Source organism: Bos indicus, chromosome 16, assembly GCF_029378745.1.
Source record: "Bos indicus isolate NIAB-ARS_2022 breed Sahiwal x Tharparkar chromosome 16, NIAB-ARS_B.indTharparkar_mat_pri_1.0, whole genome shotgun sequence".
Taxonomy (NCBI): Eukaryota; Metazoa; Chordata; class Mammalia; order Artiodactyla; family Bovidae; genus Bos; species Bos indicus.
Genome location: NC_091775.1, coordinates 61,725,032 through 61,987,277, shown reverse-complemented (window position 1 = coordinate 61,987,277; position 262,246 = coordinate 61,725,032). Strand labels below are relative to the sequence as shown.

Sequence of the window (262,246 nt, the reverse complement as noted above, 5' to 3'; positions counted from 1 at the left end):
CCCTCTTTTCAGTTCCACAAAGCCAGATCCTCCTCCTGCCCTGTATTTCTGCTAATGATCATTGCAAACATACTTCTGAGAACTGAGAGAATCAAAAGTATTAAAATATTATATATTCTTCTCTATGCCTTGTTCATACCCAAGCAAATATTGTCTCTAAATACCAGGAATGTATATTTCTTCTATCTCTTCCCTTTCTGTCCAGTTGCACCACTGCTCTTCTAATTCAGGCTCTCATTTCTATTGCCCAAATAATTTCAGCAGTCTTCCTAGAGTTCAGCTTGAGTTTTGCCCCTGCCTGCCTGTGCCTGCCAAAATAAGTAAAAATTCCTCACCTCAGTCATTAAGATCTTCTCAATATGGCACAAGCCAAGCTTTCTATCTTCCTTCCTTTGTTGCTTAGTCGGTAAAGAATCTGCCTGCAGTACAGGAGACCCGGGTTCGATTCCTGGGTTGGGAAGATTCCCCTGGAGAAGGAAATGGCAACCCACTCCAATATCCTTGCCTGGAAAATCTTATGGACAGAGGAGCCTGGTAGACTGCAGTCCATGGGGTCACAAAGAGTCGGGCACGACTGAGCGACTAACACTAACACTAAAGTAAGGCCATATTAAAACAAACAAACAGGGCAGGGGTGTGGTGTCAGGAAGATTCCAGTTCAAATCTTGGCTCTATCACTTGCCCTATGAACTCAAAACCCTTCATTTTATTGTCTGTGTATGCATGGTAAGTCGCTTCAGTCATGTCTGACTCTTTGTGACCCCATGGACTGTAGGCCACCAGGTTCCTCTGTCCATGAAATTTTCCAAGCAAGAATACTGGAGTGGGTTGCCATTTCCTATTCCAGGGGATCTTCCTGACTTAGGGATCAAACCTGTGTCTCTGGCATCTCCTGCATTGGCAGGCGGAGTCTTTACCACTGCACCACCTGGGAAATCCGTAAAGATTAGAAATAACATTTGTCAAGAGCCTGCACATAAAAGAGAGTAATAAACAGTGGCTATTATTACTTCCCTAATTGAATGTTATGTTCAAGTCAAATTGGATATCAGACACAGCCTGTTCATTCCTACTTATAGACTTTTGTCCATAACCTAGATCACATATCACTCTGGTTTATAATTTCTGCCACATTCCTTAAGTACAAGCTCAAAAGCTATCAACTGCAGGAAAAGATGACTGCTCATCTTTTGCAGTACTGAGCACACCCCTGCACTCCACAGTGCTGTGTACCTCCTTAGGGCTTATCTACTATAGATAATTCTTCATTTAGCTTACATATCTTCATCACATTAGACTGTAAAGGCCTTTGTCTCCTTCATAGTTACTTAAGAGCATAAATTTTGGAGAAGGAAATGCAACCCACTCCAGTACTCTTGCCTGGAAAATCCCATGGATGGAGGAGCCTGATAGGCTACAGTCTATGGGGTCTCGAAGAGCCCGACATGACTTCACTTTCACTTTTCACTTTCATGCATTGGAGAAAGAAATGGCAACCCACTCCAGTGTTCTTGCCTGGAGAATCCCAGGGACGGAGGAGCCTGGTGGGCTGCTATCTATGGGGTCGCACAGAGTTGGACATGACTGAAGCAACTTAGCAGCAGCAGCAGCAGCAGTGGGCCTGGATTAAATCAAATAATTTCGGTCAGATACTTAACCTCTTTGTGCTTCAATTCCTGCATCTGTCTAGTAGAGATTACAATAGTTTCTGTGTGTTAGTCACTCAGTCGTGTCTGACTCTTTGCAACTCCATGGGGTGTAGCCCGCCAGGCTGCTTCATCCATGGGATTTTCCAGGTAAGAATACTGGGGTGGGTTGTCATTTACTTCTTCTGGGGATCTTCCTGACAGCCATAAGGTTTTGTGTGGATTCCCCGGTGGCTCAGATAGTAAAGAATCTGCCTATAATGCAGGAGACCCAGGTTCAATCCCTGGGTTAGGAAGATACCCTGGAGAAGGAAATGGGTTCGCAAAGAGTTGGACATGACTGAGTGACTAACACTATCACTTTCAAAAGAAACAACATGTGTAAGGGACATAGGACTTACCTGGTGGTACAATGGAGAAGAATCCTCCTGCCAATGCAGGGGATGCAGGTTCGTTCCCTGCTCTGGGAAGATTCCACATGTGGAGCAACTAAGCCCGTTCGTCACAACTACTGAGCCTGCACTCTATAGCCCAAGAGCTGCAACTCTGAGTCCACGAGCTGCAACTACTGAAGCCCGAGCACCCTAGAGCCTGTGCTGTGCAACAAGAGAAGTTACTGCAGGAGAAGCCCTTGAACTGCAAGGAAGAGTAGCCCCCGCTCGCCGCAACTAGAGAAAGCCTGCACACAGCGACGAAGACCCAGTGTAGCCAAAAATAAATAATAAATAAAGGACATACTCTGTGTATAGTACATGCTCAAAAATGTTAGCTATTTTTGCTATTTTTTATCAGCTGAATATGTGTCTGTCATGTACTAGGCACTCAATATTTGTTGAATTAAACTGAATGTTTGTTGGATTTAATTAAGTTTGAGGTGAATCGCTACATGTGTTCTCTCCTGAGAATGTAAATTTTGACAATGATCTCTAGACATAACAAATTGAGAAACAGAGAGATACAGCTATGGTGGTGTCATTCACTATTTGAGGTTAATTGAATGAAATTATGTGTCAGGACTGGCTAAAGACACTTCTATTGAAATATCAAGCCTAGGTGTCAAATCTGATCTGTAATCTTGTCCACACCCTTTCAATAATAAATGCAACCATTCAGACTGCAAATCTCCCTTCAATTCTAACAAATTGTGCAAATTTAGGGATGGGTTTTCTGGTTACTTGCTTTTTCTAGATTCAGTCTTTTGGCTTAGTCTTGAATATTTTAGAGTGCTTGGTGTTCTGATGTGCAGAATTATTTAAAAAAAAAAAAACCTAAAACTTATCAATAAGAAGCTTGACAAGAAAACAGACATAGTCATTTATCTTCATATATATAAATAGTTGTGCATATGTGAGTATGTATACATGGGCCAAGGTCAGGTCATGGTCGGAGAAGTCATTTGACACCAAATCCAGAAAGCAAAAGAAGAATATCTATAAAGGCAGCTTGTAACCATATATGATTGTTGTTAACAGGGATATTAAATTGCAATTTTTAATTTTTTCATTTCTTTTTAATTGAAATATAATTGAAAAATAACATTATATTAATTTCAGGTGTACAGCATAATGATTTGATGCTTGTATATATTGCAGAATGATACCACAATAAATCTAATTAACATTCATCACCATATATAGTTCCAGAATTTGTTTCTTGTGATGAAAACTTTCAAGATTTATTCTCTTGGCAGTTTTCATGAAATACAGTATTATTAACTGCAGTCACCATGCTCTACATTACAACTGCATGATTCATTTATTTTATAACTGGAAGTTTTCTACCTCTTGATTCCCTTCACCCATTTCTTCCACCTCAACTTCCCCATCTCTGGCCTCCACCAGAGATCTGTACCTATCAGTTTAGCTTTTCTTTTCCTTTTGTTTTTATATTCCACATCTAAGTAAGATCATGTGGTATTTGTCTTTCTTGGTCTGACTTATTTCCTCAGCATAATGCCCTCATCCATGTTGTCACAAGTGGCAGGATTTTGTTCTTTTGATGGCTGATATTCTATTGTACATATATATAGATATAGATATATATCACATTTTCTTTAACCATTCATCTGTTGATAAACAGTTTGTGTCCATATCTTGGCAATTATAAATAAGACTGCAATGAACATGGGGGTACATATATCTATACAAGTTAAGTGATTTCATTTTCTTCAAATGAATACTGAGAAGTGGAATTGCTGGATCATATGGCAATTCTATTTTTAACTTTTTGAGTAACTTCCATATGATTTTCCATAGTAGTGGTTGCACTAAATTTACATATTCATCAACAGTGTTCAAGGGTTCCCTTTGCTCCACAGCCTCATCAGCACTTGCTCTCTCTTTTTGATAATAGCCATTCTAACAGAGGTGAGGTGCCATCTTACTGTGGTTTTGATTTACATTTCCCTGGTGATGAGTGATACATCATTTCATGTGCTTGTTGGCCATCTGCGTGTCTTCTTTGGAAAAATGTGAAATTACTATTTTTGACTGAAGCCCTAAGGCAAACTGATAGCAACAACCAGAGTAAATTACATGACGGACCTCCAAGAAGCACATTATCAAAGGAGAACTATGATTCTTCATATAACTTCACCAAAGAGCCTTCATCTTGGTCACTGATACGAAGGAATTCAGAGATTGTAGATTCAGAGGCTTTGAGGAAGAGATTTTTGGGGAAAAAACAGGCAGTGGGGTGCAGAGGTAGCTTCTTCCTTACCTCAGGCTAGTGAGAGAGGAGCTCTGAGGAGTCGACATGGAGAACTACATGTGTGCTCCGGAATTTGGACGCCAGAGTAGCCTGAGGCTGGAAATGGGCCTGAAAAAAGAACAACTTCTGTGTCTGAGTATCTGACGCTACTTGTGAAATCAAGTTTGTCTTGCTCTGAAAGGGGAGTCAGAGATTAGTGAATCCCAGGAACCAGAGATGGGACCTGAAGTAGAAACCCATGTCATTAGTATTCCACTGGTCAATTTAAGAACTGACTCGACTTAAGAAAAGGGGGGAGGATATACAACATTTGATTACACACTCAGAGATGCAGAGGAGAGTGCAACACTGACTGTCAATGTGGAAGGAAACAGGGACTAGAGGGAGACACATCAGTTGTACTCCTTTATATTTTTAAAATTTTGAACTTTTTTTAAAAGAAAATTTTCATGGTTTTATTGTATCAGGAGGCACTGGAATATCTGAACAAATCAATATCTGGGTGGTGAGGCAGCTGCTTTCTCCTTCACTTCTCTGGGTTACTAAAGCGACTTGTCAGTAAAGAATGTGAATATACTAACCATTGAAAAAACAAATATTGGGTTGGCCAAAATGTTTCTTCAGCTTTTTCCACAAGATATTCTGGGGAAATTGAACAAAATTTTCAGCCAACCCAATATTTTAAAATAAAGAATAGTATTTTCTTTAAAAAAAAAAAAATCAAAAGTGAAGGAATCCTCTCAAGAGGGCAGCCTGAAATTCAGAAAGAAAGAAGAGTATTTGTCCAGGAACTGAAGATGAGGGGATATTGGGAGTGGTCAGCTGAAGAGGACACAAGACACCCACCCAGGGAGCTGCAGCTATGGTGACCAGGCAGGAGAACCCTTAAAGAAGCCAGGGAAGTACTCCAAGAGAAAGGACTGGCTTTAAACATTGGCTTTAAACATCTACCTTACAACAGGTGGGAATGTTCTCCTAAGCCTCACAGCTCCCTGCTGCCTCCTTGACTTCCTGCCTTCCTCCCCTGTTTAAGCAGTAAACCTGAGGAAAGGGAGACAGTCCAGATAGAAAAAGAAAAGCACTTTATTCCCTCTGTGGAAGGAGACAGCACAAATGCAGGAAGCCCTAGATAGGAGGGAAGTAGAAGTCATACTTTTGATTAAGGATAGAAATGTTGATTCATAAATTGGACTGGATGTTTTATTACTGAATTAACATTGTTTGCCAGCTTACGTGATTTAAGACTTTTTGTTAACTAAAATTGATCAGAAAAGTCATGAGAACTTCCTGAGCTTTATCTAGGAGTAAGAGAAGGATTTCCCTCGCTGAATAGATTTAGCAGGACAGTGCAAGAATCATGCTGCTTTTATTATTGTACCCCTAAGTCTTGCTTATTCAGCAGTCAGTTCCATGACCTTTACAACTGGAGATAGATCCTGAGAGAATGTGAGCCAGCAAAGAGTTAGAAAAGCAGAAAGTTTGTCATACATGCATCAGTAATATTCCACAGGCAGGAGTGGAATGATCAACAGTGGGGAAAGAAAGAGGAGGAGATTTAAAAAGCAGTAGTGGACGACTTCCCTGGCGGTCCAGTGGTTAAGAATTCGCCTTTCAATGAAGGTGGTGCAGTTAAGATCCCTGGTCAAGGGGCTAAGAGCCCACGTGACTCCCAACCAAAAAAAAAAAAAAAACCCAAAACATAAAAATCAGAAGCAATATTGTAAGATTCAGATTCAATAATGACTTTTTAAAAATGGTCCACATCAAAAAAATAAATAAATAAAAACAAGAAAAAGCAATAGCTGATATAGTTCATCTTTAGAAAAAAGACTAAATAAAAAAAGAAAGATTAGTAGCAACGGTCCAGAAAAGTTCAGTGATTTAAAAAACAACTGAAAACCAATTTTTAAAAGTGGCAGCCATTTGCAACATCGATGGGACTTGAGGACATAATGCCAAGTGAAATAAGTCAAACAGAGAAAGACAAATACTATATGTTCACAACAGATACAAGTATCAAATAATAATATTGTTTACCTAAGACTAATACAATGTTATATGTCAGTTATATCTCAATAAAAAATAATTTTAAAATTCTTCTAAATGGTGAGATGCTCTGCATCACTAGCAATTATGGAAAGACAAAATAAAACCATAATAAGAAACCATCTGACGCCACCAGATTAGCAAAAATTTAAAAGTATAATAATACCACACGTTGGCAAAGCTGTGAAGCAATGGGAATTTCTATTCACTTCTGATAGCCGTGTAAATTGATTCAATGATTTGGGAGAATGGTTTAGAAATAGGCAGTAAAGTTGAAGATATCCCTGCTACTGCTAAGTCGCTTCAGTTGTGTCTGACTCTGTGCGACCCCATAGACAGCAGCCCACCAGGCTCCACTGTCCCTGGGATTCTCCAGGCAAGAACACTGGAGTGGGTTGCCATTTCCTTCTCCAATGCATGAAAGTGAAAAAGTGAAAGTGAAATCGCTCAGTCGTGTCCAACTCTTCACGACCCCATGGACTGCAGCCTACCAGGCTCCTCCATCCATGGGATTTTCCAGGCAAGAGTACTGGAGTGGGGTGCCATTGCCTTCTCCAGAAGATATCCCTATGAACCAACAATTTCACTGAAAGTGGCTCACATTCTCAAACTTGTTGTTACTGAGCCACAATAAGATAAAAAGCTTGTGAAAGTGAAAGTCACTCAATGGTGTCCAATGCTTTGTGACCCCATGGACTGTAGCCTGCCAGGCTCCTCTGTCCATGGACTTCTCCAGGCCAGAATACTAGAGTAGGTTGTGATTTCCTTCTCCAGGGACCTTCCTGACCCAGGAATCGGACTGGGGTCTCCTGCATTTCGGGCAGATTCTTTACCAGCTGAGCTACGAGGGAAGCCCCAAAAGCTTGTGCAAGGATATAAATCAGCTGCATCACTAAGCACACTGCCTAGGTGTGCTGACCTTTTTTTTGGCAATAAAACTTTCCTGATGAAAGAAATGGTACATTGATATATATTCTGATACAAGTTCCTTATTTCAAACTTGTGTTAACTTCTATAAGAAACCCAAGTGCATAGACAAGTACAAGAGATTTTATGAAAGCATTGTTCATAATCTCAAAAATGGGAAATAATAGGCCCATTAGTAGGAGAATGGGTAAGTAAGCTGGGGAATAGTTATACAATAAAATACTAAGCAGCAATGAAATTAAAGAATGAATCTCACAAACATAGTTTTTAAAAAGCAAATTGAAAAACGGTATGTACATAATTTGTTGTTGTTGTTTAGTCAGTAAGTCATTCCTGACTCTTTTGTGACCCCAAGGACTGTAGTCTACCTGGCTCCTCTGTCCATGGGATTTCCCAGACAAGAATACTGGAGTGAGTTGCCAGTTCCTTCCCCAGGGGATCTCCCCAACCCAGGGATTGAACTCGAATCTCCTGCATTGGCAGGCAGATTCTTTACCACTGAGTCACTGAGGAAGCCCTTATATACATAGTACCGCTACCATAAAACTTAAGAACACATGCAATTTTGGTATAGCTTACTTAGGAATACACACAATTATACTGAAATATTTTTAAATATCAAGGAATGTATGTGTTAAGTCGCTCAGTTCTGTCCGACTCTTTGTGACCCCATGGACTGTAGCCTGCCAGGCTCCTCTGTCCATGGGGATTCTCCAGGCAAGAATATTAGAGTGGGCTGTCATGCCCTTCTCAAGGGAATCTTCCCAACCCAGGGATTGAACCCAGGTGTCCTGCATTGCCAGTGAATTCTTTGTCATCTGAGCCACCAGGGAAGCCCAAATATCAAGGAATAAAAAAATACCAAATTCAGAAACGCGATTACTTCTGAGGGAGCAGAAGGAGAATCAATGTGTGATGGGGTGAAAACAGGAAGCTTCAACTGTGTTGATAATGTTTTATTTCTCAAGCTGGGTGTGGATATATGCTGCTGCTGCTGCTGCTAAGTCGCTTCAGTCGTATCCGACTCTGTGCGACCCCAGAGACGGCAGCCCATCAGGCTCCCCCGTCCCTGGGATTCTCCAGGCAAGAACACTGGAGCAGGTTGCCATTTCCTTCTCCAATGCATGAAAGTGAAAAGTGAAAGTGAAGTCGCTCAGTCGTGTCTGACTCTTAGTGACCCCATGGACTGCAGCCTACCAGGCTCCTCTGTCCATGGGACTTTCCAGGCAAGAGTACTGGAGTGGGTTGCCATTTCCTTCTCCAGTGGATATAAAGATGTGCTATTATTATTCTTCAGAGCCCTTTTATATTCAAAATATTAAATAGTACACGTTAATGCCATCCCTGAAGTTATGCTTCCCTTGACTTCAAGAAAGTTATTCCAGGAGGAATAAATCCTTTTCATTTTATAGACTGGTTGGAATTTTGCTGCTATCTGATGTTTGCATGAGAAGAGTTTTGATAATGAGGCAGGTCAGAGAATGGGAAAGACAAGAGGAAAAGAAAAAGGAAAGGAGGGGGAAATTAAGAGAAGGAAGAAAGGGGCAAGCAGAAAAGGACAAAAAAAAGAAGAGGCAGAAGAATAAGAATCATAGAGCAATTTGGGGCTATATAGGCCAGTGTCCCCATTTCTCTCACTTAACAGATGAAAAACTTAGGCCCCTAAATTTGAAGTCACTTTCAGGGTGAGTCAGAAGTGTACACCAGCATGAGAACCCAAGGGTCCCGGCACTGAGCCACTGTCTTCCTCCCCCAAGTCATGAATATAGAAAAGCAGTTTTTGGAACTAAGTATTTCTTGCTTGTTATAGAAAATTTGGGGTATGTATATAAGTAGAAAGAAAAAAAAAAAAAAGCTATAATTTAAGTATCCAGTACAACCACTATAATCCATGTACCAATTTTCCTGTCCATTTTTTCTATATTTAAGGATAATTTTTAGTTATAAACACTTATCACATAATTTAAAAATAAATAAATAAATAGTACACGTTAAAAATAAAAATAAGCAATTTAAAAATCCTTGCAGGGAATGTGAGGAAGAACAGCACAAAAATGTAATTCACTCAGTAGAAATGGTATCTTACAAAATTGGGGCTCAAGAAGGTTTTCACCTTTTCAACACTGGACAGAAAAGCACAGTCATTCTTTTCATCAGAGTTTAAGCCAAGAAAAGAATTTATGTCCAAGAAAAAGCAACAGTAACTTCATTGGGGGTAAATTAGTACCAGTTCAAGTAAAAAATGGGGCTTCCCAGCTGGCACAGTGGTTAAAAAAAAAAAATCTGCCTGCCAATGCAGAAGATGCAGGAGATGAGGGTTCAATCCCTGGGACAGGAAGATCTCCTGGAGAAGGAAATGACATATTTTATGTATATATGGAGAGAGAGAAAGAGAGAGAGAGATTTATTTTAAGAAATTGGTTCACATAGCCATGGAGCCTGGCAAGTCCAATATCTGAGAGTAGGCCAATAGGCTGGAAACCCAGGGAAGAATTCAATTCAAAGGCAGTTTACTGGCAGAATTTCCTCTCTATGGGACCTTAGTCTGTTTTCTCTTTAGGTCTTCAACTGATCAGATGAGGCCCATCCACATCATGGAGGGTGATCTGCTTTACTCACAATCTACTGATTTGATGTTAGTCTCATCGAAGAAATACCTTCATAGCAATATCCAGACTGCTGTTTGATAAAATAGCTGAGTGCTATTTTATGTGGCCTAGCCAAGTTGGCACATGAAATTAACCATCACACAAGTCTTTATGCCACCCCAGCTAACATAACTGAAGCAGAGACAAGTCCTGCCCAATCTGTAGACTTCTGAGCAGTATTTTTATTTAACCTACTAAATTTCTGGATAATGTGCTATGTAACGTGAATAACTGGACATTAAATTTATAAAACATAGTCCGTCTACTTGTATATGCATTTGTTGCATCATTCATTTTTATTTTTACATTTGTTTTAGGTGAAAGTGACACTAAAATTTATGATGTGTGGTCAGGTTTGGAGCCAATAAGGATGCAGCAGGGTCACAGCACACCCCCCCCACCACCTCTTTTGGGATGGGGATAACAAGCTCCTTAGTTGTTAGATCTTATGAATCAGTTTATTGAGGGACAGCAGTTTTTCAGCAACTCATACAGAACTATTTTAATATTTAAACAACTCAACTAGTACAGACTAGTTAGACATCAGCTGAGAATTAGGTATAATACTTTATGGCAGTGTTTTCAGTGGGCTTTGCCCATTTGTTTAATGATCCCAACAGCCCTAGAAGAAATATACGGCAAGAATTTGCCTTTGGTAAGAATCTACTGGGTCACCTCGGCAGAATCCCTTTTTCACTGGACAGACGGGTAGGCATAAGTCTATGCATTGTGTTTCTCATGGTGGATGCCACTCAGTCCTGACACCATGACTCAGCTCAGAGGAACTGCCCTGGGATTTTGAGATTCTGTGAGAGGGCACACAATGAGGCCTATTGCTGATTAGAAATACATCATGTAAGAATATGTCTTCAAGTTCTCTGAGAATTCAGCCATTCAAGTCACAGATAGAATACACCAATAAGGCAGCAGTGTTGTCTATCTCAGTGAAAAAAGGACGTAGGATTTGAGCTCAGCCATGGCTCAGAATACTCACTCTTCTTAAATGTAAAAAGTTACCTGACCATTGCAGAAAGCCATAGCTCAGAAGAAAGAAGTGAAGTGAAAGAAGTTCTCATTAAATAGGATCTAGTAAAATGAAAACAGAGACCTTCACTTAATTTACTTACAACCTCTTGTTGAGTAAATGTTAAAATATTATCTTTGTCTTATTGCTAAGGAAAAGGTTTAACCCTGCCTGGGAAAGTGAGACATCATGCTTCAGAAAGAAATGAGAGGTTTTCAGTGTATGTTGCAGCTAAATGAGTTTAGCAGCAAACAACCCAAATAGGCTCAGATTTACTTTTGGATGGTCTGGAAATTTATTTTTGAACTTTAAAAAATATCTTAATGGGAATTCCCTGACTGTTCAGTGGATAGGGGTCAGTGCTTTCATTGTGGGGACCTGGATTCATTCCCTGGTTGGAGGACCAAGAACCCACAAGCCATGCAGTGCAGACCAAAAAAAGGATCTTAATATCCCCATTCCAAATAATCTATAGATATAATTAACATTGATTTTGCACAAACCAGTTGTTGAGAATAAAAGCCTTGTGATAAAATACCTCAGGGTTTACAAGGACTTGAAATTTTAAATAGCAGGGCATTGTTGATTGTCTGATTCCAAACTCTACTCACACAGACTTGCCCTGTGATTCTAAAACAAGAAATTTAACATGGATGGACCTAGTGTTAGCAGGGATTCTGATTTTAGGGTCTATTTCCACTTTTGTGAGATAGGGTATGACTTGAAGATGTGATGAAATTGTAGAGCAGTTAAATCCGTGGTAGGACCTACACTTTTTCCCATCTTGTTTTTGAGTTATTGGTTCATAGTGGTTGGGAAAGGTAGCTAGGATTAAGGGAGTACATCCTGTAATGTGTAAAGTTGACGTGAGAAGGACAAACACGCCCTTCACACAGGGCCTGCCCTTCTTTGCAATCACAAAAACATGCAGACCTGTTTAACATAGTGCTATGCATTTAGTTGTAAGAGTTAATAAAAACTCACTGAATGGATGGATGGATGAATTCATTCCTTTAGTGAAGCAGATGAGGAGAACTAGTTGGAAGTCTAAGGCAGAACAAAAGCCATTTCTTAAGTATCTTCTCGTTCAGATCAAAGCAGCTTTGGGAGACTGAATTATCTGGAAAATTGCTTCAAACCCACATTTCACTTTTGATGGCTAATCCCTCTTGTAAGATGAATGTTGAAGTACTCTTGGCATAGCGACAGGCAATGGGGTTAGAGAGTTTCTTCCTTCCTCAATTTCTGGTAAGGTCAAAAGTAAACCAGGATTTAGCGCACATCTGAGGCTGATCTTTTTTTTTTTTAATATACAGGATTAGAACCATAGATTCATGTATTGTGACAATCATGAGACATTGGAAACAATGGGTGTGTCTCAAAAATATTGTTTAATAAAAGCGTTGTTGGGTGTAAAAAAGCAACTTGCTTGAACAGATGTCTGCACTCTGACTTTTATGTAAATAAAAAACAAAATGATTCTATACTTATTCTGTGGGTACATGTGTATATACAAATATGCAACAATATATAAAAATGATAAACTCTGAAATTGGAGAGGAGGTATGGATTAGGGTGAGGTTGGCTTTTGATCATTTTCTCTCTATGCTTTACTTCTATCTTTTTAGTTTTCCTCAACAAGATTTATGAGTGAGACAACTAGTATGTTTGAATATAAGTACTAAGTCTTTCCCATTTTCCCGAACTTAAATTGTATACTTGTTAAGAACAAGAGTACTTCTGAAACATGTGATTTCGAAACGTTTCTAAGCTTTAAAAATTGTATTTTCCTGTATTTAATCTCCATGAATCTTCAAAGGTTAGCCTCTTTTTTGCTGAGTGCCTTCTTTTTAGTATTTTACCTACTGGCATTGCTTGTAAATAGCTTAGCTAACAGACATGGTAATCCCTTCACTATACAAAGGCAAGCCCTGTTTTTTAGAGCACTCAGAGAGAAGACCATCTCTCTTAAGAGAATCTCTTGGTTTCAGAGCTGATTTATGAACTAATTATACAAATGAAATGTGCAATGAAACATCTGATAGCAAGACAGGTGCAATTAAAAAAAAAAACAAAAAACACTGCAGACTATAAGTCTGAATGAGATTGTATGTAACCAAACCAGGTTAAGTTTTGCAAGGGATAAACCATCCTATTTACAGACAGTGGAAAATTTTAAGCTCTTGACAGGACGTTTTCTCTGGCCATTCCAAAAATAGAAAAAGGCAGCTGGGAAGAAGACCCACAGGTTTTAATGAGGCTTATCAGCCACTAAAAACACTCCTGGAATCCCAGGATCAAGTGCTCCCCACCTGTTGAACAAGAAATGAGAACATGTGAGCATTTGGTTACAAATCCTAGAGCATGAACAGAAGGCCCACAAAATATTATAAGAGGCAAAAGCAGCTGGAATTGTCTGACAAAAAATGACAGGCAGAAATGAGAGTGATGGTGAATAGGTAGCTGCTTTGGGAAATATAAATGATTGCATATATCAAGCATGAATGGAAAAATTTGTGTCAAGCAAACATATATAGTGATCTAACATATGTTGACAATTATTTTACACATATAAGTGGTTACAGTGTAACTATACAACTATTATATATTTATTTTATATAACTAATATATGTACTTATATAGTATATACTATATAAGTAACTCTTGTATAACCTCCAATAACCTGTTATTCACACACTGTCTTGCGTAATTCTCATGAAAACCTGAGGAGTATTTGCATCATTGAGATGAGCAAAGTGAAGTAGGGTGCTCTTAGACACAAGTTGGAGAGTGCTAGAGGCGGCACTGGAAACTCCCTCTTCTAGATCCAGAACGTATTACTGTTCTACTACATAGCATGGCTGTTCAAAGCAGTCAGATGCTCTTTGGAAAGAACACTGGGATATGAATTTCTGTGCTTTGGCTGAATAAAAAGGATATGAGTGACTAAATGAAGAACAGCTGTATTTGCTGAGTTCATGATCTTTCTCTTTCTTGAAACTCTTTGGTGACCTTTTTTTTTTTTTTTTTTCATATTGAAGTATAGTTTAAGTCACCTTTGGACTAGCACACACAGGTAATAAAGGAAGGGTGTATCCCTGCATGTTCATATGCAGCGCCCTGCCCTTGACCTCCTGTCAGTAACTTTAATCCCAAGTTCAGGCCAAAATGAAGGAGTTTATTAGTTTTTTCATTTTGCAATGTAGTTAGAGTTTACATGCAGTTAATACTATAAAACTTTATTTTTGTCCTGTGAACAGCTTACTTTTAGCACAAGTATTTGATAGTAGTAGAATATAAATAATTTATATTTGTGATTATAGTGCTTGCTTCGGCAGCACATATACTAAAATTGGAACGATACAGAGAAGATTAGCATGGCCCCTGCGCAAGGATGACACAGAAATTCGTGAAGTGTTCCATATTTTTAGAATGGCATTGAAACATGTAAAATATCATGTATGAAACAAGATGCCAGTCCAGGTTCGATGCACGATACTGGATGCTTGGGGCTAGTGCACTGGGACGACCCAGAGGGATGGTATGGGGAGGGAGGAGGAAGGAGGGTTCAGGATGGGGAACACATGTATACCTGTGGCGGATTCATTTTGATATTTGGCAAAACTAATACAATTATGTAAAGTTTAAAAATAAAATAAAATTAAAAGCTTTGCAAAAAAAATTTATATTTGTGATTATAAATAATTTATATTTGTGATTCTTGTCAGAAGAAGCAATGTCAGTATTACACATTGAAAATTTTGTGTTTGTGAGGCAGACTATAAAAGATTTACAGGAACTTGGAGATTAAGACAAAGGAAAGAATGAATAATAATCTTGAGAAAGGACAACAAAAACCACCCCTCTTCCCCTAATATGTTCCCATAGAGATTATAGAATTTTCAGGGGCAATTCTGAGTTGAGTAGGGTTAGGAAGTATGGAATAATTACTAGATCTCTCCTGTTCACGCTCTTCCCCACCAAAAATAATGTATGACACACACACACAATTATTAGGACTTTGGATATTAACTGACATAATCTCATTATAGTTCTGTATTAGATATCCAAAAACGGGTTCTACTAAGTAACCTTAACTTAATGTGGATACTCTTGAACCTGGGAGAATTTATTTTTAAATCACCTCTCAAATAACTTCTACAAAAAGCAACCATGACGGACAACAAAAGCATTTTCATTGACTTGTTTACAGAAGATAACAGTTTTAAAAGTACATTTAATACAAACTTATACCAATAAATGTCTTTTGGTATCTGGAAAGCTGACCTAATGATATGAACAGAAAAGCAGATTAGATTCCTGAAGTAAATTTCTGGTTCCATCACCACCTCCCTGTGCATGCTTAAGCAAGTTATTTAGTCTCCTAGTATCTTAGTTTCTCCTCCTATAAAATGGGGACAATAATATTTGCTATTAGATAATGTCAGCAAAGCACTTGAAGAACTCAGATGAAAGGCGCCAGAAGTATTTTGTTATCTGAGGCATGACCTCATACTGTCTGAAGAAATGAACTTCACCAGATTACTGATTAGCCCAGCACCTTACTTCCGACCTTTACCTGTTCAATTGCTTTTCAGCTCCATTCATTTCTATTTATACTCTTTATGCATTTTAACTTCATTGTGCTGTTTGTGTTGTTTTAAGGAGAGTTGATGCTTTGAGGAAACCATGATTTAAAGTGTTTTATGTTTGGTGTGTTCACTTATGTAAACTCATATGCTTACATTTAAGATTTGAAACAAATCAGAAAGTACTTGAACAACTTTCTAGGTAGAAGAGACAACTATAGCTATGAGAGTTATACGAGCTTTATTTATCTCTCTTATTTACATTATTTGCATTTTATTTCATAATAAAAGGCAATTTTTAGCACAGATATATAGCCCCTCCTGTACACTCTGTGAACGATTTAAGGCAGATGTTGAGATGGCTGTAAATTTTGATGTGTGTGTGCCTTTTCTAGAGAAACAAGATAATATGCTGTAAGGGCAAAAGATTAGCCACTTAGAACTAAATCTGAGCTGAACCTATAGTCCAACCAGCTAACACACATCCATCTCAGGAAAAATGGCAAGAGTAAAGGGGCTCCTTCAGGAATAACCCACATCATTCAAAGAGCAGACTTGCTGATTCAGTAACAATAAAAACTTAGAGATAGGAAATTGGCTGAATTTCCTGAACATGAAAGTATTTCATTCCCTCTGAGTCTGTCAACCTGCTTATTCAAGGCTAATAAAAATCTTTCAGAGAAGCAAACCTTTGGTCTTTGGATTCCACCAGTTAACAGAAAATCTCATCCTTTGGGACTGTTTCCAAAGGGAAAGATTTTACTGGAATTTGCCCAGTAAATTTGGGGTGTTGTGTTTCAAGCAGCAAGTATGACACCACTCAAACCCAGCTTGAATCATCTGTTGAACAATGGATAGATTATGCACTACAAGAGATAAAGACTCTTTAAGAGGTGACATCAAGCAAAATACTTTGGACTTTACAGTGTTTTAAGAAGTCATAACCTTTGCCAAATTTATAGAATGAGCATTGACAGAGATTTAGTTCAACTTACACATAGTTCAGGCTTTCCAGGTAGCTCACTGGGTAAAGAATCCATCTGCAGTACAGGAGACACAGTAGACGCAGGCTTGATCCCTGGGTTGGGGGGATCCCCTGGAGGAGGGCATGGGAACCCACTACAGTATTCTTCCCTAGAGAATCCCATGGACAGGGGAACTTGGCAGACTACAGTCTATAGGGCCACAAAGAGTCAAACGCAACTGAACACACGTGCACATCTAGTTCAACCTACGTTAAGATTTTGGAAATCAGAACCACAGTAGGCCTTAGTTATTAGAAAAGTATTCTTCTTAATTGAGTTTCAAAAGAATTTTTCAAAACCAGGTTTTATGTCTATCCTGCTGCTGCTACTATGTCGCTTGAGTTGTGTCAGACTCTGTGCGACCCCATAGACGGCAGCCCATCAGGTTCCCCGTCCCTGGGATTCTCCAGGCAAGAACACTGGAGCGGGTTGCCATTTCCTTCTCCAATGCATGAAAGTGGAAAGTGAAAGTGAAGTCGCTCAGTCGTGTCCAACTCTTAGTGACCCCATGGACTGCAGCCTACCAGGCTCCTCCATCCATGGGATTTTCCAGGCAAGAGTACTGGAGTGGGTTGCGGTTGCCTTTTCCGTTTGTGTTTATAGAGAGGTACAAATTTCATCAGATTGTGAAGTAATCTTACAGGTCATGCATTATGTTTTTTCTAACTTATATCCACTATATGTCATGGTTTGTAAGACATAGTTTAATATCATTTTCACTTCTTAAGAAGTAGGTATTTTGATGGGATAGAATGTAGCATGATGGTTAAAAATGTAGACTCTGGAGTCAGATGATCTGCATCCAAATTTTATCTCTACCAATAACTAACAATATAGCTTTGTATCTTTGTTTTCTCATCTATAACAGTGAGATAGTAGTACAATTTACTTCAAAAGATTATGAAAATTAAATGAGATACTATGCTATGCTATGTTATGCTAAGTCACTTCAGTCATGTCCGACTCTGTGAGACCCCATAGACGGCAGCCCACCAGGCTCCCCCGTCCCTGGGATTCTCCAGGCAAGAACACTGGAGTGGGTTGCCATTTCCTTCTCCAATGCATGAAAGGGAAAAATGAAAGTGAAGTTGCTCAGTCATGTCTGACTCTTAGCGACCCCATGGACTGAAGCCTACCAGGCTCCTCTGTCCATGGGATTTTCCAGGCAAGAGTACTGGAGTGGGGTGCCATTGCCTTCTCTGATGAGATACTATAGGGTGGGCCAAAAAGTTCCTTTAGTTTTAAAGTAAAAATAAAAGATATATTTTTCATTTCATCAAGAACTATATAGAACAATGTAATGACCATTTTGTTCCCCTTCTGCCATTATTCAGGAACTTGACGATTTCATTTCCAGATGACTTTTACAGTTTTCCAGGGAATTGAAATTTTTTCCATCAAGAGAATTTTGTAAAGAAAAAAAAAAAAAAAGGAAATCCAAAGGTGTGATGTCTGGTGAACACGTGGATGAATCAGAAAAAAAAAGGAAATCCAAAGGTGTGATGTCTGGTGAACACATGGATGAATCAGAATTTCCCAGCCAAGCTGTAACCATTTTTGCCTGGTTGTCAAAGAAACATTCGGTCTTGTGTTATCCTGATCAAAGATTATGTGTTTTCTGTTGACTAAGTCCAGCTGATTTTCATGGACTGCTGCCTTCAGTTGGCCTAATTTAGAGCAGCACTATTGGAATTAATTGTTTAGTTTTCTGGAAGGAGCTCATAGTAGAGGACTCCCTGCCAATCCTACCACATACACATCACCACCTTCTTTGGATAAAGGCCGGCCTTTGGTGTGGTTGTTGGTGGTTCATTTTGCTTGCCCCATGACTTCTTCCATTCCACGTTATTGTACAATAACCCCTTTTCATTGACTGTCACAATTTGTTTTTAAAAACTGAACGTTTTTGTTATGTTTAAGTGGAGAATCAAATGCAGGAATATGGTCAAGAAGGTTGTTTTTTCTGCTTAACTTACGTGGAACCCAAACATCAAAGTGATTAACATAACCAAGCTAGTGCAAATGATTTTCAAGGCTTGATTTGGATATTTTGAATATGTCAGCTTCCACCTGAGTGGTATAATACTGATTGTTCTTAATGTCTTGATTTGATCGCTATCAACTTCAACTGGTCTTCCTGACCATGCAGCATTCTCCAGCATAAAACTCTGCAAACCACTTTTGACATGTTCGATAAGGCACAGCACCTTCTCCATACACTACACAAATCCGTTTTATTTATTTTATTTTTTTTGCATTTCAGTTGCGTTTTTACCTTTCTTGAAATAATAAAACATAATACGCTGAAAATGTCACTTTTTCCTTCTATCTTCAATATTAAAATGGCTACATAAAAAAATCACCAACTTAGATTTTTTTTAATGACAATTGTTACAATGCAATCTAACAAAATTCCTTTGAATGAAGTTAAAGATAACTGTTACTAAAGCCAGCTTATGGAAAAAACTAAATGAAGTTTTTTGCCAATCCAATATATTTACAGTGTCAATCATGGTGTATGCTGCTGCTAAGTCACGTCAGTCGTGTCGGACTCTGTGCGACCCCATAGATGGCAGCCCACCAGGCTCCTGTCCCTGGGATTCTCCAGGCAAGAACACTGGAGTGGGTTGCCATTTCCTTCTCCAGTGCATGAAAGTGAAAAGTGAAAAGTGAAAGTGAAGTCGCTCAGTTGTGTCCGACTCTTTGCAACCCCATGGACTGTAGCCTACCAGGCTCCTCTGCCCATGGGATTTCCCAGGCAAGAGTACTGGAGTGGGGTGCCATTGCCTTCTCTAATCATGGTGTATGGCACATACTTAATGCTCAGTAAACATTAGCTATTATTTGCTCCATTTATGGACTACACTAAGCTTAGAGCATGACACAGGAAGGGGTGTCTCTGAGAAGCAGACTATGAAACAAAATTTAGTATGCTGCATGTTTACCAGGGAATGTGCTGGGTATGAATGAACACCTGTGGAAGGGTGGGGAAGGAAGCAGGATGTCACACTATGATAGAGTGCTATAGCCTCAGCCAGGCTCATGGGGGAGCTCTGGATGCAAATGACCAGTCCAAACTCCATTGTCTTGGGCTGAGAAAGCTGAGTCTATATATATTTTCTCAATTAGCCATGGGATGTGCACCCCCTCCCTCTCCCCGGGCATAACCTTGGGTAAAGTGACTCTGCAGCTGAAGCAATCCATGAAGTGGCGGACTGTGAAGTTGTCCATTGGCCACACTCCCAGCATTTGGCACAAAAGTTTTTTCCTTGTAAGGGGGTCTAGGTGGCACATCTCTGTATTTAACACAGAGTGGTCTGTGCAGCACTTGGAAAATAATCTCAACAAACTACAGTTGCTTGAGTAAAAGTAAGGTCTTTAAGGATTCAAGGACAGTGAAGCTGAATAAGCCACGGAAATATGAAAGAGCTATCAATAATACGTGTGAGATGGAAAGCTTTCTCCTTCATAATCTCCCAGATTTGGGGGGAGGGTGAATTCTGGTAACTGGAAGCCCTTTGTTTAATGAACATTGCAACGGATTGGGGTTTGTGATGGAGCTGTAAGCTGGAAAGAGCCCACATACTCTGTGTAATAAGGATCACATAGGAGGTAGCAATAGAAGCCAGCCACAGTGGATGCCACACAGAGGGGAAGAGGAGAATCCTTTGTAAGAATTTAGGTGAATAAAAGTGGCTAATGTTGTACCCTTTGATGTGCTCAGCACTTTCTAAGTGCTTTGTATGTGTAACTGACTTAATTCTCACAATACCATTAAGGGAGTAGCTATATTACTTCTCCCTTTTTAGAGATGAGGAAACTGAGGCTCAGAGAAGTAATTTGCCAGTGTCACTCATTGAAAAAAGTATGGAACTGGCATTGTAGGGTCTGTGCTCTTAATCATCCTTTTCCAAGAGTTTCTGTGAAATTATCAATTTTTTTTTGTCTGCCACACCACATGTCTTGCTGGATCTTAGCTCCCCAACCAGAAATCGAACCTGGGCCACCTCCCCCTTCATCCTGCAGTGAAAGCCTAGTCCCTGGACTGACAAGGAATTCCCAAATGACCAATGCTACTAAAGCAAATGGACTCTTCCTTAGGAATTTCAAGAAGTGCTGTCTGATATCAAAGGCTGAGGACAGGCAAAAACAAAGGCTCTGTGGTATGCAGGCACAGCTAACAACTCGGTTGCGTGCAGCTATTTCGAAAATGATGAATTGTGAGTCAACACTTCAGGTTTCCAGTTAAAAAAGCATGATGTCAATGTATGCCAATGTGAGTCAACAGGTAGGACTGTGTGATTGTCTCACTCTACTCAGAATTCTTTAGATCCTTGGTGTGTGCAATACTGGATTCCATGAAGCTGAGCAAGAAGGCAAGAAAGAAAATGGCTTAAAGGAAAATCACAAATAAGAATCTACAAAGTTGGCAAACAATTCAATATCAAAGACCCAACCCAATAAAAAAAAAATGAACAGAAGACCTAAATAGACATTTCTCCAAAGAAGACATACAGATGGCCAACGGGCACATGAAAAGATTTGAATTGTTAAAAAAAAATGTAAATGAAAACTACAAAGAGGTATCACCTCGCACCAGTCAGTATGGCCATCGTCAAAAAGTCTCAAATAATAAACGCTGGAGAGGATGTAGAGGAAAGGTAACCCTCTCACACTGTTGGTAAACTGGTACAGCCACTATGGAGAACAGGAAGGAAGTTCCTTAAAAACCAAAAGTAGTTACCGTGTGTGTGCATGCGCAGGTGTGTCTGATTCTTTGCAACTCTATGGACTGTAGCCTGCCAAGTTCCTCTTTCCATGGGATTCTCCAGGCAAGAATACTGGAATGGGTTGCCGTTTCCTCCTCCAGGGGATGTTCCCGATGCAGGGGTTGAACTGGGGTCTCCTGCATTGCCAGGTTCAGTGGTTCTTTACCACTGAACCACATGGGACACCCCAGTTCCACTACTGGGCGTATATCAGAAAAGATAAAAATTCTAATTTGAAAAGACACATATAGTCCAACGTTCAGCACTATTTATAATAACCAAGACATGGAAACAACCCAAATGTCCACAACAGAGGAATGGATAAAGATGTTGTACATATATATAATAGGATATTACTCAGGCATAAAAAAGAATGAAATATTGCCATTTGCAGAACATGGATGGACCTGGAGATTATCATACAGAGAAAAACAAATATCATTTGATATCACTTATATGTGGAATCTAAAAAAGGATACAAAAACTTATTCACAAAATGGAAATAGATTCACATATATAGAAAACAAACATGGTTAAAAAAGGGGAAAGGAAGGGAGGCGGGATAAATGAGAAGTATGGGATACATACCACTATATATGAAATAGACAAAAAACAAAAATTTACTGTATAGCACAGGGAACTATATTCAATATCTTGTAATAATCAATAATGGAAAAGAATCAGAAAAAAATATATATCTGAATCACTTTGCTGTACATCGGAAACTAACACAATACTGTAAATCAACTATAATTCAATAGAAAAAAAAATCTACAAAGTTGGAAAAATACTTTGTATTTTTGAAATACAAAAATACTTGGAGTTGAAATACTCCAACTGGTATAGAGCCTGAATAAACTGGAGGAAAACATATATGTGGTTTTAGAGATTCTCTGCACAGTAGTAAGGATAGGTGTCTTAAACATGGACTGCCTGTGTTCAAATCTCTGCTTTAATATTTTTAACTTGGGTATTCTTAAGTGTCATTTTAGCTTTTCTGTGCTTCAGTTTCCTGATAATAAAGTTGGGGTAATAGTACCACCTTGCAGAGCATATCATGTGAAATGCTGGACTGTATGAAGCACAAGTTGGAATCAAGATTGCAAGGAGAAATATCAATAACCTCAGATATGTAGATGACACCACGCTACTGGCAGAAAGCGAAGAGAAACTGAGGAGCCTCTTGATTAAAGTGAAAGAGGAGAGTGAAAAAGCAGGCTTAAAACCCAACATTTCAAAAATGAAGATCATGGCATCCGGTCCCATCACTTCATGGCAGATAAATGGGGGAAAAAATGGAAACAGTGACAGGCTTTATCTTCTTGGGCTCCAAAATCACTGCAGGTTGTGACTGCAGTCATGAAATTAAAAGATGCTTGCTCCTTGGAAGAAAAGCTACGATCCACCTAGACAGCATATTAAAAAGCAGAGACATTACTCTGCCAACAAAGGTCCATCTAGTCAAAGCTATGGTTTTTCTAGTGGTCATGTATAGATGTGAGAGTTGGACTATAAAGAAAGTTGAGCACTGAAGAATTGGTGCTTTTGAACTGTGGTGTTGGAGAAGACTCTTGCGAATCCCTTGAACTGCAAGATCAAACCAGTCAATCCTAAAGGAAATCAGTCCTAAGTATTCATTGGAAGGGCTGATGCTGAAGCTGAAGCTCCAATACTGTGGCCACCTGATGCAAAGACCTGACTCATTGGAAAAGACCCTGAAACTGGGAAAGATTAAAGGCAGGAAGAGACGGGGACAACAGAGGATGAGATGGTTGGATGACATTACTGACTCGATGGACATGAGTTTGAGCAAGCTCCAGGAGCTGGTGATGGACAGGGAAGCCTGGCCTGCTGCAGTTCTTTGGGTCCCAGAGTCAGACATGACTGAGGGGCCGAATTGAACTGAAATGAACCACCTTGCAGGGTTATTGTGACAAATCAGTTAATACACATAGGGCTGTTGAAACAGTGTTTGGAGCATTAATAAGCACTCAATAGTTAACAAAAACTAGAATGAGGGACAACTTAATATATATTCAAATACAAAAATTTTGATATAGATCTTTTCCATCTTCATTACAGACAAGGTAAAAGAAAGTCCATTGAAACTTTGATATATTAAGAGCACATTAAAAAGAGTTGCTCGTCAAGAAAAGGACATAATAATTATATTTAAATGTTCTCTTATGGGCTATATAGAAAGGAGTGTTTCTCTTCTTGGGTTTAGCCTAAGAATGGTGCTCTCTCAAAGTGGGAAAACAAACTCTTAAAAAAATCAAGTTTGAATCAGGAGTATTTGGTCACTTCCTACCTCACATGCCCAAGAAACAGACTGAAAACTAAAGGAAGCTCGGTGTGCTTGTGAGGGACTTAGAACAAATTAATAATAGCCATTATACATTAAAATAGTAGGTGGGATTTTTTTTTACTGTGCCATTCTTTTTTTCAGCATAGGAAACACTGCTGCTGCTAAGCTGCTTTAGTTGTGTCTGACCCTGAGTGACCCCATAGATGGCAGCCCACCAGGCTCCCCCGTCCCTGGGATTCTCCAGGCAAGAACACTGGAGTGGGTTGCCATTTCCTTCTCCAATGCATGAAAGTGGAAAGTGAAAGTGAAGTCGCTCAGTCGTATCCGACTCTTCGAGACCCCATGGACTGCAGCCTACCAGGCTCCTCTGTCCATGGGATTTTCTAGGCAAGAGTACTGGAGTGGTTTGCCATTGCCTTCTCCTAGGAAACACTACACAGAAGCAATGGGAAAAATTCAGAACACATTTGTAGCAGAGCTACAAAAAGAACTTGCTTAGGTCAAATTTATTAGACAGAGCCATGACCAGGACTCAGATTTTAAAACTTCATTGTTTCCACTACCTTTAATTTCCTTTCACTGATATATTTTTAAGGCAAAATGAATGAAAAAGGATAGCATCACATTATATGAAGGCCTATAAGTTTGAGGATGTATTCAGTTGTCTCTTAACTATGTCTGCCCATTTCTTGGCCTGACCTCAGAAGACTGTCCAACTCTATCCCCAGCCCACAGACCCTATTAAAGGGGTAACCTAGGCAGCTATGTTTAATTATACATTCTTTTCAGGGATCACCCCATACACTGGACCAAGCCAATCAGGTTCACTCTCTTGGTGTGTTTAAGTCACAAGGGGGAAGTTGCTGAGGCACAGCAAGCAGGAAGTAGAGAGGCAGAGGGAACGTCCATGAGGTTTCCATGCAGAACAGTCCTCACAGTTCCCATATTTTCCCACCTTGGAGTCTGAGATCTATATTCTTATAATATCCACCTTACCCCTCCTTTTCTCTTTTGTTGATTAGACAGGATTTTTATTAACAATTAAGTAATTCCTGATTACATCTCTACTACAAAATGCTAAAAGTCAACAGAAAGATATGTAGAGATAAGAATTTAGTCTAGCACTGTGTACTTAGTATCTGGGGAGAAGACAGATGAGCTAAATAGACTGAAGAGATATTTTTAGTAGTACAGCACTTTGAAGAGTCCTTTATGAGGTGTTTTTCTCTGTAATATTACATTCAACCACCAACTCTTATCATTTCTACTTCTCAAATATTTTTATCTATCTTCTCTCCACATGAATAGCCATCTCTTATCTAGACTATAATTACTCTCTTAGGCAACATGAAAAGATGTAAGGAAACTTGCTAGCTCTTTTAAGAAAACTTTAATTCAAAAAGATACATGCATACCTATGTACATAGCAGCTATTTACAATAGCCAAACATGGAGACAACCTAAGTGTCTATCTGCAGCTAAACAGATAAAGAAGATGTGTGTATACACATATATTAAAAAGAACAAAATAATGCCAACAAAATAATGCCACTTGCAGGATAGTGTAAACAAGGATAGACCTAGAATTACAGAGTGAAGTAAGTCAGAAAGAGAAATAGAGGGCTTCCCTGGCAGCTCAGTGGTAAAGACTCCACCTGCCAGTGTAGGAGATGTGGGTTTAATTCCTGACCCAGAAGATCCCACATACTGTGGAGCAACTAAGCCCATGTGCCACAACTACTGAGTCTGTGCTCTAGAGTTCAGGAGCCACAACTACTCAGCCTACTAGCCCTAGAGCCTGGGCTCCCCACAAAAGAAGCCACTGCAATGCAAAGCCCACACGCTGCACCTAAAGAGTAGCCCCTGCTCACCATAACTAGAGAAAAGCCTGCTCAGCAACAAAGACCCAGCACACCCAAAAATAAATAAAAATTAAATTGTATAGAAAAAAGAGGAATACAAATACCGTGTTATCACTTATATGTGGAATTTAAAGTGACACAAATGAATATATCCATATCACAGAACCACATTTACAGAGAACTGACTTGTGGCAGCCAATGGGGGAGGAATGGTATGGAAGGGAAGGATTGGGAGTTTGAGATTAGCAGATAAAAACCATTATATAACTGTGGCTTTGTAGTAGAGCCTGAAGTCAGGTAGGTTGATTCCTCCAGTTCCATTCTTCTTTCTCAAGATTGCTCTGGCTATTCAAGGTTTTTTGTATTTCCATACAAATTGTGAAATTATTTGTTCTAGCCCTGTGAAGAATACTGTTGGTGGCTTGATAGGGATTGCATTGAATCTATAAATTGCTTTGGGTAGTATACTCATTTTCACTATATTGATTCTTCCAATCCATGAACATGGTATATTTCTCCATCTATTAGTGTCCTCTTTGATTTCTTTCACCAGTGTTTTATAGTTTTCTATATATAGGTCTTTAGTTTCTTTAGGTAGATATATTCCTAAGTACTTTATTCTTTCCGTTGCAATGGTGAATGGAATTGTTTCCTTAATTTCTCTTTCTGTTTTCTCATTATTAGTGTATAGGTATGCAAGGGATTTCTGTGTGTTGATTTTATATCCTGCAACTTTACTATAGTCATTGATTAGTTCTAGTAATTTTCTGGTGGAGTCTTTCGGGTTTTCTATGTAGAGGATCATGTCATCTGCAAATAGTGAGAGTTTTACTTCTTCTTTTCCAATTTGGATTCCTTTTATTTCTTTTTCTGCTCTGATTGCTGTGGCCAAAACTTCCAAAACTATGTTGAATAGTAATGGTGAAAGTGGGCACCCTTGTCTTGTTCCTGACTTTAGAGGAAATGCTTTCAATTTTTCACCATTGAGGATAATGTTTGCTGTGGGTTTGTCATATATAGCTTTTATTATGTTGAGGTATGTTCCTTCTATTCCTGCTTTCTGGAGAGTTTTTATCATAAATGGGTGTTGAATTTTGTCAAAGGCTTTCTCTGCATCTACTGAGATAATCATACGGTTTTTATTTTTCAATTTGTTAATGTGGTGTATTACATTGATTGATTTGCAGATATTGAAGAATCCTTGCATCCCTGGGATAAAGTCCACTTGGTCATGGTGTATGATCTTTTTAATGTGTTGTTGGATTCGGATTGCTAGAATTTTGTTTAGGATTTTTGCATCTATGTTCATCAGTGATATTGGCCTGTAGTTTTCTTTTTTTGTGGGATCTTTGTCAGGTTTTGGTATTAGGGTGATGGTGGCCTCATAGAATGAGTTTGGAAGTTTACCTTCCTCTGCAATTTTCTGGAAGAGTTTGAGCAGGATAGGTGTTAGCTCTTCTCTAAATTTTTGGTAGAATTCAGCTGTGAAGCTGTCTGGACCTGGGCTTTTGTTTGCTGGAAGATTTTTGATTACAGTTTTAATTTCCGTGCTTGTGATGGGTCTGTTAAGATTTTCTATTTCTTCCTGGTCGAGTTTTGGAAAGTTGTACTTTTCTAAGAATTTGTCCATTTCTTCCACGTTGTCCATTTTATTGGCATATAATTGTTGATAGTAGTCTCTTATGATCCTTTGTATTTCTGTGTTGTCTGTTGTGATCTCTCCATTTTCATTTCTAATTTTATTGATTTGATTTTTCTCCCTTTGTTTCTTGATGAGTCTGGCTAATGGTTTGTCAATTTTATTTATCCTTTCAAAGAACCAGCTTTTGGTTTTGTTGATTTTTGCTATGGTCTCTTTTGTTTCTTTTGCATTTATTTCTGCTCTAATTTTTAAGATTTCTTTCCTTCTACTAACCCTGGGGTTCTTCATTTCTTCCTTTTCTAGTTGCTTTAGGTGTAGAGTTAGGTTATTTATTTGATGGTACTGGCACAAAGACAGAAATATAGATCAATGGAACAAAATAGAAAGCCCAGAGATAAATCCACGCACATATGGACACCTTATCTTTGACAAAGGAGGCAAGAATATACAATGGATTAAAGACAATCTCTTTAACAAGTGGTGCTGGGAAATCTGGTCAACCACTTGTAAAAGAATGAAACTAGACCACTTTCTAACACCATACACAAAAATAAACTCAAAATGGACTAAAGATCTAAACGTAAGACCAGAAACTATAAAACTCCTAGAGGAGAACATAGGCAAAACACTCTCTGACATACATCACAGCAGGATCCTCTATGACCCACCTCCCAGAATATTGGAAATAAAAGCAAAAATAAACAAATGGGACCTAATTAACCTTAAAAGCTTCTGCACATCAAAGGAAACTATAAGCAAGGTGAAAAGACAGCCTTCAGAATGGGAGAAAATAATAGCAAATGAAGCAACTGACAAACAACTAATCTCAAAAATATACAAGCAACTCCTACAGCTCAACTCCAGAAAAATAAATGACCCAGTCAAAAACTGGGCCAAAGAACTAAATAGACATTTCTCCAAAGAAGACATACAGATGGCTAACAAACACATGAAAAGATGCTCAACATCACTCATTATCAGAGAAATGCAAATCAAGACCACTGTGAGGTACCATTTCACACCAGTCAGAATGGCTGCGATCCAAAAGTCTACAAATAATAAATGCTGGAGAGGGTGTGGAGAAAAGGGAACCCTCTTACACTGTTGGTGGGAATGCAAACTAGTACAGCCACTATGGAGAACAGTGTGGAGATTCCTTAAAAAACTGGAAATAGAACTGCCTTATGATCCAGCAATCCCACTGCTGGGCATACACACTGAGGAAACCAGAAGGGAAAGAGACACATGTACCCCAATGTTCATCGCAGCACTGTTTATAATAGCCAGGACATGGAAGCAACCTAGATGTCCATCAGCAGATGAATGGATAAGAAAGCTGTGGTACATATACACAATGGAGTATTACTCAGCCATTAAAAAGAATTCATTTGAATCAGTTCTAATGAGGTGGATGAAACTGGAACCTATTATACAGAGTGAAGTAAGCCAGAAGGAAAAACACCAATACAGTATACTAATGCATATATATGGAATTTAGAAAGATGATAACAATAACCCTGTGTACGAGACAGCAAAAGAGACACTGATGTATGGAACAGTCTTATGGACTCTGTGGGAGAGGGAGAGGGTGGGAAGATTTGGGAGAATGGCATTGAAACATGTAAAATATCATGTATGAAACGAGATGCCAGTCCAGGTTCGATGCACGATACTGGATGCTTGGGGCTGGTGCACTGGGACGACCCAGAGGGATGGTATGGGGAGGGAGGAGGGTTCAGGATGGGGAGCACATGTATACCTGTGGCGGATTCATTTTGATATTTGGCAAAACTAATACAATTATGTAAAGTTAAAAAAAAAAACCCCATTATATATAGGATGGATAAACAACAAGGTCCTACTGTATAACTACAGGGAACTATATTTAATATCCTGTAATAAGCCATAATAAAAATAACATGAAAAAGACTATATACATAGTTAACTGAATCACTTTAGTGTAGAGCAGAAATTGACACAATATTATAAATCTAATTTCATTGTAAATACAATTTTTTTAAAAATAGGTACAAAAACATCCACTTCTGCTTCATTGACTATGGTAAAGCCTTTGACTGTGGATCACAACAAACTGGAAAATTCTGAGATAGCAATACCAGACCACCTTACCTGCCTCCTTAGAAACCTATATGCAGGTCAAGAAGCAACAGTTAGAACCAGGCACAGAACAACTGACTGGTTCCAAATTGGGAAAGGAGTATGTCAAGGCTGTATATTGTCACCCTGCTTATTTAATTTATATATGCAGAGTACATCATGCAAAATGCTGGGCTGGATGAAGCACAAGCTGGAATCAAGATTTCTGGGATTAATATCAATAACCTTAGATACACAGATGACACCACCCTACTGGCAGAAAGTGAAGAGGAACTAAAGAGCCTTTTGATGAAGGTGAAGGAGGAGTGTGAAAAAACTGGCTTAAAACTCAACATTCTAAAAACTAAGATCATGGCATCAGGTCTCATTACTTCATAACAAATAGATGAGGAAACAATGGAAATAATGACAGGCTTTATTTTCTTGAGCTCCAAAATCACTGCTGTTGGTGACTGCAGTCGTGAATTTAAAGGATACTTGCTCCTTGGAAGAAAAGCTGACAAACCTAGACAGCGTATTAAAAAGCACAGACACCACTTTGCTGACAAAGGTCTGTCTAATCAAAGCTATGGTTTTTCCAGTAGTCATGTATGGATGTGAGAGTTGGACCATAAAGTTGAGCACTGAAGAATTGGTGCTTTTGAACTGTGGTGTTGGAGAAGACTCTTGTGAGTCCCTCGGACTGCAAGATCAAACCAGTCAATCGTAAAGGAAATCAGTCCTGAGTATTCATTGGAAGGGCTGATGCTGAAGCTGAAGCTCCAAGACTTTAGCCACCTGATTCCAGTTGGCGAAGAGCCAACTCATTGGAAAAGATCTTGATGCGGGAAAGATTGAAGGCAGAAGGGGATGACAGAGTTCGAGATGGTTGGATGCCATCGCCGACTCAATGTACATGAATTTGAGCAAACTCCAGAAGATGGTGAAGGACAGGGAAGTCTGGCATGCTGCAGTCCTTGCAATTGCAGAGTCATATATAACTGAGCGACTAGACAACAAATATGGTAGTGGGAATGAGCTAAATGTGGTGTCAGGAGTAATACAGGCTGAACAAAAGCATAAAGAGGCACCTGCACCAGTATTCCATAGTAGGGACTTAAGGAAGGTTTCAGTGAATTTTTGCCTAAAAAAATAAAGGCTTCAGAAAAAGTAAGAATTAGCAGAGCGTAATTAGCAGAGATGAGAGAGAGAGAAGGCAAGATATATGAATATTTCTGAAGTGTTCAAGAGTATGCAGAAAGACAACAATTTGCAAATTGCCAAAGGTTTCTCCTGTTTATCCTCAGATGATGGGTTATATTTCCCCTACCATCCAAAAGAACCTGAAAGCCAAACAGGACTTCTCTGAATCTAGGCCAAAGACAGGCTTAAAGCAGGAGTTTCCTCTTTTCCCAAGTCAGTGGCAAACAATGGAAGACTTCTCAGTTTGGTTTCCCAAACTCAGGACTTACACTTTCATCAAAGGTTGTTAAGGTCAGTAAAAATCTTCGTAAGATTTTACTCTGTGGCCTTGATAAGGACAATGTAGAGAAGTCCACTGGTTTTTTTTGCAGTCAATGAGAAATGTTTCTTCATACTGTGAACATCAAGTCCACTTTCTGATGATCTAAGATCAGAGGTAAATTTGGCTTTACAGCTTCAGTTTAGGTATTAACTATGCAAATTCTAAGTTACGAATTATAATTTCTTAGAAATTCTAAGTTTCTAAATTCCCTTCATAGAATGAAAATCAGGTTTTCTTTCAGTTTTTGTTTTGAAGATTAGAGATTAAGAAAACTTTTTTACAAGTAATATGAGTCATTAAAAGACGGGAAGCAAATTATGTTTACAGAAATCTGTAAGGTCAGCATTGCACTGTGGTTTTCCCTGGGCCCATGTAGTCACCCAAAGTCACAATGGCCTAATTTCTAGAGGCCCAAGTTCCTATTTTCAAGCCAATGATTTATTACAATTTCCCCTCCAAAAGTATTATTGGTAACATGAACAAAACAGTATTTTAGGCATCAATGATCTAAAATACAGATGTTCTTGAGCACCCATTTTTAGTGAGGGCAACAAAATCTTACCCTTCATGTGTATAAAGCATAAAAGTATGTATATGATTCACAGTCTGTATGAAGTATTAAAATTTCATGGGGGTAGATGATTAGGGGGGAAAAAAAAACCTAAAAAGGTTCCTTAGGGAGGTGAGAATGAAAAAATTGAGAAACATGGTGTAGATTTTTACCAAGTGAGGAATACTTTAATTCAACTTTCGTGATAATTCAAAATCCCCAGATGAAACAGAAAACCACAGTGATTGTATTTTCTACCAACGTACTTGTGAGCAGCTCCAGTTTTCTCTTTGCCCTTTGTTTCTCCAAGCAGAAGTCACTAAAATTGTTCAAGTATAAAGAAAACCCTAGGAATAATTTTTTAAAAGGTATACGAGTCATTAAACGTACAACACACAGAGTACAAACCAAAAAAGTAAATTTATTTAAATTACTAAAATAGCTTTTAAAGTCATTTACAGATTAGCTGCTACAATTATTTTTCCTGATATAAGTAATATTATTTTAAAAATTTGGTCAATGAAACAGTTAATAAAAACATCTGTTTCTCCGTATAATACATATATGTATAAAATAAGCCTTTTCAAAAATTCTTATTTTAGAATCCTCTATAAATCAAGAATATCTGACTTCTGACAGTGTCGGGAACAAATTATAATAAGTAGTATAAATTTATGAATATTGGTAGTCCTAGTGGGAAGAAATAAGACCATACTCTACCATCAGTTAGGGATCCTCAAAAGGTAAATGAAGAAGCCACTGACAGGCTTTAGTATTCTAAAAACAATATTGTCATTTAAAGGTTTGTAGACAATAAAAAAATAAAGAAAGTTGATCCAGAATTTTAAGATTCTAAGAAAACTAAAGCTGTTGACAGATGAGAAAGCTGTTAAGAGATGCAAAGTTAAAACTGAAATCCTACGGTACAGTTATATACAGCAGTACATCTTAACATCCTTCATATACAGTAAACTTCACTTTCTTTTTGGCTTGAGGCACTCAATAGAATTTATCACGTGCAGAGTAAGTCTTTATACTTGTTACAAGAGTGTCATTAAAGGACGTAGACTGCAACAAATGGACATTCAGAAAATCAAATCCCTCTTCAGTCACTGACAGGTGGTTGACAAAACGGTTTACCAACTTCTGACATTATCTTTCTTAACAAAATTTTCAGGATATGAACAAAATAAACTGCCTGGATTTGCCTGTTCTTAAGAGCCAAGTGAGCAAATATACTAAACCTCATCATATACATGCTTCAGAATCCTTGGGAGGAATAAAAATTTCTTAAAGAAAAATAAAAGTCCCAACAGAATTCACTGAGAATGGAGTTCATACAGCTATGTTTGATGAACCCCTGGTGACAGTGACCTTTTTTTTTTTTAATTTCTGAGTGTGCATGGGGTGGCTTGCAGAATCTTAGCTCCCCAACCAAGGATGGAACCCAGGCCCTTGGCAGTGAGAGCATGGAGTTCCACCCACTAGACCATCAAGGAATTCCCCCAGTGACTTATTTTAATATTTCATCTTGAAGACTTTTCCTCCCCTTTCTTTCTCCATTCCACAACTTTTCCCTGGTCTCCTTTTCCCTGCCCTCCAAAATTAAAGAAAAAAAGAAAGAAACACCCAAACACTCAGATGGCTCTTCATTATTGCCCTTCATTATTTTTGTTCCTATAAGGAGAAGCTGACTAAGGAATTCACATCTAAATGATGTAAAAAGAGAACAAAAACAGGAAAGCCCACAGTTGCGTTCAGGGAGCTGTCTTACTAATAACAAACTCTGTGAAAAAAAATCCAAATTAAAAAATTGGGGAGGATTTACAGGAAGGAGCCAAATCCCTCCCACTGGTCATACCACAGCAATAATGACTCACTCCGGAATCTAAGCAGATCCTCTATGGGACTGTATTTAATTTATAGTCTGTAGATATCATTTACACAGATCTCAGTGGGAAACGAGTCTCTTAGGTAACAGATAATTAGGCTGAATAAACAATACAGATGTTCTATGTTTACCTAAGAACCTAACCTCCTTTAAAAAGAAAACAGTTCTTTCAAAAAGAACTGAGTGCTGTCTCGTTAAAGTTTGAAAAAATTCTCAGCACTTGAGACTTAATTTTCTCTTCTGTCTTCCTTTATAAGCAGATGCCTTTTTTCAGGTCATTTTCAGGTTGTACAGGCAGGACTAAGTGAGAAATACGGCTCCAGAGCCCACTCAATTTGTCTGGGTCCATATGTTTGTAGGAGTTGGGTGTGTCAGAGTTGGTGAACTTGACTTGGAGGAAATCTCTCACTTTTTCTTCAATTTCCTTTAGGCCTAGACTGGTTCCGAGCGTCTCCTCCTCCAACAAGACAGTTAGGACTAAGGCTACATCTTTGAAGGCTGCACTTTCATGGTCACAATACTTATAGAAGATCAAAGTAGAGCCTGCAGGCAGTGACTCAAAGCGGTGGACCACAGCCGCATTCTGGCCATTTCTGAATCCATTGCTCAGTTCCTGGTCTACTTCTTCTTTGACAGTATCACTGTCTCGAGTAGCTTTGCTGGCCCCATCGATCCGTATGGCAGGAACACTCCGGAAGGAGGAGTAGGCATCAGCGATTTGTTCGCTCAGACACCTGAGCGCTTCTTCAGCATCTCGGGCGGCAGTGAGCAGCAAAATCGCAGGCTGAGGCCGAGATTGAGAACCATTGAGATGTTTTTCCAGGAATGTCTGGCTCCTTTTCCACAGCTTCTCATCTTGACCTTGGTACTTATTCATCAGTTGTTTCATCTGGTTCTGGAATTCTTGAACAGCAGTGGTTTCTGCTTCAGGAGGACGAGTGTACAAAAAACCCCCAATGAGAAGAGCGGCTATCACAGCAAAGGGCCAATAACGCTTTGTCTTGACAGAAGACACACTTTTGGGTTGCCCAGTCATTTCTGTTCGGGAAAAAAAATGACACATACAAATATTATTTTCTTAGGTTCAAGAGCAAGTGACTTTTAAAGCCCACATTAATATTTACAAACATTAGATAAGAGAGGGAGGAATTTAAAGAAGGGAGCTGATAACTTACTTTCTTAAAGAAATAATTCAACACATGTATTTTAAGTTATGTATTTACATATGTATGAGTATGTATATGTCTCTTCAATATCAAAATGATAGGAAGTCTCAGAGGAAAAGTAGAATTTAAGTATATGAAATGGCATATGCAAATTGGAAAGAATATAATTTACAAACCAGAGCTATCATTACTACTGCTAATATTTGGGAGGTAAACAATATTAGAAGACACTTTACAAAATAGTTTTAAATTTAGAAACTAACATGGATTATTCTCCAATGTGAAATATTTAATTATAAAAAGGGATAAACTAAAGGATGCATTATAAATGAAATCTTCCATATAACTGCACTGATGCCTATCTTTTGTGGCATGCAGTTGTTAATATTGGCAAATTTTGTTTGTAACTCACTCCTAATTATTATCGGCAATGATATCAATTTATATTTACCTAGTGCTTTGCAGCTGCAGTTTATAAAGCATTTTCTCATATACCGTATCATTTAACCATTTAAATATGAGAGCAATAATATTTTTACTTCCTATTTACGGACCCTGTAGACCAACAGGTCTCAAAGTATGGCTGGTAGGCTATCTCAAGATCTCCTCAAGGGGATCTTTGAGGTTAAAGCTGTTCTCCTATCTTATTCAACCTTTTCCCCGCCATATTGATATCTGCACCAATGGTGTAAAAAGCCTTGGTAGGAAAAACAACTGACGCTTTAGATGAATCACAGGGCAGTGGCACCAAACTATACTAGGACTGTCTTTGTATTCTTCATGGCCATGTATTTAAGGTTATCAATTTCACCTAAGAACATCCTTCATGAAGCATTCAAAGCTATTTACCTTATTAACACTCAATCCTTGAGTATAACATTCTATGTGAAAAAATGGCAAGTATATATAAAGCACTTTGTGCAATTGAGTTGTCAGCTGAACTAGTGCTTTTTCATAGAATTTTTACTGAAAAGGACAAGTGACAAACTATGGCTAGTCAGACTTCGTATTTGGGAGAAATTTTCTTGAAAAGGAACAGTGTGAGCCTCTTGCCTTCAAGGAAACTGACAATCTTTGTTCCCAGTGGTAAAATTCAAGGTTTCAAGTGAAAATTAGAATTGCAGGATATCTGCCATCATGAATTTAACAGCTCTCAATACTTATGACTTCTTTGTCTTGAGACTGGTGGTGATCTTAACAAATGTGATCTTTTTATATAGTATTAAAAACATGTCAGCATTTGGAAGGTCTATATAACTTAGTGAACCAACCTTTTCCAAATGACCAGTGCATGATACTCAAAGTACAAGGAAGACCAATGGGTTTTAACAGAATGTAAAAATGTAACAGAATACAAAAGTTCATTAATATGGCTTCAGATTTCATATTTCAAATAACATTTAGAAACTAATGTTATCTGAGTGTGGGAGAGTATCAAAAGAGAATATTCACAACTGTCTAAAGACTATTAAAACATTATATATCTGTACAAAGCTAAATTTTTGCAGATACCTCAACCAAAACAATATATGGTAACAGGCTAAATACAGAAGCAGAATGAAATTCCAGCTCATTTTATTAAACCAGGCATTAGAGATTAGAGAAAACACAAAATTACTTAAAAATAATTAACAAACATTAAAAAAAAATTTTTTTCAGCTTTAATCTCTAGGTAATTATAGACAGGTATAACCCTTTTTTTCTCAAAGGTCTCTAGGGATACTTATTAAGGGATACTTATTAACTTTCCTAGTGGAAAGTGGTATTGAGACTGAGACTCATTTAATAAAAGGTGAATAGACAAACTTACGTTGGTTGGAGGTTGATGGAGATTGGTTTCCAAGCTCTGATTTCTGAACACTGTCATCTAAAGATAGGAGTAATAAAGATTATCAATTTATGTTTCATAATTTCAGTATTTCCAATAGAAAAAAGAAAATGTCACCAAGAGAAAATAAGGGAGAGATCAGCCAGAAACAGAAGAAAAAGCAGAAGATTCAGGTGTCTACTAGATTGACAGATGTTTGAGACATAAGACCCATTTCTTTCATAATTATTCATGGCACATAAGAGTCTAGTACAAAGCATACTCTTAATACATTAGTTTTGTGAGAAAGCCTTGAATTTGATCCAAATTATTTAATGGGAGTGGTGAAATTTCCGGGACAAAGGTAAGAGGACAAAGAAAACAAGTACAACTATAACAAAAGGAAACATATTATACCATCTGAAAAACTGCCATATATTGAACGCATGCCTGGTGATGATGCTGTAAAGAGGGAAAGAAGGACAAAATATAGATTATGGATTACTGAGCTATTTGGATGAGGGATTTTTAAGGTAAAACTCAATCTTAAATCTTATTTTCCACCTCAAACTGACTCAATACTGCCTCTGGTGCTTCTGACCATTACAAATATCAGTAATATTTTAGAAATTACACTAAAAAACTTTTCACCATTTCTGTTAATAGACAAGTAATTCTGTTTTAGCTTTGTGGCTAAACAATAGATATAAAAAATAATTTTCTCACAACTCCATCAAATCTCTATTTCCATCGTTACTTTAGAAAATAAATAAAAAACTATCCAGCTCTTTCCTTTTCCCCTCCATCTTTTTTGGCATGGTGACAGATTTTAACATCTAAGAAAACGGAAATGGAAAGACAGCGTTTAGAAGGTGAAGAGGATGAGTTATTCATTTGTATGATCTACATTACCAATATTGTCATCTATCACTTGCCTGGAACTTTATAGCTTTTATGTGTATAAGTGATCTTTCTAGGTATATTTACCAACACTTTTCATTGGAGAAACACTGGACTAAACTGGAGGAATACAATTTATGCTGTTGTTTTTAATAGAAATAGCCTTATTTCTGGTCATATGACAAAAAACCTCAAATGAAACAAAATGACATCAACCGTAACTCTAAACTAATAATTGCTTTGCCATTACAGTTTAGTCTAGGAAATGTCATTATTTAGAAGCTTCAAAGTTAGGTCACCAAAATTAAAATTAAAATTCCACTAGATAATGTTTATCTTAAATACCTTACTCCATGACTGCAAAGATCAAATGAGATAATATATGAAAAATCTGTGACATACATGATGATATTAATAATGGAGAATAGCTAAATTTGTTATTATGAAACATATGTAACATTTATAACTCATAGAACATAGAACTAAGAAAACGAAGTTAACACAAACAGAACTCCCATTTACAACAGCATCAAAAAGAAGAAAATATTTAGGAACAACAGACTGGTTCCAAATAGGAAAAGGAGTACGTCAAGGCTGTATATTGTCACCCTGCTTATTTAACTTATATGCAGAATACATCATGAGAAATGCTGGGCTGGAAGAAGCACAAGCTGGAATCAAGATTGCCGGGAGGAATATCAATAACCTGATATGCAGATGACACCACCCTTATGGCTGAAAGTGAAGAGGAACTAAAAAGCCTCTTGATGAAGGTGAAAGAGGAGAGTGAAAAAGTTGACTTCAAACTCAACATTCAGAAAACGAAGATTATGGCATCTGGTCCCATCACTTCATAAAAAATAGATGGGGAAACAGTGGAAACAGTGTCAGACTTTATTTTTTTGGGCTCCAAAATCAGTGCAGATGGTTACTGCAGCCATGAAATTAAAAGACGCTTACTCCTTGGAAGGAAAGTTATGACCAACCTAGATAGCATATTCAAAAGCAGGGACATTACTTTGCCAACAAAGGTCCGTCTAGTCAAGGCTATGGTTTTTCCTGTGGTCATGTATGGATGTGAGAGTTGGACTGTGAAGAAAGCTGAGTGCCGAAGAATTGATGCTTTTGAACTGTGGTGTTGGAGAAGACTCTTGAGAGTCCCTTAGACTGCAAGGAGATCTAACCAGTCCATTCTGAAGGAGATCAGCCCTGGGATTTCTTTGGAAGGAATGATGCTAAAGCTGAAACTCCAGTACTTTGGCCACCTCATGTGAAGAGTTGACTCACTGGAAAAGACTCATGCTGGGAGGGATTGGGGGCAGGAGGAGAAGGGGACGACAGAGGATGAGATGGTTGGATGGCATCACTGACTCAATGGATGTGAGTCTGAGTGAACTCCGGGAGTTGGTGATGGACAGGGAGGCCTGGCATGCTGTGATTCATGGGGTCGCAAAGAGTCAGACACAACTGAGCGACTGAACTGAACTGAATTGAAGAATAATCGAGGAGGCAAAAGAGTTATAACTGAAACTTCTAAAACATTGATGAAAGAAATTAAAGCAGATATAAGTAAATGGAAAAGACATCCCATGGTAATGGATTAGAGAATATTCTTAAAGTGTCCATACTACCAAAAGCAAGCTACAGATTCAGTGCAATCCCTATAAAAATTCCAATGGCATTTCTTTTTTATAGAAAAAGAAAACAATCCTAAAATTCATATGGAACCACAGAAGATCCCAAATAACCAAAACAGCTTTGAATAAGAAGAACAAAACTGGAGGCACCACACTTCCTGATTTCAAAATGTATCACAAAGCTAGAGTAATCACAACACTATGGTACTGCCATAAAAACAGACATAATAGACCAATGGAAGAGAATAGAGTCAGAAATAAACCTAAGATGTGTTCAACTGATCCTCAATAAGGGTGTCAAGAATAAGCAATGAAGAAAAGACAGTCTCATCAAGAAATGGTGCTGGGGAAATTGGATATCCACATATAAAAGAATGATATTGGATCCATATCATATACCACACCCCCAAATCAACTCAAAACAGACTAAAGACTTAAACTAAGAACTGAAATAATACAACTCCCAGAAGAAATATGGGGCAAAACCCTCTTGAAGTTGGCACTGGCAATGATTTCTTGGTTATGACACCAAAAGCACAGACAACAAAAGTAAAATTAGACCAGGGGATGACATCGAACTTAAAAAAGCACAATGACTTACGTGATCAAAATCACAACATCACCTCACATTATCAAATGTATTGTGTAGCTATTACCAAAAAAACAAAAGTGCAAGGTATGTGGAGAACATGTGGAGAAAACAGAATCCCTGTACACTGTTGGTGGGAATATAAACTGGTACAATCTCTAGGAAAAGAATTATGGAGGTTCCTCAAACAATAAAAATGGACAACCATGTGATCTGGCAATCCAACTTTTGGATATATATCCAAAAGAATTGAAATTAGGATCTTGGGAGAGATATATGCACACTCATGTTAACTGCAGTAATATTCACAATAGCCAAAACATGTATGCAAACTAAATGTCCATTGACAAATTAATGGATAAAATGTGATACACACACAAAATGGAATTATTATTCATCTTTTAAAAAGAAGGGAAATTTGCCACTTTTGACAACATGGAAAGCATTATCCCAACGAAATAAGTCCGATCAGTTCAGTTCAGTTCAGTCGCTCAGTCGTGTCCGACTCTTTGCGACCCCATGAATCACAGCACACCACGCCTCCCTGTCCATCACCAATTCCCGGAGTTCACCCAAACTCATGTCCATTGATTCAGTGATGCCATCCAGCCATCTCATCCTCTGTCATCCCCTTCTCCTCCTGCCCCCAATCCCTCCCAGTATCAGAGTCTTTTCCAATGAGTCAACTCTTCGCATGAGGTGGCCAAAGTACTGGAGTTTCAGCTTTAGCATCAGTCCTTCCAAAGAACACCCAGGACTGATCTCCCTTAGAATGGACTGGTTGGATCTCCTTGCAGTCCAAGGGTCTCTCAAGAGTCTTCTCCAACACCACAGTTCAAAAGCATCAATTCTTTGGTGTTCAGCTTTCTTCACAATCTAACTTTCACATCCATACATGACCACTGGAAAAACCATAGCCAGTATGAAAAGGCAAAATGATAGGATACTGAAAGAGGAACTCCCCAGGTCAGTAGGTGCCCAGTATGCTACTGGAGATCAGTGGAGAAATAACTCCAGAAAGAATGAAGGAATGGAGCCAAAGCAAAAACAATACCTAGTTGTGGATGTGACCTTCTATCTATCAGGTCCAATGCGGTAAAGAGCAATATTGCATAGGAACCGGGAATGTTAGGTCCATGAATCAAGGCAAACTGGAAGTAGTCAAACAGGAGATGGCAAGAGTGAACGTCGACACTCTAGAAATCAGCGAACTAAAATGGACCGGAATGGGAATTTAACTCAGATGACCATTATATCTACTACTGTGGGCAGGAATCCCTTAGAAGAAATGGAGTAGCCATCATGGTCAACACAAGAGTCCGAAATGCAGTGCTTGGATGCAATCTCAAAAACAACAAAACGATCTCTGTTCGTTTCCAAAGCAAACCATTCAATATCACAGTAATCCAAGTCTATGCCCCAACCAGTAACGCTGAGGAAGCTGAACAGTTCTATGAAGATCTCCAAGACCTTTTAGAACTAACACCCAAAAAAGATGTCCTTTTCATTATAGGGGACTAGAATGCAAAAGTAGGAAGTCAAGAAACACCTGGGGTAACAGGCAAATTTGGGCTTGGAATACGGAATGAAGCAGGGCAAAGGCTAATAGAGTTTTGCCAAGAAAATGCACTGGTCATAGCAAACACGCTCTTCAACATAAGAGAAGACGCTACACATGGACATCACCAGATGGTCAGCACTGAAATCAGACTGATTATACTCTTTGCAGCCAAAGATGGAGAAGCTCTATACAGTCAGCAAAAACAAGACCGGGAACTGACTGTGGCTCAGATCATGAACTCCTTGTTGTCAAATTCAGACTTAAATTGAAGAAAGTAGGGAAAACCACTAGACCGTTCAAGTATGACCTAAAGCAAATTCCTTATGATTTTACAGTGGAAGTGAGAAATAGATTTAAGGGACTAGATCTGATAGACAGAGTGCCTAATGAACTATGGACGGAGGTTCGTGACATTGCACAGGAGACAGGGATCAAGACCATCCCCATGGAAAAGAAATAAGTCAGATACAGATGTGCAAATACTTCATGATGTCATTTATGTGAGGAATCTAAAATAGTCAAATTCATAGAAGCACGTAGTTTTCAGGGCCTGGGACAGGGGGATATCAGAAAATACTAGTCAAAGAGTACACAGTTTCAGTTAAGTAAGATGAATAAATCCTAGACATCTACTGTGGAGTACCTGTATTTATTGTCCTATATATTAAAAACTTGCTAAGAGGGGTAGATCTTATGTTAAGTGTTCTTATCTCACACACATAACAATAAGTAAAGAGGGTGGGAAAAAACTTTTGGAGGTGATACATATGTTATGGTATAGATTATGGTGATGGTTTCACAGATGTGTACTTATGTTCAAACTCATCAAGTTGTATACATTAAATACATAAATTGTATACATAAAATGTATGTCAGTTACAGATGAATTGATAAAGATGTGGCATATATATATATATATATATATATATACACACACATACTTACATAATGGAATATTAGCCATAAAAGAGAATTAAATAATGCCATTTGCATTGGATGGACCCAGAGACTATCAAACTAAGTGAAGTAAGTCAGAGAAAGACAAATACCATATGATATTATATATGTGGAATCTAAAATACAACACAAAATGAACATATCTACAAAACAGAAACAGACTCATAGACATAGACAGACATAGAGAACAGGCTGACCTGCCAAGAGGGTGAGGGTGGGGAGGAGTGGACTGGGGTCTGGGATTAGCAGATGCAAACTATTATGTATAGGCTGGATAAACAAGGTCCCTGTGTGTAGCACAGGGAAGTTAATTTAATATCCTGTGATAAACCATAGTGGAAAAGCATATGATAAAGAATATACATATATATATAAAACTGGATCGCTGTGCTACACAGCAGAAATTAACACGATGTTGTAAATCAACTACACTTCAATAAAATATTCTTAAAAGGAAGGAAATCCATCAAGATGTTTATCTTGAATCCATGGTTGCAAAGATCCAACGTGACAACACATAACAATGTTTTTACATGCCCTTCTATGATGATTTTAAAGATTATGGAATAGCTACTACATACTGTATGAAAATTTACTATTAACAGCTACTATACACTATACGAAATATTTATTTGTAGAATTCAAAGAACACAAACTTAGCAGGGCACATACTGTTGAGGCAGCACACTGTCTAAAAGGTAAACTCTATCTTTCTTATTAAAAATATGTTTAGAGACAGTAATAAAAATTCCTTTAAAAAAGCTCTTTTTAAAAAGATAAAGCTCAGAGTTTTTTTTAGTATGAAGAGTAGGTAACAATCAATCATTCTATAAAGTCAAAAACAGAGGGCATGAATATTTCATAGGTATTACTACTGATTATTACACGTATATAGTTAACAATAAATAAGTATTAATTATGTGATACATGGGGCTTCCCTTGTGGCTCAGCTGGTAAACAATCTGCCTGCAATTCGGGAGACCTGGGTTGGATCCCTGGGTTGGGAAAATCTGAAAGCCTTCCCACTCCAGTATTCTGGCCTGGAGAATTCCATGGACTATATAGTTCACAGGGTTACAGAGAGTCAGACAGAGTGACTTTCACTTTTCATGTGATACATTGAGACCTGAGCTTCCCTAGTGGCCCAAATGGTCAAAGAATCCACCTACAATGCAGGAAACCTGGGTTGGGAAGATCCCTTGGAGAAGGGGATAGCAACCCACTCCAGTATTCTTGCCTGGAAAATCCCATGGACAGAGGTACCTGGCAGGCTATAAAGTCCATGGGGTCAAAAAGAGTTGGACATGACTGAGTAACTAATACACTGAGACTTAAAAAATGTGTTCACATATCGAGCTCATTAGAATAACCCAGTTATAGGTACTACCGTCCCAACTTTTAAGTTAAGAAAATTGAAGTTGACAACAGTTAAGTGACTTTAGCGAGATCACTCAATTAGTAAATAGAAGATCTGGGACCACAACCCTGTAGCTCTAATTCCAAGCTCTCCTCTTTTCTCTATACTACTTTCAGAGGCAGGTTCCAAAACATGTATACTGAGGAAGCACAGACTTGGAGGCCTGACTTTCCATGGACAGTTTTCCTTACTCTCACTATTTTATCACCTGGGAAACACCAAAAGTAAAGACAGTGGCTCTATCTTTCCCAAAAGGTTTGGATACATGCAGAAACCTGAACTGGGACCTGTCTACCCAAGAAGCCAGGACTAACAAGGAATAATAACAATCTGAAATCCAAGTTCACATAAATCTAAAAATGAGTATTTTTTTTCTCAAAGAAGCAGAAATTCAGAGTTAAGACAATGAGATTGAAACTCGGAAACCTAAGGAAAATTTTTTCAAATGATCTTAGGTTGAAGAGAAATTTATAAGGCTGTCTAGAAACCACTGCAGTCTTCTACTTTGAAAATTCTTCCTGTTTATTGTTCTTATCTTAAAGTCCTTGTGCAGTCAAAAATCTAAAAAATGTTGTTATCTGCACCTTGATGTACAAACTTCTGCTACATAATTTCTATTTAATTCTGGAAGTCCTATATATAAGGTGGATGGCTATCAATCAGCATATAACTGTTTACGCGATAGCAAATGTACAAACTTAAGACAAAGCAGAAATGCAAACAGAGAATATACTACATAGGAGTTATCAATTTAGTTTAAGGCATGGCATGGATTTTTTTAATACAAAGTTTAATGTGGATACATTGCTATAGGTGTTACGATAGACAATGAATTCAAAGTTTTACAGCACCTATTTGTTTCTTAAATAAATATTTCTTAAACTCTATGACATCTACTCTATCTTAAACCTAAACATGAAAATACAATTTGAGGATTTCAGCATTTATAACTGAAAATACAATTTGAGGATTTCAGCATTTATAACTGAAAAATAATGGGCATGCAAAGCTGGTCTAAGTGTTTATTTACATAATGGTAAACAACTGTTTACCTTCCCTGGTGGCTCAGCTGGTAAAGAATCCACCTACAATGCTGGAGACCTGGATTCGATCTCTGGGTTGGGAAGATCCCAACCAGAAGAGAACAGCTACCCACTTCAGTATTCTGGCCTGGAGAATTCCACGGACTGTAGAGTCCATAGGGTCGCAAAAGTCAGACACTACCGAGTGACTTTCACACTAACAATTGTTAAATATAAAAAAAAAAAAACTGGTATTGTCAAAAGATCAGAATTTCATTTTCATGTGCAGATTGTACAACTGCTGGATAGAACTGACAACTTGTCAAGTACAGACGTATCATCCACTGGTTTTCTCACACTACTATCTACATTTTTTACCAGTCCAAACATAAAAATAACTACACTAGCAATCATAATAAAAGTCCTTTATTAATGAGATCACAAACAACTCAAATGCTTATCTGAAGAATTAAACAGCTTTATCTGTTAAATAATCAAGAAAACAGCAAATAAAATTACTTCAATAACAGATTTAAAAATACTTCAATAACAGGTACAGATTTATCAACTTACTTAGCATCCTAGTCCTTATTCTTACGGTTTTTTCAGCCCATTCCTGAGGAGTTTTCTGATATCCTGAGCCTGCAACATATCAAGATATCACTGCACATACTTTGAAAATGTATACTATATCTAAGTGTTATAAGGTACATTTATCAGAAAGGTAAAACAAAGTTAAGGAGGGAAAAAACAAAAGCAATAGGTTCAGAAGTTAACAATAATGTCAAAAGATCACATCCGTGAGGATGAACTACTTCCCACAACAAAAAAGGCAACAAATAAACACATAATCTCCTAACAGACAAAACTATGTACAAGTCCTTTGCTATGGTCTATGAGACTGGGATTGTCAATACTTGAACTTCATTAACTAACACTTTGGTGTTAATTAAGAAGAGAAAGGTTAACCTTTACTTTTGAAAATAAATTATGTTTGGTAAAGTAGTCCTGAGCACATTTCCACATCAGAGCACCAGTATTACATACAGCACCAAGCTGTGGTGGGTTAAAAGGCAAAGGGGTAAAATGACTGTCAATCCTATTCAGAGTTTTGTTGGCAGAATAAAACTGGGTTAGACTTGGTTAACTGATAAAGAAGAGACAACCAACCACTTACTTAGCTTCAATGGTTGCTCATCAAAAGCTGTGAAGTCTCCACCTGAAACAGAAGCCAGAGATAAGGTCATAGAAACCTTGGGGAAAAAAATGAAGATGGCTGGATGCATAGACATGTTGCTTGTTTACTACTGACACCAAAACCAAACAAAAAAATCAAACCTTTCTGTCATCAGTCCCAAACATATACAACCTGTGTTTTCCTTTCCTAAACTTCAAAATGTTCAGGAGTTGGATAATAAGAAGCTAGCTTTAAGAGGAACACCATCAAAATAACGGCTAAATGTACTGACTGCTTAACCAGTACTAAGTATAATTTTATTAATTCTCACACTTTATGTGGTAGATACTATTGTTCCTATTTCACAAATAAGGAAACTGAAAATTTCCCCAAAATTAAATATGTAAAGGTAGTAGGACTGAGATATAAACCCAGCAGTTCATATATGACAGTATATACCACACAAGCAGATTTGTGAACACCGTATAAGCAAAGTAGTGCAAGACGCTACCTTCATGTTTTGGGATGCTATTTAAGGACAACTATAAAATGATGCAAGGGGATAATTAGAAAATGATATTACAATTATAATGTGGTAGATTTCCAAATCTGCCCTGAAGAAACAAGTTACTTCTACCTACTGATACAAGCATCAATATAAATTTATGTTCAACGTAATTTTTTTTCCTGACTATAAATGTAATATATATGCTGGCTGTAATACAAACACACCATTCTAGAAATGCATAACCTAAAAATTCATTAACATCTACTATGTGTCTACTATGTGCAAAACACTGTAGGGAAACTATGATGAATAACACAGACAGACGTATATTCCAGATTTGTTTTCAGTCTATACTAACAAAGAACTCCAAAAAAGTAGACACATGCTTTTTTGTATTGTCTTTCATTGATTCTATGAAGTAATTTTTAAAAAAACACCTTTGCATTAGGGCTGTAACTTACAATCAAGGGTATGACACAGTTTAACTAGATGGTTTTCTTTCTCAGTGACATGTAAAAGCAATGGCATTTTACATTCAATGAAATATATACTGATCACCTAACTCATTTTCCATAACTGTAAAGTATACCATAAGTATAGCATAATTAATATAGGGAGACACATTTCAGAGCTTCCAAACAGTAAAGATTTAGAATAACAAAGGGCAAATATATAAGATGATTCAGAGTAATTTTCCATAAAAGATTGATTTTTGTTTCAGCTGCTTTAAATTCCAAACTTAGAACCTACTAAAAACTAATACATTTATAGTATATATATATACACACACACACATATATATGTATGTATATAGGTTTAGTAGGTTTGTGTATGTATATATGTATGCACACACACACATATATATGTATACTTACATATATATATATATATATATATATATACACACACACACACATATATAAAGTGGAATTCTATGAACATATTGATTATAAAACAGATTTCCAAAGCATTTCTTTATAAAAATAGTCTCATGGCTAGTCTCGTGGCTTCACTGGTGGCTCAGTGGTAAAGAATTTGCCTGTTAAGGCAGGAGATATGTGTTCAATCCCTGATCCAAGAAGATTCCACATTCCATGGAGCAACTAAGCCCATGTGTCACAACTATTAAGCCTGTGCTCTAGAGCCCAGCAGTGGCAACTACTGAAGCCCACGTACCCTAGAGCCCAGGCTTCACAACAAGAGAAGTCACTGCAGTGAGAAGCCTGCCACCACAACTGGAGAGTAGCCCCTGCTCTCTGCAACCAGAGAAAAGTCAGTGCAGCAATGAAGACTCAGCACAGCCATAAATAAATAAATAAAATGACATATATTAAAAAACATGTTTCTTTAAAAATATAAAAAGTCTCATTTTTAAAATGGCCATGTGGGAGGAAAACGAAGTCCTTGAAGATTTTACATTCCAGGATATTTTTGATTGATTATTCATTTGAATTTTGGGATTTTACTTAAAAATGGAAAAGAAAAAAACAGTGTAATTTCTGCTTAATCTAAGAAATACATACTCATTATAGATAATCTACAAAATATAGATAAAAGAAAATGAAAAACATCAACAACGGTTTTACTGTCCTGAACACATCATTATTAGCATCTTCATATTACCTCCCAATCTGTGTTACATTTTCTCAACATTTTATTATGAAAAATTTCAAAGTTGGAAGCAAGGCTGTAAGACTGTTATATACACACCAACTAATGTACCATGAACTTTACTATACCTGATTTATCAACAAATGTGTACTGCAAACAAGGACATTCAACAAGCCGCAGAAAGCAGTAGTTTTTTGTTTTTCTTTCATTCAAAAATCAAAGTTGAGTACAGAGGTGATTAACTCAAGAAGCAAATTCAAGATACAAGATGAGTTGTTTTTTTTTTTTTTTAACATTCACTATACCCTCTTTCAACATTTTACACTAAACTGCAAAAGACAATCTTCAAAAATAAGAATAGCATTTGACCACAATCACATCTAGACTTTTAAGAGTGTAAATTATGGTTTTACCTACTTTGTGATGACTGCCAAAATGATTCTTTATATTGACTTGACGATCTGGTGGTTTGGTCTAAAAACAAAAAAGAAATATAGTATACTATAAAGCACATTTAACTTTCTAAGTGCACATTTACCAGAAAATAATGAATAATCAAAAGAGCAAAAATATTCAGATAAACCTCAGGGAATTCAACACTTGAATGTGAATGTATAATTTATTTAAAAAAATAGTTTCTAAAGGGTCATCATGTTATATCTGAAAAATTAATTATCTGTCTTTTCTTTTTAAAGATAAAAGTAAGATACAGAACATGGCAGGAGATAAAAGAAATAATGACACCTGTGAGTGGGGGAAAATCTTAAAAGTTTACAATAATGGATCTTCCTGGAATCATTACCATGCATTTTGCTTTAAATTTTTCTTGTAAATGATCAAGATGTTATATATTTTAGTCTTCCCTTCTTAAAAATCTTCATTTTTTTTTCATTTACAAGTAGAATTTATAACAAATTATGTTTAAAAGCAATCAGATTGCTATCTTGGGAGCAAAAGTACTTGACATCCAGGCAGTGGCTAAGTAGTTTTGCTAGTGTACTCCTATGAACTAAAAAACTTTTGAGCATCAATCTCCAAAATATATTTTAAATTTATATATAAGCATTACTAAAATAATATTAACTAATGTACATACTATAAAACAAACTAAAATAGACATTTTAAATGGATGAAATAAAAGCTGTAACACACTAAAATCTCATATTTCCCTTCTGCACTCCAGTGGATTTTCTCCCACCTCTGTGGTGACAACAGGCCCAGAAGAGAATCTAGAAACATCAGTATTCTTCCTAATATGCTTCACTTCTTTGTTCTTTAGCTCGAGTTTTCTTCTGCATGGGGTATATGTGGTTCAATAAGAATTTATTAGAATTCAAAAGCGATTACAGAGCCTGTGGTTTATGTGGTTCCAAAGAGTAGCCCTGGTGGCAATGGTATCGAGCTAGCGGCTATACGAATGGCTTACTCAGTCTTTCAGTTTTAGAGCATAGGTGTATGCATATAGGAAAACTAACAACAACTAACAGCAGCACGTAATTTGAGTGTTTACTATTTGCCAGGCACTCTGAGTAATTTAACCTCACAACAAACCAGTGAGGAAACTGAGGAACAGAAAAGTTAAGCAATTGCCTGAGGGCACAAAACCTATCAATAGTACTGGAAGAGTGAAACCCAGTGAAACTCAAGAGCCACGATCTTAACCACTATATTAGAGTCTTGCATATCTCCCTTGGGATTTATGTGTCAAGAAAGGATGGGGAAAAATGACAAAGGATGGGAAATATAAAGAATATCAAATGTCCATAAACTGGCTTCTGAGCTCATTTTGAAAGTAGAATGATTAAGTAAAACATAAACAAATTATAGAAATTCTCTAAAGGTGGGGAAGAGTAAATAGAGATTTAATTGTTAATGGGACTAACATATAAATAAAACTACTCATAAGTTACACTGTTTACAAATTTGATCGGCACTCTCATTAAGCCTCAAGCTGGCACTTCTTTTTCCTCAGTTGATTTTTTCCTTGAATAAACTTAAACATCAATTTTCGTGAACAATCAGAAACTGTTACTGCTAACTTGGTGTGAATTTGAACAATTCAGATAAAAGTAGTAATCTAAGTTTACCAAAACTTCCTAAAACCTAGCTAACACTCCTGACAGTATAGTGAGTCTATGCCAGTGTAATCAGTTTCTCTACCATAAAGTTTTTTAAAAACCACAAATAACTTTTTTTTTGGTGCAAAAAAATATGTTCCACAAATAACAAGGCAAGGTAGAAGTGATATGTTTGTTTAGATATTATATTACTAATCCAGATACATATGTGGAATCAGTAATTTTAATAAATGTTTAAAAGTACACTTTTTAAAAAGTAGTTTTAATACTTTAAAATATTTTTTAAAAAAGCAAATTCAGAGAATACTTTATACTCTACCTAGAACTACAGCTCCTAAGATAAGAGTCATAAAGCATAAAGCAATGTTACCTCCAGACTCAACAGAATCCCCGGATCTGACCTTAACAGTAACATCACTGTCAGAGTTGTCTTGATCATTTTCCTCAGTTTCCCCTAAAACAAAATAAAAACACACTATTATAGTCTTTATTCTATGTCTTAAAAAATCTGGATAAAAAAAAATAAAAACAATCTGACATTAAAATGAAGCCTTTTAAATAATCAGATATAGAACTGCTATTATACTTACTATCCTGAGTCACAAAGTTCTAAATAAGCTAAAATTGAGCTCATTTATTTCATGTTCTCTGAAGTACATAATTATATCCCAAATGAATATTCAGTAAGATTGTATTCTAAGGCTTTAGAGTAAAAAAGTAAACAAAAGAACATTAAACAGAAGGAAAGTTTTACCTTATGGTGAGGAAAAGTACATACAATTAGTGTACAAATTCATACAAGATTAGCATATGCACTAATGCGTTTACATATATGTGTGTATGTTTGCAAAAAGGGTGTGTATATACATACACCCATACACAAACATTTCAGTATGCAGGGGACTAATCTCAGATTACGGTGAACCTAAAAGCAGACTAACCGATGGCTGATTCATGTTGAGGTTTGACAGAAAACAACAAAATTCTGTAAAGCAATTATATTTCAATTAAAAAATAAATAAATTTAAAAAAACACACTAAATTTTACGGTACTATTCAAATATAAGATTTGGAAAACTGGTTATTTTAATACCATAATCAAAGGCTAGAACATGACAGAAATGGAACATATTAGCTTTGCTTAAATTAATTTCAACATACAAAAGATGCTTAAACTATACATAAGAGCCATCATCACGCATTCTATCCTATTTTACCTGTTCATTTAACAGTTCAGATTTTAAGCATGAATATTTTTTTCTTGAAGAAAAAGGCCTTCTTTACTGTCCACTCTCTTAAATACCTACCACAATTGCTTCTAATCTTAACAACAACAAAAAGATTTAGAAAATACTGCATGGTATTTTAGGCGAAAATACCTTCTTCCAAGAAATTGACCTTCTGTTGGACACTGGCAGCTTCTAGAAAAGAGAAGCATACATGTTGTATATAACATCATAAGCCAAAATTCAGGAATAAATAAGAACATTTAATTTAGGAAAGTGAATATTACATCACACCAATTAAACTTTTTTTCCCCGTTAAATCATAAAAAAGAAAGGATTATTTCCCTTTACACTATATTTCAGAAATAAGTGTGCTACAAACTAGAATCAGAAACTTTGTTTCTTCAGAGAGGTCTATTTGTATTATAAAATGTAACCTGTGTTTGTAGAAAATGTGAAGCTCTATGTTGATAAATAGAGTCCCCTAGGTTGGTAAATAGGTTTACTGTATTTATATCTGCTAGATTTCCCATACTCCTTTGAAAAAGCCAACCACAAAAGCGGAGCTGAAAAACCAGTCTTTTAATGCATAGGTGTGTCTACAGAGATTGTAAGAAAGGTAAAAAAACGCTCCTAGTTCCAGCAGGTCCATATACACCACTATTCTCAAGTCAGAGAATTTGGACAAAGATAAATGAGTACAATGTGTCAAAGAAATGCAGTATTTTCACATGGGTTATTCTGATTTTTGGGGGGTTTTTTGGCCGTGTAGCTTGGCTTGTGGTATCTTAGTTCCCCAATCAGGGATTGAAGCTGAGGCCTTGGCAGTGGAAGAGCAGAGTCCCAACCACAGGGAATTTCCTGATTTTTTTTTAATAAAGGAACATATACCCAAATGTTAAGCATTGCACAATTGGGCTAAAATATTGCTGAATGATCATATGAGAATAGAATGAACCAGAATGAAAATTTGTTTCCTTTCAGATCTTCCTCTGTTGACTGTACTCCTATTTGCTTTTCAAAAGAAAAAAGGATTGTATTGTAGAAGGCAACTACCAACAACCCATCGTACTATGAATGTGGAAATACTTTTTAAAAATCAGTTTAATTAGACTGGTATAACATCAATACTAGCCAAGCTACTTTTACTTGATAGTGCCAAGTGCAAATCGGCATTTGACAACATTTTTGCTATAAAAAAAATTAACTCTGAGAAAACTGCTAATAATACTATGCAATTCTTTCTTTGGGTTTCCCTAGTTGCTCAGCTGGTAAAGAATCTGCCTGCAATGCAGGAGACTCAGATTCGACTCCTGGGTCAAGGTCTCCTGGAGAAGTGTTAGGCTATCCACCCCCAGTATTCTTGGGCTTTCCCGGTGACTCAGAGGTAAAGAATCCACCTGCAGTGTGGGAGACTTGGGTTCAATCCCTGGGTCAGGAAGATCCCCTGAAGGAGGGCATGGCAACCCATTCCAGTATTCTTGCCTGAGAATCATGGACAGAGGAGCCTGGTGGGCTATTGTCCATGGGGTTGCAAAGAGTCGGACACGACTAAGCACAGCACAGCACAGGATTCTTTCTTTAGAAAGACTGTCTTTTCATTTTATCTTTTTCCCAAGCAGAAAACTGGAAAGTCAAACTTGTTTTATCGTTATTCTATTAAAATGTTAATATTTCCATTCACATTAAAAGGTATTGCCCTCTTTGACATTGTATTTTCTAAATTCATAACCATTAACAGTACTTCTTTTTTATACAGCAGTTTTGCTTTATTCATTTATGCAACTATTTACAAAGCATACAAAAAATATTTTAAGAGCCAATGGTCACGTCTTAGTTATTTTAATAATAGTAATCCTTAATATCTTCATGTTGCTGGTTTTCAAAAAACTTCATGTGTTAATCTGATTCCCACAACATCTTAAGAGATACTATCATAGGTAAGGCTCAAAGATATCAAGTGCCCTGTCTAAGGGTGTCAAGACCAACAAGTGAAAAAAAGGACTGGAATAGACTCTTCTGATTTCGAGTCTACTATTCTACCACTACATCAGCTTTGTTCATAATAATAGCACATAGTAAGCACTCAGTAATTTAAAAAATTTTATTTTTAAATTAATTTTTTATAGCAGTTGAAGATTCATGAAACTGGGGGAGGGAGAGAGATTGCCCATATGCTCCAGGCCTCTACACATGCATCGTCTTCCCCATTACCAACATTCCTATCACAGTGGCACATTTATGACACCTGATAAACCTACACAGATACATCATAACCACCCAAAGACCGTAATTTACATTACAGCTCTTTTCTTTCTTTTTTCAGTTCTATCTTGATGCTGCACCTTCTATGGGTTTAGACAAATGTACAATGACATGTATAATACCATTATGGTATTATACAGAATATTTTCACTGTCCTAGAAATCTTCTGTGCCAGACTTATTCGTTGCTCCCCCATCTCCTACCCCCAATCCTTGGCAATCACTGATCTTTTTACTGTCTCAAGAGTTTTGCGTTTTCCAGGATACCATATAGTGAGAATCATACAGTATGCAGCCTTTTCAGATTAGTTTCTTTCACTCAGTAAGATACATTTAAGGTTCTTCCATGTCTCTTCATGACTTGATAGTTCTTAACACAATATTATCCCATTGTCTGGATGTTTATTTAGCCATTCACCTATGGAAAGATACCTTGGTTGCTTTTAAGGTTTGGCAATTATGAATAAAAAGGTGCCACACACGTGTACAGGTTTGTGTGTGGACCTAAGTTTTCAACTCCTTTGGGTATATATCCAGGAGTGTGATTGCTGGGTTGCATACTAAGAGTATGTTTAGTTTTTTAAGAAACTATAAAAGTAACCTCAAAGGGGACCACCCTGCATTCCCACCAGCAACAAACAGGACTTTCTGTTGCTACATATTCATACCAGCATTTGGTATTAAGTGTATATGGCACCCCACTCCAGTACTCTTGCCTGGAAAATCCCATGGACGGAGGAGCCTGGTAGGCTGCAATCCATGGGGTCACGAAGAGTCGGACACTTACCGAGCGACTTCACTTTCACTTTTCACTTTCATGCATTAGAGAAGGAAATGGCAACCCACTCCAGTGTTCTTGCCTGGAGAATCCCAGGGACAGAGCAGCCTGGTGGGCTGCCATCTATGGGGTCGCACGGAGTCGGACACGACTGAAGGGACTGGTGGTAGTGGTGGTAGTAGTAGTATAGTAGTAGTAGTAGTAGTAGTGGTATCTCATTGTTTTCAATTGCATTTCCCTGATGACACACAATGGAGAGCATCTTTACGTATGTTTGCCATCTAACTTCTTTGGTGAGGTATCTATTATGCTCTTTGACCCATTTTTAAATTGTTTTCTTATTGTTGAGTTTTGAGAGTTCTTTGTATATTTTGGATAACAGTACTTTCTCAAATATGTCACTTGCAAATATTTGCTTCCAATCTATAGCTTACCTTCTCATTCCCTTGACACTGTCTTTTGCTGAGCAGAAGTTTTTAATTCTAACAAAATTTGGCCTATCAATTATTTCTCTCATGGATTCTGCTTTTGGTTTATACCTAAGAAGGCATCACCAAATCCAAGATCATCTAGGTTTTCTTCTATGTAATCTACAAGTTTTATAGCTTTCTGCTTACGTTTGGGTCTGTGATCTATTTTGAGTTAATTTTTTGTGATAGGTGTTAAGGTCTATGTGCAGATTCTTTTTTTTTTCTTCATGTAGATGTCCAGTTGTTTCGGTATCATCTGTTGAAAAGACTCTCTGTTCCATTATATTGCCTTCACTCCTTTGTCAAAGATCAGTTGACTATATATGGCTCTACCTATGGGCTCTGTACTCTACTCCAATGATGTATTTGTTTATTCTTTTGACAATACCACATTGTCTCAGTTATTCTAGCTTTAGGTTTAGTTTAGCTTGGAGTTCTGTCCTACTTTATTCTTCCAGTATTCTGTTAGTTACTCGGGGTCTTTTGTTTCTCCACATAAACTTTAGGGCTGATTTGTTGATATCCGTGAGTTAACTTGCTGGGATTTTGTTCAGTGTTGCATTGAAGCTACTGATTAAGTTGGGAAGAAATGACATCTTGACAACATTGGGTCCTCCTATCCATAAACATGGAACATCTCCCCATTTACTTAGTAATTCTTTTATTTTACTCATCAAGTTTTGTATTTTTTAAAAATATAGTTCTTATATATATTTTGTTAGACTTACATCTAAGTATTACATTGTGGGATATGCTAATGATAATTATATTGTTTTTATTTTCAAATATATCGTTCATTGCTGGTATGTAAGACATTGCTTGACTTTTGTGTATTAACCTTGGATCCTACAAACTTGCATGACTGCTTGTAAGTGCCAGGAGGTTTTTGGTCCATTCTTTTGGATTTTCTACATAGTCATATCATCTGTGAATAAAGACAGTTTTAGTTCTTCCTTCTCAATCTCTATACCTTTTATTTCCTTTTCTCTTACTGCACTAGCTAGAACTTCCAGCCTGATATTTAAAAGTGGTGAGCAAAGTCATCTTTGCCTTGTACCTGAGGTTAGTACAAAAGGTTCCAGTTCCTTACCATTATACATGATGTTAGCTGTAGTTGCTGCAGATAGTCTTTATCAAGTTGAGACAGTTTACCTCTATTCCTAATTTTTTATCATGAGTGGGTGTTGGACTCTATCAAATGCGTTTTTCTGCATCTATTGATATTATTGTATGATTTTTCTTTACTCTGTTAATGATTATATGAGTTGATTTTCAAATGTTAAATCAGGCTTTGAACACCTGGAATAAATCCTATTTGGTTGTAGTGTATTCTTCTTGTACTTTCAGTGTCTGTGTTCATGAGAAATATTAGTCTGTAGTTTGTAAAACAGTTTCAAATATTTAAGTAACACTGATCTATAAGTTTCATGCATACAGCATTACATATCTACATCTATGTGCTCACAATCAAATATTTTATCCCCCTTTACCTACTTCCCCTTCCCCATTGTTCTTTCCCTTTTGATAATCAATACTCTGTTCTCTATATCTACATGCTTACTTGTTTGGTTTGTTCACTTATTTTAAATATTAGCTTTTTATATCCTACATATGAATGAAATCACATGTATGTCTTCCTCCGACTTATCTTACTTAGCATCATGCCCTCAAGATCCATACACGTTGTCACAAATGGCAAAATGCCATCTGTTTATTACTGAGTTATATTACACTGTATATATGTTATATATATGTGTCTGTGTATGTATATATATACATCACATCTTCTTTATTCACTTATCTGTTGATAGGCACTTGGGTGGTTTCCATATCTTGGATACTGTACGTAATGCTGTGATGATCATGGAGGTAAGCGGTGATGCAGGTATCACTTCAGATTAGTATCTTCATATGCTTTGGATAAATGCCCAGGAGTGGGAAAACTGGATCATATGGTAGTTCTATTCTTAATTTTTTGAGGAATTTTCATACAGTCTTCCAGTCACTGTATCAATTTACATTTCCACCAATAATGTATGGAGTCCCTTTTTTCTACATCCTTGCCAACACTTGCTTTATCTCTCCTTTTTTGAGAATTCTGACATGTGTGAGGTGATATCTCACTGTGATTTTGATTTGCATTTCCTTAATAACCAGTTATGAACATTTTTTCATGAATCTATTAGCCATCTGTATGTCTCTTAGAAAAAAACATCTATTCAGCTCCTCTGTCCAATTTTTAACCAGGTTGTTTGGGGTTTTTTAATTTTTGAGTTGTATGAGATCTTCATATATTTTTGATATTAACCCCATATTTGATATATCATTTGCAAAAACTTTCTCCCATTCAGTAGGTTATTTTTTCATTCTCTCAATGGTTTCCTTTGCTGTGCACAGGTTTCTTAGTTTGATGTAATCTCACTTGTTAAATTTTGCATTTGTCTCATCATTTACCCAATAGTTGTTCAGTTTCCATATTTGTGACTTTTCCAGTTTTCTTCTTGTAGTTGATTTCCAGTTTCATTCCACTGTGATCAGAGAGGATGCATATGATTTCAATCTTCTTAAACTTACTGAGACTTGTTTTATGCCGCAACATATTGTCTATCTTTGAGAAAGCTCTGTGTTCACTTGAGAAGAAAGCATATTCTGCTGCATTTGGACGGAATGTTCTTTAAAAATCTATCAAATCAATCTGGTCTAATGTTTAATTTAAAGTCAGCGTTTCCTTGTTGACTTTCATCTGAAAGATCTACTCATTGATGAAAGTGAGGTGTTATGCCCTATTATTATTACGTTGCTGTCGCTTTCTCCCTTTAGGTCTGCGAACAATTGCTTTAATACACTTTGGTGTGCCTATGTTAGATGCAAATATGATAATCATTGTAGTGTCTTCTTGATGGGTTGTCTCATTACTATATACTGTTCATTTTTACATCTTGCTACCTTTTTTGGCTCGAAGTCTATTTTTCCAGATATGAGTATGGAGATAGCTTTCTTTTGGCTGCTATTTGCTTCATGTATTATCTTCCATGCCTTTACTTCTAGCCTATGTTTAGAGTTCTAGCCTCTTTAGAGCCGAGGTCTAGAGGCAACATGTACTTGTTTTTCAACCCATCCAGCCACTCTGTGTCTTTTGACTGGTGAGTACAATCCATTTATATTTATGGTGATTACTGAGAGATAAGGACAGTACTACTATTATATATTTTTTTTTTTCCTGGTTGATCTATATCTTCATTGTTTCTCCTTGTATTTCTGTTGCCATTCTGGTTTGGTGATTTTCTAAGATATTTTCCACAGGTTCCTCTCATGTTTTGTGTCTCTGCTTAATGTTTATCCTAAGTTTTGCATGAAATATCTCAGTTAAAATAGTCCATTTTCTGTTGATAGCATCTTATCTTCATTCACCTATACAAGTTCTGTCCTTTTCCTCTTTTCCTTTTATGTTTTTGTTGTCTTAAATTATCCCTTTTAAAGTTGTGAGTCTGTTATCAAAGTGAGATAGCTCTATTTATTCTTCTTTTTTCTCCCTTTAATCTTTATGTGATAAAAGATGGTTTAAAAACCTTTTTTGATAGACAGTTGTAATTTTCTGGCTCTACTTATCTACTTATCTGCTCAAAGTTTTGCACATTTTGGCCACTTTGTTTCTGGCTGAAGATCCCCTTTCAATATATTTTGCAAGGCACGTTTAGTGTTGATGAACTGCATCAGTTTTTGTCTGGGAGAGTCTTTTTCTCCTTTATATCTGAATGGTAACTTTGGTGGATAGAGTATTCTTTTGTGACAGTTTCTATTTTTCAGTATTTTGAAAATGTCATTCTATTCCTTCTTGGCCTATAGGGTTTCTGCTGAGAAATTCACCAATAGCCTAATGAGGGTTCCTTTGTAGGTCACCATTTTTTCTCTGGCTGCCTTTAAAATACTGTTATTGAATTTTGAGTATTTAGGACTCCTTCATTTTTAAAACATCTTATTTCTCTTTTCTCATCTACTTGTATCACTTCTAGATTTCTATCTAGACGTCACTACCTCTCTCTTCATTACTTTGACATTACTTTGCCAACAAAGGTCTATCTAGTCAAAGTTGTGGTTTTTCCAGTTGTCATGTATGGATGTGAGAACTGGACTATAAAGAAAGCTGAGCGCTGAAGAATTGATGCTTTGGAACTGTGGTATTGGAGAAGACTCTTGAGAGTCCCTTGGACTGCAAGGCAATCAAACCAGTTAATCTTAAAGGAAATCAGTCCTGAATATTCATTGGGAGGACTGATGCTGAAGCTCAAACTCCAATACTTTGGCCACCCTGATGCAAAGAACTGACTCATTTGAAAAGACTCTGATGCTGGGAAAGATTGAAGGTGGGAGGAGAATGGGACGATGGAGGATGAGATGGTTGGATGGCATGATTGACGTGATGGACATGAGTTTGAGCAAGCTCTGGGAGTTGGTGATGGATAGGGAGGCCTGGCGTGCTGCAGTCCATAGGGTTGCAAAGAGTCGGACACGACTGAGCAACTGAACTGAACTCTCTCTTCATGTGGTCTGCTCTCATTCTAATGAATTCATCTTATTTATTGCGTTCTTTAGGTCCAGAATTTGTTTCAGAATTTTAATGTCTTGGTAAGGTAGTCTTTCTGCCATTAGTTTTATCAGTGAGCTCATTAAACTGAGTTTTATTATATCTTTGAGTATTATATCTTTATTATATCTTTGAGTATCTTCATGATAACTTTTTAATTCTCTAACAGATTACAATATTTCATGACTTTTTGTTTTTGGAGATTTGTTGTTTTCTTTTTGTGGTATACTGTTACTGTGGTTCTTCGTGTTGTTTGATGATGAACTGTTCCTCTGTAAGCACATTTGATATTAAATGATAGGTTAGCAGTTAAGACTCCTTTGTTTTCCAGTTGGTGGCACTATCACATGGGTTTTGTTTTTCTTACCTGAGCTGCCACTGGTTACATCTATCTGAATGGCATTTTACAGACTCCACCTTCTCTGTAAGAGGTGTGACTGTCCCTTTGTTGTAGTTTTTTTGTGCCACCAGGGTCATAGCTCCTTGCTTGTGCTAGAGCCTTTGTCATCACCAGGATGGTGGGCTCTTTCCATTCCTTGCATCTGGGATCCCCTGAGACACAAGCTCCATCATGAGGGAAGATGATGGAGGGGGCAGAGGGACTGGAGTCACACAGGCAACTCTACCTTGTCTGTTATAAGGTTTGCAGGCTCTGCCACTGTGAATGGGAGGTGATGTGGATGTGGGCACCTCAGCAGCTACTGAGGTGCTGCTATTTGGGGTTTTTGGGATCCCAGGCCCCACTGCTGCCATCGACCAGTTACTTGTGGCCTTGGGTGCCAGGCTGGTTGGTTCGCTCGAGTCATGCATATAGCCTTTCTTGCTGTTTCTGGGTTCTCTGTCTCTGGGCTCTGCTGTTCCCATCAATGGACCCAAATCGCAGCCCCATTTCCACTATTACCTCAGTTCCCCTTCCACTAAGTGTTACATTTCACCCATCTGTAGATGCACAGATGTGTGGAACTCTCCAGCATCCTGTTGCTTTTAGCAGAGACATCTTTGTTAAGCTGTGGATTTTTCACTGGTTATGGAGTGAAGGGAAGACAAAGGTGGATGTTTCACACTGCTGTGTTTCTGACGCTGGTGGTCTATAGTTTTTTCTACTGTTTTTGTCTGGTTTTGGTATCAGCATAATGCTGGCCTCACAGAATGAGTTAGAAAGTACTTCCTCTGCTTCCATTCTCCAAGAGACTGTAGAGAATTGGCATAATTTCTTCCTTAAATGTTTGATAGAATTCACTAAGAAACTCACTTGGGTTTCATGCTTTCTATTTTGGAAGGTTATTAATTGTTGATTCAATTTATTTAAGAGATATAGAGCTATTCAGATCACCTATTTCGAGTGAGTTTTGGCAGATTATATCTTTCAAGGAATCAGTTACATCTCATCTAGGTTATCAAATTGGTGGGCATAAAGTTGTTCATAATATTCCCATGTTATCCTTTTAATTTCCATAGGATATACAGTGTCCCCTCCTTAATTACTGACATTAGTAACTTGCATCCTACCTTTTATTCCCCTCCATTTTTTTCCTTCTTTCTTTTTCTTTTTTTCTTAGTTAACTTGGGCAGAGGCTACACCTTTGAAGGATAGGTTTGCATGGTACAATATTCCAGGTTGGTGGGTTTTTTTCTTTGAACACTTTAAATCTTTTACTCTGATCTCTTCTTGCTTGCATGCTTTCTGAGATGTTAGATGTAATTCTGACCTTTATTCCTTTACAGGTCACGTGTTGTCTTCCTCAGGCTTTGTTTAGGTTTCTTTTTTTTTTTTTTTTGACTTTTGACTTTCTGTGGCTTAACAAAGATATGCCTAAGGGCATTTTTATTTTTGGCATTTATCTTTCTTGGTGTTTGTGAGATTACTGGATCTGAGTTTAGTGTTTGACATTAACCTGGGAAATTCTTAGTCATTACTGGGCTTCCCAGGCGGCTCAAGTGGTAAAGAATCCACCTGGCAATGCAGACGCACTGGATGCAGGTTCAATCCCGCAGATCAGGAAGACACCCTGGAGGAAGAAATGGCAACCACTCGAGTATTCTTGCCTAAATCCCAAGGACAGAGGAGCCTGGCAGGCAATAGTTCATGGGGTAGCCAAGAGTCGGATGCAACTGAGCACACAGTCATTAATATTTCAAACATTTTCTCTGTTCCTTTCTTCTCTGTTATTCACTGTATGCATACGTTATACCTTTTGTAGCTTTTGCACAGTCTAGCATATTCTGTATTATTTAGTCATTGTTCTCTTTGCTTTTTGGTTTTTAAGGATTCTGTTTTTTAAATTGAGATATAACTGATATTTAACATTGTGTATGTGTAAGGTATATAATGTGTTGATTTGATACATTTACATATTGCTGTATTATTATCATCATAGCACTAGCTAATAAATCATATCATATATTATCATTTCTTTGAGAATGCTATTGATATTCTACTGCTAGAGAGTCTAAGCCACGTCCACTCCAATAAGCCCATCAAGATTCTTCATTTCTGTTAGTGTTTTTTTATCTGCAGCATTTGACTTTTAGGATTTCTACTTCTTTGCTGACATTGTTCATCTATTCTTGCATGTAGCCTACTTTATCCATTAGAGTCTGCACCATATTAATCATAGTCGTTTTAAATTCCTGATCTGATAATTCTAACATCCATGCCATATCTGGTTGATACTGCTCTATCTTTTCAAACTGCTTTTTTGCATTTTGTCATGTTTTATAATTTTTTCTTGATATACTGGGTAAAAAGAATACTGCTGTAAATAGGTCTTTAGTAAAGTGGTGGTAAGGTGTTCAGCGAGGGGCAGTATCCTGGGAGAAGGGAAATATCTTCCAGCTCTAGGTGTCCACTTTTTAGTAAGCTCATGCCTCAAGACCATGAACTTCACAACAGTTCAAAGATTTTCCCCTTCCTGTTTAGGTGAAATAGAGAGCTCAGAATTGTCTGGAGTTGGGTTTATTTCCCATCTCTCAAGTCAGCTGGGCTTTGATATAGTAGGTTCAGTTCGGTTCAGTTCAGCCACTCAGCTGTGTCCAACTCTTTGCAACCCCATGAACCGCAGCACACCAGGCCTCCATGTCCATCACCAACTCCCGGAGTTCACCCAAACTCATGTCCATTGAGTTGGTGATGCCATCCACTCATCTCATCCTCTGTCGTTCCCTTCTTCTCCTGCCCTCAATCTTTCCCAGCATCAGGGTCTTTTCCAGTGAGTCAACTCTTCACATCAGGTGGCCAAAGGACTGGAGTTTCAGCTTCAGCATCAGTCCTTCCAACGAACACCCAGGACTGATCTCCTTTAGGATAGACTGGTTGGATCTCCTTGCAGTCCAAGGAACTCTCAAGAGTCTTCTCTAACACCACAGTTCAAAAGCATCAATTCTTCGGCGCTCAGCTTTCTTCATAGTCCAACTCTCACATCCATACATGACCACTGGAAAAACCATAGCCTTGACTAGACGGACAGGCTCCAGTTAAGGAGATTTCCTTGAGGGCTTGTCTTGTTAAGAACAGAATATCCTGACATGTTTCAAAATGCTGCCTTTCTCCCTCTACCTTGCAGAAGTATGAAGAGATTTTTTTTTTTTTTTTAATGTGAGCCTGGCTGAGCCTCTGGAGGTAAATTTCACAACACAGTAGGGGCCCGCCATAGACTGGGTCCTGTTGAAATTTTTTAACTCTTCAGACTTGTCCACACAGAACATCCAACAATTCATTAACTGCAGTTCAGGTTTTCCTACCCTGCACTACCTCCCGCAGAGGCTTCCACTTGTGAGTCTCGGCTCCAGCAAGCTATGACTTCCTGTATTTGCCCATTTCTCCAACCTTGGGGGCAGTGATTTGACCTGTGTCATTTCCTCTCTTATGGATCTAAGAAGAGTTGTTGATTTTTCAGTTGTCAGTTTTTGACTTGTTATTAGGCTAAAGTGGTGACTTCCAAACTCCTTACATGTGGAACCTTTTAAAAAGTCTCCGTCAGTAATTTTTTGAGTAAATGAATGAATGCGGGGAAAGCTGAAAAGTGAATTCTTTCTAAAATGAGAGGTTTCAACAATACCTAAATGTAATACAGTAGCTTTGTTAAAATCACATTTATATTGAGGCATTATGTTTTATATAGTTCAAAAATTATTTGTTGTAGCAAAATTTAAGGCTGAACTGATTTTTGAATCTGTATTAATGGAAATAAAAGTATGTTGAAAATTTACATTCATTCACCAAACTATCAGAAAAAACAAATAGTACAGTAATCCCTCTTTTTTCATCCTGATAAAATATATTTCCACAATACTTTTGCAAATCTGTGTCAATTGTCTAGAGCAAATTAACTAATAATCAATCCTTCCTATACCAGGTTGCCTACAGTTCAATCTCCCTTCTTTCAGTTTATGTTAGTTATGTCAATTAGTTTTAATTAGCACAATGAAGGATTTAGAAATATTTTTAAATCAGCTTCTATAAGGGAGTTCTGCACTTACTTTTAATACTTTTAATATGAAGTATTAAATAAATCATGGATTTAATCTATTTTTGAACACTTTTAAGACTTTTAATATAGGGTCTAAAAATCCTTTCTTTAGAATTCCATGTTCCTAACAGTAAATATTTATCAGCACTATGTAAGACATAAATAATAATTTGTCAAGCAAGGCTATCATGGTAACATCATTAAAAACAAAATCAGTATTATTTTGTGCCTTATAATCCAGCAGTATTTTATGAATTAAGACACCTTAAACAATAATACATTTTATATAGTTGACACATACTCTTCACTGTAATAGGCTTTTGTCCTGGTTATATACACATTTTAAAACATAGTTCTCACTCTAGAAACCCAAGTCTACCAACTGAGAATGTCATTCTGAAAATCATTTACCACAAAATAGTTCAAGGAGCTGCAGTTACTCTGAGTGTTGTTTCTAACGTAGAAGAGTTTCTCACACTGCCTGAACTGTAAACGTAAAAGAGTGACGTTCTATTACAAGACAAACTGTAGTATTTATAACTCTCCTTCTCATTTTGCCTGTTCTGCATCCTTCAAAATTCTAATGCCATCGCCATTAAACCTTCCTGACCTCTTCCACAGAGTAGGGCTCTTCTCTACCATATGCATATACCACTATGTTAATGCTTATAACAATTTTTTTACCCAAGCGGCAAAGAATGTATAGATAAATATCCAAATACAATTTGATGATGAATCAGCAGTATCTATGACTATATAGCTTTTAATTTCATTTCCCTCTTTTGTCATTCAGCTTCCTTTATTCTAAACTTCTTGGCTGCTACATGGGGGAAGTTAAAGCATTAAAAAAAAAATTTTTTTTTTAAAGTATTACTCTTTCCTACACACATGCGAAAACTTTCAAGACATTAGAATTCTATTTGGAGCAATAATATCCTAACCAAAAAAAGGTTATTTAAAAAAAATTACAAAGGCTGTGGCTTTTAGACAAATAGCAGTAATTAAATGTGCTATTAAGGAGATGTCATGTTTCTAACAGTTTCAACCAATTAGGAAAAGGTACTTTCAGAAGTTTAAGGTCTTTCTGTTTGTTATAAAAAACAGATCACTTAAAACCACCTCCTCTGGTGAACATCAACCATTATCTGTATCACTTCCTGTTCACTTTCTTTTGTCTGGTCAGTTTTAAAGAAAAATACAAAGTCCCAGGATATTTCTACTATAGGCTTTCTTATTCCAAGAGATTTATGGAATGTGTTGGTGTGAGGCGTGAAGGGTATTCAAGGAAATACAAACTTCATAATTGTGTTATGTCTGGGGACAAAGGCATGAAGATTCAAAAGTGAGACGATCATGCTTTTTCAAAGAGAAGACAGGAGTCACTGTGTCTCCTTTTTGTGTTGTCAGTAAAACCTAGTGTGGAATGTTCAATCTATGTGTGGACATATATCTATGTCCAGGCAGTTATTTAACTCTCTGAATTTATTCTTAAAACAAATGATAATTTAGGTGATTTGCTGTCTTTAGGTCTGCCATTAATGCAATTAGAGATGGGTAAACTTTCTCCATCAAGGACCAAATAGTAAATATTTTAGGCTTCTCTAGCCACATAAGGTCTCTGTCATATGCGTGTGTATACATATATATATTTATTCCACAAAATGTAAAAATTTTTCTTAGCTTACCGGCTGTATAAAAACAAGACCACATGTCAGGTTTTACTCAGAGGCTGTACTCTGGGGATCCCCGGTATAGATACCTTACTATTCAATGCCAATTATGCTTTGGAGAACAAGAGAGTGGCGCAGCAAGAAGAGAATAAAGAATAGTCTGGAAATATCACAAATGTTCAAGCTCCATGAACAGCCATTTTATACATTTCAAGATTTACTAGCATTACTATTGGGGAAAAAAAAAGGGGTGTCATTCTTTATTGATCTCACAGAAATTTCCTTTAAGCTGGAAAGTACTTTTTGTAAAGTTAGTTTTTATTATAAAGTACTTACAGAAATAATTTCTAAATCTAGCATAGAAAGAACAGAAAAGTACTAGATTATTTCATCTACAAGTTTGCTTCTATTTAAGACTCTATGACTTAAAAAAAAAATCCTTTTTTAAGTTTTTACATAGAGCATTTGAGAAGCTGGTAGGTAAAAGTACAAATGATAAGCTGCATACTACAAGGATCATTTTCAGTACCCAGACACTATAAATTCTGAAGTCTCTAAAAAAAATTGAGCTTAAGTGGAAGACAAATTTAAACCAAGCTGCAACTATTTATAAAGAAAAATGAAGCTTCTCTCCTTTGACTCATCTCCAAATTTAGAAAATTTGTAACTTAAGACTAAGTCCAACCACAATCAATGTAAGTTCACTTAAAGCCACAGATCTTGGTAGCTCAAGTCCTATATCAAGGCAAATCCTGAAAAGAATATAAACCACTTCAACAAACATGGCAAAGGACACAACTTACTACAGAAAAATTTCCAATTCACTTTCTAAAGCAAGAAAAAACTTAATTGGTAAGTTATCTTTTTTCTCGCGATAGTGTTAACAACTGCTAATAAAAACTAAAATATAGGTTATGCATTTTCTTACGTGAACTTAATAATATAACAAAGAACATAATTTCAGAGAATAAAAACCAAGGCTATTGGTCATAAAGACACTGTCCCTCAAGCTGAAATAATGAACAAAGTAATATTTTCAAGCCAGTGACCAAATGAAAGTACTCCTGTATTCTACTGCTAATTTGAAGCCTCAAAGAGAACCTATAAGAATTAGAGATAAACAAACCTAATTCACTCATTTTAGCATTTCCATTTGTTTTGTGTGCCGAATCTGTAAGAGAGATAGCAACAAAATGATTAGTGCTTAAAAGGAAATGCATCATATGGTTCTTTACCACAGGTTCATCATCAAAACCTTAACAGATTTTTATCACTTAAAAGGACAGTCATTTATCAGAAAAAAAAACAAAAAAACAACCTAACTCTTTTTAAAAGAGAATAACTGAGAAGTAGAAACCTCATGTGAAGGTAAATGTTTCCTTTTTTAGTTCCCACAATAAAGCACCCTTATGGGCTGGGAAACTCTAAAAATGAAGTAGATCTCTTGGAATGACATTCCTAGTTTTCTTTCATAGTCATGAAATCAATTTAAAGGCAATACTCTTCTACAGTCTTAAAGTGAAAGTTGTTCAGTCATGTCCAACTCTTTGTGACCCCATGACTATATAGTCCATGGAATTCTCCAGGCAGGATACTGGAGTGGGTAGCCTTTCCCTTCTCCAGGGGATCTTTCCATCCCAGGGATCAAACCCAGGTCTTCTGCATAGAAGGCGAATTCTTTACCAGCTGAGCCACAAGGGAAGAAATGCCGTTAAGGCAGGAAAAATTTATAGCCCTGAGCCACAAAGCCTCAGTCTTCAATTTTTTATTAGCATTATACTGGGAAGAATAAAAAGTCCCTGACATTAATTTAAAACCATTTTGCTAACAAAAAGAATCATAGCAACATACAAGGACACAACCTCTAAAAAAGAATGAAGAAATTATTTTATACACTTATATGGAAGGATGTCTCAATATATTTTAAGTAAAATCAACAGTAACAAGGTACAGAAAAGAGTAATTATTGGGCTAAAATGTGGGTTAAAAAAGACAGGAAAGGATGATTTATACATGAATTCCCTTATATCTCCATAAAATATCTCTGGAAGACTGCCTAAGAAACTGACAACACTGGTTGCTTAAGGAAACTGGGTGGACAAACAACGAAGGGAGCTGGGAGACTTTCCATCGAATATTTATAGAAATTTTGAATTTTGAACTATATAAATACATGTTCCTGCTGCTGCTAAGTCACTTCAGTCATGTCCGACTCTGTGCGACCCCATAGACGGCAGCCCGCCAGGCTCCCCCGTCCCTGGGATTCTCCAGGCAAGAACACTGGAGTGGGTTGCCATTTCCTTCTCCAATGCGTGAAAGTGAAAAGTGAAAGTGAAGTCGCTCACTTGTGTCTGACTCTTAGTGACCCCATGGACTGCAGCCTACCAGGCTCCTCCATCCATGGGATTTTCCAGGCAAGAGTACTGGAGTGGGGTGCCATTGCCTTCTCCAATAAATACATGTTAAGTACCCTATTTAAAAATATGAGAAAGCTGAACCAACAGACAAAACAATCTCTTACCAGATCTTGAGCTTCTTAGAGGAGGTCTACGCAGGCTGATTAGAGGATCTTCACTCATCACTAATATGGGAAGAGAAAAAAATAAAATACATATATAAAATTCGAACATATTCGATTTATTATACAATCACCTATTTAGTCAGCAAAGTTTTTTTCTGAACTCTCCATTATGCTAAGTATGGGAATACAATAATGAACTAGAGAAAGGTTTGCTGCCATGAAAAACATATGGGTTTGATGTAAAATTTGGCAGTTTTTCTCACCAGACCATATTTGTATAAAAAGAAAGGAACATCAAATAAAACTTCTAAATGTCTCAATTAAGAACCAAAATCTGTACCGTAGCACCAACTCAATTATCTATTCCATTGTGGCATACCCTCACTGTGGATTATTTATGTTAAACTTTGATTTGAGGGTTAACTTCCTAAGAGATAATACATTCCCTCCAATTATTTAACCCTGTGTGTTTCAGCAAATACAAGCTCTAATTTAAAAAAATATGTTATCGTTAGCCATAATTTATTTCAGACTGTCTACAGTTCAATGGCACAGGGTTAATGAGGAAGCCAATCCCATTAAATAATAAGTTAATGTTAGCCTAGAAATCCAAGGTGTATGTCCTCAAAGAGCCTCGCACAACATAATATAAAACCCAATCTATATTTAAATTTGGATTATATTACACTTAGTTTCATTTGTATCTATAAAAAAAGCAGTATGTTTGGCTTTGCGTGAGAAGTGCAAAAACCATGCTCTGAACCAGCTATCACTGACCCCTCTCCACTATATTGGCTGCCTATGTTTGTTCTCATAAAACTGACTTAACCCCATTTCCTCTTCACAGTATCAAGAAGAGAAATCCTGAAGGGACATCCATTTATTTGTTCTAAAAATACTTATTGAGCATGTTTTTGTACATTTTAAAGACAGAGATATAGAGAAGTACTTAAGTTGATTTTATGTAGCTCGAAAGGCAGAATTAAGATCAAGAGAAATTTACAGCAAAGTAGCTTTTAGTTCAACGGTAAAAACAAAAGCAACCAAATTATTAGTGCTGTCTCCAAAACAGAACTGATGGCGAGGGAGTGATTTCCACATCACTGCAGATGATCAACAATGCATGAATGGATGTTAACAGAGGGACACCTACACTGATAGAAACTCTGAGTACATGACTCTCCTAAACCTTCCAGCTCTAAGATTCTATGCAATGTATCAGTTGTTAGCATTCTACATAACACATATTTAGAACTTACATAAATAGCTTTAAAAAGAAATACCACATATGTCCGTTACTCTTATTATTACAATGACTTTCCTCTTTTTTTCCCCCTATATTCCCATCCTTTGCAGGTTTAATTAAAACCTAAAACTCAACTTTAATCTATAGATACCAATTACTATTTCAGACCCCATCTTTTCATTTAAGCTTTTCTTGTATGCTCTACCAAATACATAGCCCTATGTAAGAGGGGTTGAAGGACAGAGAGTAGCAGAGAGGGGTATTAGGGAATAAAATAACAAGGATTCTTCTTTCGTAGCAATCTCCTTCCCTTGTTTGCTGCTCTTGCTCACCACTGCACCCCCAGAATCTAGCAACGGAACTAGTATAAAGTAGGTGCTCAATAAACATCTGGAGAATGAATGAATTCTGTAATTACAGCAGTCAGAGAATCAAATGTTCATGACGAAATGTTGTTTAGTCACTCGGTCATGTCTGACTCTTCTGCAACCCCATGGACTAGATGGAGCGCACCAGGCTCCTGTGTTCATGGGATTTCCCAGGCAGGAATACTGCAGTGGGTAGCCATTCCCTTCTCCAGGGGTTCTTCCCAACCCAGGGATCGAACCCAGGTCTCTCACAGTGCAGGTGGATTCTTAAATCAGCTGAGCCACCAGGGAAGTCCCTTGGTATAGGTCATCATTTTTAAGGACGTTTTTGGATAAAGTTTTGTCAGACCACACCAGTGGTCCTACATACAATTACACCACGATTTTGAACACCAGAGTTGAATTGAAAGTCTGTGATTCTACAAGGAGGAGGAAGAGCCTATATATTTTTTTTAACTGAAGTACAGTTGATTTACAATGTTGTATTATTAAGTTTCTGGTGTATAGTAAAATGGTTCAGTTCTATGCTGCTGCTGCTGCTAAGTCGCTTCAGTCGTGTCCGACTCTGTGCGACCCTATAGACGGCAGCCCATCAGGCTCCCCTGTCCCTGGGATTCTCCAGGCAAGAACACTGGAGTGGGATGTCATTTCCTTCTCCTCAGTTCTATATATATATATATATTCTTTTTCATATTCTTTTTTATTATGGTTTATTACAGGATATTGAATACAGTTTCCTGCGTTATACTGTAGAATTTTGTTGTTTATCTATTTTATATATAGTAGTTTATATCTGCTAATCCCAAACTCCTAACTTATTCTTCCTCTACCCTCCTGCCCCTGTGGTAACTGTAAGTCTGTGAATCTGTTTCCGTTTTGTAAATAAGTTTGTTTGTATCATATTTTAGATTCTATGTACAAGTGATACTATATATACATCTTTCTCTTTCTGACTTATTTCACTTTAATATGATAACCTCTAGGTCCTTCTATGTTGCTGCAAATGGCAGTATTTCATTCATTTTTATGACTATTATTCCATTTTGCACATGTACACACACACACACACACACACACACACACACACACACACACACACACCACTTTCACGTCTTTATTCCATTCATCTGTTGATGGACATTTAGGTGGCTTCCATGTCTTGGCTATTGTAAACAGTGCTGCTAAGAACCTGTGGGTGCATGTATATTTCTGAATTAAGAGTTTTCTCCTAGTATATGCCCAGGAGTGGGACTGCAGGATTATATGGCAACTCTATTTTTAGGTTTAAGCAACCTCCTAGTGTTTTCCATAGTGGTTGTACCAATTAATATTCCCTCAAACAAGGAAGGGCCTATCTTAAACTTGTACTTAAAGTAGTTTTCCATCAAACTGACTCCTGTTTAAGTAATTCCTCTGCTAGACAGACTTTCAATTCAGTTCAGTTGCTCATTTGTGTCCTACTCTTTACATGGACTGCAGCAAGCCAGGCTTTCCTAACCATCACTAACTCCCGGAGCTTGCTCAAACTCATGCCCACAGAGTTGGTGATGCCATCCAACCATCTCATCCTCTGTCATCCAATTCTCCTCCTGCCTTCAATCTTTCCCAGCATCAGGGTCTTTTCCAATAAATCAGTTATTCACATCAGGTAGCCAAAGTTCTCGAGTTTCAGCTTCAGCATCAGTCCTTCCAATGAATATTCAGTACTTTACAAAGCTTGTAAAGACGGACTTTACAAGCGTTCATTTAATGACTTTCCTAAACATTCTCCTTTTTTAAGAGGAATGACAGAGGAGCAAGACAAGTAGTAGATATAGTATGATTTTTAAAAGCACCTTTTATAGTAAAAGAACCCAGAGTATCTCAAATCTCCCCAAAATGCACGTATCTTTATGTCTAGTTATATTGTAGCACAATATATTCCAGGTAATACGTGCATGAGTTCCATCAATCTACCATCTACATTGGGAAATGTTTTGTCTTTTGCATTATCAACCATAGCATGAGCTTTGTCAGAAAAAGAAATGCTTAAGCAAAATTTTATGAACTTCACACTGCCTGCAAAGTGCCGTGAGGGAAAAAAAAAACCCCACCTTATAGCCATATGTTTTACTGTATACTAAGTGATTTTGCAAGTATTGTTTCACTTTTGCAGTGAGCTTGTGAGTTAGGACACGTTAAGTCATACAGATAAAGGCCTGAGGGTCAACATGGCTAGCTAATATGACCAAGGTCCAGTGCTCTTTGCACAACATTACGCAGCCATGTACCTCAATAGCAGTCCTAAAATACAAGCTTAATGTGAACCCCAAAAGACTGTACGAGACATTCTATTGTTTAATAGTTTTATAATGGTCTGTATGGTCTATAGGCTGGTGCTCAACTGTCTTCATTGTATCAATTTACTTAACCCCATAAATTTTATAAATTTATTGTAGATTTTATTTATTTTTGCTGTAGATTTTAAAAATGAGAAACTTTTGCTTTTCTAGGCATAAGCGTCATGTAATTGAAGCTACTGTAAATAAAATTTCAAGAATATAGTTTTCTCAAATGGCCTGAAAAATGTGATTATAGAGCCTATCACTCAAAGCATTTTTCTAAAATAGTTTCTAATCTTAACACAGGAACACAGGCTGTTCAAGGAATTAAGCATAAAGGGTGTGTTATTTGGAATTGATCCTTAACCAGATATTTATTTACGCTAAACAGAATAGTTTAAACTACAAAGCAAAATCTTATTAGCAGGAATGGGTAAGGAAGTAAGTCAGGATTTGGGTTAAAAAAAAAAAAAGCCACGGATGATCAGTTTCAATAGCTACAGTCATTATTATTGTGGATTTCCTAATATCAAGAAAAGCAAACTGAAAATAAACAGAACCAAAAAGCAAAGGATACTATGCATTAATAACTGAACTTAATCCTTTCCCTTGCTTTTCAAAATAAGTTTTAAAATGGCTACTATCGTCACCCTGTTTATTCAACTTATATGCAGAGTACATCATGAGAAACGCTGGACTGGAAGAAACACAAGCTGGAATCAAGATTGCCGGGAGGAATATCAATAACCTCAGATATGCAGATGACACCACCCTTATGGCAGAAAGTGAAGAGGAACTAAAAAGCCTCTTGATGAAAGTAAAAGAGGAGAGTGAAAAAGCTGGCTTAAAGCTCAACATTTAGAAAACTAAGATCATGGCATCCGGTCCCATCACTTCATGGGAAATAGATGGGGAAACAGTGGAAAAACAGTGTCAGACTTTATTTTTCCGGGCTCCAAAATCACTGCAGATGGTGACTGCAGCCGGTGACTGCAGCCATGAAATTAAAAGATGCTTACTCCTTGGAAGGAAAGTTATGACCAACCTAGATAGCATATTCAAAAGCAGAGACATTACTTTGCCAACAAAGGTTCGTCTAGTCAAGGTTATGGTTTTTCTTGTGGTCATGTATGGATGTGAGAGTTGGACTGTGAAGAAGGCTGAGCGCCGAAGAATTGATGCTTTTGAACTGTGGTGTTGGAGAAGACTCTTGAGAGTCCCTTGGACTGCAAGGAGATCCAACCAGTCCATTCTGAAAGATATCAGCCCTGGGATTTCTTTGGAAGGAACGATGCTAAAGCTGAAACTCCAGTACTTTGGCCACCTCATGCGAAGAGTTGACTCATTGGAAAAAACTCTGATGCTGGGAGGGATTGGGGGCAAGAGGAGAAGGGGACGACAGAGGATGAGATGGCTGGATGGCATCACTGACTTGATGGACTTGAGTCTGAGTGAACTCTGGGAGTTGGTGATGGACAGGGAGGCCTGGTGTGCTGCGATTCATGGGGTCACAGAGAGTCGGATACGACTGAGTGACTGATCTGATCTGATCTGACTATCAAATGTAGCCTAATGCCACTTGATACTAAGATGCAAACAGTTCTATACTTTAACATCTCTAAAATTGGGATATATTATACAATCTAAGGCACATTACCCTTAACTGGCAGCATTTCTTCCTCCTAAGTGAAAGTGAAAGACGCTCAGTTGTGTTCAACTCTTTGTGACCAATGGACTATACAGTCCATAGAATTCTCTAGGCCAGAATACTGGAGTGGGTAGCCTTTCCCTTCTCCAGGGGATCTTCCCAAACCAGGGTTAGAACCCAGGTCTCCTGCATTGCAGGCAGATTCTTTACCAGCTGAGCCACAGGGAAACCCAAGAATACTGGAATGGGTAGCCTATCCCTCCTCCAGCAGATCTTCCCGACCCAGGAATCAAACCGGGTCTCCTGCATTGCAAGCGGATTCTCTACCAACTGAGCTATCAGAGAAGCCCAAGAAGAGGATGTATCTTACAACTGATGAGATCCTAGATTTAATAAAATATAGTATCAAATTGAGATTGATTATATTGTATCATGATTTTACTATGCAGACCATTTAATCCATTTTACATGACACTTATTCATTCAACACTTAACAAGCTTTACTGAGCAGCTAATTATTCCATGGGAGAGTGACAGTGAGGTACTTGGGGCAAGTGAAGGGGCTTTGGAGAAGACAAGCCTAGGTCTGAATTTGGCTCAGTTACAAAGCAAGCAATCTTAAGAGAAAAGTCAGCTACTCTGAGCTCCAGTTTCCTCACCAAAAAAGTGGGTACATCTATCCTGACAAATGCTACTATTTAACAATTTAACAACCTAAAAATAAGATTCACTGAAACTTTGAATGAGGTATGATTTGGGACCCCTGATTGACCCAATAATCCAATAACCCAATAATTATAGGCTATAATCTATACATAAAAAAAGCTGACAGGTTAGAAAAAAACAAACTCAACTCTTCTTACCTGGAGTCTCTTGTGTTCTCCTGATAGCTTTCTTTGTGACCGTTTGGCTTAAAACAGTTTGTGAAGGTGGTTCATCCTCTAAAGAATAGACATAACAATTGTAAAATTCACAATATGCAAAGTGAGTAGAGATTATGTATATTAACAGCAATATATAAATAGAAACACAAGTAATTCATTCTGTTATGAAAACTTGGTCTCTCTGTGCACGGGTGCCACATCAAATCCCAGAGACAGAGTTGTGAGTGAAGCAGAAAAGGATAGCTTTACTACTTTGCCAGGCAAAGGGAGACACACAGGCTTCTGCCTTGAAAAACTACGTGTCCCATCCCCGGAGGACTTCACGAGTGTTTTTATAAGTGGGTCAAAGGTGGGGTGTCTGACAAGATACGGGTGTGAGCAGGGTCTGCACTCCCTTACTCTCATCTCAGGTGGTCAGTCTCCTAATCCTGATGATTAATCTGGGCCTTTTAATCTTGCATCAGGTGACTTCTTGGTTGTTCTTCCCTTGATTAGCAACTGTTGGAACCTGCCATTTGGAACTCAGAGAAGGTCATAATGGCTGGCGTACTGCCTCCAAACAATGGGGAGACTCACAGGGGCCCACTCAGTTTCAATCCCTTCAGAAATGTGTAATTAAGGGGTTCCCTGGTGACTCAGTGGTAAAGAATCTGCCTGCCAATGCAGAAGACTCGGGTTTGACCCCTGGGTAGGGAAGATCCTCTAGAGAAGGAAATAGCAACCCATTCCAGTATTCTTGCCTGGGAAATCCCATGGACAGAAGAGCCTAGTGCATTACAGTCCATAGGCTGGCAAAAAGAGTCAGACACAACTTAGGGGACACTAAACAACAAAAAATTAGGTTTACTAAAACTTGGGAATTGAACTAGTAAGAGCTACTCTTTAGGACAACATAAAAATAAACTACTCACCAATGATGCTTTACAAAATAAATATAGAAATATTACTCTAGAAAATTTAAAAGATGGACTAAACAGGAAGACTGAAAAACGTGTAGATTCTCATAGATTTACTAAAAATAGAAGTAAATCCTTTGTGTGTTTAAAAAAAAAAAAAAACTAGCTTATACAATTGCACCGGCCTGTGTGGAAGAGTCAATACAACTTAGCATATTCCCTTTGCCTTCCAAAGCATTCTTCTAGCTATTGGAGATATAGAAGGAAGATCAACACTGAAATATAACATGGTCCCTCAAATATATATGTAGGATCTTTGTCTTCACAAGTTTATAACCTTAAGAGAGAGATAAAACATGTATAGGGGTTAAACGGTCTTGCATTGCTACTCCCAACAGTAACTCACATATCTTTAACATAATTTCCAAAATCATCAACACTTCTACTGTGTCCACATTTTAGGCATCAGCAGGCAATGTGCAGTCTATTACCCAGCTCTAAATTGAAAATCCACCTCCTCTTCATCGTATCCACCAATGGTCTATCACCAACTACATAATCCCATTATGATTCAAACCCCTTGGTTTTACCTCATAGGTGCCCTACCTGGAGCCAACATGAAACTCCATCTGTGACTCAGTGTTAGATGGGGAAGAAGGGGCAGTGTGGCAAAGGATGCATTACCGGCGTTGATTCATCTGTGCCTTTCCTAAGACTACACAATCACTTTCTCAGTAACCCTGTGGCCCATTTAGATGAAAACTAATTAAAGTCTTGCTTTGTCACGCTACTACTTAACTACTGAGGTTACACTGACGGTCCCCAATATGCGAATTTCTGGCAGAGACCACCACACTAGAGAAAGATCGATCAGTTCAAGTTTATCACACACTGGGAAGCTTCAGGTTCAGGATGACTGCCTTGACCCCATTTCAGTGTAAACATGTGGGTGGGATCTCAAATCAATTCATCAACTACGCTAGTCCTCAAAACGGCCACTCACGAAATTCCCCTTCCTTTCTCCCCACCTGGATAGTGACCGGGAAAGACTGGAAGGTTAGAGGAGGACCAAAAATCTCATTGAAGGACTTCTGGTCTCGGAGTTAAAGGAGGAAATGGAAGTGGCTTAGGCAGAAACATCCGCAGGGTAGAGAGAACCAATTTGAAACCGATGTGAAACTGAACTCTGAGTGATTCAGTGTCCTGCCTTTTGCCTAACTCGCCGCCCCGAAGTGCAGGCCTGCAGAAAACAGGCAATTTCCTGACACCTCTAAATTGATGCCCAGGGAAGCACGCGGCTCCTCGACTCTGCTCAGGTCACTACGCACGACCGCCTTTCCTTCCGGCCCCGCCGCCCTGCCACTTTCCCGCCAGCCGACGGGGCGGCCCGGAGGAGGGGGCTCACGTCCATCCCGGAGAAGCTCAGAGGGGATGAGCTCAAGGCAGGCACACGCCCGCCCAGGGAGCGCACACCCTTCACGCGTACCCGCCCACGGCACTCCCTCCCTGACTCGCGGCTGACACTGTTACCTCCGACTGTCTCACCTTCGGATGAATGGGAGTCCCGTAATCCTCTTCTGGTCGTAACCGGAGAGGGTCGTAGCGGAGGCGGCGGCGAGTGCGGCTGCTGCTGGAGGAGAGCGGCTCTCCGCGTCTGCATCTCCTCGGCTTCGTGGAGTCGGGGCTGCCTTCGCTGCCGAGACCGAAGGTAATAGGCGCTTTCTCTCACTTCCTCTTTCGCCGAATCGGGCCGGAACCCTTCTAGCGGAATCTGTCTTCCCACCCGGGCCTTTTCTTTGGCCGCCCGGGGCTCGAAGTCGCCGTACACTTCGGGCGGCTCTTCTGAGAACCTCACTTCCCGCCGGCCGTGGCGCGACGGCGTAGGAGTTCCGTACGCAGGCACGTCACCGCTGCCGCCATTTTGAGGGGCGAGTCGGGGCCTTCCCTCCCGTAGCGGAGCCCTGGGCATGACGTACAGCGCCCATCCTTCTCTCTCCGGCTCCGCCCGCTGCCCCTCGCCTGCCATAGTTGTTGACGTAGCTTGAGTCGATCGCGAAGGTGTTTTGCGGTGCCCTTAAGAGTCTCCTGCCGTTGGTGGCGATCGTTTTTCGGGAGTGAAGGGCGGTGGTGTCGGCGGTCAGGGAGGCAGTTGAGCGTCGCCGGGGCTGCCGCCTGCGTCGTCGCTGCTGTGCTGCAAACCGGCCTCTGGGCCCATGGTGTGCTCCGAGGGCTGTGGGAGAGGCAGTGCCTATGCTGGGTCAGCTGCCGCGGGTCACTCCCGCCTCCTGGCTGAAGGCACTAAAGAGGAGGAGAAGAGCGAGGAGGCGTCGCTGTCCTCGGCCTTCGGGGAGGGAGGGAGGGAAGACGGAGAAGGGACAAGTGGCTGGGCAAATTGCCGGTCCACAGTCCAGCTGCTCCTGGCAACTGCTGCCTGCTCGCAAGAGGCGCTGGGTCGGGCCCCCAGCACAGCGTAGCTGGGAAAGGCGGAGTGAAACGCGGGTGGAGGTTTCGCTCCTCAGCCCCAGGCTGTTGCGCAGTTTTCCCGCAGCCTTTTTGATCGACTCCTGCCTTCGCCGTACCTTTCCAAGTGTCGCTTTGCAGGGCTGATAAGACATATTCGCAGGTGTCATCTTTCCCTGGAGAAAATTTTAGTTTCAAGTTCCTTGGGAAGGCAGTTTACCAGTTTTAGGTTTTAAAAGTCTCGTTGAGTGTACGAAATCGCATCTACAGGCTTACTTGGGTGGATTTCCATTTACAAAACGTACGCAGCAACCAGTATTACTCCTGATTTCGTATAAAGGCTGTACTTCAGCAACACTGTTCAGAGACTTTGTTAGTGCTGTGTTATGGACAGTGAGAAATCAACAAATACTTTGATTAAAGACAGCACTGTAATTTTCAGTTGTGATCCATTATTTTCACTTTGATTCTGAGCATGACTTGATACACTGCATTTGATACAGGGTTTTTTCTGCGTTTAGTTTACTGAATAAGAAAGCATGACAAAGCCATTTGTTTCACTTCTGTGTGGAAAATCTGCAAATATCTAAAGTTAGACACACTGAGGGAATGTTATTGAAAAATCGGTTAATCTTGCCTTCACATACACACAGCCTTCTCGGACGATTTTCTATAATTGATTTTAGTGACTAGACTTAAAAATTTGCAGTTTGGATAGCAGTTACAGTGAATGGGCCTGAAAATTTTGAAGTGAAGTGAAAGTCGCTCAGTCATGTCCGACTCTTTGGGACCCCATGGTGTACAGTCCGTGGAATTCTCCAGGCCAGAGTACTAGTCTTTCCCTTCTCCAGGGGATATTCCCAATCAGGATTCGAACCTAGGTCTCCCGTATTGTGGGCATATTCTTTACCAGCTGAGCCACAAAGGTGTTTACTCTTTCAAGTATTTAAAATCACTTTAGAATGTTTTTGAGCAACTCATTGTCCAAACTGGGTACATATTTCATTTTAATGAAATCTTAATGATGTCGTGTTTTCACTAATAGTCCATAAATTTGGTCACAGACCCGAGTAATTACATGCTTTAGAATCACCTAGGTTTTTGCTTGATGGAAGCTCTCGTTTAGTTTTCTGTTTTGTTTTTTTTTTAATTATATACAATATAGCCAAAGAAACTAAAGGAATAGCAACATGAGAGATGCTACTTTTTAAAGAATCTTTTATCTTAGGGAAAATTAAAAGCATGTTCTCCCTTGTCAGCCTGAGTTAGTATATTTGGAAAATTTGTGAGAATTTTCTCTGACAAAATGCTGAGAAGTGTTGACACTTGATTAATATCTGGCTTTTACTGGTTTTAACTAGTGCTTTATAAGGTACCTATTATATTACTCTATTAATATGTAACAGGAAAAGTACTGTAATAGATGAAAAGATATAATAGATTCAAGGATATAATAAAGGATATAATAGATTAAAGGATATAAAACTATACAAGTAGTATTAATAAAATTCATATTATAGTGGTAATATTGATACAAATATTAAGCTCTTTAAAACAGTTATGAGGACAGTTAACTTTATAGAAACTTGGATACAGATTGTTAAACAGATTTGGGGGGATGTATTAAAAAGACAGGAGATTCAATACATTAGTACATGTATTGTTGCTGCTAATTTGCTTCAGTCCTGTCCCAGACTGCAGGCCCACAGACTGTACCCCACCAGGTCCTCTGTCCATGGGATTCTCCAGGCAAGAATACTGGAGTGGGTTGCCATGCCCTCCTCCAGGGAATCTTCCCGACCCAGGGATTGAAGCTGCATGTCTATGTCTCCTGCATTGGCAGGCAGGTTCTTTACCACTAGCACCACCTGTGTCATCTTGTAATTAAAAATGCTTGAAGAACTTAGGAATGGTTTTCAAAATCATGAGCTTACGCAGGATCAGAGGAATAGTAACTTTAGCATTAAAACATACATTTTTTTAGGGTTTTCCCTCTTTTGTCTAGGTAATAAGGGTACATAATCCTAGCTCTGCCATACGTGCCTCCCACACTTAGCAACCTGACAGATAACCAACTTTCCTTACCAACTGTGAGGTAAAGCTAAACCCTTGTCGAACCAGATATTCTGCTGTAGATGTTTTCCAAACCCAAGGGTGGCACAAAAGAAGTGACATAGAGACGGTAGACTCCACTAATATCATAAGGGAACTGCTGGACTGCTAATACCGAGAGGAAGCATGAACTCTGAATGTTAAACAGTTATTGTGGGAGTTTGAGATCTGTGGAGGAATTCAATGAATCGAAAGAGAACAAGAGAAGAAATGATTAGAACAAAGAATGCTATGCTATGCTATGCTAAGTCACTTCAGTTGTGTCCGACTCTGTGCGACCCCATAGACGGCAGCCCACCAGGCTCCCCCGTCCCTGGGATTCTCCAGGCAACAACACTGGAGTGGGCTGCCATTTCCTTCTCCAGTGCATGAAAGTGAAAAGTGAAAGTGAAGTCACTCAGTGTCCAACTGTTATCGAGTGTCTGACTGTCAGCGACCCCATGGATTGCAGCCTAACAGGCTCCTCAGTCCATGGGATTTTCCAAGCAAGAGTACTGGAATGGGGTGCCATTGCCTTCTCCGAGAACAAAGAATAGACTCATTAATTCATGTATTTATTAAACGTCTGTGTTGAAACAGAATAGATACTTAATAAATATATGAATTCAATTAAGAGTATTTTTCACCCTGAGGGAATTTGCCATATATTAGGGAAGACAGATATATACAAAATTATAATGCCAATTATATATTGGCATTAATTTAAATACCTATTAGGCCTCAGTCTAGAAATCTAATGTTCTTGACACTGGATTTCTAAGTAAAGCAGCTATTTTAATAAGATAATTTTTGTACATGAGTTTTTTGTTTGCTGTTCTGTTGCTAAGTCATGTCTGACTCTTTGCAACCCCATGGACTCCAGCAGCCAGGCTCCTCTGTCCTCCACTGTCTCCTGGAGTGTTTAGTTCAGGGTAAGTAGAAATCCTGTTATGTAGTGAGAAAGCATTTATCAATTCATTGTACATAGTGTTCACAGTTCTGGTCAGAAGAATAACTGTGGGATTATATCTTAGTAGAAAAAGGTAACATTGTTATTTTTAATAAAAAGATTAAAATCTTAAATAAGAGGAAGTAAAGACATAATAGCCAGCTGCATTTATTCCCCATTCTCACAAGTAATAGAAAAAATATTTTGAAGACAATATAAATGAAAATGTCTTGCTGGAAATGAAGTGACAACAATAAATGGCCTTCCACTTATTCTTTGTTAAATTTGAAATTGCAATTAAACATCTAAAAATGTTCCCAAATCCTGCAACTTCTGCCAAAAAAGGATGATTGAAGACACCAAAAAAATAAGTTATTTACATGAAGAATCATTAACCCAATAAAATTTTGAGCTTGTGCTATGTACTGCTGTCGCTACTGCTGCTAAGTCACTTCAGTCGTGTCCGACTTTGTGTGACCCCATAGACGGCAGCCCACCAGGCTCCCCTGTCCCTGGGATTCTCCAGGCAAGAACACTGGAGTGGGTTGCCATTTCCTTCTCCAGTGCATGAAAGTGAAAAGTGAAAGGGAAGTCGCTCAGTGTCGCGTGCGACTCTTCGAGACCCCATGGACTGCAGCCCACCAGGCTCCTCCGTCCATGGGATTTTCCGGGCAAGAGTACTGGAGTGGGGTGCCATTGCCTTCTCCGGTGCTGTGTACTAGGTAAACTCTATTCTAGGTGCTGGGGATATAGCAGAGAAGACTAGACCAAAGACAACCCTCTTTTCCTTCTAGGATTGTATATTCTATGGGAGTCAGATAAAAATCAATGTAAGTAAAATAGTACGTTGGTCAGGAGTTTTATAGGAAAAAATTAGGAAAGGGGAAGTGAGATTTATGTGAGCAGATTTCTTCTCTGTTGTCTTGAATGGCCTAGTTCAGGAACAGGACTTTTAGACTGACTTGACAGTTGCCCTTAACCAATTATGTGTTCTTGGGTAAACTGCTTTCCATCTCTCAATTTTCATTTTTATGAAATTAATAGATCAAGAAAACAGATCTTTTATCCATTTAGCCGACACTTTTGTTCATTATCTCATTTACTCACAACCACCTTATGAGGTATGTATGTAGCGTTGTCCGCATTTAACATGGGGACACGCACCTCATAAAGGTGGCAGTCGGTTTCCAAATCATGCCTGACTGGTGCTTGCCATTATCATTGGCTAGTGCCGCTCACTGCGTAAGTTCCATTGGTTCCTCAAGCCTGTGAGCTTTAGGTCTTTTTAAGGGCTCAGTTCAGTTCAGTTCCGTCGCTCAGTCGTGTCCGACTCTTTGCGGCCCCAAGGGCTGCGCCAGGCTTCTCTGGCCATTCACCAACTCCAGGGCCCTCCAATATGTTGCAGAGATGTCTGCCTTCGGGTCAGAGAGCAGCGCGACTGCGAGAACGCTGGGAGGCTTTGCGGTTCTGTCCCTGCACTCCCCACGCCTCCAGCTTCCCGCCCCGCCGCCGGCTGGCCGGGGGAGTGGAGCCGGGGGTGACGCCTGGGGGGGGAGGAGGAGGGGCCGGCGCCTACCAGTCCCAGCATTCCGCGGGCGCCTACCCTCCCCGCGGAGGTCGCCATCACGTGGGCAGGGACGGGGCGACGTTCAGTTCGGCGGCGTCCGAGGGGTGCAGCCCCGCATCGTGAAGCAGAAAGAACGCTCGAAAGGCTCTCCTGACGTTGACAGTCGACGGTTTAAAACCTCGCTAGACATTGTAAGTAAAATGTGTGTACAACTTTCCCATGTTTTAATATTTGATCTGATACCTTCTTTTTAAATATCTTTCAGAAAAGATCCCTCCCCACCCCCACCTCCTTACCGCAAAAACCTTAAACGGAGCAGGTTGGAGGTATATTTTTGTTTTGGAGTGAAAAAGAGAATCGCGTAAACATTAAACACAGGAAGGTGAGACTAAATATTTGGTTTGGACCTTGAGACGAGAAGCAGAATTCCTCTAAGGTTCAAATGTAAACGGGAAATCTACCAGTGCAGGTGTTGGTTACTCTCTTACCTCCGTGTTTGACTGGATTCCATCATTCGTCGTCTTCATCCTTGTAAGATAGTGCCCCGGCCGCCCTCACTCCCCAACTCCTCACTCTTTAACACTCATAATGCTTCTTTCATGTAGGTAGTGTTATTCTATTTTGTGGTAACTAAGAAAATCAGCCTTAGTGGTGCTAAAAAGAGCGAAGTTTGAAGTTTTAATGAGACCCTGCAATTACCAATTCATTACATTATTATATATGTATTCCCAATTGTATTTCATACCCGGTGAGAAAGTTTATCCCCTTTTCGTTCCTTCAAAAAAAATGTAGTGCTTAATCAGTAGTGCTTAATTGAAAGATTTTATACACAAGATACAAAAATCAGTTATCTTAATCTGATTCAATACACTGTTTTTATTTCAATTTTACCTCTCTTAAGGTTCTAAAACATTTTATTTTGGATCTCTATAAGAGATTCCTTCATTGTGTCTGTTTGTTGAGAGTTAGGGCTGTGACTGTTCTCCATATCTATCAGTTCAGTTTTGTTTTTCAAGCACAGGATTAGTATGTAACTGGCCAGTGGAAAATAATTTTAAAAGGAACTTAATGGTAGAGGAACTGAAAATGTTCCTGGAATCTTTTATGTGGATTAGAATAGTTTGGAAAACTGGCTTTTGCTTTGAAAACTTTGAAAGCCTCTCCTCAGCAATATTTTTTATACTGAACGCAGAGTCCAGAACTTGATTACCAGTTTTGCTTCTGGTTTATCACGTAACCATAAGTGACTCATTTAAGCAGTATTTCACTTGTTTTTTTTTTAACTTATGTAGAGATAATACTAGCCTGAGAGCGTCTGTAATTCACAAATAAAGTAACAAGAATTTATCTAATTATTTGGGGGTTATTGGGTATTTTAATAATATACAGTGCCTTGTATGTAATCTATCTTTGCCGTGGAAGTAGTTTTGAAAGCTGAATGATAATCCACATTCCTCTGAAGTGAAACTTGAATTTCCTGAAGGAAAGTTTGCTCAGAGAAGCTTGGTATGCTTTATGCTGTTTCTCATTTTGCATTTAGAAATTTAATTGTGTTAAAATTTCATTGCTAGTCAATATTTTATGACTATTGTGCCCAGCAAGAGATAATTCAGTACACTGATTATACTTTATCGTAGGTTTTGGACAGCAAATTAAGCACTTGTGAGTAAAGAAAGATGGCTCCCACATTGGTTATGAGCATAGACTTTGGAGTCACAGCTGAATTTAAATTCCTGTCCTGTCACTTTGTAACTTGGGCAGGTTACTTTATCACTCTGAGTCCATGAAAGCAGAGATTTAGAGTTGTTCGGAACATTAAATGGGATAGTTTAAGAACCTAAGTGGAAACAGTTATTGCCAATTGGGCTAATTTTCTCTTTACTAATATTAAAATAAGTGGCATATGGTTCTGATAATCAAAATAGAGTGGAGGAAACTTTACCTGTAATTCCACTACCTCAACAAATCAAAAATTTTAAATTTTTATATACTCTTCTTTAGCATCCGTTCATGGATATAACATAATGTAAATAACATTTTTGCAGATAGGCAAGTTTAAGACATTAGTTTGTAAACTTCTGAAGGTTTTGTCTTAATTATACAAATAGAGCTTTCTGGTTCTGCCTCTCTGATCTACTAGTGATGAAAGAGCAGAACTTTCCTTTAGCACAGTTTCCACTTGTTTTCTTCAGTCCGAAAAGTAACTGTCTAGTTGCACTTTCACTTAGTTAGACTAATAATAAACATTTTCTGAGACTTATTTTGTGGTAAGGACTGCACATTGTCTCTTTAACACTCATAATGCTTCTTTCATGTAGGTAGTGTTATTCTATTTTGTGGTTATTAAGAAAATCAGAGAAACAGGGAAGAGTTCACCAAGTCAGGTGCTGGAGTAGTCATTCAGGCCTAGGCAGTCTGACTTTAGGGGACTGTGCTGCCAGTCTTTCCTATTTATAGATTCACTATATGGATGTCAAGTTGTATGTGTATGCAGGAGATGATCCTGGAGGCTGACTTACAACTTCTTTGTATAAAAACAACAAACAGTATTTGTACCTTACAACAACCATGACCACCACATGTAAAAAAAAAAACAGGAGTAGGGAGGTGTTTAGTGTCTTCACAGTTGAGGCATTCACCTATAGTTTTAATAGTTGTGGTAGTAAAAAATATGATTTATATACCAGACAAGTTATTAAGACTAAAATTTCCCTTTTTTTTTATTAGAGATAAACATCATAAAGTAAATACAGGGTTTCTAGTGAAAGAGAGCTACCTTTTCTTCACTAAAACAGTGTTTATAAGTGTTTTTTAAACTTTATAAGGAGCATCAGACTCATCTGGTGAGCCTCTTAACACAGATTCCTGTACATCCTCAAAGTTTCTGGTCTAATCAGTCTAGGGTGGGGCCCAAGAGTTTACATTTCTAATAAATGCCCAGGTGATGCTAATGATTTCCAGCTAATGAGTTCAGTAAGGAAACAAGTATTAGTGGTGGTTGTCCAAATTGTTGGCCTGATAGTGAAACCTCAGTAGCATTGAGCACCCAGCTCCTGTTTTAAAACACTATCCTCTAATAAAAGGAACCAGAACTTTTTTTGGGGGGAGGGAAGCTCTTGAATCTAGGGCATGGGCAGGGAAAATATAAGAGGAGCCTGAAACATTTTGTGGTGCTGGAAATTAAGGAGATGCTCAAAATGGTTTGGGAGCTCGTTGAAAAGACACAAGAGTGACTTGAAGGAGCTCCTGATTGCCAAAGTTGGAACAACTTGCGTAATAGAATGCATAATGGTAGTACTGGATTTTAACTCATAGAATAAGTGGCCACAAGTCCATACTGACATAGCGGAGTACATAAATAGGATTCAAGAAGGGACAGCTCTTTCTTATAGAAGAATTCCAATAAACAAACATGGCAAGAAGGAAATAGAAAATCACTATTACGCAAAACAGCAGCATAGTAATTATTGCAAACAAAATGTGCCTGTAATGCTGGTAGGTGAAAGTTTGAGGAAATACAGGCTATTTGCGCAGTCTCAGAGTGTCTCCCCAAGATAATTATTAGTAACTTGACAGTGGCGATACCATGATAACCAACTGACCAAGGTTAAAATCTCCACAGAAATAAGGCTTATGGATATCATGAACCCAGTGATGTGATGCACTTAGAAATACATCATTTCTTTGGTATTATTCTTGCCCAAAATGCGTAACCTCTTTATCTTTCTACTCATGCTGCTGCTGCTACTCAGTCGCTTGAGTCGTGTCTGACTCTGTGCAACTCCATAGACAGCAGCCTACCAGGCTCCCATCCCTGGGATCCTCCAGGCAAGAACACTGGGGTGGGTTGCCATTTCCTTCTCCAATGCATGAAAGTGAAAAGTGGAAGTGAAGTCACTCAGTCGTGTCCGATTCTTAGCGACCCCATGGACTGCAACCTACCAGGCTCCTCGGTCCATAGGGTTTTCCAGGCAAGAGTACTGGAGTGGGGTGCCAGTGCCTTCTTTTCTACTCATGGGAAAACATTATAAACACAAATTGAGGGACATTCTACAAAATAACCAACTGATATTTTTCATAAATATCAAGGTTGCAAAGACCAGGAAAAGTCACAAAAGATAATGACAGAAACTGTCACAGATTGGAGACTCAGGAGAATAAACAACTAAATGCAATGAGGGATCCCAGATTGAACCATTGAACAGAAAAGGAACATTAGTGGAGAAACTGGCAGAATTCTAACAGTCTGTAGTTAATTGACTTCATGTTAATGTCTTGGTTTTATAATAGATACAAAATTAGCTCAAAATAAAATGTTTAATAAAAACGTGCTGGCTTAATGTAGATACTAAAGATGATCAGTGGAGTTGAACTGACACTGGGAATCAGTTGTGCTGCCCACTGTTGGAATCATAGCAAACTCTCTGAACCTTTGCTTTTTGCCTCTACATAAGTCATCCTAAACCTGAGATACAAATCAGAGGAGTTGGGAGGGAGCAGAACGAAGGATAAGAAGGAAAAGAAGACTTCTGTACTCAAGGAAGGTATATATCTGAACCGCTCCAGGCCCTTGAAAAGAAACAGTTCCCTAGGGAAGTAAGTGGATTGCTTTTTATTTTTAGTGTTTAGTACTTTCTCAACTTGCCTTTTAAAAATATCGGATAAGTACTACCTAGGGAAAACACTGGGAAATAACTTTAATTTGTGATCATAGTAATCCTAACTTATTATGACAATGGATATGGTATAGAGGAGTGGGCAAGACTTAGTTAGGTACTTAGTTTTCAACACAGACATGCGTGGTGTTGGTTGGTGTTCAGTAAGTCCAACTCTTTTGGGATTCCATGGACGAGCTTGCCAGGTTCCTCTGTCCATGGAATTCTCCAGGCAAGAATACTGGAGTGGGTTGCCTTTTCCTTCTCTAGGGGATCTTCCTGACCCAGGGATCCAACCTGAGTCTCCCGCATTGGCAGGTGGATTCTTCATCACTGGTCCACCAGGGAAGCCCAAATTGCTGGTACAAATTCAGAAATACGTAACCTTAGCACTACTAGGTCTCACTATTGAAAACTACGAATTAACTTTTAAAAGTTTGGCTCCTAGTGTGTTAAATTGAAACTGTAGACAGAATTTGAACCATGGACTTGTGTCCATTAGGGCAAAGTAGATTGAAATGCACCAGTAAGTGTCTAAACCAGTTGTTCCCCTTTGTGGAATGCCAGGAATGCACAAACACACCTGGTAAGTTTGTCAGTTCTTCACTTTTTTTTTTTGGACTGTACCTCTCGAGGCTTGTGGGATCTTAGTTCCCCAACCAGGGATTGAACCCTGGTCCTCGGCATTAAGAACTCAGAGTCCTAACCTCTGGACCACCAGGGGAATTCTCTTTGTGTCAATTCCTGTGCAACTCAGGATATTTTTTGTTCAGCTTATCTTCTTTCGAAGAGGAATAGTGTGTGTGCCAAATAGTGCCGGAGTGTGCCTTCTCTCTGTGATCTCAAGACTTTGCCAAATTAAAGGTAATTCCTCACACAACAGACTGAAAACGTCTTTCAGGAGCATGTATTTTCATAATATATTTTAAGCAAAGAATTATTTTAGATTATGTGAATTTAAAAAGAAGAGGAATTCTTTTTTTTCATACTTTTTAATCTGTGCTGTGTGTGCTCAGTTGCTCAGTCGTATTCGACTCTTTGGGACCCCTTGAAATGTAGCCCACCAGGCTCCTCTGTCCATGGAATTTTTCAGGCAAGAATACTGGAGCGGGTTGCATTTCTTCCTCCAAGGGATCTTCCCAACCCTGGGATTGAGGCACCTCTTGCATCTCCTGCATTGGCAGGCAGATTCTTTACCACTTTACCTGGGAAGCCTTACTTCTTAACTCTCAACATCTAAATTTAGAACTGTTTAATGAAATAAGAAGCTTTTGAGATTTCACTTTATATGTGAGACTTATAGGGGAAGATACCCTGGAGTAGGAAATGGCAACCCACGCCACTGTTCTTGCCAGTTAATTCCATGGATAAAGGAGCCTCATGGGCTATAGCCCATGGAGTCACAAAGAGTCAGACATGACAGAGCACACACGGTTGAGACTTCTAGAGAAACTGTCTCATACAAAAAATAGTTTTGATTATTGATTAACTTTAGAATAAAATATTCCATGTAAGAAAATATTTAAAATGGAGACTCAAGAAAATTTAGAGCATTTGTATTTTTTTCTGTGTCTGTCTTTTAGTTTTATGTATTATATGAGGACTTGGCTGAACTGATATATTTGCCTGGAGAAGTCGCCCCAACTCTACTCAATCTGAAACATATTATGCAGCCTAAAAAGAATAAGGTGGTTTTTGTCTATCAAAGGCAGATTTAAGCTGTCTAACTAACATGCATTCAGGAAATAGTGATTCTTGATATAGACTCACAATATTTAGAGATGATTATTTAATATATATTGAGCTGCCATTTTTTAGTAGATGTAAATTTCACTGGTTTAAATAGAACTGCATTTTCTATTTTGATGTTAAAGTGCTGTTTTCTAAATTTTCCTCTAATAAAGCTGCAGAAAACATCTCACACACAAAAATTTTGACTTAGGGAGATCCCTGGTAGTCCAGGGTTAGAACTGGGCACATTCACTGCCATGGCCCAGGTTGTTTCTGGTTGGGGAACTAAGCCTCACAGTGCAGTAAAAAAAAAAAAAAAAAAATCTGATTTGTGTTTTTCTTTTGTAGTGTTGGTCTTCTGTATCTACAAGTCCCATGTCTGTGGATTCAACCAACCATGAATAGAAAATATTTGTGAAAAAAAATTCCAGAAAGTTCCAAAAAGCAAAACTTGAACTTGCTGTGCTCTGGCAGCTATTTACTTAGAATTTACTTTGTATAAGGTATTATAAGTAATCTTGAGATGTGCATAAGTTATATGAAATCCTATGCCGTTTTATATAAGGGACTGGAGTGTTCATCCCTCCGTGTATTTTGGTATCTCTGGGTGATCCTGGATTGAATCCCCCACTTATATAGCATGACTGTATAGAGTTTATGTGGTAAAGAAGCCTTTTAAACTTTGTTTTTTGCTCACTATTGTTGGCTGGAAGGTTCTTGAAAATAAAAACATTCCAACTTCTGTGGGCCTTCCATAATTTTCTGTGATTTCTATAGGTAATCTTTTTATATCCATCTAAAAGCCCTTAAAACCCACCCTGGTGGCTCAGACAGTAAAAGCATCTGCCTACAATGCAGGAGACCTGGGTTCAATCCCTGGGTCAGGAAGAACCCCTGAAGTAGGAAATGGCAATCCCTCCAGTACTTTTGCCTTGAAAATCCCATGGACGGAGGATCCTGATAGGCTACAGTCCGTGGGGTCGCAAAGAGTCAGACATGACTGAGCGACTTAACTTTCAAAAGCCCTTATAAGACCTTTACCTAAAGCATTGATTCCACTCTGGATTCCCTGGACATCTAGAAGTTCTGTAAGGCTTTTTCCTCTTTGTATTTATAATATTTAGCATTGTGCCTACTACATGGTGGTTTCCTCAGTAACTTAATACAATAATCAGTCGAGTACCGGTTGTTCCCTGGGTACTTTCAGCATTTCTACAAGCCTAATGATGCACAGTGGTAAAGATGTGGGTTTGATCTCTGGGTCTGAAAGATCCCCTAGAGTAGGAAATGGCAACCCACTTCAGTATTCTTGCCTGGAGAATTCCATGGACAGAGAAGCCTGGTGGGCTATAGTCCATAGGGATCACAAAGGGTCACAAGTGACTGTGCATGCATGTGAAAATGGTTATCATATATTCATCTCAAATCAACCACTTCTGACTTAAGCTAGTGGTGTTGAGAAAGGAAACAAATCCAGAATGTCTCAGTCGTTCCAACTTTGTTACAGGTGCTTTGAATATTATCTCTGATTTAAAGTATTGAAAATTTCTAAACCAGGGCTATTAACACTGGTTTTTTACTTGTTTTATTAGAAGTTCTGACTGGCAGAGTTACATATCTAATTAATAAAATGTGAAAATGACATCATTACAAGAATGGTGGTAGTTCTGGCATCCTTCCAAAGTGAGATCTGAGGGGGGAGCCTACGAATAAAAATTGCCTTTGATATTGAAATGATTAGGAGCCATTCCTGCTCAATGGTTCTGAACCATTTCAGGTTCCTTTGGGAATCAAAATGTGTGTACAGTTGACTTTTGAACAACCCAGTTTGAATTGTGTGGGTCAACTTACATGCAGATTTTTTCAACGATAAATAGTATGGTACTGCATAGTCTGTGGTTGTTTGAATCTTAGGATGCGGAGGATCCCTGCTTCCACTGCAGGGGGCGCTTCCTTGGTGCAGAACTAAGATCCCTACTTGCCATGCTGTGTGGCCAGGAAAAAAAAATTATTTCACAGATGGAGGATTACTGTTGAATGCTTGGCCAGGTGAGGCCAGTCGAGGTTCTTTGGGCTTCATCTTGCCTGGAAGGAGAGTGCTTCTTTTCTAATACACACAAAGGCACCATATGAAAAAACAAAGTGCTGCAAAGAGATGCGTGCCTTCATAGAATATGCCAAGATAAACTTTGCTTTCCATTATGTAGCTAATGGAGAAATTAATTCCATTAATTAACATTAGGTAGGGCTTCCCAAGTAGCTCAGCTGGTAAAGAATCCGCCTTCAATGCGGGAGACCCTGTTGATTCCTGGGTCGGGAGGATCCTCTGGAGACGGGATAGGCTACCCACTCCTAATACTCTTGGGCTTCCCTGGTTACTCAGACAATAAAGAATCCACCTGCAATGCAGGAGACCTGGCTTAGATCCCTGGATTGGGGAGATCCCCAGGAGGAGAGCATGGCAACCCACTCCAGTATTCTTTCTTGGAGAATCTCATGGACAGAGGAGCCTGGCGGGCTATAGTCTGTGGCGTCGCAAAGAGTCAGACATGACTGAGTGACTGAACAACAACAAATAGTTGATTTACAATATTATATTTTCTTTTACCTTGTTTTTAGAAAGAGATAGTTGCTTGCAGACACAGCTCTGTGTCTTTCTATAGGGTTCCTCTTCCTCAGTCACCCACCTTGCCTCTGAACAGAATAATTGCTGCTGATCTTGTCCACAGTGTGAAAGTTTGGTTTTGCCTATTAATCTGTTGTTCTAGCCCACTCCTATTTTTGCTCTGCTCTAAAGAGTGGATATATATTTAAGTATAACTGATTCACTTTGCGTACGGCAGAAACTTAACCTTGTAAATCAACTGTACTCTAGTAAAAATTATTTAAAATACAAAAATGAAGATAGAAATAGAAAAAAAATAAAATACCAAATAGAGGTTATGTAAATTGTTAGGATTTGTGATACTGTGACCATTCATGTACCTCCAACCATTCAAAGAAAAAATGTTTATAATTATCTTTGAAATACTCTGCATGCCTTTCCTGACCCCATCTTCTTCCCTCTCCTATCAAAGGTAGTAATTGTCCTTGTGCTTATCTTTTCTTTTTTAGCTTTATTGCATATTTATTCCTAAGCAATATATTGAAACTATGTAAATGGAAACTTACATAAGAGAGAGTGAGTGTATGCTTTTTATAAGAATGTCAGGGTTTTTTAGCCATTCTACTGTTTGTGGACATTTTAGCTGTTGTTTTGCTATTATACAGAGAACTACCATGAATATTTTAATTCATGTTTTTAAATAAACATGTAATTTTCTCTAGGGTAGTTACCTAAGAGTGGAGTTACTGAGTTATAGGAAACGCACATTCTCAGCTTTATTAGATACTGCCCAAAATGGTTATACTAATTTATGTTCCTGTCATTCGGGTATAAGAATTCAAGTTACTCTATGTTCTCTGATATATATTTAATATATCAAAATGGTACATGTTTTATGGGGAGGAGTAGTAAAGAAGGAGAGGGAATATTGTCTCACTGTGCTCAGAGCCATAGGAGATTAGAGACTAAGGGGATGAAGTATAATCAGGAAGCTTTGGGCTCCATGTGGTGATTGACATAAACAGAGGTACAGGTTTGATGGGATTAGGTGGTCCTCATATTTTCAAGCAGATAATGGTAGTGAAGTTGTGGGGGTGAGAAGCGGGAAGGTTTGAGAATCTTGCCAGGAGTATTTTGGGGAAGGCCTCTTCACTCTTCGGGTGATAAGGCTGGGAATGAGTTAGGAGGCTGGTAGTACGTGATCTTGTTCTGAGCATTTAGTGCTTTGGAGCCCCCTTTTAACTCCCTGCTTACCTGTAGAGGCTTGAGGACCAAGGGAGGGTCAGTTTTGTCTGGAACACATGGAACACTAGAGTTCTCTTGGTTTAGGAATACTTGGAGCTCTCAGTTCAGTTCAGTTGCTCAGTCGTGTCTGACTCTTTGCGAGCCCATGGACTGCAGCACGCCAGGCCTCCCTGCCCATCACCAACTCCCAGAGTTTACTCAAACTCATGTCCATTGAGTCAGTGATGCCATCCAACCATCTCATCCTCTGTCATCCCCTTCTCCTCCCGCCTTCAATCTTTCCCAGCATCGGGGTCTTTTCCAGTGAGTCAGCTCTTCACATCAGGTGGCCAAACTGTTGGAGTTTTAGCTTCGGCATCAGTCCTTCCAATGAATATTAAGGACTGATTTCCTTTAGGATTGACTGGTTTGATCTCCTTGCAGTCCAAGGGACTCTCAAGAGTCTTCTCCAATACCACAGTTCAAAAGTATCAATTCTTTGGCACTCAGCTTTCTTTATAATCAACTCTCACATCCATACATGACTACTGGAAAAACCATAGCTTTGACTAGATGGACCTTTGTTGGTAAAGTAATGTCACTGCTTTTTAATATGCTGTCTAGGTTAGTCATAACTTTTCTTTCAAGGAGTAAGCGTCTTTTAATTTCATGGCTTCGTTCACCATCTGCAGTGATTTTGAAGCCCCCAAAAATAAAGTGTCTCACTGTTTTCATTGTTTCCCCATCTATTTGCCATGAAGTGATGGGACCAGATGCCATGATCTTAGTAGTTTTCTGAATGTTGAGTTTTAAGCCAACTTTTTCACTCTCCTCTTTTACTTTCATCAAGAGGCTCTTTAGTTCTTCTTCGCTTTCTGCCCTAGGGGTGGTGTCATCTGCATATCTGAGTTTATTGATATTCTCCTAGCAGTCTTGATTCCAGCTTGTGCTTCATCCAGCCCAGCGTTTCTCATCATGTACTCTGCATAGAAGTTAAGCGCTTAACATATAAGCACTTGGAGCTCTAGTGCTTTCTTAACTCTTGAAGTTGGAGAAACGAAGGTTGGGAGAAGGGTGGATTTATTCTGAGCATTTGGAGCTTTAGGACTTCTTGACTCTGCTATACAGAGATGTGGAGTCATGGTGGAGGGGAGGTCTTGCCTAGGGTGTATAGAGCCCACATTGTCAAACTTGTTAATTTTTGCCAGTCTGGTGGAAATGAAATATGGTATCTTGTGGTTTTAATTGAGTTTCCCCTTTTTACTCTAAAAATTCCAAAATTCTATATCTTCTCAACATCAAACTTAGTCATATAACTTTACCACTAACTTCTGTGTTAAACCCCACAGTAATGTGGGTTTTATTCATCATCTCTTTCATGTACCCAAGATTTCCTGATTCAGCAAGTGAAACTTCTACTATAGTGGCTCCTGACAGCAGACCCTCAGGGCGATCTGCTGTACCCTGTGTTGTCACCACAAAGGTCAGAAATCCTATTTTGTGTTCACTCTTGCCTGAGAGGCTGGATTGGTAGCCTTCACACATTGTCACCTAACCTCATAAAACACATCAGTGTATCGACTCTGGTTCTGTCTCACCCCATCTGGAGCCCCCACCAAAATATTCGCTCCGTGTTGCAGCCCTGTCAGAGGTGGCTCTTCAGTTATCTTTTAAAGTTGCCATTTTAAAAATGAGAATCACAGCTACTGTTGATAGTCTGTAAGGAAAATGCTTTGGCTGATCACAGCTAAGGCTATAACTGCCTCTGCTTTTCAGGCTCTATCTTTATACATTTTAACCCTGTGTAAATGGGACACCCATCTTCCCCAGTGTTCCTTAGTGCTCTCACAGAATCAGGCCTCAATCACAAAAAAATTGCCAGAGAAAGGCAGGCTATATTCTGATGATCTGTGGCACACTGTAGGTGGCTATCTACTGTTCAGCACATCCTACTTTTCCCCACCTTGTTTACTTGTTACATTTAAAGGTCATGAAGGAGTGAAAGATGGTGAAAGTGTCTCTTAATCCCAACTGATTTACTATATATGTCCCAAGAATAGTTCGGGACTGGGCCTTAATTGGCTTAAACTTAAATGTGTATAATAAGCCTATAAAGACGATGTGGGCAGTGAGGCATGTCCCTTATGGTTTCGTTTCCAGCCTTCAAAAGGATTTCACCCAACGTTCTATGCTTGGTTGTTAAGAATATTATCTAATAATTTTGTAAGGTTTTCCTTGCATTGAAGTCTGTTTTAGAAGACTGTCACCATTGTTAACATCCCACTCATTATGGTAATACTATATATATGGCACCCATTTCATGGAAGACAGATAAAAGAAGTATCAAAGTTTTACCATGTATATGATTATACAGACCGTATTATTCCCAGAGTGCAAAAGGAGTAGGAAAAATAAATACATAGTCCTAAAAAATAAATGAGACTAGTACAAATCTTAAATGAACTAGAATCTTCCCTGTTGCCCAGTCGAGCATAAGAATAACTCCCAAAAGATAAGTTGGTTTGAACCCATGTAAAGTTGTCATGGGGAATCCCATGAGACAATTCTTATGCACCTTGACTGACCCAAATGATTTCCAAATGCATGTTTCTAATGATATTATGAGCAACTCAAAGCCCATATGAGTTGTCTGAAGTTTTATTATTTACAGGTATGTGAAGCATTCCCAGAACCGTTCAACCAACTCAGCAGCAGCTACTTCCCTGTGACTGGGTCCTGATTAAGGTCCTCCCAAGAAAGACTTCATTGGATCCACGCTCAAGAGGACACTGCCGAGTTTTCCTGACCCCTCTACATCGCTATAAAGTGCTAAGGCCTTAAGACTTGGGCACTTGTATTACAGCGGCAAGAGTGCCAGCACCCACCAAAGACTCGTTGGACTGTCAGCTTCTGTTTCACCAAACAGACATAATAACTTACCAGCAAAGCAGAGTAAGCCAAGTGCCTCTGCAAATACCAGCTGATAACACACAAGAAAAAGTAACTTAGACTAGAACCCTGTCTTTTCTTAAGAAGCTGAGATTTAAAGGAGCTGTTGTGACATCTGTGCTGCTAGTAGTGACTGATAACATAGACTGGATCAGTCCCTGAGTTTGGAGACTGGCTACAAGTGAGTGAAAAATAGACAACGAAATCTTGAAGAATTGCACGGAGGTGCAAGCCAGCTTTTACCCTCTCCAAGTAATGGTGGTTGGACTCAGAAAGTGCTAAACCAAAATTGTAATAGGTCTGGTTACTTGGGTGTCTCTCTTTATTATCATTGTTGCCTCTTACTGTTACATTTGCTTTCTGTGTTGTCTCTCCAGGTCCCAATGTTCTCAGATAATTCACATTGCCCTGACTGTGGGCAGCAGTGGTTCCCTAGTTTAGAACTAGGGCATTGGTTGTACCAAACTGAACTGGTTGAGAATGAATGTTACCAAGTCTTCTTAGACCGTATTAACAGAGCTGATTATTGCCCTGAGTGTTATCCTGATAATCCTGCTAATAGAAGCCTTGTTCTTCCTTGGTCTTTCCCACTTGAGTGGGCTCCTCAAAATCTTACCAGGTGGACCTTTGAAAAAGCTTGCCACCCATTTCTTCTGGGTCCTCCACTGGTTAGAAAAAGAATACATGATTCTAGAGTTGCTGGTTTTAACCCTGCACTACAGTTAATCCTGACGAGGACAGACAAAACCTTAAACAAAAAACTTGGCCAAAGCAAATAACTTCTTAAACAGTCAAGATCTTGGAGACTCTAGAGGATTTTTGTACTAGTAGCCCAAGGAAGATGGAAAAATGACTCCTTTTTAAATCTGATTCAGACTGTCACTGCTTTGGGAAACTGCTAAATTGTTGGATCTGCTTCCAGGGTCTATGCATCTCTTGTTCAGCATGAATTTAATTAGTAGTCCAAGCCAGACTGTTCGTCTGGAACCTGACTAATCCATATTTCCTATGTTTTGGAATTAGCTTGCTCCTCCTAAAAATCTCCACAGCCTAATCATTGATGTTATTATGACAAGGTAGTCCTGAGGAGAAGCCTCATACTGTGTGTACTTTAATTATATTCTAGTAATAACTTTTGTGGGAAAGCATCCTTGTAGCTGAATTCTAGATTATTCCAGTAAAACAATTAGACATTTAATAAGAATCTATATTGTTCTAAATTCCACCTCTTATATATTAATCAGTGATAACTATATATATATATATAAGATTTATTCATATCTAACCAAACATTCATCATTGGCTCTATTTGGTTTATCCTCAGTGTGGCTTTGACATTATTAACTGGTCACTGTCAGAGAAACCACATTCAATCAGGCAACACCTATCTAAGTTACAGAATAATATGCAGAAATGCCACTATCTAGTTACTTGGCTCTACATAAGCAAAGACTATCCTGTCTTTGTGGTGACTGAACTTAGAATGTCCTCCTCTGGAAATGGAAAAGTACCTGTATTAGGAGCTAAGTGACAGAAGGAGTTATCAAACTTGACTCCATATAGATAATGAACAGTTTAGGGGAAGCATTTTTCTTGGAACTAAGAAGGACTTACCTGACATTGGCCTCATTCTGGCCTTCACTTGTTCATAAGAATCATGGAACCAGAGTTTGAGTTAAGAAACTTGGAAAAAGCAGCTGAAAACATCTCAGAGTCCACTTAACAATTTAAAAATTCCACTTAAGATGCTAAATAATCCATTGCTTATGTAGCAACTCAACGATGTTCTCAAGGTCCCAGGTTCTTTCTGTCTTTCCCCTCTGGGATCCTTATTGTATTGGCTTTTTGTCCTCACGGTTTTCTCAGTGAGTACAATATAGCTTGTTGCTGCTCCAGACATTTCAATCTCTCTCAAAGACTGGAAGTAGGGAGCAAAAACCTTTGTTCTTTCAAGTCTCTGTTTTTTATTTGGGAAGAAAATCTTTCTCTCAAAAGTCCCTCAGATTTTTCCTTACATCTCATTACATCAGGGATTTTCCCTTACATCCTTGATTCACAAGGGAGCCTGGAAACCTGACAGAGGGGAATGGAGTTGACATTGCCTGGGTAGGACACATTGTCTCCCCTAATAAAATCAGGGCTCTTCTAGGAAGAAGTGAGGAATGAATGGCTGTTGGTATGCAGCAAATCATGCCTGCCACATGTTGTTAAAAGTCATTTGTTAGTCTGTATAAAGAATGTACCCCAGAGATCTACCCTGTATCTGCCTTATGTCTGTCATGATTGACGTTCTCTTCTGTTCTATTGCTGAATAAATTGTGTGTGGACTGCTATACTGAGTGAAGACTAATTAGTTGATTATTAATCCTTGGTTAAGAACTATACTATCCTAAAGCTTTATCTAAAAAGTGAAAATTTACTTTGAGGTATTGCTTTTGAGGATGGTATTATAGTCAATATTACTGTCTCCTAAACTTTTTTAGACACACACCAAAAAACACTACTTTGTTCAATTCAGGAGAATAGAGAAAGGTCCTTTTGTTTTTGTTTTAACCAATCTCATTCTTAAATAGTGGCTTCCCTGGTGGCTCAGAGGGTAAAGAATCTGCCTGCAATGCGGGAGACCTGGGTTCGATCCCTGGGTCGGGAAGATCCCCTGGAGAAGGAAGTGGCAACCCCCTCCAGTATTCTTGCCTGGAAAATCCCATGGACGGAGAAGCCTGGTAGGTTATAGTCCATGGGGTCTCAAAGAGTTGGACACGACTGAGCGACTTCACTTAGAGAATAGAGAGAGGTCCTTTTGTTTTTGTTTTAACCAATCTCATTCTTAAATAGTAGGACATTAAATGGATTTATACAGTTGAGTTTCAAGTCAGTGCCTCAGTGAGCTTGTCAGAAATGCAAATTTCCTGATCTTACAGAAGTTTTGATTTCCAAGGTTTCTTATGGGGCCCAGGAATCTACATTTTATAAGTAGTGCCTCAGAAGATTCTTATGCAGATGCTCTATGAACCATACCTTGAAAAATACCATAGCAGCATATCCATCATACTTAGTTGCCTAGCTTAAAAGACTAGGAACCAAGAGTACTCATAATACTGTAAGATAGTGGTAGTTATTGTACTTTGCCAGTGACATATAAAGAGGTTTCATAGCAGACTGAAGGACTCTGCTGATATTTCAGGTCATAACTTAGTCATATTTTTCTCAACGGTTTGTGGGGAGGGCTCTATTGTCGCCCTTAAATAGTTCTGTAAGGTGTCGTCATAAACTTTGTGAGTATATGGGCAAGAGAAAGGAATCAAAAATACTAATTTTAATATTACATTAAGAAGGGTACTCTGCCTTCATACATGATTATTATCACATACCTGATATGGTCAGCTCTCAGAAATAACATCGTGTGGTAGAGGTCATAAAATGGAGCAAGGGAGAAAATTTAGAAAACTTCATAGCTTTTCAACTTAGGTCTTTAGTAGGACTTCACTGGGTTTAAAACATTGCAGACTATTTTAAATACTCATTCATGGTTATGAATAATGAATTTGAAAGTATAAGTGTATTCCTAAAATTAATTCTTATGACAGATGATCCACTGTTTAGGATGATGTGAACCATATTAAGCTCTACTTCCATCCTCTGGGAGAATTGATAATATTACTTACATGTAATGGTGGCCATTTCTAAAATGACTTCCAGAACTGCTTTCTGTTACTTTAATGCAGACCTAGGAGGAGAAATTTAATGGAAAGTACTAAAGAGAAGGCTATCTTGGGTTGTGGGTGACTGAATTAAGATTCATCTCTAAGTTGTAGCAGAACATAGTCCAGGCAAGCACACATGCAAGAAAGAATTCCATGACATCCAAGGGTAGGTGGCAATCATAATACACATGTCTGTAAAAGTGAGTTGAGAGCCATACCCCTCTATTTCTGGAGTCTCCCCTGGCAGCCCTTGAGTCAATGCAGTCTTTGGAACACAGCTTAAAAACGGCTTGTTATAGAGGAAAAATACTGGCCTTGCAGCCAGCTGACCTGAGTTTGTCTTCTAATTCTGACATTATTAAATGAGCTTGGGCATTTTAACCTTTTTTGTCCAGTTTCATCTGTGAAATAAGTTGTGTAATAATACCTACTTCATACTGTTGTGAGGTTTAAATGTGATACATGTCTATCAGCATAGTAAGTCTTTAGGATGAGGAGAGGTATAAGAGAATGAGGCAAAAGTTAGAACTAGGGATAAGATAGAGTCTCAGTTTTAGAATAAGGATTAAGGCCAACTGTTAGAACTGGATGCTAAATTATCAAAAATTTCTTAGGTCTTTTCTGATGAAGGACAAGATTTATCTTGTAACTGAGGCTAAGCCTGTAGTTGTGTGATTCAATGGTCTGAGATGAAGATTAAGAGGCTTAGAGGGATGAATAACCCAAGGCAGATCCTTGTCACATTTTTTAAGGCCCATTTATAGTCATAATTGTGGTAGATATAACTTATTATATGATTTATTATCACCTGAGACTTTACACAATGCTAAAAAAAAGCAATTAGAGAAAAGTTGAATGTGTGTAAATTTACCCAGGTCATAGGTGCTAGAGTCACAATTCACACCTAGATTTGGAGTGCCTTAGTAGGTTTACTATGTGGTTTTATTTTTGTTGTTGTTTAGTATCATGGTTAACAGCTAGGGTCCCACAGTCAGAATACCTGAGTTCAGATCACCTGAGTTCAAATCCTAACTGTCGCTACTAGTTGTGGGTTCTTGGGTAAGATTCTTAGCCTTTCTTTGTCTCAATTTCCTCATCTGTAAAATAGAAGGAATATTAAGTCCATACATCATAAGACTGAAGTTCCCAGGATGGAATAGAGGTTGGGTAAGGTCCTACTGCTCTCCCAGCCCCAGTTTTATTCTTGAGAGTAGCTTTCCTTTGTTCTGTCTCCTCTCAGCTGGTTGTGACAAAATGCATAGGAAACTGTTGTTGAAGCGTGCCTTTGTAACATAAGTTCCCTGTGTGTGGGCTCAGAGTTAACCCTTACAGGTTTTTCATTTTGATTCTTAACTTTTCCTCACAGAAGCTAATACATTACATTTTATTACTCATTTAAAAAATTTATTAACATCAGTCATTTTATAGAAAAGTGCTGAAAATAGTATTCACCTATGCACCCAAATCTAAAATATATTAACATAGGAAAGATGTCCTGTGCTCTTGGATTGGAAGAATTAATATTGTTAAAATGGCCATACTACCCAAAGCAAAGCAGTCTACAAAATGTAATGTGATTCCTTATCAAATCACCCATGACATTTTTCACAGAAATAGAACAAATAATCCTAAACTTTATATGGAACCATAAAAGACCCAGAATTGCCAAAGCAATCCTATGGGGAAAGAACAAAGGAGAAGGCATAACCCTCCCAGACTTCAAGCAATACTATAAAGCTACAGCAATCAAAATGGGATGATATTAGCACAAAAACAGACATACATGGGTCAGTGGTACAGAATAGAGAGCCCAAAATTAAACCCCCACCCCTGTGATCAGTCTTCAACAGAGGAGACCAAAAATATACAATGAGAAAAAGACAGTCTCTTCTGCAGGTGATGTTGGAAAAGTTGGACAGCCACAGGTAAATCTGTGAAGTTGAAACACACTCTCATTGCATACAGAAAAGTAAATTAAAATGTCCTAAAGACTTAAACATTGAAACCATAAAACTCCTAGAAGAGAACATACGCAAAACATTTGACATAAATCATACCAATATTTTCTTAGGTCTGTCTCCCAAGGCAATAGAAATAAAAACAAAAATAAATGGGACCTAATTAAACTTAAAAGCTTTTGCACAGCAAAAGAAGCCGTAAACAAAAAGACAGCCTACAGACTGGGAAAAAATATTTGCAAATGATGCAGCTGACAAAGTCTTAATTTCCAAAATATACGAACAGCTGATACAATTCAACAACAAAAAACGAACCCAAATGAAAAATGGGCAATTTTCATACAATAGTAGGATACAAATTCTACTCAAGTTTTTATAAACTAGGAGACACTGAAACATATACAGGGACATAAAACAGTTGCAAAAATTTCATGAACTAAAGATACTGAAATCATACACTATAAATCTTAATCATGTTGAATTGGTTCATGGTGCTTCTACTTTTCTGTATATTCGTTTTGATAATTTTTGAGAGTTTTATATTGAAACTCCAAATAAAAATCTTAATTTTAGTGGAACTATCTGTAATTTTGTTCTGTATTGTCCAAGTCTCCTGTAATTGTGAAAGAGAAAAAGAAAAATGGGCAGAGACCTAAATAGACATTTCTGAAAGAAGACATATAGATGACCAATAGGCACATGAAAAAGATGTTCAGCGTCACTAATTACAGGAATGCAGATCAAGACTATAATACAGTGAGGTACCACCTTACACCAGTCAGAATGGCCGAGATTAAAAAATGTACAAATGGAATTTTCCTGGTGTGCAGTGAATAAGAGTCTGTCTGCCAGTGCAGGGGACATGGGTTTGATCCCTGGTCTGGGAAGATTCCACATGTTGAGGGGTAACTTAAGACCACGTGCCACAACTGCTGAGCCTGAGCTCTAGAGCCCACAAGCCACAATTCCCGAGCCCACTTGCTGTAACTTCTGAAGCCTGTGAACCCTAGAGCCTGTACTCCACAAGAGAAAGCCACCACAACGAGAAGCCTACACATCGCAAGAAGAGTAGCCCCCATGCTCTGCAGCTATAGAAAGCCCAGCCCACAAAGCAACAAAGACCCAGTGCAGCTGAAAATAAATAAAAATATTAAAAGAGAAAAAGCAGCTCTTCTTAGAAAAAAGGTCTACAAATAGCAAATGCTAGAGAGGGTGTGGAGAAAAGGGAACCCTCCTACACTGTTGCTGGAAGTGTAAGTTGGTGCAGCCGCTACAGAAAACAGTATGGAGCTTCCTCAAGAAAACTAAAAATAGAATGACCATACAACCTAACAGTCCCACTCCAGACAAAACTATGATTCAGAAAGAGGGAATTCCCTGGTGGGTCAGTGGTTGGGATTCTTTGCTTTCACTACTGAGGCCCTGGGTTTAATCCCGGTGGGGGAACATCCTGCAAGGTTCTTGGCATGGCAAAAACAAAAAGATACATATACCTCTATGTTCATAGTGCCAAGGCTGTCCACAGTAGCCAAGACATAGAAACAGTGTAAATGTCCATGGATAGAAGATGATATGTATAATCTAAAATATGACTCTAATGAATTTATGGAAGGGAAAGACTCACAGACAGAGAATGGACTAGTGGTTGCCAACGGGGGAGGGAAGGTAGGGAGAGGCGTGGAGTGGGAGTTTGGGGTTAGCAGATACAGAGTATTATATACAGAATGGATAAGCAACAAGGTCCTTGTGTAGCACAGGAATTCTGTTCATAGATAAAGTATACTAACATTTTGCCACATATACCTCATTTTTTAAAAAGTGCTTAACAGATGACAGTTGAAACTCATTCTCATCCTCTTTCTATCCTTTCCTCCACAGAAGCAAACGTATCTTTTCTGATCATGTGTTTAATTTTTATGTACATTTAAACAATGTACATTGCAATAAAAAAGTTGAACACTTTCAACATTTTATTACTCAGTACCAGTTGTATATGAACTGTGTTATGCATCAGTTTGTAAAATCACTCTCACAACTTGTAATTTTGTGTGTTCCAGGCTGCTAAACTTGGTTTTATTACTGCAGTGCAGAGATCATTCTATGTACCAAACAGTGAACAACACCTGCCAGGTTGTCAAAGCATTAACATTGGTACATTGAGACGGAGCAGAAAGGGTGCGCCCTAAAAGACAGAGCCAGGGGACATCCCTGGTGGTCCAGGGGCTAAGACTCCGAACTCCAAAGCAAAGAGCCCAGGTTCAATCCCTGGTCAGGGATCTAGATCCTGCATGTCACAACTAAGAGTTCACATGCCGCAACTAAGACCCAGTGCAGCCAAGGTTAAGGCTAAGTCGCTTCAGTCGTGTCCGACTCTGTGCGACCCCATAGACGGCAGCCCACAAGGCTCCCCCGTCCCTGGGATTCTCCAGGCAAGAACACTGGAGTGGGTTGCCATTTCCTTCTCCAATGCATGAAAGGGAAAAGTGAGAGTGAAGTTGCTCAGTCATGTCCAACTCTTAGCGACCCCATGGACTGCAGCCTACCAGGCCCCTCTGTCCATGGGATTTTCCAGGCAAGAGTACTGGAGTGGGGTGCCATTGCCTTCTCCATCCCTCAGCCTACTCCCTGTTGTATTCTCCATAGACAATAAAACCTTATTACTTGAACCTGATTTGAGCCCTCATGGAGACAGTTAAAGGAAAACAGTAAGTTTTGCTGCAGATTTCAGGATCACAGGGAAGAAAAGATACCTGCCAATGATAAGGCTAAGTTTTATTTAAGTGGGAAAATGAATCATTGTAACCTCTATAAATGGGGCACTGAAAACCAGTATTTCACAATTGAACCTGTAAAGAAGGGATTGACTAAAAGCGAACATCCTCTGTGCTAAGTGAAGCATGTAGGTCTTCATCAGTTTTCTTTTTTTTTTCCTTTCAAGATACCATCAAAGATGGGTGGTGGTGTATTTTGAGATGCTCATGGATGGTTTTTCCTGAAGCTGCAAAAAGTTTTCAACATGTCCATTTTCCATCAGAATGAGGTGCTACCTCAGTTCTGTTATGCAGTCCAGAGGTTTCTAATACGCACATTTCCTGGTATGGATTAGACACAGTTCAAAAAATTGACCTGCCTCTGGAATCTGCCTCCAGGTCTCCCAGATACCCCACCATGTAATTTTTTCTGAAGATACATCAAGAACTTCTGTGATTACATCATTTCTTCCTTGTAGCCTTGAGGGAATACTGGTTCAGCTATGAACAGCAGTGTGTGTCAAAGGGTCTGAGTGAAATGGGCTACAGAAATGATGTGTGCCTTGTGATAAGAAAGGCATATATTGAGCACTTGTAAAATTATAGATGTATCTCTGGTGTTCCTTTGCAGATTACTTACTGACTGCAACCTAGTTTCCAAGTAATATGTTTTTGTTTTTTTTTTAAGCATTCAGTTAGGTTTACATGAAATAAAGTTTATTGAAGATATCCTACATGCAACAAGGTGCACAGATTTTAAGCTTGATGACAAATGTAACCACCACCCCAGTAAAAATATAGAACACTTTAATTACCCCAAAAGGTTTTCTCATGCCCTTTTCCAGTCAGTAGTCCTTACCCTTGGAACCACTTCTGTTTTCCATCACTGTAGACCATTGGCCATTCTAGAACTTCATATAAATGGGATCATTTGGCATATAATCTTGTGTGTGGCTTTTTTCCCTCATCACATTTTTCAGATTCATCCATCTTATGTATCAGTAGTTGGTTCATTTTTTTTCCATTTAATTATTTTTGAATTACTCTATAGTATTTATCAGAGAAGGCAATGGCACCCCACTCCAGTACTCTTGCCTGGAAAATCCCATGGACGGAGGGGCCTGATAGGCTGCAGTCCATGGGGTTGTGAAGAGTCGGACACGACTGAGCGACTTCACTTTCACTTTTCACTTTTGTGCATTGGAGAAGGAGATGGCAACCCACTCCAGTGTTCTTGCCTGGAGAATCCCAGGGACAGGGGAGCCTGGTGGGCTGCTGTCTATGGGGTCGCACAGAGTCGGACACGACTGAAGTGACTTAGCAACAACAACATAGTATTTATAGGCTTCGCAGGTAAAGAATCCGCCTGCCAATACAGGAGACACACGAGACTCAGGTTTGATTCCTGGAGTGAGAAGATCCCCTGAAGTAGGAAATGGCAACCTACTCCAGTATTCTTGCGTGGAAAATTCTTTGGACAATGGAACCTGGTGGGCTATAGTCCATAGGGTTGCAGAGTTGGACATGACTGAGTGCGTGCGCGCACACACACACACACACACACCCACACACCCACACCCACACACACACACACACACACACACACACGTAGTATTTTATGCTTCTTAAATTGTATATAAAGGCTTTAATATTGTACATTTATGAATTTTTGATACGTAAGTTGTTAATTGCTGTATATAATATTACATTTAAAGAATATGCCACAATTTAAAAAATCTAGTTCCTTATTTATAGACATTTAAGATTTTCTCAGTTTTTCCTCATTTTTTTTTTAACAATGCTGCCACAAACACCATTGGGCACTTTAGGAAAAGTTGCTCTAAGGTGCATGTCTAAAAGCAGAATTGCTGATTTGTAGAATGTGTGTGTCAACTCCGCATTGCCCTATTGCCCTCCCAGGTTGTAACAGGGGCCTCATTGTCAGTACAGGTCTGCTGCTGCTAAGTCGCTTCAGTCGTGTCCAACTCTGTGCGACCTCATAGACGGCAGCCCACCAGGGTCCTCCGTCCGTGGGATTTTCCAGGCAAGAGTACTGGAGTGGGGTGCCATTGCCTTCTCCGCAATACAGGTCTGAGTATCTCCAAATCCTCACCAACACTTGGCATTACATTTTTTTTTTCCAATCTGGTGGTCGTGAAATGGTATCTCATCATTAATTTTTACATTTCCTTGCCTACATTTCTTACCAATTCATTAGACTTTTAAAGTCCTCTTTTTATTTAACTGCTTGTTCATCTCTTTTGCCCACTTAAAAAAACAAAATAGCAGTATTTGTCTCTTAACTGATCTGGGGTAGTTTTTATGTTTTCTAGATATTAATCTGTTGATGATTATATGTGTTGCTGATAGTTTTCTAGTCAGTGAATTTATCTTTTAACGTTGATTTTGATGATTTGTATAGAGATTTAACTTTTTAAATGTCATCACATTTGTTGCCCTCATCGTTTAACCTTGAGGTTATAATGGTATTCCCCACTTTCTTCTGAAAATTTCAAAGTTTTGCACTTTACCCTTAGGTCTCTAATCTTCAATTGACTTTTGTGGAGGTAGAAATCTAGTTTTTTTCCCATTTGAAAAATCAGTTGTCCCCAAACTGTTTACTCGCTAATCCATTCTTTCTCTTTGTCACTCAGTTTCCTTTACTTAAGTGTGTGCATATTTCCTGGCTGTCTATTCTGTGTTATGTTTGTCTGTTCTAATGCCAGTACCCTATTGTTTTTAATATCTTGATATATCTGGTAAAGATTTCCCTCTTTCAGAATTCTTTTTTCTTCCTTCAGAATTATCTTGACTCTTAATTCTTTACTGCTTTTTGTGAATTTTACAGTCAGCTCACTCATTCCATAAGAAACATATAACAGTAAAAAAAATTGTCTGAAGATTTTGTTTCAAATTGCAATGAACTTACAGATTATTTTGGAGGGAATTGGTGTTCAGTTCAGTCACTCAGTTGTGTCTGACTCTTTGCGACCCCATGAACTGCAGCTGACCAGGCTTCCCCATCCATCACCAACTCCCAGAGCTTGCTCAAACTCATGGCGATCACGTCAGTGATGCCATCCAACCGTATCACCCTCTGTCGTCCCCTTCTCCTCCCACCTTCAGTCTTTCCTAGCATCAGGGTCTTTTCCAGGGAGTCAATTCTTTGCATCAGGGGGCCAAAGTATTGGAGTTTCAGCTTCAGCATCAATCCTTCCAATGAATATTCAGGACTGATTTCCTTTAGGATTGACTGGTTGAATCTCCTTGCAGTCCAAGGGATTCTCAAGAGTCTTCTCCAACAACACAGTTCAAAAGCATCAATTCTTTAGCGCTCAGCTTCCTTTATAGTCCAACTCTCACATCCATACATGACTACTGGAAAAAACAGCTTTGACTAGACGGACCTTTGTTGGTAAAGTAATGTCTCTGCTTTTTAACATGTTTTCTAGGTTGGTCATAGCTTTTCTTCCAAGGAGCAAGTGTCTTTTAATTTCATGGCTGCAATCACCATCTGCAGTGATTTTGGAGCCCCCCAAAATAAAGTCAGCCAGTGTTTCTACTGTTTCCCCGTCTATTTGCCATGAACTGATGGGATCAGATTGAATGTTGAGTTTTAAGCCAACTTTTTCACTCTTCCTCTTTCACTTTTCATCAAGAGGCTCTTTAGTCCCTCTTCGCTTTTTGCCATAAGGGTGGTGTCATCTGCATATCTGAGGTTATTGATATTTCTCCTGGCAATCTTGATTACAGCTTGTGCTTCATCCAGTCCAGCATTTCTCATGATATAATGTGCATATAAGTTAAATAAGCAGGATGACAACATACTGCCTTGATGTACTCCTTTCCCGATTTGGAACCAGTCTGTTGTTCCATGTCCAGTTCTAACTGTTGCTTCTTGACCTGCATACAGATTTCTCAGAAGGCAGGTCAGGTGGTCTGGTGTTCCCATCTCTTGAAGAATTTTCCACAGTTTATTGTGATCCACACAGTCAAAGGCTTTGGTGTAGTCAATAAAGCAAAAGTAAATATTTTTCTGGAACTCTCTTGCTTTTTCGATGATCCAGTGGATGTTGGCAATTTGATCTCTGGTTCTTCTGCCTTTTCTAAATCCAGCTTGAACAACTGGAAGTTCACAGTCCATGTACTGCTGAAGCCTGCCTTGGAGCATTACTTTGCTAGTGTGTGAGATGAGTGCAATTAGCATTAAATGGCCTTGAATCTTACTGTCGATACACACAGTATATTTCTCTACTTGGGTCCTTTTTATCTTCTTCAGTAAAGTTTTAATACTTTTCTCCCTAAAAGTTCTTTTTTTAAAAAATATTTTTATTGAGGTATAATTTACATACCATAAGCTTCACCCCACTCCAAAGTCCTTGTATATGTGCTGTAGATTCATTACTAGGTGCCTTGTAGTTTTTATTATGAGGTGCATGCATGCGTGCTTGGTTGCTTTAGTCGTGTCCAACTCTTTGCAACCCTATGGACTGTAGCCCACGAGACTCCTCTGTCGCTGGATTTTCTATGTATTTTTAAAGTTTTGCCTCATCTGCTGTATTCACCTGACCTCTTGCCAACTGACTACCACTTCTTCAAGCATCTCGAAAACTTTTTGCAGGGAAAACACTTCCACAACCAACAGAATGCAGAAATGCTTTCCAAGAGTTTGTCAAATCATGAAGCATAGATTTTCATGCTACAGGAATAAACAAACATTTCTTGTTAGCAAAAATGCGTTGATTGTAATGGTTCCTATTTTGATTAATTAAGATGTATTCAAGCCTAGTTATAATGATTTAAAATGAAAAAACCCAAACCACAATTACGTTTGCACCAACTGCATATAAGATATAATTGAGTTTTTATTGCTTATAAGTTACCTCTGGTTTTGATTCCTTTTGTATACAGCTTTTAATAATTGATATATATTCTTCTTTGATCTACAGTCCATGTGGTTGCAAAGAGTCAGACATGACTGAGTGACTAAACACAACGACTTCTTTGAGCAGTGTATAGAAGGGCATTGTATAAAGAGAAAACTGTCTCCATGTTTTATAAAAGAATACTGTAAGAGAACCACTCTTAGTGATGAAACTCCAAATGTGTATTTGCTCTTCCTAATACCAAGACAGCCACCTTCATCTGTAGGTCACCCCTGTGCATGTTCCTTGTTAATGAAAAATGGAAGTTTCTGGTAGGCAAACTCTGAGAAATTTGTATGGGACAGAAATTGAAGATATAAGGGAAATCTGCAGTGATTAACTCAGCACTGACTTAAATTTTTACTCTTGGAATTACTTTTTATTTCAGTTTCAAAGGTGTTTCCTTAAAGATTCTGGTCACTTGTTCTTACTTTTTACATCCTTCCAGACACACTAGAATGTATTAGGAGGTTATGTCATCTATACAACGGTTAATAATCTGAAGCTTTTTTTTTTTTTTCTGTTTATCGTCTAGGATTTGGAATATGAGCCTCATGAAAGCCAGAAAACATTTTTTATCCACTAGAAAAGTTTCAGAGAGGAAATAGTACTCAAACTAAACAGATTTAGTAAATAAAGATGAACTAGTAATTTTTCCTATGTATGAATAAAAAAGTCTTTTTAATTCTTCTCATTTTGTTTTAGTCACTGTATATATGCCTTGTTTCCTGGGTCCACAGGAAGCATGAGCCTGTTGGGACTTGGGAGAAGAAGAAACCAAGACATCTTTACAAGGAAATCCAGATACTAACAGAAAGTACCCCAGAGTCTGAAGAGATAGAACTCAAACATGACCGACAGAGGACTTAGGGATCCTCCAGAGGGTAAGACTCATTTGTACAGCACGAAGTTTGTGCTGTCGGAAACTAAGGCTGTGCTGAGAAAGTCTCTGGTGATTAAAACTGAAGTTTGGAAGTAAAAAAGAAGTTAATTTTTTGATTTATTATGATTCTTATTCTTTGATATTTACTGAATTTTACCATCATACCAGACCCTAATTATGAAGAAGATTACGTTTTAGAGACTCCTGTAGTATTGGGAAAATACATCTTAAAAAAGTATGATAGACAGATCTTTAGAGTTATATTTTTAAAAGTCAAGTTAGCTGTGATATGCTGTATAGAGAGAGCAGGATCTTTCAATTATAAGGAAAGATGAAATTTAAATTCTTCATCCTGCCCAAGTGTATATATAAGAAATATAGGCAAAATATGAAATAGATTTTTTGGAAGAGAAGGGCATATTTAAATATTTTATTAAGGATATTTTTCAATATATAAAAGTAGCACAGTATAATGAAGTCACATGTACTCAACATCTAACTTCAACTTTTACCTACGTAATGCTACTCTTGTTACCTGCCTTGAAATATTTAAGTGCAAATCCAAGACATGATATAATTTTGTTAGTACTTTAGTTTACATCTCTTAAACATTTTACATCTCTGTACATTAAAAAAAAAAAAAAGAACCAAAATAGCTCTGTCACACCTAAAAATAAATTGTTATTCCACACTATTCTTCATATATACAGCCAATATTCACGTTCTCCAATTGTCTCATAATCTCTTTTTCTTCACAGTTGGGTTTCTAATTTTTTTTTCTTTACATTTGGATCACAGACTGCATTTCATTGATAAGTCTTTTTGGTTGCTTTTTTTTTTAAACTTTATTATGGAAAATTCAAACATATATAAAGTAGAGAGATGAAATGAATTCCGTGACCCAGCTTCATCTGCTGTCAACATATGGCTAACGCTGTTTCATTTATACTCTCTTACTTCTCCTTATACCCATATCATTGTATTGAAGCAAAATCTAGATATCATATAATTTTAGCCAAAATACTTGAACACTTATCTCTAAATGGTAAAGATTCCTTTTTAAAAACATTACCCCATTCCTTTATCATACCTAGAAGATGAACCAATAATTCCTTAGTCTCATCAAATAGCTGGTATTCAGATTTTCCTGATTATCTCATTAATACTTCTTTAAAAGTTGGTTTGTGGGACACTGAATCTATAATGTGGTCCACACATTGTGGATGTGTCTCAAGTATCTCAATCAATCGGTCACCCCTCCTTTTTTTTATCTTTTCTTGCCATTTATTTTTATTTCTTGCTGTTACTAAAGAAACAGAGTCTTTTGTCTCTTAGAATTTCAATCATTTTGAGTTTTTCTGATTACATTCCTGAGGCATAATTTAATGTATTCCTCTATCCCTGTGTTTCTTGGAAACTAGTAATTAGCTTTAGAAGCTTGATCAGATTCTGCTTCAGTTTGGCAAGAATACCTCATAGGTAGTATAGTGTACTTCCTATTGCATTGAATTTGGGAAGTTAGAAATGTCTGATTTTCCTTCTTTCTGTGGTATTAAGATTCATCAGTGGGTTCAGGAATTGTCAGCCAGGTTCATTCATTATAAAATTCCTCTTCAGTCTTTCGAATAATGGTTTCAGTTGCTATTGATGATTATTGCCTAGGTTGTTTCATTAGGGAAGAGGATGTATTTAATATTACCAAAAGTTGGTTTGCCATTCAAAATAGTTTTCAATTAATATTATTTGTTAGATTAGCATGATAATAAATTTGGGTAATCAGTCATCTTTAGTGAAAGTCAAGAGAAATAATGTTTAGGAAGAGTGCCTCTTAAGCCATAAAAATCTATATAAATATTTTTATTAATCAGGGACCTTGTTGAAATAAAAAATACAGGGAAATTTTTAAAATTATAAATTTTTGTCTCAATAGACCCTCAAAAGGATTTGGAAAATGATCCATCACTAAATACTCAGGAGGCTACCGTCACTACAAGTACCACTGAAGAAGCTCAGACCCCAGACCCTGCCCCTGGGCTTAACAAAGACCACCAAGAGATAGAAACAGTTGGCCCAGGAAGTACAGATACAGATGCTCAATCAGAAAATCCAGATGAAACAGATTGTGGGAAGTATCTAAAGGATACAGAAGGTGAGAACAGCCAGAGTTTTCAGGGTGGAGAACAAGGCCATCAGCCCCCTTCAGAGAGTCTGAGTGAAGACCCTGTGGATCCAGAAACCAAGTGTTCTCCAAGTGACAAGGTAGGAAGAACAGACGCACACATAGTGGGCAGCTCTGCAGCCCTCCCTGAGCACGTCAGTGACGGACCCGGAGCATCTCAGGAGCCGCCAGTCGTTGACCCTCAGGATGCCCAGAGCCCTGGCCATTCCAGTGCAGGGCTGGAGAGCCAGCACACACTGAGGAGGCGACTGCTGGCACCAGGTGAGAGAAGCCCTGAGCCTGTGCTGTTGTGTACTGTTCTGTCCTGGGAACACAACATAGGTGGGACCCTTCTTTTCAGAGAGCTTTTCTTTACTTCATAGGATTAAGGCCTTTGCATCTTGCCCAAGCTCACAAAGAGATATGACTACATTGAGATTAAATGAGGTTTCTTATCTCCTAAGACTTCCCTGGTGGCTCAGAAGGTAAAGTCTCTTCCTGCAATGTGAGAGATCCAGGTTCAATCCCTGGGTTGGGAAGATCCCCTGGAGAAGGGAATGCAACCCACTCCAGTATTCTTGCCTGGAGAATCCCATGGACAGAGGAGCCTAGCAGGCTATAGTCCATGGGGTTGCAGAGTCAGACACAATTGAGCAACTAATGGTTTCGCTTTCAAGCTAGCTCATTCTGCTCACTACATTAAGATGCTTCCCACTTATACATAAGCTGCATTTTCTAACAGTTTCTATTTATTTACTGTATGTATGATTTTTTTTATTTTTTACAGGTATGACTTAAAAATTTCGCCCCTGGCCTTTTCTTTATTTCTTACGAGCATATTTTCGCTTTCACTTTTTAAAATCTTTTATTTTGGGGGAAACTAAATGCTACATAAATCAAGAGATAGGTATATTTAAAAACCAGCATCAGTGGTATAGTACCCTTGAAGTGAAGTGTTAGTCACTACAGTCTGTGTCTGATTCTTTGTGACCCCATGGACTGTAACCCGCCAGGCTTCTCTGTCCATGGGATTCTCCAGGCAAGAATACTGGAGTGGGTAGCCATTCCCTCCTCCAGGAGTTCTTCCCAACCCAGGGATTGAACCTGGGTCTCCTGCATTGCAGGCAAATTCTTTACCGTCTGAGCCAGTACCCTTAACTCAGTCATGTTTCAGTTTTATAGGACTTTGAGCAAATTAGTTATTTCTCTGTACTTGATTTTCCCCACCTGTGTATTCAGGAGAACAGCTTCCTCACGAAGAATAGTTGCAGTGTGCTCAGTCTTTAACTGGAACTCAAGAGATATGGATTCTAGTTGCAGCCCTACCACTTCCTAACTTGGGTGACTTTAAGCAAATCTCCCAACTTCCTGGTACTTCAGTTTCCTATTTGTAAAAATGAAGAAGTTGAACAAGATGATATCCAGCTGGTTTCTTCCAGCTTTTACCTTCTGTGATATTATGGAGTTGGATTGTGTGGATTTGTGTTTTATAAGTACTCTAAAAGCTCAGCCTGAAATGCCTATTTGCCAGAGCAAAGGAATATAAAATGTAAGACATTGTTTTTGTTGGACTTAAATGCGGACTAGAATTCCATGTTTCAGTGTAAGTCAATGACTGATCTCAAATATGCATTTCATTAGTTTACTATTAACTTGAGTGAAGACAAGGGCTGTGTCTCACTCATTGTGTTTCTGTGGCTCTTGGCACAGAGAAGTGACTTTATGAATATTTGTTAAATGAGCAAATGATAGGATTTGTATATGGACCAATATGTGCCATCAGAATTTCAGTGGTATACAGGTTCACTGAGTAGGGGAAGAAAACATCGTTTTAAAAATGCAGTATAATGTGTGAGAAGCAGCTTAATATAATGGAATGAGCTTATCTAATCCCATGGACGGAGGAGCCTGGTGGGCTGCAGTCCGTGGTGTCGTGAAGAGTCAGAGACGACTGAGCAGCTTCACTTTCACTTTTCACTTTCATGCATTGGAGAAGGAAATGGCAACCCACTCCAGTGTTCTTGCCTGGAGAATCCCAGGGACGGGGGAGCCTGGTGGGCTGCCGTCTATGGGAACGCACAGAGTCGGACACGACTGAAGCGACTTAGCAGCAGCAGCAGCGGCAGGTGATAAGAAACCTCTTTCTAATCTCAGTTTGGCCTTGGGCAAAGCCCTTGACATCTCTGGACCTCTTGTCACAGTAGGTAAGGTAGGAGGCTAGAGTAGGTGATCATTACAGATCCTTTCGGTCCTTAAATTCTGTGACATATTTTAAAAACCCATATTTTGGTGTGATCTGACTAAATGAACTATTCTTTATAGGTGAAGATGACTGTACTCCTTTATGTTAATAGAGTATGCTATTTGAGTTATTTCTGTAGTAAGGATTATGGGCAGTAGTCAGCTGTCATTGTTATATGAGGTGCCTGGCTGGGGTCAGGCACACATTTTGACTCTAGAGGGATTTAGCTCAGAGTCTACAAAATACTGCCTCCTTTTCACCAACACATTTTAAGATTGATATCACACCCCATACCTGCAATTTTATATAGTTCGTAAATTTTCTTAACCTTGTCGTCCTTGTTTCATATACCTCTCATTAAGTTTCAGCCTTGCTTTTTTGTAAGCTATTTTGCAAAATAAGCTATTAGTGTATAGTAATTTCTTCTGTCTTTAAACTTAGTGTCTATTATTTGCATATTTGGGAGTTGAGGAACTTTCTGAAATATAAATACTGAAATTAGAGCATCATTGCCCTGTGATGTTGAGTCTTGTGTATAGTTAACATTTCTTAAATTCCTTCTTAGTTCTGTACATTTTGTCAAATCACATATAGGTTTGGCTGCAATCTTGTTTCTTGGTCCTTGATGTAAGGACTAGTGAAGAATTATGGATGTAACAACAGTATCCTTAAGTGATTTCACAGCATTTTATTCTTCTAAGTAGAATGAAGTAGAATAGTGAGCCTTAAGTAAAAGACAGGAAAAATAATTAGCTTTGTACAAAACAAACTTTGATGAAGTATGGCATCCTCAGTCAAATTCTTTGCTTTGATAAGAAGTATAAAGGAATGCACATTCTCCTTAGTGTACTGCCTAATAATAATGTTTTGTTTTGTTTTCCAGAGGCTGAGACACATCAACAAGAAACACAAGAATTGGAAGAAAACAAAGAGAAGAATGCCCAGGGTACCATAAGGAGGATTGATAAAAAGGATTTTTTGAGCTATGGTGAGAACAAAAGTGGTCTTACTGCAGTAATTCACATTCAGAAATCTGCAGAGAAATACCCAGAAAACTAGCAGATTTAACAGCTTTAGCATTGTTTTAAGTTTTTTTTTTTTTTTTTTTTTTTTAATGTTTGATAGTAATATTAGAACAAAGCAATTGAGTTTTAGGGATTTTTTCTTTAGGTGTGTTAGCCAATATTTTGCCATCCTTAACAAAATGGGAATCCCCAATGGAGGAAGGTCTTTTCATAAACAAGAAACTGAAACATTTTTTTGATCGAAGTAAACCTGATTTACAATGTAGTGCTAATTTCAGGTGGGCAATAAAGTGATTAGTTATATATATGTATATTTTTTCAGATTATTTTCCATTATAGTCTATTAAAAGATATTCAATATAGCTTCCTATTAAAGCTGCCTCTTCAGTGAGAAAGAAAGTATTAACTTTTGAAGTGGCATTTTTACATTTTGACCATTTAGGAAAAAATGGCCTATAGGTAGTAGATACTTCTGAGAAGGTATTAATAGAAGAATATGCTGATAGTTCGTTTCTAAACACATCATTAGATATAGAAAAATATACATAAATTATATTTTACCTTTTAACAAAGATATTGTATCTTTAAATAATTTAAGAAATTAAAAAATTTCTGATAGATTTCAACAGCTAAAAATTATAAGGATTTAGGCAAAAGAAACACAACGCAGTCAGTAAAATCTGACAGTGTATCTGCCTCTTTTTAGTTTGCCACAGGCTTTATTTCTGACTCATTCTCTCTAATTTTGTCTTTTATTTTCTCTTTCTCTGACAGGCTCCATCATTTTTTGCTTCCTGGTTCTTATCATAGTTTTGCTAAATTCTGTTAATAGCTACTATTCATCTCCAGCCCAGCAAGTCCCCAAAAATCCAGCTTTGGAGGCTTTCTTGGTTCATTTTAGCCAACTGAAGGATAAATTTCCAGGCCAGAGTTCCTTTCTGTGGCAGAGAGGACGAAAATTTCTCCAGAAGCACCTCAACGCCTCACACCCCAGTGAGCCAGCCACCATCATATTCACAGCAGCCCGAGAGGGAAGAGAGACGCTGAAGTGCCTCAGCCACCATGTCGCGGATGCCTACACATCTGCCCAGAAGGTCTCTGCCATTCAGATTGATGGGGCTGGGAAAACCCTGCAGGACAGTGATAAGGTCAAGCATTCAGTTGACAGGGAGCTGAGCTCTGGATTTGAGAAGGGCCAGAAGGCAGCTGTGGTCCATCACTTTGAATCCCTTCCTGCAGGCTCCACCTTGATTTTCTATAAGTATTGTGACCATGAGAATGCTGCCTTTAAAGATGTGGCCCTGGTCCTGACCGTCCTACTGGAGGAGGAAACATTAGAAGCAAGCGTCAGCCCAAGGGAAACCGAAGAGAAAGTGCGAGATTTACTCTGGGCGAGGTTTACCAACTCTAACACTCCCAGCTCCTTTAACCACATGGATTCAGACAAATTGAGTGGGCTGTGGAGCCGTATTTCCCACCTGGTGCTGCCCGTCCAGCCAGTGAGGAACATAGAAGAACGAGGCTGCTTTGTATAAGCTAAGCGCAGAGGTGGTTATGGTCGGCATGGGATTATTAGAAAGTTAGTTGAAAAGCCTTTTTATGTGGAAGGAGGTTGATGAATGTGAGGAAATGCCTGGAAAGCACAAACAAGCTTATTTTAGAAAAGAAATTTTCATTTTTTACTTTCTGTAAAATCTTTCTAATCTAAGCTTGGCAAAGCTAAAAGTTGACCTGACTTTCTTTCCTTGCCTTTCAAGTGAATCAGGTATATACAACTGAGGAATTTTTTCCAATCCAAAAATAGAGCGACAGAATGATTAAATGGGAAGATAATCTTCTCACAGTAACTACAGAGTGATTTTTGTTTTCTTGAGACTCTAAGGAGCCTGTGGATAGTATTTGGACTCAGATTAAAGTAAATACAGTTATAAAGCAGTTAAAATTTTTAAAAATTTTCTATTACATGTTAAATATTTTTAAAACTCATTTTAATAACGTAGTTGCAGGACTACATCTTATGCTTTTTTGCACTTTTGAATAGTATGAAAAAGGAAATAAGAATTCAAATACTTATTTACCTAAATACTATATGTAAGGCAGTATGTTTTTCTTCCGTTAATGAGCTCTAAGGGAAAAGCAGCCTGTGCTCAAGAAATGTTCTTAAAAATTGGAAGTGATGGGGGAACTGTTTATAATCATTGCAAATGAATAAATTGCAACTGGCTGTATCTTTGCTTCAATTTTCTGATATAGAGCAGTGATTTCCAAGCCGTCTACTGGCCCCTCTCCCTTTTGTATCAAAGAAGTTCTTTTTTTGCCCATTTTACATATTGGGATCCTACATAAGATTTAATTGGAATAAAGAGTTCTGCTGATAAGTTTGAAAATCACTGATTAAGGGAAAAGACAGCTTGGAAGATAGGAAATGGGTAGAAAGAAATGAATTAAAACTCATGAGTAGTTAGAAGATGAAATACAAGTTTATCATAGAGACATGCTATTTATGAAGAATACAAAGACCTACAGATGATTAGCAGAATGTGTAAACTTGTATTTACTAGCATATTTCTATGCGTTTGTTAATTTGTTACTCAGCATTTCTGTCTCTCCTGATGAAATTCTGTAATTGTCTAAGATGCGTTTGAATGCTTTATGCAGAACTGATTTTAATAACCAGTTGAATAGTAGGTTTTTATATGGGTACGTTGGCATAACTTTACCATACTGTTTACTTATTGTACAGTGATGGAACATTATATAATGTAGTTCATTTCTTGATCTTCTAGTTAGAAGAACCAGTAGGTTAACAATTAGAAAAATGCAGGAGATATTATACTTAGTGAGAGGAAGTAGAAATGGTAGGTAGATTCTAAGAGGTTTTAACAGCTAGTATTAATTGTTGGATCATGTTCTGTGATTGTAAGAAAGCTCTAGAACAGTGTTTATGGAGACAGTGATTATTGATTTGCATTTCACCCCTAAAGCAGAAACTTTAGTAAAATGATCTTGACCTAGTGAAGGATCTAACCCATTACATGGCATACCTAGGAACTATCACCATGAACCTCGAATATTTCAGCTAGGTTTTGACCTCCAAAGTCAAGTGACTAAAGGGTAGAAGGTTTTTCAAAAACAGTAATCAGATATAGGGGTCTTTATTGATACCTATAGAGAGATAATAAAGATATGGGAGGAAGAATCTGTTTGAAAGTATTTGTCACAGGAAAAACGTATAAATCTGTTCCAACCAAGACCTGACACTGTGCTCAATTGAGTGTAGGGCCACATACCTAAAGGAGCTGTTTTCACTGGGGCCTTTGTGAAGGACTCTTCTGCTAGATTTGAGGCGAGACCTTCCTGAACAAATAGTTAAAACATAGTGTATATGAGATCAATATCAATACAGTATAAAATCAATAGAAATGGAAGGAAAATCTATATACCATATTCAATTTTTTTTCAATATTTCTAGATCTCAGATGCTAGCATTACATCACTTTCATTCATTCACTCACAAAACCAGTGGTGCCTTGTAGAACTGATGCCTGCTGACCTGTGCTACTTCGGATCTGTAAAGAGCCGGTATGGAGTATGTACGTGTCATCAGTGACTCAGATCACAGACAAAGATTGTTTCTTCATTCAGTTGAATATGGTGTTTCCTCATTTCCTTTCAGTATAATTTAGAAAAACATTTCCAAATGTCACTTTTCTTTAAAAAAACAAAAACAAAACTCTTTGGTCTTTGTTAAAAACAGCTTCCCTGGTGGCTCAGCTGGTAAAGAATCCACCTGCAATACAGGAGACCTGGGTTTGATCCCTGGGTTGGGAAGATCTCCTGGAGAAGGGAACGGCTACCCACTGCAGTATTCTGGCCTGGAGAATTCCATGGATTGTATAGTCCATGGGGTCGCAAAGAGTCAGACATGACTGAGCGACTTTCATTCACTCACTCACTTCGTTAAAAAAGTCTCCTTCAATGTGAAAGTGCAGTCAGCTGAAACTGTTGTCAGTTTTCTATCCACTATTTCAAAAATCATTTTTAAAAGAAGCAGTATGTTAGCTCTGAGTCTTCTCATGAATACAATGATTTATTCTTAAAGCATAAAATTTCATATTTTTTAAATGTACAAATAAAATCTATTATATAATGTACTCAAATTAATTTCTATTCAGTTGTACTTTTTTTTTTTTACATTTTTCAAGTTTTCAAATTTTATGTTCATCTTTCATTACTGTGATAGTTTGTTTGACTTCGAACAATGACTTGTGGGCATACGATAACCATGCATGATATCCAAGCATTGCCGTTTAATTATTATCACAGAACAATTCTCATTATGTTATACATTAATGTAAGTCACTTCTTTGAGTGATATCAGAGTTCTGGAAGCAACTGGTAGAACTATAGACCGTCTCTAGACTTAAGTGTCTTTCCCCATGGGGTAAATTTTGAGTTTCCCAGTTCCCACAGGTTAGCAGTGAAGTTCTAGGGATTCATAAAACCAAAGGTAGCAATGCTGTTGTTTCTATTTCTAATTTTTAAATCAATTAAGTAATTTAAATATTATTTCATCTGAAACCTGCCAAGCTTATGTGGTGAGTAAGGTACAGCAGGCCTGTGACCCACCATCCTCCAGGTAAAGTCCCAGGTAAACAGTGTTAGCTGCTGAGGTGGGTTTGTCCCTTTCACAGTTTTTAATTGTTTGATTTATATAGGAAGCGTAAGGAGCACTGATGTTAAAAATACAACGAATTCATCATGTGGAAGTAGTAATTCAGCAAGGTAGTCTTCACTGGGACTGTATTTGCATACATCTGACCAGTTTTTATGCAGCATAATCAGGTGTCCAGTACTTCAGGACCTAAGCAGAAGATATAATCATTATATCTGATTATCATTTAATGGGAATAAAGCTTATATACAGTTTACTGATAGAGAAGGACTTTCAAATAGGAACCTGACACCTTATTTTTATCATCTGGAAATAAAAAATAATTATAAAAGTAAGACATCTTTATAAAGCCTTCAACATCATTTTATAAAAGCAGTTTTTAATCTATCTGTCATGTTGAATATGTAGTTAAATACTAATCTTCATTTTAATATTTTGTCAATCAGCATAATATATTTCACTTTGAAATTTATTTATTGAAAAGTCATAGTGGTTCTATTTTCTGTTTGTGTTTTTCCAAAATTAAAATACCTTGGACACTATATCACTTGCTCAATGGGACTGTTGATATTTGTCTTTATATGTGTATTATGATTATTATTAATGATTACAAATACTATAATCCATAGAACTATGATGAAATGATTATTTTAAAATATTTTAAGGGTTCTATGAGTTTATGAAATACTGAGGCTTGTGAGTCACATGGGAAATACTTGTTTTGAATAATACATTTACAAAGAAGGTATTACCAATTCTAGAGAGAACTAACTAAAAATACCTGTGTAAAACAGTTTTTCCAGATGACTTTAAAATATCCCTTATTCCTATTATGTTAAGTTTTAGGCTTTAGGCTGTAAAGTAGCTGATGATGTGGGGCCTAAATTTGCTTCATTCAGAGACTGGGCTATGGAAACTCATTTCCAAAATACTGCCCTATCAGATCTGTATATGGCAATGCTCCTCGACTGGTTTTAAAAATTTACTAACTAGTTAAGAGCACTATAGCCTTGTCTAAACGGCCTACAACCAGTATCCCCTAATGTGTAAATAATTGGTAAAGGTACAAATAATTTAGTCTTCAATGCCTTTCCTTCCAGGGTTACATGCTGTGTTTACTTCAGTTTGTTTTGATGGCTTTAAAAATCCATAGATTGGTTCCTATACTGAGAAATGATCTCCCACTTTTCCTTATTGAGGCTCATAAACTAAATTTGTCCTTGGCTAAGAGCAGTCACCTGAACCAGAAAGAACATTTTGGACTTGGAAAGCAGCGGGCTGAGTAGGCAGGAAGATGTGCTGCTTGGCACCCCCGCCCACAGCAGTCAGAAACTTCTTTCTGTGCCCACACTGGCCTCTGCCTTCTAAAGCCCAAAGCTCCAGGCAGTTGCTTCTGGTTGGTCAGATTACAGGAGATTAAAATCTGTTTGTCATCCCTGTCATAAAAGAAGCACACATTGACCTTCAAACAACTGCATTTTGCTTTTTTTCTACTTAACATAAATGGCCCATATTAATGTCTAAATTCTGGGTATTCCCCTTCTTCCTTATGTAACCATGATTGTGTTTTCATTTGTTTCTCATTGATGTTGACGAATGTGCCTTATTCAAATTATGTGGTTTTACCAAAAATAAATCTCCTTAATTTTTCTCTGTTGACTAATTCTTGATTCTGTTTCTCAAAATGGCAAGTTTGTAGAAATGGGTATATTGTCATTGATGATGGGAAGGGAGACGGCCCTCATTTGGTAGTAAGTTCAAGAGCCAAAGAATCCTGTGAATGTCAGGTGGCTCTTGGCCATCAGTTAGTGGCCTCTTTGGGCATTCTACGTGTGCTCTTTTTACTTAACAAGGCTTTCTTGAGTAAGAGAGAAACAGGACTTGGCTTAATAAGTAGAGCTCAGGGAATTGCTCCTAACCTTGGTGTGCTGATTGGGAATTGTGTTACTCTTAAGGGCAGACATCTTTCAGTGTGTTGGGGTTGGGTGAACTGAGTTTTGAAAATCTGAGATTTATTCTTACAGTTCAGAATAATAGAAACTCTTGGGAATCAGCATGTCTTAAAATAAGAGCTTTCCATGGAAAGAGCTAAAGTCAAAGGATAAGTCGAGCCTGAAGGTAAAGAACATTCAGTTCTGCAAACAGCCACAGTGGGTTTGTAGCAACATGATTTTTTGATTCTTATTCATAAACTCACCACTAGAGGATGTTAACATACTTTTCCAAATATATTGGAACAGACTGAGGCATCAGTACTGTGAAAATTTTTAATAAGGAAAAGAGGTGCTATGAATTATTTGGTTACTGTAGAAATTGTAATTTTAAATGTATACTATAAAAATGATGTCGGAAGTTGCATTCTGGATCATGGTATATTTGATACAGAAGCTGACAATGATTCTTTGCTTGCCCAAACTTTAGTCAGGCTCCTGAATATCTTCCTAGGCCTATCTGTGTACTTCAGAATGAATATCTTCCTAGGCCTATCTGTGTACTTCAGAAAATAAAGTTTTCACAAGAATCCCAGTTTAACTAGGACCCTCCACCCTCAGTATCTAACCTGTTTCCTCATCCTTCAGCATCCCTTAGTCAGTGGTCCGCAACCTTTTTTGGCACCAGGGACTGATTTCATGAAAGACAGTTTTTCCACAGACAATGGGTAGGGACGTGGTTTGGGGATGGTTCAGTTTAGTTCAGTCGCTCAGTCGTGTCTGAATCTGCGACCCCATGAATCACAGCACGCCAGGCCTCCCTGTCCATCACCAACTCCCGGAGTTCACTCAGACACACGTCCATCGAGTCAGTGATGCCATCCAGCCATCTCAGCCTCTCTCGTCCCCTTCTCCTCCTGCACCCAATCCCTCCCAGCATCAGAGTCTTTTCCAATGAGTCAATTCTTCGCATGAGGTGGCCAAAGTACTGGAGTTTCAGCTTTAGCATCATTCCTTCCAAAGAAATCCCGGGGCTGATCTCCTTCAGAATGGACTGGTTGGATCTCCTTGCAGTCCAAGGGAGTCTCAAGAGTCTTCTCCAACACCACAGTTCAAAAGCATCAATTCTTCGGCACTCAGCCTTCTTCACAGTCCAACTCTCACATCCATACATGACCACAGGAAAAACCATAGCCTTGACTAGATGGACCTTTGTTGGCAAAGTAAAGTCTCTGCTTTTGAATATGCTATCTAGGTTGGCCATAACTTTCCTTCCAAGGAGTAAGCGTCTTTTAATTTCATGGCTGCAGTCACCATCTGCAGTGATTTTGGAGCCCAGAAAAATAGTCTGCCACTGTTTCCACTGTTTCTCCATCTATTTCCCATAAAGTGATGGGACCGGATGCCATGGTCTTAGTTTTCTGAATGTTGAGCTTTAAGCCAACTTTTTCACTCTCCACTTTCACTTTCATCAAGAGGCTTTTGAGTTCCTCTTCACTTTCTGCCATAAGGGTGGTGTCATCTGCATATCTGAGGTTATTGATATTTCTCCCGGCAATCTTGATTCTAGCTTGTGTTTCTTCCAGCCCAGCATTTCTCATGATGTACTCTGCATATAAGTTAAATAAGCAGGGTGACAATATACAGCCTTGACATACTCCTTTTCCTATTTGGAACCAGTCTGTTGTTCCATGTCCATTTCTAGCACATTACATTTATTCTGCACTTTCTTTCTAGTCTAATGCCACCACTGATCTGACAGGAGGTACAGGTCTGCAGCCTGGAGGTTGGGGACCCCTGCCCTAGGTGATGTCTCATCACCCTGGCCTGCCTTCTGCAAGAATTCCATTAAGTCAGTTTAGCCAGAACCCCTGTTATCCCTGGTGTTTCCTCTTAGTTGTTTTCTATCCCTGCACCTTGGCTCTAAATTCCCTCTTGCCCAAGCTGTGTTTGGAGTTGAACCCTGTCTTTCTCCACACTGTAACATCCCATTGCAGTGGTCCCTATACCAGCATTAATGTCCTGGATGAAGTCTGCCTTATCATTTTTAGCACGTGTCATTGAATATTTTTTCTTTAACAAGTAGCTTCATCAAGCTAAACTAGGGAAGGAACTTAGCTACTGAAGTCCTTAGCTACTTTAAGAAAAAGGAACAAATCCTGTTTCATATATGTGCAGGGTACTCTTTACCGAGGAATCCACCCACATGATATATGAATTGAGGGCCTGCAGAAGGCCTTCATACACACACACACTACAAATGAGACACAAGTCATTTTTTTTGACTTGTAGCCTGACACCTTTTAGGATCTCTAATTTTCTAATATACAAACCAGTACTTAAGATGAACCCTCAACTTGGTAATGCCTTTTATTATAATACCAAAGATGCCATTTTAAGTTCTCACTTTAACATCTTTTTGTAACTCTGAACATGTAATGATAATAGATAAAAGAAATTCAAGAGAACTTAAAAAAAACAGAGCCATCATCATTGCTAATTATTAGAGAAATGCAAATCATAACAATTTAATGAGGTACCACTTCACACCAAACAGAATGGCCATCATTTAAAAAGTCTACAAATAACAAATGCTGCAGAGGCTGTGGGAAAAAAGGGAACCCTCCTACACTGTTGGTGAGAATGTAAGTTGGTGCTGTCACTGTGGAAACCAATATGGCGCTTCCTCAGAAAACTAAAAATAGAGCTGCTGTATGATCCTGCAATCCCACTCCTGGGCATATACCCAGACAAAACTAAATCAAAAAGATACATGCACCTCGATGTTCATAGCAGCACTATTCACAATAGCCAAGACTTGGGAACAACCTAAATGTCAATTGACAGGTGAATGGATAAGGAAGATGTGGTAGATATATACAATGGAATATTACTCAGCCATAGAAAAGGATGAAGCATCATTTGCAGAAACATGGATGGACCTAGAGATGATCATACTAAGCTAAGTAAGTCAGATGGAGAAAGACAAATACCATACGCTTGCCTGTGAAATATAAAATGACATGGTCTGAAAAACAGAAACAGGCTCACAAACTTAGAATACAGAATTGTGGTTGCCAAGGGGGAGGGGGGTGGGGAAGGGAAGGATTGGGAGTTTGGGGTTAACAGATACAAGCTATTATATATAAGACAGATGAACAACAAAGTCCTATTATATAGCACAGGGAACAATATTTAATATCCTAAACTATAATGGGAAAGAATATGAAGAATGTATATATAACTGAATCACTTTGCCACATAGCAGAAATTAATGCAATGTAAATCAACTATACATCAATAAAATTAGAAACAAAACAAAGCCAGGTTCAAAAGCAACAGATGCACCTTTGAGGATCAGAAACTGTGCAAACAAAGTGGTAAGTGGGGCTGAAGCCACAGGCCTGCTGGGCCCTGCATCCAGTCAGGCAGAGGCTTCTGGGTGCTTAGAACCCAGTGCCCCATGTGAGGCGCACCAGGTTAGTTGTATAAACAAGACAGCTGATAGCCAAGCCCTGCAAAATTGGTATTGTTGTCCACAAAACAGAGTAATTCTTTGCTTCAAGCAGCTTTTTAAGAAAACACCTTGTTTGACTGCCTCTTATAAGTGCACTGCCAGTCAGTTTCATAATTTCTTATATTCCATGTAGTTTGACTGGAGAAAGTTAATTTAAAAAGTCCCCACTATCTTTCTGATTATAGCCAGTAGTTCCATTACTTGATGTGGGGCTATAATTATTCATCAGACACATTACTGAACAGTGTGAACAAAAGCTACACACTTCTGGTTACTAAATCACCATCCTGGTCTGTTGTCAGCGATATGGCATCACATTTTATCAATTTTTCATTCATTTATTTATGAGTTTCACAGAGATGGTAAGCCACATGTAGAATACTCCCCAGGTAAAATCTAGAGCAAATGGTTTTTAGAAGAATGTCAATACATTCTCTGGAAACTAGAGAAAAAGTAACAAAACAAAAACTTCAACAATTACATTTAATTTGAAAATTTTATACAGCAGCAATCAGAATGAACAGGAGCTGGGACTTCCCTGGTGGTCCAGTGATTAAGAATCTGCCTTCCAATACAGGGAACATGGGTTCAATCCCTGGTTAGGGAACCAGAATCCCACATGCCACGGGACAACTAAGCCAGCACACCACAGCTACAGAGCTCTTGCGCTCTGGAGCCCCCATGCCGCAACTAGAGAGCACCCGGAACACTGCAGGGAAAGATCCCACCTGCCGCAACTGAAGACCCAACACAGCCAAATAAATTAAAAATATATATACAGGAGCCACAATAGAGGAGCTGGTGCCATTTTTTAAAAAATTTATATTATTGGTAGGTACAGGAAGAGAAACTATTTTCCCTCTTTCTTTAATTAAAAATCAGATCAGATCAGTCACTCATTCGTGTCTGACTGTTTGCGACCCCATGAATCGCAGCACGCCAGGCCTCCCTGTCCATCACCAACTCCCGGAGTTCACTCAGACTCATGTCCATCGAGTCAGTGATGCCATCCAGCCATCTCATCCTCTGTCGTCCCCTTCTCCTCGTGCCCCCAATCCCTCTCAGCATCAGAGTCTTTTCCAATGAGTCAACTCTTCGCATGAGGTGGCCAAAGTACTGGAGTTTCAGCTTTAGCATCATTCCTTCCAAAGAAATCCCAGGGCTGATCTCCTTCAGAATGGACTGGTTGGATCTCCTTGCAGTCCAAGGGACTCTCAAGAGTCTTCTCCAACACCACAGTTCAAAAGCATCAATTCTTCGGCGCTCAGCCTTCTTCACAGTCCAACTCTCACATCCATACATGACCACAGGAAAAACCATAGCCTTGACTAGATGGACCTTTGTTGGCAAAGTAATGTCTCTGCTTTTGAATATGCTATCTAGGTTGGCCATAACTTTCCTTCCAAGGAGTAAGCATCTTTTAATTTCGTGGCTGCAGTCACCATCTGTAGTGATTTTGGAGCCCCCAAGAATAAAGTCTGACACTGTTTCCACTGTTTCCCCATCTATTTCCCATGAAGTGGTGGGACCAGATGCCATGATCTTCGTTTTCTGAATGAGTCCTCAATAATTACTCCATGTGAACTCAAGGTAATAGTCTTTCTATAGAGTTGTCTTTAAACTTCATGCCTGAATTAGCAAATTTAAACAAAGAAGGAAAGTACGTTTTAGAATAGCCATCAGTTTGGTGGGTTTTATTTAGTGATGAAAGTTTGGGGCAGATTTACCAAGAGGTTAGCCATTCCAATTACCAAAAAAAAAAAAACAACCCAGCATAGATAAAATGTATATTTCTTCAATCAGATTTTTACCATAATGCTTCCTGAGTGAGATCAGGAATCCTCAGAAATTTCTCAGAAAGCAAGAAAAGCAGAAGCACAGATGAATTCACCATCAGTCCACCATGATGTCAAAACCACTAACGATTCTTTTCATATGACCAAATGTCCCCTTGTATTATTAAATGAGTATTATTTAATATTAGTTAGCATTTATATTGTACTTCTACTGCTTCTCGGCCTTTTGGCTAAGATCAAGTGTAGTATATTGTACTTCTGTGCATCATATACCTTGTCCTTTATTATATCTGATTCATAGGTGTTTTATACATAATTTTGGAATTATTTCCTTCCCATAATACTTCAATGTAGCAAAGTTGACATCTTATTTTTAACACATCTGTGCAAGATGTGAAAAATTCCTAGTAAGTCTAAAAGAAAAAAAAAAAAAAAAAAAAACTCTTGACCTAAATGGAAATAAATACCTTTTATCAAGTCCAACTTCATACTGCTAGCTGCACGACAGGCCAATAGGCTGAGAGATGAGCTGTTGGGGCAAGGAATAGTGACTTTATTCCCGAAGCCAGAGACTAAGATAACGAACTCATATGGCAAAAAACTATCTTACCTGAGTTAGAATCAGGCTTCTTTTATACTAAAAAGGGAGGGTGTAAAGTCAAGCACTTCCTGGTTCCCATCAGCCTCTGGAGGGGACGTGTTAATTTCTTCCTCCCTGCAGTCATTCACACGTGGACCTGGTCAGGATGATTCCTCTGAGCTAAACAAAGGTGTTTTAGCTTAATGCTCATTATCTGGGAGGCAAGGTTCCCAGAGTTGGGCCATTATGTGTATTTAAGCTTATAGGCAACATCCCCTTAGTGATTAGTTTATAAGAGAACACAAAGGTTCTTCCCTATTACACACCTAAAAATTAAATGTAGTTTTTAAAGACTAGGTTGTTAACTAATAGCACCCCAAATAATCATAGGAAGATAGAATAGTAGAATTACGATATCTAATCTCTCATCTGCTTTGAATTACTTACATTTTCCCCAGGTTTATGAGGTACAATTGGAAAATAAAATTATATATATTTCAAGTGTACAACATGATAATTTGATATATGTATATTGTGAAATGATCACCACAGATCAGATCAGTCACTCAGTCATGTCCGACTCTTTGCAACCCCATGAATCGCAGCACGCCAGGCCTCCCTGTCCATCACCAACTCCCAGAGTTCACCCAGACTCACATCCATCGAGTCAGTGATGCCATCCAGCCATCTCATCCTCTGTCATCCCCTTCTCCTCTTGCCCCCAATCCCTCCCAGCATCAGAGTCTTTTCCAATGAGTTAACTCTTTGCATGAGGTGGCCAAAGTACTGGAGTTTCAGCTTTAGCATCATTCCTTCCAAAGAAATCCCAGGGCTGATCTCCTTCAGAATGGACTGGTTGGATCTCCTTGCAGTCCAAGGGACTCTCAAGAATCTTCTCCAACACCACAGTTCAAATGATCACCACAAATCAAGTTAATTAACATATTCATGACCTTACATATTCACCTTTTTTTGTGTTACGAACACTCAAGATTTACTCTTTTAGAAAATTTCAAGTATAAATGCAGCGTAAGCTACAGTCACATACTGTATTGGATTTCCAGAACTTACATTTTATAGCTGAAAGTTTGTACCTTTTGACTAACATTTCCTCACTATTATTTACATTTTAATAAGTGGTGTTTATCTTAAAAAGAATGTAATGTTATTCTCCTAAAGGTTTAGTTTAGTTGCTAAGTCGTGTCCAACTTTGTGACCCCATGGACTGTAGCCTGCCAGGCTTCTCTGTCTATGGGATTTCCCAGACAGGAGTACTGGAGTGGCTTGCCATTCCAGGGGATCTCCCCAACCCAGGGACTGAACCTGCGTTTTCTGCTTGGTAGGTGGATTCTTTACCACTGCACCACCAGGGAAGCCCCTTAGTTCCCTGTGTGTATGTGTGTGTTAGTTGCACAGTCGTGTCCAATTCTTTGCGACCCTGTGGACGTAGCCCGCCAGGCTCCTCCGTCCATGGGATTTTCCAGGCAAGAATACTGGAGCGGGTTGCCATTTCCACCTGCACCCCATGCAGTGGAAGCGTGGAGTCCTAACCACTGGACTACCAGCGAAACCCAAAGAGCGTGCATGTGTATTTTTTTTGCTGCACCACACAGCATGAGGGATCCTAGTTCTCTAAACAGGGATCACATCTGTGTCCCCTGCAGTGGAATCACAGATTTTTAATCACTGGACCACCAGGGAAGTACTCCCTGCCAGATGGTTTCTAATGGTTGATGGAAGAAATTTTCACATATTGAGATTTGAGGAAGTCTTTCTAGCTTGTACATGATTTGGCTTGAACTTTATGCCAGTTAGGACATTCTGTCTGTGGTCCATCACACGTATATTGTACAGCTGCTCTAACCATTAAAGAAAAGGGTGTGCTGTCCAGAAGTAAATAATGTCTGTTTTGAAGACAGAGATAAATGCCCCACTTCCTGGGACATCAATGCAAGTATTCCTTTGATGATAAGGATCCCTTCCCGGCACCAAGGTTGTACTGACTCACTGGATGTGCTAATCTGTCTTTTTTTTTTTTTTTTTTTTGAAAACTTGAAGGAATGTACCCCGGTCATGTTTGATGTTCTTTGTTCTGATAAGATACAAAACTGCTGAAAACCATGCTTCTCTGGGGTAAATTCCCAGAGCTACTAAGAAGCTGTCTTCTGGGCTATAATTCTCAGTTTGGCTTGAATAAAACGCCCCTCTATTTTTAGATTGGTTATTGATTATTTGCATTGACAGTACATTGAGGTGAGGGTGATTATGTGACCTCTGACTGCCCTCTATCCCTAGGAGTCTGATCCTCACAATGGTATTAACTCTTCCAGTCTATCTTTTTTCTTCTCTCTTTAATTTACCACATTATGTATCTCCACCTTCTCAAGGCTCTAGCACATCCTCTACATATCTGTGCCCACTCTGGTTGAATTTCAATTTGTGTTTACCACCTAAAAATTGCCTTGATTAATGGTTTATGCCCCAGAGACCTAGGACCCATCTGCTATGGATTGAATGCTTTTGTCTCCCCCAATTTTACATATTGAAATCCTATGCATAGTGTGATAATATTAGGAGGCACAGTCTTTAGGGTGTGATTAGGTCATGAGAATGGAGCCCTCCTGATAGGATTGAAGAGGCCCCAGAGAGCTCTCTAGTTCCTTCCACAATATGAGGACACAGTGTAAGATGGACATCCATGAACCAGGAAGCGGGCCCTCCCCAGACATCAGATTTGATAGTACCTTGATCTTGAGCGTCCCAGTCTCCAGAACTGTGAGGAATAAATGTTTACTGTTTAAGCTAGCTATCTATGGTAATTTGTCAGCCCGAGCTAAGACACTGTCCTTAGCAATTTCACTCTTTCTAACATGAGGACAAAGTCTGGCAGGAAAGAAACGCTGAGGCTGCTATCTACTTCCTAAAGTAACGAAGCCACATTTGACAGGCGGATGGACGCCCCTGCCCGGCTTTGACCATGCCAATATGAAGACAATGGACTCCATCTTATACTCTTTGAGTATCCACTCGACTTTTTGTCTTTTTTAAATTTTTTGGCCATGCTACATAGCATGTGGGATCTTAGTTCCCTGATCAGGGATTGAACCCATGCCTCCTGTATTGGAAGCATGGAATCTTACTTAACCACTGGACTGCCAGAGAAGTCCCTCCACTCTGTGTTTTAGTTAAGGGCAAGTAAATACCTGGAAAGTTTAGTATTTTACCTGTGAAATATGTGTTAATTTTCTATCCTAGAATATAACCCGCTTGAGGACAAGGGTGGTACTTTTCATTTTTCTCTCTCTAACTCTTAGCACAATGCTTAGCACCTAGTGCTCCATCCCCAGCAAATGGTAGTTGAATGAAGAGTTTTGCCTATGTTAGCCCTGCTCTCTCATGACTGTTTTCCTCCATTTGTGCTTTTTCCCCACCTAGCTCAGCCTGGGAGCACTTTGGTCAGAGTTGGAGTTGGAGTTGGGTCACACAGCTCAAAGCTATGGACATGGCTGCAGAGCGAAGCACTTGGCTCACCAGAGAATAGTTTCTGGCCCCTTGCCTTCATTTAGAACTTTCTGCCACATACCGATTTCTGAAGGTTACAAATGTGTCAGATTTCTGACAACCAGGAAGTTTTGTCTTTGCTGAAATGTGAATTCACTTGAATGGATTTAGATAACCAGTAGGTTCCTTGCACTTTGGCTTTGAGCTTCTTTGCCTAGAATCTCCTTAAAAAGTGGACTTGAATTACTAAAACGAAATGAATGAAATAATTGTATAGTCTAGATAGTCTAAATCCCTCATTTTACAGATTAGGGAACTGAGGGACTAAGTGACCACTTAAGGATATGTGTTTACTAGTGCAAAACTGAGACCAGAACCCAGATCCTGCGCCCTTGGCCCCACTGCCCTCTCTAGGGGAGAAACCTAGCAAATGAACTAGAGAAGCACAGTGTTAAAAGAACCTACTGTGACATCAAAAATATAGCATGTGGCACTCAAAGCCAGTGCACTGGGACAACCCTGAGGGATGGGATGGGGAGTGAGGGTTCAGGATGGGGGACACATGTACACCCATGGCTGATTCATGTCAATGTATGGCAAAACCCACTACAGTATTATAAAGTAATTAGCTTCCAATTAAAATAAAATAAAATATCACAAAAAGTATAGCATGTTGGGGTGAGAGGGGGTGGATAAAAAGGTAGAGCTTTAGCATGCATTTGAACTTGTCATCAACTTAAAAAAAGTAAAATTTGCAGTTATGAGATAAAAAGACCTGGAGATGTAATGTGCAGCATGGTCACTACAGTTAATAATTATGTATTTTAAAAAATTACTGAGGACTACCCTGGTGGTCCAGTGGCTAAGACTCTGCGTTCCCAATGCAGGAGGCCCGGGTTCAATCTCTGGTCAGGCAGCTAGATCCCACATACCACAACGAAAACCCAGTGCAGCCAAGTAAGTATTTTAAAAATTACTGTATTGCATTTGGGAAAGTTGCTAAGAGAATAGATCTTAAAATCTCATCACAAGAAACAACAAATGTGTCGCCATATGTGGTAATGGACATTAAATTTATAGCAGTGATCATTAAATTATGTTGTACACCTAAAACTAATACAGTGTTATATGTCAATTATATCTCAAATAAATAGGTAAATAAATAAATCCACTATTGAACTAACACCACTGAATTGTATACCTCGAAATGTTTAAAACTGTAAATTTTATGTTATAGAAAATTTACCACAACAGAAAGCAATTCAAAAAATATTTATCTGATATGAACCTATGTGAGTTGACACTGTTTTTCCCTTTAGTCTTCTGCCTGCTGGTCTTGTGGAGAGAAAATTGCTCCAAACTTGTAGCACAGAAGCCCCTTTGCCTGTGGAGAGCCGGCACGCATGAGCCGTGACCCAGCCCCAGAGCTGGGAGAGTCCAAACGCGGCAACATCTGAAGAGACTCCTGACCACTTGGCATCTCTTCAGATCTGAGCACAGGCCTCAGCAGGCTTGCCCCAAGGGCTCTGCTCATAGCCAGGTATGTACCTGCATATGACTGCCCGGAGGGTACTTGCTATTCTCAGACAGTCTGGTATAATTTAACTGAAAGAAAACACTTTTCAAAATATAAAGTTACCAGAGGAAAGTAACATAACCAGGTATATATTCAAAGAGGCTTCCCAGGTAGCGCCAGTGGTAAAGAATCTGCCTGCCAATGCAGGAGACATAAGAGACATGGGTTTGGTCCCTGAATCGGGAAGATCCCCTGCAGGAGGGCATGACAACACACTCCAGTATTCTTGCCTGGAGAATCACATGGACAGAGGAGCCTGGAGGGCTACAGTCCATAGGCTCACACAGCGTGGGTCACGACTGAAGCAACCTACCACGTGCGTACACTGGAAAGTTTTGTTTCTGCCTTCATCTCGCCAATTCCCTCTCCCTTCCAATAGGAAGCCATTTTCCTGTGTGTGTGTGTGCGTGTGTGCGTGTGTGCGTGTGTGTGTATTCCTCCAGTGTCAGACATTTTATATTACCACTTTTTTCCCTCTCCGAAAACACTCGATTCTTAATTTTTCTCTTTTGGGTTCCTCCTCATTCACTGACACCAGCTCACGACTCCTTCCTAGATGCGAAGACAAGGGACCACAGGCAGTGGGAGGGAGGCAGAGGAAGGGGAGGGTGAGGGGGCTGGTGAGACCCTTGATCTCTATGTCGGGGTCTGGGGTTTAGGTCTTCTGATCATTCTAGGTTCCTTGGTTGGGCCCTACATGTTTGCAGAAAGAACTCAGATGTTGTGAGGAGGGTTAGGCCTCAGTTATGAATTTAGGAGATTTGATTAGACCCAGAACATGGATCTTCTCAGGGGAAAGATCTTTTGTTAGGAGTAAGGATGTAATTCCCAATGGGTAGAAAGAAAATCTCTGGCCTAAGGCAAAACCCAGCCCAGGAGGATATATAGATACTGTGATGGGTTGGCGTGGGTGTGGGGCCTGACCTGTACCTGCAGGCAGGCCAGCACTGGAGCTCAGATGTCCAGTCCCCCAGTTTCTGGACGTTCACCTCTGTGAAGACTGAACCTGTCCTGCCCACTGGGTGGAGCAGGCCTGGGAGCCAGTGAGCTCAGGGCAACGGCTGCCTTGCCTACCTGCCAGCTCCAAGCTATGGCTGGGGTTCCTTGCTGGTGGTAGTGATGGTGTGTGTAAGAAGGAGTCAGGGGTTGCTTCATGACAGGATGGAGAGGAAATTGGGGAGTCAAGTGCTCTCCTGGAGGCCTGGGCAGATTGTCCCCCTGAGACCAATTACCCTTGGAAAAGGACCATCTTGGGAAGCAGGCTCACTTAGGATTGTGGGGGGCAGTTTGATGGAGAAAGGGGGACTTCCGCCATGTTTAGGGCTGGGACTCTGCATGGATGTTCATCTCCTAAGTTTCAGGAAGAGTTCATGGCTGCCCAACAAATGGATTACAAGGCAGAAAATATTATCCTTAAGAATATTCATGAGAAGTGTGTTATTCCTGGATGCATTTGAACTTTTTTGTTAGACAATGCTTTCACAGATTTGGTGAGTGTTGAAATTTTTCACAGCCTGTGTGTGGTTGTTTTTGACGATCTTGCCTTTTAGACATTAGAAGGTGGAGGTGCCATTCTCTACCCTCCTTCCAGCCTCCACCAGGGCCCTGCCCTGCTCAGGATTCCTGCCAGAAGGAAAGTTCAAGACACTCCCTCCCTGCAGAGTAAGCCATGGCCTCCTCACTACACTGATATTGTGGGCAACAGCACCGATTGGTTATCTGGAGAAGATCTGTTCCCTGGTTGGGTCCTATGTTTGGGAAGAGTTCAGAGAACTTTGTGAGGAGGGTCAGGCTTCTGTTGAACCTTGCGTTGTTTAGTTAGGTCCAGAACAGAACTCGTGATTAAAGTGTCAACATTACTTCCCTGGTGGCTCAGCTGATAAAGAATCTGCCTGCAACACAGGAAACCCAGGTTTGATCCCTGGGTTGGGAAGATTACCTGGAGAAGGGAATGGCTACCCACTCCAGTATTCTTGCCTGGAGAACGCCATGGACAGAGGAGCCTGGTGGATTACAGTCCACCTGGTTGCAAAGAGTTGGACACGACTGAGCACCTAACACTCACTTTTTTACACTCATAGGTTCCCTTTCCTCCCATCTAAAAGTACCCTGTAGGGACTTCTCTATTGATCCAGTGGTTAGAACTCTGTGCTTCCATTGCAGGGAGAACTGGTTTAATTCCCGAGCAAGGAATTAAGATCCTGCATGCCACATCCAAAAAAAGATAAAAGGTACAGGATTGTAAGCCCCTGATGTAAAGGATGTATTTTTGCTTTACTTTGGTTACCTGATGCAAAGAACTGACTCATTGGAAAAAACCTTGATGCTGGGAAAGACTGAAGGCAGGAGAAGGGGATGACAAAGGATGAGATGGTTGGATGGCAACACTGACTCAATGGACATGAGTTTGAGCAAGCTCCAGGAGTTGGTGATGGACATGGAAGCCTGGCATGCTGCAGTCCATGGGGTCGCAAACAGTCGGACACAACTGAATGGCTGAACTGAACTGAAGCAAAGGGAAAGGGAGGAAAGCAATATGATCTGGCCTGATGAAGCCTTTTCGCACTTGCATCCACAGCAAGACACAGAGGAGGGATGAAGGCAGGCAGGGCAGGAGGTGGGTGGGTGGTGCTTGGTGGCTGTCTGGATCTGGCTGGCCACCCCCCTCTAAGGATGCATGTGGAAGTGGGGCATGGGAATGGTTTGATGCTCTTTTACAGAACTAGTAGAGTTAGGTCCCAGAGTCTTATTTCTCAGCTCTCAGTCTCCTAGTGCCAGTCAAGCGGCCTTAGCTCATTTTGAAGTGGAAACAAGTCCATGGATATATTTCCCCAAATAACTTAGAATTACATGAATAACTTCCCTAAAGTCACGCTTTAAGTGTTATGACAAAAACAGATGAACAGGAGCGCAGCAGGGTTGCAGAGTTGGCTTAGCCTTTTGGAAGCTAAATAGAGAAAGAGGACTTTGATTTTATTTCTTAGGAATTCTCCCTGACCCACCCCCCAGATAGGAGGGATTAGAAATGATGATATGGTGGTTAGCCAGGGAAATAGAGTCCTTCGTGGCCTGTGGGTTATGTTGCAGAGCTCAGCTGTCATTTCCCTTTGTTCTCTGTGGGTTTAGGCAGAACACAAGGAGGGGGACTCAGAGCCGAGTGGAGGTGGTTCCTATAGAGCCCACTTCGAGAGGCAATAGGGTGGGGCGGGTCCCATTCTCCTCTGGTTTCCCGACTCTGTGACAATGCAGATGGTGTCCTACAGAAGTGCATTCCTGTCCCTCCCAGCCAGATGTTGCGACTCCCTCCCTCTACTCTTTCTCCCACTCTCACCTCCCCACCAACACCTGGAGGCCTTCGTCCACGCCTCGACAGAGAAGCCAGGATGTCTAGCAGGTTCTGGGTGAGACTCAGCAGGGCCAGGGATGGACAATTTGGGGAGTCCAGGCTCAAGAGGAAGGGCTGGAGGGGTCCCCTGGACCCCTTCTGACCTGACTTTTGAACCCAAGCCTTGAACTTGAACTTGGAAGCCAATGAAATAAGCACAGAACCCAGCTGAGAGCTGAACTCTTGTATGTATGAATATTCTCTCCCTTATTTGTATAGTTTACTGGGGCAAATGTGAGGCCAAAAGGCAGTCCTAGGTTGATGGGGGCTTCCCAGGTAGCTCAGCTGGTAAAGAATCCGCCTACAATGCAGAAGATCCCGGTTCAATTCCTGGGTCGGGAAGTTCCCCTGGAGAAGGGATAGGCTACCTACACCAGTATTCTTGGGCTTCCCTGGTGGCTCAGGCAGTAAAGAATCTGCCTACAATGTGGGAGGACTGGGTTTGATCCCTGGATTGGGAAGATTCCCTGGAGGAGGGCATGGCAACCCACTCCAGTATTCTTGCCCAGAGAATCCCCATGGACAGAGGAGCCTGTCGGGCTACATGCCATGGGGTTGCAGATTTGGACATGACTGAGTGACTAAGCGCAGCACAGCACAGGTTGATGGGACCCTGGGTCCCTCCAAGAGTCACAGGCAGTTATGGGGAGGGAAGTTCCAAATGAAGGGAGAGGCGGTGATGGGCAGAGAGATGGTCCAGCAGTGTCTGGAAGAGACAGGGAGAGGTGGCGATGGAGGAGAGGCTTCAGAAGTCTTGGCGAGGAGCAGAGATGAAAATGAGCCCAGAGGAGCCTTTCACCCAGATGCCGGAGCGATCCCAGCTGCCTCCACAGCTCCAATTTGAGTCCCCACCAAATCCTTCTAATGACAATGGCTACTGTGCGTGCCGTGCTCACTCACTTTTCAAAGCAATGGAATAAGGCAGGCATCACAAGCTCAATTTTATGGATGAGGAAACTGAGAAGCAGAAAAGTACACCCCGCGGCCTGAGATGCTGGGGAGAGGCGGGGGGTGGGTGAGGGTGTGTGTGGCTGCTCTGTGGGGAGTGGAGGAGGGAGGTGCTCAAGCCTGGGCTGGCTGCCTCAGGTTTTTTTTGTTCCCAGGGGACAGCTGGTGACAGAGCTGTAGCCAACTGCCCCCTGGCTGAGGGTCAAAGGCCTGCCGGGGCAGAGCACCCTGACTCCAGGGGCCTGGGTGCTGCGTGACTCAGGCCAGGTTGCCCGCTGCCCCGCGGGCTGTGTGGTCCTGGGACGAGGCGTGGGTGTCTCTCTTTTTCTCTCTTACACATGTTCACAGACATGTGCACAGCTCCAGCTTCACCCTCGTCCTCCCAGAACACTCCCTTTCGCCCAGAAAGAACCTCCGCCCTGGCTCTCTGGTCCTCACCGCACGCCTCTCACGATATCACCATCCCTGCTGAGCTCAGGAGCGGGTCCCCAGACTCTCTGGCCTTCCCTCCTCAGGCTGTCAGGGTCTCCTCAGGCATCAGAGTTGGGGACTTAAGGCAAACTACAGGGGGGGACACCAGGGCCTGGACAGTGAGGCTTGGGGGGCAGGCTGCTCCCCAGGGAGACTCCCCACCATCAGCCGAAGGCTCCTTCCACCTCAGGAGGCAGCAGCAGCTATGCTTCAATCCCCTTTCCCAACACATGACACATCCCTCCTGGAAGTGAGCTCTGATCAGGGCAAGAAAAGGGATGGGGGGTGGCAGGGGGCACAGCAGAGGGAAGCCGGAAGGGAGAGGAAGCTGGCAGATCTCAGTGCAGAGAAAGGACGCTCTGGGCGCTGAGAAGGGGGTGTTCAGTCTTCAGTCCGTGCCCTGCTGCCCCTTCCCCCAGGTAAAGCACCGAGGACCCTGCGGGGGTTTCTATTTCAAATTTCTCCTTTATTTTGGACATTTGCTTGGTTGTGACTCCAAGTTATCAAAGATGCAGGGCAAGAATTCTGTAGCAGGAGCAGTGAAGTGGAGAGAAAAGTTGGCGGGAGCAGGGGTCTCTGTCTCTCTGCTTCCTCTTTAGGGTGCAGTTTGAAAAGTGTCCAAACAGTGTCCCAGAGCACAGACTCGGTGGCCAAAAAGTACAGTGCAGTGGAGTGGGGTGAGCTTCCTCTTCCACAGGCAAGGTCCTTGCAGCTGCTGGGAGGCTGGCGGGCAACCTCGAGGCTGTGCCCGGAGCAGCGTTGCGCAGTCGGGGCAGGGGGAGCCTCGGCCACCATCTCTCCAATGCCCCAAACTCAGATGTTGACTTATGGGTTGACTGAGGCTGGGGAAGCTCTGGGAGGAGAGAGGGACTGCACGAAGATGCTTTTCACTCCAGGATCTCAAAGAATGAGGGCCAAGAAGCACGTTAAGAGTTGACTGGGTCTTGACTTCTCTGAAGGTGGGAGGTACTAGAATTTTGGGGGTGAGGAGGGACAGCCCCTGATGTGGTTGTGCAACTGTGGAATCCCATGGCAGCAAGACACTGGGGCTGGCCATCAGGAGGAGCTAGGGTAGCCAGGCCCAGCAGCTCACATCAACGGGTGTGCTTAGCCCAGGAAGGGCTGTCAGTGGGATGGGTGTGGGGATGTGAAAGCCACTGTCCCTAAGCTGGTCCCTCTGGGCTCTGGGAGACAGAGCTGACTACCCCCCACTGAAAGCTGCTTCCTAGTAGCAGAGAACTTGAAGTCACCCAGTAGGAGGGTCAAACATGTTGGCTTTTTTCTGATGTTAAAATTGTTTTGCCAGCTAACCCTGCAATGTACTGTGGTCTTGGATTCATCAACATGCATCCGTGCACACGGGATCAGGCAGTTGGAAAGTGTATCCAGCCCCCTGCCAGGACTAGGGCGAGAGAGAGTGGTCTGGCTGGCAGGACTTTTCGGGGAATCCTGGTTTCCTGGAGCACTAAAGGGCCTTCAGAGTCCATCTGGGCGAGTCCCATTTCCCTGGAGGAAATGGGGTCTCAGAGGAGATAAGGGACCGGTCCTCAGAGGACCCAGAGTAACCCAAATGTGACCAGACCCTAGGTCCTCTGGTTCTCAACCCAGTTAGCCTTGATTCCAGATTGAGATGCAAGGTGAGAAGTGCCGAGAGGGATGCAAAGGTGTGGCGAATTCTCTTCCCCTTCATGCCTCCCCCAGCTGCACCCTCCCTTTCTCAGATGCAAAAATCAAAATTCAGCAAAAATTGGCCAAGGGGTCTGCTCCCTTCTTGTCCCACACACTGCAATGACTCAAGAGAGGCTGGGGGTTACTAATGCCCTTAGGAGGGGGTGGGCAGCCATCCCTTACATCAACTGGGACACTCATCAGATGCAGCCACACAAACAGCATAAGGCCACAGCTGAGTTATATCTGGGATCTGGACTTGGGGCTGGAGCGACCCAGCAATAAACAGGCCCTCGTTCAGAGACTGAGGGTTGGGTCAGCAGAGGGAGGGTGGCCAGCGTGGAATCTGATTGCTGAGTCAAATCTGCTCCCATCCTCGGAGCCAGCGCTGCCATCCCTGATGGGAAGACAGGGTGCTGGTCTATGGCCTCACGGCTGGATGCCCAGGTAGGATACCGGGTCTCCGGAGGGGCTTCCATGTGGCAGGATCGTTTCACGGGAGACTCCGAAGGTGCTTCCTGTACCCATCAGTGGCTGCTGTGGCTGCCACCCTGATCACCTGTCACTCCTGCTGTCTGGAGGCTGACTTTCTAGCTGCCACATCACTCTTCTGCTCTGCGGTTCCTGAAGGTGGCAGAGCCCTGGTGAGCGCTGGTGATGGTGGTATGTGTGCACACACCTGGTGGTAACAGGCGTGTGTGTGTGTGTGTGTGCACACACACCAGGTGGTGATGTTTGTACACACTTGGTGGTGACAGATGTGTGTGTGTATACACCTGGGAATGCACAGGTCCTTGCAGGGCCGCATCGAGGCACCACACTCAGCGTGGTGGACCAGGGCCCCAGACACCATCGGCAGGCTCTCCCTCACTAAGCTACTCAAACTCTAGTAACAAAACTTGGAAAAGTTTCAACAGCCGGGATAGCTGGTTCCCAAGGCAGAGAAAGAGGATTTGTGGGGAGACAAGGCTAGACATCCATGTTGGATGCAGGTTATTCCCTGCAAATAACCTCATGCCACGGCCTTTAAAGTCTAGTCGCTGTGTTCCGTGAGGATGGGGGCAAACACAAGCATGTTCAGGAAGTAGCATCTGTGTTGGAACAGCTACCGGAACTGCAGTCTCTAGGAAGCTGAAGTACAAAACGAGATGGTGAACTAGCTCCTGGATTCATTGTGGCAAGCAGGTCCCGAAAAAGCCCTTCAATCCTTGCCCACCCTTCTCGAGTTCTGCCAGGGCCTCAGGTCTGGCCTCTCCCCTTGCCCTCACCCCCCCACTTTCTCCTTTCATCCCCAAGGACTCTGGAGACCTCCGGAGCCTTTGCTTAGCTTCCCCTGGGCTCCTGCTCGTCTCCTCAGAGTCTGGCAAAGCCAGGGGACAGAGGTAAGTGTGAGGGCTGTGGCCACGCTGGCCTGGCCGGAGAAAAGTCCCAGCAGAGACACCGGCCAGGCTGCCAACATGACCTGTCAGGCCCCCTTCCTCTGGGCCATGGGGCCAGCCCCTGCCCTGGTTCTCAATGCCCTCAACAGCCTGAATCCAGGTGAGCCTTCCACTGTGGGGCAAGGAGAGCCAGAAAAACTGAGAAGGTCCTTGCAGGCTGTGGGAAGGGTCGTCCACTGTCCCCATTGATGATCCTGGGTGGGGAGCAGCCGTGTTGGTGTGTGTTGGGGGCGGGTCAGGGGTGAAAGGGGTTACACGTCTGTACTAATAGCCCTTGGATTGGTGAAGGCCTCGCGCCCAGAGCCTGGCCACGTCACCGGGTAACTCTGGGGCGCTGCCACTTGGAGAGATGGGGGTCCCCCCTCCTTGTAGTAGGTGGGAGCAAAGGAGAGCCTCTCGCCTCCGCCCCCGTTGGGCACCATGTCAGCCGTCCGTATGTAAAAGGGGGAGCTGTATGGGGAGCAGGCGGTGCAGTGGCCGGCCGCCACCCTGCACGGCTGGCCGCAGGGCTCGCCGGGGACGGGCGCCAGGCTGCCTCGGCCGTCCAGAGCCTGGGAGCTGCAGGCATTGCAGGCGGGGCCTCTGGGGTGTGTGGGCAGGTCGTGCTCCTCCTCCCCTTCCTCGTCTGCATCCTCCGCTCTGCTCTTCTTGCAGCAGTAATACTGAGGGGAGAGAGGGGAGGGCTGCCTGAGGGCGGGGTGCTCCCCTCTGAGTATGCGCAGATACCCGCGCCCCTGCTCCGCCGAGGACCCTGCCCAAGCCCTTGGTCAACCCTGGATATACAAGTCAACACCAGGAGCCCACGGTCCACAGCGAAGTCCTCCCGGCCCCGCAAGATCAGTTCTTCTCGCTTCCTCCACCTACTTCCTGTGTATTAACTCCAGGTGGCTGTTGAGAGGCTTCCCAGCTGGCGCTAGGGGTAAAGAACCCACCTGCCAATGCAGGAGACTTAAGAGATGCGGGTTCGATCGCTAGGTGGGAAAGATTTCCTGGAGAAGGAAATGGCAACCCACTCCAGTATTCTTGCCTGGAGAATCCCATGGACAGAGGAGCCTGGCGGGCTACAGTCCATGGGGAAGCAAAGAGTCGGACACGACTGAGCAACTTAGCATGCACGTGGTTGAGAGAGGCGGGGAGGCAGAGAGGGAGGGACATACAGATTCCACTGAGCCCAGGCTGGGGTGCTGGGAGCTGCTTTCAGTCTCCCCACAGCGGTGTCCTTCCCACTAATCCTGAAATCTCAGACCTCTGGGAGACACCACACAAGGAGCCGGTGCTTTCCCAGCTCACTGTCTCGGGTGCCCAGAGTATGCAGGCTGAAGAAAAGCTCCTTTCTGACCACCCTGCAAGGTCCAGCCCCCTCAACATAAGCCTCCCGCTTTCTAGGCTTGGGGCTTTGTCGCCTCCACGCTGGGGAAGTGGTTTGCTGGCGGCCTGTGGCCCTGGGCCCCGGGCACTGACCTGGAGCCTACAGTAGCACAGGACGGCAATGATGCAGAGGAGGATGACCGTAGCTAGGATTCCGCCAGTGATCACAACTGTTCCCGCTGTCATCCGCCCGACGCCCCATCAAACTCTGCAAAGACACGTGGGGGAGAGGTGAGGGCAGCTGACCTTCCTCAGCTGGAGGCATGGTGGGGAGGGGGGACCTGAGAGCAGGGAGGGCCCCGGGGGTGGGACGCCAGGAGCTTCCTGCAGACTCAGCGGCCAGGCCAGCCTAACCTGGGACTCACAGCTGCGGGAGGGAAGAGAGGCGGAGGAGAGCTGACTGGCGGTGTAATTCTGCTCCCTGTTTCCATCTAGTTTCAAAGGTTCTTGCTGTCTTTCTGCTTTAATTCTCCTCTCCCCGTGCCCCCCACCCCATGGGACTAAGACACGGAGAATAAATAGCTTCTGTTTCTGAGGGCTTAGCCTGTGTGAGGCACTGTGCTGAGCACGCCCCTGGTTATCTCAGTTAATCTTCAAAATCACCTTTCGAGATAGTTGTTAATTATCCCTGCTTTACTCACAATGAGCTGAGGCTCTACTTGGTCTGGCTGAGAGTCCACCCAGCCTGGTTCACCCCCAGTGGCCAGGCTCTTGATCACTGCCCTCTGGGGCACAAACACCCATGGTCCCCGAGCCCTTGACGTAGGTGGAAGGCACAGGGTCTGAGCCTCAGAAGTTCCACTTGGTTCTGCCCTGGCTCCAACCCACACTCATTCGGGTGGCATCTGTCCTCTCTTTCCAACTCATACAGGAAACAAGGGCAAGGTGAGCTCAGAGGGAGCCGGCAGGCACATTCCAGCTCCTGGAAGGTTGGGGAGAGGCTGGGGAGACAAGTCCTGCTAAGGGGGGCTGGGTGGGGCAGAGGCATGCTCTGGATGTGAGGCTGTCTGATGGCTGACTCCCCTTTCAGGTCACTGGACAAAGATTCTCGATCCCCCCAGGCACACAGGGACCAAGGCTGACTCTGCCAATGGAGCAGGAGGATGGGAGGAGACTTGGCATCTTGAGGACAGAATGACCGCAAGCACTTACGTTCATAAAGGGAACGGTGACCTGCAAGACAACAAAAGAGACGGAGATGATGTTAGAAGAGTGTCATCCTGAAAAAGGCCCCAAGGGTTAGATTAGTCGCTGGGCTCCACCTCACCTCACCCGGCTCTCCCGGGTGCTCTGTCATCAGTAGGCCCACTGGTCCCAGATCTGAGTCTCCAGCTTGCAGCTTGAACCCAATTGTGACAGGCCAAGTCATTACCCTGTCTTCCAGTGGGCGCCCCCACCTCTGCCGACCTCTGAGTTACCGGTTCTACTGGAGCTGCCACAAAGGGTTTTACAGGTTGTTGCTCTCTCAAAGGGCAAGCGGGGGCTGGAACACCAGCTGCTCAGGAAGTCGTGTGGTCTGCTGTATCCACCTGGGGAAGGGGTGCCTTTCCTCACCCAGAGACACCATCTGCTCTTCACCATTGTGCTCCTGGAGCCTGGCAGGCACTGGCACTGCTTCTAACTCACTCAAAGATGCTCACAGTGTGGTCTGTGGATCAGTCCAGGCAGCACCTGGGAGCTGGTTAGATACGTAGCACCTCAGGCCCCTCCACCAGCCGAAGGAGTCAGAACGTGTGTTTTAACAAGGCCCCAGGTGATTATCTGCACATTGGAGTTTGACAAGGTTGTGGCGCATTCCCCTAGGTGCCCAGAGTTTCTTCTTTTAAAATGTTTATTTGTTGATAAATAAATAAGCATTTCTTTTTAATGTTTAAAATAAGTGTTACCACTCTTCGTTGCTGCACACGGGCTTCCTCCAGGTGCGGTGAGTGAGGACTTGTCTTTGTTGCGGTGCACAGGCTTTTGCTGCCATGGCTTCTCTTACTGCACAGCATGGGCTCCAGGCACACGAGCTTCAGCTCAGCAGTTGTGGGACACAAGCTTAGCTGCTCCGTGGCGTGCGGGATCTTCCTGGACTGGGGATGGAACCTGTGTCCCCTGCATTGGATTCTTGACCACTGGACTACCAGGGAAGTCCTTGCCCAGACTTTCAAATCCTCCAATTATTTGGCTTCTTCCAATCTTCTATTCTTCACAGCAATTATGACTGTATGCTGCATACCTGCACTGGTGCAATGGGTTCCTAAAGGATTTCACTGGTTTTGTCTTCACATGACCTATAGTCAGCCCTTCACCATGCCCTGCACCCCTCTTACTCCAGAGCCTTTCTGGCACCGCGCTGCCTTCAGGACACATTTATCTGCATGCAGACTTAATTTAGACTGAGCTTCAGTGGCTTTTCCCTCCCCGACTTCCCTCCATGCTCACCACCAATTTATTTTCCCCTTCTCACTGCCCATTGTCCTTCCCTGCCCCTCTCACAGGAATCCTCTGCACATCAGATAGTCCCAGTTCTTAAGACACGTATTGCCTAGTGATGAAAAGACACTTAATAAACCTTAAGAACCAGAGATGCACAGACCAGGGGCTGTGAGAACACAGGGGAGGGGGCAGCTACCTACTTGGGGAAAATTTCCAGAGAACATATTATGTTCCATGAGCAGAGTTCTAAAAGCTGTGTGGGGGCTTGTCCAACAGACAAAGTGCAGAGGGTAGAATGCACAGTCAAGGAATGTGAAAGAACACAGAGGTAACATACAGTTCTCAGCAACTGTAAGGATCCAGGAAGGCTGGGGTAGGCATGAAGCAGGCAAGGAGATGGGATTTAATGCTTATGGAGACAATGGGGGCTCCTGAAGGGTTTCTGTAGGGGAGACCATAATCTCTCACCTTCTCCATCTGTTTCAATTCTGCCCATCCTTCAGGGCTCTGAGAAGCCTTCCCCAGCTGCCTCATAGTGATGCAACCTCTCTTTCTGCACTTCTGCTGTAACGCCTTTCCATGTGCCACTTTTCAGGTCCTATCTTGGTGCAATGCTTGTCAACTTTCATGTGGGAACATCGTGACTCCTGCACTAAATTATGAGTCCTCTGGGGTCAGGAGTTGCATGTTATACTCTATCCTATCCTGAAGCTTTATACATAGTGCCTGGCACACAGCAGGCACTTAATAAAAGTAATCACTTCCCCATATGGGCTTCCCTGGCAGCTCAGATGGTAAAGAATGTGCTTGCAATGCAGGAGACCTGGGTTTGATTCCTGGGTTGGGGAAGATCCCCTGCAGGAGGGCATGGCAACCCACTCTAGTATTCGTGCCTGGAAAAGCCCATGGACAGAGGAGCCTGGCGGGCTTCAGTCCATAGGGTCGCAGAATCCGACACAACTGAGCGACTAACACATACATATATATCCTTCCCCATACGGCGCTTCTTTTACAGGCCTGGCAGTAATGACCCTGATCGACCACCAGAGGGCAGTGTATCTCTAGCCACTTGAGTCTCATCTGCAGGCAGAGCATCCTTGTTGGAAACTGGTTTGACTGCTGAAATGTGAGGTGAGCCATGCTTCAGGGTTCATTGGAGTGTTTGTTGGGAGTTGGGGTGAGAAGGTGAACCTCAGCCTTGGGAGGACTTATACACCATCACAACAACATCACTCCTCCTTCTCCTGCTTCACTGGCCTGTTCACCCCTGAGATGGCTCAAAAGACAGAGAGACTCTAGCAACCTGAGGTTGCAGGAGCCAGCAGTGGTCCACTCTCCTGAAAGTCTTGGCCTGGTCCCCCAGGATATGCCCAGGCTGCTTTAGGAAGCAGGGAATTATGAAACCATACAGGGAGAGCATCCTTCCTTCTCTGCCCTCCATGCCTGGCCTCCCTCTTTCAGCACCGTGAAGGCTGCACAGCAGAAGTGGCCTGTAAAGGGGAGCACAGCAGTATAGGCGGAGCCATGGGGCTGAAGGGCCATTCAAAGCCCAAATGTGCCACTTAGCAGGCACCCCATCTTGGAAGCTGGCCTTCTTTTTCATTTGTAAAAGAGAGATTACAAAAAAACGCAGCTTACTAGTATGACCGTGAATAAAACGATTCACATATACAATGGCCCCTTGTAAACTCTAAGATACCCTTCAAGCATGGTTATCTGTACAGAAAAGGGAGACCCAGACATTTCGTGACCGCTTAAGTCTGGCCTCACAGTCGTAAACCTAGAAGGGACATGCAGAGTGCATGTGGTCCTGGCCAGCCGCCTGGAGGCTCCAGTCCTGGTGGTGCATAGCATTTCAATTCTGCGTTTATGGTTTCAGGTGGGCTTGTTTTCTCTTTGCAAATAGATGTAAATAATCACAATAACTCCCTGAACCTAAACAGCTTTCATTCTACAGTTTACCATAAGTCTGAAATGGCAACCCACTCCAATATTCTTGCCTGGAACATCCCATGGACAGAGGAGCCTGGTAGGCTACAGTCCGTGGAGTCTCAAAGAGTCGGACATGACTGAGTGACTTCACTTTCTTTCTTAGTCTTTTCTCCTACATATGAATGCCTTCTATTCTGAGAGCACGATAATTAAGTCCAATTTGCTTGTTAAGTCCCACAAAGTTAGCCTAGGTACTCAACTAACACAACTGGCGATATAGTAGTGTACTGCAATAGGTTTATAATACTTTTCACATAAATAATATGTAAAAACAAACACAAAACATTTTTAATCTTAAACTACAGTAGCTTGAAAACTACAGTAGTAAACAGCTGGCATTCAGGGGCTGGCATTTATGGAACAGGCAAGAAGATTACTGACTGGAGGAGGGAGAGGAGATGGGAGATGGTAGAGCTGAAGGACTGTCAACAATAGGAGATGGAGGGCAAGCTACAGTTTCACTCATGCCTGATGTTGATGGCACAGGTTCTGGTTCCTTGCTGGATTCAATTCTATCTGTTGTTCAGTCACTGAGTTGTGTCTGACTCTTTGCGACCCTATGGACTGCAGCTCACCAGGCTTCCCTGTCCTTCACTATCTCTTGGAGTTGGCTCAGACTCATGTCCATGGAGTCAGTGATGCCATTCAACCATCTCATCCTCTATCACCTCTTCTTCTGCCTTCAGTCTTACCCAGCATCAGGGTCTTTTCCAATAAGTAGGCTCTTTGAATCAGGTGGACGAAGTATTGGAGCTTCAGCTTCAGCGTCAGCTCTTTCAATGAATACTCAGGGTTAATTTCCTTTAGGTTTGCAGGTTTGATCTTGCTTTCCAAGGGACTCTCAAGTCTTCTCCAACACCACAGTGTGAAAGCATCAGTTCTTCGGTGCTCAGCCTTCTTTATGGTCTAACTCTCACATCTAAACATGACTACTGGAAAAACCATAGCTTTGACTATATGGACCTTTGTTGGCAAAGTGATGTCTCTGCTGTTTAATATGCTGTCTAGGTTGGTCATAGCTTTTCCTATAAGGAGCAAGTGTCTTTTAATTTCATGGCTGCAGTTACTGTCCAAGGTCAATTTGGAACCCAAGAAAATAAAGTCTGTCACTGTTTCTATTTTTCCCCTATTTGCTATGAAGTGATGGGACCAGATGCCATGATCTTTATCTTTGGAATGTTGAATTTTAAGCCAGCTTTTTCATTCTCCTCTTTCACCTTCATCAAGAGGTTCTTTTGTTCCTCTTCACTTTCTGCCATAAGGGTGGTGTCATCTGCATATCTGAGGTTATTGATATTTCTCCCGACAACCTTGATTCTAGCTTGTCCTTTATCTAACCTGGCATTTCTCATGATGTACTACGTGTATAAGTTAAATAAACAGGGTGACAATATACAGCCTTGACGTATTCCTTGACCAATTTTGAACCAGTCCGTTGTTCCTTGTCTGGTTGTAACTGTTGCTTCTTGACCTGCATACAGGTTTCTCAGAAGGCAGGTAAGGTGGTCTGGTGTTCCCATCTCTTTAAGAATTTTCCACAGTTGGTTGTGATCCACACAAAGGCTTTAGTGTAGTCAACGAAGCAGATGTTTTTCTGCAATTCCCTTGCTTTTTCTATGATCCAACAAATGTTGGCAATTTGATGTCCAGTTCCTCTGCCTTTTCTAAATCCAGCTTGTACATCTAGTTCTTAGTTCACATACCATTGGAGCCTAGCTTGAAGGATTTTGAGCATGACACTGTGTGAAATGAGTGAAATTGTGTGTAGTTTGAACATTCTTTGGTATTGCCCTTCTTTGGGATTGGAATGAAAACTGACGTTTTCCAGTCCTGTGGCCACTGCTGAGTTTTCCAAATTTGCTGCCATATTGAGTGCAGCACTTTAACAGCATCATGATGATTTGCCTAAAGTCATAATAGCAAATGTCTGAGTCAGGACTGAACTCAGGACTGAAGGGCCAGTGCTATGGAGTTTCTGCCGCATCTCTTACCTGATTAATTTCCGAGGCTTTGAGAAGAAGGTCCCTATGTACCCTCGCAGGGCCTGGACAGAATGGATTCAGTGGGGACCAACTCAGGGGCTGAGAACAGCCAAAGAGAACAAAGGCTGTTGCCAACTGCAGAGCCCCGGGCCCACCCTCTGTGACCAGGACTTTCTGGAGCTCCCTCTCTACCAGCACCTCTCTTCACCCAGGATCCAGGTACCTTCTTCCGTGCCTCACACTTACGTGAACAGCTGGATCAGTGACAGCCCAGTCACGCCGGCTGTGCCTGAGCGGACAGCAGCTGGGGGCGCATCATGGCCAAGGGCATCAGTTCCTGCCAGAGAAGGGAGGGGAAGAAGGTCAGTGAGAGCTGGTGGGGGAGGCTGAGAGGACGGATGGGTGCACTCTGGCATCTGGCTGTGACCCCAGGACTCTGGAGTGGACACCCCCAAGAGGCTTGTTTCCTGACCTCCATGACTGCCTTGGTCTGAGGTCCCCCCAGCCTGAGAACCTAGGCTCAGACCTCTAAGGCCACATCCTATCCTGTCCTTGTTTCCTTCCCTCAGTGTCACTGCCTGGAACCCTCTGCCCAACGCGGCATCAGGACAAGAGCAACCTCCTGCTCTGGGAAGCGAGGCTCAATGGTGGAAGGAAGTCCGGCTCCTCTTTCATGCTCCTGCTGGAGCATGCTGCCCTGTCCCCTGGTGGACGTGTCCCTTTTGGCTGCATAGCTGATCCCTCTCACTCTGGCCCCATATACTTCTTTCCCATCCCCTTACCCCATTCTTTCCTGGAACTGTATTTCCAGTGCCCAGAGCTGCTCACACCTTTCTCTTACTCCAATACCCTGACTCCTCAGGCCAACGTGCCAACCAGACACTTGGATGGATAAGTTCATGCTGATGGAGGTGGAGGAAGTGAGATCCACCGAGGAATCCAGTGTAGGCAAATTATTGGGCATCCCTTCAAGCCAAAATTCTTTATCCACTCAACCTTATTTAGAGGAGCATCTGGGCCCAACCTAGGAATGGGGTGTTGGGGGCGGTGGGGAGAGGAAGGGTGCCCCCGATGGTGATGCTGGGCTGCTGCTCACTGTCCCGAGGAGAACCTGCTCCACTGGGTGTGTGTTTTCACTAGGGAGGGAACCTAACCATGAATGGGATGTGCTGAGCCACCTTCCACAGGGACAGGGCTGACAACCTCAGGATCTCTGGCTCAGCAGGAAGCTGGAGGTCAAAGCACAGACATTTTCAGGCCTCAAGGACTGTACCCATCTGAGTTCAGCAGGTCTCAGGAACAGAGCTCCCAGAGAAGTTGAGAAGGCAGTTGGTCACCTGCAGAGGTGCTCCATCCCCACCTCCACTTCCTTCTAGATCTAGGCCTTAACAATGTCTTCAGTGCCTGCCTTGGATGTTCTGGACACTCAGGCTTTCTCTTCTAAAAGATGTTTTCACTCATATGAAAATGTATGTCATATGTAGCTGGATGTCAGAGTGGGACTCTTCCCACCTAAGTGTTGACTGAGATGCCAATGGGTTGACATCAGAAGACTAAAGTGAATTTGGAAAAGGTCCCTCCTCCCTGGCCATGTGTGGGGAAATATACATGAGGATGCAAATCTGCTTCAGGATTCATGCTGTTGTTCAGTCGCTAAGTCATGCCAGACTCTTTGTGACCCCATGGACTGCAGCACACCAGGCTTCCCTGTCCTTCACTGTCTCCTGGAGTTTGCTCAGATTCATGTTCATTGAGTCAGGATTCATGAGTGCTTTGTAAAAGAGAGATGGGTCAATAATCTGGTGAAGATTTGGTGAGGAAGATTTCCTTGGCAAGAGCTGTTGCTGAGCCGTGAATCTCTCACTCCAACCAGCAAAAGAGGCGGGAGGGCCATGGAACTGGCAGGGCTCGTTGTCTTGAGTCCTGCTCAATAGTGCCACCTGGAGGCGTGAGAAGACCCCAGTTGAGGAGGCCAGGCCTCCAGATGCCCCAGGGGCTGAGCAAGGAGTTGCCCAAAAGGCCAGGAATAGAGATGATGTGTTTGCCTGGGTTAAGGAACCATCAGGGAACCTCAGAAGAGCCCCAGAAAGCATTCACAAAAGCAGGAACCAGTCTAAAGCTACTCTCTGCTCTCTAACCAGTAAGAATTCTCTATTTCGCAGCAGCTCTTGAGGATAGTGGGAGGGAGGGTAAGAGTGGGGGGAATGTAGACAGCAAGGGATTTTGCCCAATGCCCCAGTTGCAGCAGATCCAAACTGGAGAATAGGAGAAGAGTAATGCTGTTGGGTGGGGAGTATTTTGATTATCACTCATGACTGACACTCTAATTTCTGAGTTGAAACTGTATCTATAACTTAGAGTGACTACGAGACTATCACCTAGGAGGGAATGAAAAAGCAATGGGCCTGGCATAAGTTTTACTCTAGGGGCAGGGGCAGATTTCTCCCACTGAATACATTTTAAACTAAAGGGTACTTGATCGTACACCATGATCAAGTGGAATTTATCCCAAGGATGCAAGGATTCATCAATATACATGTATCAATTAGAGTAATACATGACATTAACAAACTGAAGAATAAAAACCATACAATCATCTCAGTATATGTAGAAAGGTTTTGACTTTCAACACCCATTTATGATAAAAATTCTCCAGAAAGTGGGCACAGAGGGAACATAACTCAACATAGTAAAAGCTATATATGACAAACCCATAGCTAACATTCTCAAGGGTGAAAAACTGAAAGCATTTCCTCTAAGATTAGGAACAAGACAAGGATATCCACTCCCACCACTTTTATTCAACATGGTTTTGGAAGTCCTAGAGACAGTAATCAGAGAAGAAAAAGAAAAAAAATAAATTCAAATTGGAAAAGAAGTAAACTGTCACTGTTTGCAGATGATGTGATACTATATATAGAAAATCCTAAAGATGCTACAAGAAAACTACTAGAGCTCATCTATGAATTCGGTAAAGTTGCAGGTTACAAACTTAATACACAGAAATCTACTGCATGTCTATACACGAAAAATGAAAGATCAGAAAGAGAAATTCAAGAGACAATTCCATTTACCAGGCATCAGAAAGAATAAAATACCTAGGAATAGAGCTACCTGAGGAGACAAAAGACTGTACTCTGGAAACTCTAAGACACTGATGAAAGAAATAAAAGATGACACAAACAAATGTAGAAATATACCATGTTCTGGAATTGGATGGATTAATACTGTGAAAATGACTATACTATACCAAAGCAATCAACAGATTCAGTGCAATCCCTATCAAATTACCTATAGCATTTTTCACAGAATTAGAACAAAAAATTTTACAGTTTGTATGGAAACACAATAGAAGACCCCAAATACCCAAAATAATCTTAAGAAAGAAAAATGGAGCTGGAGGAATCAGCCTTCCAGATTTCAGGCTATACTATAAACTACAGTAATCAACAGTATGATGCTGGCACAAAAACAGAAATTAGATCAATGAGACAGAATAGAAAGTTCAGAGATAAACCCGTGCACCTACGGTCACCTAATCTATGATGAAGGAGTCAAGACTATACAGTGGAGAGAAAACAGTCTCTTCAACAAGTGGTGCTGGGAAAACTGGCCAATACAAATAAAAGAATGAAATTAGGATACTCTCTAATACCATAAACAAAATAAACTCAAAATAGATTAAAGATCTAAATGTAAGGCTGGGGCTATAAAGCTCTTAGAGGGAAACATAGGCAGAACGCTCTTTGACATAAATCGCAGCAAGATCTTTTTTGATCCACTTCCTAGAGTAATGAAAATAAGCAAAAATAAATAAATGGGATCTAATTAAATTTAAAAGCTTTTGCACAGCAAAGGAAACCATAAACAAAATGAAAAGACAACCCACAGAACAGGAGAAAATATCTGCAAATGAATTGACCAACAGGGATTAATCTCCAAAATATACAAACAGCTCATGCAACTCAGTATCAAAAAAACAACACAATCAAAAAGTATTTATATATGGTAGAAACCAACACAAATATTATAAAGCAATTATCCTCCAATTAAAAATAAATAAAATTTTGAAAAATGGGAAGAAGATCTAAATATACATTTCTCTAAAGAAGATATTCAAGGAGGCTGAAAATCACATGGAAAGATGTTCAACATCCTAATTATCAGAGAAATGCAAATCAAAACTACAATCAAAACTATCATCTCACATAAATTAGAATGGCCATTATCAAAAAAATCTACAAATGAGAAATGCTGGAGAGGGTGTGGAGAAATGGGAACCCTCCTACACTGTTGGTAGGAATGTGAATTCATATAGCCATTATGGAAAATTAATATGGAGAGTATTAAAAATCTAAAAACAGAACTACCGTATGACCCAGCAATCCCACCCCTGGGCATATACCCAGAGAAAAGACATAATTCAAAAAGATACATGCACTGCTATGTTCCCAGCAGCACTATGCACAATAGCCAAGCCATGGAAGCAACCTGAGTGTCCATCAGCAGAGGAGTGGATAGAGAAGATGTGGTGCATAGATAATGGAATATGATTCAGTCATTTGTTGTTGTTATTTAGTCACTAAGTCGTGTCTGACTCTGTGAGACTCTGTGGAGTCCACCAGGCTCCTCTGTCCATAGGGTTTCCTAGCCAAAAATACTGGAGTGAGTTTCCATTTCCTTCTCCAGGGGATCTTCCTGATTGAACCCATGTCTTCTGCTTGGCAGGCGGATTCTTTACCACTAAGTAACCTGGGAAGCCCTTACTCAGCCACAGAAAAGAACAAAATAATGCCACTTGCAGCAACATAGATAGACGTAGAGATTGTCATAGAGTGTGGTAAGCTAGACACAGAAAGACAAATACCATACCATGTCATTTTATATATATAATTTTTTTAAAAGAGTACATACAAATGAATTTAATTACAAAACAGAAGTGGAGTCACAAATGTAGAAAACAAATTTATTGTTACTAGGGGATGTGGAGGGGAGGATAAACTGGAAATTGGGATTGACATATATACACTCCTATATATAAAATAGATAGCTAATAAGAACATGCTGTATAGCATAGGGAACTCAACTTAACACTCTGTAATGAACTATATGCGAAAAGAATCTAAAGCCCCTATGCTGGGAAAGACTGAAGGCAAAAAGAAGGGGGCGACAGAAAATGAGATGGTTGGATAGTATCACCAACTCAATGGACATGTTGCTGTTGTTATTCAGTCACAAAATTGTGTCCAACTCTTTGCAAACTGCAGGCTTCCCTGTCCTTCGCTATCCTCAGGGGAGTCTCGTATGCTGTAGTCCAAGGCGTTGCAAAGAGTTGGACACGACTTAGTGACTCAACAATAACAACAACAAATAACCGATTCGCTTTGCTGTACGGCAGGAACAGAACACTGTAAATCAACAATATGCCAACAGAAAGTTTTTAAAAAATAAAGTGATAGACCTCCTAGATTTTGATCCATGAAAGGGAGACAAAACACAAGTTACAGACTAGGAGAGATGAAAATGGAATATTACCACATACGCTGCAAACATAAGGAAACTAAAGGGTATTAAAAACAACTTTATGCCAATCTAAAAATACAGATGAAATGAATACATTTATGGAATAATGTAACCTACCAGTATTTCCTCAAGAAGAAATAAATTACTTGAAAGATCTTATAATGTGAAGAAATCAAATCATCAGAAGTTGACTTTCAAAATAAAGAAGGAAAAAATAAAACACGTAGGCCCAGAGAGCTTCACCAGAAACACCTACCAAACACTTAATAAAGAAACCATCCTATCTCACACAAAGCATTCCAAGAACAGAAAAAGAAGAAACGCTCTAAGTCATCTTACTATCACTTTTCACTAGCAACACAGAAAACGTAATTTTAAAGACATCATATAAAATAATGAGAAAATTATTAAGTCCTATCAGAGAAGACAATGGCACCCCACTCCAGTACTCTTGCCTGGAAAATCCCATGGACGGAGGAGCCTGGTAGGCTGCAGTCCATGGGGTCGCTAAGAGTCAGACACGACTGAGCGACTTCACTTTCGCTTTTCCCTTTCATGCATTGGAGAAGGAAATGGCAACCCACTCCAGTGTTCTTGCCTGGAGAACCCCAGGGACGGGGTACCCTGGTGGGTTGCCGTCTATGGGGTTGCACAGAGTCGGACACGACTGAATCGACTTAGCAGCAGCAGCAGCATTAAGTCTTAGGTGTATATGATCCCCTGGAGTAGAAAATGGCAACCCATTCCAATATTCTTGACTGGGAAATTCCATGGACAGAAGAGCCTAGCAAGTTACAGTCCATGAGGGTCTTAAAGAGTCAGACACAACCGAGAGCACACATACATAAAATACGAGCTATATAGGAGATGACAGAGGATGAGATGGTTGGATGGCATCACTGACTCAGTGGACATGACTTTGAGCAAGCTCCAGGAGATGCTGAAAGACAGGGAAGCCTGGCGTACTGCAGTCCGTGGGGATTGCAAAGAGTTGGACACAATTGAGCAACTGAACAACAATATAGGGATTTTTTTTAGAAATCTTTAAAATTTTACGGAAAGACTTAAAGATGCCTAAATAAATGGAAAGTTATACCAAAAAGATAAAAATAAAATAAAAAGTAAAGGGATATTTGAAGAAAAAAAATCAAAGTTGCTTTTAGGGCATAAATCGTACAACATGCTTGCTTAACCAGTTACTTTATAGAAAAATGGTCCGTGGAAATGGAAGAACTCTAAAAAATTTGTCCCAACATCTTTACTTCTCTAGAAGAAGAAATCAAGTTCAGAGAGGACAAGTGACTTACTTAACCACACACAGCAAGATAGAGATGGGACTGGAGAGGCACTGGGAACAGAGCCTCCTGGCCCCTGCTGTCTCTCCTCCCAGCACATCTGCTCTTATCTCACCAGGAGCTAAGGTGTCCCTAAAGCTGGATTTCTCACATTGGCTTGACAGTAACAATCCACCTGAGCCACACATTAAGGCAGAGACTCCAGATCTCCTGAAGCAGCATCTCCAGAGGAGGGACCCAGAATCTGCATCTTTAACAGGTTTGAATCTTGCCATCTGGTACTTTTGGGAAAAGATGTAGGAATGAAGGTCTTTGGGAGGATTTCAGGCTGGAGGCAGCAGGGGAGGTGGGTGACCTTGTGGAGCCTGTGGCATCATCTGCTGCCCATAACAAGGCTGAATCTGGATTCTGTGTCCTCAGGGCACACAGGCCAAAAGGAGGACGAGGGGAGTGCGGGGAGAACCAAAGGTAACACGGTGTCTCTGGGTGGGATGGAGCCAATAGAGGTCAAGGTGGGGAACCTTAAGTCCATTCTTCTAGTGAAAGCTGGGGGAACATAAAAGCCACCCTGATCTGATCTCATTTACAAAGCAGAAAAAGAGACACAAACACAGAGAACAAATGTATGGATACCAAGGGGGAAAGGAGGGTGGGATGAATTGGGAGATTAGGATGGACACACACACACTACCATGGATATAAAAGATACCTAATGAGAACCTACTGTATACAGCACAGGGAACTCTACTCGGTGCTCTGTGGTGACTTAAGTGGGAAGGAAATCCAAAAAGGAAGGGATGTATGTACACGTATAGCTGATTCACTTGGCTGAAGAGCAGAAACTAACACAACATTGTAAAGCAACTCTACTTTAAAAAAAAAAATAGCCTCCCTGATAGAATCTGCTGGAAATGGGTTTCCCAGTCCCCATAAGGCCAGGGGTCTGTGCTCTCTCGGAAGGACCCCTGCCCTCAGTGACTTCAGCACCCAGAGGCGGGTCATCTCCCTCACCGCCTGGACCAGCAGTGACAGGAAGCTCCTGCCGCAGCTGGCACCAGCCCATGTAATTAACGATCAGCTGCCCCCTGCACCCTGCTTGGCCCCCTTTGGAGCACAAGTTAATTGAGCAGGGCCTAAGCACCGGCTGATCTCAATTTCTTCTGATGCAATTAAGCCTTCTCCAGTCATTTATTAACTCATGAAATTGACACAGCAGGTTAGCAGCTCCTAAGAAGAGCAGTTTTTTTCCCCTTGTTCCCTGTCTCCTCAGACATCAATGCTCTGGCATGGCTGGCGGAGGGAATCAGACAAAGGGGCTCCTTTTACTCTGATTGTGCTTATGGCCATTACCAAGCCCTGATTCCCAGGATGAGGGTGGGAAGACTTGGTGGTCAGATTGGTCCCTTTGTCCCAGAGGAAGTACCACAGCAGCAGAGAGGTGTGTGCTGTTTGAGTAGGGGCCTCTCTGAGAGATACAGGGAAACTCAGCAAATCATCAAGGGAAAAGAGAACCTCAATATAATAACGATAGTAAACAGGCAGTTTATAAAACAGAATCAAAAGGCTAACAAGAAAATGAAGAGATGCCCAAACTCAACATAATCTAGGAAATGCAAATGGAAACCATAGTGAGCTATCCCTCTACACTGGTAGACTAGCAAAAATTGGTGGGGATTTAGGGGCACTGCTGGTAGGGTGTAGTTATAACAGCCGTTGAGGGAGAGACTTACCACTACTTGGTCATATTAAGTTCAGACCCCATGAGACAGCAACTCTGCTCCTGGGTCTGTGTCCCCCAAATTTCTCAATATATCCATATGGTGCCACGTGTGAAGATGTTCATCCCTGTGTTTTTTATGGTGGCAGAGAACTGGAAGCAAGCTCAGTGATCATCACTGGAGAGTATAAAGTCAGGTAGACATACACCTCAGAGGATAATGCAACTGCTGAGAGCAAGGACCAATCGGACCAGAGTAACACAGAGTGACAGGGATAAATGTTAGCAGAGGGCTAGGTTAAAAAAAAAACACACACACAAACAGAATTAGACGTATAAAGATGTATAACACTGCTTATATAAATTTAAAATACAAGCACAGGTCCAGCAACCGGGTTAAGAATCCTCCTGCCAAAGCATGGGACACAAGTTCGACACCTGGTCCAGGAAGAACCCACATGTCGTGGGGCAACTAAGCCCATCTGCCAAAACTACTGAAGCCCTCAGGCCCTAGAGCCTGAGCCCCATACGAGAAGCCACCACAGTGAGAAGCCTGCACACCGAAACTCCAGAGCAGCCCCTGCTCACCCCAACTAGAGAAGAGCCTGAGCAGCAATGAAGGCCCAGCATAGCCAAAAATAAACAAATCAAACTGAAAAAAGAAAAGATCCCACAATCACCAAACTATGCTTTAAAAAAAAGAACACATACCGAAACAAAAACAACAACCCCCTCACCCAAGTTCATAGATACAGAGAACAGGTTGGTGGTTGCCAGAGGTAGGGAGTGGAGGAGGGAGAAATGGGTGAAGAAGGTCAAAAGGTACAAACTTCCAGTTATAAAATAAGTAAATAAGTCATGGAGAAATAATGCACAGCATGGTGACTATAATAAAACTCTATTGTACTTGAAAGTTTCCAGGAGAGTAGACCTTAAGAGTTCTCATCACAAGAAAAACATTTTTTGGCCACTGGTCACAGGTGATAAGTAGACTTATTGTGGTGATCATTTTGCAATGTATACAAATATGAAATTACTATGTGATATACCTGAAATCAATACACTGTTATCTGTCAATTTTACCTCAATAAAACAAAATCCAAAATACATACCCCAAAATGTATATGCATTAAACATGTTAGAATGGCTGACTGTGGAAGGAGGAGAATGAAAACAGGAATAAGAATAAAAGAGAAAAAAAAATAATAGAGAAGAAGGGCCTTGCCCAGACCAATGATGAATCATATTGTGGACTATCTGAGAAGTAATACTGATGAGTATAATTAACTTAACATTCTACATCTGAGGTCCAACCCAAACAAAAAGGAAAGGGGTCTCTCACCACCCCAAGGAGGGCCTCCGTGCTGCACACTTCTATCTGACCTTCCTATCTGTTCTCAGGTAACTGTATTGTTGCCACACTGGGGTCAAGTAGGTATATTTTGTTTTCTTCTTAAAATGACAGACCATTTAAGGGCATTGGAATCTTGTGTCTTCATAAAGCTCCACTCCAGTGTTCAGCACATTTTAGACTGTGGGATGGCAGATCTAATGGGGAAGCTGCTTTGCATGCAGAGCGTGGGCTGTTTTATGCAGATGACACTTGTCTCTGTGGCTCTTGGGGTCAGGATTCCCGATTATGGGCCTGTTCTCTCTGCTTCAGAGAGATGACTGTGGAGGTCAGCAAGCGTTTTAAAGGCTTGGTTCACCTTGGACTCAACTCTCTTTCCCTTTCTGCCTTTCAAAACAACATTCGTTACTTCTGACAGAGTTTTCCTGTGTGCATCTTGTTTGATGTTCAGACACGGCAGTTTTTTCACTTCTCTTATTTCACAGAAAACATAAAGCTCAGAAAAGCAAAGTGGCTCAGCCAAGGTCACACAGCTATTTTGGGGAGAGCCAGGGCACCCTGCCCTCACCATTCTTCCATGCCCAGTGTAGTTCTTGCTCTGCAAGGAACACATGCCCTGTGCCATGGCCCCATTTCCATGTCACCCCAGCTTTTCGGACTCCACGTTCTATTTCCTGACTCACCACTCGCAGGAGGGACGGGGCATCACGGCCTGTGTGTTGGGAAGACTCATTGGTCTATATGGTTCACTGGGATTTCTCTCCATCTGTATTTGATCTCTACTGGCATTTGGGAGGTGTTCCGAGATCCCTAGGCAGCAGGCCTCCAGCCCGCTGACTGTGAACATGCTTGTTAGGAAAGGCAGAAGCCTCTGTGGGGTTTGTTTCTCCTTGCTGGAAAGACATCAGCAGTCTGGAAGAGATCCAGGTGAGAACGCAGGCCATTGAAAGGAAGTAAAGTTTCAGGCCAGATGGTGATAAGGAGAGGCAAGGCGCTAGGATAACAGGTGGACCAGAAGGAGCTAACCTGTGAGGGATGGGTCTCAGGACCATAGAGCCATCTAACTCAGAGTAGCAGAAAGGGGGAGGCTTGCTCAAGCTGTCCAAGGGACGGATGTGAAGTAATGGGATAAAAGGAGACCAAAGACGTTGAGACCAAATTAAGGCAAATCTCACAGGACACAAACAAATGTAACAGTGAGATTTGAAATCTGTCAACCTACATTGCACAGGGAGGCTTGGGGAGCATTATGGAGCTGCTCCGTCTCCTGGGTCAAATCTAGAGACCTGGCCTATTCATGCTGCCGGTTGGGTTTGACTGGGCCAGGGTGAGGATACAGCAAGGATGGGACGAGGCAACTTCTGGTTTTGGGGGGCTTAACAATTGCACCAGGATTTATTCAGGATACTTAATCACTTCAATGAGAACATTCTAAAATGGGCAAAAGAGCCCTGAGGAGGACTTCCCTGGTGGCCCAGGGGTTAAGAATCTACCTGCCAATGTAGGGGACACAGGTTCGATCCCTGGTCTGGGATGATCCCACATGCTGCAGAGCAACCGAAGACCAAAGACCATGTGCCACAGCTACTGATCCCCGCTCTAGAGCCCTTGAGCCTTTACTGCTGAATCCTGTGTGCCTAGAGCCTGTGCTCCACAGCGAGAGAAGCCACTGCGATGAGAAGCCTGTGCACCGCAACTAAAGAGTAGCCCCTTTTCACTGTAACTATAGAAAGCCCAGAGGCAGCAACAAAGATCCAGAACAACCAAAAAAAAAAAAAAAAGAAACCATATATATATATATATTTATTTAAAGGCCATTTGCAGGTAATACAGCAATGGTGACAGCAGGCCTTTGGCAGGTGGGGCAACACTTCATGGAAACCATGGGAGAGCGCCTGGTAGAATCCTGTGGGCTTAGTGAGCAGAATGGGAAATTTACATCCAAATATGCCTCCTATTCTTAATAGTTCACACACACTCACACACACTCAAGTCAACTGCATGCCACAATATATATGGCTCCTATTTCATATTCTGGGTTTGCTAATTCTCAAGTAATTCTTTGGGTGTCTTTGTGGCGTTCCGTTAAACTTTTCTAAAAATTGACCTACATGATTTGTCAATATCATCTTGGGCAGAGGGAGCAAAACCAAGGAAACAGGGTTTGTATCTTGATGAGTTGTATTTCTATCTGTTACATGCACTGATTTCTCTGGCCGCGAGAGTGGCCTGGGATGGCTCTTCCAGCTGAATCTTTATCACTTTGCACCCTGTGGATGGGGTAGGCAGGCTTCCCCAAGAAACCCTGGGGCTTCCAGCTCCCCACAAGAAGTGGAGATGGAGATTGTTTCCCATTTCATCCACTGGTCCCTGAGGGCTGAAGGGTTGAAAACTGCTTGTGGCCAGATTACTCATCAGGGAAAGCTCTAGAACAGACTGGATACAGATAAGCCATGCTCTCTCAGAAAACAGGTTACAAAAGAGCAACTTTACATTCGTGTGTGTGTGTGCAATAGGAAAACATATTGCATAATAGGGAAACATACACTATTTATAGCTTTCCCCCTCTTCTGCTTTCTGCTAATCTGTGTCTACCAGCTCATCTGGACTGGAGAGTAAAAGGTAAATCGGGAGACACCATTCTATTTGAATAGATATGACCTGACCTGAATATACTTAGACAATGAAAGGAGAAGAGGAGAAATTCAAGAGCTGGCATGAAAGGTACTTGAAAAGCATTCTGGAGAGACTGCAAAGAGGAGGAGACGAGGTGGCTGCCATATGCATGAGACACTGGGAGAGGTGGAAATGGGAAAGAGGTTGTTGTTCAGTCGCTCAGTTGTGTCTCACTCTTTGCGACCCCATGGACTGCAGCATGCCAGGCTTCCCTATTCTTCACCATCTTCTGGAGCTTGCTCAAACTCATGTCCTTTGAGTCAGTGATGCCCTCCAACCATCTTGTCCTCTGTCATTCCTTTCTCCTCCTGCCTTCAATCTTTCCTAGTATCATCAGCCTTTTTTAATGAGTCAGTTCTTTACATCAGGTGGCCAAAGTATTGGAGATTCAGCTTCTCCATCAGTCCTTCCAATGAAAACTCAGGATTGATTTCCTTTAGGATTGACTGGTTTGACCTCCTTGAAGTCCAAGGGACTCTCAAGGTAAAGAGGAGTTTTGAGTATTTTATATATTATGAATGAAATTTATTCCCTTGGGATTTCCCAAACACTTCAATAAAGGTTTACATTCCTTTCCACATAGGTTTTGCATATTGGATTGAGTTTAAATAAGACACCTTGAGGAGACTGAGCCCACAGGGCAACTTTTCCGTTTTTTTTTTTTCACAGGTTATCATCATAAAGGAGGATGATTTGTCCAAAGAAAGATAATTGGAGGAGAAGACTTTTGAGAGTCCCTTGGACTGCAAGGAGATCCAACCAGTCCATCCTAAAGGAGATTAGTCCTGAGTGTTCATTGGAAGGACTGATGTTGAAGCTGAAACTCCAATACTTTGGCCACCTGATGTGAAGATCTGACTCATTTGAAAAGACCCTGATGCTGGGAAAGATTGAGGGCAGGAGGAGAAGGGGATGACAGAGGATGAGATGGTTGGATGGCATCAGTGACTCAATAGACATGGGTTTGGATAAACTCTGGGAGTTAGTGATGGACAGGGAGGTCTGGCGTGCTGCAGTCCATGGGGTCGCAAAGAGTCGGACACAACTGAGTGACTGAACTGAACCGAACCAGTAACTCTTGGGCTTTCCCTGTGGCTCAGCTGGTAAAGATTCTGCCTACAATGTGGGAGACCTGAGTTTGATCCCTGGGTTGGGAAGATCCTCTGGAGAAGGGAAAGCCTACCCACTCCAGTATTCTGGCCTGGAGAATTCCATGGGCTGTAAGTCCACGGGGTCACATACAGTCGGACATGACTGAGAGAATTTCAGTTTCACCAGTAACTCTCAGAGGTGGGAGGATGCCAATTTAGGTCAAGTTGGAAAGAGATATAGAGATTAGTGTTTATGAACTTCCTAAGTAGAAAGACAGAGAAGATAGGGATTTGGTAGGAAGTATGAATGATAAACAATTCCCCAAAATATTCCTAGTAAGTAGTCCCTCTGGGACCAGCCAACATGAGCTCCAGGCTATGGCCAAGCCTGCATCTGGGTCTCTGACCCTGGGGGGCCATGGTGATGTTTTTAAAAAAATCTCCTCTTATTTGAATGACCACTCCTTAATTTTATACACTTTTCCTACTCATTACTTTGTGCTTTTCTTATCAGTCTCTTTGAATATTACCAGTTAGGCATATTAACACTTGCAGTGTCAAAACTACTGTAAATGTTTTCCCCAGTATGAACTCCTTTACAGTGTAAAAGTTTTAAACTTTTAGGGAGCTAAATCTTTCATCACTTTTTGTTCCCTACTTGGCTTAGGAAGTTTTGCACACAGGGTTATGTAAGAAATGTTTCACTTAAAAAATTTAATTATTCATCTTGCAGGGATCTGTTTTTGTGCTCTTAGGGTTTCAGTTTTAGTTTTTTTTTCCTTAGATAGAAAGCCAGTTCTGCCAGGTAAGCCGAATTGTCTTAGACTAAATTATCGTCTTTAGTACATATTAATTTCAGATCTATTTATGTGTGGATCTATTTCTAAATTCCCTATTCAATTCTACTTACCTACAATTATTCATATGCCCCACTGTTTTAATTAACTTGATTTATCATAAATTTTTAATGACTTGTAAGATTATATATACTTTTATTGAAGTATAGTTGATGTGCAATATTATATGTTTCAGGTGTACAATAGTGATTCACAATTTCTAACATTTAATATTCCAATCACAATTATTATAAAATATTGGCTATATTCCCTGTGTTGTATATATTCTTGTAGCTTATTTATTTTATACACAGTACTTTGTACCTCTTAATCCCCTACCCCTATCTTGCCCCTCCCCTCTGCCCTCTCCCCACTGGTAATCATTAGTTTGCTGTCTGTATTTGTGAATCTGTTTCTTTTTCTGTTAAAATCACTAGTTTGTCTTATTTTTTAGATTCTACATATAAGTGACATCATGCAGTATTTTTCTTTCTCTATATGACTTATTTCACTTAGCATGCTGCTGCTGCTGCTGCTAAGTCGCTTCAGTCATGTCCGACTCTGTGCGACCCCATAGACAGAAGCCCACCAGGCTCCCCCATCCTTGGGATTCTCCAGGCAAGAACACTGGAGTGGGTTGCCATTTCCTTCTCCAATGCATGAAAGGGAAAAGTGAAAGGGAAGTCGCTCAGTTGTGTCCGACTCTTAGCGACCCCGTGGACTACAGCCTACCAGGCTGCTCCTTCCATGGGATTTTCCAGGCAAGAGTACTGGAGTGGGGTGCCATTAGCATAAAACCCTCCAAATCCATCCATGTTGTTACAAGCAGTAAACTATTTTTTTCAGCTGAGTAGTATTCCAACACACACACACTTGTGTGTATAGATATATGATATATATATATACATACACATCTTTATCTCTTCATCTGTAAATGGACACTTAGCTCGCTTCCATATTGTAAGACTACTTTTTAACTTTTTATTACTGTGTAACATATAGTGAAACTGTTAGTTGCTCAGTCTTGTCTCACTCTTTGTAACCCCATGGGTACCTACCCACTAGGCTTCTCTGTCCATGGAATTCTCTAGACAAGAATACTGGAGTGAGTAGCCATTCCTTCTTCAGTGGATCTTTCTGGCCCAGGGATCGAACCCAGGTCTCCTGCATTGCAGGCAGATTCTTTACCATCTGAGTTACTAAGGAAGTCTGTGTCACATATAGAAAGGGCACAAATCAAATTTTCTCACTGCGAACACATCCATGTAACTTACCCCCTAGAAGTCTCCCTTAGGGTTCTGGCTTACGAGTCTGTCTTTAACTCCTGGGCAGAGCTCTGGTGATTGGCACATGAGTGTAGACTTTCTCATGACCACTGCTGGCTCCTGGGCCATAGCTTCTTACAGAGTGGCTCAGGGCCTTATAACCAGAAGCCAAGGTGGAGAAGATTGCTGTGGCTGGACTATGATGAGGAGAGAGATGTGAACTTCTTCGCCCGAGCTTTCCCACCTGGAAAGGGCACTGAACCGTGTCATCTGTCAATGAGCAAAGAGGCAAAGCAACTGAAGCCTGAAGTCTCTCAGTTTCTTCTCACCAACAGCAGGAAGAGCTGGGCTATTCCCTTTTCAAACTCCACTGTCCAGGTGGTGGAACCGGGAGGATCTGGGACACAGGCCCCTTGACAGGGTGGGTGCAGGGGCTGCTACTCCTTTCTCTGTGCAGAGAGCCCTCAGGGGAGGACATCCCACTCCAAATCAAAGCTGCCCTGCGTAATACCGTCTACTGAGTTCTGTTCTGTGGACAGGGAAACCTTTATGGGTGATGCTCTGTTAGGGAAAACTTTTCCTTCATTTGGATTCAGACTAAACTGTCTCAGAATTATTTGGCCTTGGGAGACATGTGGTATGAATGTGCATGTGTGCACACACATGCTCAAACCAACACCAACCCTCTGGAGAACCGCCATACGCAAACCCGCGCATCACACTACCTGCGAGAGAGACAGGCAGACAGGGAGGGTCAAAGCCCAAATTGGACTGACCTGCAATGGTGAAGACTCTCCCTCCCCCAAATGCCCTAGGTGATTCTAGATTGGTGAGCTCAGATACTGGGAAATGGACTTCGAGCATACCATGTCCCCTGTATTGCCATGGAGAGAGAAGGCTGGCAGATCCTAAGGAACAAACAAAGCCTGTGGGTCATGGACCCAAGAATGGTCCCCTCTGAGAAAGTGAGGAAGAAAAAGAGGAAAAGGGAGATAACTCACTTGCTGTCTTGCTTGATGCTATAGGACTGGCCAGGCTCCATATCCAGTTCAGTGTTTTCCTCCTGGCAGACTACACCCCTCTAATTATTCCCGACCTGCCAATCAAACCTGTTCCTGCAGAAGTCTTGGCAGGGATGGGAGATTGGAGAACTAGGCCACTAAAGGCAAACGTGATTTCTCTATCCCACTGCTCATTGGAGGCTAATACAAAAAGGGCAGATCCAACCAGAAGGTGAGGGACTCCCAGATGAAAAACAACCAAAGCGTTGCTGAGAGTGGCAAGGAGAGGAAGAGAAGGAGCATATTGTGTGGACATGCTGATCCCCGCATGGCCTGCTTCCTTGTTTTCTTAAATTTTCTGGAGAAGTAGGGGGAATGGGGGAGAGGTAGAAAGATGACACTTGAGTAACAAATAATAAAGGAAGAGATGAGTGGAAAGCTGCCTCTGTGTAACTCTCACCTGTTCAAGCTGGTTTGCCTTCAAGGGTCATTTATGATGGATCCCTCTCTCTGAAAGACAGTCTTCTCAACATCTCAAGACAGATAGCATGCCATATATCAATGCTCAGTTAGCTGGCATAAAAGAGAAGTCCCCAGACCTGGGGCCTGGGTATTGGGCAGGGAGCCTTGCACGTGGGGGACCCAGGATCCTCCCATTTTGGGCCTCTTTGCCTCCAGCCATCAGACAGAGGATGCGTGGAGGATCATGAGAGGAAGGGTTTTGTGGGTCAGACCTCCAGGAGTGCACGTCACTTCTACTCCCATGCCATTGGCCAGACTCAGGCCACACCTAAGTGCAAGGGAAGCTGGGAGACGTGAAGGGCTGAGTGCCCGGGAAAGAGCAGGACCAGGTTGTACAGCGCAGAGGCATCTCTGCCACAGCCCCTACCTTCTAGTCCAGTTTTAGTCTTTGGCATTCTCTTTGCACTTTTGCTCCACTAATACTGAAATGCATGTCTTTCCCTAGTTAAGCCGTCCTCTCTTATATCTCTTCATCCTTATATACACTGTTCCTTCATCCTAGGCCACCTTCTTCCCACCTGTATCTATTTGGCAATTTTTTTATTACTCCTTTAGGAATCAGCTTGAGAAGAACTCCGGCCCCTTCCGGCATTCCATAACTCCTCTAGGCAGGCTTCACACTTCCTCATTCTGTACCTTATGGATCCCTCCTTTGTAGCACTTGCATAATTTATAATCCATAATTTATCATTGTTTTGCAGTGGGCCCATCTCCGTTACTAAACTGCAAGCCCAGTTCTGGCAGGAATGGCACCTGCTTAGCAGAATGCCTGGGACAAAAAGGACTCAGTAAACACTTAGTGATTGAATGAACAAAAGACAGAGCATCTGCCCTGGTTTTCTTTTTTCCAGGCTAAATGTTCTCATTTCCTTTTACCTTTCCCCAGGTACATGGCTTTGAATCTCTTTATTATCCTTGTCCCTGTCTTCAGAATGAGCTCCAATGTATCAAATTCATCATCAAATTGGGAGCCCCACATCTGAATAGGGCTCTCTGGGTTTGAATTGACTGGTGCAGGCTTCACTGGACAGGCTTTGCCCCCTCGTCCAGTGGCAAAATTCATGGCTGGCATGGGACAGGGCCTCAACTATGGTCATAGTCGCTTCTTTCCTCTCGGAATACTTCCCTCCTCCCCGAGCCATGCACATCTAATATTCCACTCAAGAATCATCTCTTCTGATAGGACATTTTAAAGATCTAAGGGGAAGGGCATTAAGTTTAGATGTGTAAGTATTGCTGGGTTATGTGGGCTTTTCAAATTTATTCCAGATGTTTCTATGTCTATAGATAGGGACAGTCACTGTGCCACACTTTCTTTCTTAGCAGGGGAATCACCTGTGTAGCCTCTTTTTGTCATGTAATTATAAATAACTGGTATGGTGGGTTGGAGTGTAATATCTAGTCCTTCCTCCTCTTGCCTGTCTTACTGCATTGCAGAAGCTAGAACTCTAAAAGTGACATTTTCCAGATTCCCTTTGCGGCCAGGGTTCTGGTCATGATTTAAGTGGGGCCAATCAGATGCATCCCCTCTCACGTGGCTCGGTGGTAAAGAATCCACCTGCCAATGTGGGACATGCAAGTTCACCTGGGTCAGGACGATCCCCTGGAGGAGAGCAAGGCAACGCACTCCAGTATTCCTGCCTGGGAAATCCCAAGGACAGAGGAGCCTGACAAGCTACAGTCCATGGGGCCTCAAAACAGTAGGACAAGACTTAGCGACTAAACAGGCAGGATCTGTGTGGCTCTGGAGCCAGTCATTATGGTGGCAGCTTCCTGACCTCTAGATTACAGCTGAGGCCATGTGTTCCTATGGCCAGTAGCCACAGTCTTAGCTTTGTGATCCCTCAGCTTCCTGATACAGTGCTATTGTTTCAGGGATCATTTGTAGGGGCTCAGCCTAGAGCCTGCCCCTTAGATCTTCCAAAGACTTGTAATCACCTAATCCCCTGTGTCAAATATACTTACTCTTAACATAGCTGAAATGAAATGAAGCAAAAATAAAAACTAGGAAAAAATAATTTAAAAGATAGGTAGAGTGACTTTTAGTATCTGCAACCTGACCAGTAAGAGCAGGCACCCATTGACCTCCAGGAAAAGTCATCCAAAGCTTTTGTGGCTTGATGAAAACTGTACTTCTCTTCTTGAGGCCATTTGGTATGCACAGAGCTGAAAAAGTAATGTATGAAATTGTATAAGGATCCCAAGATCCTTCTGAGAGGGCAGAGACCAAGACTTCCATTCCTTCCTAAGATCCAAACTTAGGGAATCCTGGGGAGTGGCCCTGACCAAGATCTGCTGGAAGTAAAGAACTCCAGGGGAGCAGAGGGTACCTGTGAAGGTGATGGCTGGTTCTGGCCTGTCACGTGACTTGAGTCAGATGCTTCTTCTTTTAATTTCAGCATTTTGATTATTATTTTGGAGTATAATTGCTTTACAATGTTGTGTTACTTTCTGCTGTACAACAAAGTGAATCAGTTATATGTATACATATATCCCCACCCTTTTGGCCCTCCTTCCCATCCCACTCCCATCTCACCCATCTAGGTCATCACCAAGCTCTGAGCTGAGCTCCCAGAAGTCTCTCTCTCTCTTTTTAAAAAAATTTTTAATTGGAGGAAAATTGCTTTAAAATGTTGTGTTGGTTTCTGCCATCCAATAATGCAAATCAGTCATAATTATATATATCCCCTTCATCGTGAGCCTCCCTCCCCACTTCTATCCTACCTCTCTAGATCATCACAGAGCACCAGGCTGGCATAGCATGGGGCTTTGGGGAGCAATGGCTGTGTGAGCACCAGGAGATATTTAACCTAGGATCAGGGCTGTTCAGGGACCATGTCAGCAGAGAAGATTTTGCGACAGCAGCAGACAAATGTGACAGAGCCAAAGCTAGCATTCAGTAGCACATCCTGGAGACCAACCAAACACAGACTGACCAGAATTTCTAAGTTTCTTTCTCAGCTTTGTACCTGGAAACAAGAACAACTTCCTCTGGGCTGAAGAAGATCCTTAAGGTTTGGAGGGAGAGGGTAAAGAGGTCTCAAGAGGGAGATACTGAACTTTTTGGTAATAGGAACCTTTGAGGAGTTGAAAAATTCATTGGATAAATAAGAATTATGAACTTATTTGTACCCCAAACTGGTGAAGTGGGTCGCCCAAGTTACAGGCACAAAAGAAAAACCTAACTACATTCAAAATTAAAATTCTATGTGTACATGAACCCAGGACAAAAATTAATTAAAAGGTAAATAATAGATTGGGGAATTACCTGCAATAAATAGGAGAACTTATTTAGATGATAAAGGAATATATTAAGACCACATAGGTGAATAAGCAAAACACAGAAATGGATGATTTACCAAGGATGAAATGAATTAATAAATATATGTAGAACTATCCAACCCCACTAAAAGTCAAAGGAATGGAAACTGAGACATATTTCTTCTTTCTACTAAATTATAGGAAATTATTATATTAATACCTAGTGTTGATCAGGTTGGGGTTTAATACTCTTCGTTTCTAGGTGAAAATTTGTAAAACTCTTTGGGCAAATATTTGGCAATATTTATTTTAGAAATGTATATAGCAAAGGTTTCTAGTTTTAAATGGCTTATCAAAATCTGTATTTATCTTTCCTACCCCGCACAACATCCTATTGAAATAATAAGAAACAATAAACAAATTTACAGCAGCCCTGAAAAATCAGAAAATTGTGTCTCCAACTGAAGCTTCTGTATGAGAAGAAGCTGTTGAGGGCAGATTCATGGTGAACACCAAGAACCCATGGCCCCATAACAGATGGCAGAGAAGACATCCACAATGGTAAGTTTTCCTACCAGAAATACACATATGCACAGATACAAGTATATTCTTTGTAGTATTATTTGTGATTGCAAATATTTGATAAATACCCATCAGTAGAGGAAATGTTAAGTGAATTACATCCGCAGCAGTGGATGAATACGTCCGTCAGATAGTGTCAGAGCTTGCATTCAATAGCACACGACGTGAAAAGGAAAGTGAACCTCAATCAGCCGTGTCTGACTCTTTGCGACCCCATGGACAATACAGTCCATGGAATTCTCCAGGCCAGAATACTGGAGTGGGTAGCCATTCCCTTCTCCAGGGGATCTTCCCAACCCAGGGGTCAAACCCAGATCTCCCACACTGCAGGCAGATTCCTTACCAGCTGAGCTACTAGGGAAAACCTAGCACACTACGTAGCACCAACCAAATGCAAGCAGACTGGCTGGAATTTCTACGTTTGTTTCTCAATGTTGTACCTGGAAACAGTAGTAGCTTCCTCTGGGCTGAATAAGATCCCTAACATTTAGAGGGAGAGGGTAAAGAGGTCTCAAGAGGGTGAAAATGAACTTTTTGCTAATAGGAATATTTGAGGGGGGTTGATTAATTAATTAGAGAAATAAGAGCTATGAACTTGTTTGTACCCCAAGCTGAATTACATGTTACATGAATTACAGTTCTTCCACGGAATACTATGAAGTTGTTAAAGAGAATGAGGTAGAGTAACATTCCATTTATATTAAAGATTGTATGTATGAAATTAACATCTGAAAATGTTCATTTGTTTAATGCAACATTCCTATTTCTGGTAATATATTCAGAAGGAAATGAAACAGAATAAGGCAACACTGGAATCAGAGAAATATTCACCATAGTGTTATTTATAACAGAAAAAATGGAAATAAGTAAACTGCTAATGATACAGGAATCATTATTTTATTCATAGTACAGGGACTCAATGACACATTGGATAACCATGATGGTGTGGTCACTCACCTAGAGCCAGGCATCCTGGAGTGTAAAGTAAAGTGGCCTTAGGAAGCATTACTACAAGCAAAGTTAGTGGAGGTGATGGAATTCCAATTGAGCTATTTCAAATCCTAAAATGAAGAACTAAAGATCCTCTTGATGAAAGTGAAAGAGGAGAGTGAAAAAGTTGGCTTAAAGCTCAACATTCAGAAAACTAAGATCATGACATCTGGTCCCATCACTTCATGGCAAATAGATGGGGAAACAGTGGCTGACTTTATTTTTCTGGGCTCCAAAATCACTGCAGATGGTGATTGCAGCCATGAAATTAAAAGACGCTTACTCCTTGGAAGGAAAGTTATGACCAACCTAGACAGCATATTAAAAAGCAGAGACATTACTTTGCCAACAAAGGTCCGTCTAGTCAGTTCAGTTCAGTTCAGTTGCTCAGTCGTGTCCAACTCTTTGCAACCCCATGAATCCCAGCATGCCAGGCCTCCCTGTCCATCACCAACTCCCAGAGTTCACCCAGACTCAACGTCCATCGAGTCAGTGATGCCATCGCCATCTCATCCTCTGTTGTCCCCTTCTCCTCCTGCCCCCAATCCCTCCCAGCATCAGAGTCTTTTCCAATGAGTCAACTCTTCGCATGAGGTGGCCAAAGTACTGGAGTTTCAGCTTTAGCATCATTCCTTCCAAAGAAATCCCAGGGCTGATCTCCTTCAGAATGGACTGGTTGGATCTCCTTGCAGTCCAAGGGACTCTCAAGAGTCTTCTCCAACACCACAGTTCAAAAGCATCAATTCTTCAGTGCTCAGCCTTCTTCACAGTCCAATTCTCACATCCATACATGACCACTGGAAAAACCATAGCCTTGACTAGACGAACCTTTGTTGGCAAAGTAATGTCTCTGTTTTTCAATATGTTATCTAGGTTGGTCATAACTTTTCTTCCAAGGAGTAAGCGTCTTTTAATTTCATGGCTGCAGTCACCATCTGCAGTGATTTTGGAGCCCAGAAAAATAAAGTCTGACACTGTTTCCACTGTTTCCCCATCTATTTCCCATGAAGTGACGGGACCGGATGCCATGATCTTCGTTTTCTGAATGTTGAGCTTTAAGCCAACTTCTTCACTCTCCTCTTTCACTTTCATCAAGAGGCTTTTTAGTTCCTCTTCACTTTCTGCCATAAGGGTGGTGTCATCTGCATATCTGAGGTGACTGATATTTCTCCCAGCAATCTTGATTCCAGGTTGTGTTTCTTCCAGTCCAGCGTTTCTCATGATGTACTCTGCATAGAAGTTAAATAAGCAGGGTGACAATATACAGCCTTGATGTACTCCTTTTCCTATTGGGAACCAGTCTGTTGTTCCATGTCCAGTTCTAACTGTTGCTTCCTGAACTGCATACAGGTTTCTCAAGAGGCAGGTCAGGTGGTCTGGTATGATCAACATTATCCATTCCTTTTTTCAAAGTTAAAACTGATGTATTAGTTTCAGGTGTACAACATAACGATTCCATGTTTGTATACATTGTGAAATGATCACCACAAGAAGTGTAGGTCACATCTGATACTACACATGGTTATAATTTTTTTTCTTGTGATGAGAACTTTTAAGATCCACTCTCTCTTAGCAACTTTGGAATATACCATTTTTCTATAATTAAATTTATTTATTTTTAATTGAAGGATAATTGCTCTACAATATTGTGTTCATTTCTGCCAAACATCAACATGAATCAGCCATAAGTATACATATGTCCCCTCCCTCTTTAAGCTCTCTCTCACCTCCCCATCCCAGCCCTCTAGGTTGTTACAGAGCCCTACGTTGAGTTCCCTGAGTCACACAGCAAATTCCCACTATCTATTTTATATATGGTAATGTATATGCTTCCATGCCACTCTATCCGTACATCCCACCCTCTCCTTCCTCCCCCTGACCCTGTGTCCATAAGTCTTTTCTCTATATCTGTGTCTCCATTGTGCTTAGTCACTCAGTCATGTCTGACTCTTTGAGACCCCATGAACTGTAGCCCACCAGGCTCCTCTGTCTGTGGGTTTTCTCCAGGCAGGAATACTGGAGTGGGTTGCCATGCCCTTCTCCAGGGGATCTTCCCAACCTAGGGATCAAAACCAGGTCTCCTGCATTGCAGGTGGATTCTTTACTGTCTGAGCCACCAGGGAATCCCCATGTGTTTCCACTGCTGCCCTGCAAACAGGTTTATCAGTACTGCTTTCAAATTCCATATATACGTATTAATATACAATATTCATTTTTCTCTTTCTGACTTCACTCTGTATAATAGGTTCTATGTTCATCCACCTCACTAGAACTGACTCAAATGCATTTGTTGTGATGGCTGAGTAGAATTCCATTGTATATATATACCACAGTTTCTTTATTCACTCATCTGTCGATGGATATCTAGGTTGCTTCCATGTCCTAGCTTTTGCAAATAGCGCTGCAAGGAACCCCAATGCAATGGGGTATGTGTGTCTTTTTCAATTATCATTTTATCAGGGTATATGCCTAGTAGTGGGATTGCTGGGTCATATGGTAGTTTTATTCCTAGTTTTTTAAGTATTCTCCATATTGTCTTCCATAGTGGCTGTATCAATTTACATTCCCACCAACAAGAGGGTTCCCTTTTCTCCACACCCTCTCCAGCATTTATTGTTTGTAGATTTTTTGATGATGGCCATCTGACCAGTGTGAGGTGATTTCTCATTGTAGTTTTGATTTGCATTTCTCAAATAATGAGCGATGTTGAGCATCTTTTCACGTATTTATTAGCCATCTGATATGTATGTGTTCTTTGGAGAAATGTCTGTTTAGGTCTTTTTCCCACTTTTTGATTGGGTTGTTTGTTTTTCTGGTATTGAGTTGTATGAGCTGCTTGTATATTTTGGAAATTAATCTTTTGTCAATTATTTCATTTGCTATTATTTTCTCCCATTCTGAGGGTTGTCTTTTGCAACACAGGATTAACTGTAGTCACCTGTGCTACATATTCATCTCCACAGCTTATTTACTTTGTAACTGGAAGTTTGTACCTTTTAACCACTTCCCCCTTTTCTCCCACCCTGTAACCCATGCCTCTGGCAACCACCAATCTGTTCAGTTTCTACCAGCACATTATTCAGTCTTGCCATCTTAACTGAAGGCCCAGTCCCAGTGAGGAGGGACATAATTAGCACCAGTACATAGCAGCTTGCTTGTTATTATTATACTTTTTCTCATAGGTAAGAAGGTGGCATTCAACCTGGAAGACCAGAGAAGTTGTCTGTAACCCCACTTACTAGTGGTGTGGCCTTAGGTGAGTCACCTCTTCTCTCTGAGCCTTGGCTACCTCATCAATGAAATGGAGTTGATGATGGCCCCATCATTTCACAGAGCTCTTATATTAAAAAACTCCTATCAAAAAATTATTTTTCACTTATTCATTCTGTGACATTCATGAAAGATCTATTCTATGATAAGTGCTGAAATAGGAAAGTGTGACCCGGCCCCTACCGTGGTGTTGGAGAAGACTCTTGAGAGTCCCTTGGACTGCAAGGAGATCCAACCAGTCCGTCCTAAAGGAGATCAGTCCTGGGTGTTCATTGGAAGGACTGATGTTGAAGCTGAAACTCCAATCCTTTGCCCACCTGATGCGAAGAGCTGACTCATTTGAAAAGACCGTGATGTTGGGAAAGATTGAAGGCAGGAGGAGAAGGGGATGACAGAGGATGAGATGGTTAGATGGCATCACTGACTCAGTGGACATGAGTTTGGGTAAACTCTGGGAGTTGGTGATGGACAGGGAGGCTTGGCGTGCTGCGGTTCATGGGGTCGCAAAGAGTCAGACACAACTGAGTGACTGAACTGAACTGACCCAGCTCCTGCCCTCAAGGACCCCACACTCTAGTGAACAAGACAAAGAGATAATAAGAATTTTTTTAAAAAGAATATAGTGTGGTAAATTCTGGCAGTCTGATGGAGGAGACAACTGGCTCTATCTCAGCAAGGTTTCATGAAGGAAGTGGCACTTGAAAGAGATGGAGGCAGTGGGGAGGGGGATATTATGAAAAAGAAAGTGTGGAGTCACATTGATTAATGGAAAAAATGCAGCACAAAAACAGGTCTTTAAGAGACAGGTCTTCAGATATTGACAAAAAACTATCATAGCCTGTCCTCTCATGCTTTCTCCAACATCTTCTCCCAGGCAAACTCAACAAGCCCAGTGTCTTCAACCATTGTTCACTTGGTTGGCTGTGAACACGGTCCATTCTCTTTATGCCCCAATGACTTACAAGTCTACATATGTCACATAATCTCTATAACCAATTTATTAACTATAGCATAATTAATACCTTATTTTAAAGCCATTTATACTTTCTAAAATTCCAGGAGTCTGTAAGATACACTACAAATCAGAAGTCTCATCGTCCATTGACATAGTGATGTATGGGCTTGTCTCATGGACATGGAAAAAGTATGTCTGGGAAGAGAGTATAAGGCATAGGAACGTGTACTTGCTCATGAAGAGATTCTGTGCACTGCTGGTTTAATGTTATTAGGAGACAGTGAAAACCTCAACTCTAGATGGCGTCTTATTAAATCTCAAGGGATCCTGGTGGGTAGGTCAGAGACTAGGTCAGATATCATTTTTTAACTCTCTTAGGCTCAAAGTTTTCAGAACTGACTTTGATGGAACTGAGTGCTTTCCTGTGATTGTAAATTAAAAGGAAAAGCAAAATGAACAAAAGCAAAGTTCCCCTGGAAGGAAACAACAGCCCAGCCACAGGAGTTGGAGGTGCTGCTGCTTAAATACCACACTGGGCATCAGGCAGACGGCAGAGCCTCACCACACTCTAGGTGGCTATTGTTGGCCCCAGGCTGCTGACTGCTGTTCATTCTCACTCTTGAATATGGGCATTATTTGGATGAATGAAGTCGCCTTTAAAGCCCCTTCTGTGGGTGAAAAGAGCCTGGCCCTTGGAGGATAGCTGGAGGGGGACGCTGGCCCCAGGGCTGTCAGTTTCATTCACCGTGGCCACAGCCAGCATCTGTTAAGGTAGCAGGGGGGCGCTGCGGGCCAAGTCCCACCTAGGACACCAGCTGTCCTAGCTCTCACACTCTCAGTTGTCTTCTGCATCTGCCTAGCACAGCGGTAGTAGTGTTATCTCCTATTCAGCCTATCACTTCGGGGCCTTGTCCTTGTTGTGGCCCACTAGGGAATTAAAGGAGGGAAGATGCCTGATTCCCACAGTGTTGGGAAAACTGGACGAACACATGCAAAAAGAGAAAAGAAACTGGACCACTATCTTATACCATATGCAAACGTTAATTCAAAATGAATTAAAGACAAATGTAAGACCTAAAACCACAAAAACTCCTAAGAGAAAATAGGCGATAAGCTCCTTGACAGTCTTGGAGATGACTTTTTGAATCTGACACCTACTGACTATGCCAAAGCCTTTGACTGTGTGGATCACAATAAACTGTGGAAAATTCTGAAAGAGATGGGAATACCAGACCACCTGATCCGCCTCTTGAGAAACCTGTATGCAGGTCAGGAAGCAACAGTTAGAACTGGACATGGAACAACAGACTGGTTCCCAATAGGAAAAGGAGTACGTCAAGGCTGTCTATTGTCACCCTGCTTATTTAACTTATATGCAGAGTACATCATGAGAAACGCTGGGGTGGAGGAAGCACAAGCTGGAATCAAGATTGCTGGGAGAAATATCAATAACCTCAGATATGCAGATGACATCATCCTTATGGCAGAAAGTGAAGAACTAAAGAGCCTCTTGATGAAAGTGAAAGAGGAGAGTGAAAAAGTTGGCTTAAAGCTCAACATTCAGAAAACTAAGATCATGGCATCCGGTCTCATCACTTCATGGCAAATAGATGGGGAAACAGTGGAAACAGTGACTGACTTTATTTTTCTGGGCTCCAAAATCACTGCAGATGGTGACTGCAGCCATGAAATTAAAAGACGCTTACTCCTTGGAAGGAAAGTTATGACCAACCTAGACAGCATATTAAAAAGCAGAGACATTACTTTGTCAACAAAGGTCCGTCTAGTCAAGGCTATGGTTTTTCCAGTGGTCATGTATGGATGTGAGAGTTTGACTATAAAGAAAGCTGAGCACCGAAGAATTGATGCTTTTGAACTGTGGTATTGGAGAAGACTCTTGAGAATCCCTTGGACTGCAAGGAGATCCAACCAGTCAATTCTAAAGGACATCAGACCTGGGTGTTCATTGGAAGGACTGATGTTGAAGCTGAAACTCCAATCATTTGCCCACCTGATGTGAAGAGCTGACTCATTTGAAAAGACCCTGATGATGGGAAAGATCGAGGGCAGGAGGAGAAGGGGATGACAGAGGATGAAATGGTTGGATGGCAACACCGACACAATGGACATGGGTTTGGGTGGACTCTGGGAGTTGGTGATGGACAGGGAGGCCTGGCGTGTTGTGGTTCATGGGGTCGCAAAGAGTCAGACACAACTGAGTGACTGAACTGAACTGAATGTTGATCATAGATATTCATTATCCATTACAATCCTGTGAAGTGGGAATTATTATTTCCACCTTACAAATGAGGAAACTGAAGGTCAGGGAACTTGCCCAAAGCCACACATTTCCTAACTGGCAGAATTAGGGTTTGGACCCTGATCTATGAGGCCCCAAAGCTCATTAATCTCAGCACATTACTGCTCAGCAGAGTAAGCCTTTATTTAGGACTACTAAATGTTATTTCTGGAACAGGAAGATGGGCTTTTGATGGAATTTTCACCCAGGGGCACTTTTGGGAAGTGAGAAGCTGCTGAAACAGAGCAGTCTAGTGACTTGGGAGGCAGAGAGACCAATACCAGTCATGACTGGAGGTGTTCAAGCATTTGATGGGAACCCAAGGTTTTTATCCTAGTTCCTCCAACATTTGTGGGGCCCAGGGCAAGATGACAAGTGGAGGTCACAGACTATATGTATAAATATCTCAAAATTAAAAATCAGGCTGCTGCTGCTACTGCTGTTAAGTCGCTTCAGTTGTGTCCAACTCTGTGCGACTCCATAGATGGCAGCCCACAAGGCTGCCCCGTCCCTGGGATTCTCCAGTCAAGAACACTGGAGTGGGTTGCCATTTCCTTCTCCAATGCATGAAAGGGAAAAGTGAAAGTGAAGTTGCTCAGTCGTGTCCGACTCTGAGTGACTCCATGGACTCCATGGGATTTTCCAGGCAACAGTACTGGAGTGAGGTGCCATTGCCTTCTCCAAAAAATCAGGCTAGCACCTGTGAAATAAAAATTTCTATCCTCCTGCCTTGATAAATATACTTTGTAACACCTGGACATCCAGGCTCAATTGGAGACTGCCAAGACTACTTGGAACTTCACACTGAAATGAGGCAGCCTGCAGAGAGCTGGCCCAGTAGCCAGTCTGCAGCCCAGTCCCCTCCTCTTTCTACTGCAGACCTGCTTTGTACCCATGAGGGGCCTCATGTACATGGAGTGTGGACTCTCCAGGCTGAAAGTCCAGGCTCCATTCACTGTCCCTGAAGAACTGCCTCTTGGTCACCTGCACAGAAGGATGCATACCTGTGGAAGAACAGACAAGGGAGAAGAGGCCTGAACAGGTCCCAGAAGCACCTCATGGCTGTTTGGAAAGGGCATAGGAATGATTTAAAAGAGAAGGCACAGACCCCTCCTTTGGACCCCCACAGACTTGTCTGCTCATCGGAGATGGCATGGCCGAGGAAACCCAGCACCAGGGCCTCTCTTGCCTGGTCTAAGGGCTTCTTCCAATATGAGAGTTCCATGATGTTAAGTTCCTCGGGTCTTTCCTGTCTTTTGGATGTTTATATTATCTGAGTTTAAGACCAAATCCTCTGTCTGGGACCAAGATATCTAGGATGGATAATTCTGAGCTGGGGATTAGGGAAGCTTTGCTATTGCTGTTAGACTTTGAGTGCAACAGCCTAAAAAGAAATATTGCTGGAGAAACCCAGACAAAACAACTGGTGGAAATAAATTCATCTCTTTTTGTTTTTTGCACTTTTCTCCCTGCCTGGCTGCCCATACAAAGTCCTTTACTTATCAGAATGTTCTGGGCTTTTGAGTATTTTCCTCCTCTATCCTACAAGTTTCTTCCACTGATCTCTCTCCTTATTCTTTTTTTTCAGTTGAAATATAGTTGATTTGTAATGTGTGCCCAGGTCTGCTGTACAGCAAAGTGACTCAGTTATACACATTTATAAATTCTCTTTTTATATTCTTTTCCATTATGGTTTACCACAGGATGTTGAATATAGTTGCCTGTGCTGTACAGTAAGACCTGGTTGTCTATGCATTCTAAATGTAATAGTTTGCATCTTCCAACCCCAAACTCCCAGTCCATCCCTCTCCCTCCCCTCAGCCCTTGGCAACCACAAATTTGTTCGCTAAGTCTACGAGTTCTGTTTTGTAGATAGGTTCGTGTCATATTTTAAATTCCGCATACAAATGATATCATATGGTGATATGATATCACTCTTTCTCTTTCTGACTTATCTCACTTAGTATGATAATCTCTAGTTGCATCCTCTCCTTATTCTATAACGTTCCAAAGGCCAATACCTTCCCAAGTCTGTCCAGGATCTGAACTAGAGTTGCCTTCTCCACCTCCCACCCACCCTGCCTAGACCTTTTCTATAATAATCATCTTAAACAGAAAACCCAATCTCCTTGAGGGATGACGGTCTGATCAGCAGAAGGGTAAACCTGCTCTCTTAGTGGTGACAGCAGCTACAAAGGCCAGGTGTGCCTGCTCACCAAACCGACTGTCCTTGTGTCCCGGTTTATATCTGCAGGTGGGTGGAAAGTACTGTTCAGCGCTGGGTTAAGAATGTGGATTCTAGAGACTGTGAGCTAAACTTGGGTTGAAAAACTGGCCCACAGCTTATTAGCTTTGTAATCTTGGGCTTCATAATGACTTCAGTTTTTCCATCTCTAAAATGGGGATGATAATTTTAACTATGTGACAGGGCCATTAGGAGGACTTAATGAAAAAATCCCCCCAAATCTCTTAATTTTGCAGTGGCTAGTAGATTCCAGTTTCTCAAAAAAAAATAAGCTGTTATTAATAATACTTCCTACTTCTGTTCATGGTACTCATTCCACTCCAAGGCTTGGAGCCTTGGCATTATTTCTGATACCCTTTAACTGTCTCTTGTATTTAATCTGTCTCTTTCTTTCTATGTCAACTACCACAATCTGAGTTGAGGGTCACATTTCAAATAGTTTGTCCCCATTTGCAGCAACATGGATAGACCTAGAGATTATCACACTAAGTCAAGTCAGAAAGAGAAAGACAAATACCATATGATGTCACTTATAAGTGGAATCTAAAATATGACACAAATTAACATATCTACAAAACATAAACAGGCTCACAGACTTAGAGAACAGACTTGTGGTAGCCAGTGGAGAGGGAGGACAGGGAGAAGGATTAGCAAATGCAAACTCATATATAGGATGGATAAACAACGAGAGTAGTTCCCTGCTATATAGTACAGGGAACTGTATTCAACATCCTGTGATAAACCACAATGGAAAAAGAATATATATACATCAATGTATAACTGAGTCATTTTGCTGTACAGCAGAAATTAACACATTATAAATCAACAATATGTGTGTGTGTTAGTCACTCGGTCGTGTCCGACCCTCTGCAACCCCATGGGACTGTAGCTCTACAGGCTCCTCTGTCCATGGAATTCTCCAGGCAAGAATACTGGAGTGGGTAGCCATTCCCTTCTCCAGGGGATCTTCCTGACCCAGGGATTGAACCCAGGTCTCCCCCATTGCAGGCAGATTCTTTACTGTCCACCAGGAAAGCCCAAATCAACTATACTTCAATTGTTTTTTTTAAAGAAAGAAATCAAATAGTTTGTCCCTTTCCTACCAATCTCTTCTTTCCATCAATTTTTGTGTGCTGCTACATTCACTTTCCTAAAGCATTCCTTGGTCAGGTCTCTTCTCTCCTCTGAAGAATTCTGAGACTCACCATTGCCCACTACATAAACACAACTTGCCTGTCCAGCCCTCTAGAATGTAGCTCCAGTCTTCCTCTTCACCACTATTTCCCATCACCTAAAATACGAATCTTCGGTTCAAGCCACATTGGTGAATTCTGCTGGCAGATACCTTGGGTTTAAACCCAGTATGTGCCATTTATCAGTTGTGTGACTCTAGACAGGGCTCTCAGTTGTTTTCAAGCCCATGTTGTCATCTTGCAGAACGAGGGTAGTAATACACCTTTGTTACTGAATGACTTTACCTTCCTCCTAGGGCAGCTGTGTGGATCGACTAAGATAATGTGACAGCACTTTGTAAATTTAAATCACTCTGCAAATATAAAATTTTTAGTCCATGCAGGTCTCGTCTAGGATACTCTCTGTCCTTCTTTTGTAAGAGACAACTCAAGGCAAACTTCCTCCCAGCTGGCTGGTCAAACTCAGGACTTAATAATGTTTTAAAATGAGAAAAAGGAGGAGAAAGAAAAAAAAGAGGGTAGTAGAAGAAGAGGAGAGAGAAGAATCTGATCTCCTCTCCCAGGAATGCCTTGGAAGATTTTTGAGATGAAGTAACTGGAAGTTTTCACTTCTTTTAAACTGATCTGATGACTTACCAGAGCCATCTTTGGGCTCATAGAGGGTGTTTTGGTGACATAAGTGTCTACAAGGAGACCATGCTGTCAGGCTGAAGGGTCGGGCCTTGCTGGGAAAGCACTGGCAGAGCCAGACTGCTTTGTCTGCAGACTTGCTGAGCCTTTTCACTTACTGTGACATCTCTCTTCCCAAAAGCTGCAACTCTGTAATTCCGTATTCCTACACATGACGTGCATCACTTCATTCCATTCTTATATGATCCCTGGGATACAGGTCTTATTTCCCCCATTCTAGAGATGGTGGAATTGAGGTTCAGAAGTTTAAATTTACCCATTCAAATACATGCCACTGGGAAGAGAAAGGACCTCATATACCACATCAAGTTTATCTGGACTCAGCCCATTAGAGAGCTTATGAGCTTTGGCGGGTACATGACAGTAATAGGGTCAGTGGAAGAGCAGGTCTTGGCCAGAGCAGGCTTTCCCTGTGAGGCTTAGGTCAAGGAAGTCCCCCGGGAGGAGGTAAATGGACTCTGAATGGTTAACAAGAGCAGTCTGAGAGTATAATAATAGTCTTATTTAAAAGCAGAGGAATATCATTTGAATTTCCCAAATACACGAACAGGTGAGTTGGTGGTGGGAAAGAGAGAGGATTATTCACTGTCAAAGTGGTTCCCTTTTTGTATCCCTTGGCTGGAGAAGAATTCTTTTTTTGCCTGGACTGTTAGAGGCTGGAGGACCAGAGAAACAGATACAGTGCCAGAGGCTGAAAATCAAACCTGCCCTGATTTCACACCAAGAGAAGTGAAATGGTGGTATTTGGTAAAATTACTTTTACACAGAAAATCCTGAGAAATGTATCGCTCATGTTTGCACGGCATTTTATAGCTCACAAAGCCTGCATGTTAACTGGTCTCCTAGAATCTCCAAGCTGGAGGACACCCCAGCCAGTAGTTCCCAAGGTGCCACCAGCATCACCTGGAGAGTTTTGGTCCCACCCAGGTCCCCAGATTCTGTCCAGACCAAAGGACTCAGAACTCCTCAGGTGCATGGTTAAATGTAACCACAAGGCTCCCCACGGGGAGCTGGGTTTGGGCACTGCTGATACCAGCCTGGCCACTGCCACCCATGTCTCTCACCTGGGCCCTGCATTGCTGGGCTCCTGGCCCCAGTTCTTCCCCTCCCAGTCCCCTTTCCACTCTACCGCCAGACTGAGTTCCCTAAAACCCATCTGATCAGGTCCCTCCCCTGCTTCCATTTCCAGCTCCCTCAGGCCACATCCTGGAACTTTGGGGGAGCTATAGAGTGGGTGTCCACCCCCACTCTCACCCTCACCCCACTCCACGCGCAAAGCTCCTCTGTGAAGTGTTCCCTGAGTTCCAGGCCTGCAGCAGGTGCTGTGTATCTTCTATTAGCACTGCTCTTGGGGTTATGGAGTTATTTGATTACAGATACATTTAACTGCACAAGAATGTTGGGGAGGCAGCCTTTGGTACAAGGCTTCATTTCTGAATCCCTCATGGCTGATTAGGGACTGGCATGTGGCAGGGGCTCGATAAACACCAAATGAATGAATGAATAAATGTATACATGCATGCAGGCACCTTGAGCTGTCATTTATATTCATCTTAGATCAAGCAAGTTTCAAGAATAGATATGTTTATGAGCTCTCCTGGCTCAAAGAGAGGAGAGCTCTCTTAACACAGCTAAATAGCTGACTGTATTTACTACAAATTAAGAGGAGCCTTGGGCTAAAGCTATTGCTTAGGAAGAAGACTCTGCTGTGGGTTTGATACCACTTGTTCCATGAGCACTTAATGTTTCTGAGATAATCTCATTTCAAACATTATTAATAATATAGCTTTGTAAGTCAAAGGATGTCAAGGTTCGCCTAATGGACTTTATCTAATTCATCCTCTCACAGCCCTGATGGTTATGGAGGTCTCTCTCCCTTTTCCTGGCAGCAGGCCTGATGTGGCTGGGGTGCAAGCCGAGCTGGCAGGGGAGGGGGTTGCCAGCGACGGCTCAGGCACCCTGCTTTCCCAGCCAGACCTTTGAGAAAGAGTTCCTGGGTCCTGAAAGACAAACACGTAAGAATGAGGGCAGTGATGCTGGGCTGAGAAATGTCAGGGGCCAGATATGTTATAGGTCACACTGGAAATGTTTAGTATTTTAAAGTCTAAATTTAAATCCTAGTTCTCCTTTTGACCCCAGAAAAATTGCTCAATCCTTCTGAACCTTAATATTTTCTTTTTTTTTTAAAAAGAAAACTATGTAATTATTTTCAGCTGCATTGGGTCTGAGTTGCCACACTTGGGCTTAGTTGCTCCGTGGCATGTGGGATCCTAGTTCCCTGACCAGAGATTGAACCTGAGTGCCCTGCACCGGAGGGTAGATTCTGGACCCCCAGGGAAGTCCCTGAACCTTGATGTTTTCATTTGTAAATGGGGATACTTTTTGTATCTTCCTTGAGGGGTTGTCTTGAGGATTAAATGACACAGTTATCAATATGTCAAAGGGCTTAGCAGATGGTTACATGCTGCACACACATGTGGCTGATGAGACTGAGCCCCAAGACCCCTCTTGGCAGCCGAACTGAAGTCTCTGCTGGGAAACAAAGGAGCCAGCCCTGGGCCCGAGCCCACAGCCTCGGTTACGTTCCCATTCAGAGCTGTGCTTCACTGTGCCTGTGACTTGCAGGCCTGCGGCCCAGGTGCATGGCTGGAGCATCGTTTTTCTTTGAGATGATCAGGACTGGGACTCTTTAGATGCCCTGCTCGGGACCTGCCCAGGGGGAATCTGGGACCTGGGTGCTGTCACCGCTACCCTCCTGAGGGTGAGGACCTCTGAAGGCCTCAGCAAATTGGGGAGGAAGAAGCATCCACTCCAGGCTAAGCTCCTGGTGGTTCTGGGAGATCTGTGAGGTGTTCAGTTCAGTTCAGTCGCTCAGTCATGTCCAATTCTTTGCGACCCCATGAATTGCAGCACGCCAGGCCTCCCTGTCCATCACCAACTCCCGGAGTTCACTCAGACTCATGTCCATCGAGTCAGTGATGCCATCCAGCCATCTCATTCTCTGTCGTCCCCTTCTCCTCCTGCCCCCAATCCCTCCCAGCATCAGAGTCTTTTCCAATGAGTCATCTCTTCGCATGAGGTGCCCAAAGTACTGGAGTTTCAGCCCCAGCATCATTCCCTCCAAAGAAATCCTAGGGCTGATCTCCTTCAGAATGGACTGGTTGGATCTCCTTGCAATCCAAGGGACTCTCAAGAGTCTTATCCAACACCACAGTTCAAAAGCATCAATTCTTCAGTGCTCAGCCTTCTTCACAGTCCAACTCTCACATCCATACATGACCACAGGAAAAACCATAGCCTTGACTAGATGAACCTTTGTTGGCAAAGTAATGTCTCTGCTTTTGAGTATGCTATCTAGGTTGGTCATAACTTTCTTTCCAAGGAGTAAGCGTCTTTTAATTTCATGGCTGCAGTCACCATCTGCAGTGATTTTGGAGCCCAGAAAAATAAAGTCTGACACTGTTTCCACTGTGAAGTATTAGGAGGTGCTAATTGGCCTTTTAGATTAAAACCACATGACATCTTTTTTCAACCATACACAGTGGTCAAGATTTTAAAAGATATCTGTCAATAGTCAGGGTAAGGGGCAAGGGTATGGGGAAGTGGGCACAAGCATATGTGGGGGAAGTGGAAACAGGTTCAATCTTTTTCCAGAAGGCAACTTGGTAACATGTAGCAGTCTTAAAAATTACAGGTCAAGCCATGTCACTTTCCATATTTACCCAAAAGAAGTCATTAAGGCTCTATGCAAACTTTAAGTCAATAATGTTACCTGCAGCATTATATATGAGGGATGATCTGGAAGCAATATAAATGCTTAACAGCAGGAGAAAGTTAAATACATTCTGGTACACAGAGAATACCAGGGATTCCCAGGTGGTGCAGTGGTAAAGAATCTACCTGACAAAGTATTCTTCTTGCCTTGGAAATTCCAAGGACAGGACAGGACAGAAGAGCCTGGCAGGCTACAGTCCATGGAGTCACAGAGTCAGGCACAACCGAGCACGCACACACAGACACACACACACACACACACAGAATAGTGGCTTGCTGCTGCTGCTAAGTCGCTTCAGTCGTGTCCGACTCTGTGCGACCCCATAGACAGCAGCCCACCAGGCTCCCCCGTCCCTGGGATTCTCCAGCCAAGAACACTGGAGTGGGTTGCCATTTCCTTCTCCAATGCATGAAAGGGAAAAGTGAAAGGGAAGTCGCTCACTTGTGTCTGACTCTTAGCGACCCCATAGACTGTAGCCTACCAGACTCCTCTGTCCATGGGATTTTCCAGGCAAGAGTACTGGAGTAGGGTGCCATTGCCTTCTCCAGAATAGTGGCTTAGCAGTAAAGAATCCACCTGCAATGAAGGAAACGCAGGTTCAGTCCCTGGGTTGCGAAGATCCCCTGGAGGAGGGCACGGCAACCCACTCCAGTATTCTTGACTGGAGGGTCCCATGGACTGAGGCGCCTGGAGGGCTATAATCCATAGGGTCAGAAAGAGTTGGACACGACTGAATCGACTGAGCACACACTAATGGAAAAATATCTTTAACATAAATATTGCTGAGCAAGCAGGCTCCAAAACAATATCATTAAATGACACATTTTTGTGAGGAAAAACAAATATGGAGATACGCTGGAGAAGGCGATGGCACTCCACTCCAGTACTCTTGCCTGGAAAATCCCATGGATGGAGGAGCCTGGTAGGCTGCGGTCCATGGGGTTGCTAGGAGTCAGACACGACTGAGCGACTTCACTTTCACTTTTCACTTTCGTGCATTGGAGAAGGAAATGGCAACCCACTCCAGTGTTCTTGCCTGGAGAATCCCAGGGACGGGGGAGCCTGGTGGGCTGCCGTCTATGGGGTCGCACAGAGTCAGACACGACTGAAGCAACTTAGCAGCAGCAGCATACATATATCTCCTTATTTGTTATATGTATATATATATAGCCAAGGGGGAAAAAGCATGGAATAACATATCCTAAAATGTTGGATTTGTTTTAAGGGGTAGAACTATGGGTTATCTCCCCGTTGTGCTTTTCACTATTTTCCAAGTTTCTACCTTGAACTTATATACGTTTTATGCACTGTGAAGAAATGATTGTTATGAAGAAAAACAAAACTGGGAGTCTAGCTAAGGTGTCTGGGGCCTGCAGTTCCTCCAGAGCTCAGGTCCACTCCAGCCGACAGGCCGCAGATTTAAAGGCACCAGGGGTGCCTTTCTGATCCTGGACGTGCTCTCTGTTCATCAGAGGCAAGCTTCAGCTGGAAGACGTGGGTGTGGAGGAGAGAATGGGCTTCAGACTGACTTGCACTCACAGGTTAGAAACGCCTGTATTTATAGCCTGTGCACTGACCTTCCGAGTCAACCGCAATTTATGGTTTCTTAATTGGTTTTCTTGAAACAAGCTGTAGTAACTTATATCCCAAGGCAAGGGAGAAGCGAATCTCATCAGAGGCAGCTAAGGTGAGGGCTAAGGGGTGGGGAAGAGGGGATGTGACTGGGGTTGGGGGGAGGCAGGAGGGGTTGGATCTGTTCTCTTCCCAGCCTCCCTGACACACCGAATTACGGCATCTTGAATTGATCTGGTGAATCACAGCAGGGCGATGTTGGAGGAGCAGGGCTCTAAATGAATAACCCCTTCATGTTCTATATTTATTTGTCTTCCTGCAGTGACGTCCGTGGCCAATTTCTAAGGCTGGGCAGCTTTTTATTTCCCCACATTTGAGACCACCTGCCTGGTAGCCAAGCAACAGAAGAGTCTAGTTTGCTGGGCAGAATTGAAGGGACAGGGATGGGAGGATTCAAGTCACTTACATCAGTGAAATAAAATAATCACAAAGAAAAGAGACCAGAAGGGATGCCCTAAAGCCCCAGCATTGAGTTCCTGTACCCTGTGAGTGTCTCAATTCTGGGCTATCTTCTACATCAAAGCATTGCAGCATCTTTTTTCTTTCTCTGTACATAATAAGAATTGTCTGCATATAGCCTACTTTTCTTTCTAATTTTGTGTTTCATATGTGGAGGGTTTTTTTTTTTGCCTTCACAAGATAATAAGTCCCTCAAGAGATGACGCCACACCATGTTTTCTCAGGTTTGGGTGTGCAGGTGTGTGGGGCAACGCCGGACACAGACCATGCAGACGGTTACAGCAGAGGGATGGCTTTGATGTGCCGGGCACTGCGGTAACTGCAGACTTAGTTCATCCTCACAACAAATCCTGTGATGCACGTTTGTCTTTATTTTCACACAAGCATTTCAGAAAGATTAAAGCAACTTTTTGCCCAGATCACTCCACTGGGAAGTGAGATGGGCTGTGAACTTGGCAGTGAGGCTTGGATCTCACACTCACTCCTCCACCACTGCTCTCAAAGAGGAGGCATGACCCGAGGGGAGGACAGGGACATGTAAGTGGAGAGGACAGGAGGTTCTGGAAGGCCCAAGGTTCTGGTGGGTGTAGAGCAGTGCTGTGTGCTGTGCTCAGTCGCTTCAGTCGTGTCCGACCTTTGAGACCTAGGACCTGTAGCCCACCAGGCTCCTCTGTGCATGGCATTCTCCAGGCAAGAATACTGTAGTGGATTGCTGTGCCCTCCTCCAGGGGATCTTCCCGACCCAGGAATCAAACCCGTATCTCTGGCATCTCCTGCATTATAGGCAGGTTCACTGAGCCACCTGGGAAGCCTGGGAAATCTGCCCAGCCTTCCAGGAATCCTGCAACCTGGTCACTGCAGACCAGAGCCAACCTCTGGCTCCTCCATAGATGGACAGGCCTTAGTGAGACCCAGAGGAGGGGGGCTCACTTGCACATCTCTCTTTAGGAACTTTCATTCTAAATGTGGCCTTGAGGGTAAAAATGGCCAATGTCTGAGCAAATTGCAGAGTCAGGAAATATAATCAGGGAGATGTTCTTTGCAGCCACCAAGCCTAGCCCATCAGGAAGTACAATTAGGTTTTTTTATATGCTCATTGTAGAAAATTTGGAAAGTATTTTAAAAATGCAAGGCACATAGCAGTCCCTCACAGTGGTTGAAGGTTCATATGGATTTAGGATCAGACTCTAGATTTGCTACTTAATATTAATACTTAATATCCAGTACCAGACCACCTGATCTGCCTCTTGAGAAATTTGTATGCAGGTCAGGAAGCAACAGTTAGAACTGGACATGGAACAACAGACTGGTTCCAAATAGGAACAGGAGTTCGTCAAGGCTGTATATTGTCACCCTGTTTCTTTAACTCATAGGCAGAGTACATCATGACAAACGCTAGACTGGAAGAAACACAAGCTGGAATCAAGATTGCCAGGAGAAATATCAATCACCTCAGATATGCAGATGACACCACCCTTATGGCAGAAAGTGAAGAGGAACTCAAAAGCCTCTTGATGAAAGTGAAAGAGGAGAGTGAAAAAGTTGGCTTAAAGCTCAACATTCAGAAAACAAAGATCATGGCATCCGGTCCCATCACTTCATGGGAAATAGATGGGGAAACAGTGGAAACAGTGTCAGACTTTATTTTTGGGGGCTCCAAAATCACTGCAGATGGTGACTGCAGCCATGAAATTAAAAGACGCTTACTCCTTGGAAGGAGAGTTATGACCAACCTAGATAGCATACTCAAAAGCAGAGACATTACTTTGCCAACAAAGGTTCATCTAGTCAAGGCTATGGTTTTTCCTGTGGTCATGTATGGATGTGAGAGTTGGACTATGAAGAAGGCTGAGCGCCGAAGAATTGATGCTTTTGAACTGTGGTGTTGGAGAAGACTCTTGAGAGTCCCTTGGACTGCAAGGAGATCCAACCAGTCCATTCTGAAGGAGATCAGCCCTGGGATTTCTTTGGAAGGAATGATGCTAAAGCTGAAACTCCACTACTTTGGCCACCTCATGTGAAGAGTTGACTCATTGGAAAAGACTCTGATGCTGGGAGGGATTGGGGGCAGGAGAAGAAGGGGATGACAGAGGATGAGATGGCTGGATGGCATCACTGACTTGATGGACGTGAGTCTGGGTGAACTCCGGGAGTTGGTGATGGACAGGGAGGCCTGGCGTGCTGCGATTCATGGGGTCACAAAGAGTCGGACACGACTGAGCAACTGATCTGATCTGATCTGATCTATGTGAACTTGGGAAAATTTAAAAACCTTTCTGTGCCCTGTTTTTCTCATCTATAAAACAGGATAGACATCTTGGAACGAAGTCAGGTGGGCCTTAGGAAGCATCACTATGAACAAAGCTAGTAGAGGTAATGGAATTCCAACTGAACTTTTTCAAATCCTAAAAGATGACGCTGTTAAAGTGCTGCACTCCATATGCCAGCAAATTTAGAAACTTCAGCAGTAGTGACAGAACTGGAAAAGGTCAGTTTTCATTCCAATCCCAAAGAACAGTAATGCCAAAGAATGTTCAAACTACTGACAACTGGGCTCATTTCACATGCCATCAAAGTAATGCTCAAAATTCTCCAAGCAAGGCTTCAACAGTATGTGAACTGAGAACTTCCAGATGTTCCAGCTGGATTTAGAAAGGGCAAAGGAACCAGAGATCAAATTGCCAACATCCATTGGATCATAGGAAAAGCAAGAGAATTCCAGAAAAATATCCTTCTGCTTCATTGACTATACCAAAGCCTTTGACTGTGTGGATCACAACAAACTGTGGATAATTCTTAAAAAGATGGGAATACCAGACTACCTTATCTGCCTCCTGAGAAATCTGTATGCAGGTCAGAAGCAACAGTTAGCACCAGACATGGCACAATGGACTGATTCCAAATTGGGAAAGGAGTATGTCAAGACTGTATATTGTCACCCTGCTTATTTAACTTATATGCAGAGTACATCATGTGAAATGCTGGGCTGGATGAAGCACAAGCTGGACTCAAGATTGCTGGGAGAAATGTCAATAACCTCAGATATGCAGATGACACCACTCTTATGACAAAAAGTGAAGAGGAACTAAAGAGCCTCTTGATGAAGGTGAAAGAGGAGAGTGAAAAAGCTGACGTAAAACTCAACATTCAAAAAACAAAGATCATGGCATCTGGTCCCATCATTTCATGGCAAATAGATGGGAAAACAATGGAAACAATGACAGGCTTTATTTTCTTGGGCTCCAAAATCACTACAGATGGTGATGGCAACTGCAGCCATGAAATTAAAAGATGCTTACTCCTTGGAAGGAAAGTTATGACCAACCTAGATAGCATATTCAAAAGCAGAGACATTACTTTGCCAACAAAGGTCTGTCTAGTCAAAGCTATGGTTTTTCCAGTAATCATGTATGGATGTGAGAGTTGGACCATACAGAAGTCTGAGAGCTGAAGAATTGATGCTTTTGAACTGTAGTGTTGGAGAAGACTCTTGACAGTCCTTGGACTGCAAGGAGATCAAACCAGTCAATCCTGATGGAAATCAATCCTGAATATTAATTGTAAGGACTGATGCTGAAGCTGAAGCTCCAATACTTTGGCCACCTCATGCGAAGAGTTGACTCATTGGAAAAGACCCTGATGCTGGGAAAATCTGAAGGCAGGAATAGAAGCGGACGACAGAGGGCAAGATGATTGGGTGGCATCACTGACATGAGTTTGAGCCAGCTCTGGGAGATGGTGAAGTACAGGGAAGCCTAATATGCTGCAGTCCATGAGGTCACAAAGACTCAGAGAAGACTGAGCGACTGAAAAACAAATAAAATAGGATTATCTCTTCCCTTTTCTTCTATTATTTCAATGGAACGTTGGGGAATAGGAAAGATAGAAATAGGGAGGCCTGGACTGCAACCCTTCACTGCCTCTATGAACTACATGGTCTCTCAGGCAACTTCCTAAACTTCTCTAGGAAACAATTTCCTCCTCTGTAAAAGGAGGGTGTGGACTCAGGACCTGTAAGGAGCTCAGTGATGCTCATGTTCTCAAACCAGCAAGAAGGTTGCCTGGTGGTGCAGACCTAGTTCTGGGGGTTCTAGAAAAAGGAGGAGATGACACCAGCTGCAGGTCCCTCAGAAGGCAGATGGGCACAGGACAGTGTCCCCAAACCCTGGCCATAGCCTTTGAGAATCCAGTTCCCCACAAGCTGAGCACCCAGAGCACCCCCACCCCAGGCAGCCCTATCTGTACCAGAGGTGGCTCTGTGCCCCACCCCCATGCCTGTTTGCACAGCTTTCTCGCCAAACAAGGACACATTGAAAAGCAGCCCCTTGACCGCATGGCCAGGCCTCACTGTGTGTCCCTGCCAACCTCCCCACTTCCGGTCCCCATCGCTCCTCCATCCTTGCTCCAGCATCACTCACATCAGCACCCTTCTCATCCCCCCTCCACTGGCTAATTCAATGAGTGTGGGTCTGTTCAATTAAGCCCACTGCTGCCCCTGCCAGAATCCTCTAACAGCCCTAATTGGAAAAACGCCTCGGCCTCTGACCATCAAAGCTGATTATATCTGCGAGCAGAGGGGCCTGGTCCTTGTCTGCGATGTTCACTCCCCCAGGCCCCTGAGCTCATCCCGCCAGGTTCCCTGGGGCTGTCTGTGGCTGGCAGGACTCAGCCCAGGAGAGGCGCCTTCTCCACGTCAGGGCGGCACAGCAGCTGGCCTCCCAAGCCCTGCCTCTGACGGCATAAACAGATTTGTGCTCCCCACAGGGAACCGGAAGCAATTTGGCTCTCAAAGCAATGTCATTTTCCTTTAACCTTTGTTCACTCCCCCCACACCCCCACCCCCATGATCACAGTGGAATCTCTGGAACTAGAGGTGAGGATTTACTCCAAGAAAAGGTACACTTGCCTCGGGGACCACAGCCCAACCACATTAAATCCCCTGGTGCCTGCTCATCTGAACCCCTTTCTTAGGGGTCAGAGCAGTCAGTCAACTAACAGAGAGCTCTTTGAGCATCTACTACGTGCCCTGTGTCAAACTGCAGCTGGTTGTGGGAGAAGGGAAAAGAAAAAAGAAGGATCGTTACTTCTCCACTCAAACCACCAGTTTTTAAAACATTTTTGGAAATAAAATTCACATAACAAAATTCAAATTTTAACCACTGAAAAGTATATAATTCAGTGGTGTTTTAGCAAGGTCACAATATTATGCAATCATTATAATTACTATCTAATTCTAGAATATTTTCATCACCCTCCAAAAGAAATCCCCTGCCATTCTCTTCTTCAGGGCCTGGAAAATCACTAATCTATCAATACTTTCTGTCTCCATTAAATCACTGGGTTTAAGAGCCATCCTGCACATATCCTCCCCATCTCTACATTTTCTTTCATAACTGGATACCAAGAGACCTTTGCATGAGGCCCATCGGTGCTTTTACTTCTGAGGTCTCAAGGCACTTACATGCTGCAGGGAACTGGCAGCACATTGCAATTGACAAGTGCCCCCTGTCTTCTCACCACTGCCCTCCTAGTTCTTTGGTGTAAGTCTGGGAATAAAGTTGTAGGCTAGGTGATATCCTTAGTGTTAGAAGTTTAACCAACATGGAAAACCTCAGTTATTTTGGCATGAAGAATAAGGCATTTTAAGGAAACACAAGAAACCACAAAGATAATTAATGCCAACTGTTTGGGGGCTGGTACCTGTACAAGAATTACACAAACTTTAGCCAACATCAGAATCCCCTGGAGAGCTTGTTACAATGCATGGCTTCGAGTTTCTGATTCAGCAGGACTCCGGTAGGGCTTGAGATAGTGCATTTCTAATTAGTTCTCAAGGGGCTTCCCAGGTGGGTGAGCAGTAAAGAATCCACCTGCGAAGCAGGAGAGGAAGGTTCAATTCCTGGGTCGGGAAGATTTCCCAGAGACTCCAGTATTCTTGCCTGGGAAATCCCATGGACAGAGGAGCCTGGCAGGCTACAGTCCCTGGGGTTGCCGCAAAGAGTCAGATGCGACTTAGGGACTAACAACAACAACAAAATGAGTTTCCAGTGACGCTGATGCTGCTTGACCAGGACACAACTGGAGAACAGCTGACACAGTACGGGCATGGTTACCACCTCTACATCAAGTAACGGCCATGGCAAAGAAGAAGAATCACCCATCTCGTGCATTTGGCTTTGTTTATATGTCACTCCTTCAAGCCAATTAAGCTGACATCTTGTCTCGAATATAGCCGTTGGTGAATAACATTGTTCGCATTTTCGTAAGTATGTTTTATGGTCAGAGTTTTCCATTTCACACTAGGGAGCCAAGATTAGCCATTCTTAATATGCTTGCAAAGGGCATAATCAAATAGCAAATAGTTTCCTTTCTGAATAGAAGCATGACCGTGAATTTATAGATTATACTCTCCTACTAGTTACAGTCACCTTTGAGATGTTTACCCACAACATAAATATATATGCGCATAATCCTGGCCGGCCCCTTTTGGCCCATTATCTCCAGGGCTCTCCTCTGAACCTGTGTGTCATGGCCTGTATCATAAAGCCACGGGAGCCTGCTCAGCCTCAGCCCCTCAGGTGTTTTACTTCAGAGATGGAGCTAAGATGAGACTGTTTAGGTCATGACTAGGCATGTTTACAGAGAAGGCAATGGCACCCCACTTCAGTGCTCTTGCCTGGAAAATCCATGGACAGAGGAGCCTGGTAGGCTGCAGTCCATGGGGTCGCAAAGAGTTGGACACGACTGAGCGACTTCACTTTCCCTTTTCACTTTCATGTACTGGAGAAGGAAATGGCAACCCACTCCAGTGTTCTTGCCTGGTGAATCCCAGGGAATGGGGAGCCTGGTGGGCTGCCGTCTATGGGGTCGCACAGAGTCGGACACGACTGAAGAGACTTAGCAGCAGCAGCAGCAGCAGGCATGTTTAGGGGCATGTACTCTTTGTAAAAACAACTATATTTGGAGAAGAAATAGTAATATTCATAACAGTAACTACACACACATACACACGAACACATGCTTATATATGGCTCTTTATATTTTATGCAGTATTTTCACATCATCTACTGTAAAGCTTCCCTGGTGGTTCAGCAGTAAAGAATCCGCCTGCAATGCAGGAGACTTGGGTTCAATCCTTGGGTCGGGAAGATCTCATGGAGTAGGAAATGGCAACCCATTCCAACATTCTTGCCAGAAAAATCCCATGGACAGAGGAGCCTGGCAGGCTACAGTTCATGGGGTAACAAAGCGTCAGACACGACTGAAGCAACTGAACACACACACACACACACACAGTAAAGCTCAAGCAACCTGGCAACATAAGGAATGATATTATTATTCTATTTAACACAAAAATAAACTGAAACTCCATTTACTGAGATGATTTTCCCAAGACCCCCAGCCAGTGGTGAAGCCAGGCCTCTACACAAGGTCATGGCCACATATCATTGCTTTATCATTCATGTGGACTCCTAGAGTTAAAACTCCACCTGTCATTAAGAAGGCCTTGGGATCTCCACTTGAAAACAACAAAATCTGTTTATCTACAGGAGGAGAGCAAAAACCAATGGGGGCAGAGAAGCAGGAAATGTGAATGCATATTAGTACATGATTTTTAGACTCAGATGCCCGGAATGCATGAGTATGTTCCCTGGAACATCTCAGTCTATTCATTTAGCTGAGACATCATCTCGTCACTGCCCAGGCTTCTTCTATGAGACCTACTAACCAAGTCCCACTGGGGCTTTTAAGGCCTTTGGGAGGAAGCAGCTCTCTGTGCCAGCTAAGAGGCACCACAAGCCCCAACCCCAGTAATTCTCATTAAATTCCCGGGGAAGCAGGGACACTGGAGGGCCAGGGGGGCACCTGGGCTCTCCAGACGCTGTTTTTCCACAAAGGAAAGGCTCATCCTGTCTGCTCCAGCCCCTGTCCACTCATACTCTTTCTCTCTCTCAACTAGGCTAACTCCCACTTTAAAAAACGCTCACATCCACCTACTATTTTCTACTTCTGCTACCAACGTCCTGGTGTTCAGAGCCTTGTGACCCCTCACAGATTATCGTCCATAAAAATATTTTAGGGACTTCCCTAATGATCCAGTGGTTACGACTTCACCTTCCAGTACAGGGGCATGGGTCCCGTCCCTGGTTGTAGAGCTAAGATCCCACGTGCCTTGTAGCAAAACAAACAAACAAACAAACAAATAAAACAAAACCATAAAGCAGAAACAATATTGTAACAAATGCAATAAAGACTTTAAATTTAAATGGTCCACATTAAAAAAATCTTAAAAATAAAATTTTTCTAAAAAAAAGCTTTAAAAATAGTTTAAATGTTTAATTTTGCTATAACTTTTACTTACTCCTTTTCTAATACTATAAACATAAGATAAAAAAGTATAAGGAAAATAAAAACCACCCAGATTCTTAATATCTGGGATAATAATTGCTGCTAATATTTTTCTATCATTTTCAACACATGAGTGTATATTAAGAGCATTGTTTTGTTACTTTCTAAAATACAACTACATTGCCCTCCTGCCTAAATCTTTTGAAGGCTCCTCCTGCTTCTAAGATAAAACCTAAACATCCCTTGCCTTCCTGGGTCCATCTTATCTCTCCTTATGAACCTCCGGCCTAAGCCCTGTGACCCCAGCCTGGAGCCTGAATCACACAGCCAGCAGATGTGTGTCTTGCTGGTTGTCATGCCCCACAGTGTTTGAAAGGACAGTGTTACTAGGTGGAGTGGGTGGTACCTGGCTCCACTACAAGCCCCTCTGCACTTCCTACCACGCACACACGCACACACACGCACACACACACACACACACACACACACACATGCCTTATACATGCACGTTAACTGCACATCCCTGCAAGCCTTTGAGTTTACAGTCTGTGCATCTACTTACACTGATCTACACAGCTTCTCCCACATCTGCCTATGCTCAAGTATTCCTGCTGCCTAGAATGCTACTGTCCTCCCAACCACCACCTGTCAGAAAACCCAGAACAAATTATCATTCTTTCAAATCCCATGGTCAGAAAACTCTCCTCCTCACCTTGCTCCTGGGGTATATAATACTCTGCTCCATTTCTAACTACTAACCACAGTCATTAATGCCCACTCTGTCTTGCCTCCTAGAATTCCTAGTGGCCTGAGATCATCCTTATGTTGTCTTTTATTCCATAAAGTGCTGCTCACAAGCAGCTGCACAGGCGTGGCTGAACAGAAATTGATGATGTATAAGGCCTTGGGCCCACCCACCTTCACCTGATCTGTCCGGTGGGGGCTTCTCCTCCTTGGAGTCAGGGCCAGTGGGGTGCAAGGGAGCTGTTGTGGCCTCCTCGTGATCTAATTGGGGTTCTACTGACAGGAGGACATGTATACTCCTGACCAGCAAGATGAAAAAATGACTGTCTTAACCTCAACCCCCAAATAATTTTAAGTGCATCAGAAATGCATACCATCCAGTTGAGTAAATATTAAATAAAGACAGCAAGAAGGGTTAGCATAACAATGCCTGACTAATCATAAAATTGATACACGGAATTGTTGGATGTGGACTGCAAATTTACCTCTGAGCTTCTTAGCAACCAAAGCAAAAAGGGAAACGAGAGAGTTAAAACAAATCTCAGCTTGTGTTTCCAGTAAGCCTTGAGAGGAGTTTCTTCCAAGGACCCTCTTAAAGGGGAGGCTGAGATCTAGATGGGAAGGCTGTTATTACCTCATTCTATGTATTAAAAAGCAGCTTCTTGGGACTTCCCTGGCGGTCCAGTGGTTAAGACTCAGTGATTCCAATGCAGAGGGCCCAGGTTTGATTCCTGATCAGGGAATTAGATCCCACGTGCCACAACTAAAGATCTTGTGTGCTACAAGGAAGACTTGGCGCAGCCAAATAAAATTTAAAAATTTTTTAAAAAATCAGCTTCTTACTGTATCTCCTAAGACCCAGGGACACCTCTCTGAAAGAGAGAGTCTGACTTTTTGTGATTCCACGGACTGTAGGCCTCCAGGTTCCTTTCTCCATGGAATTCTCCAGGCGAGAATACTGGAGTGGGTTGCCATTCCCTTCTCCAGGGGATCTTCCTGACCCAGGGATCGAACCCGGGTCTCCTGCATTACAGGCAGACTCTTGACCATCTGAGCCATCAGGGAAGCCTACAGGTGGCATGTTTAAATCTGCAGCTCTCTGAAGGGGGAGCTTGATCCGGAGCCTAGAGCCTCAGGAGCCACAGTACTGACAGCTGCTGTCCAGAGCCTCGGAGGTCCGGGGAGCCTCCCTGGGTCTTGGGTGGTGAGTGAGGCGCTGTATTGTACGAAGGCTGATCTCACAGAGCCTCTGGTCTCACCTGGCTCACACAGAGCATCTCTGCTTTTCTGTTTCATTAGTGTTTGGGGTCAGCTGTTTGACAAAAGGATTTCCCATCAAAAAACTGAAGCTTAAAAACCTATCACAAGTGATATTTCTCCTTACTGAGCTTTTGATAAGCATTTGCCAGCAGATTTTAAATTCATGTTTAATTTTGGGGGCAAAAACTTAGAACAGGGGTCCCCAACCTCTGGGCCGCAGACGGATATCTCCTATCAGGTCAGTGGCAACGTAAGATCAGAAAAAAAGTGTACAATAAACGTGATGCCCTTGAGTCATCCTGAAACCACACCCCCCCACCCTGGGTCCATGGAAAAATTATCTTCCACAAAATCCATCCCTGGTGCCAAGAAGGTTGGGGACTGCTGACTTAGAGGGCTTCCACTACCAGGTATATACCCGGAAGAAATGAAAACAGGTACTCAGATACAAGTGCACGTGTGTTCACAGAAGCACTATTCATAACGGCCAAAAAGTGTAAACAGTCCGAATATTCATCAAGTGATGAATGGATAAAAATTGTTCTATATACAGAATATGAAATATTATTCAGCCATAAAAAGTAGACATGCTGACACACGCTACAATATGAGTAAACCTCAAAAACACTGTCAAGTGAATGAATGAAGCCAGACACAAAAGTTTATGTATTGCATGATTCCATTTACACGAAATTTCAGAACAGGCAAACCCATAGATGCAGATTGGGAAGAAATTGCTTAATGGGTACTGGGTTTTCTTTGGGATTGATGGAAATGTGGAATTAGATAGAAGCAGTGATTACCCAATACCGTGAATGTACTAAGTGCCACTGAAGTTTACATTTTAAAATGGTTCTGTGAATTTCACTTCATTAAATTAAACTGAAAAACCTGAAGAGCGGAGCACCAGCATTGCTGGTTAAAGGCCATTTCACTATTTGACAATAGACTGAGCAGAAGGCAGGGCTGATGGCCTCAAGCAAAGGACAGGGCTTCACCAGGGCCAAGATTCACTGTCCTCTCGTAGGGCAGAGGTGAGAGGCAGTGAGTGTGAGGGTGGTGAAGTTGGAGGTTCTTTTCCTTCCATCAGCTCCTGCCTTGGGTTTATACTGCTTGTACTTCTTCAGCATCCCACCCACAATGAGTAATCCTAAAATGCGGTCTGCTTAACTAGACCACAAATAAGTAGGCTTCTGTTTTGAATCCATGACTCAGCTATTTCACTCACCCTCAGATGTAACTATTTCCCTAATGTTTCCCCACCCCATCAATTTATTCAGCCTCTTCTGCTTTTGAATGTATAACATGCAAAGAATTAATGAGAAGAAATCTTCCTGCCAAGGACCCCACAGGATATATCTTGTAGGTGGAATTAGGCCTCACCTCAATGGAGTGCCTTCGAAAAGTCAGACTCATCTTTCTCCTATTCTTTCCTGCTGGGTTAAAGGTCAGCCTCTGCTGTTTTTCTGAGCTCGGAGCCTCAAACTATTCCCTGGGTGTCATATCCTCACCTGTAAGGCAACACACTCTTACATTTTTATTTATCCATCCATCCAATTAATATTTATTGAATATTGAGTGACTATCATATACCAGATGCTGGGCCAGGCTACTGCTGGGGCTACAACTGTGGATAAGAGGAGGGCTCCCTGAAGAGGGAATGACAGACACCAGGCACAGTGACCAGTGCTGGGGCTTCGACAGGCAGGTACAGGTGGGTTAGGAAAGGTCTCTCAGTGGAACAGACCGGTCTGGGCTCTCAGGGAAGGTCTGCCTGAGCTTGAGGGTTTCACTCTGCTGAGATAAATGATTTGATCAGGAGGAGTCAGCCTGGACAGGGGCTGCCCCAGGGCCTGCGGGTGGAAGCAGGCCATCCTGTGTCCTGGCTGTGATTTCTGCCTGGACTGAGAGCAGGCCAGGACGTGTATCCCCACAGGGAACTGGGAGGATGAGTGTTGCCTGTACTGACTGCCTATAAGCCACAGCTTAGTACGTTTTTTAAACATTTTATTTTGTGTCAGGGTATCAATAACCTCAGATACGCAGATGACACCACCCTTATGGCAAAGTGAAGAGGAACTAAAAAGTCTCTTGATGAAAGTGAAAGAGGAGAGTGAAAAAGTTGGCTTAAAGCTCAACATTCAGAAAACAAAGATCATGGCATCTGGTCCCATCACTTCATGGGAAATAGATGGGGAAACAGTGTCAGACTTTATTTTTTGGGGTTCCAAAATCACTGCAGATGGTGATTGCAGCCATGAAATTAAAAGACGCTTAATCCTTGGGAGGAAAGTTATGACCAACCTAGATAGCATATTCAAAAGCAGAGACATTACTTTGCCAACAAAGGTTCGTCTAGTCAAGGCTATGGTTTTTCCAGTGGTCATGTATGGATGTGAGAGTTGGACTGTGAAGAGAGCTGAGTGCCGAAGAATTGATGCTTTTGAACTGTGGTGTTGGAGAAGACTCTTGAGAGTCCCTTGGACTGCAAGGAGATCCAAGCAGTCCATCCTAAAGGAGATCAGTCCTGGGTGTTCATTGGAAAGACTGATGTTGAAGCTGAAACTCCAATACTTTGGCCACCTCATGCGAAGAGCTGACTCATTGGAAAAGACCCTGATGCTGGGAGGGCTTGGGGGCAGGAGAAGAAGGGGATGACAGAGGATGAGATGGCTGGATGGCATCACTGACTCGATGGACATGAGTTTGGGTAAACTCTGGGAGTTGGTGATGGACAGGGAGGCCTGGCGTGCTGTGGTTCATGGGGTCGCAAAGAGTCGGACACGACTGAGCGACTGAACTGAACCAAACTGATAGCCAATTAACACTGTTGTGATAGCTTCAGGTGGACAGCGAAGGGACTCAACCATACTTACACATATATCCATTCTCCCCCAAGACCCCTCCCACCAGTTGGTACTTTCTCACCGGCTTTTCTGCTCTGGCTCCTTCCCTGTTCCACCTGGCCCTTACCTACAACTTCCTTACAACTCCACCCTCCAAAGCTCCCTTTCTTCATATCACTGGTCACATTCTCGGCTCTGAGCAGCACATGGCTCTTTTTGAGAGCCTGATGTAAGCCATGGCCACTCTTTCTAAAGAAAAAAAGCATATGCTCACACAGAATCATGCCTACCAGTTCAGGGAATTCATGGAACACCCAAAGCCCATCCCTGAACCCTCCTGAGAGCCTGTGGCTCAGGGTCAGGATGCCCTGCCCTGTAGGCCAGGAGGCTTCTCCATAGCAGGCAGTCTCTGCCTTGTACTGTGCTTGTCCCTCAGGGCTGAGGACAGCTCTGCTAGGCAGGCCCCCAGGTTCTCTTTACAGGCCCCTAATGTTTCCTCTGCCTGACTCCATCCCTCCTCCTCACTCTCCAGGCCTGTGCCTGCTTCCCTTTATTCTTCCTCGAGGTGCCTTCCCTCTTTCTCGTCAGCATCTTTCTGCCACTGAGGCACCCTTTTCCCATGGGGTGGATCCTCTCCAAGCCCTGTACCCTCCTCCTTCACTCCCTCCTCAGCACCTTCCTTTGCCCCTTTTGGGGCAGCTCAGAAAGCTGTTGGGAAAAGCCTCTGGGCAGGATTCTGGTTGAGCATAAGCTCCTGACGAGCAGCTTAATTCCTTCCCATGGGGGCACAGTCAAGTTCAGCAAAGCTGCCCAAGGGTGAGAAAGCAGCTGGTGCTGGGTAATGCCTTCAGGAAAGAGCACCAGAACATGGAGAAAGACGACAGGATGAAATTCTTTAGAAGTCCTTGTAAAATATGCTTCAGTACTTCCTGCTCTCACTGTAGTCACTACAGCAACATATGGATCTAAAAAAAGTCCTTCTTTGCTGCTCACTGCCCCTGCTCACCGGACAACAGCCATTTTCATTCTGTCAGGTTGGCAACACACCTAAGGATTTTGGTGCTTTCTCCAAATGGAGGCTCCCGAAGGGGAGAAAATTACCTGCTTCATTGGCTCTAATCAGGATCATGTAAGTGAAGAGATAAGTGCTTCATAAATACCCTTGGGGTCTGTTTTCTATGTTTCAACACAAACAGCATAAACCTAATGGAGGAGTTTATGACAGGCCACTCAAAATATGTCACACTGCAAAGCTACAGTCATCAAAACAGTATGGTACCGGCACAGAACAGACTCATAAATCAGTGGAACAGAATGGAGAGCGCAGAAATAAACCTCCACACCTATGGTCAACTAATCTATGACAGAGGAGGCCAGGCTACACAATGGAGAAAAGACAGTCTCTTCAACACGTGTGCCAGGAAAACAACAGCTACGTGCAAAAGAATGAAATTAGAACATTCCCTCCCACCACATACAAAATTAAATTTAAAATGGATTAAAGACCTAAATGCAAGATCAGAAACCATAAGACTCCTAAAAAAAAAAAAAAAAAAAAAACCTGCAGAACACTCTTCGACATGAATTGTAGCAATGTTTTTTTGACTTAGTCTCCTCATGCAAAGGAAACAAAAGCAAAAATAAACAAATGGGACTTAATTAAACTTAAAAGCTTTTGCACAACAAAAGAAACTATCAACAAAATGAGAAGACAACCTACTGAATAGGAGAAAATGTTTGCAAATGGTATGTCCAATGAAGCTTTAATATCCAACATATATAAACAGCTAATACAATTCAATATTTTTTTGAAAAAGCCAAACAACCTGGCTATATTATGGGTAGAAGACCTGAATAGACAATTTTCCAAAGAAGCCATATAGATGGCCAGTAGACACATGAAAAGATGCTCAACATCACTAATCATGAGGGAAATGAAAATCAAAACCACAGTGAGATATCACCTTACACCTGTCCTGTCAGAATGCTAAAACTAAAAAGACCACAAATGACAAATGTTGGCAAGGATGTGGAGAAAATGGAACCCTGGTACACTGTTGGTGGGACTATAAACTGGTACAGCCACTACGGAAAACATTAAGAAAGAGCCTCAATAAACTAAAATAGAGTTACCATATGATCCAGCAATTCCACTCCTGGGTATATATCTGAAGAAAACGAAAACACTAATTTGAAAAGATACATGTACCCCAATGTTCATAGCCGTACTATTTACAGTAGCTAAGATATGGAAGTAATCTAAGTGTCCATCAACAGATAAATCAAGAGAGATGTGGTACACACACACACAGACACACAGGAATATTACTCAGCTATTAAAAAAGAATGAAATTTTGCAACAACATGGATGGATCTGGAGGGTATTCTTACTGAAATAAGACAGAGAAGGACAAATACTGTGAGTTCTCACTTATGTCTCCTGCATTGGCAGGCAGATTTCCACTGAGCCACCTGGGAAGCCATTCTCTGTTTTCCATTTCTATACTTCTGACATTCAGAGAATATTATATAAATTGAATCATACAGTATGTAACTTTTGAGAGAACCTCAATTTTTAGCTGGGCATTTTACCACCCAGAACAAAAACTGTATTTCCCAGTTTCCTTTGTATCTAATATGTGGAAAACGAACTGTGGAAAATTCTTAAAGAGATGGGAATACCAGACCACCTTACCTGCCTCCCAAGAAACCTATATTCAGGACAAGAAGCAACAGTTAGAACCAGACATGGAACAATAGGCTGTTTCAAAATTGGGAAAGGAGTACGTCAAGGGTGTATATTGTCACCCTGCTTATTTAACTTCTTTGCAGAATACATCATGAGAAATGCCAGGCTGGATGAATCACAAGCTGGAATCAAGATTTCTGAGAGAAACATCAATAACCTCAGACATGCAGATAATACCACTATAATGCCAGAAAGCAAAGATTCCTGAAGAGCCTCTTAATGCAGGTGAAAGAGAAGAGAGAAAAAGCTGACTTAAAACTCAACATTAAAAAAACTAAGGTCATGGCATCCAGTCCTCTCACTTCATGTTCAAATAGAAGAGGAAAAAGTGGGAATAGGAAAGATTTTATTTTCTTAGGCTCCAAAATCATGCAGATAGTGACTGCAGCCATGAAACTGAAAGACGTTTGCTCCTTGGAAGGAAAGCTATGACAAATCTGACAGTATATTAAAAAGCATAGACATCACTTTGCTGACAAAGGTCCATCTAGTCAAAGCTATAGTTTTTCCAGTAGTCATGCACGGATGTGAGACTTGGACCATAAGAATGCTGAGCGCTGAAGAATTGATGCTTTTGAATTCTGGTGCTAGAGAGTCCCTTGGACTACAAGGATATTATACCAGTTAATCCTAAAGGAAATCAGTCCTGAATATCCATTGGAAGGACTGATGCTGAAGCTCCGATACTTTGGCCACCTGATGCAAAGAGGCAGCTCATTGGAAAAGACTGATGCTGGGAAAGATCAAAGGCAAAAGGAGAAGGGGGCATCAGGATGAAATGGTTAGATAACATCACTGACTCCATGGACATGAGTTTGAGCAAACTCCGGGAGATAGTGAAGGACAGGGAAGCCTGGTGTGCTGCAGTCCATGGGGTCGCACAGAGTCAGACATGACTTAACCACTTAATAACAGCAGTCTCTGGATAGACAGTGTCAGAATCGGGTTGAATTGCAGAACACTCAGCTGGTGTGTGAGAATTGCTTGATGTGGAAAAACAAATACCTGACACTTGGAAATTGGAGCAAAAGCAACAGATGTGACAGCTAGAGCTCTAGCAGCCATCCCGGACCACAAGAGCCATGTTCCAGGAGTTGAAACAGAAAGCTGGGACCTTGGGTTCCAGATGATACCATGGAGCTGCTACACCCCTGCGCTATCCATGGCCAGGGGCTCCCCAGGTGGTAAAGAATCCACCTGCTAATGCAGGAAATGTGGGTTTGACCCCTGGGTCGAGAAGATCCCCTGGAGAAGGAAATGGCAACCCACTCTAGTATTCTTGTCTGGGAAATTTCATGGACAGAGCAGCCTGGCAGGCTACAGCCCATGGGGTCACAAAAGAGTCACACACAACTTAGGCACCAAACAGCAACAATGATCCATGGCCAGACTTCTTTTAAGTGAGGGAGATATACATTTCTATCTTGTTTAAGACTTTTAAAAAGTAATATCCGCTGAATCCTAACTAAACAAAATGCTTAGGTTTTTCAACAGAGGAGAAACTTGCTTAGTGCGGTTTTGGTCAGTGGTTCTTTTGCACATAACTTTGAGATATGTCAGAATCGTCCCACACTGTTGCTGGGCCCCACCCAGATCATTTCTGAACCAGGAGAACCTGGATCAGAGCCTGAGAGTATGGGATGTGGAAACTGCTGTTCCTGGAGAACAACTTCTTCAAATGCATGGACTTGGCAGCAGAGTATACATTGGACTGGAGGCATAAAGACTGGAATAAAAGGATCTGGGGGAGAAGGAAGGGCGACGGTTTCTGCCAGTGGCAGAGAGACCTAAACTAAGGTGAGGTAGGAAAAACTCAAAGGAGAGGGATGTGAGAATCCTGGGGACAGCATGACTGACTGAGCTAGAGGCTGATTGGGCGTGAGCAGAGGATGGTACCAAAGGTGGCTGCGGGTTTTGAGTCTGGGGGACCAGAGAATAACAGTACTGCTGACAGAGAAAGTCCAGAAGAGTTGCTCACTTAGAGGAGGGCAGTTTGAGTTTTGCCTTGTTCAGCAACGTTGAAATGCAAACCAAGAGCGGGAGAGATGTTTGGAGACCACTTCGAGGGGTCTTTTGAAGCAGCTGGGTAGCTGGTGTGGGCAGAGGACAGAATCTCAACAAAACTTACATTTAGAAGTTGGGAAGATGGGAGCATGCCAGCAGATGAGTCAGAAGGTGTGACCAAGGACAGAAGCCACGGCAGGCCAAGACCATGCCAGGCAGCTGGAAGACAGTGCCCTAGAGAAGAGGCTGCCATCGACGCCCAAGGCATCCGTGAGGTCAAGGTGACCACTTAGGACTTGTGGCTAGATGGGCACAGGAATGGCTTTGGTGACAGTGGTGGGACCAGAGTGGTTGAGGAGTGAGTGGTGACCTGTGATGACAGAAGTGGTGAGAAGGCACCGGTGAGGAGAGGGAGCAGAGAGCCAGGATGTTAACTTATGGGGGTCAGAGGGTGGGGGATTTTATATGAGATGGAAGCCCAAGCACAGGAGTAGACAGAAGGAAAGAACATAGGGGAGAGGGCGACGGACCAAAGATACTGGGAAAAGGAGGGCAATGATGGCATAAGGTCCTGAAGGAGGAAGCAGAGGATGGGTTGGGAGCACAGGTCAGAGGGATGCTTCAGAGAGAAGAAGAGAGAAGAACAGTGATAGCAGATCTTGCAGAAGCAGTGCAATGAGGCCCAGAGGTCAGAGAGTGCAGGCTGATGGAATCTGAGCATCTCAGGGGCAGGAAAGGACCCCACTGATGGGTGAGGCTCCGTGGCCGCAGGGCGGGGCTGCAAGCACACGACATGTGTCCAGGCAGGAATCTCCACTAGGGCTGAGGCTCTGGGGCCACTGGGCAGACCAGCTGGGAACGTCCAGCTCCCCTGGTGAAAGGTGGGGTGGCTGGAGGGTGTCGGGCTGGTCTTGTGTGGTAGTGGCCTAGAAGTGAGGAGGGTGACAGGTTCTGTGGAATGAATACCTGAAGAGGGTAAGGTCACACAACAAGCAGGTCCCGACAGCAGAGGGCAGCACCATGGACTGAGGCAACTGGAAAACTTTCGGTGACCAGGGGCTATTTGTGGGAATATCAGGTCAAGGAATATTTGTGGGTTGATTGAGAGATCACAGAGTATCTGAGGATACTATAACCTGCTGGTTGGAATATACTGGTGTTGTTGTTCAGTCATTAAGTTGCATCTGACTCTTCGCGATCTCATGGACTGCAGCACTTCAGACTTCCCTGTCCTTCACTATCTCCTGGACTTTGCTTACACTCATACCCATTGAGTCGGTGATGCTATCCAACATCAACATGGTTGTAATATATATTTTTAAATTTTCTATTTCTTTCAAATCAAATTTGTTCTGTCAGTTCAAAAAATATTTTAGAATACCTCCAAGTGGAGCTAAGTGCGATGATGAGAGAACTACAGGATGAGCTCAGAGCAGGAGTACCAACTGACTGGGTCAAGGAACACCTCTAGGAGGCAGTGAGCATTAGATGACACCTGGGGGATGAGGAACAGTTACCCAGAGGACGTGGGGCCAGGGAGAGCATCCCAGGAAGAAAGACCAACATGTGCAAAGGCCTGAAAATGAGAACGTGCATGCTGTTTTGAGGAACTGAAAGAATTTCAGGGGGGCTGGGGCACTGGGAAAGAGAGGGTGGGGACGAAAAATGAGACTGGAGAGGCAATTAGAGTCAGGTCCCAAGGTCTCTGGAAGGCATCACTGGGGTTTGGACTTCATTGCAGGGGCACTGGGAGGACTTTCTGGGTTTTAATTAAGAAGGATGAATGAAAAAATCTGAAGAACACATGGAAAGGGAAAGAACAGGATAAGAGTGGTGATAAGGAAAGCAATTAAGAGGTGTTAGAATAACCGAGCTATGGATGTCAGTGGGGTGGATGAGGGGCGTGGCCATGGCTATGGGTTAAAGTGAGCTATGGGTTAAACATAGAAGACACTTAGAAGGCAAACTCAAACACAGATGGTATTGCTTGGACGGGGTGGTCAGAAAAGGGGATGAATTGGAGATGGGCAGAAGAATGAATGTGTAAACAACTGAACAACAGACTAACATATCTGCTTCATACCATGGCCAAATATTCAAAAGTTGGGAAGCTGCGGACTGCTGACAGAAGGGTCTGGTGGAGAAGCTCCTCAGGTCCAGGATGAGAGAGCAAAGTCTAGAGCCTGTGATGTTCTGGTGGTGAAATCTGAACCCCTCATGCCACTGACCCTCAGCCACACGGCTATTTCTGGTGTCATCTCCACATCCTGCAGGGCTTGTATGTTCGTTTTTACATTATTTGCCCAATGATGGCAGCATTTTATTCTCTGCAATATACCATTGAAACTAGTCAAAAGTGCTATTTCAGTAAGAATCTAAGTTCCAGGAAAGTGGGCATATATCACCCTATCCAAATGTAAGAAGAAAAAAATGCTTTTCAAAGAATAAAACTTTAAACTTTTAATCTATATATATATAAACTATGGTTATATACAGTTTCTGTATGGTTATACAGAAAGCAAAAGTAGAGAGTGGTATAACGAGCCCCCAGCCTGTCCCATCTATACCTTCTCCTGATTATTTTGTAGCACACCCTAAATCACCATGCATTTAATTTATAAACATTTTGGTATGCATTTCTAAAAGTGGTTCTTGTTAAAACATATAACACAATAACATTAGCACTCCAAAACAAATGAACAATAATTGCCTAATATCATAAAAATCCAGAGTCCATATACCTAGGGCATTTGACCACACCAAACTCAAAGCCAAACATTCTCATAGGTTCACAGTCATTAGAACTTGCCTGGATGCCATTACCTGCCTTGGCAGTCGGTTAAAATCCTAGAAGGTCTATCCCAGTAGTGCCAGGTTGGACCAGACCTCCCCAAATGCAGATTCCAAAATCCAGAAGACAACGATAAAATCCTAACCAAACAGACATCTGATTGGCTGTGTGGTTGTGGGCAAGTCATTTAGTTTATGTGGGTGACTGGTTGCAAAATAAAGAGTTGAAAACCCAAGAAAGAAACCCAATTGTCTATCAGCAGATGAAAAGATAAAAAAAAAAAATGTGGTAGATACACCCAATGGAATACCATGCAGCCTTTAAAAGGGAAGTCACCCACAGATCACAACACGGATGAACCTCAAGGACATTATGCTGAGAGAAATAAGCCAGTCGCAAAAGTGAAGATACTGTGTGATCCCACTCTTATGAAGCATCCAAAGTAGTCAAAATCATAGAAACTGAAGGTAGAAAGGTGGTTGCCATGGACTTGGGGTAGGGAGAAGGGGAATTAGTGTTTAGTGGGTATAGAATTTGAGTCTTGCAAGATGAAGAAGTTCTATAGAGATCTATTCCACAACAGTGTGAATATACTCAATGCTGCTGAACTGTTGCCTGGAGAATCCCATGGACGGAGGAGCCTGGAGGGCTGCAGTCCATGGGGTCGCTAAGAGTCAGACACGACTGAGCGACTTCGCTTTCACCTTTCACTTTCATGCATTGGAGAAGGAAATGGCAACCCACTCCAGTGTTCTTGCCTGGAGAATCCCAGGGACGGGGAAGCCTGGTGGGCTGCCGTCTCTGGGGTCGCACAGAGTCAGACATGACTGAAGCGACTTAGCAGCAGCAGCAGCAGCTGAAGTGTACACTTAAAAATGGCTAAGACACCTGGGAGTCCAGTGGTTAAGACTCTGTGCTTCCAGTGCAAGGGTATGGGGTTCGATCCTTGGTCAGGGAACTAAGATCTCAAATGTCAAGGGGCCAAGAAAAAAGTTACTTTAATGGCTAAGACCTTAAACTTTGTTATGTTTTTCACCAGGATTAAAAACAACAATCCTACTGCTGGACATACACACTGAGGAATCCAGAATTGAAAGAGACACGTGTACCCCAATGTTCATCACAGCACTGTTTATAATAGCCAGGACATGGAAGCAACCTAGATGTCCATCAGCAGATAATGGATAAGAAAGCTGTGGTACATATACACAATGGAGTATTACTCAGCCATTAAAAAGAATACATTTGAATCAGTTCTAATGAGGTGGATGAACCTGGAGCCTATTATACAGATTGAAGTAAGCCAGAAAGAAAAACACCAATACAGTATACTAATGCATATATATGGAATTTAGAAAGATGGTAACGATAACCCTGTATGCGAGACAGCAAAAGAGACACAGATGTATAGAACAGTCTTTTGGACTCTGTGGGAGAGGGAGAGGGTGAGATGATTTGAGAGAATGGCATTGAAACATGTAAAATATCATATATGAAACGAATCACCAGTCCAGGTTCGACGCATGATACTGGTTGCTTAGGGCTGGTGCACTGGGATGACCCAGAGGGATGGTAAGGGAAGGGAGGAGGGAGGGGGTTTCAGGATGGGGAACACGTGTATACCTGTGGCGGATTCATGTTGATGTATGGCAAAACCAATAAAATATTGTAAAGTAATTAACCTCCAATTAAAATAAATAAATTTATATTTTAAAACAACAACAACTTCTGGGGGTCCATTCCGGTTGCAGGAAACGGAGGCACATACTACAATTGCTGTTACTTTGATCTGTGTTGGGAGGTGTCTCAGAACACCATTGCTCTCTTTCAGGGAGCCACTCAGGGAAATGGGGTGAGAGGGGAGCTCTCAGAAACTTGGAAAACTTAAGAACTTCTGTGGGATCCCTCAGAAGGCATGTGGCTGCATTCCACCAGGCTGAAGGTAGGGGGCGCCAGGGGGCTGGGTCCTGTAAGGCTGGAGTTGGGGGCTGGGATTCACCAAAGAGAAACAAAAGAAACTGGAAGCCGTTATCACCGGCCGGGCTGTCCTGGGGGAACATTCTGGGAAGAAAGGAGAAAGCCCCGCTGGCTGGGAGCAGCCATGCGGGGGGGATCTGAAGTGACAGATACAAATGTGTAATACACTCGGCTGACGTGTGGGAGATTAAAAGCGCGGGTGCTGAGAGGGGCGGCGGAGGGGAAGGCGCTGAGAAGAGTGAATCCCCCAGTCTCTTCCCTGGCCACCGGGGTCTGTGGAGTGCTTTTAAGGCTCATTATCATAAGGCCATTTTTCAAGTTAGCACAAGTCTGGCCTCGGGGAAGCCAGGCAGCAGCCGGCAGATTTGATATTCCGGCGCCTTTTCTCTGACCTCTCCTGGGAAGGTTCCTCCCGCATCTATTGAGGCGGGAAGCAAAGAATGTATTCACTGCACTGGATGGTGATCCTGTCTTGGTGCCTGATACAGTCTGAGAGGGAAGACGGAGGGCAAGGGGACTCCTGCTCAAGGCTTTGGAGAAGGAATAAAGGCTCCTCAGATGTGAGGGGTTTGCTGTTTATGCTTATTTTGGTACTCAGATCCATCTATTTGGATGTCTATCCAAAGTGGAGGTGGAAGATTCAGACTCATGTTCTGAGGTGACTGAGGAAGTTTTAGACCCCTCCCAGGCAAGGTGACTGAGGGGATATTGGGTGGGACACCAGAGTCCCAGGTTTAGGGGCTCCTGTCTCTTTAGGCCAGTAGTTCTGAATCTTTCTACAGCCCCATGTCACTCTCCATGTGTGATTTCTGGGCAGTGGTGGGGTACTCTACCATTTAAGAGAGGAAACCCATGGACACGAGTGAGTGAGGAGGTCAGATTACAGCAATAGTCTCGAACCAGCTCTGATGCTGAAAATAAGCAAAAAATTCCCATCCCAGCCCTCAGGCCTGCGGGCTTAGTTGCTAAGTTTTGTCTGATTCTTTGTGGCCCCATGGACTGTAGCCCACCAGGCTCCTCTGTCATGGGATTTCTTAGGCAAGAATACTGGAGTGGGTTGCCGCTTCCTTCTCCAAGGGATCTTCCCGACCACAGAACTAATTCTCTAATCTCAGGAATTTGTTGGGCATGAATTTCATAGGCTTGGTTAATTGAAGCATAATTGATTTACAATGTTGTGCCAATCTCTATCTGTTGTACACCAAAGTGACTCAGTTATACACACATAGACATTCATATATATATATATTTATATATGTGAAATCTAAAATACGGCACAAATTAACCTACCTACAGAACATAACAGACATAGAGAACAGACTTGTAGTTACCAAGGGGGAGGCAAGTAGGGGAGGGAAGGACTGGGAGTATGGGATTAGCAGATGTAAACTATCATGTCAATATACAGGATGGACAAACAACAGGTCCTGTTGTCTAGCACAGGGAACTATATTCATCTTTTGCTCAGACTCATGCAGGCCGACATTCAATGTGGCCTTGCTCTCACACTGTGGACCTTGGATCGGCAGCATCACCTGGGAGCTTGTTAGAAATACAAAATCTTGGGCCTCACCTGGACCGGCTGAATCAGAATCCACGTTTAAGAAGGCTTAACAAGATCCCTAGGTGTTTTGTGTGCACATTCACAATCGAGAGTTACCACTCCTAGCCATCACACCCCACACCCCTGCCACCAGGTATAGCGGAGTGGCATCCACTCAGAGGCTGAACAAACTAATCTCCACCAGCAGCAGCTGTCACCACTGTGGGGAGACACAGAAAAGGGGCACAGACTGGGGTGGCTACAATGTGTGAATCACATTTAAATTTGGGGGTCACTGAGATGAAAACTTGGGGTTACCAGGTAGCGCTAGTGGTAAAGAACCTGCCTACCAGTGCAGGAGACATAAGAGATGCAGATTTTATCCCTGAGTCAGGAAGATCTCCTGGAGGAGGGCATGGCAACGCACTCTAGTACTCTTGCCTGGAGAATCCCATGGACAGAGGAGCCTGGCAGGCTATGGTCTCTATGTTCGCAAAGAGTTTGACGCAACTGAAGCAACAGCATGCACGCACGAGATGAAATCTAAGAGGGCTTCCTATCGATTCTGAGTTCCTGTGATCTTTGACATTCATTAACAAAATAACTGCAACTAACAGGTAGTTTTAAATAAAAGTGCTTTACATGTGTTGCTTTATATGATTTCACATAGCAATGCTTTAAGGTATGGATTACCATTATACCCATTTCTCGGATGAGGCAACCAAGGCACAGAGAGGTCCAGTGACTTGCCCCAGGTCTGGCATGGATGCGAGTCAGAGCCAGGATATGCACCCTGGCCATGTGCCCAGAGCCCACACCTTTAACTACCATATGAGACCGCCTCCAGAAGAAACCTGGAGACACACTCTCCCTTCATAGGAGTCTCTTAAAGCAATGACATACCTTTAGGGTGACCAACCATCTGGGTTTCCCTAGGACTGCAAGAGTTCCTTGGAGGTGAGATTTTCAGTGTTACAACTGGAAGGCCTGGGCAAGTTGGTTGCCCTACCAATGCCTGATAACCTCACCACCCACAGAAGAGTAAAGGAAGAGAAACAGAATGAAAGACAATTAAATGTAATAGGAAAATTTTGAGATTATAGAATTTGAGCTGTTGGAGCACAATCAGAGTGTGGGTAGCCTGTTTCTAGTTTAGGAACCCCAAATCCTGTCCATAGGAAATTTTTTAATATTTATTTTTATTTATTTGTTTATCTGGCTGCACAGAGTCTTAGCTCAGCACCTGGGATCTTCAATCTTCATTGCAGCATGTGGGATCTTTAGTTGTGGAATGCAAACTGTTAGTGTGACCTGCAAACTCTTACTTGTGGCATGTGGGATTTAATTCCCTGACCAGGGATCAAAGCCAGGTCCCCTGATTGGGGGCTTGGAGTCTTAGCCACCACGGAAATCCCTGCTTGTAGGAATTTCAGCAGGGCTCGTTCTCCATCTGTGGCTCACGTGGGCACCCTCTCATCTGCCCTGCCGTCTTCCCCATCTCATCTGCCCAGGTGTTATGAGAAGAAGCAGGAGCCTGTTGCTAGTGCATCCAGCAGCATCAGTGTCCTGAAAGAAAGAAGGCGGATCAAAATACCAGCTAGTATTTCCTTTGTCAAGGTCACCCCACACCCATGTGGGGGTCTCCATCAGCTCTATTTTCTGCAGTGCTGCCAGCCAGTTCTGTGAATCTTGTTTCTTTGGAGCCCCTGGGGAACTTATTTGATTGGTTCAGGTTTCTATTCAGTCTAAGAGTCATTTATGATTTCCTGAATAAAATACAAAGAGCTGACTTGGTGTGTATATGTAGGCGTGTGATCTTTTAGAGATAATTTTTAAAAGCTGTTCCCCAATCCAAATTGGGGCTGGATGGGGCTGGTAAGGAAGCACCAGGGAAGATCAAGGAGAGGGATTCAGATTCTCCCATACACCTGGGGAGGCCTCTGGGAAAGTGCCTCTTATCCAAAAGGGAAGGCACCTGTCCTGCAGCCACTGCACAGGTCCAAGCATTAGGATTTCCCTGCCATTCTGGGGGGACGTGGGGAAGTCTGGCCTTCAGTTTCCACATCTGCAAAGTGGTACTTGCCACAGCCTACCACCAGAGACCGTGCATCTCCTCTCAGGCTCAGATACAGTTCTCAAAGTGTCCTATGAGAAAGTGCCGTTTCTCAGAAGTTAGCGCCTTCAGGTCTTCCCAGATTAACCTCATTAGGTGTGTGATTAAAGAAGTTAACATTCTTAGAGCAAAAAAAGAATAGGAAAAAGCAGAGTCCATCCCAACTGCCTTCATTTTTTCATAAGAGGAAACTAGCCAGTCCAGGGTTCTGCAGCCCCTCCATTCACAGGCTTTTCATCATTACTCCAATCCCATTGCTCTGTGATCTGAAGCTGGTGGACACTCTCTTTCTCAGGAAGCTATGAACTCCTTAGAAGACAAAGACCTTCGAGTTGCCCAAAGTATTTCTCTTCTAGGCTTCCACAGTGGTCTGGATACAAGGGCCTTTGTTCCTGCTGCTGGCTGACTAAGGCAGAGCTGGAAAAATGAAGGTGTGAGCCTCTTCCACGCAGAGCAAGCAAGATGACTCAGGAGATAAGACATGTGAACCAACGCTTCCTTCATTTTCTACTTGCTGACCCAATAACTGATGTCGTGCGTTCCTAAAGCTGACAGCACACACACGGAGAAAAACAGCTCTTCACTTGAGCCAAGAGAAAGCTGTCAGTTCAGCACCACCTTGACAAAATAAAATAAAGCTGTGCTTCCTATGAAGCAGTGCTGTTTGGGTCTCCTTACTGCCCTGTGTTCCGAGACCATGAGAGTAGAGTAAGGCAGGCAAACTGCTAGAACACAGTAGGACCACGGTAACCAGTCTGCAAAGGAGAACAGCAGACATCTAAGCTTTATTCACAAACTCGGCCAAGCCAGCACCTCTCCTCCCCAAGCTGTGACAGGACTGACTGACCCACATCCCCAGCAGGGTCCCATTTCTCTCCAGCATTCGAAAAATGTCTCTCCTGATGATTACAGGCATAGACTTGTAAGTCTCTGGTAGAGAACAGACAGACCTATAGTATCCTGGTCACGTCCATTTGTAGAGACTGTGGGTGTTTCTAATGTGATCATTTCTCTCTGCCTTTGTATGATTGTTAAAAACCATTCTTTCTTTGTCCATCTGTCCAGCCACCCACACCTTCATCCATCCATTCAACAAGGGCATTTGGCATCTACTTGATGCTAACTTCTAAGTAACTTCTAAGCCAAAATCAATAGAAAATTTCCCAAGCTTTAAAATCCCCTGCCTTTAAGCAACATCCATTAAGTAGGGTGGGGGTTGTGGGGGAGTGGGTATTTCATTGAAGAAACAGCTATGTTAAAAATTAAGCTCTTATTAACCAGTTCTTCATCCTCTCTGAGTCTCAGTTTCAGCAGCTCTAAAATGGGAATAATTCCTTATAAAACTGCTGCAAAGGTGACAGAAGCACACTCAACGCCTGCACAGTAAAGTCATTATTCAATAATCGTTAACTTAAAGAAAGCGACCCACGGATCCAGTTTGCTCCTCGGCACACTATTCTCCTAACCCCTCACCAGCCCTTGTCAGTATCTTTCAAGCTCATTTTGCTTCCAAGGACCATGTTCTTGTAGTTTTAATCCTCGGGTGAGACAGCCTTGTCTTTCTTCTGACGGATGGGCTGTACCAATTTGAAAATGTGATCTGTATCAAAGTCAGCTGTGAGGCTCCTGGAACTGGTGGGAGGATGGATACATAAAGTCCTGTTAATAAATAAACACACAGACATCAAGGCTACTGGCTGTCGTAGTAACGAGACTTTATGCTTTCCTGGTTTCTGTCATCTTCAGGACTGAAAGCACTTAATGAATTAGTCTCGCTTGCAGTCCTCCTGGAGAAAAATACTGCTGTGTCTACAAGGAGCAGTCAGGGTAACCAGCCGGAGGTCAGTCACCCTTGGGAACATGGCCAGCCATGTCCCCAGAGCAGCTTTGTTTGTTGTTTATTTCTTATTGTAAAAGTAATAACTGTGTATTAGAAATGTTTAAAATATAATACATAAGTCAAAAGACAAAAGTTAAAATCTCCTGTAACTGTTCGCTTGGAGATAAGACCTGTTGACTTTTTCCTATACTCTCATAGTGACATATACCCACATGCTTACTAGAATTATACTGCGTACATGCCACTTTGGGCTCCAAAATCACTGCAGATGGTGACTGCAGCCATGAAATTAAAAGACGCTTACTCCTTGGAAGGAAAGTTATGACCAACCTAGATAGCATATTCAAAAGCAGAGACATTACTTTGCCAACAAAGGTCCGTCTAGTCAAGGCTATGGTTTTTCCAGTGGTCATGTATGGATGTGAGAGTTGGACTGTGAAGAAAGCTGAGCGCCGAAGAATTAATGCTTTTGAACTGTGGTGTTGGAGAAGACTCTTGAGAGTCCCTTGGACTGCAAGGAGATCCAACCAGTCCATTCTGAAGGAGATCAGCCCTGGGATTTCTTTGGAAGGAATGATGCTAAAGCTGAAACTCCAGTACTTTGGCCACCTCATGCAAAGAGTTGACTCATTGGAAAAGACTCTGATGCTGGGAGGGATTGGGGGCAGGAGGAGAAGGGGACGACAGAGGATGAGATGGCTGGATGGCATCACTGACTTGATGGATATGAGTTTGGGTGAAGTCCGGGAGTTGGTGATGGACAGGGAGGCCTGGCATGCTGCGATTCATGGGGTCTCAAAGAGTAGGACACGACTGAGCGAATGAACTGAACTGAACTGACATGCCACTTTATAATTTAGCTACAGATCATATGTACCTTTTCATGTCAAATATGTTTCTACATCATTTTTTTAAAAAATTTGGCCATACCCCGAGGCATGTGGGACCTTAGTTCTCTGACCAGGTATTGAGCCAGGAGCCCTTGCATCGGAAGGTGGAGTCTTAACCACTGGACTACAAGGGAAGTCCCTACGTTATTTTAAGTGGCTGCTAGTTTACTGAGGAATCTTCTGATTAGTAAACATTTCTGTCATATTAGTTATTTTACCTGTGATGATAATCTTGTGCTCTCTTTTTAGGATTCTTTTAGTTGTGAATGAGGGCACATGGTTTGTGGAAGAGACTGGGTTTGGTAAAAGTCACTTGGAGTGGCAGAAGCTGAGTAGAGCGAGGACACCTGGGAGCCGCTGTGGGGAACTCTGTGGGACACAGAATATGAGAGAACTTTGAGAGGTCTTAAGCAGATCTAGACTTCAGAGAGTGCTCTGGTAGCAAGCGGGGGATGCACTGGAGGAGACTAGATCGGAAGCTGGAGAGCGCATGCCTCCCATCCGCTCCTGTTCTCACCTCAAGACCCAAAGGTTAATTCATGGTCAGGCTCTTGCCGACCCCTGCAGCCTCCTCTCTCTCCTGCTCCTGCCCTGGTTTTTATGCTTCTGCCCTCCCATGCATACTTTGCATCCTCTGGGTTTCCACTGGGTCGTGCTCGGCCTGGCATGCCTGTTCCCCACCCCACCACTTCACTTGGTTAACTTATTTTTTTGTGAGTCAGTTTAGCTGTCCCCTCCTCCAGTCCTCCCCTGACTCTTCTTCCCCTAGACTGGGTTACCTCCCACTCCACAAACTTCCATGCTTCAAGAGACATGGCACCTCCACACTCTGGGATCGTATTGTGTGTCCCTTTCCCTACTAGACTTTGGGCTGCCTGGACGAGTGTCTTACTCACTGGGTGTGCAGCGGGCACTCAGCTAATGCTACTGAATAAAGGCAAGGTGGTCCCTGCACCAGTACTGCCAACCCTTGGATATGACCAGAATATGTGAGGCACCAGGAACAGGCAAGGCACATGCGAAATCCATCCACACCTCTCCATCTCCACGGCCCTGATCCAGGCCACCCTCAGTCTCTTGCCTGGGACCACTGGCATCATTTCCCAACTGGCTGCCACTCAGCACACAGATAATCTTCAGACATTAACCTGTGCATATCTCTTGTCTACTTAAAACACTGCACAAATATTTGGGGGTACTCTTAGCACACCATGGTTTATAAGGCTCTCATAATCTAGCTCCTGACTACTTCTCCTCTCTCATCTTGCATCATTTTTCCCTTTGGTTCCTAGGCCCCAGTCAACAAGTCTTTTTTTTTTTTTTTTCTGTTCTTCAAACAGCAAAAACCTTTTGTTTAGCCCCTTATTCCTCATGTGACTGGCTCTTTCTCATCCCCCTTCAGTTCAGTTCAGTTCAGTAGCTCAGTTGTGTCCGACTCTTTGCGACCCCATGGTCTGCAGCACCCCAGGCCTCCCTGTCCATCACCAACTCCCAGAGTTTACTCAAACTCATGTCCATTGAGTCAGTGATGCCATCCAACTATCTCATCCTCTCTTGTCTCCTTCTCCTCCCACTTTCAGTCTTTCCCAGCATCAGGGTTTTTTCAAATGAGTCAGTTCTTCCCATCAGGTGGCCAAAGTATTGGAGTTTCAGCTTCAGCATCAGTCCTTCCAATGAATATTCAGGACTGATTTCCTTTAGGATGGACTGGTTGGATTTCCTTGCAGTCCAAGGGACTCTCAAGAGTCTTATCTAACACCACAGTTCAAAAGCATCAATCCTTTGACGCTCATCTTTCTTTGTGATCCAACTCTCACATCCATACATGACTACTGGAAAAACCATAGCTTTGACTAGACAGACTCTTGTTGGCAAAGTAATGTCTCTGATTTTTAATATGCTGTCTAGGTTGGTCAAAACTTTTATTCCAAGGAGCAAGCATCTTTTAATTTCAAGGCTGCAGTCACCATCTGCAGTGATTTTGGAGCCCCTCCTACAAAAAGTCTGTTACTGTTTCCACTGTTTCCCCATCTATTTGCCATGAAGTGATGGGACCAGATGCCATGATCTTAGTTTTCTGAATGTTGAGTTTTAAGCCAAATTTTTCACTCTCCTCTTTCACTTTCATCAACAGGCTCTTTAGTTTTTCATCCCCCTTAAGCGTTACTTAACTTCTGCTTAAGCAATACTTCATTAATGAGGCCTTGATTCATATAATCAAACCTAAAGTCTCCTTTCATTCTCCATCGTGGTATCTGCTAATTTTTTTTCAGAGCATCTTTGTACTTTGTATTTTTCTTTTCGTGATCAATCATTTGATAATACCTTTCATCCTTTCAGTGGGGAAGGAGCGATGCTTTGGCCTCAAGGGGACATTTGGCAACGTCTGTTCGTATTTTGGGTTGTCACAATTAGGGGAGAGATTGCTATAAGCATCTAATGGGTAGAGGACAGGGATGCTGCTAAACACAACAGTGTGCAGGAAAGCTGCCCGCAGTAAAGAGTTATCAGGCCGTCAGCTGCGATGAGATGAGAAACACTGGTCTAGACTATAGGTTTCACAAAGGCAGGGACCTTGCCTGCCTTGTTCACCACGGTATCTCAGCACCTGGCCCAGTGTCTGATACACAGTAAGCCTCAATCCAGAAAAACAACGGGTAGGACCCATGATGACCAATCAGTACTGGTGTCCAGAGCAGCCCTGGGCTGGGAAGAGGAGTCCCTGCTGTGCCAACATTACCCCTTTGGTTGCTGGACTGTGGGGAAATCTGGGAGTCTTAAGAGAGGGGCTAGAGAAGGCAATGGCACCCCACTCCAGTACTCTTGCCTGGAGAATCCATGGACGGAGGAGCCTGGTAGGCTGCAGTCCATGGGGTCACGAAGAGTTGGACACGACTGAGTGACTTCACTTTCACTTTTCCCTTTCATGCATTGGAGAAGGAAATGGCAACCCACTCCAGTGTTCTTGCCTGGAGAATCCCAGGGACAGGGAAGCCTGGTGGGCTGCCGTATATGGGGTCGCACAGAGTCGGACACGACTGAAGCGACTTAGCACCAGAGCAGCCCCAGAGGTGGGGGACTCAAGGAATTCCAGAAAGGAATAGGAAAAGTATATAAAAAGGAAAGTATATCAAATAAAAGTATATAAAAACTATAATGACCTGCATGGCTCTATCAATAAATGCCTGCTAAAAATCAGGGTGATGGGTAGACAAAAGGCCAGGAACACCGGTGAAGTAGTTAGTGAGCTGAAGAAGGAAAGAGACCATAGCTTTGACTAGACAGACTTTTGTTGGCAAAGTAATGTCTCTGCTTTTTAATATGCTGTCTAGGTTGGTTACAACTTTTATTCCAAGGAGCAAGCATCTTTTAACTTCATGGCTATTTACCGCGTCTGCATAGTCATACAGTCCTGTAGCCTCACACTTACTCAAACTCACCTCGTGAGAGGAGGCACAGGGAGTGGCTAAAGCATGAGCAGACATGAAGATGGGGCTAAGGAGAGTGTTAGCCTTTTTTTTTTTTCTGTTGTTTTTCTCTTAAAGTGTTAAAAGAGTTCTATCTGTTTCAGAGAAACTGCAGTCTTTTGTCCTCAAATAGTTTAGTAAAATGTGCTGTATGTGTTCAGTTGCTCAGCTGTATCTGACTCTTTGTGAACCCACGGACCATAGCCCGTTAGGCTCCTCTGTCCATGGAATTCTCCAGGCAAGAAACTAGAATGGGTTGCCATGCCCTCCTCCAGAGAATCTTCCTGACCCAGGGATCAAACCCGTGTCTCTTACGCCTCCTACATTGGCAGGTGGGTTCTTTACCACTGTTGCCACCTGGGAAGCACTTTTAGTAAAATACCTTTATTTATTTATTTGGCTGCGATGGGTGTTTGTTGCTGCACGTGAGCTTGCTCTAGTTGCGGCAAGCGGGGGTTCTCATTGCAGAGGCTTTTCTTGTTGCTGAGCCTGGGCTCTAGAGTGCAGGCTTTAGTAGTTGTGGCTCAGGGGCTTAGGTACTCGGTGGCATGTGGGACCTTCCCAGACCAGGAATCAAGTCCATGTCCCCTGCACCGGCAGGTGGATTTTTAACCTCTGGACCACCAGGCAAGTCTATAAAATATCTTCTTTTAGATTCAAAAAGATCCAGAAGATACAGTTACTATTTGTCTGTCAGGAGGGAAATATTTGGGAAGATGACCTGGATTAAGGAAAGCTCTGACATCCAGATAAGCATTCTTTCTCAAGGCGAAGCAGCATGTGCTCTGATCCAGGCTTTGTTAACAGAGACAGAAAGAAAGAAAATACTACAAGAAGCATTCTCAACCAACCTACCTTTTCCCATATGACCTTTCAATTAACAAGGCATTAAGAGTCCAATAACAACACCAACATCTGTGGACCCATATCACTTGGTGCTCAGAGACTCTCTTGCAGCATGACAGTATGACCTTAAAGCTATATACCTGGGCCGAATGCTCCTTGAGTTTCAGACTCGCACCGCCAAGTGGCTCCTAGACTCTGTATGCTTAGCTATTCCACAGGAATCTCTGATTCGAATGTTCCCAAACAGGCCTTATGGTTTTACTTGCTCTTCTCTGCAAAGTGTTTTCCTCTTGCATTTCTCCTTCTAATTAATGGTACCACCATCTAACTGGACCTCCCTGGTGGCTCAGACAGTAAAGAATCTGCCTGCAATGCAGGAGACCCGGGTTCAACCCCTGGGTGGGGAAGATGCCCTGGAGGAGGTCAGGGCAACCCACTCCAGTATTCTTGCCTGGAGAATCCCATGGACAGAGGAGCCTGGCGGGCTATGACTAAGGGGACACAGCTGAGCAATTAAGCACACATGCACCATCTACCCAGTCCCCATGCCTAGTAACTTGTAAGTGATCCCAATCTCTCCCTCACATCTGATCACCAAATCTTATCCATTTTTGCCTTAACTATTTCTAAAGTATGTGCCTTCTTCATCTTTTTATTACCATTGTCTTCATTTGGCTCCTCCTGTTTTTTTTTAATTTTTTTTATTGAAGGATAATTGCTTTACAGAATTTTGTTGTTTTCTGTCAAACCTCAACATGAATCAGTCATAGGTTGACATATATCCACTCCCTTTTGAACCTCCCTTCCTTCTCCGTATTTGGCTCCTTGTGTTTTTAGGCTGTCCTGCGTGGCTTGTGGGATCTCCGTTCCCTAAACAAGGATTGAACCTGGGCCACAGTAGTGAAAGCATGGAATCCGAACCACGAGGCTACCAGGGAACTCACAAAACATCTATTCTTGATGCCTGCTCAGAACTTGCCATTTCATCAACGTAGACAAATGAGACCCACATCTGTCTACATCTAAAGAAGCCTACAAACTCTCCATTTCCAAATCAGAGGTCTTCATCGATTTCCTCTATTGAATTTCCTATCTTTGTGAATGGTACCACCACTTCTCAAGCCTCCTCCCTCATCCAAAAATTGGAAGATTTTTTCCAGATTCCTTGTTTTTGTTTGAAGCGAAGTCGCTCAGTCGTGGCCGACTCTTTGCTTCCCCATGGACTGTAGCCCCCCAGGCTCCTCTGTCCATGGGATTTTCCAGGCAAGAATACTGGAGTGGGTTGCCATTTCCTTCTCCAGGGGATCTTCCCGACTAAGGGACTGAACCCAGGTCTCCGGCCTTGCAGGCAGATGCTTTACCATCTGAGCCACCAACTCTTGACTAGATAGCTCAATGCCCGTACCTCCTTTCCTGACTGTCTGGACACAGCCTCTTACTATTGCTCTTAATACTCCAGGTATACCAGTCTGACTTTTCTAATTAGAGTGATTCTTGAGGGCATGGACCATGTCTGGTAGTTTTCTGAATCCTCCAATGTGCCCAGCACAGCCGAGGTACAGAGTGGATGCCCAACAAAGCAGTAAGTTGGCAATGAAACCCATCTGCCAAGAGAAGGCAGGTGTTGAACAGCCAGAACCTTGAGATGAGGGAGGCAGTTTGCCCAACTCCTTTGCTCCAGTGGGAGGACAAGACCTCAGCAAAGAGACTGGAAATGTTCTTTGAGGGATTGGGAAAGGGACTCCACCAAGGACAATATCTTGGCTTGTGGAGTCATCATGCCCACTCAGCTGACTTCTGAGATCTTGAACCTGTGGGTGCCCATCTGTAGTGTTGCATGGTGTCCTCCAGCAGTGGCCTGGAACCTTGGAAATATATCCTGTTTTATGATGGCTGCCTCATCTTGGACACAAGCAACAGTTAAAATCTTCCATGAGTCTATTCTGCTCTCCAGGAGTCTAGAGTGTTTGATTTCCATTATCTTGCAAAAAAACAATTATTCCTTTGAGATCTCTATGCTATTTGATTATTCTTCACTCTATTCCCTGCCCCATCACTGAGGCTCCCTCACTCACTGAGGACTTTAGCAATTGTCTCCTCATCATCTAAGCTTCCACCATCATCCCAGAAAGTTTCAACATATACGAAGATGACCTCTCTAACAGCCTAGCCTCAAATTTCCGTGACTTCCTTAATGCCAATGGCTTTTAATTTCTTTTTATTCATGCACCAAGGTGACTGTACCTCAGACCCGTGTCATTGAAACTTGTTCTCTGGTCAGCCCTCACCTCGACTACCACTACTGTCTCCTGACCAGTCACTCTGCCTCTATCAAAAATCAACAGTGGCTGCACATCTCCTACTGGGGCAAGTCAAGGTCCTTAGCCCAGGAGGCAGCATGCCAGGCTCCATCCAGTCTCTCAACTCATCTTCATAATCTAACATTTCCTTTTCTGACATTACTGGATTATATGCGGCTTCCAGTTCCTCCTGCCATCTCTTGAGACTCCTGGGCCTCCCTCGGCCTGCAAGGCCTCCTTCCTTGTCTACAAAGATGTTCTCTTCTTGTCTGCAAAGACTTTCATCTTCTCGTTCTAGCTCAAACACTACCTGTTCTGGAAAGGCTTCCCTTCCTTGTCTGGGCACAGCTATGGGCTCTTTCTCCTGTGTTCCCAGCATGTGACACAGTCATTATAACATTTATCTGATCAGATTAATAGGAGGAGAGCAGGAACCATTCCTATTCATCTCTATCTCAGTCTGGATGCAGGCCTGATGCAAAGCTGGCTTCAATAGACATTCTGAAAGGAATGAAGGAATGAGTTCTCCAGATGCTCTGTCCTCTGGATATGAATGAGGTTGGAGGAGACTGGGCTCTTGAATTAATTGAACTTCTCTTTTCACCCTGGCCCTGTGCCCTACCCATATGATTAAATCCCCTAATAGAATCTGCCCTGGCTAAGCACCATGTACAAATCCCTCAGCGTTAAGCAAAGTAGAAAAGCTTCCAAGTGCTTGGAGAAGAAAGAGTTGGGTGCCTCAGAGATGGGATGTGAGACAAGCAGGAGACGGACAGGTGGCCATCTACCTCTGAGCTACTAACTACCTGGGAGTATTGATGACTATTTCAAACTAAAACCAATTACCATGCTAGCCACTGTTCAGCACTGTGCTAGCCACTGACAGTGAGGATAAAAGTTAAAAGAGTAGCTTGCATTTACTGACCACTTTCTATGTGCCAGGCACAACTCTATGGAGGAGGCATCATGGTTATTACCCTCATCCTACAGGTAAGAAAACAGGCTCAAGGTCACACAGCTAATAAGTGCTTCGATACGATCCTCTTTCTCTACTGTCATCACCCTTTCTCTCTTCACTGTCCTCATCACGCCCATTCTAATAGAATGCCCTTCTCCCGTCTCCCCTCTATCCACTCTTTCTTCTCATTATCAATGGCAACATCCTCATCTTGCCACCAGCACTCACAAGCATTCTAACATCCACTCTTATCCTACCCTCCCCCTCTTCAGTTACCTCCAAGAGTGGCCCCTCTCCATCCCAAGGCCAGTCCCTCCACCTGCACATTCAGCGCTGTCCTCTCATCTTCTAGGAACCTCACATTGTGAATTATCCTTCCTGTAATGTCTAACTTCTCCATTCAACTGGCCCCTTTCTAACTTTTTTTTTTAATTTTATTTTTAAACTTTACAATATTGTATTGGTTCTGCCATATATCGAAATGAATCCGCCACAGGCATACATGCGTTCCCCATCCTGAACCCTCCTCCCTCCTCCCTCCCCATACCATCCCTCTGGGTCGTCCCAGTGCACCAGCCCCAAGCATCCAGTATCGTGCATCAAACCTGGACTGGCGACTTGTTTCATATATGATATTATACATATTTCAATGCCATTCTCCCAAATCATCTCACCCTCTCCCTCTCCCACAGAGTCCAAAAGACTGTTCTATACATCAGTGTCTCTTTTGCTGTCTCGTATACAGGGTTATCGTTACCATCTTTCTAAATTCCATATATATGCGTTAGTATACTGTATTGGTGTTTTTCTTTCTGGCTTACTTCACTCTGTATAATAGGCTCCAGTTTCATCCACCTCATTAGAACTGATTCAAATGTATTCTTTTTAATGGCTGAGTAATAATCCATTGTGTATATGTACCACAGCTTTCTTATCCATTCATCTGCTGATGGACATCTAGGTTGCTTCCATGTCCTGGCTATTATAAACAGTGCTGTGATGAACATTGGGGTACACGTGTCTCTTTCCCTTCTGGTTTCCTCAGTGTGTATGCCCAGCAGTGGGATTGCTGGATCATAAGGCAGTTCTATTTCCAGTTTTTTAAGGAATCTCCACACTGTTCTCCATAGTGGCTGTACTAGTTTGCATTCCCACCAACAGTGTAGGAAGGTTCCCTTTTCTCCACATCCTCTCCAGCATCTATTACTTGTAGACTTTTGGATCGCAGCCATTCTGACTGGCGTGAAATGGTACCTCATAGTGGTTTTGATTTGCATTTCTCTGATAATGAGTGATGTTGAGCATCTTTTCATGTGTTTGTTAGTCATCTGTATGTCTTCTTTGGAGAAATGTCTATTTAGTTCTTTGGCCCATTTTTTTATTGGGTCATTTATTTTTCTGGAATTGAGCTGTAGGAGTTGCTTGTATATTTTTGAGATTAGTTGTTTGTCAGTTGCTTCATTTGCTATTATTTTCTCCCATTCTGAAGGTTGTCTTTTCACCTTGCTTATAGTTTCCTTTGTTGTGCAGAAGCTTTTAAGTTTAATTAGGTCCCATTTGTTTATTTTTGCTTTTATTTCCAATATTCTGGGAGGTGGGTCATAGAGGATCCTGCTGTGATATATGTCGGAGAGTGTTTTGCCTATGTTCTCCTCTAGGAGTTTTATAGTTTCTGGTCTTACGTTTAGATCTTTAATCCATTTTGAGTTTATTTTTGTGTATGGTGTTAGAAAGTGGTCTAGTTTCATTCTTTTACAAGTGGTTGACCAGATTTCCCAGCACCACTTGTTAAAGAGATTTGTCTTTAAAATGGATTGTCTTTAATCCATTGTATATTCTTGCCTCCTTTGTCAAAGATAAGGTATCCATATGTGTGTGGATTTACCTCTGGGCTTTCTATTTTGTTCCATTGATCTATATTTCTGTCTTTGTGCAACTGGCCCCTTTCCATTGGCATTTAAACGTGCTCAACTGCCTCCTCCTAAAACAATGAAACGACCCTCTCTCTCCATCACAGCCAAACACCTGGAAATACATTTATATAAGCTGTGTCCATTTCCTCACTTTCCACTTTTTCCTCCATCAACTACAATCTGACTTTTGTTTATCACATCACTGAAGTTCTTGCTTAAAATCACTTATGATCTCCATGTTTCTAAAGCCAATGGACCTTTATTGGTGCTCATGTTAACTCACTTCCCAGCAGCACCTCTGCTTTCTCTTTTCTTCAGGAAACACTCTGCTTTTGGCTTTCATGAAGTTTTCACCTCCTGGTTTTTGTCCTATCTCTCTGGATCATCCTTCTCTGTTTACTTTTCAGAATCATCCTACTCTACTTGAAGTTAGTCCCAGGCCTTCTCTTCTGGGCCCATCTTCAGTCCCTAGGCAGCCTCATCCATGCCATGGTTTCTATGACCCCCAGATGTTGATGACTTACAAGAGGCATATTTCCTGCCCAGACTTCTCAAACCTCCTGCTTCAGATGATTCAAAGGCTTCTCAAGTACAGCACGGTTGAGGTTGAACTCATGATGTTTGCCCTGAAGTCTTGTCCTCCCCCACTATATCCTGTCTCAGGAAATGGTACCACTGTCCACCACACAAAACTGGGAGCCTAGGACTTATCCACAATACTTTCCTCTCAACGCTCACATCCAAACCACCACTTCCCGTTCCTTTTACCCTCTAGACCTCTCAAATCTGCCTGCTTCTCTCCACGTCTACTACATACAGCCCAGTCTAAACAACTGTCATCTTTCACCTGGACTACTTCACGAGTCTCCTGATTGATCTCACTGGATATACTCTTGACCACTTCGAACAGACGATCCACATCATGCAACCAGAGAGATCTCTTTGAAATAGAAAATCTGACTATGTCGCCCTCCTGCTTCAGTGACTACCCACTCCTTTAGAAACATCAAATCCTTACCTGTGGCCAATCAGATTCTGCATGTTCTAACCCCTTTCTGCCTCTCCTGATCACCTCATGTGCTTGTCCCTCTCTCTCTCTGCACCCCAACCCACTGGCCTTTGGCATCTTAACATACCATGTTCCCTGTAGCCACAGCCTTTCTCCATTTCTAGAATACTCTCTCCCAGTTCCCAAAGTCCCCTCACATCCTTAACTCCTGCTTACTCTTCAGGTTTCAGCTCAATCAGCATTCCCTCAGGATGACTTTCCAGGTCCTCCTTGAGTGGCCTCAGACCATCCATGAAACCCTCTTATAATGTACCACGTGCCTCTAGTGACGGTGGTTTAGTTGCTAAGTTGTGTCTGACTCTTGCAACCCATGGACTATAGCCTGTCAGGCTCCTCTGCCAATGAGATTTCCCAGGCAAGAATGCTAGAGTGGGTTGCTATTTCCTCCTCCAGGGGATCTTTCTGAACCAGGGATTGAACTCAGATCCCTGGCATTGCAGGTGGATTCTTTATGACTGAGCCACCAGGGAGCTTACCATGTACCTCTGCTTTACAGCTTTTATCACTGTGTCACTTTATACCGCCCTTGTGAAAATCTGTTTCCTCCCAACGACTTCAAGCTCCATGGGGACTGGGGCTTTGACTGTTTTGGTTTTTCTCCCCACTCAACATGGCATCTGGTCCCATCACTTCATGGCAAATAGATGGGGAAACAGTGACAGACCTTTTTGGGAGGGGGGGCTCCAAAATCACTGCAGATGGTAACTGCAGCCATGAAATTAAAAGACACTTGGTCCTTGGAAGAAAAGTTATGACCAACCTAGACAGCATATTAAAAAGCAGAGACATTACTTTGTCAACAAAGGTCCATCTAGTCAAAGCTATGGTTTTTCCAGTAGTCATGTATGGATGTGAGAGTTGGACTCTAAAGGAAGCTGAGCACTGAAGAATTGATGCTTTTGAACTGTGGTGTTGGAGAAGACTCTTGAGAGTCCCTTGGACTGCAAGGAAATCCAACCAGTCAATCCTAAGGAAATCAGTCCTGAATATTCATTGGAAGGACTGATGTTGAAGCTGAAACTCCAATACTTTGGCCACATAATGTGAAGAACTGACTCATTAGAAAAGACCCTGATGCTGGGGAAGATTGAAGGCGGGAGGAGAAGGGGACGACAGAGGGTGAGATGGTTGGATGGCATCACCAACTCAATGGACATGAGTTTGAGCAAACTCTGAGAGTTGGTGATGGACAGGGAAGCCTGGTGTGCTGCAGTCCATGGGCTCGCAGAGTCGGACACGACTGAGCGACTGAACTGAACATGGTATCCCCTGTGACATTCAATAAATACTTGTTCACATCTCGAAAACGCGATCCTCACTTTTCAACTCAACTCTAACTAGCTTCTGGCCACGTCACTCCTCCGAAATTGCCCTTGTTAAAGTCATCCACAACCTTCGAACTGCCAAAACCACGCTCCTGTGGAGGCCTGATGTTCTACCAGCTGGACTGAGGGTTTCCTGCACTAAAATAGAAACCTGGCAGTCATTCCTCAATTCTCAGGGAGAAAAAATGAGCTGACAGAATATTCTCAATTTAAAGTTTTTGTTTCAGAAAGTTTTCTTAAAATGTGACACCTACAATTCTGTGCCTGTGATAGAGTCTGGCATAGGATGCTCTCGGATTTAGTTCAAAATTATACATTCAGCCATTTTACTATATAAATATTTCATGGGGTTCTTTAAAGAGCACCATGATTCCCATGGGTTTTACTACCTGAACGAGTATTTGAGACCCACTGAAAGTTTTTAGTTTTCTGATTTGTTCTCTTGGAGGTATCTCATACAATTTATCAGGTTGTTATTCATTTTAGCAACTAGCCTCTCCCATTGCCCTTTGTCCCTATTTTTATATTTATCACCTCTTCCTATGATCTCCTCCATGTACTTCAAGTCCCTGGAGGGTACAGGGACCATGGCTTTTCCTTTTCTTTCCCCCTTTCTCTTTCTCTCTCGCTCCCTCCTTCCCTTTCCTTCCCTCTCTCTCTCTTTCTCTCTCCCCCATTCCTACCTCTCCCCAGTGATCCCAGCATGTGGCCCAGGCACATGGATCATGTTTGTTGAATGAAGGAATAAATGGATGACTGAATAAATGAATAAACAAAATAGTGAGACAGAACCTACATCCTTGGTCCCAGTACTCTTCCTTCTATGCGCCACTGCCTCCCAATTGAACAACTCAGTGACTCAGCGGTGCGGTACAGCAGAAACGTAAATTTCACATATGGAAAATACCAGCCACTGTACTTTCTTTAAACTACAATGAATCTGATACAAACCTATTATAGCTTTACAAGTCTTGTCCTTGTGAGCTTCACTTCTAATATCTAATCCATCATCAAGCCCTGTTGATTTTACCACCAAAAAAGAACAACAACAACAAAAAATCATAGTGGGCACCTATTTAATGGGGATATAGAGTTTTATTCTCTAAGTATCTGAAAATGCTGTGCCTGAGGCAGAAGCTGGGTAAATCATGATGTTTTACTGATATGAGTGTATCTCTGAACATTCCACATTCTATCATAATCCTGTGCCTTTGCCCAAGCTGTTCTCTTAGCCACTTCTGCCCTTTCTCCTGAGCTTATCTGTCAAAATCATACTTCACCTTCAAGGCTCGGTTCAAAACTCACCTCCTCCAAAAAGACCTTCATAATCTATCAGAATTACCGTGGCAGCCTGACTCACCCTAGCCCCTGCATGTGACAGCATGTCGCCTGTTCCTCTGCTTGGCGTTGACTTCTTTGGTCTGCAAAGTCCTACTGCTGACATGAATGTTTCTCTCCCAGATTGCCTTGCAGGCAACTCAGATCTGGGGACAAGACTGTGCTCACCTTTCTGCCTCCTCAGAAAACAATAGGCATTTTCTGAATTGAAGTGTGTTAGGCTGATCATCCACTACTCGTACGTATGTAAATAGCATCTTTGTGCTTGTCATAAGGTGACTTTTTGAAAATATCCATAGATGGGGTATCTGGCTTTCCCGCCTTCTGGCTGGCTCCCGACCGCCTTAGCTGAGACTCCCATCCAGCTTCTTGCTCTCACTCCTGCTGGCAACTGCAGCATAGAGAAGGAGCCTGTGTGCTCCAGAATTTATTTGGAGAAAAATTCAAGCTGCTTCTTTTTGAAGTGGAATGGGAGTCAGAGGTGAGCCCTAGCCAGTAAGCTGCGTGGGAGAAGAAAGGTTTGCCATGAGCAAGCCTCTCAGCTCTCAGGCTGTTGTGTTTTTTTTTTTTTCCCCAAACAGCAGACAGACTCCCAGCACAGATCTAGGGCTCAGGGGCCACTCTGCTCATCTCCCTCCTTGACTGCAGACCTCGGGCCTCCCAAGCACATCCTCACAGCCCTCCACACCACTGGTATCTGGACTAAAGCAGAGACAATCCCTCCTCCTCCCTCCATCCCCGGGGAACATCGCACTCGCAGTCCACTCAGCCCAGCCCTAATGCACACACAGAGACAGAAACAAGAAAGATGAAAATCCAAACCAAGAGCACTGACTGCTTTGTCCCTGAACCCTGCTTTATACAAACCTATCCAGCCTGCACAGATTCCAGCTCATCCATCAAAGCGTGGAATGCTCAGCCACATGCTGTTATAACCCAAACTGAGTCTGCAAGCGCTTCTGTGATGCCGCTATGCCTGTGTTGCAGGTTACCGGGCAGAGATCGGAAAAGCCATTGAAAGGAGAGCATAAAGTTGTCGTCGCTTGATGGCAAAAGGTTTTCACATGTACCTGATCAAGAGGTTAAATGAGATAATGTAGGCAGAACGCTCAGCAGAGTAACTGAACAGAGAGAGCTCCCAATGAAAGCTTCCCACCTAACAGTGCAGGAGGGCCTCTTCTCATGTGATTAGAAGCAAGCCTTTCTTCCACTGGTTCTGCTATTCTACAGTCTGTCCTACCTGAAGGAGGGAAGTCAGTGCCTAATACCTGCCCCCAACCACCTTCATGCATCTAATGGCTTCTAGGCTGCATGGGGGGAAAAACTGAGCTGTGCATCTGTGCAGATGGGGAGCACCCAAAGGGGCTTCTGGGGACACATTGATTGATGCACGGACAGCTGCATCAATATCTTTCCTTCCTCTTCTGGGTCTATAATACATTCCTAGATCCCAGAACAATTTTCAAAACTTTTCTTTCAAGCATATCTCCCTTCCTCTCCTTTCTGAGGCTCAAATGCAACACCAGAAACAGACCTCTTCTGCCCTTTCTGAAGTCCAACCACAGTGTTCCTCCCCTCCCTTGTTTAATGCTATCCAGGTGCTGATGCTTTATCCTGTATAGAGGAACAATCGGGCAGTACCATCCTGAGAGCTCTCCCAGGTGGCTCAGTGGTAAATAATCCACCTGCCGATGCAGGAGATGTGGGTTCAATCCCTGGATCAGGAAGATCCCCTAGAGGAGGAAATGGCAACTCACTCCAGTATTTTTCCCTGGGAAAACCCATGGACAGAGGAGGCTGGTGGGCTACAGTCTATGGAGTCCCAAAGGGTCGGACACGACTTAGAGACTAAACAACAACAAATATGGCAGTAAAAAGGATAGTTGGTATTTCTTCGTGTTGTTTTCAAGGCTGGAGATATCCTATCTCCCCTACCCAGTTCAGAGAGGCTAAAACACCTCTCATCCCAACTTTCCAAGCAAAACCTGCCTGAAGTCAAAAGAATTTTAGATGGCCCAGAGCCTATGGGCCCTGTGCGGTCTCTCAGCACTTTTGCTTTTATCCAAAAGGGAACCAAGCAACTCTAGGGGGAATATTGCCCCACCCCGTTCAGCTGGAGAAGAGCTTGAGGGACTATGTCAGACACAGGGCAAGGAAAGAGGTTTTTATTAAGAATAGTTGATGCATTCACATGATTCAAAAGTAAAAATGTATAAGAGAGTTTACAGGGCCACTCTCCCTGGAGGCAACAGATATTATTAGCTTTTGTATATATGGTTATGCAAATACAAGCAAATATCTTGAACTGCTTCTTCTTTCTTCTCTTTTATAGTGTGAACAGTAGCTTATTATACACACCCTATGCATGTTTTCCACTTAGCCCCTATCTTGAAAACTGTCCTATATCAATTATATATTAATAGTAAGCTTCCTAAATTTTTTTTTTTTTAATGGAGGAACAGAACAGTATTCCACTATCTGGAAGTACTACAAGTCCCCCTTTAATGAGCATGTAGGTTGTTCTTTCATTGTTCAAACAATACTATAAAGGATACATGTCTATGTGGCCACATGCGAGAACAAGGGCAAATTAGATTCTTAAAGTTGGAATCACTGAGTCAGATGGCATGGGCATTACTAATATTGATAAATGCGTCTAAAATGCTCTCCAAAGGAGTACTACCAGTTTACTCTTTGACCAGCGATGTATGAAACTGCCTGTTTTCTCAGAACCTCATCAGCAGTTTGTCCATCTTTTTGATGTTTGCTAACTGAATGGTAAATAAATGTCATCGCCGTTTATACTTTACATATTAAAGAAATTAGTCTGTTTTGTATGAGTTAAATGCCTGAGTTCTAGAGGGAGAAAAGAGCATCCAGTTTTACCAGGACAGCACGTCCTCTGAAGTCTAATGGGGTCACAAACATCCCTTGGACCTACAAATAACAGTCTTTATTCACAATGTTCTGTATTTTTAGCTCCCACATGTGTGTCTGTTCTTAGGGGGAGGAGAGTTGCCCTGTGGAAGGAGCAGAGACAGAATCAGACAGACCTGGGTTCCAGGCACAGCTTTGCCACTGACGAGCTTTACGATCTTAGCAAATTGCTTAACCTTTCCTAAATATGAAATTTCATATTTCCATGAAATATGGGGATCATAATACTGATCTTTTGCAAAGCCTTATCTCTGGTACACAGAAGGTAGTTAGCAAACAGCAGCAGCTTTCATTAGTGTTAATAACCATCAGGCCAGATTCTAAACCTCAGGGCACTTTTCACAATTGACAGGTCCTGAACTGCCCACCCCGGGAAAAGGCTCTTTTGTTAAATGGCCACCCAGAGGATTCCCAACTCCTTCCTGTAAGTCACCCCAGGCTCCTTCCAAAGTTATCAGGAGAGCTCACTAAAATCCCCTTCAGAGCCTCTGGGTGAGGGGTGGGCTGTTTCTGTGCCAGGCTCCTCTGCTGCCAGATGACGTTTGTATTCAGGCTGAGGGCTCTCTGGTCTAGGCAGAGCTCATTTCCAATTACAGATGGGCAAGTCAGAGACAAAACAGAGATTCTTGAGCAAAACATGAAGGACTTGCTCTCATCAGCAGCACAGGCCCATCTTAGCTTTCCCAAACACTATTTTTGATGAGGTCAACTACATGCAGATTTCTAGCTTTGGCAGGAATCTCAGTGATGTTTACAGCTGGGCTTCTATCTATGCATATAATACCCCTTCCTCCCAAGGAACTTGAGACTTTTCCCATTCAAGGTCCTGTCTCATTTCATTACCCCCAACCCCTAGCATGGCAGGAATTATGACAGTGAGGGAACTGTGAGGAGGACCTTGCTGCTGATGTCTAATGCCCCGGCTGAACCTCAGGAAACCACATGAGTGCCGACCTGAACCTACATGTCTGTATTCTGTTGGCTTAGATCTCCTGCGTGGGAGCTGGACCCTCCTGGGAGACGTCTGAGAAATTACAACTGCTTTCAGAAAATGTTCCTTTGCTCTTTCCTCCCCCTAGGTCCAACTCTGTCAGTCTGAAGGAAAGGGGCAAGATTCAAATGTGATTTCAAGTACATTCATTAGAACAGAAATAAAGCGGCCTTTCGCACCCCCCACCCCCGCCCAAGACTCCAGATCCCAGGGGATCGCAACAAAGTGAACTTGCTGCATCTGGAGTCCAACATCGTTTGTCTCTCACACGGTATAAAACGTGCCGACCCACGGGAGGTGGGGGGGGGGGGGGGGCGGGGAGACCTGGCAGAGCACAGAGATCAGACTGTGTAGACCGCGACCCGTGTCAGTTACACTGCAGCCTCCTTAGGATCGCAGCAGAGTCCTGCTAGTGGAAACCACCTTCCCCGCAACCCAGGTCCTCCCGGTCCGCAGCAGGGCGGATTGGAAAGGACGAAAGAAAGTGCCTCAGCTGATGCGGGGGCCCCCAGCCTGCGCGCTGGACACCGGCCCCCCAATCCGCATCTCCGCCACATTAAAGTAGTTGGAGCAAACTTGCAGGGCCCCAGAGAAAAGCAATGCCCAGATGAGGCAGAAAAGCATGGATGGTGTAAATAGCCCAAAGACACCGACAGAGAAGACAGCTCTCCACCCCTGCCCTCCTTCGCCTCCTTGGGAGGCGCAGAGTAGCCAGGAAGCCCTCCACCCCCGCGGTGAGGGTCTCGCACGCGCCGCGCTGGGCGCTCTACTCGCCCATACGAGCCGGATTTCCGAGTTAGTGGAGCGCGAGCAGCAGAATGGGGGGAATCACCCCGACACTGCTTTCCGCTCACCTCCGGATCTCTCTATCAGAGCCAAACCCTCCTCCCGGCCGCTGAGCCGAGTTCCAATGTGGCTGGCGCCTCCAGTCAGACCTGCCGCGCCCTCCTGCCCGCGCGCTGCCCGAGGGATGCGGGGCTGGACGCCCGCCCTGGGCCCCAGGACGAGGCGGACAGAGGGCCCGGGTGACAGTCCGATTTCTCTGTCCCCGAGGCAGGCAGTCAGCCCCCGGCAATCCTGGACCGGCGAGGCCGAACAGGCTTCGCGAACGCACCTCCGCCCGACTTATTTTGAAAAACTTCAGGAAAACCATCAGCACATCGAGCCCAAATTGCAAGGCTGGCCCGGGGGCGCCCGCGCGCTCGGACCCACCCGGCCGCGCGGACGGACAGTTCCCATCCACCCCGGGTCCTCAGTCCCCGCCCCGAGCCCCGCTCACTCACGCGCGCCGGGCCAGACCTCGCGGCCAGCCGTGTCGCGGGCCGGGGCAGCCGCATGGTCCCTGGGAGCTCGCGTGCGCCAAGGCGCAGGAGCCGCGTCCGTGTGGGGGTCCCGCCGGGCGGAAAGCGCCGCGGAGCAGGTCGGCGAGGCCAAGCCGAGGCGGGCGGCGGACGTGCGGCCGCGGGCAGGGACCCGGCAAGGCCCGCCCCGGGGCGGGGACCTCAGGACCCGGGGGCCTGGCCACGAAGCCGGAGACATTCCCCCCACTCCCCACCCCCACCTCCTCGGAGGGAGCTGCTCTGGGGCCGAGAGGGAGAGGCGAGCGGGTGCCCAGAGCCAGCAGGGCATGGCCACGGCCAAGGCCAAGATAGGGATCGGCAGAGGGCGGCGATCCAGGGGCGCGCTTACCCGGCTTCGGAGGCGCCTTCGAAAGCACGCGCTGGCCGGGAGCATCCCAGCGCAAATCCGGGAGCCCCGCGTGGTCCTCCGCCCGCCGCGCGCCCTCCCTTCTGCCTCCTTCGGGGAACCTCGGCTTGGATTAACGCCTTACTCTTTACCTCTGCTGAGCGGCTCCCCTCCGGCGGCGGCTCCGAGGTTGGGCTCCCACGGGGTCTGCGCGCGTCCTTCCGGGCGCCCCGGGCTGGAGAGGCCCACGTGAGGCTCCTCCGCCCTCCCCGGCACTCGGAGGACTGGCGCTGCCCGGAGCCGAGAACCTCATCGCCCCTCCAGGTGCTGGCACTGGGGGCAGGTGCCGAGCGCCCTGATTGGCGCTGGCCCGCATCCTGGGAGAATCCCCAGCTAGAGAGGCTGCCTGCTCCAGGGCGAAGGGAAGAGATGGAACAGCGCAGGTGGTTGCCTTCCAAAGAGGCTTCCCCGCCTTTTTGCCTAAAAAAAAAAGGAAACTCGGTGTCGGGCGCCTTAGGAAGGCTGGCTCAGGGGACTTGGTATGAAACGTACAGATTGGGTCCGGCGCGGAAAACCCTGGGAGAATGACAGTCGTAAGGGCCGGGGTGTGTCGCTGTCCACTGGGCTTGGCCTCGAGAGCCGCCTGAACGGCTCATTTTTCTAACTCCTAACTCCGGTCCGCACTGGTCCCTGAAGCCCCAGTGACACCTGATGTCCCCGCCATTGAGGGGTACCCGGTCCTCGGGCTGGGCAGGGAGGGAGTCAGTGTGTGATCAGAGTTGGGCTGGCAAGATTTGGCAGGAAAAGACAGGGAAGAAGAAGCAGAGCTCTTCCCCACAACACAAGGAGAAAACGTTAAGGGTGCTCGAGACTCTCGTTAAATCATCCTCTTATAAAGTTTTTATAGGAGCTTCCCTGGCAGTTCAGAGTTGAGATGACGGGCTTCCCTGGTGGCTCAGACCGTAAAGAATCCGCCTGCAATGAGAGAGACCTGGGTTCCATCCCTGGGTTGGGAAGACTCCCTGGAGGAAGGCATGGCAACCCACCCCACTATTCTTGCCAGGAGAATCCCCATGGACAGAGGCCCCTGGCAGTCTACAGTCCTTGGGGTCACATAGAGTCGGACATGACTGAGCGACTCAACACAGCACATAAAGCTTTTAAAGTTGCTTCTGTGCTGTACTTCCAGACAATGAATTTTGACATCAATAGTTCAGGAGATCTGCCTGGAGAACCTGACGGAATGAGACAGAAGGAAAGTGTCCCTTTCCAGGACTTCCAAATTTGGGAAACTTTTACCTGATTTGGTCTGTTTATCTTTCTCCTGACCCTGTTCCCATCTTGCTTAAACTGAGGACTGGGGAGGAGAGAGGGATGGGGTCACCCGTCTTCATGCTCAAGGAGGGAGCCTTTCTGTTCCACGTCAAATGTTTTCCTCTTCTTGCCCTGGATAGCCTGGAGGATTCAAAGCCAAGGTGAACCAAATACAGTTTGGAAAAAAAAAAAAAAAAACTATAGTCCCTCAGCTCAAGTCCAACTTGTAACAGAGGGGATTAAGAAATTTAGCACTTTAGAGCAAACTTTATTATTCCTAAGCATTGAGAAAACAACAACAACAACAACATCCATAGGCAATCTACCCACTTCATCAACCTAGCGGGTCTGCCATTTCCTCAACACTCCATTTCCCCCCCCCCCCGTCTCTCTTGACAGGTTCTAAATTTTGACCTCAGACTCTCCTGTGCTGCTTTTTCTCACACAGTCAAACCTCACACCTACATTCCTCCGTCCTCATTTCTTCTCAAAGTCGAGACAGTGAAATATGAAGGGATGCGTTATTTTCTCATAAACAATTACACACAGAGAAAAATACACTAAACTTTGTAATAACCACCAGGACATTGCCATCAACTCAGATCCCATTGTTTTTCATAAGTCCTTCCCCCTAAAGCAACAACTATCCTAAGTGTATGGTAATTACTTCCTTATATATATTTTATAGTTTTATCAGCTTGTTACTCATCTCTAAACACTGTAGTTTAGTTCTTGAACTTTCTGTTTATGGAGCAATATAGCATGAGCATTTTGTTGTGTGTCTGGCCTCTTCTTTCACTGCGTTATGTTTATGAGGTCATCTGTTTTGTTGTGTGCAGTTGTAGTTGGGTTATTACAAATAATGCTGCTAATAATGTTCTTGCATGTATCTATATATTTCCTGGCATGCAAGGGCAAACTTTTCTTTAGTGTATATATCTTGGAGTAGAATGGCTAAGCTATAGGGTATACTTACATTTAAGTCTTTCAGAGAATACTAGATTGTTCTCCAAAGTGGTCATAAAGTTTACACTCCTAGCAGAGATGGATGATTGTTCCAATTACTCTACATTCTTGCCAAAACATAACATTGTCAGACTTCTTCATTTTTGTCAACATTACTGAGATAGATACTCGGGAGAGCAATCTCTGAATTGTGTGGTAGTTGCATTTGCATAATGGTATCAAAATTGTGATCTTTATTTCATATACCTAATTATTTGGGTTGGCCAAAAAGTTTGTTTGGATTTTTCTGTAACATCGGATGGAAAAACCCAAACGAACTTTTTGGCCAACCCAATACAAATGAGGTTGCGCACTTTTACATGTGTTTATAGACTAATCAAATTTTCTGTTTTGTTAAACGCCTTTTCAAATCTTTACTCGCCACTAGAATCCTTCAGGTTTCCCTGTAAAACCACACCTGCTTTCGCCTGGCACCCCTTCCCATCCCTCCTGGAAACCATGTGTCTATTTATCATTTCAATAAATTGTGTAATTTCAAGAATGATATACTGTCCATTATAAATAAAAAAAACTGTCCAGTCCACAACTTTTTGGATTTTTTTCCTCACTGACCATAATTCTTTGGAAAATCATGCAGGTTTATTTATTGGATGGTATGAATGTACCGTGGTTTGTTTAACCATTCACTTACCCATTGAGAGACATCTTCCCTCGCCCCCCAGTTTTTTGAGCTATTATAAATAAAGCTGCTGTAAACATTTGCGCACAGGTTTTTTGGTCTAAATAGTTTTCCTATTACTGAGATAGATACCCAGGAGAGCAATCTCTGAATTGTGTGGTGGTTGCATGCTTGGTTTTTTGGAACTGCCAACCTGTTTTACAGAGCGTTGTTCAGTCGCTCAGTCGTGTCTGACTCTTTGGACGCCATGGACTGCAGCACACCAGGCTTCCCTGTTCTTCACCATCTCCTGGCGTTTGCTCAAACTCATGTCCATTGAGTCAGTGATGCCATCCAGAGTAGCTTACCATTTTTCCATTCCACTAGCAATGTATGACGGACCCCATTTCTCCACATTCTTGCCAACATTTGGTGTTAATATTGTTTTTGAGATTTTAGCCGTTTTGATAGATCTGCAGTGATAGCTCACGGTGATTTTAATTTACCTTCTCCTACTGGCTAATGATGTTGGACATCTTTCACATGCTTATATTTCCATCTGTATGTTCTCTTTGGTGAAATGTCTGTTTATATCTTTGGGGCATTTTCTAAATGGATTGTTTATTTTCTTACTGTTGAGTTTTGAGAGTTCTTCGTATACTCTAGTTCCTAGTCCTTTTGTGTATGTGTGGTTTGAAAATATTTTCTCCAGTCTGTAACTTGTCTTTTCATCCTCTTTACATGGATACTTTTTTTTCCCTTTGCAGAGGAAATGTTAAATTTTAATAAGGTCTGGTTTTTCAGTTTTTCCTATTATGAGTCTTGATTACTGTAGCTATATAATAAACCTTGAAATTGGGCAGACTGATTCTACCCATATTTGTTCTTCCTATTGAAAATTGTTTTAAATCTTCTAGTTCCTTTGCCTTTCCATTTAAACTTTAGAATAATCTTCTCTATATCTACAAAGAACCTTCCTGATATTTTGATAAGAATTAGGGAGAGAACATTCAATCTTTTCCTCATTAAGTATAAATTAGCTGTAGTTATCAACTTGGCAAATTTGCCTTCCGTTCCTATTTTTGTGAAAGTTTTTGTCATAAAAGGGGGTTGAATTTGGTCAATCATTCTTATACTGATTATATAACCATGTGATTTTTTTTTTCTTTTTAGCCTGTTAATACAGCAAATTACATTGATTGATTTTTATAAATTGATCCCACCTTGCATCTCTGAAATGAAGCCCACTTGGTCATGGTATATAATTCTCTTTATACGTTGCTAAATTCTATTTGCTCATATTTTCTTAAGCACATTTGTGTCTATATTCATTAGATGTATTGCTCTGAAGTTTTCTTTCTTTGTATGGTCTTGATCTAATTTTCATATCACAGTAATACTGGCTTCATTAAATGAATGGGGAAATGTGTCCTCCTTTTCCATTTTCTGGAAGAGATGATGTAGATTTGATGTCGAATCTTCTTTAAATGCTGGTAGAATTCTCTGGTGAAACTATCTGAGCCTGGAGGTTTCTTTTTTGGAAGTTTTTAAATTACAGATTTAATTTCCTTAATAGTTACAGGTTTGTTAAAATTGTCTACTTCAGTTTGGGTGAGATGTGGTACTTCATATTTTTCAAAGAATTGGCATTTCATGTAAGTTGTCAAATTTATGTGTGTTCACCATATTCCCTTGGTATCTTTTTGAAGTCTGCAGGGTCTATAGTATATTTCCTGTTTTGTTCTTGAAACACTGGTGATCTGTGTTATCTCTTTTTTTCCTTTGTCAGTCTTGCTAATTTTACCGATTCCTTCAAAGAAACAACTCTTTCTTTCTTGAATTTCTCTATTGTTTTTCTGTTTTCAGTTTTATTTGTTTCTAATCTTGTCTTCCTTCTTAATACTTTAGGTTTATTTTGCTCTTTTTCCTAGGTTCTTGAGGCAAAAGCTTAGATCATTGGTTCAAGACTTTCTTCTTTTCTATTTACACCCACTTAATGAAATAAATTTTTCTCTCAGTCCTGCTTCCTCAGCATCCCATAAATTTTGATATGTTGTATTTGAACTTTTATTTTATTCAATAATTTTTTTTAACTTCCCTTGAGACTTTCTTTTTTGATGAAATGATAATTTAGAAGTATGTTGTTTGGTTTACAAGTGTTTGGAGATTTCCTTTTATCTTTCTGTTATTGATTTCTACTTTGATTCATTGTGGTCAGCCTACTTCACTCCACATTTCCGGTCCTGGCTAGAGCCTCTAGTGAAATATTGAATAGCAGTGGAAAGAGCCGACTTCCTTGTCTTGTTCTTGACCTTAGGGGGAAAGCATTCAGTCTTTCACCACAAAATATGTTAGCTATGGGTTTTTGCCTAGATGTCCTTTATCAGGCTGAAGAAGATACCTTTTATTCCTAGTTTGTTGAATGTTTCTTGTTTTAAAAAAGAATGTTGGATTTTACCAAATGCCTTCTACAGCTATTGATGTGGTCAAATGGTTTTGACTTTTATTCTGTTCAAGTAGTGTATTATAGTTGTTGATTTTTGGATGTTAAAACAATCTTGCATTCCTAGGCTAAATCTCACTTGGTCCTGCTGAATAGGAGAATGCAATGGCGACCCACTCCAGTACTCTTGCCTGGAAAATCTCATGGATGGAGGAGCCTGGTAGGCTGCAGTCCATGGGGTCTCAAAGAGTCAGACACGACTGAGCGACTTCACTTTCACACATTGGAGAAGAAAGTGGCAACCCACTTCAATGTTCTTGTCTGGAGAACCCCAGGGACGGAGGAGCCTTGTAGGCTGCCGTCTATGGGGTTGCACAGAATCGGACACGACTGAAGTGACTCAGCAGCAGCAGCCTGCTGAATAATCCATTTTATGTGTTGCTGGATTTGATTTGCTGGTATTTTGTTGAGATGTTTTGCATCTATATTCATCAGGTATATTTATCTATAGTTTTCTTTTCTTGTAATGTCTTTATCTGATTTTGGTATCAGGGTAATACTGGTCTCAGAATGAATTGAGAAGTGTTCCCTCCTCTTCCATTATTTTGGAAGAGTTTATGAAGGAAGAATTCATCTTTCAACAATATAAAATTCTTTAGTGAGGCTATCTGGGGCTAGGCTTTTCTTTGTGAGTAGTTTCTTAATTACTAATTAAATCACTTTATTTGTTATAGGTATATTCAGATTGTTGTATTTCTTGTGGAGTCAGTTTCAGTAGTTCACATCTTTTAAGGAATTTGTCCATTTTATCTAGATTATCTAATTTTTTGGTATACAATTATTCATAGTACTCCTTTATAATCCTTTTTATTTCTGTAATGTCAGTAGTGATTAGCTTTTATTCTTGAGTATAGTAGCTTGCCATGGGGCTGCAAAGAGTTGGAAATGACTGAGCAAATAAAATAACAAATAGTAACTTAAGTCTCCTCTTTTTTTTTCTTGAGTGGTCTAGTTCAAATTTGGTCAATTTTGTTGATTTTTTTTCAAGTCACAGTTTTTGGCTTTGTTGATTCTCTATTGTTTTTCTATTTTATATCACACTTATTTCTACCCTAATCTTTATTATTTCCTTCTTCTTGCTTTGGATTTAGTTTGCTCTTTTTTCTAGTTTCCTAAGGTAGAAGTTTAAGTAATTGATTTGAGGTCTTTCTTCTTTGTTAATATATTGATGGCTCTTTATAGGTATGCACCTCTCCTTAAGCACTGCTTTCACTGTATTCCATAAGTTTTGGTGTGTTATGTTTTCATCTTCGTTCATCTCAAATTTTTAATTTTCCATTGGATTTCATCCTTGACCTATTGGTTATCTTGAAGTATGTTGTTTATTTCATATTTGTGAGTTTCCCAAATTTATTTATGTTAGTATTATCTAATTTTATTCCATTCTGGTTAGAGAACATGTTTTCTTTGATGTCACATCTATAAAATGTACTGAGACGTATTTTATGACCTAATGTACGGGCTGTTCTAGAGAAGGTCATGCGCACCAGAGAAGATTGGTGTTGTGGGTGGAGCATCCTATAGGTGTATGTTACACCTAGGTGTTTTATAGTTTGTTCAGGTCTTCCATATCCTTGTTGATCTTCAGTTTAGAGAACATAATGCTTAGGGAAATGTTAGACAGAGAAAGAAAAATACTACATGATATCACTTATATGTGGAATCTAAAAATAATATAAGTGAATGTATATACAAAACAGGAATAGAGTTGCAGATACAGAACAAACTTGTGCTTACCAAAAGGGAGAGGAAAGAGAGGAGAGACAAATTAGGGGTATGGGATTAACAAACTACTAAATAGAAAATAGATAAGCAACAAGAATATACTGTATAACACAGAGAATTATGCCCATTATCTTACAATAACCTATATAATCTGAAAAAAATACTGAATTATTATGCTGTACACCTGAAACTAATACAATATTGTAAATCAACTACCTGTTCAGTAAATTAAAAAAAATTTTTTTAAAAAGAAACCCAGGGGACTTTCTTGGTGGTTCAGTGGTTAAGACTTAAGACTTCATATGTCCACTGCAGGGAGCATGGGTTCAGCCCCTGGTCATGGAACTAAGGTTCCCACATGCCATGCACCTACCCCCCCCCCAAAAAAAGAAAGAAACAGGGATGAAAGCTCATGTGGTGAAAGAGCGTCGCCTTTGCCATATACTATTGATGAGACATGAGTCACCAGATCCAGCCCACACCCGAGTATAAGTGCACGTCCATTCGCTCTACCCTAGAGTGTAACTCCTTTAAAAGACTTCAAACCAAAGCACAGGGTAGTTTTTTAGCAGCATTCATACTTTTGGTGAACAGTGCATTTCAACTTTTGACTTCTAACCAGGATTATCAAAAGACCCCCAGTGTCCCAAATGTAAGGTTCCATCTCTTTGGATTTCTATCTTCAGGTTGGGTTTAATGCTAGTAATTCCTTATTGTTAGCTCTTTAATGCTTTTAAGATTTTATTTAATCATGTTTTATCCAACCTTTTACTCACCTTCAGCTAACCCTTCAGGAGGGTAAGTCTGCCACTATCAGAAGCAGAAGATCTTCAGTTGCATGCATGAACGTGTTGCTTTTTTTTAATCTGGAAGGGCTTATTTTGGTAAAAATTCTGTCTTTTGGCTAGAAGTCTATAGGACTACCTCAAGGAAAAAAAGAAAATTACTCATATCCCTCGCTCTCTTAGACGCATTCCGGTAAAGTAAGTTGTAAAGTGAATATTATTTTTCTATTGACTTTCATTGTAAAATGAAAGGACCTGAGACTTCATTAAGATTCTGTACTTCCAATGCAGGAGGCATGCATTTAATGCCTTGTGAGGAACTAAGATCCCACAGATTAAAAATAATAAAAATTAAAAAAAAATAAATAAAAGGACCCTTTAGACAAGGACTACATCACCTCAGCCTAGTCTCTTTGGCCAGTGGAAACATCCCCTTCTTTATCTGAGGAGGCTGTTTCTCTCTTCCCAAAGCAATCTTGGTGTTGTCATTATAATTGCGAAAATAAAAATTCTTTTTATCTAATGACAGGTTTTGCTGGGGAAAGTTTCAAAAAGGAGTGTTAGTTTAATTTCTTCCATATGACCAACTCTGCCATCAGACACTCAAGCTACATATTAAATCAAAGCTAGGATTTAAGTTTTTCTTTTTAAAGATGTCCAGTACTGTTTAATCAGTGATTAAGGCCACAGATGTCTCCAGAGAAGGGCTAGATTATAAAACCTAGCTCCTTGAAACTTCAACTAAAAGTCTTAGTTTAGCTACTTAAAAAAATAATTGTTACGGTGGAACTCTATGTAACTTTGTTCTGTATCTTCCAAGTCTTCTGTAAATGTGTTACCATACTTTCACAATTTAAAAAATAAAGAAAAAGAAAACCTAGCTCAGTGGTTTTCTTACACAGTTCTACAATCCCTTATCCACAATTTGAAATTCAAAAATCGATGAACCTCAGTTTAGAAATGATTTCATTTGAGAAAAAAAATCTGAGCTGATTTGATTTGGTAGCAAATCTCAGGCAACAGTGAGGCTATTTAAAATCTTTATTTATCTCACTTGGTGCCAGTATTTATTCATTCTGCTGCAAAAACATTGATGTATTTGAATGCCACTCCAGTCTCTATTAGGGGTGTGTTATGCTAATACACAGGATATGCACCGAATTTCCTTTCTAAATTTAGGGGGGAAATTGATTTTCAAAAAACTGTCCTCTCTGAGGCAAAGAGAAGACTTTGTTGCTCCTGGGGTGTAAGAAACAAGGACGATGAGAGGAGGATAGTGAACACAGACATATGTCACCCTTTCCTATGAACGTCTTCCCCCAGATCTTCAGCAAAGTTTCTAAACCAACAATATGCCTTTCTGTGTATGAATTTGTGGGTGTATAAGAACAGGTAAAGAGGGCTGCCTTTGTGCCTGCTGCAATTTGGGTCAGAAAGGAGGTGGCATGTGTGAATATACAAGCCCAGAGAAAGAGAGAAATGTGAAAAAATAACCTTGGAAAACTCCCAGAAATAATAGGGGACAGGTCTTCTCTCACACAGCCTCGGAATCAAGATTCAGATAAGGTGTAATCAATTATCCAACAAAAAGGATTGTGCTGCCTCTGTGAATTTTTATCTTGCATTTAAATTTATTCAACTTTGCATTTTCTTCTGTCTCCCTTTTTTGGTCTTCCCAGCACAAATGAAGCATCTGTCCTCTCTTGAGGCTCCCCAGGGTGTGCAGTTGGTAAAGAATCTGCCTGCCAATGCAGGAGACACAGAGACGTGGGTTCAATCCCTGGGTCAGGAAGGTATCCTAGAAAAGGAAATGGCAACCTGCTCCAGTATTCTTGCCTAGAAAATTCCATGGACAGAGAAGTCTGGTGGGCTACAGTTCATAGGGTCCAAAGAGGTGGACATGACTGACCATGCATGTCCAATCCTCTCTTGAGACAGTGTTTTATAGTTGCTTCTTGGATATCAGGAATTCTTGGCTTGCATTTTAAATCATACTGCAACAACAAATAGGACAGTCAATAGTCAAACAAACTGAGTTTGGGTGTTTTCACAACCAGAATAATCTTGGGAAAGTTACTTAATCTTTCTTAATCTTAGTTCTTCAGCTATAGAATGAGAGATAAATATTCTCTGTACTTTTTTCTTAAAAAAAAAAAAAAGTTTATTTATTTATTTGACTACAGCAGGTCTTCACTGTGGCATGTGAGTTGTGGCATGCAACTTCCTGGTTGCAGCATGTGGATCTAGTTCCCTGACCAGGGATCGAACTCTGGCCTCCTGCACTGAGGGCATGGAGTCTTAGCCACTGGACCACCAGGGAAGTCCCAACTCTCTACCTCTTAAGTGTGCCCACACAAAGATCACCTAGCCCAGTGGCTATGCAGAGTTAGTATGCAATAAAGACAACTTTAAAAAATAGACAGTGGCGGACTTCCCTTTAGTCTGTTGGTTAAGAATCTGCCTGCCAATGTAGGAAACACAGGTTTGATCTCTCGTAAGGGACAATCCCTAGACAGCATATTAAAAAGCAGAGAGTTGACTTTACCGACAAAGGTGTGTATAGTCAAAGCTATGGTTTTTCCAGTAGTCATGTATGGATATGAGAGTTGGACCATAAAGAAAGCTGAGTGCCAAAGAATTGATGCTTTTGAACTGTGGCATTGGAGAAGACTCTTGAGAGTCCCTTGGACTGCAAGGAGATCCAACCAGTCCATCCTAAAGGAGATCAATCCTGAATACTCATTGGAAGGACTAATGCTGAAGCTGAAGCTCCAATACTTTGGCCACCTGATGCAAAGAACTGACTCATTGGAAAAGACTCTGATGCTGAGAAAGACTGAAGGAAGGAGGAGAAGGGGATAACAGAGAATGAGATGGTTGGATGGAATCACTGACTTGACGGACATGAGTTTGAGCAAGTTCCGGGAGTTGGTGATGGACAGGGAGGCCTGGTGTGCTGCAGTCCAAAGAGTCTGACATGACTGAGCAACTGAACTGAATGGAATTCAAGGGAAGATCCCCACATGCCCCAGAACATCTAAGCCTGCCTGGCACAACTACTGGGCCCATGCACGGCAACTACTAAAGGCCGTGTTCCTAGAGCCCATGCTCTGCAACAAGAGAAGCCACCGCAATGAGAAGCCTGTGCACCACAACTAGAGAGCTGGCCCCACTCACCGAAACTAATGAAAGCCTCTGCACAGCAACGAAAACCCAGTGCAGCCAAAAATATAAATCAGTTCAGTTCAGTCACTCAGTCCTGTCCGACTCTTTGCAACCCCATGAACTGCACATGCCAGGCCTCCCTGTCTATCACCAACTCCTGGAGTCCACCCAAACCCATGTCCATTGAGTTGGTGATGCCATCCAGCCATCTCATCCTCTGTTATCCCCTTTTCCTCCTGCCCTCAATCTTTCCCAGCATCAGGGTCTTTTCAAATGAGTCAGCTCTCCGCATCAGGTGGTCAAAGTATTAGAGTTTCAGCTTCAACATCAGTCCTTCCGATGAATATTCAGGACTAATTTCCTTTAGGATTGACTGGTTGGATCTCCTTGCAGTCCAAGGGACTCTCAAGAGTCTTCTCCAACACCACAGTTCAAAAACATCAATTCTTCGGCACTCAGCTTTCTTTATAGTCCAACTCTCATATCCATACATGACCACTGGAAAAACCATAAATAAATCTTTAAAAAAAATAGTTGTCACTGACTCCTCTCTGTGCACTTTGTGCTCACATCACAATTGAGCGTCCCTTTTTTCTTTCACACTCTAGTAGCCTTTCTGAGCAGGCCTGGGTCCACATCCTCTCCTCTGGCCCCTCACCTGCCCTGGTGGCCAAAACTGGCCCATGCATGAGACTGAGCAGCCACTTCACAGCCAGTGAAACTGCTGTCATGTCTCAGTCTCTATTCGTGGGGGGCAGGGGTACAAATATTACTCATTAAGACAATGTTCTGAAATGTATTATAATCACAGGAAAGTACTCTTTCACGACCACAGCAACGAAGAGTGAGTGCAGCCAAAACCAAACAAACAGACAAAGAATGGTGTTCTCTTAACTGGAAAACTGTGTGAAGACGTGGGATCCGTGATGAAGCCATTCTAACACTGAAGTTGGGGCAACGCTGAGTCTGGGCGGAGTGGCCTGAGTCCAGAGCGTTGCTTAACTCAGTCCAAGGTGGGCACCGCAAGTCAAAATTTTCTTCTTATACTAGAGGTTATTATTAAAAAGCAACCATATAAATTGTTTTCTCATGTGTCACATCTTACAGAGCAAACTGTCCTATTTCCTCCGGAAATGTCTTTGAGAGCACTCTGCTACTGTTACCATTGCTGTCTAAAGAAGAGCTCTCATTCTTCGTACTTAGCTTAGTGCTGCTCTCCCAGGCTCTCACATCAGAAGTGATTTGCTCATTGTCATCTGGACATTTGCTACTTCAGTCTCTCCTCTGCTACTTCACAGCCAAACTCACATTCATAGCTTTTTATGGTGTATCATCTCATAAATTTATATTCCTTCTTTTTTCTGAGGCCAATCTGTCTGAACTTATCTCAGCCCTCTAATACTAAATATATTTGTTTCACAGATTGTAGTAGAAAAGTTTTTGCTTCAACATAATGAAGGACAAACAATCATTTCAAAAATGAGTGTGTTAGACTTGTATCAATGAAACTAATTATGGGCATTAATATGCAACTTTTTTGCAAATTCAAATTTTGCAAATTTTAATTCCTACTGAATAAATTAAATTAACATTCCAAAGTAAATACCTGGCTCAAAAAATACATTTCTATGTAAATGTTTGAGTTTTCCTTTAAAAAGAAGCACTTATTTTAATAAATAGCTGTGGTAACAACATAGGGATAACCACTCATAACCTTTCTGTTTGTTTTCCCTACAATGACTTTGAGCTTTGCATTTCATCCAGATTTTCATATATTTACTGAGTTCAAATGAGTGCTTTTTTATACTAAGGGTTCACAAAAAAATATACAGATTCTGGTTTGAGATCCAGCATAATAACTTGCATAGATAGGCTCTTAACATGTTCTGCTGATGACAATAAAGGTGTTCATTTCAGCTTGAGAAACAGTGATCCTATGAATTCTTTCTAAGGCATCGGTTCCTGCTTTATATCAAATGCAAAGAAAGAGAAATCAGGGGGCCTTTTCCTTCCCAGAAACTTGCTGCCAGTGCTCTGAGGCAAGAGTCCAAGTGCCTCTTTGACCCACTGAAGTATCTTGGAGGCCAGATGTGAAAGCTGTTGGTTGTAACATCTGTCACCCCGGATTATCAAGACTGCTTTGCCTACTTTGGAGGAGGAGGGGGTCCTGCTCCTTCAGCACTGTTCCATGTTCCCAGAAAGAAGAAATCCGTTCCTTTTCAAAGGTGTGTGAGAGTTACAGAAGCTTAGCCTTGATTCTCTACTACTGTTTTAAAATGATTTTATGGATGCCAGCACATGGCATCCTGATGGCTTCCCTAATGGCAGTCAGTGCTTGCAAATGGGAGGATAAATGCCCCCATGTGATATGAAAGGTGACTGGGTGGTAAGCATGGTGAGTAAAGGCTCTTTGCAAATATCCAACCTATCTTTCTTCTTGATTACCAGTCTCAAACACCGTCCTCATTTCAGCCAGAGCTGATGGGAGGCCAGGCCCCAAAGGTAGGAGGCTGATGCTCAAACCTCCTAATGGAGCTTGACAGCAGCAGGATTAAAAGCACAACTGCAGCACCCAGAAAGCAGCACAGGGAAGCACACGCACCCTCTGTATGCCCATTCTCCAGCTAGCGGCTCTTTCTTTTAGAGAGCTGAACCGTAAGATAAATCTTTTCATAGAAACAGAAGTTAAAAAAAAAAAAAAGAAGAATGATGAAAGGGCTTTGAAAGTGGGAAAAGAGGACAGGAGTAAAGTTTGCTGGGAGATTTCTAGGGGCCAGGACATGGGCTTGTCTGTAGAACAAATCCCTTTTGGGAAGCAGAGAGATCAGTATACAAAAGCCAGAATGACAGTTGCAGTAGTACTAGTAGGCTAGCTGGATTCATTTATAAAACCAACTATTGACTTATTGTCTCAGGGCAACTAAGAGCCTTCTCAGACTGGCTCAGCCTTGTGGCTTTTTCTCCCCTGGCATCCTTGCCACTGTGCCTCCTAGGTCTACCTTCCACTTTGGCGTTGAATTGTTGTCTTGACTGGTTATTGAGCTATTTCACCTGAGTATCCCTTCCCTCCCCAGTGAAATGTTAAGATCCTTGAGGGTAAGGAAATGTGGTAGAACTAATTCACAATTATTTACAGAGTGTCTGTTCTATATACTCAGCCAAAGAGAATTCAAAGAAATTTAAGGGTCTCACAATTATAGTTGGAAAGATAAGACATACAAAATAACTAATATGTTAATGCAAGACAGTGACTGAAGTCACAAATACATGGGATTATATAATGAACACACACTAAACTGCTTTCAAAAAGGGGACAGTGCTGAAGAGACGTCGTGGGAGTTGGGGATGGGGGTGGAGGGAGCCACAACTCCAAGAGGAGAAGCTCCAGGATGCAGTCTTTGAGCTGGCAGGAAGAGCAACAGAACAGTGCATTCTGACTCTAGCACCTGGAAGATGAGAGGACTGTTCTTGTCTTCCCAGGATAATAGCTGTCCAGCCGGGTACCAACAGATGAATATACTGGGAATCTGGGGTTAGCTGATTCTTTAACAGGATTGACATTCTGCAAATATACCCAGATTTTTAAACAAATATGGAGCTACTGCTTGGGACATGAGCTGGTGCCTTGAGGAACAGGACTAGAGTGACTTAGGATGGGTACCACTAGCCCTCTTTCCCTCCTGCTAGGGTAGTTTACCTCGGTTGTCGGTGGTCCAAGTTGCTTTGTCTTTCTATCCTTATGGCCATTTGTGCGAGTGTGTGAAGTTGCTTCAGTCGTGTCCCACTCTTTGTGACCCTATGGCCATTTAAGTGATTGTAAATAGTAACAATTGGGAAATGTGTCTATATGGCTGACATTTCTCAAACAAAAGACCAAAAGCAGACAAACCATAAACCCAGCACCACCACTGACCCCAAGCCCAGAAAATAGGAAATGCCAGAAAACCTGTCTAGAGACACAGAAAACCTGTCTAGAGACACAGAAAACCTGTCTAGAGAATTCCCTGGGCGCCCTCACATCTGTATTGTGATTGAACTGAAGGTGGGACCCAGCAGCAGAAAGAAAAAAGAGAAAGATCACTTACTGCCTGAAACCTGGTACTTGGCAGTGCCCTTCAAAGCACTCTTTCAGGCTGAAATGAGTTCTCATCTGACCTCACCCCGCCAGCACCAAATGCATTCTGACAAACCACTTACAACACAAAGCCCTTCCTTTTACAATTCCTAGAACAGTAACTCTTATCCATAGTCGCTAGAGATATAATCATTCATAATTGTGGATACTTCTCTGAATCACTGTATATTCGCAGGACTCAAATAAGACAAGCATAGATTGAAAATATCTTTCAGAAAAAAAATGAGCTTTGAATAGACACAGACAGACCTAAGGATAGGAAATATAATACGGAGAATAGCCCTGGCTCATTCTGTGCCAGGTGTTGGTCTCAGCACTGTATATGCATTGTTCCATTTCACCTGTGCAACAACATTCCAGCCAGGGCCCCATTTCTCTGCCCACTCACAGCAAACCTCTGGAGTGAGTTAGTATTGTTGCCGCTGCGTCTCACTTACACATTCTTCCATCCATCATAATCAAGCTTCTCTCCCTACCCTCCAATGCCAAGGTCACCAACCAACTTCATGCTGGGAAATCTGGTAGACACATCATTACATGTAGCTCCACACTCAGCATTTCGGCAACACTTGGTAGAGCCAACCAAAGCTCTTCTTGAGAGCCTCAAAGGCTAGTCCTCCTCAGGCTATTTTATTTTTCTCATAGGACTTACCAGGACCCTATTTTGTGTCTCTCCACACTAGAATGTAAGCTCATTGAGGCCAGGGACTTTGTTAGGTTTGCTTCTCTGTCCCCAGGACCTAAAACACTGCTTAGCACCATCCATGCCTGCCCCATCGCCCCCATCCCGGGATAAGACACTGGAGGATTAAGTGAAATGAATGGGAGGGAGACTTTTTCTGTAGATCTTTTAAAATCTTTTAAGTTTTGTACAATGTGTATATTACTAGCTGTAAAAATGATAATTGCACAAAAGCCCCCAACATAGGATTATACAGTATGGGAAGTTAAAGTGAATGACTCTCTAAAAAAGTCATTCATCCCTCTTCCCTATCTTTTTTGAGGCCATACCAAGGTGCCCTACATATTGTTTTAGAGGAAGAGGAATGGAGACAGATGGGAAGTGAGTTTTTGTACGTCACCTTGATAGTTTTGTTTTCCTGATATCTCACTCAAACCCAGATGTATTAGCAGTTGTTTTATTACACATCATCAGTAGCTATTCAGGAATCTGAGAAAATATTATACTTGGGAAGACTGGCATTTTTCATCAACCTTATAGTCCTGGGCAAGTGTGCAGTGGAATTCTTCGATTTTGATTGTCCTTGGGAACTGGGAGCCATTTCAGGTTTTATTAAACTTGGCCCTGGTATCTGGCCACAGATGCAAACTTCTCCTCTATAATTAAGCAACTAATAACTTTGCAGGGAAGAAAGGTGATTTGTGAGCCCAAGATAGATTCAAGATAGTACATGCCCCTCTCTCTGCCAAAATGTCAGACATGGTCTCTGTAGGTTTGGACCAAATGGTAGGAGTCACAACTGGGGTAAGGGGATCATAAATCATGGAAACAGATTGAAGCACCCCACAGGGTTCTTGTCACGAGTCATACTTCTTTTTCTGGGACCCACTGTGTTTGGGACAGCCCTAGAGAGTTCGTGTCCTAATACTTGCCAAGACTGAGGTTGTGAGCAACAGATTGACATATGGAATGCCATTCAGTGATGAAGGAGATTTCTAATCTTCCCCAGAACTCATATTTCCTTTTAGATGAACCAATATTAATCCTTATCTAAATTCTTTTTATTCTCTCAATACTTCAAGTATTATCACCAAAGCTACTATTCCAGATTCCAAGGCTACTCTTTGAGAAAGCTGCTGCTGCTGCTGCTAAGTCGCTTCAGTCATGTCTGACTCTGTGTGACCCCGTAGACAGCAGCCCACCAGGGTCCCCCGTCCCTGGGATTCTCCAGGCAAGAACACTGGAGTGGGCTGCCATTCATTCCTAAAGCTGTAGGGGCTCAGATAAAAGTATATATAAATAAGGGAAAATACACCAACAATATTGAGTACCTCTTATTTAACTAACACAGTTGAGATACTGGCATGAATTTGGGAAGAGAAATGTAAGTGACCAATATGCTTTATAAATATCTTCAAGAAACATAAGGAGTAGACAGTAACCACTCTTAGAATAGAGGAGAGAAATTTCGCTCTAGAACCAAAATGACTTAGAATTGCGACGCATCTGGATTTTCCAACTCCTAATTTCTCCTCCTGTCCTCTAATAACTGCAGTCCTCAACATCTAAATCAGGAATATATAAAATCATACGTTTGGTCCTATCCATGACCCACTAAATCAGAAAATGTAAAAGTGGGCCTGTTGTCTGCATGGTCTAAAAACTCCACAAATGATTCTGATCCATATCTGTGATTAAGATCCTGTACAGCACTGTGTCCTGAGCCTCCTTTTGAGTCTGTGAAGTCAAAAGCACCCTGTTTGATCAGATATAGGCTTTTGCTCCTATCAAAAGACTTTTTAAATTAACTTATTTTTACCGAGACATAATTCACATGCCATAAAATTCACCCCTTAAAATGCACAATTCAGTGAGTTATTCATAAAATTAGGAAGCCATTGCCATATTTCAGAATATTTTCATCACTCCAAACAGAAACTCCATATCCATTAACAGTTATTCCTTGTTTTCTCCTCCCCACTAGCCATTGGCAATCACTGATCTTTCTCTCTCTATGGATTTGCCTATTATAGAAATTTCATATAAATGGAATCATACAACATTTGGCCTTTTGCGTCTGGTTTCTTTCACTTACCATCGTGTTTTCAAGGTTCATGTATGTTGTATCATGAATCATTACTTCATTCCTTTTATGGCTGAATAATATTCCATCATATGGGTATACCCCATTTTGTTCATCCATTCGTTCAGTCGTTGTTGGGTTGTTTCCACTTCTTTATCTATTATGAATAAAGCTTCTATGAACATGCATGTCCAAGTTTTTCATAAAGACATAACTTGTCATTACTCTTGGGTAAATAGCCAAGAGTAAAATTGTCAGGTCATACAGTAATTCTGTATTTAGCCAGACTGGTTGTCAAAACAGCTGCATCATTTTATATTCTCACCGGAAGTGTATGAGAGTTCCAATTTCTCCACATACTCGTAACACTTGTTACTATCTTTTTTTATCATAGCCACAGTAGTGAGTGTGAAGTATTACTTTGTGATTTTGCTTTGCATTTCCCTATTTGCTAATGTTTAGTACCTTTTAATGTGTTTATTGGCCATTGGTTTATCTTCTTTGGAGAAATGTCAGAATTATTAATATCCTTTGCCCATTTAAATTGGGCTAGTTGCCTTTTTATTTCGGAGTTGTAAGATTTCTTCATATATTCTAGACACAAGTCCCTTATCGAATGTATTTATGAAAATTCTCTCCCATTTTTGGGCTATATTTTCATTTTCCTGATGTATCTTTTGAAGCACAAGATGATTTTGATGAAATCCAGTTTGTGTTTTTTCTTTTTTTGCCAGTGTTCTCAGTGTCATATCCAGAAAGTATGTATTAGTTGCTCAGTCATGTCCGACTCTTTGACCCCATGGACTATACAATCCATGGAATTCTCCAGGCAAGAATACTGGAGTGGGTAGCCATTCCCTTCTCCAGGGGATCTTCCCAACCCAGGGAACCAACTCAGGTTTCCCGCATTGCAGGCAGACCCTTTACCATCTGAGCTACCAGGGAAGCCCATATCCAGGAAATCAATGCTAAATCCAAGATCACTAAGGTTTATGCCTATATGTTCTCTTAAAAGTTTTACAGTTTCAGCTTTAAGTTAGGTCTTTGATATATTTTGAGTTAATTTTGTATATATGCTCTTCCCAGAGCATATGCACAGCCTTGAAGATATACATGGCTTTCTAGATTCCCAGGAATACGCATATCAGAGCTTTCCAACAGTCTATAGGTTGGTGCAAGAGTAATTGCCATTTTGGACCCTGAATTTTAAATCATTATAACTAGGCTCAAACACATCTTTATTAATCAAAATAGGAACCATTACAATCGACACATTTTTGCCTAGGAGAAATGTCGGTTTATTCCTGTTGCCTAAAAATCTGTACCTTGAGATTTCGACAAACTCTTGGAAAGCACTTTCTGCCTCCTGCTGGCTGTGGAAGCCTTTTCCCTGCAAAAAGTTGTCGAGATGCTTGAAGAAGTGGTAGTCAGTTGGTGAGAGGGTAGGTGAGTATGGCAGATGAGGCAAAACTTTTAGCCCAATTCATTCAACTTTTAAAGCATTGGTTGTGTGGTCAGGCCTTGTCATGGAGAACTGGGCCCTTTCCGTTGACCAATGCTGGCTGCAGACTTTGCAGTTTTCAGTGCAGTGCATCTCACTGATTTTCTGAGCATACCTCTCAGATGTAATGGGTCTGCTGGGATTCAGAAAGCTGTAATGGATCAGACCGGCAGCAGACCACCAAACAGTGATCATGACATTTTTTGCTGAAAGTTTGAGTTTAGGAAGTGCTTTGGAGCTTCTTCTCAGTCCAACCACTGAGCTGGTCATATACAATCTGGTTGTCATATACAATCCACTTTTCATCACATGTCACAATCTGATTGAGAAACAGTTCATCGCTGTTGTGCAGAATAAGATGACACTTCAAAACAATGTGTTTTTTTTTTTTTATTTCCAGCTCATGAGGGACTCACTTACCAAACTTTTTCACCTTTCCAATTTGCTTCAAATGCCAAACGACTGTAGAATGGTTGATGTTGAGTTCTTAGGCAACTACTCATGTAGTTGTAAGAGGATCAGCTTCGATGATTGCTCTCAGTTGATCGTTGTCAACTTCTTATGGCTGGCCACTACACTCCTCACCTTCAAGGCTCTTATCTCCTTTGCAAAACTTCCTGAACCACCACTGCCCTGTACATTTGTTAGCAATGCCTGGGCCAAATGCATTGTTGATGTTTTGAGCTTTCTCCATTGCTTTACAAGCCATTTCGAACTTGAATAAGAAAATTGCTCGAATTTGCTTTTTGTCTAACATCATTTCCATAGTCTAAAATACATATAAAATAAACAGCAAGTAACAAGTCATTAGCAAAAAATAAAGCAAGAAATACACATTAAAACAATGTAGAACATAACCACATTTATTTAAGAATGTATTCCAATATCAAATTGTAAATTTCAGCAGTGCAAAACCAAAATTACTTTTGCACCAACCTTAAAATATGTATATCTCATTCTCCGTTTTTAAGATTTTTTGGTTCACCTATTGTCTCAACTGATGCTTTCAAATTGTGGTGCTGGAGAAGACTCTTAAGAGTTCCTTGGACTGCAAGGAGATCAAACCAATCAATCCTAAAGGAAATAAATCCTGAATATTCACAGGGAGGACTGATGCTAAAGCTGAAGTTCCAATACTTTGGCCACCTGATGTGAAGAACCAGCACATTGAAAAAGACCCTGATGCTGGGGAAGATTTAAGGACAAGGAGAAGTGGGTAGCAGATGATGAGATGGTTAGATAGCATCACTGACTCAATGGACATGAATTTGAGCTAATTCCAGGAAATAGCGAAGGACAGGGAAGCCTAGCATGCTGCACTCCATGGGGGTCACAAAGAGTCAGAACATGACTTAGCGACTGGTCTACAACAAATTGTCCCAACTATTACTATTCACTGCCTTGGGCATTCATGATGTAAAACAATTGCCTCTGATTGTTCTCAATAAGTATACCCAGAGAATAGGTTGTTTGCACTGGTTGAACTCTACATCAAGTAAGTGATTACAGAGTATTGAGTAGAGCTCCCTGTGCTGTACAGTAGGTCCTTGTTGATTATTTTATATAAATAGTGTGTATATGTTAATTCCAACCTCCTAAAATATCTCTCCCCTCCTCCACCCCGTATTTCCCGTTTGGTAACCATAAGTTTAAATAGCTATGCATAACTGCATTGCTTTGCTGTACACTGGAAATTAACATGCATTGTAAATCAACTATACTCCAACATAAAATTTTTTAAAAAGATATACTTGCTAATGGAGTCTTCCAGGGAACTGCCAGACAGTTAAAAAAATAGAAGTTCTCTGGTAATGGGACTTCGAACAAGTTCCAATTCTCTTGTGTTTCTTACAGTAGCCGCCAGACAGCTGATTTTCACAGTGATTGTTGGTTTCAAGACCACCGTGATGCTGGGGAGAGGGGGAATGGAAATAGGGCAAATTAAAATGCCACAAAGCTTGCTCTTCTTATCAAGTTTTTCTTGAACCAATGTTTTCTGGATTGCTGCAAGCCTTTGGTAATTTCCAGGGTTTAGAACAAGTTGATTCTTGCAATCTTACTAGTGTTTTCTTTGCTTTTATGAAGGAGAAAAATTTTGGAGATTTTTACTCCACCAGTTTCCCAGATGGTTTTAGGTTCCAGGCTCTGCAGCTGTTTCCTCATTCTTAAATGACCATTTGAGATCCTAGCTCCATGTAAGAGATCAACGTATCTAATTTTCCACTGCATGCCAGAGAAAATACCAACTTCAGCAAAAGAAAATGATGCATTTTTTTAAGAAAGAGAGTTTTGATTAGTTATAAGTGATTCATTGGAATTGGGAAATGAAAAACTTGTTTCTAAAAGACTTGAAGGGAGATAACTGTAGTTCAGTGTTTCTCCCATGTGATCAATTCCTCTCAGGGTGCTCTTCTGAGGGATGTGGGGCAAGTTTCATAGACTCTGAGTTCTTAAATGTATATACAGCAAAAAATGCAGCTGGAGAGGCCAATGTGTAGCAGAATTATTCCCGGAACAGACTCAAGACAGAATTATTGCTTGGAATGTTACTATTATCTCTTTGGTTTCATTTAGATGTGGATACAAAACATGGGAAAGAGTTATACTTTCTGATAAGATCTTTGGACCATTTTCTTTTCAAGGGGAGGTAATCTAATCCTCTCCATTCCCTAGGTCCTCCTTTAGGCTTTCATTACTTCTACATGGATTATCAGATCAGATCAGTCGCTCAGTAGTGTCCGACTCTTTGCGACCCCATGAATCGCAGCACGCCAGGCCTCCCTGTCCATCACCAACTCCCAGAGTTCACTGAGACTCACGTCCATCGAGTCAGTGATGCCATCCAGCCATCTCATCCTCTGTCGTGCCCTTCTCCTCTTGCCCCCAATCCCTCCCAGCATCAGAGTCTTTTCCAATGAGTCATCTCTTCGCATGAGGTGGCCAAAGTACTGGAGTTTCAGCTTTAGCATCATTCTTTCCAAAGAAATCCCAGGGCTGATCTCCTTCAGAATGGACTGGTTGGGTCTCCTTGCAGTCCAAGGGACTCTCAAGAGTCTTCTCCAACACCACACTTCAAAAGCATCAATTCTTCAGTGCTCAGTTTTCTTCACAGTCCAACTCTCACATCCACACATGACCACAGGAAAAACCATAGCCTTGACTAGACGAACTTTTGTTGGCAAAGTAATGTCTCTGCTTTTGAATATGCTATCTAGGTTGGCCATAACTTTCCTTCCAAGGAGTAAGCGTCTTTTAATTTCATGGCTGCAGTCACCATCTGCAGTGATTTTGGAGCCCAGAAAAATAAAGTCTGACACTGTTTCCACTGTTTCCCCATCTATTTCCCATGAAGTGATGGGACCGGATGCCATGATCTTCGTTTTCTGAATGTTCAGCTTTAAGCCAACTTTTTCACTCTCCACTTTCACTTTCATCAAGAGGCTTTTGAGTTCCTCTTCACTTTCTGCCATAAGGGTGGTGTCATCTGCATATCTGAGGTTATTGAGATTTCTCCCGGCAATCTTGATTCCAGTTTGTGTTTCTTCCAGTCCAGCGTTTCTCATGATGTACTCTGCATATAAGTTAAATAAACAGGGTGACAATATACAGCCTTGACGAACTCCTTTTCCTATTTGGAACCAGTCTGTTGTTCCATGTCCAGTTCTAACTGTTGCTTCCTGACCTGCATACAGATTTCTCAAGAGGCAGGCCAGGTGGTCTGGTATTCCCATCTTTTTCAGAATTTTCCACAGTTTATTGTGATCCACACAGTCAAAGGCTTTGGCATAGTCAAGAAAGCAGAAGTAGATGTTTTTCTGGAACTCTCTTGCTTTTTCCATGATCCAGCGGATGTTGGCAATTTGATCTCTGGTTCCTCTGCCTTTTCTAAAACCAGCTTGAACATCAGGAAGTTCACGGTTCATATATTGCTAAAGCCTGGCTTGGAGAATTTTGAGCATTACTTTACTAGCGTGTGAGATGAGCGCAATTGTGCGGTAGTTTGAGCATTCTTTGGCATTGCCTTTCTTTGGGATTGGAATGAAAACTGACCTTTTCCAGTCCCGTGGCCACTGCTGAGTTTTCCAAATTTGCTGGCATATTGAGTGCAGCACTTTCACAGCATCATCTTTCAGGATTTGAAATAGCTCAACTGGAATTCCATCACCTCCACTAGCTTTGTTCGTAGTGATGCTTTCTAAGGCCCACTTGACTTCACATTCCAGGCTGTCTGGCTCTAGGTCAGTGATCACACCATCGTGATTATCTGGGTCATGAAGATCTTTTTTGTACAGTTCTTCTGTGTATTCTTGCCATCTCTTCTTAATATCTTCTGCTTCTGCTAGGTCCATACCATTTCTGTCCTTTATCGAGCCCAGCTTTGCATGAAATGTTCCTTTGGTATCTCTGATTTTCTTGAAGAGATCTCGTCTTTCCCATTCTGTTGTTTTCCTCTATTTCTTTGCACTGATGGTTGAAGAAGGCTTTCTTATCTCTTCTTGCTATTCTTTGGAACTCTGCATTCAGATGCTTATATCTTTCCTTTTCTCCTTTGCTTTTCACTTCTCTTCTTTTCACAGCTATTTGTAAGGCCTCCCCAGACAGCCATTTTGCTTTTTTGCATTTCTTTTCTAAGGGGATGGTCTTGATCCCTGTCTCCTGTACAATGTCACGAACCTCATTCCATAGTCCATCAGGCACTCTATCTATCAGATCTAGGCCCTTAAATCTATTTCTCACTTCCACTGTATAATCATAAGGGATTTGATTTAGGTCATACCTGAATGGTCTAGTGGTTTTCCCTACTTTCTTCAATTTAAGTCTGAATTTGGCAATAAGGAGTTCATGGTCTGAGCCACAGTCAGCTCCTGGTCTTGTTTTTGCCGATTGTATAGAGCTTCTCCATTTTTGGCTGCAAAGAATATAATCAATCTGATTTCGGTGTTGACCATCTGGTGATGTCCATGTATAGAGTCTTCTCTTGTGTTGTTGGAAGAGAGTGTTTGTTATGACCAGTGCATTTTCTTGGCAAAACTCTATTAGTCTTTGCCCTGCTTTATTCCGTATTCCAAGGCCAAATAATACATGGATTATGGATTATTGCAATGACCTCTTAACCAGTGACCCTGTTTCTAATCTTGCCTCCTTCAGTCTATAATTCATATTTGCTGTCAAAGTGGTCTTTATAAAGTGCATTTGAAATCCTTCAATGACTTGTTACTGCCTTCAGAAGTCTCCATTCCTTTGCATGGCCTGCAAGGCCCATTTTCATTTGGCTTCTGTCTATTTGGGCAGCTTTATGTATTCATGACCTTATCTGCTCCTCAGTGATCCAGTCAAACTGATCTGCTTGGAGTTCCTTAAATACATTCTTCCCTTTATCCCCACATCTCTAGGCCTCTGCACATGTGGGCTCTTTGCTTGATGCATACTCACTCTCCACCTTACTTATCTATATGTCTATCTCTCAATTTTTATGCAATTAATTAAGTGAAGAAGAAAAGAACTCCCTTACAAATTTTAACCATGAACTAATTTAAAAATGACTCAAGCTCATGTCAAAAGTTTTGGATCTTGTGGTGACCAGGCTCAGAAGAAAGTCACAGTACTGTGCTACTCCAGCAGGATGTAGGCTGGTTTCCTGGCAGGCATACACTTTCTTTATTGCCTGTTGGTTCCGGTGTATTGTTCTACATGGTTCGTTGTTCTGTATGGTTCTGGTGTTCTCAAATTAATCCCTGTAAATGTATATGCTTTTTTTAAGCACAAGGGGAACAAAAAAACACAAATGAACATTTCCATAAGGCCCCTAGGTGAAAGAGTGGAAAACAGTTCCTATTTGGCCACATAGGTGACAGAAGAAGAGTAGAGACTGCAGCCTAGAGGAAAGTGCTGAGTCTAGAATATTACTGAACATCCCTGTTTTTCTTAAGATGGAAAAACGGAGGAGAACATAGCTAATGAGGGTTGGGTAACATCACTAAATTCAAAACCTTTAATAAGCACTTTGCATGCAGTATATGTTTTCATAACGAGCTATTTATTTTCTGGTCACACTTACCTATCAAAGTGTAATCCCCAAATGTTGCAAACCTGATTTTTCAACAAAAAATAGCATGCTCATTTTAAAGTTTTATTTACTCTAATAATGAAACCAGCAGGATGGCAAAGCTGTTTTTAAAGGTAATGTGAAAACTTGGGATTTTTATAATTAGTGGAAAAAAGAAAGGTGAAATAAATTTGCCAAGTTAATTCAAATTGGTTAATGTCCTACAGGACAATAAACTACAAACCACAGTTTTCTTTAAATTGGCAGAAAAGTAAATCACCTTATAAATTTCACAGACTTGTAAAATGTTTAGGCCATAATCAGTTATGCAAAAGAAATTTGTTAGGCTGTTTAGAAAATGCTCTTAGCTTGACATCAAAGGTCATAAAGTCATCTTTTACCTTCTTTAGAAGTTTGGGATATTTTCCCTAAAGTTATTTTTTAAATCCCCGCCAACCACTGGAATATATCTCCCATACCGCCTTTCTTTGTGCTTTTGAAATACCTTTTCAGTGGTTTTTGAACACCTTCTGTGCACTGAAACCACAGACAGGTTTATGACCTTCAAAACTGAGCACAGGCGACAACTTCGAAGAAGCCTTCTCTGCAGTGTATGCTGCTCGCCAGCCCTTGGCTGGTCAGGCCTTCTGTGCTGCTGAGGGTCCCTAAACATGCTCCAAAGAGCGTTGATCAATCCTGACCCAGGGATTGAACTCGTGTGTCTTATATCTCCAAAACTGGCAGGCAGGTTCTTTACCACTAGCACCACCTGTGAAGCCCAGGTCACTCGGTTGTGACCGACTCTTCAACCCTAAGGACTGCTGCCTGCCAGGCTCCTCTGTCCGTGGAACTCTCTAGGCAAGAATCTGGAGTGGGTTGCCATTTACTTTTTCAGGGGCTCTTCCCAACCCAGGGATCGAACTCTGGCCTTCTGCATTGCAGGCAGATTCTTTACCATCTGAGCCAGCAGGGAAGCCCATCAAGCCTGCAATGGCTGCTTATCTGCCCACCACCCTGCCCACCCTCTCACCAAACTGTGAAATCCTTAAAGACAGGATTTCTGCAGCATTTAGCACAATGACTGGCATATGGTAGGTTCCTGGCAAATATGTGTTGACTGAATGAAGAAGCTGAGCTTCAGCCATTCAGGACCAGTGGTCTAGGCATTTATTCACACTTGGCTTTAATGTCTCCTCTTGCAGCCAATTCCTCAGTTTAAAATTGGTCCTTTGAGTTGGGAGAGCTGGAGACTTATTTGTCTTGGAAGAAATCCTTAACAGCCATCTTTCATTTTGCATGTGACTGAATCACACATTTTTGGACAAAGTGATAAAGAAACTTAACATCTTTTCATAGTTAGAATAATACCGCTTAATGTTGCCTTATGTGAGGAATTAGAAACGATGGAACTGGCATTTATCTGGAAGAGGGAACAGTCAATAGGAATGGAGATGCAGATGTAGGGAATGGACTTGTGGACACAGCAGGGGAAGGAAGGGGTAGAGTGAGTTGAGAAAGTAGCATTGATGTATCCACTATCGTGCATAACATAGATATCTAGCAGGAATCTGCTATATAACCCAGGGAGCCCAGCCTGTCACTCTGTGATGACCTAGATGGGTGCGATGGGAAGGGGGAGGGAGGCTAAAGGGGGAGGGGATAAATATGCATATATATATATATATATATATAATTATGACTGATTTGCATTGTTGTATGGCAGAAAACAACACAACATTATAAAGCAAATATCCTTCAGTTAAAAAATAAAACTAACTAGAAGTTGTCTCAGTTATGAGGAGGGTCAGTGGAATATTGTCTTCTTGATGTAGTCTCAGAATTATAGTTAATTCTCTTAGTATTTTGAGGCATAGCATCTAAGAAGGGCCTATTTGGTCCTGGACATTTAGATGCTCGTTTTCTTCATTCATACATTGCTCCTCCAAAAGGCAAACACTC

At 41.7% G+C, this 262,246-nt stretch overlaps 4 protein-coding genes, 1 non-coding gene and 1 pseudogene across 14 annotated transcripts; 4 read left to right on the top strand and 2 right to left on the bottom strand.

Moving 5' to 3' along the window:
- The first annotated feature begins 14,322 nt into the window (after positions 1-14,322).
- Positions 14,323-14,429, top strand: LOC139176582 (U6 spliceosomal RNA). The gene has a single exon (XR_011561039.1). It is a non-coding gene; the product is annotated as a U6 spliceosomal RNA (small nuclear RNA).
- Positions 14,430-31,768: 17,339 nt separating this feature from the next.
- Positions 31,769-77,406, bottom strand: TOR1AIP1 (torsin 1A interacting protein 1). 4 transcript variants are annotated; one of them, XM_070768526.1, is made up of 12 exons: positions 76,580-77,405; positions 74,118-74,195; positions 67,672-67,731; positions 66,277-66,321; positions 51,068-51,109; positions 50,059-50,142; positions 48,028-48,084; positions 45,492-45,533; positions 44,888-44,956; positions 36,649-36,693; positions 36,235-36,291; positions 31,769-34,296 (listed from the first exon to the last, which is right to left on the bottom strand). In XM_070768526.1, the coding sequence occupies exons 1-12, from the start codon at positions 77,058-77,060 to the stop codon at positions 33,509-33,511; spliced, it is 1,848 nt and encodes a 615-aa protein (XP_070624627.1). In that variant the 5' UTR covers positions 77,061-77,405; the 3' UTR covers positions 31,769-33,508. The 4 variants fall into 4 exon arrangements, with proteins under 4 accessions (XP_070624627.1, XP_070624629.1, XP_070624628.1 ...); XM_070768528.1 differs by lacking the exon at positions 36,649-36,693 and having other exon boundaries at positions 76,580-77,406; XM_070768527.1 differs by lacking the exon at positions 66,277-66,321 and having other exon boundaries at positions 76,580-77,402.
- Positions 77,407-82,153: 4,747 nt separating this feature from the next.
- TOR1AIP2 (torsin 1A interacting protein 2) lies at positions 82,154-121,236 on the top strand. Of its 2 annotated transcripts, none has more exons than XM_019976403.2 (5): positions 82,154-82,292; positions 109,343-109,486; positions 111,416-111,925; positions 114,769-114,873; positions 115,685-121,236. In XM_019976403.2, the coding sequence occupies exons 2-5, from the start codon at positions 109,453-109,455 to the stop codon at positions 116,443-116,445; spliced, it is 1,410 nt and encodes a 469-aa protein (XP_019831962.2). In that variant the 5' UTR covers positions 82,154-82,292; positions 109,343-109,452; the 3' UTR covers positions 116,446-121,236. The 2 variants fall into 2 exon arrangements, with proteins under 2 accessions (XP_019831962.2, XP_070624630.1); XM_070768529.1 differs by having other exon boundaries at positions 82,155-82,292; positions 109,308-109,486.
- Positions 82,156-97,598, top strand: LOC109570429 (torsin-1A-interacting protein 2). Of its 2 annotated transcripts, XM_019976402.2 has the most exons (3): positions 82,167-82,292; positions 93,706-93,799; positions 94,988-97,598. In XM_019976402.2, the coding sequence occupies exon 3, from the start codon at positions 95,649-95,651 to the stop codon at positions 96,042-96,044; it is 396 nt and encodes a 131-aa protein (XP_019831961.1). In that variant the 5' UTR covers positions 82,167-82,292; positions 93,706-93,799; positions 94,988-95,648; the 3' UTR covers positions 96,045-97,598. The 2 variants fall into 2 exon arrangements, with proteins under 2 accessions (XP_019831960.1, XP_019831961.1); XM_019976401.2 differs by lacking the exon at positions 93,706-93,799 and having other exon boundaries at positions 82,156-82,292.
- Positions 121,237-127,039: 5,803 nt separating the features above from the next.
- On the top strand, positions 127,040-127,198 carry LOC139176576 (U2 spliceosomal RNA; annotated as a pseudogene).
- Positions 127,199-137,735: 10,537 nt separating this feature from the next.
- On the bottom strand, positions 137,736-235,124 carry LOC109570775 (protein FAM163A). Of its 5 annotated transcripts, none has more exons than XM_070768522.1 (5): positions 234,877-235,124; positions 148,407-148,497; positions 142,918-142,938; positions 141,859-141,973; positions 137,736-141,059 (listed from the first exon to the last, which is right to left on the bottom strand). In XM_070768522.1, the coding sequence occupies exons 4-5, from the start codon at positions 141,949-141,951 to the stop codon at positions 140,649-140,651; spliced, it is 504 nt and encodes a 167-aa protein (XP_070624623.1). In that variant the 5' UTR covers positions 141,952-141,973; positions 142,918-142,938; positions 148,407-148,497; positions 234,877-235,124; the 3' UTR covers positions 137,736-140,648. The 5 variants fall into 5 exon arrangements, with proteins under 5 accessions (XP_070624623.1, XP_070624622.1, XP_070624621.1 ...); XM_070768521.1 differs by lacking the exon at positions 234,877-235,124 and adding an exon at positions 234,728-234,870; XM_070768520.1 differs by lacking the exon at positions 234,877-235,124 and adding an exon at positions 234,322-234,504.
- Between the last annotated feature and the right edge of the window lie 27,122 nt (positions 235,125-262,246).

Coding starts and splice junctions, on each gene's coding strand:
- TOR1AIP2 (XM_019976403.2), top strand. CDS start 109,453: ATGACCGACAGAGGACTTAGGGATCCTCCAGAGG. Junction 109,487..111,415: donor ACTTAGGGATCCTCCAGAGG/GTAAGACTCATT, acceptor TTGTCTCAATAG/ACCCTCAAAAGGATTTGGAA. Junction 111,926..114,768: donor GAGGCGACTGCTGGCACCAG/GTGAGAGAAGCC, acceptor TTTGTTTTCCAG/AGGCTGAGACACATCAACAA.
- LOC109570429 (XM_019976401.2), top strand. CDS start 95,649: ATGTTCTCAGATAATTCACATTGCCCTGACTGTGGGCAGCAGTGGTTC.
- LOC109570775 (XM_070768522.1), bottom strand. CDS start 141,951: ATGACAGCGGGAACAGTTGTGATCACTGGCGGAATCCTAGCTACGGTC. Junction 141,060..141,858: donor TGTGCTACTGTAGGCTCCAG/GTCAGTGCCCGG, acceptor CTCTCCCCTCAG/TATTACTGCTGCAAGAAGAG.
- TOR1AIP1 (XM_070768526.1), bottom strand. CDS start 77,060: ATGGCAGGCGAGGGGCAGCGGGCGGAGCCGGAGAGAGAAGGATGGGCG. Junction 74,196..76,579: donor GGACTCCCATTCATCCGAAG/GTGAGACAGTCG, acceptor TCTATTCTTTAG/AGGATGAACCACCTTCACAA. Junction 45,534..48,027: donor ATTTTGGCAGTCATCACAAA/GTAGGTAAAACC, acceptor CTTCTGTTTCAG/GTGGAGACTTCACAGCTTTT.